This window comes from Pleurodeles waltl, chromosome 2_1, assembly GCF_031143425.1.
Source record: "Pleurodeles waltl isolate 20211129_DDA chromosome 2_1, aPleWal1.hap1.20221129, whole genome shotgun sequence".
In the NCBI taxonomy this organism is placed as follows: Eukaryota; Metazoa; Chordata; class Amphibia; order Caudata; family Salamandridae; genus Pleurodeles; species Pleurodeles waltl.
The window spans coordinates 15,085,227-15,373,584 of NC_090438.1; the positions used below are offsets into that span (position 1 = coordinate 15,085,227).

Here is a 288,358-nt window from a genome sequence, read left to right on the forward strand (position 1 = left end):
ATAGGGTCAGGGGGCCTACTTTGCTATTGGCCCTGGGGTCTGCCTCCCAGGCCAAGTACAGTGCTGCCAGGAAGGCTAGTACCCAGCAGAGGCTACTGACAGCTGTCAGTACCCAGAACCACACCCTAATCTCTCCACTGACAGGTGGCTGAGCTGCTTTAGGGGCAATTGTGAGGTCCTGGCACCCCTCTTGCTGTCTAGAGTGGGGGGCTACCACTTCCTGTGGCAGACACCCTCCTTCCACTCTCCCTTCTGTCAGTGCAGGGGCAACACCCTGCATCTGGACAGCTGCCTGACTACTCAGGACTTCCTTGGGGTCAGGGGAGGCCTCACCAGTGCCAACTCTGGGCTCCCCCCCTACTGGGGCAGAAGGCCTTTGGCTCCCTGGAACTCTCTTTAAGAGTGGCCTACCCTTCCTTTTCTTCTTTCCTTTTCTTGGGGACCCCTGTCTCCTAACTGTAGGGACTGACTCCCCAGGACTTTGGGTTGGGGGGGCGCCCTGGGCGACCACCCCATCTGTGACCAGACTCACCTCTGGGAGCTCATTGCCCAGGATACAATCTAGGGGAAGGTCAGCACTGACTACCACCCTAATCCAGTCAAGGATACCCTCCCTCTCTAGGGGCACTATGGCTACAGGTTTGGAGGTGACCTCCCCTGTGGCTATCCTGACTTTCTTTGTCTTTCCTGGGACATACATGTCTGGGGTCACTAACCGGTCACTCACTATAGTGTGACTGGCACAGGTGTCTCTCAGGCCAGTGGTAGGGATCCCATTCATTTGAATGTGGTGGAAGTGCCTACTCCCACCCTCAGGGATCACCAGCTTACCATCTGGTCCTGTCTCCCAGCAAAATGCTAGGAGGACTTCATCATCTGAGGAATCCTCCTCTATGGCTACACTGGACAGCCCAGTGCTAACCACCTTCCTTGGACAGGCTGCATCTCCTCTGAAGTGACCTGTCTGCTGACAGTCAAAGCAAGCCCTACTGTCCAAGAGTTTTTTTAACCCTGGGTCTCCCTGTCTCTGCTTGTCAGAGTGGGAGTGGGATTTACTCTCCTCCTTCTTAGGGTTCTGGGGTACAGAGGGAGTCTCTGTGGTGGGCTTACCACCTCCCTCCTTAGGTTTTTGGGGACCTGTCCCCCCCTTCTTGGAGTCTCCCCCCTGGGACTTGACAACCACCCTGGTTCTCAACCACTCATCAGCTGCCTCCCCTAGCTCTCTAGGGTTGGTCTGCTTAGAGTCCACTAGATGCTGGCGTAACCTTTCTTGGATACAATTGGTCAAGATGTGCTCTCTCATGATCAGATTGCATAACCCCTCATAAGTATCTACTTTGTTACCAATAATCCAGCCCTCTAGTGCCTTTAGTGAAATGTCCACAAAGTCAACCCAAGACTGGGTACTGACCTTCTGGGTGTCCCTGAACTTCATTCTATATTGCTCTGGGGTCAGACCAAACTTCTTGGCTAAGCACCTCTTCATACTAGGGTATGAATCTGCCTCCTCCCCCCTTAAGGTCAGAAGCCTATCCCTCCCTGAGTTGGGGACCAACTCCCACAAAAGGGAACCCCAGTATTGAGGCCTAACCCTTCTCATTTGGAGTGCCCTCTCAAAGGCCCCTAGCCACTTATCTATGTCATCCCCCTCTACATAAGCAGGAACTACCCCCTTGGGTAATCTGGGGCATACTCCCCCACCCATGGACACCTCAGCTTCTTTATCGCTGCTTCCATCTCTTTTATCTTTGTATGCCCACTTTTTCTTTTCTAGGGCCAGCTTCTCTGCTTCCAAAGCTATGTATGCTAGCTGGGCCTCCTGCTCTCTTTCTCTGATGGATGGTTTCTCTCCTCCTGAAAGGACCCCCTTCCCACCACTAGCTTTGGGCCTGCCCCTAGTGACTGTATCTACTGAGGACCGTTCTTCCTCATCCTCACTTAGGCTCAGATGCCTTCCCTCCCCTGAGTGGTTAGAGCTTGCATCCTCCCTACTTTCTCCCTCCTCTGGAGCTTCTTCTGACTCTACCTCTTGGGCCTCAGCCCATGCTGTCAGGGATGTGATCAGGATTTGCTTCCTGAGATCAGTGGTTGCAGGCAACCCTCTTTCAATACACAACCCCCTAAGCTGGACTACTGTCAGTGTGGGTAGGCTAGCCAGATCAAGCTCCATGGTTCCCTAGTTTTGTGTCAACAAAAACTTTTTGCAAAAATTGGAAACAAGAATTTAGAAAAATTACAAAAATTCAATAATTGAAATTAATCCAAATTAAAAATTAAAAACAATTTTTGCACTAGGACAATTTAAAGGATTTTTAATTTGTTTTACCTAAAACTGTAACGTGATATTGAACACAAGTACAAGATCCCGTCGCTGCTTCCAATTATGTTGGAAAATGGGTTATTGGTAGGGCAGGTAGGTACCTACACCTAGCAACAAGCCACCAACCTCCACATAGGTACAGTTAGGTCTCAGTAAATTAATCCCAGCTCTACCCTTGGTAGCTTGGCATCGAGCGTCAAGGCTTAACTTAGGAGACAAAGTGTAAAGCATTCAAATATCACAAAACAGTAATTAAATAAAACACAGGAAACAGTTTAAAAATCCAAAACCAATTTATAAAAATAGCTTATATTTTTTTCTTTAAAATGACACAAAAACGAATAAAATCGGTTCAGGGGAACCGGAGATATGAATTTTTAAAGTATTATTATTTTCTAGCGCTTAGAAACAAAAAGCGCCAATCGGGTCATCTGGTTGCACCAGGACCGGGGCAAAGTCAAAGTTTCAGGCCGACCGCGATGGAGCCCTGCTCGGCTACAAGTCGCGGGAGGCCTCGGTCAAAAAGTTACCTTCTGACTTAGTCTCATTTTTTGAAGTTTTTCTTCACCGGGACGAACCTGCCAGTTGAATCCGACCTCCTGGAGCCCTTGTCCGGATACGCGAAGTCGGTTTCCTCGGTGGTGATTTTTACCTTCGGACTTAGTCGTTTTTTCGAGATGAAAATCCTTCGACCGGGGTAAACCTGGATCTTGATCCGACGTCCATGGAGCCCTTCTCGGATACGATGGCTGGGAGGTCCCGGTCAACTTTTTACGTTCGGACTTAGTCTCTTTTTTTGATGTTTTTCTTTACCGGGACGAACCACGAAGTCAGGCCGGGTCGCGGTTGAGGCAAGCCGGCTAGAATTTCCGCGTCGGGTCGGTCACTTTATGGAGCTTTTTTTCAAAAATTCTCCAATCTTTTCCAAACTTCTGGGGCTTCACCCAGATGTTCTTTTAAGGTTCTTTTGGGGTCCACAGCTCACCCCAAGGGTCCAGAAGTTCTGTGATGGTCCTTGGGAAGTGCGGACTTCCACTCCCAGAATGCACCTGGCGCAAACTCCTTTTTGGCCACTGGACAGTGGTCAGCTGGTCGCTTTCTTCAGGAGTTTGTGCAGGGGACTCTGGTTTAGCAATTTTTCACCTGTAGCAAACAGGGAGTCCCTCCTTGAACCAGTTGAAGCCAGGCAAAGTCCTTCTTGTGGTGAAGCCCAAGTGTGCAGCTGGTGCAGTCCTTCTGAGTGCAGGGTCCAGGTGCAGGCCAGGGGTCCAGCAGGGCAGTCCTTCTTCTTCTTTAGTTCCTTTCTTGTTGAATTCTGGAGGGGATCTGAGGCGTGGGTGCAGGTCTGCCAGTTTTATCCTTGCTCCTGGGTGAAAAGCAGGGGGGTCCTGGTCCTCCAATCAGGTACAGGGTCGTCCCCCTGTGATGACCACTTCCTGGGAAGTGTGGCAAAAATCCATCCCAAAAGGCAACAGTCTCCAAAAATCCAACATGGCTGAATCTGATTTTTGGAGGTTACATCTGGCTGAGCCCACCCACTGGTGTGGCTAAAAATCATAAACACACCCCTCTCCTGCCCTCTCCTAATCTAATCAAGGGGGCACCTAGTTGTCTGGGGTTGCAGGATGTGGGGGTGTTGCTGGGTGCTGCAAATGTCCTTCTCTGCCTTTGAAGACCAGTTTGGCAGCCCTCCCCCTTCCTGCCTCACCATCTGCTGAGGGGAGATTCTCTCCCCCAAGCACATTCCTTTGTGTGAAGTCAGGCCACTTCACACCTCATCAAGGTAGCCTGGCAGAAGCTGCTGCAGGCTGGCCAATCAGAGCACAGCAGCAAAAACAATGCAGAGCTGAAATTGGCAACTTTTTAGGTAAAGTCTAAACTTTTTACCTGGACAAGTTATATTAAATCCCACAACTGGAAGTTGTGGGATTTATTACAACAATCAATTTGATACCAAATTCTTGGTATGTAACATTTAAGGAGACTTTAAAATTTAAAATAAAGTCTGCCCATTCTAGCCTTTGAAGGCCATTTACTTCAATGAGGGAAAAACGAATTTGGCTGTTTTTACCTCACCAGGGCTTATAAATCTATTTTTATAAAGTCCCTGCTTATAGTTACATGGCACCCAGCCCTAGGGGCACATAGGGCACACCTTAGGGGTGACTTATATGTAAAAATAAGGTAGTTTAAGACTTTGGAAGTACCTTTAATTCCAAAGTCGAATTTGCATATAACTTTAATTTAAAAGCAGCCAGCAAGGCAGGCTTGCTTTTAAAATGACACTGGGCACCTCAGCAATGCACCTAGGTGTGCACCACCTATGCTGTGGTCCCTAAACCTACATGCCCTACCATATACTAGGGACTTATAGGTAGGTTAACTTGGCCAATTATAATTAGCCTAATTTGCATATCCATTTTACACAGAGCACAGGCCCTGGGACTGGTTAGCAGTACCCAGGGCACCATCAGAGTCAGGAAAACACCAGCATAAAGTGGAAAATGGGGGCAAAAAGTTATGGGGCCTCTGCAATCAGCCCTGTTTTCTCACACAACCCCCCCCCCCCCAGCCCACACGCCCAGAAGACTCAGCCCAACCCTGGGAGAGTCTTCCTGGCTTGTTAGGCGAGGAAGACAGTGAAGAAAACTGGCTGTCCCTTTGCAGGGCCTACTCTGCCTTATATCCTCCTGTCAGGGTCACTCCCTCTGGGTAGTGGAGCCATCCCAACAGTAAAAGGACCCAACTCAAACTGAAACTTCCCTCTAGGGGGGTCTTCCTCCTCTCTCTCTGCCAACTTGGGTAGTGAGGTGCCCACCTCCCCTACTCCTAACTTTGCTAGGGCAACACCTAGCTTACCCAAAGAGGTCACCCAACACTTGAGCAACCTCACCATGACCAATAGGGTCAGGGGGCCTACTTTGCTATTGGCCCTGGGGTCTGCCTCCCAGGCCAAGTACAGTGCTGCCAGGAAGGCTAGCACCCAGCAGAGGCTACTGACAGCTGTCAGTACCCAGAACCACACCCTAATCTCTCCACTGACAGGTGGCTGAGCTGCTTTAGGGGCAATTGTGAGGTCCTGGCACCCCTCTTGCTGTCTAGAGTGGGGGCTACCACTTCCTGTAGCAGACACCCTCCTTCCACTCTCCCTTCTGTCAGTGCAGGGGCAACACCCTGCATCTGGACAGCTGCCTGACTACTCAGGACTTCCTTGGGGTCAGGGGAGGCCTCACCAGTGCCAACTCTGGGCTCCCCCCCTACTGGGGCAGAAGGCCTTTGGCTCCCTGGAACTCTCTTTAAGAGTGGACTACCCTTCCTTTTCTTCTTTCCTTTTCTTGGGGACCCCTGTCTCCTAACTGTAGGGACTGACTCCCCAGGACTTTGGGTTGGGGGGGCGCCCTGGGCGACCACCCCATCTGTGACCAGACTCACCTCTGGGAGCTCATTGCCCAGGATACAATCTAGGGGAAGGTCAGCACTGACTACCACCCTAATCCAGTCAAGGATACCCTCCCTCTCTAGGGGCACTATGGCTACAGGTTTGGAGGTGACCTCCCCTGTGGCTATCCTGACTTTCTTTGTCTTTCCTGGGACATACATGTCTGGGGTCACTAACCGGTCACTCACTATAGTGTGACTGGCACAGGTGTCTCTCAGGCCAGTGGTAGGGATCCCATTCACTTGAATGTGGTGGAAGTGCCTACTCCCACCCTCAGGGATCACCAGCTTACCATCTGGTCCTGTCTCCCAGCACAATGCTAGGAGGACTTCATCATCTGAGGAATCCTCCTCTATGGCTACACTGGACAGCCCAGTGCTAACCACCTTCCTTGGACAGGCTGCATCTCCTCTGAAGTGACCTGTCTGCTGACAGTCAAAGCAAGCCCTACTGTCCAAGAGTTTTTTTAACCCTGGGTCTCCCTGTCTCTGCTTGTCAGAGTGGGAGTGGGATTTACTCTCCTCCTTCTTAGGGTTCTGGGGTACAGAGGGAGTCTCTGTGGTGGGCTTACCACCTCCCTCCTTAGGTTTTTGGGGACCTGTCCCCCCCTTCTTGGAGTCTCCCCCCTGGGACTTGACAACCACCCTGGTTCTCAACCACTCATCAGCTGCCTCCCCTAGCTCTCTAGGGTTGGTCTGCTTAGAGTCCACTAGATGCTGGCGTAACCTTTCTTGGATACAATTGGTCAAGATGTGCTCTCTCATGATCAGATTGCATAACCCCTCATAAGTATCTACTTTGTTACCAATAATCCAGCCCTCTAGTGCCTTTAATGAAATGTCCACAAAGTCAACCCAAGACTGGGTACTGACCTTCTGGGTGTCCCTGAACTTCATTCTATATTGCTCTGGGGTCAGACCAAACTTCTTGGCTAAGCACCTCTTCATACTAGGGTATGAATCTGCCTCCTCCCCCCTTAAGGTCAGAAGCCTATCCCTCCCTGAGTTGGGGACCAACTCCCACAAAAGGGAACCCCAGTATTGAGGCCTAACCCTTCTCATTTGGAGTGCCCTCTCAAAGGCCCCTAGCCACTTATCTATGTCATCCCCCTCTACATAAGCAGGAACTACCCCCTTGGGTAATCTGGGGCAAACTCCCCCACCCATGGACACCTCAGCTTCTTTATCGCTGCTTCCATCTCTTTTATCTTTGTATGCCCACTTTTTCTTTTCTAGGGCCAGCTTCTCTGCTTCCAAAGCTATGTATGCTAGCTGGGCCTCCTGCTCTCTTTCTCTGATGGATGGGTTCTCTCCTCCTGAAAGGACCCCCTTCCCACCACTAGCTTTGGGCCTGCCCCTAGTGACTGTATCTACTGAGGACCGTTCTTCCTCATCCTCACTTAGGCTCAGATGCCTTCCCTCCCCTGAGTGGTTAGAGCTTGCATCCTCCCTACTTTCTCCCTCCTCTGGAGCTTCTTCTGACTCTACCTCTTGGGCCTCAGCCCATGCTGTCAGGGATGTGATCAGGATTTGCTTCCTGAGATCAGTGGTTGCAGGCAACCCTCTTTCAATACACAACCCCCTAAGCTGGACTACTGTCAGTGTGGGTAGGCTAGCCAGATCAAGCTCCATGGTTCCCTAGTTTTGTGTCAACAAAAACTTTTTGCAAAAATTGGAAACAAGAATTTAGAAAAATTACAAAAATTCAATAATTGAAATTAATCCAAATTAAAAATTAAAAACAATTTTTGCACTAGGACAATTTAAAGGATTTTTAATTTGTTTTACCTAAAACTGTAACGTGATATTGAACACAAGTACAAGATCCCGTCGCTGCTTCCAATTATGTTGGAAAATGGGTTATTGGTAGGGCAGGTAGGTACCTACACCTAGCAACAAGCCACCAACCTCCACATAGGTACAGTTAGGTCTCAGTAAATTAATCCCAGCTCTACCCTTGGTAGCTTGGCATCGAGCGTCAAGGCTTAACTTAGGAGACAAAGTGTAAAGCATTCAAATATCACAAAACAGTAATTAAATAAAACACAGGAAACAGTTTAAAAATCCAAAACCAATTTATAAAAATAGCTTATATTTTTTTCTTTAAAATGACACAAAAACGAATAAAATCGGTTCAGGGGAACCGGAGATATGAATTTTTAAAGTATTATTATTTTCTAGCGCTTAGAAACAAAAAGCGCCAATCGGGTCATCTGGTTGCACCAGGACCGGGGCAAAGTCAAAGTTTCAGGCCGACCGCGATGGAGCCCTGCTCGGCTACAAGTCGCGGGAGGCCTCGGTTAAAAAGTTACCTTCTGACTTAGTCTCATTTTTTGAAGTTTTTCTTCACCGGGACGAACCTGCCAGTTGAATCCGACCTCCTGGAGCCCTTGTCCGGATACGCGAAGTCGGTTTCCTCGGTGGTGATTTTTACCTTCGGACTTAGTCGTTTTTTCGAGATGAAAATCCTTCGACCGGGGTAAACCTGGATCTTGATCCGACGTCCATGGAGCCCTTCTCGGATACGATGGCTGGGAGGTCCCGGTCAACTTTTTACGTTCGGACTTAGTCTCTTTTTTGGATGTTTTTCTTTACCGGGACGAACCACGAAGTCAGGCCGGGTCGCGGTTGAGGCAAGCCGGCTAGAATTTCCGCGTCGGGTCGGTCACTTTATGGAGCTTTTTTTCAAAAATTCTCCAATCTTTTCCAAACTTCTGGGGCTTCACCCAGATGTTCTTTTAAGGTTCTTTTGGGGTCCACAGCTCACCCCAAGGGTCCAGAAGTTCTGTGATGGTCCTTGGGAAGTGCGGACTTCAACTCCCAGAATGCACCTGGCGCAAACTCCTTTTTGGCCACTGGACAGTGGTCAGCTGGTCGCTTTCTTCAGGAGTTGGTGCAGGGGACTCTGGTTTAGCAATTTTTCACCTGTAGCAAACAGGGAGTCCCTCCTTGAATCAGTTGAAGCCAGGCAAAGTCCTTCTTGTGGTGAAGCCCAAGTGTGCAGCTGGTGCAGTCCTTCTGAGTGCAGGGTCCAGGTGCAGGCCAGGGGTCCAGCAGGGCAGTCCTTCTTCTTCTTTAGTTCCTTTCTTGTTGAATTCTGGAGTGGATCTGAGGCGTGGGTGCAGGTCTGCCAGTTTTATCCTTGCTCCTGGGTGAAAAGCAGGGGGGTCCTGGTCCTCCAATCAGGTACAGGGTCGTCCCCCTGTGATGACCACTTCCTGGGAAGTGTGGCAAAAATCCATCCCAAAAGGCAACAGTCTCCAAAAATCCAACATGGCTGAATCTGATTTTTGGAGGTTACATCTGGCTGAGCCCACCCACTGGTGTGGCTAAAAATCATAAACACACCCCTCTCCTGCCCTCTCCTAATCTAATCAAGGGGGCACCTAGTTGTCTGGGGTTGCAGGATGTGGGGGTGTTGCTGGGTGCTGCAAATGTCCTTCTCTGCCTTTGAAGACCAGTTTGGCAGCCCTCCCCCTTCCTGCCTCACCATCTGCTGAGGGGAGATTCTCTCCCCCAAGCACATTCCTTTGTGTGAAGTCAGGCCACTTCACACCTCATCAAGGTAGCCTGGCAGAAGCTGCTGCAGGCTGGCCAATCAGAGCACAGCAGCAAAAACAATGCAGAGCTGAAATTGGCAACTTTTTAGGTAAAGTCTAAACTTTTTACCTGGACAAGTTATATTAAATCCCACAACTGGAAGTTGTGGGATTTATTACAACAATCAATTTGATACCAAATTCTTGGTATGTAACATTTAAGGAGACTTTAAAATTTAAAATAAAGTCTGCCCATTCTAGCCTTTGAAGGCCATTTACTTCAATGAGGGAAAAACGAATTTGGCTGTTTTTACCTCACCAGGGCTTATAAATCTATTTTTATAAAGTCCCTGCTTATAGGTACATGGCACCCAGCCCTAGGGGCACATAGGGCACACCTTAGGGGTGACTTATATGTAAAAATAAGGTAGTTTAAGACTTTGGAAGTACCTTTAATTCCAAAGTCGAATTTGCATATAACTTTAATTTAAAAGCAGCCAGCAAGGCAGGCTTGCTTTTAAAATGACACTGGGCACCTCAGCAATGCACCTAGGTGTGCACCACCTATGCTGTGGTCCCTAAACCTACATGCCCTACCATATACTAGGGACTTATAGGTAGGTTAACTTGGCCAATTATAATTAGCCTAATTTGCATATCCATTTTACACAGAGCACAGGCCCTGGGACTGGTTAGCAGTACCCATGGCACCATCAGAGTCAGGAAAACACCAGCATAAAGTGGAAAATGGGGGCAAAAAGTTATGGGGCCTCTGCAATCAGCCCTGTTTTCTCACACAACCCCCCCCCCAGCCCACACGCCCAGGAGACTCAGCCCAACCCTGGGAGAGTCTTCCTGGCTTGTTAGGCGAGGAAGACAGTGAAGAAAACTGGCTGTCCCTTTGCAGGGCCTACTCTGCCTTATATGCTCCTGTCAGGGTCACTCCCTCTGGGTAGTGAAGCCATCCCAACAGTAAAAGGACCCAACTCAAACTGAAACTTCCCTCTAGGGGCGTCTTCCTCCTCTCTCTCTGCCAACTTGGGTAGTGAGGTGCCCACCTCCCCTACTCCTAACTTTGCTAGGGCAACACCTAGCTTACCCAAAGAGGTCACCCAACACTTGAGCAACCTCACCATGACCAATAGGGTCAGGGGGCCTACTTTGCATTGGCCCTGGGGTCTGCCTCCCAGGCCAAGTACAGTGCTGCCAGGAAGGCTAGCACCCAGCAGAGGCTACTGACAGCTGTCAGTACCCAGAACCACACCCTAATCTCTCCACTGACAGGTGGCTGAGCTGCTTTAGGGGCAATTGTGAGGTCCTGGCACCCCTCTTGCTGTCTAGAGTGGGGGGCTACCACTTCCTGTGGCAGACACCCTCCTTCCACTCTCCCTTCTGTCAGTGCAGGGGCAACACCCTACATCTGGACAGCTGCCTGACTACTCAGGACTTCCTTGGGGTCAGGGGAGGCCTCACCAGTGCCAACTCTGGGCTCCCCCCCTACTGGGGCAGAAGGCCTTTGGCTCCCTGGAACTCTCTTAAAGAGTGGCCTACCCTTCCTTTTCTTCTTTCCTTTTCTTGGGGACCCCTGTCTCCTAACTGTAGGGACTGACTCCCCAGGACTTTGGGTTGGGGGGGCGCCCTGGGCGACCACCCCATCTGTGACCAGACTCACCTCTGGGAGGTCATTGCCCAGGATACAATCTAGGGGAAGGTCAGCACTGACTACCACCCTAATCCAGTCAAGGATACCCTCCCTCTCTAGGGGCACTATGGCTACAGGTTTGGAGGTGACCTCCCCTGTGGCTATCCTGACTTTCTTTGTCTTTCCTGGGACATACATGTCTGGGGTCACTAACCGGTCACTCACTATAGTGTGACTGGCACAGGTGTCTCTCAGGCCAGTGGTAGGGATCCCATTCACTTGAATGTGGTGGAAGTGCCTACTCCCACCCTCAGGGATCACCAGCTTACCATCTGGTCCTGTCTCCCAGCACAATGCTAGGAGGACTTCATCATCTGAGGAATCCTCCTCTATGGCTACACTGGACAGCCCAGTGCTAACCACCTTCCTTGGACAGGCTGCATCTCCTCTGAAGTGACCTGTCTGCTGACAGTCAAAGCAAGCCCTACTGTCCAAGAGTTTTTTTAACCCTGGGTCTCCCTGTCTCTGCTTGTCAGAGTGGGAGTGGGATTTACTCTCCTCCTTCTTAGGGTTCTGGGGTACAGAGGGAGTCTCTGTGGTGGGCTTACCACCTCCCTCCTTAGGTTTTTGGGGACCTGTCCCCCCCTTCTTGGAGTCTCCCCCCTGGGACTTGACAACCACCCTGGTTCTCAACCACTCATCAGCTGCCTCCCCTAGCTCTCTAGGGTTGGTCTGCTTAGAGTCCACTAGATGCTGGCGTAACCTTTCTTGGATACAATTGGTCAAGATGTGCTCTCTCATGATCAGATTGCATAACCCCTCATAAGTATCTACTTTGTTACCAATAATCCAGCCCTCTAGTGCCTTTAGTGAAATGTCCACAAAGTCAACCCAAGACTGGGTACTGACCTTCTGGGTGTCCCTGAACTTCATTCTATATTGCTCTGGGGTCAGACCAAACTTCTTGGCTAAGCACCTCTTCATACTAGGGTATGAATCTGCCTCCTCCCCCCTTAAGGTCAGAAGCCTATCCCTCCCTGAGTTGGGGACCAACTCCCACAAAAGGGAACCCCAGTATTGAGGCCTAACCCTTCTCATTTGGAGTGCCCTCTCAAAGGCCCCTAGCCACTTATCTATGTCATCCCCCTCTACATAAGCAGGAACTACCCCCTTGGGTAATCTGGGGCAAACTCCCCCACCCATGGACACCTCAGCTTCTTTATCGCTGCTTCCATCTCTTTTATCTTTGTATGCCCACTTTTTCTTTTCTAGGGCCAGCTTCTCTGCTTCCAAAGCTATGTATGCTAGCTGGGCCTCCTGCTCTCTTTCTCTGATGGATGGGTTCTCTCATCCTGAAAGGACCCCCTTCCCACCACTAGCTTTGGGCCTGCCCCTAGTGACTGTATCTACTGAGGACCGTTCTTCCTCATCCTCACTTAGGCTCAGATGCCTTCCCTCCCCTGAGTGGTTAGAGCTTGCATCCTCCCTACTTTCTCCCTCCTCTGGAGCTTCTTCTGACTCTACCTCTTGGGCCTCAGCCCATGCTGTCAGGGATGTGATCAGGATTTGCTTCCTGAGATCAGTGGTTGCAGGCAACCCTCTTTCAATACACAACCCCCTAAGCTGGACTACTGTCAGTGTGGGTAGGCTAGCCAGATCAAGCTCCATGGTTCCCTAGTTTTGTGTCAACAAAAACTTTTTGCAAAAATTGGAAACAAGAATTTAGAAAAATTACAAAAATTCAATAATTGAAATTAATCCAAATTAAAAATTAAAAACAATTTTTGCACTAGGACAATTTAAAGGATTTTTAATTTGTTTTACCTAAAACTGTAACGTGATATTGAACACAAGTACAAGATCCCGTCGCTGCTTCCAATTATGTTGGAAAATGGGTTATTGGTAGGGCAGGTAGGTACCTACACCTAGCAACAAGCCACCAACCTCCACATAGGTACAGTTAGGTCTCAGTAAATTAATCCCAGCTCTACCCTTGGTAGCTTGGCATCGAGCGTCAAGGCTTAACTTAGGAGACAAAGTGTAAAGCATTCAAATATCAAAAAACAGTAATTAAATAAAACACAGGAAACAGTTTAAAAATCCAAAACCAATTTATAAAAATAGCTTATATTTTTATCTTTAAAATGACACAAAAACGAATAAAATCGGTTCAGGGGAACCGGAGATATGAATTTTTAAAGTATTATTATTTTCTAGCGCTTAGAAACAAAAAGCGCCAATCGGGTCATCTGGTTGCACCAGGACCGGGGCAAAGTCAAAGTTTCAGGCCGACCGCGATGGAGCCCTGCTCGGCTACAAGTCGCGGGAGGCCTCGGTTAAAAAGTTACCTTCTGACTTAGTCTCATTTTTTGAAGTTTTTCTTCACCGGGACGAACCTGCCAGTTGAATCCGACCTCCTGGAGCCCTTGTCCGGATACGCGAAGTCGGTTTCCTCGGTGGTGATTTTTACCTTCGGACTTAGTCGTTTTTTCGAGATGAAAATCCTTCGACCGGGGTAAACCTGGATCTTGATCCGACGTCCATGGAGCCCTTCTCGGATACGATGGCTGGGAGGTCCCGGTCAACTTTTTACGTTCGGACTTAGTCTCTTTTTTGGATGTTTTTCTTTACCGGGACGAACCACGAAGTCAGGCCGGGTCGCGGTTGAGGCAAGCCGGCTAGAATTTCTGCCTCGGGTCGGTCACTTTATGGAGCTTTTTTTCAAAAGTTCTCCAATCTTTTCCAAACTTCTGGGGCTTCACCCAGATGTTCTTTTAAGGTTCTTTTGGGGTCCACAGCTCACCCCAAGGGTCCAGAAGTTCTGTGATGGTCCTTGGGAAGTGCGGACTTCAACTCCCAGAATGCACCTGGCGTAAACTCCTTTTTGGCCACTGGACAGTGGTCAGCTGGTCGCTTTCTTCAGGAGTTGGTGCAGGGGACTCTGGTTTAGCAATTTTTCACCTGTAGCAAACAGGGAGTCCCTCCTTGAACCAGTTGAAGCCAGGCAAAGTCCTTCTTGTGGTGAAGCCCAAGTGTGCAGCTGGTGCAGTCCTTCTGAGTGCAGGGTCCAGGTGCAGGCCAGGGGTCCAGCAGGGCAGTCCTTCTTCTTCTTTAGTTCCTTTCTTGTTGAATTCTGGAGGGGATCTGAGGCGTGGGTGCAGGTCTGCCAGTTTTATCCTTGCTCCTGGGTGAAAAGCAGGGGGGTCCTGGTCCTCCAATCAGGTACAGGGTCGTCCCCCTGTGATGACCACTTCCTGGGAAGTGTGGCAAAAATCCATCCCAAAAGGCAACAGTCTCCAAAAATCCAACATGGCTGAATCTGATTTTTGGAGGTTACATCTGGCTGAGCCCACCCACTGGTGTGGCTAAAAATCATAAACACACCCCTCTCCTGCCCTCTCCTAATCTAATCAAGGGGGCACCTAGTTGTCTGGGGTTGCAGGATGTGGGGGTGTTGCTGGGTGCTGCAAATGTCCTTCTCTGCCTTTGAAGACCAGTTTGGCAGCCCTCCCCCTTCCTGCCTCACCATCTGCTGAGGGGAGATTCTCTCCCCCAAGCACATTCCTTTGTGTGAAGTCAGGCCACTTCACACCTCATCAAGGTAGCCTGGCAGAAGCTGCTGCAGGCTGGCCAATCAGAGCACAGCAGCAAAAACAATGCAGAGCTGAAATTGGCAACTTTTTAGGTAAAGTCTAAACTTTTTACCTGGACAAGTTATATTAAATCCCACAACTGGAAGTTGTGGGATTTATTACAACAATCAATTTGATACCAAATTCTTGGTATGTAACATTTAAGGAGACTTTAAAATTTAAAATAAAGTCTGCCCATTCTAGCCTTTGAAGGCCATTTACTTCAATGAGGGAAAAACGAATTTGGCTGTTTTTACCTCACCAGGGCTTATAAATCTATTTTTATAAAGTCCCTGCTTATAGTTACATGGCACCCAGCCCTAGGGGCACATAGGGCACACCTTAGGGGTGACTTATATGTAAAAATAAGGTAGTTTAAGACTTTGGAAGTACCTTTAATTCCAAAGTCGAATTTGCATATAACTTTAATTTAAAAGCAGCCAGCAAGGCAGGTTTGCTTTTAAAATGACACTGGGCACCTCAGCAATGCACCTAGGTGTGCACCACCTATGCTGTGGTCCCTAAACCTACATGCCCTACCATATACTAGGGACTTATAGGTAGGTTAACTTGGCCAATTATAATTAGCCTAATTTGCATATCCATTTTACACAGAGCACAGGCCCTGGGACTGGTTAGCAGTACCCAGGGCACCATCAGAGTCAGGAAAACACCAGCATAAAGTGGAAAATGGGGGCAAAAAGTTATGGGGCCTCTGCAATCAGCCCTGTTTTCTCACACAACCCCCCCCCCCCAGCCCACACGCCCAGGAGACTCAGCCCAACCCTGGGAGAGTCTTCCTGGCTTGTTAGGCGAGGAAGACAGTGAAGAAAACTGGCTGTCCCTTTGCAGGGCCTACTCTGCCTTATATCCTCCTGTCAGGGTCACTCCCTCTGGGTAGTGAAGCCATCCCAACAGTAAAAGGACCCAACTCAAACTGAAACTTCCCTCTAGGGGGGTCTTCCCCCTCTCTCTCTGCCAACTTGGGTAGTGAGGTGCCCACCTCCCCTACTCCTAACTTTGCTAGGGCAACACCTAGCTTACCCAAAGAGGTCACCCAACACTTGAGCAACCTCACCATGACCAATAGGGTCAGGGGGCCTACTTTGCTATTGGCCCTGGGGTCTGCCTCCCAGGCCAAGTACAGTGCTGCCAGGAAGGCTAGCACCCAGCAGAGGCTACTGACAGCTGTCAGTACCCAGAACCACACCCTAATCTCTCCACTGACAGGTGGCTGAGCTGCTTTAGGGGCAATTGTGAGGTCCTGGCACCCCTCTTGCTGTCTAGAGTGGGGGGCTACCACTTCCTGTAGCAGACACCCTCCTTCCACTCTCCCTTCTGTCAGTGCAGGGGCAACACCCTGCATCTGGACAGCTGCCTGACTACTCAGGACTTCCTTGGGGTCAGGGGAGGCCTCACCAGTGTCAACTCTGGGCTCCCCCCCTACTGGGGCAGAAGGCCTTTGGCTCCCTGGAACTCTCTTTAAGAGTGGCCTACCCTTCCTTTTCTTCTTTCCTTTTCTTGGGGACCCCTGTCTCCTAACTGTAGGGACTGACTCCCCAGGACTTTGGGTTGGGGGGGCGCCCTGGGCGACCACCCCATCTGTGACCAGACTCACCTCTGGGAGGTCATTGCCCAGGATACAATCTAGGGGAAGGTCAGCACTGACTACCACCCTAATCCAGTCAAGGATACCCTCCCTCTCTAGGGGCACTATGGCTACAGGTTTGGAGGTGACCTCCCCTGTGGCTATCCTGACTTTCTTTGTCTTTCCTGGGACATACATGTCTGGGGTCACTAACCGGTCACTCACTATAGTGTGACTGGCACAGGTGTCTCTCAGGCCAGTGGTAGGGATCCCATTCACTTGAATGTGGTGGAAGTGCCTACTCCCACCCTCAGGGATCACCAGCTTACCATCTGGTCCTGTCTCCCAGCACAATGCTAGGAGGACTTCATCATCTGAGGAATCCTCCTCTATGGCTACACTGGACAGCCCAGTGCTAACCACCTTCCTTGGACAGGCTGCATCTCCTCTGAAGTGACCTGTCTGCTGACAGTCAAAGCAAGCCCTACTGTCCAAGAGTTTTTTTAACCCTGGGTCTCCCTGTCTCTGCTTGTCAGAGTGGGAGTGGGATTTACTCTCCTCCTTCTTAGGGTTCTGGGGTACAGAGGGAGTCTCTGTGGTGGGCTTACCACCTCCCTCCTTAGGTTTTTGGGGACCTGTCCCCCCCTTCTTGGAGTCTCCCCCCTGGGACTTGACAACCACCCTGGTTCTCAACCACTCATCAGCTGCCTCCCCTAGCTCTCTAGGGTTGGTCTGCTTAGAGTCCACTAGATGCTGGCGTAACCTTTCTTGGATACAATTGGTCAAGATGTGCTCTCTCATGATCAGATTGCATAACCCCTCATAAGTATCTACTTTGTTACCAATAATCCAGCCCTCTAGTGCCTTTAGTGAAATGTCCACAAAGTCAACCCAAGACTGGGTACTGACCTTCTGGGTGTCCCTGAACTTCATTCTATATTGCTCTGGGGTCAGACCAAACTTCTTGGCTAAGCACCTCTTCATACTAGGGTATGAATCTGCCTCCTCCCCCCTTAAGGTCAGAAGCCTATCCCTCCCTGAGTTGGGGACCAACTCCCACAAAAGGGAACCCCAGTATTGAGGCCTAACCCTTCTCATTTGGAGTGCCCTCTCAAAGGCCCCTAGCCACTTATCTATGTCATCCCCCTCTACATAAGCAGGAACTACCCCCTTGGGTAATCTGGGGCAAACTCCCCCACCCATGGACACCTCAGCTTCTTTATCGCTGCTTCCATCTCTTTTATCTTTGTATGCCCACTTTTTCTTTTCTAGGGCCAGCTTCTCTGCTTCCAAAGCTATGTATGCTAGCTGGGCCTCCTGCTCTCTTTCTCTGATGGATGGGTTCTCTCCTCCTGAAAGGACCCCCTTCCCACCACTAGCTTTGGGCCTGCCCCTAGTGACTGTATCTACTGAGGACCGTTCTTCCTCATCCTCACTTAGGCTCAGATGCCTTCCCTCCCCTGAGTGGTTAGAGCTTGCATCCTCCCTACTTTCTCCCTCCTCTGGAGCTTCTTCTGACTCTACCTCTTGGGCCTCAGCCCATGCTGTCAGGGATGTGATCAGGATTTGCTTCCTGAGATCAGTGGTTGCAGGCAACCCTCTTTCAATACACAACCCCCTAAGCTGGACTACTGTCAGTGTGGGTAGGCTAGCCAGATCAAGCTCCATGGTTCCCTAGTTTTGTGTCAACAAAAACTTTTTGCAAAAATTGGAAACAAGAATTTAGAAAAATTACAAAAATTCAATAATTGAAATTAATCCAAATTAAAAATTAAAAACAATTTTTGCACTAGGACAATTTAAAGGATTTTTAATTTGTTTTACCTAAAACTGTAACGTGATATTGAACACAAGTACAAGATCCCGTCGCTGCTTCCAATTATGTTGGAAAATGGGTTATTGGTAGGGCAGGTAGGTACCTACACCTAGCAACAAGCCACCAACCTCCACATAGGTACAGTTAGGTCTCAGTAAATTAATCCCAGCTCTACCCTTGGTAGCTTGGCATCGAGCGTCAAGGCTTAACTTAGGAGACAAAGTGTAAAGCATTCAAATATCACAAAACAGTAATTAAATAAAACACAGGAAACAGTTTAAAAATCCAAAACCAATTTATAAAAATAGCTTATATTTTTTTCTTTAAAATGACACAAAAACGAATAAAATCGGTTCAGGGGAACCGGAGATATGAATTTTTAAAGTATTATTATTTTCTAGCGCTTAGAAACAAAAAGCGCCAATCGGGTCATCTGGTTGCACCAGGACCGGGGCAAAGTCAAAGTTTCAGGCCGACCGCGATGGAGCCCTGCTCGGCTACAAGTCGCGGGAGGCCTCGGTTAAAAAGTTACCTTCTGACTTAGTCTCATTTTTTGAAGTTTTTCTTCACCGGGACGAACCTGCCAGTTGAATCCGACCTCCTGGAGCCCTTGTCCGGATACGCGAAGTCGGTTTCCTCGGTGGTGATTTTTACCTTCGGACTTAGTCGTTTTTTCGAGATGAAAATCCTTCGACCGGGGTAAACCTGGATCTTGATCCGACGTCCATGGAGCCCTTCTCGGATACGATGGCTGGGAGGTCCCGGTCAACTTTTTACGTTCGGACTTAGTCTCTTTTTTGGATGTTTTTCTTTACCGGGACGAACCACGAAGTCAGGCCGGGTCGCGGTTGAGGCAAGCCGGCTAGAATTTCTGCCTCGGGTCGGTCACTTTATGGAGCTTTTTTTCAAAAGTTCTCCAATCTTTTCCAAACTTCTGGGGCTTCACCCAGATGTTCTTTTAAGGTTCTTTTGGGGTCCACAGCTCACCCCAAGGGTCCAGAAGTTCTGTGATGGTCCTTGGGAAGTGCGGACTTCAACTCCCAGAATGCACCTGGCGCAAACTCCTTTTTGGCCACTGGACAGTGGTCAGCTGGTCGCTTTCTTCAGGAGTTGGTGCAGGGGACTCTGGTTTAGCAATTTTTCACCTGTAGCAAACAGGGAGTCCCTCCTTGAACCAGTTGAAGCCAGGCAAAGTCCTTCTTGTGGTGAAGCCCAAGTGTGCAGCTGGTGCAGTCCTTCTGAGTGCAGGGTCCAGGTGCAGGCCAGGGGTCCAGCAGGGCAGTCCTTCTTCTTCTTTAGTTCCTTTCTTGTTGAATTCTGGAGGGGATCTGAGGCGTGGGTGCAGGTCTGCCAGTTTTATCCTTGCTCCTGGGTGAAAAGCAGGGGGGTCCTGGTCCTCCAATCAGGTACAGGGTCGTCCCCCTGTGATGACCACTTCCTGGGAAGTGTGGCAAAAATCCATCCCAAAAGGCAACAGTCTCCAAAAATCCAACATGGCTGAATCTGATTTTTGGAGGTTACATCTGGCTGAGCCCACCCACTGGTGTGGCTAAAAATCATAAACACACCCCTCTCCTGCCCTCTCCTAATCTAATCAAGGGGGCACCTAGTTGTCTGGGGTTGCAGGATGTGGGGGTGTTGCTGGGTGCTGCAAATGTCCTTCTCTGCCTTTGAAGACCAGTTTGGCAGCCCTCCCCCTTCCTGCCTCACCATCTGCTGAGGGGAGATTCTCTCCCCCAAGCACATTCCTTTGTGTGAAGTCAGGCCACTTCACACCTCATCAAGGTAGCCTGGCAGAAGCTGCTGCAGGCTGGCCAATCAGAGCACAGCAGCAAAAACAATGCAGAGCTGAAATTGGCAACTTTTTAGGTAAAGTCTAAACTTTTTACCTGGACAAGTTATATTAAATCCCACAACTGGAAGTTGTGGGATTTATTACAACAATCAATTTGATACCAAATTCTTGGTATGTAACATTTAAGGAGACTTTAAAATTTAAAATAAAGTCTGCCCATTCTAGCCTTTGAAGGCCATTTACTTCAATGAGGGAAAAACGAATTTGGCTGTTTTTACCTCACCAGGGCTTATAAATCTATTTTTATAAAGTCCCTGCTTATAGTTACATGGCACCCAGCCCTAGGGGCACATAGGGCACACCTTAGGGGTGACTTATATGTAAAAATAAGGTAGTTTAAGACTTTGGAAGTACCTTTAATTCCAAAGTCGAATTTGCATATAACTTTAATTTAAAAGCAGCCAGCAAGGTAGGCTTGCTTTTAAAATGACACTGGGCACCTCAGCAATGCACCTAGGTGTGCACCACCTATGCTGTGGTCCCTAAACCTACATGCCCTACCATATACTAGGGACTTATAGGTAGGTTAACTTGGCCAATTATAATTAGCCTAATTTGCATATCCATTTTACACAGAGCACAGGCCCTGGGACTGGTTAGCAGTACCCAGGGCACCATCAGAGTCAGGAAAACACCAGCATAAAGTGGAAAATGGGGGCAAAAAGTTATGGGGCCTCTGCAATCAGCCCTGTTTTCTCACACAACCCCCCCCCCCCAGCCCACACGCCCAGGAGACTCAGCCCAACCCTGGGAGAGTCTTCCTGGCTTGTTAGGCGAGGAAGACAGTGAAGAAAACTGGCTGTCCCTTTGCAGGGCCTACTCTGCCTTATATCCTCCTGTCAGGGTCACTCCCTCTGGGTAGTGAAGCCATCCCAACAGTAAAAGGACCCAACTCAAACTGAAACTTCCCTCTAGGGGGGTCTTCCCCCTCTCTCTCTGCCAACTTGGGTAGTGAGGTGCCCACCTCCCCTACTCCTAACTTTGCTAGGGCAACACCTAGCTTACCCAAAGAGGTCACCCAACACTTGAGCAACCTCACCATGACCAATAGGGTCAGGGGGCCTACTTTGCTATTGGCCCTGGGGTCTGCCTCCCAGGCCAAGTACAGTGCTGCCAGGAAGGCTAGCACCCAGCAGAGGCTACTGACAGCTGTCAGTACCCAGAACCACACCCTAATCTCTCCACTGACAGGTGGCTGAGCTGCTTTAGGGGCAATTGTGAGGTCCTGGCACCCCTCTTGCTGTCTAGAGTGGGGGGCTACCACTTCCTGTAGCAGACACCCTCCTTCCACTCTCCCTTCTGTCAGTGCAGGGGCAACACCCTGCATCTGGACAGCTGCCTGACTACTCAGGACTTCCTTGGGGTCAGGGGAGGCCTCACCAGTGCCAACTCTGGGCTCCCCCCCTACTGGGGCAGAAGGCCTTTGGCTCCCTGGAACTCTCTTTAAGAGTGGCCTACCCTTCCTTTTCTTCTTTCCTTTTCTTGGGGACCCCTGTCTCCTAACTGTAGGGACTGACTCCCCAGGACTTTGGGTTGGGGGGGCGCCCTGGGCGACCACCCCATCTGTGACCAGACTCACCTCTGGGAGGTCATTGCCCAGGATACAATCTAGGGGAAGGTCAGCACTGACTACCACCCTAATCCAGTCAAGGATACCCTCCCTCTCTAGGGGCACTATGGCTACAGGTTTGGAGGTGACCTCCCCTGTGGCTATCCTGACTTTCTTTGTCTTTCCTGGGACATACATGTCTGGGGTCACTAACCGGTCACTCACTATAGTGTGACTGGCACAGGTGTCTCTCAGGCCAGTGGTAGGGATCCCATTCACTTGAATGTGGTGGAAGTGCCTACTCCCACCCTCAGGGATCACCAGCTTACCATCTGGTCCTGTCTCCCAGCACAATGCTAGGAGGACTTCATCATCTGAGGAATCCTCCTCTATGGCTACACTGGACAGCCCAGTGCTAACCACCTTCCTTGGACAGGCTGCATCTCCTCTGAAGTGACCTGTCTGCTGACAGTCAAAGCAAGCCCTACTGTCCAAGAGTTTTTTTAACCCTGGGTCTCCCTGTCTCTGCTTGTCAGAGTGGGAGTGGGATTTACTCTCCTCCTTCTTAGGGTTCTGGGGTACAGAGGGAGTCTCTGTGGTGGGCTTACCACCTCCCTCCTTAGGTTTTTGGGGACCTGTCCCCCCCTTCTTGGAGTCTCCCCCCTGGGACTTGACAACCACCCTGGTTCTCAACCACTCATCAGCTGCCTCCCCTAGCTCTCTAGGGTTGGTCTGCTTAGAGTCCACTAGATGCTGGCGTAACCTTTCTTGGATACAATTGGTCAAGATGTGCTCTCTCATGATCAGATTGCATAACCCCTCATAAGTATCTACTTTGTTACCAATAATCCAGCCCTCTAGTGCCTTTAGTGAAATGTCCACAAAGTCAACCCAAGACTGGGTACTGACCTTCTGGGTGTCCCTGAACTTCATTCTATATTGCTCTGGGGTCAGACCAAACTTCTTGGCTAAGCACCTCTTCATACTAGGGTATGAATCTGCCTCCTCCCCCCTTAAGGTCAGAAGCCTATCCCTCCCTGAGTTGGGGACCAACTCCCACAAAAGGGAACCCCAGTATTGAGGCCTAACCCTTCTCATTTGGAGTGCCCTCTCAAAGGCCCCTAGCCACTTATCTATGTCATCCCCCTCTACATAAGCAGGAACTACCCCCTTGGGTAATCTGGGGCAAACTCCCCCACCCATGGACACCTCAGCTTCTTTATCGCTGCTTCCATCTCTTTTATCTTTGTATGCCCACTTTTTCTTTTCTAGGGCCAGCTTCTCTGCTTCCAAAGCTATGTATGCTAGCTGGGCCTCCTGCTCTCTTTCTCTGATGGATGGGTTCTCTCCTCCTGAAAGGACCCCCTTCCCACCACTAGCTTTGGGCCTGCCCCTAGTGACTGTATCTACTGAGGACCGTTCTTCCTCATCCTCACTTAGGCTCAGATGCCTTCCCTCCCCTGAGTGGTTAGAGCTTGCATCCTCCCTACTTTCTCCCTCCTCTGGAGCTTCTTCTGACTCTACCTCTTGGGCCTCAGCCCATGCTGTCAGGGATGTGATCAGGATTTGCTTCCTGAGATCAGTGGTTGCAGGCAACCCTCTTTCAATACACAACCCCCTAAGCTGGACTACTGTCAGTGTGGGTAGGCTAGCCAGATCAAGCTCCATGGTTCCCTAGTTTTGTGTCAACAAAAACTTTTTGCAAAAATTGGAAACAAGAATTTAGAAAAATTACAAAAATTCAATAATTGAAATTAATCCAAATTAAAAATTAAAAACAATTTTTGCACTAGGACAATTTAAAGGATTTTTAATTTGTTTTACCTAAAACTGTAACGTGATATTGAACACAAGTACAAGATCCCGTCGCTGCTTCCAATTATGTTGGAAAATGGGTTATTGGTAGGGCAGGTAGGTACCTACACCTAGCAACAAGCCACCAACCTCCACATAGGTACAGTTAGGTCTCAGTAAATTAATCCCAGCTCTACCCTTGGTAGCTTGGCATCGAGCGTCAAGGCTTAACTTAGGAGACAAAGTGTAAAGCATTCAAATATCACAAAACAGTAATTAAATAAAACACAGGAAACAGTTTAAAAATCCAAAACCAATTTATAAAAATAGCTTATATTTTTTTCTTTAAAATGACACAAAAACGAATAAAATCGGTTCAGGGGAACCGGAGATATGAATTTTTAAAGTATTATTATTTTCTAGCGCTTAGAAACAAAAAGCGCCAATCGGGTCATCTGGTTGCACCAGGACCGGGGCAAAGTCAAAGTTTCAGGCCGACCGCGATGGAGCCCTGCTCGGCTACAAGTCGCGGGAGGCCTCGGTTAAAAAGTTACCTTCTGACTTAGTCTCATTTTTTGAAGTTTTTCTTCACCGGGACGAACCTGCCAGTTGAATCCGACCTCCTGGAGCCCTTGTCCGGATACGCGAAGTCGGTTTCCTCGGTGGTGATTTTTACCTTCGGACTTAGTCGTTTTTTCGAGATGAAAATCCTTCGACCGGGGTAAACCTGGATCTTGATCCGACGTCCATGGAGCCCTTCTCGGATACGATGGCTGGGAGGTCCCGGTCAACTTTTTACGTTCGGACTTAGTCTCTTTTTTGGATGTTTTTCTTTACCGGGACGAACCACGAAGTCAGGCCGGGTCGCGGTTGAGGCAAGCCGGCTAGAATTTCCGCGTCGGGTCGGTCACTTTATGGAGCTTTTTTTCAAAAATTCTCCAATCTTTTCCAAACTTCTGGGGCTTCACCCAGATGTTCTTTTAAGGTTCTTTTGGGGTCCACAGCTCACCCCAAGGGTCCAGAAGTTCTGTGATGGTCCTTGGGAAGTGCGGACTTCAACTCCCAGAATGCACCTGGCGCAAACTCCTTTTTGGCCACTGGACAGTGGTCAGCTGGTCGCTTTCTTCAGGAGTTGGTGCAGGGGACTCTGGTTTAGCAATTTTTCACCTGTAGCAAACAGGGAGTCCCTCCTTGAACCAGTTGAAGCCAGGCAAAGTCCTTCTTGTGGTGAAGCCCAAGTGTGCAGCTGGTGCAGTCCTTCTGAGTGCAGGGTCCAGGTGCAGGCCAGGGGTCCAGCAGGGCAGTCCTTCTTCTTCTTTAGTTCCTTTCTTGTTGAATTCTGGAGTGGATCTGAGGCGTGGGTGCAGGTCTGCCAGTTTTATCCTTGCTCCTGGGTGAAAAGCAGGGGGGTCCTGGTCCTCCAATCAGGTACAGGGTCGTCCCCCTGTGATGACCACTTCCTGGGAAGTGTGGCAAAAATCCATCCCAAAAGGCAACAGTCTCCAAAAATCCAACATGGCTGAATCTGATTTTTGGAGGTTACATCTGGCTGAGCCCACCCACTGGTGTGGCTAAAAATCATAAACACACCCCTCTCCTGCCCTCTCCTAATCTAATCAAGGGGGCACCTAGTTGTCTGGGGTTGCAGGATGTGGGGGTGTTGCTGGGTGCTGCAAATGTCCTTCTCTGCCTTTGAAGACCAGTTTGGCAGCCCTCCCCCTTCCTGCCTCACCATCTGCTGAGGGGAGATTCTCTCCCCCAAGCACATTCCTTTGTGTGAAGTCAGGCCACTTCACACCTCATCAAGGTAGCCTGGCAGAAGCTGCTGCAGGCTGGCCAATCAGAGCACAGCAGCAAAAACAATGCAGAGCTGAAATTGGCAACTTTTTAGGTAAAGTCTAAACTTTTTACCTGGACAAGTTATATTAAATCCCACAACTGGAAGTTGTGGGATTTATTACAACAATCAATTTGATACCAAATTCTTGGTATGTAACATTTAAGGAGACTTTAAAATGTAAAATAAAGTCTGCCCATTCTAGCCTTTGAAGGCCATTTACTTCAATGAGGGAAAAACGAATTTGGCTGTTTTTACCTCACCAGGGCTTATAAATCTATTTTTATAAAGTCCCTGCTTATAGTTACATGGCACCCAGCCCTAGGGGCACATAGGGCACACCTTAGGGGTGACTTATATGTAAAAATAAGGTAGTTTAAGACTTTGGAAGTACCTTTAATTCCAAAGTCGAATTTGCATATAACTTTAATTTAAAAGCAGCCAGCAAGGCAGGCTTGCTTTTAAAATGACACTGGGCACCTCAGCAATGCACCTAGGTGTGCACCACCTATGCTGTGGTCCCTAAACCTACATGCCCTACCATATACTAGGGACTTATAGGTAGGTTAACTTGGCCAATTATAATTAGCCTAATTTGCATATCCATTTTACACAGAGCACAGGCCCTGGGACTGGTTAGCAGTACCCAGGGCACCATCAGAGTCAGGAAAACACCAGCATAAAGTGGAAAATGGGGGCAAAAAGTTATGGGGCCTCTGCAATCAGCCCTGTTTTCTCACACAACCCCCCCCCCAGCCCACACGCCCAGGAGACTCAGCCCAACCCTGGGAGAGTCTTCCTGGCTTGTTAGGCGAGGAAGACAGTGAAGAAAACTGGCTGTCCCTTTGCAGGGCCTACTCTGCCTTATATGCTCCTGTCAGGGTCACTCCCTCTGGGTAGTGAAGCCATCCCAACAGTAAAAGGACCCAACTCAAACTGAAACTTCCCTCTAGGGGCGTCTTCCCCCTCTCTCTCTGCCAACTTGGGTAGTGAGGTGCCCACCTCCCCTACTCCTAACTTTGCTAGGGCAACACCTAGCTTACCCAAAGAGGTCACCCAACACTTGAGCAACCTCACCATGACCAATAGGGTCAGGGGGCCTACTTTGCTATTGGCCCTCGGGTCTGCCTCCCAGGCCAAGTACAGTGCTGCCAGGAAGGCTAGCACCCAGCAGAGGCTACTGACAGCTGTCAGTACCCAGAACCACACCCTAATCTCTCCACTGACAGGTGGCTGAGCTGCTTTAGGGGCAATTGTGAGGTCCTGGCACCCCTCTTGCTGTCTAGAGTGGGGGGCTACCACTTCCTGTGGCAGACACCCTCCTTCCACTCTCCCTTCTGTCAGTGCAGGGGCAACACCCTGCATCTGGACAGCTGCCTGACTACTCAGGACTTCCTTGGGGTCAGGGGAGGCCTCACCAGTGCCAACTCTGGGCTCCCCCCCTACTGGGGCAGAAGGCCTTTGGCTCCCTGGAACTCTCTTAAAGAGTGGCCTACCCTTCCTTTTAGTCTTTCCTTTTCTTGGGGACCCCTGTCTCCTAACTGTAGGGACTGACTCCCCAGGACTTTGGGTTGGGGGGGCGCCCTGGGCGACCACCCCATCTGTGACCAGACTCACCTCTGGGAGGTCATTGCCCAGGATACAATCTAGGGGAAGGTCAGCACTGACTACCACCCTAATCCAGTCAAGGATACCCTCCCTCTCTAGGGGCACTATGGCTACAGGTTTGGAGGTGACCTCCCCTGTGGCTATCCTGACTTTCTTTGTCTTTCCTGGGACATACATGTCTGGGGTCACTAACCGGTCACTCACTATAGTGTGACTGGCACAGGTGTCTCTCAGGCCAGTGGTAGGGATCCCATTCACTTGAATGTGGTGGAAGTGCCTACTCCCACCCTCAGGGATCACCAGCTTACCATCTGGTCCTGTCTCCCAGCACAATGATAGGAGGACTTCATCATCTGAGGAATCCTCCTCTATGGCTACACTGGACAGCCCAGTGCTAACCACCTTCCTTGGACAGGCTGCATCTCCTCTGAAGTGACCTGTCTGCTGACAGTCAAAGCAAGCCCTACTGTCCAAGAGTTTTTTTAACCCTGGGTCTCCCTGTCTCTGCTTGTCAGAGTGGGAGTGGGATTTACTCTCCTCCTTCTTAGGGTTCTGGGGTACAGAGGGAGTCTCTGTGGTGGGCTTACCACCTCCCTACTTAGGTTTTTGGGGACCTGTCCCCCCCTTCTTGGAGTCTCCCCCCTGGGACTTGACAACCACCCTGGTTCTCAACCACTCATCAGCTGCCTCCCCTAGTTCTCTAGGGTTGGTCTGCTTAGAGTCCACTAGATGCTGGCGTAACCTTTCTTGGATACAATTGGTCAAGATGTGCTCTCTCATGATCAGATTGCATAACCCCTCATAAGTATCTACTTTGTTACCAATAATCCAGCCCTCTAGTGCCTTTAGTGAAATGTCCACAAAGTCAACCCAAGACTGGGTACTGACCTTCTGGGTGTCCCTGAACTTCATTCTATATTGCTCTGGGGTCAGACCAAACTTCTTGGCTAAGCACCTCTTCATACTAGGGTATGAATCTGCCTCCTCCCCCCTTAAGGTCAGAAGCCTATCCCTCCCTGAGTTGGGGACCAACTCCCACAAAAGGGAACCCCAGTATTGAGGCCTAACCCTTCTCATTTGGAGTGCCCTCTCAAAGGCCCCTAGCCACTTATCTATGTCATCCCCCTCTACATAAGCAGGAACTACCCCCTTGGGTAATCTGGGGCAAACTCCCCCACCCATGGACACCTCAGCTTCTTTATCGCTGCTTCCATCTCTTTTATCTTTGTATGCCCACTTTTTCTTTTCTAGGGCCAGCTTCTCTGCTTCCAAAGCTATGTATGCTAGCTGGGCCTCCTGCTCTCTTTCTCTGATGGATGGGTTCTCTCCTCCTGAAAGGACCCCCTTCCCACCACTAGCTTTGGGCCTGCCCCTAGTGACTGTATCTACTGAGGACCGTTCTTCCTCATCCTCACTTAGGCTCAGATGCCTTCCCTCCCCTGAGTGGTTAGAGCTTGCATCCTCCCTACTTTCTCCCTCCTCTGGAGCTTCTTCTGACTCTACCTCTTGGGCCTCAGCCCATGCTGTCAGGGATGTGATCAGGATTTGCTTCCTGAGATCAGTGGTTGCAGGCAACCCTCTTTCAATACACAACCCCCTAAGCTGGACTACTGTCAGTGTGGGTAGGCTAGCCAGATCAAGCTCCATGGTTCCCTAGTTTTGTGTCAACAAAAACTTTTTGCAAAAATTGGAAACAAGAATTTAGAAAAATTACAAAAATTCAATAATTGAAATTAATCCAAATTAAAAATTAAAAACAATTTTTGCACTAGGACAATTTAAAGGATTTTTAATTTGTTTTACCTAAAACTGTAACGTGATATTGAACACAAGTACAAGATCCCGTCGCTGCTTCCAATTATGTTGGAAAATGGGTTATTGGTAGGGCAGGTAGGTACCTACACCTAGCAACAAGCCACCAACCTCCACATAGGTACAGTTAGGTCTCAGTAAATTAATCCCAGCTCTACCCTTGGTAGCTTGGCATCGAGCGTCAAGGCTTAACTTAGGAGACAAAGTGTAAAGCATTCAAATATCACAAAACAGTAATTAAATAAAACACAGGAAACAGTTTAAAAATCCAAAACCAATTTATAAAAATAGCTTATATTTTTATCTTTAAAATGACACAAAAACGAATAAAATCGGTTCAGGGGAACCGGAGATATGAATTTTTAAAGTATTATTATTTTCTAGAGCTTAGGAACAAAAAGCGCCAATCGGGTCATCTGGTTGCACCAGGACCGGGGCAAAGTCAAAGTTTCAGGCCGACCGCGATGGAGCCCTGCTCGGCTACAAGTCGCGGGAGGCCTCGGTTAAAAAGTTACCTTCTGACTTAGTCTCATTTTTTGAAGTTTTTCTTCACCGGGACGAACCTGCCAGTTGAATCCGACCTCCTGGAGCCCTTGTCCGGATACGCGAAGTCGGTTTCCTCGGTGGTGATTTTTACCTTCGGACTTAGTCGTTTTTTCGAGATGAAAATCCTTCGACCGGGGTAAACCTGGATCTTGATCCGACGTCCATGGAGCCCTTCTCGGATACGATGGCTGGGAGGTCCCGGTCAACTTTTTACGTTCGGACTTAGTCTCTTTTTTGGATGTTTTTCTTTACCGGGACGAACCACGAAGTCAGGCCGGGTCGCGGTTGAGGCAAGCCGGCTAGAATTTCTGCCTCGGGTCGGTCACTTTATGGAGCTTTTTTTCAAAAGTTCTCCAATCTTTTCCAAACTTCTGGGGCTTCACCCAGATGTTCTTTTAAGGTTCTTTTGGGGTCCACAGCTCACCCCAAGGGTCCAGAAGTTCTGTGATGGTCCTTGGGAAGTGCGGACTTCAACTCCCAGAATGCACCTGGCGCAAACTCCTTTTTGGCCACTGGACAGTGGTCAGCTGGTCGCTTTCTTCAGGAGTTGGTGCAGGGGACTCTGGTTTAGCAATTTTTCACCTGTAGCAAACAGGGAGTCCCTCCTTGAACCAGTTGAAGCCAGGCAAAGTCCTTCTTGTGGTGAAGCCCAAGTGTGCAGCTGGTGCAGTCCTTCTGAGTGCAGGGTCCAGGTGCAGGCCAGGGGTCCAGCAGGGCAGTCCTTCTTCTTCTTTAGTTCCTTTCTTGTTGAATTCTGGAGGGGATCTGAGGCGTGGGTGCAGGTCTGCCAGTTTTATCCTTGCTCCTGGGTGAAAAGCAGGGGGGTCCTGGTCCTCCAATCAGGTACAGGGTCGTCCCCCTGTGATGACCACTTCCTGGGAAGTGTGGCAAAAATCCATCCCAAAAGGCAACAGTCTCCAAAAATCCAACATGGCTGAATCTGATTTTTGGAGGTTACATCTGGCTGAGCCCACCCACTGGTGTGGCTAAAAATCATAAACACACCCCTCTCCTGCCCTCTCCTAATCTAATCAAGGGGGCACCTAGTTGTCTGGGGTTGCAGGATGTGGGGGTGTTGCTGGGTGCTGCAAATGTCCTTCTCTGCCTTTGAAGACCAGTTTGGCAGCCCTCCCCCTTCCTGCCTCCCCATCTGCTGAGGGGAGATTCTCTCCCCCAAGCACATTCCTTTGTGTGAAGTCAGGCCACTTCACACCTCATCAAGGTAGCCTGGCAGAAGCTGCTGCAGGCTGGCCAATCAGAGCACAGCAGCAAAAACAATGCAGAGCTGAAATTGGCAACTTTTTAGGTAAAGTCTAAACTTTTTACCTGGACAAGTTATATTAAATCCCACAACTGGAAGTTGTGGGATTTATTACAACAATCAATTTGATACCAAATTCTTGGTATGTAACATTTAAGGAGACTTTAAAATTTAAAATAAAGTCTGCCCATTCTAGCCTTTGAAGGCCATTTACTTCAATGAGGGAAAAACGAATTTGGCTGTTTTTACCTCACCAGGGCTTATAAATCTATTTTTATAAAGTCCCTGCTTATAGTTACATGGCACCCAGCCCTAGGGGCACATAGGGCACACCTTAGGGGTGACTTATATGTAAAAATAAGGTAGTTTAAGACTTTGGAAGTACCTTTAATTCCAAAGTCGAATTTGCATATAACTTTAATTTAAAAGCAGCCAGCAAGGCAGGCTTGCTTTTAAAATGACACTGGGCACCTCAGCAATGCACCTAGGTGTGCACCACCTATGCTGTGGTCCCTAAACCTACATGCCCTACCATATACTAGGGACTTATAGGTAGGTTAACTTGGCCAATTATAATTAGCCTAATTTGCATATCCATTTTACACAGAGCACAGGCCCTGGGACTGGTTAGCAGTACCCAGGGCACCATCAGAGTCAGGAAAACACCAGCATAAAGTGGAAAATGGGGGCAAAAAGTTATGGGGCCTCTGCAATCAGCCCTGTTTTCTCACACAACCCCCCCCCCCCAGCCCACACGCCCAGGAGACTCAGCCCAACCCTGGGAGAGTCTTCCTGGCTTGTTAGGCGAGGAAGACAGTGAAGAAAACTGGCTGTCCCTTTGCAGGGCCTACTCTGCCTTATATCCTCCTGTCAGGGTCACTCCCTCTGGGTAGTGAAGCCATCCCAACAGTAAAAGGACCCAACTCAAACTGAAACTTCCCTCTAGGGGGGTCTTCCCCCTCTCTCTCTGCCAACTTGGGTAGTGAGGTGCCCACCTCCCCTACTCCTAACTTTGCTAGGGCAACACCTAGCTTACCCAAAGAGGTCACCCAACACTTGAGCAACCTCACCATGACCAATAGGGTCAGGGGGCCTACTTTGCTATTGGCCCTGGGGTCTGCCTCCCAGGCCAAGTACAGTGCTGCCAGGAAGGCTAGCACCCAGCAGAGGCTACTGACAGCTGTCAGTACCCAGAACCACACCCTAATCTCTCCACTGACAGGTGGCTGAGCTGCTTTAGGGGCAATTGTGAGGTCCTGGCACCCCTCTTGCTGTCTAGAGTGGGGGGCTACCACTTCCTGTAGCAGACACCCTCCTTCCACTCTCCCTTCTGTCAGTGCAGGGGCAACACCCTGCATCTGGACAGCTGCCTGACTACTCAGGACTTCCTTGGGGTCAGGGGAGGCCTCACCAGTGCCAACTCTGGGCTCCCCCCCTACTGGGGCAGAAGGCCTTTGGCTCCCTGGAACTCTCTTTAAGAGTGGCCTACCCTTCCTTTTCTTCTTTCCTTTTCTTGGGGACCCCTGTCTCCTAACTGTAGGGACTGACTCCCCAGGACTTTGGGTTGGGGGGGCGCCCTGGGCGACCACCCCATCTGTGACCAGACTCACCTCTGGGAGGTCATTGCCCAGGATACAATCTAGGGGAAGGTCAGCACTGACTACCACCCTAATCCAGTCAAGGATACCCTCCCTCTCTAGGGGCACTATGGCTACAGGTTTGGAGGTGACCTCCCCTGTGGCTATCCTGACTTTCTTTGTCTTTCCTGGGACATACATGTCTGGGGTCACTAACCGGTCACTCACTATAGTGTGACTGGCACAGGTGTCTCTCAGGCCAGTGGTAGGGATCCCATTCACTTGAATGTGGTGGAAGTGCCTACTCCCACCCTCAGGGATCACCAGCTTACCATCTGGTCCTGTCTCCCAGCACAATGCTAGGAGGACTTCATCATCTGAGGAATCCTCCTCTATGGCTACACTGGACAGCCCAGTGCTAACCACCTTCCTTGGACAGGCTGCATCTCCTCTGAAGTGACCTGTCTGCTGACAGTCAAAGCAAGCCCTACTGTCCAAGAGTTTTTTTAACCCTGGGTCTCCCTGTCTCTGCTTGTCAGAGTGGGAGTGGGATTTACTCTCCTCCTTCTTAGGGTTCTGGGGTACAGAGGGAGTCTCTGTGGTGGGCTTACCACCTCCCTCCTTAGGTTTTTGGGGACCTGTCCCCCCCTTCTTGGAGTCTCCCCCCTGGGACTTGACAACCACCCTGGTTCTCAACCACTCATCAGCTGCCTCCCCTAGCTCTCTAGGGTTGGTCTGCTTAGAGTCCACTAGATGCTGGCGTAACCTTTCTTGGATACAATTGGTCAAGATGTGCTCTCTCATGATCAGATTGCATAACCCCTCATAAGTATCTACTTTGTTACCAATAATCCAGCCCTCTAGTGCCTTTAGTGAAATGTCCACAAAGTCAACCCAAGACTGGGTACTGACCTTCTGGGTGTCCCTGAACTTCATTCTATATTGCTCTGGGGTCAGACCAAACTTCTTGGCTAAGCACCTCTTCATACTAGGGTATGAATCTGCCTCCTCCCCCCTTAAGGTCAGAAGCCTATCCCTCCCTGAGTTGGGGACCAACTCCCACAAAAGGGAACCCCAGTATTGAGGCCTAACCCTTCTCATTTGGAGTGCCCTCTCAAAGGCCCCTAGCCACTTATCTATGTCATCCCCCTCTACATAAGCAGGAACTACCCCCTTGGGTAATCTGGGGCAAACTCCCCCACCCATGGACACCTCAGCTTCTTTATCGCTGCTTCCATCTCTTTTATCTTTGTATGCCCACTTTTTCTTTTCTAGGGCCAGCTTCTCTGCTTCCAAAGCTATGTATGCTAGCTGGGCCTCCTGCTCTCTTTCTCTGATGGATGGGTTCTCTCCTCCTGAAAGGACCCCCTTCCCACCACTAGCTTTGGGCCTGCCCCTAGTGACTGTATCTACTGAGGACCGTTCTTCCTCATCCTCACTTAGGCTCAGATGCCTTCCCTCCCCTGAGTGGTTAGAGCTTGCATCCTCCCTACTTTCTCCCTCCTCTGGAGCTTCTTCTGACTCTACCTCTTGGGCCTCAGCCCATGCTGTCAGGGATGTGATCAGGATTTGCTTCCTGAGATCAGTGGTTGCAGGCAACCCTCTTTCAATACACAACCCCCTAAGCTGGACTACTGTCAGTGTGGGTAGGCTAGCCAGATCAAGCTCCATGGTTCTCTAGTTTTGTGTCAACAAAAACTTTTTGCAAAAATTGGAAACAAGAATTTAGAAAAATTACACAAATTCAATAATTGAAATTAATCCAAATTAAAAATTAAAAACAATTTTTGCACTAGGACAATTTAAAGGATTTTTAATTTGTTTTACCTAAAACTGTAACGTGATATTGAACACAAGTACAAGATCCCGTCGCTGCTTCCAATTATGTTGGAAAATGGGTTATTGGTAGGGCAGGTAGGTACCTACACCTAGCAACAAGCCACCAACCTCCACATAGGTACAGTTAGGTCTCAGTAAATTAATCCCAGCTCTACCCTTGGTAGCTTGGCATCGAGCGTCAAGGCTTAACTTAGGAGACAAAGTGTAAAGCATTCAAATATCACAAAACAGTAATTAAATAAAACACAGGAAACAGTTTAAAAATCCAAAACCAATTTATAAAAATAGCTTATATTTTTTTCTTTAAAATGACACAAAAACGAATAAAATCGGTTCAGGGGAACCAGAGATATGAATTTTTAAAGTATTATTATTTTCTAGCGCTTAGAAACAAAAAGCGCCAATCGGGTCATCTGGTTGCACCAGGACCGGGGCAAAGTCAAAGTTTCAGGCCGACCGCGATGGAGCCCTGCTCGGCTACAAGTCGCGGGAGGCCTCGGTTAAAAAGTTACCTTCTGACTTAGTCTCATTTTTTGAAGTTTTTCTTCACCGGGACGAACCTGCCAGTTGAATCCGACCTCCTGGAGCCCTTGTCCTGATACGCGAAGTCGGTTTCCTCGGTGGTGATTTTTACCTTCGGACTTAGTCGTTTTTTCGAGATGAAAATCCTTCGACCGGGGTAAACCTGGATCTTGATCCGACGTCCATGGAGCCCTTCTCGGATACGATGGCTGGGAGGTCCCGGTCAACTTTTTACGTTCGGACTTAGTCTCTTTTTTGGATGTTTTTCTTTACCGGGACGAACCACGAAGTCAGGCCGGGTCGCGGTTGAGGCAAGCCGGCTAGAATTTCCGCGTCGGGTCGGTCACTTTATGGAGCTTTTTTTCAAAAATTCTCCAATCTTTTCCTAACTTCTGGGGCTTCACCCAGATGTTCTTTTAAGGTTCTTTTGGGGTCCACAGCTCACCCCAAGGGTCCAGAAGTTCTGTGATGGTCCTTGGGAAGTGCGGACTTCAACTCCCAGAATGCACCTGGCACAAACTCCTTTTTGGCCACTGGACAGTGGTCAGCTGGTCGCTTTCTTCAGGAGTTGGTGCAGGGGACTCTGGTTTAGCAATTTTTCACCTGTCCCTCCTTGAACCAGTTGAAGCCAGGCAAAGTCCTTCTTGTGGTGAAGCCCAAGTGTGCAGCTGGTGCAGTCCTTCTGAGTGCAGGGTCCAGGTGCAGGCCAGGGGTCCAGCAGGGCAGTCCTTCTTCTTCTTTAGTTCCTTTCTTGTTGAATTCTGGAGGGGATCTGAGGCGTGGGTGCAGGTCTGCCAGTTTTATCCTTGCTCCTGGGTGAAAAGCAGGGGGGTCCTGGTCCTCCAATCAGGTACAGGGTCGTCCCCCTGTGATGACCACTTCCTGGGAAGTGTGGCAAAAATCCATCCCAAAAGGCAACAGTCTCCAAAAATCCAACATGGCTGAATCTGATTTTTGGAGGTTACATCTGGCTGAGCCCACCCACTGGTGTGGCTAAAAATCATAAACACACCCCTCTCCTGCCCTCTCCTAATCTAATCAAGGGGGCACCTAGTTGTCTGGGGTTGCAGGATGTGGGGGTGTTGCTGGGTGCTGCAAATGTCCTTCTCTGCCTTTGAAGACCAGTTTGGCAGCCCTCCCCCTTCCTGCCTCACCATCTGCTGAGGGGAGATTCTCTCCCCCAAGCAAATTCCTTTGTGTGAAGTCAGGCCACTTCACACCTCATCAAGGTAGCCTGGCAGAAGCTGCTGCAGGCTGGCCAATAAGAGCACAGCAGCAAAAACAATGCAGAGCTGAAATTGGCAACTTTTTAGGTAAAGTCTAAACTTTTTACCTGGACAAGTTATATTAAATCCAACAACTGGAAGTTGTGGGATTTATTACAACAATCAATTTGATACCAAATTCTTGGTATGTAACATTTAAGGAGACTTTAAAATTTAAAATAAAGTCTGCCCATTCTAGCCTATGAAGGCCATTTACATCAATGAGGGAAAAACGAATTTGGCTGTTTTTACCTCACCAGGGCTTATAAATCTATTTTTATAAAGTCCCTGCTTATAGTTACATGGCACCCAGCCCTAGGGGCACATAGGGCACACCTTAGGGGTGACTTATATGTAAAAATAAGGTAGTTTAAGACTTTGGAAGTACCTTTAATTCCAAAGTCGAATTTGCATATAACTTTAATTTAAAAGCAGCCAGCAAGGCAGGCTTGCTTTTAAAATGACACTGGGCACCTCAGCAATGCACCTAGGTGTGCATCACCTATGCTGTGGTCCCTAAACCTACATGCCCTACCATATACTAGGGACTTATAGGTAGGTTAACTTGGCCAATTATAATTAGCCTAATTTGCATATCCATTTTACACAGAGCACAGGCCCTGGGACTGGTTAGCAGTACCCAGGGCACCATCAGAGTCAGGAAAACACCAGCATAAAGTGGAAAATGGGGGCAAAAAGTTATGGGGCCTCTCCAATCAGCCCTGTTTTCTAACACAAAGTCATTGGTCAAACATTATCAATAGCATCACAAGGGGGCAGGGGGTGGTGGTGGTGGATATTTTGAAGGGGGTGGGGGCTATTTGGCTCGGTTGGAGCTGAATTGCCTAGGCTCAGACCGGGCCTTCTTCTTCTCTGGGGAATGGGCACAGGAATGTGAAGGGTGGAGGAAAGGGCAAGGAGGAAGGCACGTTTGGGGACAAGACAGGATGGGCCAGTGGGTTGGAAGAGGTCAGCATGGGAGAGGAAAAGTTTCTTGCGAGCAATTGGGGTGGGCGTGGATGAGGGCGTGGGAGTGGAGGCAGAGGGAGTGGATGTATGGGGTGTAGGGGTGCGTGTAGTAGGTGCAGGTGACTGTTCAGTATGCTGTCGTTTGGTGGATGTCTGATGGGTGGGTGTCTTGGTGCGTTTGTGTGTCTTGGGAGGTGGGGGGTGGACACAGTGGGAGAAGACAGACAGCTAGTGTGGATGCATGTTGTGTGGGTGTCTCCAAGTTTGGTGAGTGTGCTGCATGTGTCAACTACAGTAGAGGTGGTGAGTGCAGGTGTGGTGTATGGGGTGCATGTATGGCTGTAGAGGAGGTTGGAGGGGGGACGGAACGGCCAAGGAAACTGTCTGCCGTCCGAGAGGAGGCCAGAGCCTGAAAAGATCTCTGTAGGGCAGACACGGCACCGTGAATGCCATCCAGATAAGCATTGGTCTTCTGCACCACTGATGCTTGGATGGCATTGACGATGGTTGTCAGTCCTACAGAGATGGTTCTCATGAGGTCAATAGCCTCCTCTGTGAGGGCAGCAGGGCTGACTGGGGCAGGGGAGGAGGTGCCTGTGGCGAAGGAGTCGCCCACCTTTCTGGGTGGGTGGGCACAGACAACTCGGTGGGGAGCAGAAGGGAGGGCGGTGATGGTATGGGGGTGGCGGAAGATCTCACGGTAGTGGTGTGTGCACTAGGGTCCACAACTGCCGGGGGACCCCCATCGGATGAGGTCTCAGAGTCACTACCTCCTGTGGTGGTAGCCTCAACCGTGGAAGTACCCTCGCCCTCCCACCCACTGGTCCCCTGGGCATCTGTTGTCTCTGCCTCAGAGGATCCGTGGGCTGCTGCCTCCCCACTTGCCGGTGCCTCTGCTCCCTTGCCTGATGTTGATGCTGTACCAAACCTACACAAGAGAACAGGGATGGGGAGACAAAGCAGGAGAGACACTTGTAAATAGCTGAATGCAGATACAGAATGGCCAGACATACACCCACCCAGCAAACACACCCAACGGGCAGCACCGTACACTATGCCCATGGCCATGCCCCTGACTACTGACCAGAATACTGCTATACACCCATCCCCTGAATTACTTTTGGAGCTGAGGTAGGTGAAACCTGAAAAGGACACCTCTACACCCTTTGTGGAACATATAGTAGATGGACACCAGTCAAATTCCCTGCTCTGGGCAGCATGTGCCCTATTGCACACCCAGACATCCTTCCAGACTGAAGTATGATCAATGAGTACTCACCCCCTTGTGACTGCTGTGCAGCCTTCAAGCACCCATCCAGATCTGGGTACGCCACAGCCAGGATCCTTTGCATGAGGGGGGTCAGTGCCCGACGGGCACCCCTTCCACGTTGGGAGGACTTCCCCAGCTGGGCCTCACTGATCTTTCACGCCCAGCATCGCAGGTCCTCCCACCTCTTTTGACAGTGGGTGCTACGCCGGTTGTAGACCCCTAGGGTCCACACCTCCTTGGCGATGGCATGCCAATGTGCCCTCTTCTGGTGGGCGCTGACCTAGAAGGGCGACACAGAAATGGAAAACGGACGTCTGGCACATGCACTATAGGAACAGCTGGCAAATTGTCCAACATGTGACGGACAGTACTCTCATAAACACAGGACAGTCGCTCACAGCATTCCATGCCTTATGGCCCATGCAGGCTCAGAGGAGCACACATATGTCCAATCCACACCATCCATTACACACACAGTGCCCTCCAGACTCACCTGTATCTCTGGCTGTCCGTAGAGTTTGCCGTACAGGGGCAGTACCCCGTCCACTAGCTTCTCCAGTTCTTCCTGGGTGAAGGCCGGGGCCCTTTCACCTGCACCACGTGGCACATCCATAGCCAGAGGCAGGCCACAGCAGTACACAGAGTAGAGTACCTCTCCGCACAAGATCAGGGAGTCAAGTGATCAAACGATGACGAATGAGCGTACGTTCAGCGTCGGTATGCACTGTCACCGCCGGCGGCGATCATGATATGCCAGGGTTCCCCCTTGGCATCCATGTTAGCCAACGAGGGTGCAAACAGCGGTCAACACCGCCTTATGCTGTGAAGTCGACCCCTAGCGGTATGAGGTCACTTCCACAACGAAGGGGCAGATCTACAGTGGGTAGACATTTTGCCATCACCTACGCATCTTGAATTTCCTGCTACTCACAATGAAGGGCCTACTAGCCACATAAAGCACCTAGGCCTCTATCCATTCCGTATAGTAGCACACATAAATTATTCTGTTTCCTCCCAGGGATGTACATATATATCTGTCATTTAGCAGTTATTGTAGAGACACTGCAATGAACAATGCAGTGCAGAAATGTTGAGAAGTGTGCCTATGTATATGTGTACATCACTCCTTTTTGTAACCCCTCGTAGGTACCGACCCTTGTGGCGAGGAAGGGCACCATCGGTGTACAGACCACTTGTAGATCTGGGGACCATGGTGGAGCGTCAGATCATAATCACTTACAGACTCACACATGCAACTATTCAGGACCTTTGTGCATTACTGGATCCTGCACTAACTCTGGGAAATCGTAATCAGCATGCCATTCCAACTGAGGTGCAGGTGCTCTCCGCACTCCATTTCCTGGCCACAGGCTCATTTCAAGTGATAGTGGGCATGGGTGCTGGTTTCTCACAGCCAATGTTCAGCCAGGTACTGACAAGATTTCTGAATGCATTTGTACAACATCTGCAATCTTATGTGCAGTTTCCCCAAAGTACTGACCTCCCTGCCATCAAGTCTGACTTCCTATGCCTTTACAAACATTCCCCATGTCATAGGTGCCATTGATGGCACCCACATACCCATCATCCCCCCAAGAGTGAGTGAACAGGTGTACAGAAACAGGAAGAACTTTCACTCCATGAACATCTAATTGGTGTGTACTGCAGACCAGTACATTTCCCATGTGAATGCCATGTTTCCAGGTTCAGACCATGATTCATTTGTGTTGAGGAACAGTAGTGTGCCACAGAAGATGGAACATGTACAAGAGGACAGAGGGTGGATCATAGGTATGTTTGCCTGTCAATAGCTGACACATTGCTGAAAACCAGCCTGTCTGACTAAGGGACATAACAATGACGAGTCTGTATTGAACCATTTTGTAGGTGATTCTGGCTATCCAAACTTGCGTTGGCTCCTGACACCAGTGAGGAATCCCAGGACAGATGCAGAGAGGAAATAGAATTAGGCCCTTGGACGTACTAGGAGGGTAATAGAGCGTAATACAGGCCTCCTAAAGGCTAGATCCCAGTGTCTACATATATCTGGGGTTCCCTAGCCTATGGCTCTGATAAGATGTGTAGAATAGTGGTGGCAAGCTGCATGCTGCACAACGTGGCAGTGAGACATGCAATCCCCCTCTTGGAGGTGGAGGATGCTATAGGTCCTGATCAGCTACCTCAGAGAGGTGAGGAGAGTGATGGTGAGGATGAGGAAGGGGAAGATGTCCAGTCCAGGAACCAACTGATACAACTCTACTTCCAATAACTGTGTGGGACTTAAGCCTGTCATTGGGGTTGGTCACTAATACTGTCAGTGTGCTCTGTCATATAGGGGGGATTGGTCATGATAGGCATTACATGGACCACTTCTGCATAGTACTGACAGAAAATATATGTATTCCCTCCTGGCCACCATTTGGGCACACAGTACCACCATCAAGCAAAAATTGACAATAAAGTTTTTCTCTGCTAGTTACATCCATACTCCACTTTGTTCACAATTTAAGACAGGGGACAGTGTTACAGGTGTGAAATGTGTTTTAGTGGTAGAATTGAGTGAATTGTGCTATATACAGTGATGGGAGTCGTGAGGGATGGGTGTCCTCAAAACCAACTTGGTGGCAGCCCTGCTGGATGTTTTAGATGGGTCCATTTTGTCGAATAGTACTTCAAATTGCCCTCAGCTAAGTGTTGTTGGTGAATGTGTGTGATGGTTCCTTTGCATTAGTAGCAGAGTCAATTGTTGGAGGGGGCCTTGTTCTTAGCTGGGTTTCCAGTGCCATATCTTGGGCGTTGGGGCGCCTGCTGTGGAGCTTCTTGGGGTGGCATGGTTGGCCCTTGTGTTTCCTGGGAGGGTATTTCATGTGATGTTTCTGCTGCTTGGGTCATCAGATGCTGGTTGTCCAGGGCTGTTGTGGGGGCCTCTTGTCCGGGGTGGGTGTCAGACTGTTTTTTTACCAACTGCAGCAGTGCTCCTGCAATGGTGGCCATTGTGGCATTGTGCTCTTTCCACTGCTCCATGGCCTGTTGGTGTTGTTGCTGCTGCATCCTCTGACTTTGCTCCAGGGTGGACACAATCTGTGCTAACCTGTCTTGGGCATCTTGGCAGGCCCCCAATACCTGTGCGATAACGTCCTGGGCTGCTGCATCCATCCTGTGTCCTCTCCCCTGGCCCACTGGGACACTTGAACTTGCCCTAGCCCCCTGTGCCTGTATCCCATGAGCAGGTCTTGATGTGCCACTTATACTGGGGCCCGCCTTCCTGCATGTTGGGAGTGGGAGTCTGTGGCCTCTGTAGCTGTGTTACACCAGTCTGTGCCCTGGGTACACTGGTGTGGGTACGCCTCCCCTGACCTGCTGGTCTTGACTGGGTGTTAGGGGTGACAGTGGTTTCCTGGGTGGGGCTGCTGCATGGTGAGAATACAGGACTGTGTGAGGGGCCTGCCTGCTCATCAGTGTCCAAGGATCCTTCGCCAAGGTCTTGTGAGGTGGCTCTGTCTCCCTGGAGGGCTGTGGCACTCCTTGTCCCGTCCGTTAGGGTTGCATGGGTGGTGGTGCGTTGGGGGACATACACATGTCTGTTACATATGCATGTAGGTTTGAGGTGTATAGGACTGTGCTATTTTGTGCTGGTGTTAATTTCAATGGCCTTCCAGGGTGCCTTTGTGAGGTTGACAAAGCATTTAGCGCCAGTGGTGGGGTTGCATTGTGGTGGGGGGTATTGTTCTATTGTGGGCGGGGGCAGGAGTGGGTGGCTGTGCACAGCGGGAGTGATGTGGGCCGGTTAGTGGGTTGTGGGTAATGCAGGGTGGTGGATGTGGTGGGTAATGGCTGGGTGGGGTGGAGGTCCAGGTGGGTGTGGGTGGGGTGGGGTGGTGCATGCATTGCAGTTGTGGTGTATATGGGGTAATTGTAGATGACTTACCGGAGGCCATTCCTCCAGTGAGTCCAGTGAGTCCCTCTGGGTGCAGGATGGCGAGGACTTTCTCCTCCCAGTCGGTGTAGTCCGGTTGTGTTGGTGGCGGCCCTCCCCCAGTCTTCTGCACTGCAATGTGGTGCCTAGATGTCATGGCCCTGACCTCCCCCCGCAGGTCGTTCCATCTCTTCCGGATGTCGTCCCTGGTGCGTGGATGGTGTCCCACTGTATTCGCCCTGTTGACAATGGTGTGCCACAGCTCCAATTTCCGGATGATGGGTGTGTGCTACACCTCGCCCCAAATATTTGTGGTTCCACCTTCAGGATCTTGTCCACCATGGTCCTCAGCTCCCTTTCGGTGAAGCGTGGATTTTTTGGGGGGGACATGGTGAGTGTGGTGGATGGCATCTGGACTGGGGACGGGGTAAGGGTGCTCCTCTGTGGGTCGATGTGCGTCTCCTGTATGCTGCAGTTTGCTGTCTCTGGTGCTCTCCTTCTTCTTGTCCTAGTTTCGTTGCAAGGGATTGTGGGGTGTGTCTGGGGGTGTTTTATGGGGTTCTGGATGTATGTCAGGTGTGTGGGTGATACGCCTATCCAATGTGTGCACTTGTTGCTGTTGAGTCACTTGCCACCTGTGGCGGTCGCAGCTGCCAATGGTCGTCCAGCCTCCACTGTCCGCTGAGGTGATTTCTGCATCATTATTTGGAGGGTGGGATGTGGGTGTGCTTGGCAGTGGCGGGGTGGGGTGGGCCGGGATTCCCGCCGACAGTGTCCTGGCGGGAAGGGGTGGTGTGGGACTTTTTGGCAGTGTTGGGATTTTTGATCATTATATGGCGGGTTTCCATTCACCGCCAACGACGGGATTCTGTTCACCGCTGACATGGCGGTCTTGTTCATAATGACTGCCTATGACATTATAATACCCAGCTCTTCCTTTTGTACAGCCATGCACACAGACAGCATTCACCCAGGCTGGGTCACAGAAGGAGGGCGGCAGCAGATGAGCCCCAACCTCACACAGCATCTGGCAATTTTTTTATTTTTTTGGTTATTTATTTATTTACACTGGGCCCAGTGTATGAGAGACCGAGTTACATAATGGCAAGTTTCCAATTACATGAAGCAAGGGAATGGTCATTTTATAATATAAAAACATTAATAGAAAAACAGGAGGGTCGCTGTCTATAATCTACACGTTAGTGTCACATATGAAAGGCGTCATGTGATATCAATATATAAAAACCATGTAAAGTAATGAACAGGGTTGTAGACCATAAATAAAAGTGAACACTAATGTCTTATTTACAAATTATAGGGGGGTGATGTTGAGGCAAATGTTTTATTTTATGTTCTTTAAATGCATCATAAAAGTATAATGATTGAAGGCTAATGAGAATGGATTCTAAAGCCTACAGCAGTTCCAGAGACGTATTGGTTTATCATCTTTTGGCCTAATCATATCGCTTTGGTTCTCCTCCATATTCTGAGTTTCCTCCACAAATTAGAGGATGTTCAATTTCCATGAAACTCAAAATCAGTTCCTTAAACTTCCTAAGGCTGTTGCTGCTCCCACAGATGGCTAGAATATGAGCTATAAATGACGTCACTTCTGGCTAACACAGACTACGTATCATGGGGCATATATATAACTAAATCACACAGCGCAGCACAACAAGTCACCTTGCTATACTGCGCGATTGGGAAAGAGTTGGAATGAACATATTTAACATAAAACAGCACCTTCCTGTCTTTTCCCTGTGCTGGCACATAGGCGGTCATTCTGACCGCGGCGGGCGGCGGGCGGCGGTCGCCGCCCGCCATGCGGTCACCGCCAGAAAACCGCGGCGGTCATTCTGACTTTCCCGCTGGGCTGGCGGGCGACCGCCAAAAGGCCCCCCGGCCGCCCTCCCGCCCAGCGGGAAAGCACCAGCAACGATGAAGCCGGCTCCGAATGGAGCCGGCGGAGTTGCTGGTGTGCGACGGGTGCAGTTGCACCCGTCGCGATTTTCAGTGTCTGCCAAGCAGACACTGAAAATCTTAATGGGGCCCTGTTAGGCCCCTGCAGTGCCCATGCCAGTGGCATGGGCACTGCAGGGGCCCCCAGGGGCCCCACGACACCCGTTCCCACCATCCTGTTTCTGGCGGTGAAAACCGCCAGAAACAGGGTGGCGGGAAGGGGGTCGGAATCCCCATGGCGGCGCTGCTTGCAGCACCGCCGTGGAGAATTCCCTGGGCCAGCGGGAAACCGGCGGGAAACCACCGGTTTCCTTTTTCTGACCGCGGCTTTACCGCCGCGGTCAGAATGGCCCCAGAAGCACCGCCAGCCTGTTGGCGGTGCTTCCGCGGTCGTTGGCCCTGGCGGTCCATGACCGCCAGGGTCAGAATGACCCCCATAATGTGCTGCCTACCACCAATGCAGGAACCCTTGAACCATGTTTTAGGGGTGTCTGCATTGTATGCAGGATTCAAGAATGGACCCTTCCTGCACACAGACAATCATCTGACAACTTTCCTCTTTCTATGTGTGCTGCAGAATGTAGTTCACAGAGAAGGAGGAAGTAAAGAGGAGAAATAAGGGTATTTCTCAGTGATATGACTTACCTGGAGAGGAGTAGCATCCCAGGTCCGCCAGTAATGGTAAATAAGGAAATGAGCCAAATTCCATTTGTGGATGCATGGGAACAACCATGTTCCCCCCATGAAACACCTTCTCAGAATAGAGTAACACAACGCAATGATTTGCAATGCTTTATGTTACTCTAGATTTATCAAGCCAAAGTGGCCTTGCATGGCTTGGTAAATCTAACTTAAGAGTTGTGTCGCTATTGCTCCCCATTGCATGGTGCAAGAACAAAATAACTCATTAATACATATTTCTCTACATACTTCTTGCCTCATTTAGGGCCTGATTTAAGAGGCCCTAGCGCCACCTTAGAGCCGCCATAGCCTCATTTTTTTACGCTAAGGTGGCGCTAAACTGGCTTTTTACAAGTGTCATATTTACAAAGTGGCACAATGCATGCTTTGTGCCACTTTGTAAACCCTTGCGCCACATTATTCCTGCGCTAGCCATAATGGGGGTCATTCTGACCCCCGCCGGCGGCGGAAGCCGCCGGCCTGCCGGGAACCGCCAGAAGACCGTACCGCAGTCAAAAGACCGTGGCGGTCATTCTGAATTTCCCGCTGGGCTGGCCGGCGACCGCCAAAAGGCCGCCCGCCCGCCCAGCGGGAAAGCACCAGCAATGAGGAAGCCGGCTCCGAATGGAGCCAGTGGAGTTGCTGGTGTGCGACGGGTCCAGTTGCACCCATCGCGATTTTCAGTGTCTGCAAAGCAGACACTGAAAATCTCAATGGGGCCCTGTTAGGGGGCCCCTGCAGTGCCCATGCCAGTGGTATGGGCACTGCAGGGGCCCCCAGGGGCCCCACAACACCCGTTCCCGCCATCCTGTTTCTGGCGGTGAAAACCGCCAGAAACAGGATGGCGGGAAGGGGGTCGGAATCCCCATGGCGGCGCTGCTTGCAGCACCGCCGTGGAGGATTCCCTGGGGCAGCGGGAAACCGGCGGGAAACCAGTCGCGGTCAGAATTGCCCCAGAAGCACCGCCAGCCTGTTGGCGGTGCTTCCTCCGTCCCCTACCCTGGCGGTCTCGGACCGCCAGGGTAGGAATGACCCCCAATGTGTGCACGGAGAGCGTTCCCCCATTGGGGGGGGGGGGCGGAGGGGAACAATGACTCACAGAAATCTATGAGATTTCTTTGCACCATTTTTTTCTGCACCTTTAACTCCTGCTCAGAGCAGGCCTTAAAAGGGGGCATGTCATTGAATACAATGGGCCTCTATGTACTCTGCAGGAGTAGAGCCAACATGTTGGCACTACTCCTGCAGAGTACATCAATACTGTCAGTAATTCTGACGCTATTGCCCCCTACCCTTCGCCATGGTGCGTTGTATTTTAAATATGTACACATGATGGTGGTGGGGGGTGCTAGGGTGGGCATGGAAGGTGGTACTGCACTTTTCCTAATTCAGCCCCTTAGACTCTAAGTCAGACCTTAATACCCCTAAGAGACTACTTTGAAGACACTTGGGTTGGTTGATTGCACTGCTCTGGACACAGATGTCAAACCAAATTCCAAATACCATGGGGAATGTCTATAACAGCACCAAGTCTCAAGAAGCCAAAACCAACAATGCTGTAGAAGGATGGTCAATGCCTTCCAAACTAGGGAGAATCCAACCTACACTCTATAAGTTCATAGAATCCTTACAAAAAGAACAAAGCTACCAACAACTAAGAGTAATCAGTAACCCATTTAAAACCTACAATTAAAAAACTTAACAATGAAATTTACATCATGCTACAAAAGTAAAACTCTTTATTAACAATAAAGGAGTACACTACTTAGAATCAATAGCAAAAACCCCTATCATAGAAACACAGTCTAGCTACACAATAACCAATGAACCTTAACTAAAATGCAAACCTGCATAACTAAACTATTTAATATTAATAATATTGAATACATTATTCTCAGTCTTACAGTGGTCTTCTTTCAAACCTTTTGCCTTTGCCTCCCCCCAACTATTTTGCTGGAATTCATTTTCCTTGGCCTTAGGACTCTATAAACTTTACCGCTAACCAGTGCTAAATGGCTTGTGCTCTCTCCACTAAACAGGATACAATTGGCCTATACCTGGTTGGCATATTTCATTTACTTATAAGTCCCTATTAAAGTGTTACTTCATGTGCCCAGTGAGGGTATCTTAAATGCTATCAGTCAACATGCAGTACTTATTGTGCTAACCACTTAGGTAACCCCATACAATATGTCCTAGGCCTGCCATTGTGGCTTGAATGCAGTTGTAGGCTCTAGGTTGACTATTGGGCAGGGTGTATTGTAACTAAAATGGTGGGTATGAACTTTTAACTTGTACCAGCCGAGGTGGTGAAATACTCTTACAATCATTTCTTACTACTGTGAGGCCCATCTCTCCCACAAGATAATATTGGGATTAAATGTATTAAGTGTAGGAAAGTTCCCTCTTTTTGGCATGTTACCCCCAATTTCTGCCTGATATCAGTGTGTTTGTGTCACTGAAGTCCTGCTAACCAGGACCCCAGTGCTTATGCTCTCTCACCTCTCAAATTTGTCACTACATACTGGTAACCCAGTATTTCACCCCAAATTGGCATACTAGTGCCTCCTTATAAGTCCCTAGTATATGGTACTTAGGTACCCTGGGCATTGGGTTTCCACAATATCCCTATGGGCTGCAGCATTACTTTTGACACCCATAGGGAGCCCATTCAAAGGCTTCTACAGGAATGCCATTGAAGCCTGCATGAAATGGTGCATGCACCATTTCACAACCATTTACACTGCACCAGGTCACTTATAAGTCACCAATATGCCAGGCCTTCCAACCCTGAAGGCTGGGTGCAAAGTAACTGTGTGTGAGGGCACTCCTGCAGTAGCAGAGGTCCTCCCACATCATCCAGGACCAATTTCCCAGACTTCGTGATTGCGGGGACACCATTTAATGCGAGCACTGGACATAGATCAATACCTATGTCCAGCTTCACAATGATAACTTTGAATATGGCCATGTAAGGTGTCTAACATCTGAGAATTGTACCCCAATATGGATTCTAGCATTGGTTTAACAATTCCATGCACTCTGGGGCCTCCACAGTGGACCCCCAGTACTGCCATACCAGACTTATCAGGTTTTCCAGGCAGCCCCAGCTGCTGCCACCTCACAGACAGGTTTCTGCCCTCCTGTTGCTTGAGCAGCTCAAGCCCAGGAAGGCAGAACATAGGATTCCCTTTGGGAGAGGGGTGTTACACCCTCTCCCTTTGGAAATAGGTCATACAGGCATGGGAGGGGTAGCCTCCCAGAGCCTCTGGAAATGCTTTGAAAGGCACAGATGGTGCCTTCTTTCCATAATCGAGTCTACACCAGTTCAGGGACCCCCAGTCCCTGCTCCAGCATGCAACTGGACAAAGGAAAGGGGAGTGTCCACTCCCCTGTCCATCACCACCCCAGGGGTGGTACCCAGAGCTCCTCCTGAGTGTCCCTGGGTTTTGCCATCTTGGATTCCATGGTGGTGGGGCACTCTGGGAACATCTGAGTGGCCAGTGCCAGCAGGTGATGTCAGAGCATCCCTTTGCAGCGACGACCGGTGGTCGTGGGTCTTCTCTCCAGATGACGAGCGTGGATCCGGCAACATGGATGGTAGACTAAGGTGACCCCGACAGTCCCAAGGTCCAGCTGTCCTACTTTGGTGGAGGTAAGAGCTTGTCTCCCCATGCAAGACAGTACCTCCATGCACAGTGTGACTTGCAGTTGCCAAGGCTTGTGTGCAACCTTCCAAGAGGTTCTCTGTGCACAGCACAGCTTAGGCCCCGAGCACTCCGTCCTGCAATGCATAGCTTCCTGAGTGGTGTTCCAGCAGCGTGGGTTCCCTTTGTGTCATGCTGCATGGGCCTCCATTTGCACCTTATTTGTCCCCGTGCTCTGGGACTTCTGTGTGTGCTGCCTGGTTTTCTGAGGGCTCTCTGAGTTGCTGAGAGCCCCTTCTGTCTCTCTTTCCTGGGTAGAGGACACCAGGTCCCTCCTGGTCCCGGGCAGCACCATGTTCTGCTAACCAAGAGCTTTGCTTGTTCCAAGGCTTGTTGGTGGAATCCAGAGATGCAAACCAGACTGCAATCATCCATCTGGTGTAGGCCATCTTCTGCATTACCCAGGAACCTGCATCTGTCTTCTTGGATGCATAACCGACTTTAGCCCTCATTACAAGATTGGCAGTAATGACCGCCTACCGCGACGGCCGCCAACATACCGCCGCTGTGGCTACCAGTCGGCAACGCGTATTATGACCACCGGCAGTATACCGCCAGAAATCTGACGGAACATTGCCTACCGCCATGGGGGCGGTCGGCGGTAAGACCGCGCTGCTGACAGCAGCACCGCCAGGCCAGGTCGTAATCCCGAGGGTGGGATTGTGACAGCCGCCAGGCTGGAGACTGAAGTCTCCTGCCCAGCGGCTGTTACCACCCTGGCGGTCGGTGTGTTAAAGCGGCGGTTTTGGATGGCGGTAACCCCCATGGTCCAAATCCCAATTTGTTTTACCGCCGGCCTGTTGGCGGTATTACTGCCGCTTTAACACCGACCGCCAGGGTTGTAATGAGGGCCTTTGTCTTCTCATTGGTTTTTCTTCTTTTTCACCTTCATCTGTGTTAGCAGGGGCTCCTGTTCTCCCTGGACTCTTCAGTGCTTCTTGGACTTGGTCTCCTTCTTCCACAGGTCTTCAGGTCCAGGAATCCATCATTGGTGTCTTGCAGTCTCTTCTTGTTCTTGCATAATCTTCTATCACAACTTCTTGTATGTTTCAGGAAACTTACTGTGATTCACTCCTGTTTTCCTGGGCTCTGGGGTACCTTTGGTGTTTTCTTACACCCCAGGCGCACATCTACACACTACAGTTGCCCAGGTGGGAAACCGACTTTCACATTCCACTATTTTAGTATATGGTTTGTGTTACCCCTAGGTCCATTGCAACCTATTGTGATTGTCACTATTTGCGTTGTTTTCAAACTGTTTTTACAGCTATTTCTGCATTCTAGTGTATATACTGTATATATTACTTACCTCCTAAGGGAGTATAGTCTCTAAGGTATTTTTGGTATAGTGTCACAAAAAATAAAGTACCTTTATTTTTGTAACACTGAGTGTTTTATTTAATGTGTGTGAGTACTGTGTGACCTCAGTGGTATTGCATGGGCTTTGCATGTCTCCTAGATAAGCCTTGGCTGCTCAGCTACAGCTTCCTCTAGACAGCCTGGCATCTAGACACTGACTACATTTCACTAGTAAGGGATAACTGGACCTGGTATAAGGTGTAAGTACCTTTGGTACTCACTACAAACCATGCCAGCCTCCTACAATTAGTGCTGATCAGTTCATGTTTTGTTTTTTGGAATTGACATGAGAATTCTTTATTAATGGTAAAGTTGGGTTTTTGATAACAATTTGAAAATGGCACTTTTATAAAGCTGACCTTTTTATGCCTTAGTCATTTAGTGCCTGCAACCTGTCCTAGGTCACATGAGTGGGTGGAGTTGGCAGCTTGTCTTTGCGGATTCCTATCTGACAGACACACACAATTGGGCACTAAGATGTGCCTGGATGGGCCAATAATGGGCAGGATAAGGGGAAAGAGCTGGGCTCTGCTCCACTTGTAACTGAATAGGCTGTGTCCTGCCTTTATAGAAAGGGCTACATGTGACCTGTAGTCGGCTGGAGCAAGGTCAGGGGAGCACTTTAAGAGGAATTCTCTAGAAGCATCTCCCACTTCAAAGGCAGAACCAGGTATAATTATTGGGCCTCAAACACAAACTCTACCTTTGGGCCTGTGAAGACTGCTGTGCTGGATTGCTGCCCTGCTCCCCTCCTGTCGGAGCCAGAGGGGTGGACCTGCAACTGAACCCAGGAGTACCAGAATGACTACAAGGGCTAGTCTGCTGGCCCCTGTTCAAACACTTTAAACCAAAAACTAGATCTTGAGGCAGTAAACTCCTCACTCCCCAGTGGTGTCCCTCAGATCCTGAAAACATGGTGTGACCTCAGTGAAGCACTCTTTAATAATGTGTATGTGCTAGTTCTTGCTGTTTGCACTGCCTGCCAACGTGCAGTTCCGGTGAATCAACTCTTCCCTCTACAGCATCAACTGCGTCTGTGGACCACCAATGCAAAGCTTTGGCCACAACAATCCATGATGCTGATAGGATCTTTGCACTACACCAAAGTCTGTTTGTGACATTTTCCCTGCTCCTTGCCGCTCCCTGCACTGCAAACAAAACTCTTTGCAATGGACTAAGAAGGTAGGTATTTCACCAGGACTAACCTAATATCTCTATTTGTCCATCACTTCATTACAGCCAGCCTAAAATTACTTTCACTCAGTCTTGGATGACCAGATAATTCAGAGTGGTGCTTTGTGCTTTTTGGTGCAGTTTTTACTTGAATCTTTAAAAATTCATTATTCTGGTTGTACTGATTGGATTTTTGTTGATTCAGTGTCAAATAATTCAATACCATTTTCCCTATTTTTCTAAATTGTTTGGGATTTTTCTTGTTGTACGTTTTTACTTTATTTCTGTTATTCTACTGCATAGATATGGAACCCCTTTGCGGCTAGACCTTCCTACCTCAGTGCTGGTCCATTTCATTGCAGTATGGGATAGTTTGTGCTTAGGGCTCCATAACTTATTTTCTCCATAAGGTAACCATGCCAAATTTGCATCCTTTTTTCTAACATCCTGGGGAATCTTAAAATACCCAGTGTTTCTGTTTTCCTCTAGGGGGGCCTGAGAAAGTAAGGCAAAACATTGAGTTTTTCTGAAAACAAAAAGGGGAAAAGTGTTCCAGATACAAGTTTGCCTTCTATTTCCTAAAAATGGCATCCATGAGTGGTTTACTGCACTGAAGTCACCATCTTACCAGCTTTCAGGAACATGCAAAGCTGATTCAAAAAACATAATTTTGTACCACAGTGTTGTCATTTGTCTAAGAGATACCCTATTTTCCCTATTTTTTGTGCTTTCAACCTACTTTGAGTTTGTGGTGGAAAAAACACATGGGTTATTCAGAAAAGCTATACATTTCCAAAGAGTAGGCAACATTCCAAATTCAGCAAGGGGTCATATATGGAAATCAAGAAAACGTATGCATGTCTGAAATGGGCACAAGACATAAAGTTTAGTGTATGATTTGGAGTGTATTTTTCAAAATGTCATCTTTCTTATACACTAGTTTATATTTGATAACTGGGAATAGCAAATGTTCTACTATGCTATGCTCCCTTAAGTCTCCCAATAAAAATGGTACCTTACTAGTGTGGGTACACCTAGTGCCCGCAACAGGAAATGGCCTAAAACGCAACATGGATGCTGTGCATTTTTCCACCCCAAACTGACCCTCTTTTCCCAATATGGGTAGCTCTAGATTTTGGACCCTAGGAAAACCTAGCCAACCTATGCATTTTTTAAAACTAGACCCCTAAGAGTATCCACGGTTGGCTGACTTGCGTGGCTCACACCATGTTTTGTTACCCAGAATTGCTTAAAAACCTGAAACATTGACTAAAAATATGTTTTCCTCACATTTCTGTGATTAAAAGTTCTAGTCTCCATGGTGAGGCGCAAACTTCCTTCCATCTGGCATTCTCCAAGTCTCCCAATAGAAATGGTACCTCATTTGTGTGGATAAACATAGTGTCCTCGACAGGAAACAGCCCAGTATGCCACATGGACGCTGCACATTTATCTACCCAAAGCTGACCCCCTTTTCTCAGTATGGGTAACTCTGGATTTTGGACCCTAGCTCAGCTACCACCTAGGGAAAGCTAGCCAACCTGCATATTTTTCAAAACTAGACATCCAGAGGTATCCAGGGTGGGCTGACTTGCGTGGCTCTTTCCATCACATTTCTGTGATGGAAAGTTCTATAATCCGTAGGGAGCCTCAAACCTGCTTCCACCCAGCATTCCTCCAAGTCTCCTGATAAAAATGGTATCTCACTTGTAAAGCTGGAACTAGTGCTCACTAGTGCTCACACCAGAACAAAGCAAATCAAGGAGTGTTCCCTTGTAAAGCCTTCCTGTCACGGGCACTAAACCAGCCACACATGTGGGGCACATTTTTGTTCGGACAAATGGGGAAACGCTGGTTGGAAGGACTTTTGTGGTTTCCTTCTGATTCTGCAAGAATATGGCACCAAAATGCAAGGAAAATGTGTAACTTTAGGCACATTTTGAGGTTTGCAGGGCATTGCGGGTAAGAAAACATGTTGGGAAGAATGAGAGGCACACCACACTGTACTCCCTTAGGTGTTTAGTTAACACAAAAATCTAGACTTGGTAGAATTTCACTTGAGACAATGTACACCGAGCAGATAAAAAAAAAAGAAATAATACTTCACAGCCATCTATTTCTACAGTACACATACATGATGACTGGATTTGACATGAGGGTTATTAATGGCTCAAAATATAAAATTTTATTAGATTTCACAAAAATGAAATGCACTGTTAATAATTTAAAGGTTAAAAAAGCTGTGTGAAACACACAAGCCCATTCTGACCACCCTCCACAGGCTCACCACATTACCACACTCACATCAATAGACAATGTAGAGACAAGGTACACCCTTGCAGAGAATGACAGAAAAGACAAATATTACTGCACAACCATCTTTTCATCAAGCACACACACATAGTGGTTGGATTAGGCATGAGGGTGAGCAATGGTTCAATTTATAAAATGTTACTACGGAGAGATTTCACAAAAATGAAATACACTGTTAATAATTGAAAGGTTAAAAAAATTAACCAATGACACAGATCGTGAGCTGTAAAGCCGTGTCTGGGCACCAACCAGTTTACAGTCCATTCGCACACCTTTCATATATGACACACACAAGAGCATTCACACCACCAGCTACGGGCCCAGCACATTACAATAGACAGCGCCATTCAAGTGCCCATCACTTTCATAGGCCCACATGACTGACACAGCAATCACACCCACTGGTGGCTGAAAGAATGTGTAGACTGGTGCTTGGCACCAGCAAGTCACTAACCACACACCACTAGCCAAATACCAGCTCACACACACCGCCAGGTAGGAGCTAGCTCACATAAACACCACCAACCAAGAGCCAGTCCACGCACACCACCATTGCATGTTCTTTAACAAAAAGAAAAAAACCAACCAATTGGTAGTAAATACAAAACTACAAACACAAAATCTTTAACTAAATACATCACTAATGTGAAACTTAACAAAAGATATAAAACAATACAGACAAGTCAGTTCACTTTTACTCTCATGGTTGCTCCCAAAAGCTTTCTAGCATGTGATTTGAAATGTGCAGGCACACACGGCCCAGGTTTAGAAGGACACTTGAGGCAGTGCATATGACTCTCATTCTGCACATCTCTTTGCATACAGACTCTACATCTCTTACAGGGATTTTTTGGGGGGCATGGGAGAAATGTAATCAGGAATGTGGTGATCTTCCAATCTAACTACCAGGCTGTCTATCACAGACTGCTGAAACTGAACAAATGTCATGTTTGACTCTGGAGATTATTCTTGAATACAACAGAGGCCCTGAATGTTGCAAGATTAAACAAATGGATAGCCAACTTCTTATACCAAATGTAAGCCATACAAACAGAAGTGTTAGGTTCCAACCTCTGATCTACTCTAAGTATACCACCCATGTGCTTATCGTGGTCTAAAATGCACATAGGTTTGCACACTTCAGCAACCAGACCCCAAACAGTCACAGGTGAAGTACTTTCATCATGAATGGTAGTCAGCATGTAGACAAATTTCACACCTAGCAGTTCCTCACTACGCAAGGCATTGCGCTGACCCCTCTCAAGTTTTTTGCAACCAAGTTATTTCGGATAACCTTTAATGTTATAGCGGGCTGTCCCACAAGCAACAGTGTCCTCCTTGAGCAATTTCCTGAACATTTGCAACCCAGTGTAAAAGTTATCTATGTATAATGATGACCTCTACCAAGTTCACACCCAATTTTCTCACTAACTGAAAAAGTGTACGGACAATCGGTGGAGGTCAATAGTGTAATCCCTAACTGTACACACTGAAATTATAGACATATCCGGTATTACTTTCAGAAGGTATGTACATGTTAATTCCATAAGGTGCCCTCTTGCTTGGAATGTATTGCCTAAAAACCAAACAACAGGGCCGAAGACTCATCCACAGCTATTTCTTTCCCTGGAACATAGATATCAGAAAACCAATCTATAAAGTGATCAAGGACAGGCCAAATCTTAAAGAGATGGTCACAATCAGCGTGATCTTATGGCAACACTGAAGTATTATGAAAAAAATGCAGCATCCTAAGCTGAAACAAATACTAATCACGCTTCATGACTGCAGTAAATATGCATGTTGCCATCAAGGGACTCGTAGACCAATATGAAAACATGACAGCCTCTTTATCAAGCCCCTCACAAATGTTAAATCCAAGAACTCCTTCAACTCATCCAGATTTATGGGAGTCTACCGGGTAGCTCTGGAGCGGGACTTAAGTCTGACAATGTTGTCCCTCAAATACTGTTTTGCATACAAATTAGTATTTTCATCAATCTCATACATAAATACATTGTCTATATACAACTGAAAGAAATGTATATCATCATTATAAGTAGTGTAAAGAGGATGAAAAACCCCATCATATTGTACGGATCTAGAAAGTCTAGTGATTCCTGCCTAATACGTGTCTTTGTCTGAGAGCATAATGGTAATAAGCCATCCACCTGTCTGGATCAAAGGGAGTAAACCCAATCCCATACTTGAATAGGATGGGAAGGGTTTGCCTGTTGTCAAAATGACAATCCTCTTGGGAAGCTGAGGAGTCAGTCCATGCCAGGATCAGCAAAGCTGTCAATGGAATTATGTGCATCCCAGGACAGCAATAACTCATACGCAGCTCGTGGAAGTAGGCCTCATGTCATGATGCATCTGGAGGAAAGGAACCGGCTCCTGGGCCAGCAATCCAAGCCAGTATATCATGTACAGAACGTAACAGCCTTCAAAAAGTCACAGAGTGCATGTTGAGCAAAAGGCTGATCAAATGTGCAGTACGAGCTCCATCTTCCTAGAAGGAGGCAGCTGATTAAAAATTTCAAACAATGAACTTAAACAGGCTCAATAAGTGAAAATGAATAAAAGTATATGCATATGTTAATGGTGTAGGCCATGAAACTAACTAAATCCATGATTTCCAACCCAACACAGTACTTAAGGGCCATTTTAACACAGACCCTGGCTGTCTAGAAGTCTGCTTGAAGAAATGGGCATGAGTGATTTTATGAATATGAGAATAGAAGACTCCATTTGTAAGAAAGTGGTAAAGAGCATTAGAGGGATGAGTTACACTTCTACATTTTTTGTAACAAGTCACAGAAATGAAAAGAATAGAATAGAACGGGAGAGAATATATGAGGCAAAAAAGTTTGACAGGTAATTGAGAGCTCAGACATGGATAATTTTGCGGGTGAGGCAAATGGTTTGGAAAATTATCTGCTTGATTTACAAGGAGGCTGTCAAGTATATCACTTGCACACTGTGGTATGGTAATCTTGTTTCAGGCTGAATGGGACTGAACCAGAACTAGTTTTACTGTCTTGTTATTTAATAATTGTATAATAATTAGTACTTATTTGTATATATTTTGTGAAGTCATTGTAAGCTCAACTTACTGCCCTTGCTTATTTCTATGTAAATCTGGCCAAGAGATTTTGAGAAATCATTAGTAAAAACATTGCTGGGTGGTATTGCAATGGTTCCACTGAATATATGTTGGTGTCCATCAGGCTTTTCTGTCCCTATGATGGGCAGACAGGGATTAAACCTCTGGTCTGTCAGGATATGGTGTATAGAGTTTGGTTGAAGTTCAACGATGAGACACGCTGTGCAGAGAGCTCAGGATTGTGAAAACAAATGACTTACTAGGCAGAGGAGTGAGTGGAATTTCATCCCTTTCCATATTAGGAGAATATCAGGGTAACACATCTTGTGCATGGACCAAATGTTTCCCCAGCACCACATGCATGAACTAGTGTTCACCATTTTTCTGGATTTCATTGGCTATTGTATCATTTTCACAACCTTTATCTAACAAGTGTGCTATAAATAAGGATGTTCTTGATAGCGAAGATGAAATAAATGACTGTGTTTAATAAATTCACAAAATTCCTGCTGTTTCTAATTTCAGATGCTGCACTATGTGAGGAGTGTTCACTTTAACACCAACTGCGGAGAAGAAGTCTTCTTTGATGAACATGGTGATGTGCCAGCAGTGTTTGATTTTGTAAGCATCCAGATCTCCTCTGAAGGCACCATGGAACTGGTGAAAGTGGCAACCTATGACTTCAACTCCCCTGAATGGAAGCAAATCACAATACAGGATGATACCTTGATGTGGAACACAGAAGACAACCAGGTGAGAATCCTTGTTGATTCCTTCATGAAAAGGGGCAGGTACTATGGCCTGACATTAGTATGAGATCAATGCAAATTATAATTGTGAAAAACCAGGTCATTTTTCAGTGTTCCCCATCTTTTTACCCACATTTTTGACTACAAGGTGCTGGTTTTCTGACTCCTTTAGTGCCCTGGGCTCAGCTAATGAGATCCAGGGCCTGTGCTCTGATTAATAGTATATGTCAATTAGGTGTAATTGCAATTGATACTGATACCCTACCTGTAAGTCCCTAGCACATGATAGGGCATGTAGGTTTATTGCACTTGCATATGCACTGCTGTGATGCCTGCTGTCAATTTAAAAGCCAGCCCTGCCTTGCAGACTACTTTTAAATTACATTTATATGCAAATTCGACTTTGGAATTGAAGGTACTTTCAAGGTCTTAAACTAACTTATTTTTACATGTAAGTCACCCTGAAGACCCCCCTAGGTGCCCCATGGGTAGGGCAACTTGTAACTACAATAAGGGACACTAATAAAGATGTTTTATATTCCCTGGTGAGGGAAAGTCTGGTGATTTTGTTTTTCCCCATTGTATTGCGTTAGCTAACATGGGAATACTTTATTAAAGTATAACTATTGCTATGACAAAGGACATTCCGGGACTTAAAACAATAGTTAGAATAAATCCAACAACTTGCCACTGTTAGATGTATTATAGCTATCATAGAAAACAAATTATAGAATTGGATTTTCTGATGAGCCAAGAACCAGCCTTCCAGCAGCTCGTCTATGATTGGCCAGCCTCTACCAGGCTGACCAAAGCTGTATAATGAGGTGTGGAGTGGCCGGCATTGAGACAACGGGACATCTGGTGCAGAGTGATAGACAGGCTGGGTAGCCAAACTGGCCTTCAAAGGGGGAATGATAGGACAGGACACAGGCTCACCCCCCGTTCATGCCACCCCAGCTAGAAGGGAGCCCCGGTAATTAGATTAATGGATGGGGCTGGAGGGTGGGTTTTAAGGAAACCAAGCTACATCAGTGGGAAGGCTTAGCCAGATCATGAACTCCAGGAGAACTTTGGAGGAAGTTGTTACACTTCTGGGTGTCACCCTCACTTGGACAAATGTGCCCCCTGCTTGTCGCCCAGAAACACTGGATAAATATGCCTGAAACTACAAGGAGAAGATGGGCTGGTGTGCTGGAACACTGGTCTGCAGCCCTACATAATGCACTTATGATGACTGCACCTGCTGCGCACTTAGAAGCTACAGCTCTAATGAAGAAGTGGACTCCCTAGAAGCAACAGATTAAAAGAGTTTCACCTGTGTCATCCTCACCAAGAAGAACACAGCTGACCATCTTCAACTGGACTTTTAAGGATTTTGCATTCTGGGAAATATAGTCCCAACAGGTGAAGTACCATATCACCTTTGGATTGGTGTTGTGGCGCACTGGAGACCCAAAGAAAGACTTCTGGAAGAAGATCTAGACGTTTGGAGAAGTTTGCATCGACTTCGGAAAAAAGCCCTATAAGATGACTAACATGTCGACGAGAGAGAAGCTGCTAACATTGAACCGTGACCCGGTCTGAATTCCAGGTTCATCCCACTGAAGCTCTGGAGCTTTTCTTCATCGATGAGACCTCCAGGAGTTGACCAGGAGCTTGCGCTGAGCCAAGCTGCTGCCGTCACATTGTACTCCGGCCTGATGGAACGCCTCACCCGACAATGAGAGAAATAGCTCCAGAAAAAAGAGTAAGTCAGAAGGTAAAAACTTGACAGGGACCTACCGCTAAATATATCCGATCCATGCTCTATCTCTGTCAGCCTGAAGCTTTGACTTTGTCCTGGTCAAAAGCGACCAGATATCCCAAGTGGCGCTTTTGACTTTTGAGTGGCGCTTTCGGCTTTTAGGCACTAGAGGAGTTTTGTTATTTTGGTGTCATTTTATTCTGAGAACTATCTCCTATGATTATAAATTGGTGATGTATTTTTATTGTGCGGTGTGTCTTACTTATTTAATGTGTTGGTGTTTTTAAATGCTTTGCACACCTGTCTCCTAAGTTAAGCCTGCATGCTCATTGCCAGCTGCCGGGGGTTGAGCAAAGGATTAATTTACTGAGACTCTGACTTACCCTTATCTTGTGGCCTTAGTACTAGTGGTGGGTACCCACCAACCCCTATTATTAAACCACCTTCCAACATTATGATATTAAATCCAAGGGGAGAAATAGGGTGCATTTATTGGTTTAATTCATCAAATACATTTCTCAATGAAATGTTCCTTAAAGTTTTAAAACGTCTTAAGCTGTGAAATTAGCCGGAGGCAATATAGGTGTCACTGCTGTGAACAAGAACATAGAAGATAAAGTGAACAACATGACCCAAAAAGAGGTAACAATGTGCTTAGGAGGGCTTTCAATGTGTTTTTTGATCCTTAATCTTCTTTCTCCTTCACCTTTACATTGCCAGTTTGAGGCCTGACCTCCATATTGCCCTGCTGATTGTATCAACACTGAGCAGCTCCACCTTCATGAAGAAAGAAAGGAGGAAGGTAACTTAAATTCAGAAAAAGGAAAAGTAGCCAACTAGAAACCAGGGAGAATTGAAAAAGGCTTGAATTGGTCTCACACTGCTTATCTGAGTTCTTCCTGTACAATGCGAATCACTGCCTGACACTGCGCAAACGCAGTCCAAATTCTCAGAGTTGAGCACAAATGTAAGACATTGAGTTACTTGGTGGGGGGGTAAAACTCCACTCAAGCTAAAAATCCCTGTCAGAGAGCAGTCAGGCTTAACTTAGAAGCAATGTGTAAAGTATTTATTTAGTACTTCGAACACTAATAAAGTTAGGTATAATACAAGAAAAATCCCACACCATTTTTGAAAATAAGTAAAATGTAATAAATGACTTAAGAGCAGAATACCAAATATCCAATCAGTAAAGCCAGAGATGTGTAATTTTAAAGAGGTGAAAATAGCACCAAATGAGCCCAAACACTGTGGTTGTCTGGTTGGGCCAGACTGAGATAAAGTCTGACTACAATGGAGTGTGGTCTGGATACAGCGACCAACTTATCATACAAAGTGTCATGAATCCTGGTTGCCGAGAAATGCAAAGGCTTGTGTCAAGGATGGGTTGCGCAGTAGAGGTGATGTAAGGCATTGCACCGGAGATGCATCATGCAGTGGCCATTCTGATGGGCTGTGGAAGGCAATGTGAAGTCCTGATACATGATGCATCAGTCAACAGCAAGTCTGAGGGGCTGCAGCAGTGATGTGAGTTCCTGCATCCAGATGTGCCATGCAGTGGAGGTTCAGAGGATCTAGAGGCTGCAAAGTGAGGTCCTGGGTCAGAGATCCACTTCAGAGCCGTGGGTTCGATGAGTTGCTGGGCTGCTATGCAAAGTCCTGCCTTGGGGATTCTTCACACAGTGGTTCTGATGTAGAACTTGCAAAGTGATGCATCATGCTGCATTGTGCTGCTGGCATTACCATTGGGCTGGCAGAGCACCTTCAGGCCGACTTCCAAAGATCCATGACTGCGCTGGCACCATTTGGGGGGGGGCAAGACTCACAGCTGACAGAGTATTAAATTAGTAATATCATCCTATCCTTTACTAGCATTCACATCATTGAAACCAACAGTGCTCCCATGTATTCCGCCGTTCGCAGCACGCCTCATTCTGCAGCAGTACAGGAGGAAACCCAATGATGAAGCATGCCACCAAACATGGCATGAAACATCCATGCACCACCCAAGGAACTCATTTCCAATAATGCAAGGTCATGCAAGGCAGCAATTTGCTCTGTCTAGTATTTGTCTGGGTTTACTAAGCCACCCAGGACCACACAAGGTATTTTTCATTGCTCAGTAAATCCCACTAAAAGGCTTGGGCTGCCTTGCATCACCTTGCAAGATGCAAGGGCAACATTAACCCTTTCTAAATCTGGCATAAGCTTCACATTGTGTTGGATGCCATTACATCAAAGGATGGGGGGGGGGGTGAACCTGCTGAGCCTCTAACTCTTGCTGGTGCAGCTGTGCCGTTTCCTTTGACATGGTTTGTTTTGAAACTACGGTATGGCTCACACTTCTTATGTTGTACAGAACCATCCCAATAACATATCTTAATGAACATTAACCACAATGTTTTGTGCTTTTTGCAGTGAAATACCAGAAAGTGACTTCACAGTTATATCATTATGATGCTTTTACAATCCTCGATGGATATAACAATATATTTAAGTTTGTGCTAGATTGCTGTGTTGTGAGTTTGCAAGCAAATGAAATAAAAAGTGAATGAGAATAGCATTAAAACATGTTCAGGAAAAGGAAGGCAGACATAGAAAAGTACACCCTGTGCATGCTTCATGCTGTGTTTTAAATGTCCACACATAATAGGGATACTGGGGACAAGAATGCAGATTGTCTTCTAGAAATAAGCTTAAACATGTCTACAGCAGGTAAGGTGTTGGGTCACTACATCCCAAAGGCACACAATCACTGTGTTATCTCTACCACTGACTCCTTTCATTAAAGGAGTGCCTGGGGGCAACAACGACCCTGAAAGGAAAAGTGTGCCCTGGAACATGGAATATGTTTATGTCCATCCTGGTTTATGGATGAGGAAGCATTATACTAATCAAGATTGTGAGGGTCTATAAGAAGAAGGATTAATTCATCTTTGTGTGGTCTCTTTCATCGGCTCATGTTAACTCTGAATGTAAGACCCCTTGCCAAACTTTTGGTTATATTTCTGGTAGAATTGATACAGTGTTTTTTATCACATGAGTTATGGTTTTAGTTCTGCATATTGTATCTGTTTGTTTCCCCAGACACCTACTTCCTTCTGCAGTGAGAGTTGCCTCCCTGGCTTTAGACAGTCTGTGAGGAAAGGATGGCCTGTGTGCTGCTTTGACTGTGTACCCTGCTCTGCTGGTGAGATTTCAAATGAGACAAGTGAGTATCCTTTGAGGGTGAAGGGAATGCGTCCCTGGTGCTCCAAGGAAAGGGACAAAGTCCTGTTTGAAATAGCACAAAATTAAGGACTGAACATCTATTGCTGTCACCCAAGCAGGTCCATGGAGGGACCGCTATGATCTGTCAGACTGTCAAATTAACCAAATTCCATCAAGATTATTTTAGGAAAATGTCCTGATGTCATGGGGCTTTTATCACTTGCTCCAAGAGATGCAGTATCCCACTGTAGCCTCTTCAAAGTAAGTACACTACAACGAGTAGCTAAACATTTCGAGCCATATTTATAGCCAAGTGCTGCAACGCAGCAACTTACCTTGCTGCGCTGCATAACAGTGAAAGGCAGGAATGCACTGAGGGCCGCATTTGAAATATGGTGCACCATGGCGCAGGGTAGGGGGGAATAGTGTAATCTTTTATGATGCTATTGATGTACTCTGCAGGAGTAATGCCCAAATTTTGGTGCTACTCCTGCAGAGTACATAGGGGCCCATTGTAAACAATGGTGTGTCCCCTTTAAAAGCTACTCTGTAAATATGGCAAGGGATTTTGGCCTTGGTGGGCCACATTAGGATAAAAAATTATGCTGCTAATGTGGAGCAAAGTGGCACTAGTGGCTCATAAATATGCCCCTAATTGTATCTCAATACAGTGCAACTCTGTCCTTTACCCAGCATTGGTGCTCAATGGGCTGCCTAGCACCAATACGGGCCCCCTTGCACCATGGTGCCAGGGTGCCTCAGTTGTATGTAGTATTGTTTTTTTGGAGGAAGGGGCACCTTCCTGCACAAAGCACACATCTAGGGTCTTTTTCCTCTTTCTATTTGTTCCACAAAATGCATAATAAGAGGAGAAAAAGGAGAAATACATATAAATCTCCTTGTTACACCTCATCTAGGCAGGCGTAGGTTCTTGGCCCACTTCAATTAAATTCTATTAAATCTGGAAATGCATACAAAGCCATGGAACCCATGCAACAGCCACGTAACATCTCCCATTTCAGAGCAACTTAATGCAGCAATACAAGCTCCATTGCTTTAGTCAAGATTCAAGATTCATGAAGCCACTCAGCACCATGCAATCCCCAAAAAACTTTATGTTAATAGTTAAAGTGTGCCAGAGCTGACCACAAAAATAAAGTGGGATACAAAAATCCTGTAAAGCATCCAGGAGTTTCACATAATTTTTGAAAGACTTAATAAAGAGGTTTGTGCATGATGCAGGGAGAATCTGGTTCCAGCTTTGGGAGGATGAACCAAAAATGATTGAGAGTTGTTTCTTTTACTTTTGTACCATAGTGGCCACAAGAGTGTTTCACGCCTGGAATAGGTCTTGCTGTAACTTTTGAATGCCCGTGGATAGAGCATTTCTGGAGTCGAATCTTGACATGAGCACCTCATCTATATTATTCTTTATGGTTTCATCATAGTTGTCTGCAATGTGTGTCTCATATAAATCCTCATTTGGGAGTTGAAATTTAGATGATATGTTCACTGCTAACGCATTAAAATTATAATAAATTGGGTTGCTGGTTGCCTGGGGTTGAGCCCTCGTGAAGCATCAGCCACAAAGGCACTGTGAAAAGTACTTAGGCAGTACAAAAACAGTAATAAAGTGGAAAAACAAAAACAAGAAGAATCTCAAACCACATAAGAACAATATAGAAAATTCAAACAGATTTTTTTACACCAAAATTACAACTATCCAATCAGTACCATCGGAGTTATGAATTTTTGACCTTTTGAGTGAACTTTAGTCTCTGAAAGATAAAATGATCATAGCTCCATCTGTGGACAGGCATTGAATATTCTACAGACTAGCTCTCCAAAGCATATCTGACGTCGATGGCACTTGTTTTTGAAACAATGGCGCTTTTAGTCTGCTCAGCTTGTCAAAATGTACATTAGCAGTAGAAATGTAAGGCTACATGTCTGCTACCCTTATCTCTTGTGTGGGGGAAATAAAACATGCGGGCAACAAGTTAACATTTTAGAAACTGAAATCACATCCAGGCTTCATGCCGCATCAGCTTTGATCGCTCAGAACCACATAAGTTTAATTTGAAAGTATATGAAGTGCTGAACAAATCAAATGGATGGGAGCACCCTTAAGAAAGCATGCCACGTTCGCAACCTGCTGATTGCCGTGAAGGGACACCTGCTTGCAAATCATTGAATGACTAACAGTAGTCCCACATTCGCTTCCACTCAGAAAGACCTCCACTCTTTTTTAATATAACGATCTCCTAGCCAATCACATCTGCCACAGCACATTGTTTTAAAACATTTGTAAAGTGAAATATGGAAATTGGCAGATGTACCGCCATGTACTAACGATACTGTTGATGGAGTCTGCTACAGTGAAAGGTAGCTTTTCTAACTTTTCAGTGTTAATCATAGTGTAACTTGCTTCCTTTTTAGCCATTATCTGTTTCTCCCTGGACAAATTAAATGCAGCAAACAAGTCATTACTGTTATTATGTTTTCATGGAATGCAACCATTCTTCAGAATCTGCAATGTCCAATCCAACTGCACATGTTGCAAAAGGTACATGTCATTCTGAATTATGTCAATTTCAGATAGCATGATAATATTAAGCGTATGTGTGTATATATATATATATATATATGTATATATATATATATGTGTGTGTGTGTGTGTATATATTCTGTTGAACAGAGTGTTCCTGCCATTATTTACAACAGCTAAAGCCTTTTTCAATATTTTCTTTATCTATCTGCCTTAAAATTTCAGCTCCTTCCATTTAAGAAGGATTCCAGATCTCATTGTATATGGCATGCAGGAAATGTTTGGAACTGGGTTTTTTTGGACCTAGAAATAAATCTTGCAACTCTACTTCCTCAGATAGGAGTTCTTTAACTACTGCTAAGATGTCAATGTTGTCACAGTTTTACTATTCTGTATGTCATAACTATACCAGAGTCTTGACCTGCGACATAGCGAGCGTCTGGCCGGCTAATCTTGAAACCCCTTTAGGAGTTAGGCGAACATGCTGATACCCACTCGTGTCTATTGGCCACAATAACCACAGACCAGGACTTGAAAGTGTAGAATTAATGGTATTGTTCTGAACCCAAGCATTTAGTTCTTCTTAGGAGACATTTAGGTATTTTTGCAATGAGGGAATTTAGCTGGTTTTGGGAAGTTGGTCTCGTTCATGTCTTTTATTTTTGCTAACCCTATACAGGATGTCTGTTGAATTATTTAATTTAAAAAGATCATTTGTACAGGAATAAGGCATGCTCTAATCAAAGCTTCCCTACCCTGAATTTGCTAATCTTGTTTTCCCCATACACTTTTCACACCAATAGTGCTCTTGCAGTATTTAAAACCTTCAACAGCAAGCCAAGAAACAAAGGAATTTGTATAGATTAATTTGGTGTTGGTTAGCAAAAGTTTCCTCATTTTGGAAGGTGGAAATTTAAAATAATATGACCCTGCATTTGTAGTGTCATGCCTAGAGAAATGTGTAAATGTATCTATATATGTTTTGGAACTTCCACAGGTTGAGTTGAACAATGTTCCCATTATGTGTAATTCAATACTGATCTAGGTCTATTAGCTCAGTGCAGAAAGGAATGATGAAAACAGAACATTCCCCCCATAATTCGCTGTGTTCATGGACACATCTTCACTTCCAAATTTAGTATAATCCTGAAGCTCAGACAGCATAGAATCAACATCCCAGTCTTCAGAAACAATACACGGTGTAAATATATCGGTCATAGAAATCTTAAATGCATATGGAATTTAGATAACCTCAGTAGGCCTGTAAATATCAAAAGGAACTTTGGGCCAGATGTATGAAAGGCATTCGCAGACCAAAAATAAGAAATCACAAAAATTGCGACTTTTTGCATTGCGACCGGGTTTTGCAAGTCGCATTTTGCGATTCAGTATTTCCAGTAGGAAATTACGAGGCACAAAATGTGATTCGCAAATTCCAAGTCGCAAATCGATGCATCAAAAAATCGCAATTTGCGAATTTTCGCAGAATGGCATTTTGCACATGCAAAATACCACTAAGTGAAAGCAGGTGGTAACCAGGTGCAACCTATATAAAGAGGCCCAGAATGCCTCAGACTCTTTTCCACAATGGCTGCACTCTACGTCATGGCGAGTAGGATGAGGATCTTGGCAAGTTTGAGGAGCGGGAGGAGGAGACAGGAGCGCATTTTCAGAGTGCGCATTGCACTATTTGACCTGACAGAGGAGGAAATATTTGAGAGGTGTAGGTTGAACTCAGCCATGATACTTGATCTGATAGCTGAGCTACAACTCATACTGCAGCGCAGAACACTAAGGACTCACAGCATACCCACCCATGTGCAGGTATTATGCTCCCTACACCTACTTGCGTCAGTGAGCTATCAAGGGGTCATAGCAGCGGCTGGGGGGGTTTCACAGAGTACCCTCTCCAGATTTTTCAATGCATTTATCAACGCCATGCTAAGCAAACTCCAACAGTACATCAGATTCCCCCACACCCCACAGGAAATTCAGCAGACAAAAATAGAGTTTTACCAGATAGCACAGTTCCCCCACGTCCTAGGTGCCATAGATGGCACACATGTGGCAATCTGTCCACCATCGGCCACAGAGTATGTGTACCAAAACCGAAAACACCAACATTCCATGAATATCCAGGTGATATGCAATGCCTCCTATATCATAACTGATCTCGTGGCCAGGTACCCAGGGAGCACACATGATTCATACATCTTTCGCCACAGCGGCACTCACACAAGACTGCTAGCTGGGGAGTTTGGTGAAGGATATCTACTAGGTAATGTCACGCTGTACACAGGTGCATAGATGGCGAACCCATGTCAGATGGCTCAGTTACTCATCACACCTTCTGTCCCTTCCAGGAGACAGTGCCTACGCAGTGTGCACCTACATGATGACGCCCAACCTCAATCCCACAACACCAGCAGAACGGAGATACAATGCAGCACACAGGGCAACCCGCAACGTGGTTGAGCGCACATTTGGACTGCTGAAGAATCGGTTCCGTTGCCTCCACAAAAGTGAAGGGGCACTACTGTACAGCCCAGAAACCACATGTAGAATAGTGGCTACTTGTGCAATCTTGCACAATCTAGCTACAACCAGGGGCATACCTAAAGAAATCAGTGACACTGAATTAGATGAGGATGACGATCCCATACCACCTCTACAGCCAGCAGACAGGACCAGTGCAGCAGAGGGAAGGCAAAGGCGTGCCGACATCACACACAACCATTTCAGACGTGAGTATAAATGACAAAAATCCACTGACAACTGTACCTGTAGTGATATAAATTTATTACCATACGTCAGGTAATGAATGAGTGATAAATAAAGTAAACAGGTGATGTTAGAAACGCAAATGAACAAATGAATTGAGTCTCGCACTATTCCGTCATTGTGGCATCAGCAGTGTAATGGCGGCAAGAGTCACTTTCTCCTCCCACGCACACCACTCGAGTGCCCAGTTAAGTCACTGGCACCTTGATTGTCACCTTCAGTGGCAGTGCTGCGCCTGGCACTGCGCCGTCTGGTGTCTGCTGCTGGTACGGCAACACTACTGAGGCTTGAACTGTCCTCAGTGTCCCCCAAGGCTGCCTCACTGGGAGTGGCAGATCTCTGTCCCATTACCTGTTCAATCACATATGTGATGTGCACAAGTCCCTGGACAACGTCCCTGCTGGTATGTGCAGCCTCCACTTGTGCCGCCACTGCGCGATGGGCGATTAGTGCTGTTGAGTTCCCCATCCTGTTGGAGGACCTGCAGTAGCTGCCAAACATTGTCCGGAATCTGTGTTCCTGTCTGCGCCGGCTAACCCTTTCATGGCTGTAGGAAAGTACCATTTTGCCTGGCATGTTACCCCCATATTTCACTGTATATATGTTGTTTTAGTTGTATGTGTCATTGGGACCCTGCCAGCCAGGCCCCCAGTGCTCATAAGTGTGCCCTGTATGTGTTACCTGTGTTATGACTAACTGTCTCACTGAGGCTCTGCTAATCAGAACCTCAGTGGTTATGCTCTCTCATTTCTTTCCAAATTGTCACTAACAGGCTAGTGACCAATTTCACCAATTTACATTGGCATACTGGAACACCCTTATAATTCCCTAGTATATGGTACTGAGGTACCCAGGGTATTGGGGTTCCAGGAGATCCCTATGGGCTGCAGCATTTCTTTTGCCACCCATAGGGAGCTCTGACAATTCTTACACAGGCCTGCCACTGCAGCCTGAGTGAAATAACGTCCACGTTATTTCACAGCCATTTACCACTGCACTTAAGTAACTTATAAGTCACCTATATGTCTAACCTTTACCTGGTAAAGGTTAGGTGCAAAGTTACTTAGTGTGTGGGCACCCTGGCACTAGCCAAGGTGCCCCCACATTGTTCAGGGCAAATTCCCCAGACTTTGTGAGTGCGGGGACACCATTACACGCGTGCACAACACATAGGTCACTACCTATGTGTAGCTTCACAATGGTAACTCCGAATATGGCCATGTAACATGTCTATGATCATGGAATTGCCCCCTCTATGCCATCCTGGCATTGGTGGCACAATCCCATGATCCCAGTGGTCTGTAGCAGTTCCTATGTGTCTCCATTGCATCCTATTGTAACTATACATTGTTTGCACTGTTTTCTAAGACTATACTGCATATTTTTGGTATTGTGTATATATATCTTGTGTATATTTTCTATCCTCTCACTGAGGGTACACTCTGAGATACTTTGGCATATTGTCATAAAAATAAAGTACCTTTATTTTTAGTATATCTGTGTATTGTGTTTTCTTATGATATTGTGCATATGACACTAGTGGTACTGTAGGAGCTTCACTCGTCTCCTAGTTCAGCCTAAGCTGCTCTGCTAAGCTACCATTATCTATCAGCCTAAGCTGCTAGACACCCTATACACTAATAAGGGATACCTGGGCCTGGTGCAAGGTGTAAGTACCCCTTGGTACTCACTACAAGCCAGTCCAGCCTCCTACAATGGCGCAGCTCCTGGCAGAGGTCACGGACTGCACTAGTTAGGTCCCTAGTGTCCTCAGAAGCCTGCACCTGTCCCTCACGCAGCTGTGAAATGTTGTTATTTAGTGCGTCAAGTTGCCGATGCAGGCCCGTCATGTGTCGGTTGTGCAGTCGCTGGTTCCGGTCCAAACTAAGTATGCGCTTGTTTTGCAGGCGCTGCTGCTGCAACATAGCAGCCTCAAGGCTCCCAAACAAGGACAGACCCTCACCTGCCTCATGAGGTTGCTGCTGGGACTCTGTTGCACTCCTGCGTGGTGCTGGCTGACCCCTGCCCTCCAGAATCTGGCTGCTCCTGTCTGGTGCAGACGGTGTGCTTGGCCCTTCCTGCTGCATATCCGAGTCGCCGCTTAACTCTGGCAGTGGTAGTGCCCTGGGCCTGCGGCGGACAGTGGAGATGTGGAGGGACCCACTGGTGTTGGTGTCCGAGGGCTGATGGGTGTCCGTCTCCCCTACACATGGACTGTGTGTGGCTGCTGGGCCTGGCCCACCTGCAACAACAATATGCAACATGTCAGTTCTGTATGTTACATTATCTGTCTGAAAATGGCAATAAAGGTACAGGTACTGCTCTACACGGTGTTGTATGTGTTGTGTTACTTTGGGTGTCACTATACTTAATTACATTGTTATTCTACTGTCTGTACTAGTTTGTGGACCGCAACTCCCATAATGCATTGTTGTGCTGCTTCTAATATGTGGACTTAACACACTGCTTCACATTACATGCTAATTCCTAAGGGCCTTTTGTGCATACACATATCGGGTTCACAAACAACATTGCACTTACCTTGGCTGGTACTCGGTGTACCGGAGGTGTCGATGTCTGTGACCCCTGTCACAGCTTCAGGGAGGAGTGTGGATTCCACCAGGTCCTCCAATGGTGTAGATGGTGCTTCGGTTGGTGGTCCGCCACCTGTACCCCTGGCCTCCGCAAGTCTCCTTGCCACCCTCTCCTTTGCACGGGACCGCAGGTTTTACCACCTTTTTTTTATCTCCTCTTTGGTGCGCTGTGCCACTCCAATGGCGCAGATTTTTGCTTGAATGTCCAGCCACAATCTTCTTTTTTCGCTCTCAGGAACCTGGAGTGAAGATTTCCTGAACAGGCGGTCATGTCTCCTCACCACCTCTTCAGTCAGGACCTCAAGCTCCTGTTCACTAAATTTAAGCTTGCGCTTTCTTTCTGCCTTCTCCTGTGATGGTCCTGGGGTCTCCATCCTGGCTCAGGTGTTTCTGCTCCTGCTGAGTGCTGCTCTGTGTGCTGGGCTGCTCTCTCTCAGGATGCTGGTTTGGGTGTGGCACCTGAAACTGCCTGGGATGACTCATTTCCTGCTGGTGATGTCATCAGGCTCCTCCAGGTGTGCATTCTCGAACTTTCTCGCAATTTGCGATTTTTTACCAAATCGCAAAAAAATCGCAAATTGAGAGAATGCAAATTGCGATTCGGTAAATGGGCCTCACAAACCACAAATAGCAATTTTTAAGAAATCGCTAATTCCGAATCGCAATTTTATTGCATGGCCAATTGCGACTCAGAAATAGCGATTTCTTAAAAATCGCTATTTGCGATTCGCAAGCTCATGTTTTCATACATATGGCCCTTTATCCCAAACAATCCCATCTGGAATTGGTACTGCTGAAATGTTCACAAGGGACAAGTCTCTTCGGACCTTATGCAAGGAGGGATGTTGTCTTAAAACTGCATTCACTGGCTCAACAGAAGAGCATTCAGGAAGATGATGACCATGTATCAGGAGAAAGAAAACAGTCACAAAACCAATCCATAACAGAAAAGCAAGCAAGGTCAGTAAAATACACAGATAATACCATGGATACACCAGATAGTTATGTGTTAGCCATGTGTACCGCGTACGTGTCTTGGGAACAGGGTCAGTTGAAGATGTAGATGAGGATGAAGCAAAGTCATCTAGGTCGATGAAGTAACCAGAAGCAGTCTGCGCAAACACTGGAGCTTGTGCAGCACTGGTGGATGGATCCATTTCTTGTGGAGATTCATACTAGATGGTGTCATCAGTTTATGTTGCATTGGATTAATAAACAGCCACATCTTGGACAGTTCTTGTCAGTGAGATGGTGACCGAAATCATCAGAAGCTTATTCTCATGTAGCGCAGTGGTCAAAGTGACCGGAGCTGGAGATCCGGGTTCAACTCTCGGCATGGGTGCAATGTCCTGTGATTCTGGACCAATCCAGTAATCTCCCCGTGCCTATAGACCTGGGTGATAAGCTGCGCTATATAAATGCACATTTAATTTTATTTCATTACCCTCCCAATGCTCGAGTGGGCAGTTGTAGCATTGTTGCGCATGCCTTTATATTCAGACGCATTTTTCCATCTTTGAAGAGATATATGCTGTTGGGTAGTGATAGGGGAGCGGGAACAACCCTGTGCAGGATAAGCCACATGGTGCAAGTTGATGTTGTCAATGGAGACAAATCTGATTCCTTTGGAGCCTGGCAGCTCTGTAGGTTGGACTGAATTCATTTTCACAGCAATCTTCTCACGAACCAGAACACATACTTTAGGAATCCAGCCAGTGGATGTTGTTGATAAGTACCTTATTCCCAAGGTGGCGGCGCTGGCAGATGAATTGTAATCACAAAATTGTTGAAGCTCCTGTAATACAGTGGAACGTTCTTTTATGTCAAATGGTGTGTCTGCTGTCACCATACCAGGGCCATTTAGATCTGGGACATTCATAGATATTCCAAAGAGTATCTCATAAGGAGTGCATCCTCCCAAGGATAGGCAGAATAGTCAGTGCTCTCTAGACCCCATAAACGTGATGAAGCCAACTGCAGCCTGGACATAATACTCGAGCTTTTCAGGACTGTTATAGATCTTGATTCCTCCTCTCCACAGCAGAATTACCCTCGGGATGGGATGTAAGCAACTGTGAAGTGCTAAAAGTAATAATGAAATAAATGGGATAAAACAGAGCATGCTAAGTAGGTAAAAGGTTAGTAGCTAAAAAGGGCAACAGGCCTTCAAGACAATGACTAAATTGACTCCTGAGCCCAGGGGGGAACTAAAATGATTCACCACACTGCATACTAGTCAGTCTGCCCGCTGTATTTAGATGGTGGGTCAGATTTTTCCATCTGTTTTGAAGGAGTCATAGGCAAAAACAGCTTTTGGAGAGAGTACACCCAGTTTGTCCGCTGGGCTAATCACAATGTGTCTTACAGCTAACATACTCCACACCTGATTCAAAGGGATATAAGGTCAAAACCTACCTTTTTTCCATTCTGCACTTTGGTTTTCATTATTAACCCGGTCGTCCAAACCCTTCCTATGCAGCTATTATTTGACCAGGAAGCAAAGCAACCCCGTTGTCACCGGAATCGAAGGTGAATTTTTCTTTTTTCTTGTTTACTGTTGAATTGCCTCTTTAAATTTCCTCTGGACCCATTCATTTCCAAAAATGTCCTACATGCAAATTATTATTACTTGTGAAATGCATATATGTATAATATTGTTGTTTAAGAATGTAAATGAAACACACCGGTTTTAACAACTAAACATTAACATATCAATTGTATTTTTTTATGTAAGTGTACATTATCATGATGAATGCTTGCACCAAAATTCCAATGTGCATTATAAGTCCAAGTTTATTTAATTACCATAATTTCTAAACACCATTGCAAAATTCAAACAGTCAGTAAAACAATATGCATGTGCTCCTTCCGCTGGGGCAAATCTACAAAGCATGTTTTGTCTCTGAGCCAAGTGCGAAGTTATACACTTGAGAGCATCATTAGGCACTGTGAGCCGAGAAGCAAAAGCCCCTGCCTAACAGCCCATTTCTAAGTGCTGAAAGTGACATGCGCAAAAACATAAAGTTCGCACTTGTATAGCGCACTACCCACTCGTAAGGGTCTCAAGGCGCTGAACGCATACTGCTGTGGAACCCCTCCTGGCTTTTCCCTGTGAGGCGCCCACTCCTGGGCAACCCACAGGGTGAAGCCAGGCATCTAAGCGCTGTTAGGGCCATTGTGGAGATTAAGCAAGCTATTGCCCAGAGTTACAGAGTGGGACCCATCAATTAGATTAGGCACTGAGGCGAATATCTAGCCCAAGGGAATTGAGCCCAAGACCCGCCTCAGCGGGAATTGAACCCTGGTTCCGGACCAGATCTCTGCATCAGGTCTGCCGCTCTAACCATTGTGCCACAAAAGGTTCCCAAAAAACAAAAAAGTGCCAAGAGCATAGCTTGGAGCTGCCTTTCATAGGCTGAAAGCCAGAAGCCTCCACCTCAAAACCAGACTCAAAGTTCGAGCACAGAATATGCCAGTTGCAAGATTAAAGAGAGTAGAAAATGCCAAAAGTAGACCAACTACTTATACCTCTCCCTTTTGCACTTTCTTGTGCAACAATGCTAAGAGTTTTACAAATCTGCAGCTCAGCTGTGTATCTTCAGGGATGAAGCAGGCCAACACTGTCTGTCTCCTCAAATAGATCACACTTTGGTTAAAGAGAAGCTGTAACGGTTGTCTCCTTTCTTCCGACGGCTTTGTGCAGGTACATCGCAAGTGCAGCAGATCATCCATATCTTTACCACACAGGTGGCAGGCCTTCATTGTGACTTCTCTCAACCATTGGGAAAGGTGCAGAGTGCAAGGTGGCAGCCCCAAATGATATTTTAGAAATTGCTCCTTGATGTAGCTGGAGAGGTCTAGAATAAAGTATTTTTGTGGCGTAGGTGCAATATAGATGCATGGTGACATCCAGACATGAGCTCTTTACAAATAGTACTTTTCAAAAATAGTTTATATTCACTGTAGTGATTGTAAGTGAGAATCTGACTCTCACATTTATATTAATAACATTCTATTAACACAATGAATTGTACCCAAAGAACTGTCTCCCACCATTGCCCTTGGAACCCAAGGAGATCATCTGTCGTATCCCACAAGGATTGTACCTCAGCCCTACCTTTGTTAACATGTACATGACCCCACCCGCCAACACCGTCAGATCTCATGGACCCAACGTAATTTCATATGCCAAAGACACGCCGGTCCATCCTCTTGCTTTCAAAAGACCCCTCCACTAGAATCAACTTCCATAGATGGCATCACTCTGGACAGCAAGTTATCTATGTAGAAACAGGGAAACACAGTCTTCTCGTCTCCTCTGCCTTCTTCCACACCCTACACATGCTCCATAAAATTTCAGATGGCTCCAAATTGACACCAGAAGGACCGACATTCAAGCCCTCATCACCAACATGTTGGACTATGGTAATTCTCTTTTAGTAGGAATTGCTGAATCGTTGCATGCCTCCTGAAGAAATTCCAGAGAATACAAAACTCAATGGCAAGACTCATCCTTGACCACTATACGGGCTTCCAATCCAGAAGAGGAGCCAGTTCAAGATGCTGACCCACGCATACAAAGGCATACATAAAACGGTATACTCAGAATACAGTATGAAACTGGAAGTGTGCCATTTCTGCTCTGATTGTAGCAGCTTATTAGAATCTGTCATTAATGTGGCAAGCTCTTTTATTGGAGAGAAAAATTCGTTTTCCATCTTCTGCTTAAAGTTCTGTCTTTTCTTTTCAAGAAAAAAGGTTCTTTGGAGAACCATTTATTGAGTTTGACTTTGATGAGTTCAGCTTCTTATTGGTGAGCTGAGCGATCTTATCCAAGTTAGTTGCAGTGTTTAGAAGACTGACTAAAATATTTTCAGAAGGTGAACATTTCTTAACAGTGGCCGGATGCAACATGCATTACATTTTCCTTGAACACTGGAGGAAAAGGGCTGTTGAGGCTACAGTCTTCCATTTCAAGATTTAAAGTGAGATAGGTGGAGAGCTAGGCAGAGTAGTAAGCTTTCAAGTTTGTTGACTGTGCAGTTAAGGCTGTAAAATGGGGATGTTCTGTAACAGATTTCAGACAGGTAGATGTGGAGGTGAGATGTGTTTGTTTGTGGGGTGGTCTGATGGTATTGAAAGTAATGATTGTACCAGAAACAATGTTTTCCAGCTTGGATTTTTGTGGTCGGGCTCTAAGCCCTTATAGTAGCACCGGAGCTCAACCTATCCTTCAAGACTGCAACATTCTCCTCAGACTGGAAACATGCCAAAATCAGCATGTTATTCTAGAAACCCACCACCAATCCTAGGGAGCTGAATAACTACAGACCCATCTGTCTGCTTCCTTTCCCAGCCAAGGTAACAGAGAAGGCCATCAACCAGCATCTAACTGAGTTCCTCAAAACACACCACATCCCTGACCCTTCCCAGTCCGGTTTCAGAAGCAACCACAGCATCAAAACTGCACTCTTAGCAGGCACTGATGACATACGCATCATACTGGACCTCGGAGGCATTGCTGTACTCATCCTTGTTGACCTCTCTGCTGCATTGGACACCATCTCCCACTCCACCCTCTACAACTGACTGAAGGATGCTGGCATCTGAGACAAAGCCCTGATCTGGATCAGGTCCTTCCTCACCGGAACAACACAGGGGGTCAAACTATCACAGTTCACATCAGAACCTAAAGACACTTGCTGGGGAGTGCCCCAAGGGTCCTCACTCAGCCCAACACTTTTCAACGTCTACATGGCCCGCTCGCTAAGATCACCAGACAACACAAGCTAAACATAGTCTCCTACGCTGACAACAGCCAACTGATCCTTTCCCTGTCTGAGGACTCTGGGCAAGCCAAGAGGAATTTCCACAACGTGATGAGAGCAGTTGCCACCTGAATGGAGGCCAGCTGCCTCAAGCTCAAATCGGATAAGACAGAGATCCTAATGATTGGCTCCGCCCCTTCTGCCTGAAGCGACTCCTGGTGGCCCACCGATCTGGGTAACGCCCCTTCCCCCACAGTTCATGCATGCAATCTGGGCATTATCCTGGACTCCACTCTATCGATCACCTGCCAAGTTAAAGCCATCTCCTCATCAAGCTTTCACACCCTCCATCTCCTGCGGAAGATTTTCAAATAGATCCCCCCACACACTCATCAGCAGCAAACTGGACTATGGCAATGCACTATATGCCGGCATTACCAAGAACTCTAATCAAGACAATAATGAGTCCAGAAAGCAGCAGCCAGCATCCTGGACAGCCCCTAACACAGCCAAATCTTCTCCCACCTTAGAGACCTACACTGGCTCCCAGTCAACAAGTGCATCACATAAAAACTCCTGATCCACACCTTCCAGGCTCTGCACAACATAGGACCAGCATACCTCAACCACTGCATCACCTTCTACGTACCCAACAAATGTCTCCGTACCTCCCAGCTCAACCCTTGCAGCCATCCCCAAGAGCCAGAAAAGTACAGCAAGAGGAAGAAACTTCTCCTACCTAGTGGCCCGGACATGGAACACACTTCCCCTCAAGCTCATGCAGACCGCATCACTGAAGCAGATCAGGAAGGACCTCAAGACCTGTCTCTTTGATTGAGCAGCACGCCTATATTCAGTGCCTTGAGACCCTATGGGTGATTAGCCACACTTTACAAATCCTTGATTGATTGTTTGCAACATTTGCAAAGGTTTTGTGTCTGGCTTGAGTCACTTTTATGTCTTAACCCAGATGCAAAATCCTTTCCATGGGTGGAAAATGGGTGTTCCCATACATTCTCCCATAGGTTTTAGTGTATTCCCAGATTTACAGAGACTTCTAAACCTGAGAATGTGCCAAAAAGCGGAACCTCCCTGAAGTAGACATGACAAGCACAAATATGTTTATTTCTCCTCTTTGCAGACAGCATATAAAGACAAAAATGTCTTTAGGATTGTTTTTCTACAAGAAGGTGTTCCTGCCTGCATAAAACAATTCCTATCACTAGGGGATGCCAAATCTATCTCCAGCTCGCCAGCTGACATTTCTGGACCCTTTTGGGGTCTAGTTCTCTGCCCCACTTGCACCTGGACCTGTAGGGCAAGCAGAGAAGTGGTTGAAACAGATCAAAACACATTGTGGCAGCCCCATGACTTGCAAATAAGCACATGTCCCTCCACGTTCTGGCGCTAAATAAGGATAAGAAGAGAGCTTACCTCAGTGCACATTGTAATATCAGGTTTTATATCACACTGTATGCCATGGCGTAATTTGAATGCTAGTGACTTGTTCTTGCTTTTAAATTTAACACGCAAAAAGCAACTAATGGCAAAGGAGGGTGCTATGTTTACAATGGTAAACACCCAGAAATTAGAAAATGTGCCTTTCACTGTATCTGATATACCTTCAGCAGTATGGTTTCTATCCGGGGTGATTTCATTACCAATTTTTATGTTTAATTTCACATCTTGTTTGAAACATTTATTTTTCTTGTCCTCATTTACCTCAGACTCCAAGCCAACTCCATACCTTGACCTTTCGTGCCCTCTGCAAGCGGAGATGACCTATGCCCCTTACTTAGCCTTCTGTAGGAAGACCAATGTGGCTGTAGAGTGGGAAAGGTGTATAATCATGCGACTTCGTCTTTCACCCAAATCTGGTCCCTACTGACACCCTTGATTTCCTCACCACTTCACCAGAGGTGCCCACAGTTTCTCCTTTTTCTTTTTTGACCCTCCCACATCTATTTTCATTTTTGACATGTGGAAAATCAATCAATCAATCAATTAATGCATTTGTAGAGCGCACTACTCACCCGTGAGGGTCTCAAGGTGCTTGAGGGGGGGAAACGGGAGCTGCTACTGCTCGAACAGCTCGGTCTTGAGGTGTCTCCTGAAGGTCAGCAGGTCCTTGGTCTGCCGTAAGTGGATGGGGATGGTGTTCCAGGTCTTGGCGGCGAGGTAGGAGAATGATCTGCCGCCTGCTGTTGTCTTGTGGATGCGTGGAATGGTGGCGAGGGCGAGGTTGGTGGAACGGAGCTGTTGGTTCGGGTGTAGAAGGTAAGTCATTCATTGAGGTATGCTGGTCCGGTGTTGTGGAGTGCTTTGCGGGCATGGGTGAGGAGCTTGAAGGTGATCCTCTTGTTGACGGGGAGCCAGTGTAGGTCTCTCAGGTGGGATGTGATGTGGCTGTGGCGGGGGATGTCGCGGATGAGGCGTGCAGAGGCATTCTGTATGCGTTGCAGTCTTTTCTGGAGGTTGGCAGGGTTTCCGCATAGAGAGCGTTGCCCTAGTCCAGACTGCTGCTGACGAGGGTCTGGGTGACCGTCCTTCTTGTTTCCCTGGGGATCCACCTGTAGATCTTGTGGAGGGTATTGAAGCAGGAGGATGAGATGGCGTTGACTTGTTGGGTCATGGAGAGCGATGTGTCTAGGATGAAACCCAGATTGTGTGCGTGGTTGGTGGGCGTTGGTATGGCTCCCAGTGTGGTCGGCCACCAGGAGTCATCCCAGGCGGAGGGGTGGGACCAAGGATGAGGACCTCTGTCTTGTTCGAGTTCAGTTTAAGGTGACTGTTCTCCATCCAGTTGGCGACGGCCTTCATTCCTTCATAGAGGTTGGTTTTGGCGGTGGCAGGGTCCTTGGTGAGGGAGAGGATCAGCTGGGTGTCATCGGCGTAAGAGACGATGTTGAGGTTGTGAGATCGGACGATTTTGGCAAGCGGAGCCATGTAGATGTTGAAGAGGGTCGGGCTGAGGGAGGATCCTTGGGGTACACCGCAGATGGTCTTGGTGGCTTCAGATCGGAAGGGTGGGAGGTGGACTCTCTGGGTTCTGCCGGTGAGGAAAGTGGTGATCCAGTCCAAGGCTTTGTTGCAAATCCATGCATCATGGAGGCATGTGCGTAGGGTATGGTGGCAGACTGTATCAAAAGCAGCCAAGAGGTCCAGGAGGAAAAGAGCATTACACCACTCCGTGTGCAAGCGAGGGGACACTGCTACCCATTTTCAACAGATTTCTCTTTTAGCCAGAAGAATAGAGTAAAAAAGCAGGTTCCTCCTTTCTCTACTCCTCACTTCGGATTCCTGTAATTGTCCAAAGATGATCAAGGAGAGACTTACCATGATTTCTCGCCTCAATATATTAGCTCTGAATTCTACCACTCCTCCTTTCTTCATTCTGGAAAGCTTGTCCAAAGACAAATAAGCTCTATGTATAGAAAATAGATGGTTTTTCCTTAATGGAGCGACGGAGCGCGCTTTACTACGTCAACAAGAGTGCACATTGCTGCTTGCCACTACTCTTGTACCCGCTCCTGAGGCATATTGTCTCCCCAAAGGCCTTCTGCAAACTTAAAATCACTGTCTAATACTGATAAGATTTCCCAGTACCAAACCAATACTATCTTTGGACTGGAGGATTCTCTGAGTAATTTATCTTCCATATGATTTGCTGAGCCCCAATTCACTTGAGTGTTCAGCCTGGATAGCACCCCCCCCCCTGTTTTGTCCTTTAGCTCTTCCCAGGAGAGCAGGGATCCTTCCCTGAAAAGGTACCCCCAGTATTCTATGCCAGCATTCCTGATTGGCACAGCTAATACATCATTTAAACACTCTGGAGTGCCCGGCCATTCCAGATGGGGGCATTTTGACTGTAGTACATACCCTTCGCTGCTGATCTTAACTGATACCAACTCTTAGCGAGATCTTCAGTTTTACCTTTTTAAAGAATTTTGGATCTCAAAATTTGTATAGAACGTGCTTTGCTGCCCCTTTCACAGTGCCTACCATAGCCTTAAACATACCACCAACTGCTTTAGAGTCCGGGGAGGAGAAGAGCATCTTGAAGTTTTTAAGTCGAAATGCCCATGCATAGTATTGCAAATCCAGTAGCGCCAAGCCTCCCTTCTTTCTGCTCCCAAGCAGCTTTTTCCAGGAAATCCTGGGGCCCTTATATGCCCGCGCGAATTAATGTATAGCTTGTTGTAATTTATTTAAGCACCCTTTGCTCATTTGGAGTGGGATGGAGTTGTGTAAGAAATTCAACTTAGGCCATCTTGAACAGGCTGAGAGTTGTTCAATATCCTGTGTAAGGGTTGTGTAAGGGTCATAGTTAGGTATCTCATTTCACCTTTTCCTTGCCTTTGTTCATTCTTCTGATTCGCGGACATTATCTCTGTCTTCCCACCATTCACTTAATATCCAGACACTCTGCCGAAGTTCTCTGCTATTCCCAATGATATGGGAAGAGCTGTTGATAGATCAGCAGAATAAACCAAAAGGTCATCCACATGCAGGGCTACCTTTTTCTCCTATCCGTTGCACCTAAAACGGGATATTGTGGGATCCTGCCTTATTTTCCTAGCAAAAGGTTCTATATACAAATTAAACAGTAGAGGAGATAGGAAACAGCCTTCTCTAGTACCTCTGGTTATCCTAAAGGGCTTTGTAAAGTTCCCATTCACCAATACCAAGGGAGCATGATAAATCTAACAATAGCCCTACAGAATTTTTCACCTAAATTGCAGAATCGGAGAATCGTATTTAAATACTGCCATTTGACTCTATCAAAGGCCTTTATTGTGTCCAAAGTTATAATAGCTAGAAGGTCTTCATGAGTTGTGGCCAAATCTATTGCGCCAACCAAGTTGAAGGTCAATTCATGTAAGAATCTGCCTCTAATTAAACCTTTCTGGTCTGGATGTATCAAACCGTTCACCACTCCATTTAATCTATCCACCATATTTTAGGAAATAACTTAGAATCACTGTTTAACAATGATATAGGCCTATATGATTCGCACTTAACCGGAAGTTTGCTTGGCTTCAAAATCAATGAGATGATTGTCTCATTCCAAGAGGTCGGTAGAGGGGCCAAGTTCCCAAGGATCCCTACAAACAATTCTGACATGGCTGGTACTATCGCCACCCAGGACCTTATGAAGCTCCACTAGGATGCCATCTGGACCTGCTGCTTTTCCTCCCGTACTTCCTTTCAAAGGTGCTCTTATTTCCCCTGGAGAAATTGGTTTATTAAAAAAGATCTGCTCCTCTTGTGTAAGACTTGGCAGTGTGTCCTTCCCTAACCAAGCTCCTACATCTTCCTCCCCCCCTTCTGACCCTTCTGTATAGAGTTGTGTAAAGAACTTTTGAAAAGCATTCTCTATTCCCTTGCTGCTTGTAGTCCTTTTCCCCGACTAGTCAAGCTCAATTTTTTTTGTATAATTCTGCACTTGGTCCCTCTTGCTCTTACAAGTGAACAATTTCCCTGCGCCAGTTTACTCGCCTTCCATCTTTGTGTGATTCTAGCTTGTAATACATCTTCAAGCTGCTGCCTTAAATGACTCAATCTATTGGTCAAATTGTTATTTTTCTCCCCATCTGTACTCATCGTTAGTTGATTCTTGCATCTTAACAGCAACCAGATCACCATCTAGACCATCTCCACCCCAGACTGGACCGACCACTGATGCATACATTTTACCCAGCAGCTGCACCCAGCAGCTGCACCCGCGCCATCAGACCCTCACACGGGAAATGGAACAAAATCACCAATGAGCAACTCACCTCATCTCTCGCTAAATTCCTCCCTCCAAAGACGCCAACACAGCAGCGCACAATCTCAATGCATGGATCCCCAAATGCGCCGACACTCTATCCTCCCTCCGGTTGACATTAGCCAAATGCGTACCTAAGAAAGCCAGCTTGTTCACCACCAAACTCCAGGACTCATAATTCACCAACAGACACTTGGAGAAAAAATGGAAGAATAGCCAAACCAACGAAAACCTCGCCTCCTTTAGAGCTGCAACCGCCACCCACTGCTGAAACATCAAGAACGTAAGGAAGGACGCATTCCGGGATCTCATCAACTCCTCCACACACAACTCAAAGGAACTCTTTCAGACATCAACGAGTTCAAAAATCCCCCCTCCGAAGCCACCAGCATTGAGATTATAGGACCTCTGTGACAAACTCGCCACCTTTTTCCACCATAAGGTCTAGGACATCTACAACAGTTTCCTCTCAGAAAAACCTGGCTTCGGAACCTGCAACCAACCCACCCCGCAGAACCCACCCAGACCATCCTCAGCTCATCCACGCTCACTACGGTGGAACAGTCAGCATCATGAACAGCACCCACTCTGGAGCCCACATAGACCCTGCCCGCACCACATATACATCAGAGCCAGCACATCCACCACCCCGAGCTCCAAAACACGATGAACTGCTCCATCAACACTGGAACCTTTTTGCAAGGATGGGAAACATGCTGAAATACGCCCTCTCCTGAAGAAACCCTTGGCTGACCCTTCAGAACTACAGAATTTCCAGCCCATCTCACTGCTACTCTTCCCCGCCAAAGTACTGGGGAAAGCAATCAACGCACAACTACAGAATTTCATCGAGGCCAACAACTCCCTGGCCAGCTCCCAGTCTGGTTTCCACAACAACCACAGCATGGAGACAGACCTCCTGGCAGCCACCAATGACATCCAATCACTCCTAAACTGCAGCCACACTGCAGCACTCATACTCCTCGACCTCTCAGCAGCCTTTGACATGGTCTCCCACAGCACTCTACGCACCAGACTCCATGACATAGGAATGAGCGGAAGAGCCATGGAATGGATCCACTCCTTCCTCTCTGGGAGGACTCAGAGGGTCAGACTCCGCCCTACACATTCAGACCCACAGGACTCAACTGTGGAGTCCCCCAAGGATCCTCCCTGAGTCTAACGCTGTTCAACTTCACTGACTGATCATGCCCGCAACCTAGGCATCATCCTTGACTCCTCCCTATCCATGACCCGCCAGGTAAACTCAGTTGCCTCCTCCTGCTGGCACACACTCTGCAAACTTCAGAAAATCTTTAGATGGTTCGAAGCAGACTGCCGCAGGACAATCACCCATAGTCACAGGCAAGCTGCACTACGGCAACACCCTCTAAGTTTCGACTAGAAACATTAAAAAACTACAACTGATCCAGAATGCCACACCAGACTAATCCTGGACCTCCCATGCCGAGAACATATCTCCCAACACCTGAGGACCCTCCACTGGCTCCTGGTCGAGAAACGAATCACCTTCAAGCTACTCACCCACATGTACAAGGCCATACACAACGCAGGACCAGCCTACCTGACCCAATAACATCTCCTTCTACACCCGCCAGATCCCTCTGGTTCACCCATCTGGCCCTGGCCACCATTCCTCGCATTCGTATAACCACCTTCGGAGGATGATCCTTCACCTACATCGCAGCAAAGAGCTGGAGCAACCTCCCCATGCACCTCAGACAAAGCCCATCGCTCACCATCTTCAGGAAGAACCTCAAGATGTGGCTCTTTGGATGACGCACTCTGCCCCCCAGCGCCTTGAGACCCTCATGGGTGAGTAGCCACGCTTTACAAAAACTGATTGATTGATTGATTGAACATATCTTGTTCTAAGTGGCTTATTTCATTTCTATATTGTTTATTTCTATAGCTGTCAAGGCTCATGATGTTTCATTGTCTGACCGCTTTGAATGTGTCCCATACCACATAGGGGCAGAGCCCAGATTGATCTGAAAAAACTCCTCTGCCTCCACATGTAGACCTCATTAGCTAACAATAGCATGATGTCTAATGTCCATCTCCTGATTCCTGTATCCTGAGAGAGACATATTCTTAGTACTACAGCCAAGTGGTCCGATAAATGAGCTGCGAAGTAGGCTATATCCTCCACTGAGTCACACAATACCCGATCTACTAGGAAATAGTCAATCCAAGATGCATGACCATACTTTTTAATGCTATAGGAGAAACTCTGTTTCACACCGGCTCTCTGTCTCCACAGATCACACAGCCTGAATTCCCTCATCACGCCCCTCAGATATCGCTGAGATTTTGGCGTATTTATGGATCTACATTTCATTGATCTGTCTAATTTATTATCTAAAACCATGTTAAAGTCTCTCGCCTGAGAGAACATCCTTCTGAGTGGCTCTATATCATCAGAGTTTGAGCCATAAAACCCTACCATGTAGTCCTCCTACCACTTATCTGTAACTTAACTATAATCCATCTTCCTGCTGTATCTGTCTTTACCTCCAATACCACTTCATTGACCTGTTGTTTGATCAGGATTACCACTCCCTTAGTAATAAAGTTATGCTCAGTGCAAACACAAAATTGAACCCACTTTTGTGTCTTAAACAACTCCATACATTCAGCTCTAGTTAGGTGATTTTCTTGCAGGATTAATAGTTGCGATGGAGAGTCCCTCAAGTATTGTAGGATCTTATCACTTATCCCTTTTCTCAGACCATTAACATTCCATAACATAATTTGGATTGCTCTACTCCTAGCCCCCGGCACCCACTGATATTATGCATCCGTTATGAATAATAAGAAACTAGCTGAGGTGTATGAGTTTTTTTTTTCTTTTCCCCCACATGCTCTCCTCCCAGTGACCCCCCTTCCTCCAGCATCGTGAGCCCCCGTTCCCTTCCCTTGGAGAACACCCCTTGCATAGTGGACTGGCGTTAGTTCAATTTTAGAGCACCTATGAGTTTTCCGGGTGTATCCATCCTTACACAGTCTAACCGTTTAGTTTTTCTCAACATCCCCACTCTTGATACCCTCCAGCAGCTCATCTGCTGCTTTAATGTCTCTTATACTGTACATCCTATTAATGTATATTATTTGTAGGGCGGCCGGAAATGTAAGTTACGCTGAAACGCCTAGCTTTTTTAATTCTTCCAGATGTCTTCCTAACTCCCATTGTTTATTTATGGTTACCATGGACAAATCCGACCTGATCTCGAAAGAGAAATCTTCACCTCTGATAGTTTTCAATTTTAACACCTTTGTCAATATTTTTTTCACAAATGTTTGAAAATGTAACACGATTTTTCTGCTGACTTAATGAGAGAGACCACATATGATTTGATATGATTTACGCTCCTTAAGGTACATTTAAAATTCTCAAATTCTCCTCGAGCTATTCTCTAGCTGTTCCAGTTTATTTTGTAGGTCCTGCTTGTTCCCTTTCAATAGTTGGATTTCTTCTTTATGTAACCTTAGTTCCTCCTTCAATGCTCCTACAGACTCTTCAAGGTCCTGGGTTCTAACTGTTAAGAGGTCGAACTTCTTTAACAGTACCTCACAAGCTTCTCATATCTCCCCTTTATTTGTTTCAGAGGTTTCAAAGCGCCTTTTAATGTTGTTGGAAAGAGCAAGGATCATCATCTCCATCAAGACATTTAAGGCAGAACTAGAGTCAGTTCTGTGGCCTGGTCGGGGGCTGATGACTCTGGTACCCTGAGAAGGTTCCTATAGAAGGAGCGTACACTAATCAGCTGTTTGGGAGTGGTGCCCTCACTGCCCCCACTCTGTTCCATGGAACCACCTGATTTTACCTAGAGTGTTTGCAGACTTCCCCCTACTTCACTCTCCCCTATCTCCTTCTTGCCCTCCATGCCTTGTTAGATAAGGACCCTTGCTACTTGCTCTTTCGCCATTAACCTGGGGGACGTATCCATTACTAATGGTCTTACCTTGTAATAAGACCTCAACAACAGATTAATTTTAGGTTTAGTGAAAGGGCTTCTTCTCTGTTTTTTGTTTACTTTACAGGATTTACTCTTGTTATCCCCTTCACCTCTAGCTGGCAATTGCCTTATTTGCCCCTTATTGCTTCTTGGCAAATATTCCTTTGTTAACTCAGTTCTTTCCTCTAACCTCCATTTAAGATGGCTTCCTACCTTTCCATATCCACCTCCTTCCTCTGTTCTGGGGGCTGAGCCATGACCCCCACTTCTCAATGCTTTACCGTCCCCATGGCCACCTCTGCTACATTCGTCGCTGTGGGAAAGTACCATCTTGCCTGGCATGTTACCCCCATATTTCACTGTATATATATTGCTTTAGTCTATGTGTCACTGGGACCCTGCCAGGCAGGGCCCCAGAGCTAATAAGTATGTGCCCTGTATGTGTTCCCTGTGTGATGTCTAACTGTCTCACTGAGGTTCTGCTAACCAGAACCTCAGTGGTTATGCTCTCTCTGCTTTCCAAATTTGTCACTAACAGGCTAGTGACTAAATTTACCAATTCACATTGGCATACTGGTACACCCATATAATTCCCTAGTATATGGTACTGAGGTACCCAGGGTATTGGGGTTCCAGGAGATCCCTATGGGCTGCAGCATTTCTTTTGCAACCCATAGGGAGCTCTGACAATTCTTACACAGGCCTGCCAGTGCAGCCTGAGTGAAATAACGTCCACGTTATTTCACAGCCATTTACCACTGCACTTAAGTAACTTATAAGTCACCTATATGTCTAACCTTTACCTGGTAAAGGTTAGGTGCAAAGTTACTTAGTGTGTGGGCACCCTGGCACTAGCCAAGGCGACCCCACATCGTTCAGGGCAAATTCCCCGGACTTTGTGAGTGCGGGGACACCATTACACGCGTGCACTGTACATACCACTAGGTCACTACCTATGTACAGCGTCACAATGGTAACGCCAAACATGGCCATGTAACATGTCTAAGATCATGGAATTGTCCCCCCAATGCCATTCTGGCATTGGGGGGACAATTCCATGATCCCCAGGGTCTCTAGCACAGAACCCGGGTACTGCCAAACTGCCTTTCCGTGGTCTCCACTGCAGCTGGTGCTGCTGCCAACCCCTCAGACAGGTTTCTGCCCTCCTGGGGTCCAGACAGCCCTGGCCCAGGAAGGCAGAAAAAAGGATTTCCTCTGAGAGAGGGTGTAACACCCTCTCCCTTTGGAAATAGGTGTGAGGGCTGGGGAGGAGTAGCCACCCCTAGCCTCTGGAAATTCTTTGATGGGCACAGAAAATAGAGGTGTTTGTGGCACACTGGACTGCTCTGAGTGGGCAGTGCCAGCAGGTGACGTCAGAGGCTCCTTCTGATAGGCTCTTACCTCTATTGGTAGCCAATCCTCCTTCCTAGGTAGCCAAACCTCATTTTCTGGCTATTTAGGGTCTCTGCTTTGGGGATCTCACCAGAAAACAAATGCAAGAGCTCATCAGAGTTCCTATGCATCTCCCTCTTCACCTTCTGCCAAAGGATCGACCGTTGACTGCTCAGGACGCCTGCAAAACCGCAACAAAGTAGCAAGACGACTGCTAGCAACCTTGTATCGCTTCATCCTGCTGGCTTTCTCAACTTTTTCCAGGTGGTGCATGCTCTGGGGGTAGCCTGCCTCCTCTCTGCACCAGGCGCTCTGAAGAAATCTCCCGTGGGTCGACGGAATCTTCCCCCTGCAACCGCAGGCAACAAAAGACTGCATCACTGGTCCTCTGGGTCCCCTCTAAGCATGATGAGCGTGGTCCCTGGAACTCAGCAACTCTGTCCAAGTGACTTCCACAGTCCAGTGACTCTTCAGTCCAAGTTTGGTGGAGGTAAGTCCTTGCCTCCACACGCTAGACTGCATTGCTGGGTACCACGTGATTTGCAGCTGCTCCGGCTCCTGTGCACTCTTCCAGGATTTCCTTCATGCACAGCCAAGCCTGGGTCCCCGACACTCTACCCTGAAGTGCACAACCTTCTGAGTTGTCCTCCAGCGTTGTGGGACTCCCTTTTGTGACTTTGCATGGACTCCGGTGTACTCTTCTTGCAAGTGCCTGTTGAGGTACTTCTGCAGGTGCTGCCTGCTTGTGTGAGGGCTCCCTGACTTGCTGGGTACCCCCACTGTCTCCTCATCCAAGTGGCAACATCCTGGTCCCTCCTGGGCCACAGCAGCGTCCAAAAACCCTAACCGCGACCCTTGCAGCTAGCAAGGCTTGCTTGTGGTCTTTCTGCGTGGGAACACCTCTGCATGCTTCTTCACGACGTCGGACATCCATCCTCCAAAGAGAAAGTTCCTAGTCCTCTTCGTTCTTGCAGAACTCCAAGCTTCTTCTAACAGGTGGCAGCTTCCTTTCACCCTCACCTGGCATTTCCTGGGCTCCTGCCCACTCTCGACACTGTCGCGACTCTTGGACTTGGTCCCCTTCTCTTACAGGTACGTAGGTCCGGAAATCCACTGTTGTTGCATTGCTGGTGTTTGTTCCTCTTGCAGAAACCCCCTATCACGACTTCTGTGCTCTCTGGGGGTAGTAGGTGCAATTTACACCTACCTTTCAGGGTCTTGGGGTGGGCTATTTTTCTAACCCTCACTGCTTCCTTACAGTCCCAGCGACCCTCTACAAGCTCACATAGGTTTGGGGTCCATTCGTGGTTTGCATTCCACTTTTGGAGTATATGGTTTGTGTTGCCCCTATACCTATGTGCTCCTATTGCAATCTATTGTAACTTTACATTGCTTGCATTACTTCCTTTTGCTATTACCTGCCTAATTTTGGTTTGTGTACATATATCTTGTGTCTATAACTTATCCTCATACTGAGGGTACTCACTGAGATACTTTTGGCATATTGTCATAAAAATAAAGTACCTTTATTTTTAGTACTTCTGTGAATTGTGCTATCTTATGATATTGTGCATATGACACCAGTGGTATAGTAGGAGCTTTACATGTCTCCTAGTTCAGCCTAAGCTGCTTTGCCATAGCTACCTTCTATCAGCCTAAGCTGCTAGAAACACCTCTTCTACACTTATAAGGGATAACTGGACCTGGCACAAGGTGTAAGTACCTCTGGTACCCACTACAAGCCAGGCCAGCCTCCTTCAGTCGCCTTCTCCTCTTCTCCTACCGTCTTCCAGGATACACTCGCACTTGCGCTTGTGCTGACTCTGCCACTGTTCCCTCGGTGTTCCCTGCAAGTCCGACGCAGCTCCAGGATGGCTCGACACCAGTGTGTGGCTGTATGAAAGTACCCTATTTTTGCCATTGTTCCCCCATTTTCTGCCTGATGTTAGTATGCTTGACTGTGTTCACTGGGATCCTTCTAACCAGGACCCCAGTGATTATGCACCCTCCTCTAAATGTTGTCACTGCATACTGGTAACCCAGTATTTCACCCAAAATTGGCAATCTGGTGCCTGCTTAGAAGTCCCTACTATATGGTACCTAGGTACTCAGGGCATTGTGGTTCCAGGGGATCCCTGTGGGCTGCAGCATTTCTTTTGTCACCCATAGGGAGCCCATGCAAAGGCTTCTACAGGACTGCCATTGCAGACTGCATGAAAGGGTACATGCGCCCTTTCACTGCAACTTACATTGCACCTGGTCACTTAGAAGTTGCCCCTATAGGGGCATGGTGCAGAGTACCTGTGTGTGAGGGCACCACTGCACTAGAAGAGGTGCCCCCACGACCTCCAGGACCATTTTCCCAGACTTCGTGAGTGCGGGGATGCCATTTTACACGTGTACTGGACATATGTCACTATTGATGTCCAGCTACATAATGATAACTCCAAACATAGGGATGTCTGGTGTCAAATATGTTGGTATCATACCCCAATGCTTTTGTAAGCATTGGTTGTATAATTTCAAGCACTCTGGGGGCTCCTTAGAGGACCCCTGGTATTGCCATTCCATCCTTCTGAGGTTTTCCAGGCATATCCATCTGCTGCCACCTCTCAGACAGGTTTCTGCCCTCCTGTCACTTGAGCAGCTCAAGCCCAGGAAGGCAGAACAAAGGATTTCCTCTGAGAGAGGTTGTTGCACCCTCTCCCTTTGGAAATTGGTGTTAAGGGCTGGGGAGGAGTAGCCTCCCCAAGCCTCTGGAAATGCTTTGAAGGGCACAGATGGTGACCTCCTTGCATAACCCAGTCTACACCGGTTAGCACAAGTACAGCAACAGATCTAATATTCACCTATGGATGTCTGTTGCAGTGCCGTGGGCCAAGCAGAGAGCCACTTAACACAAAGGATAACCAGAGGACCAAGAAAATCCATTCCTCCTTGGGCAGAAACGGTCCCATAGGCTTTTCTACCAGCAGCATATTCAAGCCAAAAGGAGAGGACCTCAATAAAACATGCAGCCAGCAATAGCTACCACAGCACCCTTAAGAGGGCCCCAGAGCAGATCGCCTAGGTTACTCAGAATTCAATCCGAAAGTACTGCTAGTAAGGCAAACAGGCAATCTGACACTGATGTCAGATTGATTGACTTGAGCAGATCACGGTAACTGAACACACAAACAAAATGAGTAACAGTCAAACTAACGGCTAGGCAGTAACCGATTTCACTGGAATAAAACACGTTTCTTTTATCAGAGTCTCTGGAAGAAAGGAAACTCAAAAACACATCAAAGGTAACAAACATCAATAGAGGTTTTTTTAAAGAAAAAAAAAACACTGACTGAAAGCCCAGATCGAGCTCGAGACCATGTGGATCTTATGGACATCTCAAACATACCATCACTCTCAAAGCCTCTCACAACACCTTTTTCAAGGCAAAAATTGTAGACCTAATTTATCCTTCCGCCAGCTCTCTGATAGTGTGCTAATGGAGCTAAATTTCACAGCAAAAGTGGAGGGTTGGCTACCTCTAACTGCGCAAGAAAAGGGTGAGAGAGTCATCTGCACCTCCTGCACCCACAGCTCCTGAGTCTCCTAATGAAGTATCCCTGCACCAAGGGTCTCCTGTTGCCCTGGCAACATGAATCAGAACTATAACACAGATGCACAACACCAGAGTGTATGCGGGCAGCACCTGATTTTAGCAAAGCCTTGCATAGTACCACACAGTGAAGAGTAGGCCACAACTGTGAACGAAGTGATGAAGCTACCCGAAGCCAAATGTGCAATCAATAAAGCCACAAGACTACAGTTAACAGGTAGCTCTAGTAAATACAAAAGGACAGCCCAGCCCATCTCTCATATCTACAGCGAGCAGAGCAACTTACTGGACTCAATTAATGCGACCCTGGTTGCAATGATAAATGCCTTGATCTGGCAGACAGGCAAGATATATCTGCAAATTGATTTGGTCCACACCTTAGCAATGTCAGTCGCCAAGATGAGGCAAAACTCAAAAACCCTGGAGCAAATAGTGGACAGCATATGTTCTTCAGCAATAGAAAACACAGCATGTGCTTTTCATCCAATAGCAGAAAACCTGTGCACTCTCTTGGAGGTCTTAAACCCAATGATCTTGGATTGGAAGCTTGCCTTCAACTGCCAAATTAAATGTTATTTAAAACTGCATTTTTGCCATCAGACACCACACTCAATCCGTTAAAAGCACAAGAAGACCTGGCAAGCATAGAGATAATCACCCAGCCATTCCTGGAAGTGTCAACAGAGGATCCACCAGCAAGCGCTCCCATAACCTCCAGAGAGGATGCCCACAAGGCAGTCTCCAAAATTCTCATAGTGCCAAGACCAGCAATAATGAAAAAAAACTACACCATGTTGCACCAAAGGTTTTACAAATCAAGTAGGTAACCCGTGTTCAAGGGTTCTCTCTAAAAGATACAAAGAAAAGAATAAAAAAGGCTAAAAACAAAGCTAAAAAAACAGCCACTGCAAACTTTGCGGAAAGGGTGGCAGACAAGAAGGTGAAGGAACCATCAAAAACAACTCATCTCCCTGCACCTCGATTCTCAGATCAACCTGCATCAGAGCACAGAACAAGCTCCTCCATACTTCAAGATACTTCAGAGTTATTCAACATACACTGTTTCCATTCAGCGGCTACAAAACCAGCAAACCTCTGCCCTAGTGAACGCCTGGAAACTCTGTTGAATACCATAATAGCGTTGTAAAAGCAGAAGAACTAATAAACACAGCAATGGCTTATGCAGAAATGGGCACCAAAAGTGCCCATGAAAGCATTTCCAGAGGCTGGGGGAGGCTACTCCTCCCCTGCCTTCACACCATTTTCCAAAGGGAGAGGGTGTAACACCCTCTCTCAGAGGAAGTCCTTTGTTCTGCCATCCTGGGACAAGCCCGGCTTGACCCCAGGAGGGCAGAAACCTGTCTGAGGGGTTGGCAGCAGCAGTAGCTGCAGTGAAACCCCAGGAAAGGCAGTTTGGCAGAACCAGGGTCTGTGCTACAGACCACTGGGATCATGGGATTGTGCCAACTATGCCAGGATGGCATAGAGGGGGCAATTCCATGATCATAGACATGTTACATGGCCATATTCGGAGTTACCATTGTGAAGCTACATATAGGTAGTGACCTATATGTAGTGCACGCGTGTAATGGTGTCCCCGCACTCACAAAGTCCGGGGAATTGGCCCTGAACAATGTGGGGGCACCTTGGCTAGTGCCAGGGTGCCCTCACACTAAGTAACTTTGTACCTAACCTTTACCAGGTAAAGGTTAGACATATAGGTGACTTATAAGTTACTTAAGTGCAATGTAAAATGGCTGTGAAATAACGTGTGCGTTATTTCACTCAGGCTGCAGTGGCAGGCCTGTGTAAGAATTGTCAGAGCTCCCTATGGGTGGCAAAAGAAATGCTGCAGCCCATAGGGATCTCCTGGAACCCCAATACCCTGGGTACCTCAGTACCATATACTAGGAAATTATAAGGGTGTTCCAGTAAGCCAATGTAAATTGGTAAAATTGGTCACTAGCCTGTTAGTAACAATTTGGAAAGAAATGAGAGAGCATAACCACTGAGGTTCTGGTTAGCAGAGCCTCAGTGAGACAGTTAGTCATAACACAGGTAACACATTCAGGGCACACTTATGAGCACTGGGGCCCTGGCTGGCAGGGTCCCAGTGACACATACAACTAAAACAACATATATACAGTGAAAAATGGGGGTAACATGCCAGGCAAGATGGTACTTTCCTGCACTCCTGGGCTGTGACTCCGGCGGTGGTCTCCTGACCAGTGACGAAGGTGCTGGCGGTTGTGTCTGGACCGGCGGACATGATGGCGCACTTCTCTGCCGTGACACTCACAACAGGCTGGGCAGACTTCCTCTGGACCTTCCCCACCTTTGTTGGAGTTACAGATGACTCACCAATCCCCTTCGATCCCATGTCACTTGTTGTCCCACCAGGGGTCTTAAGACGGTCCCGTCGTCCACTCTCCATTTTAAGAGCCTTCACAGGGGGTGGGCTGCCAGTGCCTTGGCTCCGGGTCCTACTGCCTGCCCTGGTGGACGGTGCACTCCAAAAACCTGGAACACGCACCACTGGTACTGGAGGCTTTTTGGCTGAGGCGCTACGACGGGACTGATGAATTGGAGGGAGGGGTGGGGGCAAAAAGGTCAATTTGACAGAGGGACAGTTTCTGACGAACACTGGGATGGGTAGCTGGAGGGGGTCTGGGAGTGGAGGTAGAGGAGGTGGTTGTAGGAGGTGTCACTTTAGGTGTTTTGGGTGCAAGTGCAGGTACTGGAGGCTGTCGTGAGGTGGATGGATGTTGGGTGAGTGATTGCCGGCGTTTGGGTACTTTGGGAGGGGGCGTCACAGACACACTGGGAGAGGACACAGGGGATGTGTAAATTGCAGTGGAGGTGGTGAGTGCAGGTGAGCGGCTTGTGGTGCTGGGTGTCCTGGTGCGAGTCCTAGTACCTGTAGATGTGGTGCATGCAGGTGTGTGTGTAGACGAGACTGGGAGGGAGGAGGGAGAAGAGGAGGAGGGGGACACAGTGGAGACAGTGGATGTTGCTGTGTCTGTATGGGTGTGATGCTTATGTGAGTGCCTGTGGTGTGTGTGGTGCCTATGTTTGTTTGAGCTACTTTTGGGTGTTGACTTGTGTGCAGGCTGGTCTGTAGGTGTGCTTGGGATGGGCTGGGGTACAGGGGATTGGGTCTGGGTGGAGGAAGTTGGAGGGGGGAGGCTGGACACAGGGACAATGGCTGCCATCAGTGCTGAGGCCAGAGATTGCAGGGTTCGCGGAAGGACACCCTGACCAGAATGAATGCCTTCCAGGAATGCATTACCGTGTTTCAACTCTCGTTCTACACCCTGGATGGCATTCACAATGGTAGACTGCCCAACAGTGAGTGACCTGAGGAGGTCAATGGCCTCCTCACTGAGGGCAGCAGGGGTGACTGGGGCAGGGCCTGAGGTGCCTGGGGCGAAGGTGATGCCCACCCTCCTGGGTCGAGTCCGTGTCGCTGGTTGGTGATCCTGTGGCCGACGTGTAGCTCCCCTCGCCCTCCGTCCCACTGGTGCATTCAGAGTCTGTGGTGTGGCCCTCCATGGCCATGAGGGAGGCAGCTCCCTCGTGCTCCGGTGCCACTGTACCTCTGCCTGATGATGCTGATGCACAAAAGCACAGGGAGAGCAGGAAAAGGGGGGGAGACAGAAGAAAGAGAGTTTTAGTGCATGGCATACCGCTACTGTTGGCGGACAAGACAGACGCAGCAGCCCCATGCATTACGCCGTGCTCCTGCCCTCTGCACATGCAATTTCTGGGATATGGCCTACATGGCAATGGTCGAAATCTGCGCACATGGATGGCAAAGGGGCAACTATACATCAACTTGCCTCTTTTCTGAGCTGGGGTAGAGTCCCACATGGCCTACATTACGGAGGGGCCTTGCCTACCTAACTCGCCGTGGCCTAGGGACACCCACAGCCCACCTCCCCCAACCAGACACCTCCACTGCACGCAAAGTCCACAGAATGAGGTTGTATTCACCCCCTTGTGTCTGCTGTGATGTCCTTAAGCGCCCATCCAACTCCGGATAGGCCACCGCCAGGATCTGGAACATCAGGGGCGTTATGGTGCGACGGGCACCCCTCCCACGTTGGGAGGGCATCCCCAGCTGAGCCTCTGCCATCTTCTTGCTGCAGCGGTGAATGTCCTCCCATCTCTTACGGCAGTGGGTGCCCCATCTCTGGTGGCCCCCAGGGTCCGGAATTCCTTGGCGATGGCAAGCCAAATGTCCCTCTTCTGGTGGGTGCTGACCTACATGACATGCACAAGGAAAGAGGAACAGTCATTACCTACTGCATCGTCAGTGTGAGTGGCCCCCTCCCAACTCTGTCTATGTGGCCCATTCATCCCCATGCATTTCTGTTGTAATAACTCTGCCCCCTTTCCTCTCCCACCCAGCCCTGTCCACTCAGGCCTAGCCCATCCAATGTGCTCCCTGTGTACTAACCTGTTGGTCTGGAGGACCATAGAGTAGCTTGTACTGGGGGAGGACCCCATCCACAAGTTTCTCCAACTCCTGTGCAGTGAAGGCAGGGGCCCTTTCCCCAGACGCAGCAGCCATCGTCGCTTCCAGACCGAGGTCACAGCAGCACTAGCAGTGTAGGTCCTCTCCTGTCGAAGGTCAGGTATCTAGTGATTGAAGAGATAGAAAATGGTGGTGACGTCCGCGGCGGTGACGTCTGCGGCGGGGCGCTTCATCACCGCCAGCGCACCTGTTCATTGGCTCCTGGGACCCATAGGGTTCAATGTTAACCAATGCAGCATTACGCCGCGCTCTACGACCGCCTACCGCGACGGTGTCCAACGCCAGCGCAGTTACCCCACAATTCCATTGTCCCAGTTTAGAGGTCAGGCAGCCACCATTTCAGGGGCCCACATGGCTTCATTTACTACTGCGTCACACATACCGAGGCCTACACTCAAAACATTTCCCGGATGGGTTAATTGTCTGTTGTAGTCTTGTGTGTGACTATGGGTACATACCTGGAGGAATGGTGACAGTTTCTTCACCGTTGTCCTTCTTAGGCACCGTCAGTTGGAAGAGAGACATTTGATCGTGACCTACTGGTTCGACCGTGCTACAATCCAGGAACTATGTACACAGTTGGAGCCAGACCTGATGTCACCAATCCGCCATCCGACTGGAATCCCCCCTGACGTTCAGGTGCTGTCAGTGCTCCATTTCCTTGCAAGTGGGTCATTTCAGACTACTGTGGCCATGGCATCAGGGATGTCCCAGCCTATGTTTTCCAACGTGTTGTCCAGAGTGTTGTCTGCCCTGCTGAAACACGTAAGGAGATACATCATTTTCCCTGAGGTGGAGGATTTCCCTACAGTGAAAGGTGACTTCTATGCCCTTGGACATATCCCGAACGACATAGGTGCCATTGATGGGACCCATGTAGCTCTGGTCCCCCCCACAGGAGTGAACAGGTGTACAGGAACAGGAAGAGTTATCATTCGATGAATGTCCAGATGGTCTGTTTGGCAGACCAGTACATCTCGAAGTAAATGCTATGCTCCCTGGCTCAGTGCATGACGTCTACATCCTGCGGAATAGCAGCATCCCTGATATGATGGGTCAACTCCAGAGGCACCGTGTATGGCTATTGGGGGATTCTGGTTACCCCAACCTGTCCTGGCTATTGACCCCAGTGAGGAATCCCAGGACCAGGGCAGAGGAACGGTACAATGAGGCCCATGGGCGGACTAGGAGGGTGATCGAACGCACCTTCGGCCTCCTGAAGGCCAGGTTCAGGTGCCTACATATGACAGGTGGGTCCCTATTCTACTCACCGAAGAAGGTGTGCGACATCATCATCGCCTGCTCCATGCTCCATAATTTGGCATTGCAACGCCAGGTGCCTTTTCTGCAGGAGGATGATCCAGATGATGGTGTTCTAGCAGCAGTGGAGCCTATGGACAGTGATGAGGATGAAGCTGATGAAGAAGAAAACGACAACAGGGAGTCAGTCATACAGCAATATTTCCAGTGAGATACAGGTGAGTACATTTTCATTTTTAACATAACATTAACTTTCACACGTCTACCTCTATCCTGTACCTACATTTCATTCACTATTTGTTAACTGAGTTGTCCCCTTCCATTTCAGTTTCACAAATGTGGTAACCTACGTGTCAACAGCTTGCACCCTTGAAAGGCCCTTGAAAGGCTTGTGATGTGTGACATTGGTATGTTGGCCTTCCAATGGGTAACCATTTTTGACACTGTAATTGACAATACAAAGTTCAAAATCATTGACTGACTCCAGTTTTATTTGTGTTTCAAGGGTGTTTATTTAAGTGCATAACAATGAAGGGGGGTTGTGAAATGGGGATGGGTTATGGTGGAAGAATGTCCATGGCAGAGTCCAGTCTATTAGTCTCACAGGTACATTGCACATCTGGCCATTGGAAGTGGAGCTGGGGCAGTTCCGATTTGGACAGGGTAACAAAGTGGTACAGTAGGGGGACAATCAGGGTGGTCTTATTTCCTGGCGGGGGTCTTGCCATCTTGCTCTGTCCTGTTCCTGGATCTCAGGGACCGCTTTCGTGGTGGTTGTCCGTCTGCAGGGGGTGGGGTGCTGGTGTGTTGGTCCTGTGGCGGGTGTCCTGTCCACTAGCGCCGGCGGAGGTGGTGGGCATTTCATCATCCTGGCTAGTGTCAGGGGCCCCTTGGAGTGCCACTGGGCCCCTTGGAGTGAAACGGTGTCCCTCAAGGTCTTTTGAATGTCCGTCAGCACCCCTACAATGGTGCCCAGGGCGGAGCCAATGGTCCTGAGCTCCTCCTGCAGACGCAGGGTCTCCTGCAACTTGTTGTGTGGGTGATGGTGTAGTGTGCCCCTGTGTGATGGGGTTCTCTATTCTGTGCTGTATCTCTCTGGCCTTCTCTCTAATTTTGGGTCGTAGGGGTTTGTGGGTGATGTGGGTGTGTGTTTTATATTGAGTTGGGTGTGTGGGAGTGTTGTTTGTATGTGTATCAGGTGTGTGTATTTGGAATTGTCCAATGTGGCGGTGTTTTGGAGCTGTGTGTGTATTTTGAGAGCGGTGGTGTGTACCGCCAATGGAATACCGTGGTTGAAAGACCGCTGCGTGGATTCGTGGGTCGTAATAGCATGGGCGTGTTTCTGTTGGCGTGGAGGTGGAGGATTTGTTTCCGCATGTTTATCGCTGACCTTTGGTGTGGCGGTATTGTGTGGGTGTCTGAATTTCGGCGGATTCAACTATGTGTGTCATAATAGCTGTGGCGGGCTCCCGCCGCCGCCGACGCAGTGTGTTGGCGGACTTCTGCATGGCGGTAAGCGCCTTATACCGCCAATGTTGTAATGACCCCCACAGTCTGTTCCCTTTTTCCTTTTTGTAGACTAATTAAAAGAAACAGAATCTTCAGGGTCTCAAAAGTGCCAGAAAAATGAACACACACAGAGCAACAAGAACATATAAGAAGTACATTTGCAAAATTGGAAATGTAGGAAATATTACTCTAATGCTTATTATGGAAGGGCAACTACTAAAGGAAATGTGTCAGCAAGGACACCATCAGCCACGTCCTGGGGGTCTATCAGGAGTCCCAATGCGTGATGGGCCAGGTGTTGATCGAACTTCAGGAGATCAAGCAGCTACGGAAGGACGTGCACAGAAACATGCAGGAACATATGGAGGCCCACAATCACAACATGGACTCCCTAGGGGGTTGCTGAGGGACAGTCACTCACCCTGAGCAGGGCTTTTCAGCAACCAGTCCCAGACACCCCTGCCTTTGTAGCAGCAAATCCCCCCCCCCATACCAGAGGGGAAATCCAGAAAAGAATCCAGGAGGTAGGGATGGCAAGACACCCACCACTGCCAGCAAGTAACCTCGTCCTAAAGGTCCTCCTTTGTGTGCAAAACAGTCACCCAGTTGACTGATCCTCAACCACCTAGCAGTTCCAATGGGAGAAGTACTCTGGACTTCATACTTCTAGTGGTGTAGCATATACTCCAATGATGTCATTCACCATGATTGACCCCTTCACTTTACATTTTTGTTTCTTTCTGTCTAAAATGTATTTCCTGTATTAGTCTTGTATAAATTCACCCATCACAAACTCATTGTCTGCTCGCTAACTTTTCACATTTAACTATGTAGAGATGTAAGACCACGTGAGCCATATGATGAAGATACAAGCTACTTGTGCAAGTAGGGATATATTATAGGTACACAGTGCCCAGCTCAAGATTACAACCATTACACACCAACACATTAGTACAAGTGTCTTGTCAAACCAAACATTTTATGTTCCTCACATAGGGGCCCGTATTTATACTTTTTGACGCTAAACTGCGCTAACACAGTTTAGCATCAAAAAGTTTTGCGCCGGCTAACGCCATTCTGAAGCGCCATGCGGGCGCCGTATTTATTGAATGCCGTTAGCCGGCGCTAGCAGACCGGCGCTGCCTGGTGTGCGTGGAAAAAAACCACGTACACCAGGCAGCGCCGGCGTAGGGAAAAATGGCGTTAGGGCGTCTTAAAAATGGGGCAAGTCAGGTTGAGGCAAAAAAATCGCCTCCACCCGATTTGCGCCATTTTTAACGATGCCCAGACGCCATTTACATGACTCCTGTCTTAGTAAAGACAGGAGTCATGCCCCCTTGCCCAATGGCCATGCCCAGGGGACTTCTGTCCCCTGGGCATCGTCATTGGGCATTGTGGCATGTAGGGGGGCACAAATCAGGCCCCCCTATGCCAAAAAAAAATTAAAAAAAAAAAAATTATACTTACCTGAACTTACCTGAATGTCCCTGGGATGGGTCCCTCCATCCTTGGGTGTCCTCCTGGGGTGGGCAAGGGTGGCAGGGGGGGTCCCTAGGGGCATGGGAGGGCAGCTGTGGGCTCATTTTGAGCCCTCAGGTCCCTTAACGCCTGCCCTGACCCAGGCGTTAAAAAGAGGCGCAAATGCAGGTTTTTTTGCCCCGCCCACTCCCGGGCGTGATTTTTGCCCGGGAGTATAAATACGACGCATTTGCGTCGCAGTCATTTTTTTGGACGGGAACGCCTACCTTGCATCTCATTAACGCAAGGAAGGCGTTCACGCAGAAAAATTACGCTCTTTACTCATACTTTGGCGCTAGACGCGTCTAACGCCAAAGTATAAATATGGCGTTAGTTTTGCGCCAAATTTGCGTCGAAAAAAACGACGCAAATTTGGCGCAAACGGAGTATAAATATGCCCCAGGATGTCAATTTGTCTGGACTTTTGGAAACAAGAATGAGTGACTCATAGTGAGAAAAGTAACGTATTCCAAGGTACAGACCCACAGACCATAGAAGGAAGGGATTTGTCAGACATTGTCCTGTAGAATAGGCAAGCATTAAAGTGGTTGATGTCAGCAGCTTGAGCCTTATCACATACAACACCAGAGTAATCCAGCATCACATAATCCATAATACAGACAGATGGCAGTACAACAGTCCCTGATCACAGGGACATCATAATCCAATTCCAAGACATCTGGTCGTATGACACAAACATATGACAGTATTGTGGCACAGGCAATGTGGCCTGCATTGATGAAACACATTTACAGCTAGTTACAGGTCATTCTAAATGAGTGTTTAACCTAAGTAAAAGAGAAATGACTTGGTCAAAAGTTAAGACTATGGGGGTCATTACAACCCTGGCGGTCGGTGTTAAAGCGGCGGCTAAACCGCCAACAAAGACCGCCACATCAACACACCGCCCGCCACGGCGGGACAAACAAACAGCGCGGCGGTCACCGCCAACAGACAGGCGGGAGTCAATGTACCGCCCACCCTATCACAACCTACCAATCCGCCACCTTTTCCGGGGCAGTAGCCCCGCCGATAAAAACACGGCGGAAACAGCCATTTCGAATGGAAAACGCTCACCTCTATACACCCCACGAGGAATCAGGACAGCATGGAACCCGAACTCCACATCCTCCCAGCGATAGTCTTCCTGCTCCTCTACCAGGAGCACGAACGCCGGCGCAGAAGACAACGGTGAGTACTGCACCTACGACACAGGGGAGGGGAGAGAGAAAGAAAATACGGGGACACACATACGCCACACACCCACCCCCACCCTCAGCCACTACAACACACACATCAATGCACAGTAATACATCACAGTTACCCCCCCCAAACCCCCTGGAAGAATGCAAAGACAAAAGGAAATGATTCTAAACATTTGAAAATATTGTATTACTGGCTTAAAAATATATAACACATCAAAAACTTTTATATATATAAATGTACAAGTCCGATCATTGCAGCAGGCATTGTCCGTGGACCACTGGGCCCAAATCACATGGGCAAAGCCCACACAGGATACCTGACTCCAACGGAGAGAACACTGCAGGGGCATCAGATAGCAAAACTACAGGCACCTCAGGGGGAAGGGAAGGGGGGGCACCTCAGCCAGATGAGTCCACGACGCCAGATCCACGAGGGGCCTCCATGGCCACTGTTCCATCCTGGGGAGTGCAAAGCCACAGTCTCACAAGTCTCTACAGTGGGTGGGTTGCCCACTGTTACATCCTGGGGAGTGCAAAGCCACAGTCTCTCAAGTCTCTACAGTGGGTGGGTTGCCCACTGTACCATCCTGGGGAGTGCAAAGCCACAGTCTCACAAGCCTCTACAGTGGGTGGCTTGCCCACTGTACCATCCTGGGGAGTGCAAAGCCACAGTCTCTCAAGTCTCTACAGTGGGTGGGTTGCCCACTGTACCATCCTGGGGAGTGCAAAGTCACAGTCTCTCAAGTCTCTACAGTGGGTGGGTTGCCCACTGTACCATCCTGGGGAGTGCAAAGCCACAGTCTCTCAAGTCTCTACAGTGGGTGGCTTGCCCACTGTTCAATCCTGGGGAGTGCAAAGCCACAGTCTCTCAAGTGGATAACAGTCTCCACTGGTTCTGGAGGGGGACTGGTGCCCAGAGTGCTTCATCCTGTTAAGGACAGACGGAGTGGATGCTGTTCTCCACTGGTTCTGGAGGGGGACTGGTGCCCAGAGTGCTTCGTGCAGCCCTGCCCGACACAGATGCGGGCCTGCCCCTGCCGCTAATGGGCCAGCGGTACTTGAGACGGCGGTGCCCAGTTCAGCGGTGCTTGAGATGAAGGGCCCAGTTCAGCGGTGCTTGAGACGGCGGTGCCCAGTTCAGCGGTGCTTGAGATGAAGGGCCCAGTTCAGCGGTGCTTGAGACGCCGGTGGCCAGTTCAGCGGTGCTTGAGATGAAGGGCCCAGTTCAGCGGTGCTTGAGATGAAGGGCCCAGTTCAGCGGTACTTGAGACGGCGGTGCCCAGTGCAGCGATACTTGAGACGGCGGTGCCCAGTTCAGCGGTGCTTGAGATGAAGGGCCCAGTTCAGCAGTGCTTGAGATGAAGAGCCCATTCAGCGGTGCTTGAGATGAAGGGCCCAGTTCAGCGGTGCTTGAGACGGCGGTGCCCAGTTCAGCGGTGATTGAGATGAAGGGCCCAGTTCAGCTGTGCTTGAGACGGCGGTGCCCAGTTCAGCGGTGCTTGAGATGAAGGGCCCAGTTCAGCGGTGCTTGAGATGAAGGGCCCAGTTCAGCGGTGCTTGAGATGAAGGGCCCAGTTCAGCGGTGCTTGAGATGAAGGGCCCAGTTCAGCGGCTCCGGCCATGGCGTGGAGGTCATTTGTCACCTGAGCTGTGTCTGGCGGGGCTTTCCTGCCCATCTGTCGTGTGGCTGGCGGGGCCCTCCTGGGCTGCAGTACCGGGCCAGTTGGTGTCCTGCCCACCTGGGATGGGGCTGGCGGGGCCCTCCTGGGCTGCAGTACCGGGCCTGTTGGTGTCCTCCTGCCCACCTGGGATGGGGCTGGTGGGGCCCTCCTGGCCAGCTGGGCTGATGGCGGTCTTGTCGGGCGTGCTGCCCTTCCCAGCCTTCCCTGATCGCCTGTGGCCCTTCACCACTTTGGGCGGTGTGCCAGCTGGCTCAACACTTCCTGCCGGAGCCATGGTAGGGGTTTTAGTCCCTGGTGTTTTCACCCTCTCGCGCCGGCCACTGCCTATCTTCGGATGTTTCTCCGGGGGTGGGCTGGCCGTGCTTTGGCTCCATACTGAACTGGCTGCCCTTGAGGGTGGGGGACTCCACAGTCCATGGCAGACTGTCATGACAGGTCCCGGTTTTGTGGTGGCTGAGGTGCTGACTGGAGTCCTATGACATGGACGGGGTGGGGGAGTTGTTGGAAATAGGTTAAGTTTGGACAGGAAAAGCATTTTAGGAACAGTGGGATGGGTAGGTGTAGTGGGTATGGGAGTGGAGGAAGAGGTTGTGGTTGTAGGAGTTTTAAGTCTGGTGTCTTTGGGTGCAGGTGCTTGGGCTGGAAGCTGTCATGAGGTGGATGGCTGTTGGGTGGGTGGCTGCCTGCGTTTGTGTATCTTGGAAGAGGGGGTGACAGACACACTGGGAGAGGACACAGGGGATGTGTAAATGGTAGTGGGGGTGGTGACTGCACATGTGCGGGGGGTTCTGGTGTGTGTGCTGGTGATGGAGGTAGTGGCTGAAGATGTTGTGCATGCAGGTGTGAGTGGAGACGTGACAGGGAGGGAGGAGAGAGACGAGGAGGAGGGGGACACAGTGGAGGCAGTGGGTGTTGGTATGTCTGTATGTGGATGTTGCTTGTGTGAATGCCTGTGTGATGTGTGGTGCTTATGTCTGGCTGAGCTTCCCTTGGGTGTTGAGGTGTGTGCAGGCTGGTCTGATGGTGTGTCTGGGATAGGCAGAGGTACAGGTGATAGGGTATGGGTGGAGGAAGTTGGAGGGGGGAGGCTAGAGACAATGGCTGCCATCAGTGCTGAGGCCAGAGTGTTGAACGATCGCTGAAGGGCAGCCTGACCAGAATGAATGCCCTCCAGGTACGCATTACTCTGGTGCACCTCTCTTTCAACACCCTGGATGGCATTCAAAATGGTAGACTGCCCAACAGTGAGCATCCTCAGGAGGTCAATGACCTCCTCACTGAGGGCAGCAGGGGTGACTGGGGCAGGGCCTGAGGTGCCTGGGGCGAAGGAGATGCCCACCTTCCTGGGTGAGCGGGCATGGGGCAAACGCTGAGGGGCTGCTGGGAGGGTGGTGCTGGTGCGCTGGGTGGCGCTGTACCTGTTGCTGCGGGGGGCACAGATGTTGCCGCCACCACAAGGGAGCTCTCTTCAGAGGACGAGTCGCTGTCACTGATATCTGCACGAGTCCCCGCTGTGGAACTCCCCTCGCCCTCCGTCCCACTGGTGAATTCCGAGTCCGTTGCATGGCCCTCCATGGCCATGTGGGATGCAGCTCCCTCGTGCTCCGATGCCACTCCTCCTCCGCCTGATGATGCTAATGCACACATGAACAGGAAGACCACAAAAAAAGGGGGGGGGAAATAAAGACATGTTGAGTGCATGCATTGGCAACACCGTTGGTGGACAGGACAGACACAGAAGCCCCCTGCACTAAGCCGTGCACTTGGGGTCGACTACTCAATCCGTGGGACATGGCCTACAAGCATATGGGCGACATCTGCACACATTGATGACACAGGGCCATGAATAGCTGTACTTGGCACCCTACAGAGGTGGGGGGCGGGGGCACAGGGCCATGCCTTACGGAGGGGCCTAGCCTACAGAAATCGCCCTGGCCTAGGGATACCCACAGCCCTCCTCCCCCACCAAGACACCTCCACTGCGCGCAAAGTCACCAGGATTAGAGTGTACTCACCCCCTTGTGTCTGCTGTGATGTCCTCACGCGCCCATCCAAATCGGGGTAGGCCACCGCCAGGATCCGGGACATCAGGGGGGTCAAAGTCCGACCAGCACCCCTCCCACGTTGGGAGGCCATCCCCAGCTGAGCCTCCGCCGTCTTCCTGCTCCAGCGGCGGAAGTCCTCCCATCTCTTCCGGCAGTGGGTGCCCCGTCTGTGGTGGACCCCCAGCGTCCGGACGTCCTTGGTGATGGCACGCCAAATATCGATCTTCTGGTGGGCGCTGACCTATGTGACATGTACAGGGGGAGAAAAATATTCATCACCTTCTGCATGCTCGATGTGGGTGGCCCACCATCCCCACCCTTGCCATGTGGCACATGCTCTCATCCGTCGTTTGATGCATGCCTCAATCGCTCCCCTCCCCATCATCTTTCATCCACCCCACTCAACACAGGCATTGCCCACAAAGCATGGTCCCAGTGTACTTACCTGTTGGTCTGGAGGAACGTAGAGTAGCGCATACTGGGGGAGGACCCCATCCACAAGTTTCTCCAATTTCTGAGCAGTGAAGGCAGGGGCCCTTTCCCCAGTCGCATGAGCCATTGTCTCTTCCAGACCGAGGTCACAGCAGCACTTGCAGTGTAGGTCCTCTCCTGTCGAAGATCAGGTATCGAGTGATTAAGCAGATAGAAAATGGCGGTCACGCCCGTGGTGGTGCATACCGCGGCGGTGCGTACCGCGACCACCGGCGCACATCGTCATTGGCTCCTGAGACCCATAGGGTTCAATGTTAACCAATGCTGCTTTGCGCAGCGGTCTTCGACCGCCTACCGCCACGGTGTGCCACACCAGCGCATTTACCTCACATCCCATTGTCGCACTTCACAGGTCAGGCAGCCGCCATTTCAAGGGCCCACATGGCTTACTTTCTACTGCGTCACACATACCTAGGCCTTGCATCAACACTCATACAAGCCATTGTGAATCGTGTTCTGTGCAAGCTGTGGTTACATACCTGTGTGTTGATTGACTCTGTGCTCGCTGTTGTCCTTCATAGGCACCGTCCGCTGGGACATGCGAGGAGATGGAGGAATCCTCCGGTGTACAGACCATTGGTGGACCTGTCGACAATGGAGGAAAGACATGTCATACTGACATACAGGCTTGACCGAGCCACTATTCAGGAACTGTGTGCCCAGCTGGAGGCAGACCTGATGTCACCAATTCGCCAACCCACAGGGATCCCCCCTCTAGTGCAGGTTCTGGCAGTACTCCATTTCTTGGCAAGTGGGTAATTTCAAACAACTGTGGCCATAGCATCAGGGATGTCCCAGCCTATGTTTTCCAACGTGTTGTCCAGAGTGTTGTCTGCCCTGCTGAAACACATGTGGAGCTACATCGTTTTCCCTGAGGTGGGGGATTTGCCTACAGTGAAGGGTGATTTCTATGCCCTTGGACATATCCCCAACATCATAGGTTCCATTGATGGGACACATGTTGCTTTGGTCCCCCCCAGCAGGAGTGAACAGGTGTACAGGAACAGGAAGAGTTATCATTCGATGAATGTACAGATGGTGTGTTTGGCGGACCAGTACATCTCCCATGTTAATGCCAAGTTCCCTGGGTCAGAGCATGACGCGTACATCATGCGGAATAGCAGCATCCCTTACATGATGGGTCAACTCCAGAGGCACCATGTGTGGCTAATTGGTGACTCTGGTTACCCCAACCTGTCATGGCTACTGACCCCAGTGAGGAATCCCAGGACAAGGGCAGAGGAACGGTACAATGAGGCACATGGGCGGACTAGGAGGGTGATCGAGCGAACCTTTGGCCTCCTGAAGGCCAGGTTCAGGTGCCTCCATATGACAGGTGGATCCCTATTCTACTCACCAAAGAAGGTGTGCCAGATCATGGTGGCCTGCTGTATGCTTCACAACCTGGCTTTGCGACGCCAGGTGCCTTTTCTGCAGGAGGATGGTCCAGATGGTGGTGTTGTGGCAGCTGTGGAGCCTGTGGAGAGTGAAGACGAGGAAGCCGAAGAGGACGACATAGAGAACAGGAACACAGTGATACAGCAGTATTTTCAATGACACACAGGTAAGAATCCACACCGGCATATTACATTTACTTAAAGACTACTACCTCTCTACTGTCTGACCTTTTCCCCCAGTGTATGGTAACTGAGTTGTGACTTTCCCTTCCGATTTCAGAGCTGTGGGCCCCACTGCGTGACATCTGCTTTGTTTCCCCATGGACTACAGCTGTGTGGTATTTTGTCATCACAATGTAAATGAGCATTTTGGCACGATCATGTCTAATACATTTGTTCAAAATCACAGCCAGACTGAGGGGTGATGGTGGAGGAATGTCCATGGCAGAGTCCAGACTACTTATATCACAGGTGCATTGTCCAGATGCCTGTGGAAAGTGGAGCAGGGGCAGTTTTAGGGATGGACAGGATGACAATGTGGGACAGTGGGATGACAATCAGGGAGGTATCCTTTCCTTGCGGGGGTCTTGGCATCTTACTCTGTCTTCTTCCTGGATCTCAGGGACCGCTTGCGGGGTGGTTCTCCTTCTGCAGGGGGTGGGGTGCTGGTGGCCTGTTGGTCCTGTGGCGGGGCCTCCTGTCCACTAGCGTCGGCAGAGGTGGTAGGCAGTTCTTGGTCCATGCTAGTGTGAGGGGCCCTTTGTGGTGCCACAGTGTCCCGCAATGTGGTGACTACCTGATTCAGAGCCCCCAGGGCGGAACTGATGGTTCGTAGTTCCTCCCTGAACCCCAAAAACTGTTCCTCCTGCAGGAGCTGGATCTCCTGAAACCTGGCCAGTACCGTCGCCATCGTCTCCTGGGAATGATGGTAGGCTCCCATGATGGAGGAGAGGGCCTCGTGGAGAGTGGGTTCCCTGGGCCTGTCCCCCCCCTGTCGCACAGCAGCCCTCCCAGTTACCCTGTTTCCCTGGGCCTCTGTCCCCTGGACCGTGTGCCCACTACCACTGCCCCCAGGTCCCTGTTGTTGTTGGGGTGGTTGGTTAGCCGGGGTGCCCTGTAGTGGTGGACACACCGCTGATTGACGTGTCTTGGGGACAGAGGTATGGGCCCGCTGGGTGGGTGCTGTGCTGGTGTTTCCAGAGGGTGGAATGTCTGTGGAGGCCTGTGACTGTGTGAGGGGAACCGACTGTCCCGAGGTCCCCGATGGGCCCGGCTGGTCATCTAGATCCAGGTCGACAGAGGTGTTATCATCACTGTGGGCCTCTTCTGGGGGTGGAGTGGACATTTATGGACCCTCCTGTGCGGCGACGTGGCGTTCGGGTCCTGCAGGGGTATAAAAGTATGGTTATTGCATTTGTGTGTGCCATAGCGTGCAATGGGTGGGTGCCTGTGTACCCCAGTGCTGGCATGCCCGTGTGGGGGCTTCAGTGACGGTGGTTTTGGGGGGGGGATGGGTATGTGCAGTGGGCATGCTTTGGTGATGGGTGTCCATGCTTTGTGGTCGCATGCTGGGTTTGGGGTTGGGATGGGTGGGTTGTGATGGTGAGACATTTGCAAGGAGTAGGTGTGATGGGGGTGAGGGTGAGGGTGGGGGTATGAGTTGGCATGCTGGTGGGGTGGGGGGATGAAGTAGTGAAGATTTGACTTACCAGAGTCCATTCCTCCAGATACTCCTGCGAGGCCCTCAGGATGCAGGATCGCCAAGACCTGCTCCTCCCATGTTGTAAATTCTGGGGGAGGAGGTGGGGGTCCGCCGCCAGTCCGATGCACCGCGATGTTGTGCCTGGATACCATTGAACGCACCTTCCCCCGTAGGTCGTTCCACCTCTTCCTGATGTCGTCCCTATTTCTTGGGTGCTGTCCCACAGCATTGACCCTATCGACTATTCTGCTCCATAGCTCCATCTTCCTGGCAATGGTGGTGTGCTGCACCTGTGGCTGCACCTGTGTCCCGAAGAGCTGTGGCTCTACCCGTACAATTTCCTCCACCATGACCCTGAGTTCATCCTCAGAAAACCTGGTGTGTCTTTGCGGTGCCATGGGGTGGTGTGGGTGATGTGTGGGGTGGATTGTGTGGTGATGTGTATTGTTGTGTTGTGTGCAGTGCGTGGTAATATTGCTGGGTGACAGTAAAATGGGCGTCTGGGTGCTCGGATCTCTTTTCTCTGTGCGTGTTCATGATTCTGTTGGAGTTGAGGTTTGTGGGTGATGTGGGTGTGTGTTTTATATTATAATGGGTGTGTGGGAGTGGTGTGTGTATGTGTATCAGGTGTGTGTATTTGTAATTGTCCAATGTGGCGGTGTTTTGTAGAAGTGTGTGTATTTTGAGCGCGGCGGTGTGTACCGCCAATAGAATACCGCGGTTGAAAGACCGCCGCGTGGATTTGTGGGTCGTGATGGCATGGGCGTATTTCTGTTGGCGTGACGGTGGAGATTTGGTCATCGCCAGTTTCTCGCTGCCCTTTGGTGTGGCGGACTTTTGTGGATGTCTGTATTTTGGCGGTTTGCCTGTTGTGGGTCAGAATGATCGTGACGGTTTACCGCGGCCACAGCGGTGTTCTCGCGGTCTTCTGCACGGCGGTAAGCGCCTTTTACCGCCAAGGTTGGAATGACCCCCTATATATTTTCAGACCACATGATGACACACATGAAGAATCAGGCACACCACAAGACAGGAAACAAGTGCAATGGGCACTTCTGTACCTCTACTCAAACAATGTGCAAACTGCCTTGGTGCAGGTCTTATGCATCCAAACTCTGCAACCTGCATTACCTGTATGTCAGAAAGGAACCCGATGCCAGCCAATGTCACAACTCTGAAATACCCACATGAAGATGCCATGGTGAAGGAACCTGGACAAAGAACAAAACTAGGAATATAGGCTTGAAACCATACCTATGACACAAGTCACAAAGCAAGCAACTGGAAAAAAGTACATTGCAAGGAAACTGACACCACAAAGCAACATCATCAAGGTGGGACTTTGTAAAAAGTTCTCTTATCAATCAGCCTTTGGCTGAATATTGCAGAGGATCAGCCCCCTTGCTGTTTCTAAAACACTCAATTCCACACATTCTCACAACTACAGTTCAATGTATAGGCATACTCATTACATCACATGACATTCTTGCACTCATGAGAAGTAGCTGTTGATGAGATCTTCTCACAAGTCTGCTCTTTCCATTTCATCGGTGTTATCCTTAATTGGAATTTCAGGAGTCTCACCCAGTAGCACTGCGGGGTCCCCTCCTCTGGGATGTACAGGGAATTCCTTCACATGGCGATGTTGTGGAGCATGCAGCATGCCACAGCACTCTGATACACTTTCCCAGGTGAGTAGAAGATTGTTTCACCTATCCTGTTCAGACACCTAAATCTGGCCTTCAGGAGCCCAAATGCATGCTCCACTGGCCACCATGTTCTTCCATCGGCCTCACTGAAGGGAATTCCCCTGGCATACTTAAATTCCTCAGCAGCGTCAACGACCAAGGATGTTTTGGATAGGCAGAGTCTCCTGTTAAGGAATGGGACATAAGTGTAACAATGAGTTTCTAACTTCATGTTTGTAGCACCTGACATTGCACACACACAAACGGGACAGACACGACTTACGAATCAGTCAGGCCCTCTCTGCGTGCAGTTGTGATATCAGTTGGGGTATGCTGCTGTTCCACATTATGAAGGAATCATGGGCTAATCCTGGACAACGGGCAAATACGTTTGAGATGTAATGATCCGCCAAACAGATAACTTGCATGTTGATGGAATGGAAGTTCTTTCTGTTGTAATGGACTTGTTCATAGTCCTAGATTGCCACCAAGCCAACATGTGTGCCATCAATGGTCAACTCCACACTTGGAAGTCGGGGATAACCGTAAAAGTCAGCCTTCACATTGTCTAAATCCACACTTCGGGGAAATCAGATATAGCTGTCAATGTGTTTCAATATTGCTGAGAGGAAATCGTCCAACACCAGACTTAACATAGGTTGAGACATACCAGCAGATAGGGCCACTGTATTCTGGAATTACCCTGTGGCTAGGAAGTGTAATACTGACATGACTTGTACAATGGTGGTATGCAGGTTTGGATAACTAAAAGCTGGCATGCGATCTGGCTTCAACTTATGGAATAAGGCCACTATTGTTTGACTATTCAGGAGGCATAGCATAATTATATGCCACTGCTCAATGGTCTAAATGTCTGGCAGTAGATGTAGATAGGAGGTTGTTGCATCCTCCCTCTCACAGGGTAATTATGCGTGACAAGACATGATTTGGAACATTAGTCAGTGTGTCCACAGCAACTTACATGGTGCATGCCAAAATATCATGACAAAGCATTTGTGACTGGATAGATATAGGAGGCTGGCCTGGCTTATAGTGGGTACCTTGTGGTACTTACACCTTGTGCCAGGTCCAGTTATCCCTTATTATTAGTAGATTAGAGGTGGTATATCAGCTTAGGCTGATAGAGGTAGCTATAGCAGAGTAGCTTGGGCTGAACTAGGAGACAAGCAAAGCTCCTACTATACCACTTATATCATATAGCACTATATCACAAGAAAACACAATACTCAGAGTTACTTTATTTTATGACAATATGCCAAAAGTATCTCAGAGGATATACTCCCTTAGGAGGTAAGTAATATACACAAAATATACCCACACAAACCAAAATCAGGTAAGTAAACAAACAAGTAGTGCAAACACTGTAGAACACAATAGAATTAAATAGGGAAAAATAGACCTAGGGGCAACACAAACCATATACTCCAAAAGTGGAACGCGAACCACAAATGACCCCAGGCCTAGTGTAGTGTGTAGAGGGTCGCTTGGAGTGTAAGAAAACACTAAGGGTGTCCAAGATACCCCACCCCAAGACCCTGAAAAGTAGGAGTAAAGTTACCCTACTACCCCAGAAAGATTAATTGGCTACAGAGAAAGGTAAGCACCTATCAGGAGGGGTCTCTGACGTCACCTGCTGGCACTGGCCACTCAGAGCTGTCCATTGTGCCCTCACACCTCGGCATCCAAGATGGCAGAGGTCTGGGACACACTGGAGGAGCTCTGGGCACCTCCCCGGGAGGTGCTGGTCAGGGGAGTGGTCACTCCCCTTTCCTTTGTCCAGTTTCATGCCAGAGCAGGGCTGAGGGGATCCTTGAACCGGTGTAGACTGGCTTATGCAAGAAGGGCACCATCTGTGCCCTTCAAAGCATTTCCAGAGGGTGGGGGAGGCTACTCCTCCCCAGTCCTTCACACCTATTTCCAAAGGGAGAGGGTGTAACACCCTCTCTCAGAGGAAATTCTTTGTTCTGTCTTCCTGGGACTGGGCTGCCTAGGCCTCAGGGGGGCAGAAACCTATCTGAGGGTTGGCAGCAGCGGTAGCTGCAGAGAAAAACCCCGGAGAGTTAGTTTGGCAGTTCCCGGGCTCTATGCTGGAGCCCGGGGGATGCATGGAATTGTCCCTCAATACCAGACATGTTACATGGCCATGTTTGGAGTTACCATTGTGACACTACATATAGGTAGTGACCTATATGTAGTGCACGCATGTAATGGTGTCCCATTCACAAAGTCCGGGGAATTTGCCCTGAACAATGTGGGGGGGACCTTGGCTAGTGCCAGGGTGCCCACACTCTAAGTAACTTGGCAACTAACCTTCACCAAGTGAGGGTTAGACATATAGGTGACTTATAACTTACTTATGTGCAGTGAAAATGACAGTGGCAGTCCTGTGCAAGAATTGTCTGAGCTCCCTATGGGTGGCAAAAGAAATGCTGCAGCCCATAGGGATCTCCTGGAACCCCAATACCCTGGGTACCTAGGTACCATATACTAGGGAATTATAAGGGTGTTCCATTGTGCCAATCAGAATTGGTAAAATTAGTCACTAGCCTGCAGTGACAATTTTAAAAGCAGAGAGAGCATAAACACTGAGGTTCTGGTTAGCAGAGCCTCATTGATACAGTTAGGCACCACACAGGGAACACATATAGGTCACTTATGAGCACTGGGGTCCTGGCTAGCAGGGTCCCAGTGACACATATCAAACATACTGACAATATAGGGTTTTCACTATGAGCACTGGGCCCTGGCTAGCAGGATCACAGTGAGACAGTAAAAACACTCTGACATATACTCACAAACAGGCCAAAAGTGGGGGTAGCAAGGCTAGAAAGAGGCTACCTTTCTACATTATGCGTCTTGGATCTGGTGACAGTCCATGGCATTGGTACAATGTGAGGGTGTCAGTTGTATTAGTAGATACGATGTTGCTGTGTTGTTGGTGTTGTGTGACACAATGTTGTGTACACTTCACTGTCCCTGTGCCTAAAATGAACAGATGTGTCTTTTTGTGCAATGTTGTAGTGCAGTGTGCGTGACCAGCACAAAATACATTTAAATGGCTGTGAATGTGTCCTTCTTTGTGAATAACTCAAATTATGTACACAATGACACAATGACAAGTGGTCCCTTATCATGTGGATGACGGCACAACGATCTGTTGTTCAACTTAATGATACAGGTAGGTGTGTGTACTTATGGCGGTTGTGTCTACTGTGCCGTGGATTGTGTGCACTTTTAATGAGCAACAACAGCACTCTGGACGTGTGTGTTGGGCTCCATGGTAGCACAGGACATGTAACTGTGCCTGCAGATGAGCGTCTCCCTTTACACATTTCTGCCTGTTGTTACATGGTGGTTTGACTGCCATAGTCACATTGGCGGTGTGCAATCTCACAATGTGTCCGGAGGAAACACTGCCTCTGCCAACTTGTTTGTGCTGTCTCGTAACTGCAGCGGTCTGTGCTGCCTGGTGGTGACTGCGAGACAGCGTCAGTCTTTGATCCATAGGCCCTCATGACTCATAGTACTGTGTTCGGACCACCAAGATGATGGTGGTTGGGCTTCTACCGCTGTCATGGCAGTACAAGGACTGCCAAACTCATAATGAGACCCTAAGTCCCCTAATGGACTATGCTGATGACACATGGTTTGGTAGACTACATTTGTTAGGAAACTTATGCAATGCTGAATTCTAAATACTATGGTGGAATGTCTATGAGAACACCCTGGCACAGGATCCAAAACAGACAACGCAGTGGAAAGATTACATAATGCCTTCCAATCCACACTAAACAGAATGCAACCTACTCTATACAAATGTATTGAAACTATACAAAAGGTGCAACTAGGAACTAAGAACAGAACAATCTGTTACTCAAATTGGTCCTAAACTTAACAAAAAGACTAAAATAATGTATAAAATGCTACAATGCAAAGTCCGAACATTTGTAAACAACAAAGGACCAGTAGTTGACAAATCTATCCTTTAAAGCACATATAAACCTACACATAAACTCTAATATAATGTAAAAAAAGCACATTTTTTTCAAATAAAAATTGCTTGGACATCAGTGAAATCAGTATATACATTAAAAAAATGAAACACTGATATAATACAAAATAGACATACTATTAACTATTTAACCAACTGAAACACAAAATCAATCAATCACATTAAATACACTATATAATCCAATTAACTCTATGTAATAATAAATTTAACACAACATAAACAAAATATAATAAATCCCACCCACAAAAAAATATAAATATAAAACTTACCATTTAGTAGCTGTAACTGTTATTCCACATACACAGAAGAAATAACCATAATCCGATCAAAAACAGTTGATAATGGCTCCAAAACTCCCACCGAAAAAAATTGAAAAATAGAAGCAATACATTTGAAGTCCTTCGGTTTAATCCAAAGTGTATAGGTTAAAAAAAAACAAAAAAAAACTATTTTAAAAAAAGAACCTCTCCAGGAAACCCAAAAGAGGAAATTTATGTAAAAATAATTTGTTTTCAATAAACCAAAATAGATTCCCCTAAAAAAAAAAATAGTGAACTCCAACTTCACAACAAAATTGTTGAAAGGTTAAAACCTCTAAACAAACATTAACAATGAACCCTTACAATACATTACACTACCAAATGCACACATACATAACACTTAGGGCCAGATGTAGTAAACTTTTGCGAGTCGCAAATGGCCCGAATCGCTATTTGCGACTCCCCAAAATCGGAAATGGGATGCAAAAATCCCATTTCCGACTAGCAAAAAGCTATGCAAGCCGTTACCGACTCGCAAAATGTGCGACCCCATTTTGCGACCCGCAAATAGGAAGTCGCAATTTGCGAGTCGCAAACCATATGCAATAGCAACTCGCAAATTGCGACTAGTAGCAAAAAGCCCAGTTTGCATGTCCCATTTACCACTAACTCAGAGCAGGTGGTAATCATTACCAAAGTATAAAAGGAGACCCAGAAGGCATCTGGGTTACTCAAGATGGCAGAGATACACCTGATAGCAGTGAGGAGGAGAGCCCAAGCAGAGCAGCAGAGGAGGAGGAGGAGCCAGAGACAGGAGAAGATTTACAGAACAAGGCAGACTCTTTTCCAGGAAGAAATCTACGATAAATACAGACTTAGCAGCGAAAGCTATACTAGATTTAATTGAATTACTCAAACCACAGCTAGAACGCCAGACGCTGCGCGGCTGTGCCATCCCTACGCATGTGCAAGTGCTATGCTCACTGCACCTCTTGGCCTCGGGGAGCTATCAGGGGATCATTGCTGTGGCTGGTGGGGTATCCCAAAGTGCACTATCAAGGTTCCTCAGGGCATTCCTAGATGCCATACTCACACACATGTCCCAATACATATACCTACCCAGGAATGAGGCAGAAATTAACAGCACCAAGCTGGACTTTTACCGGATTGCCAACTTTCCCCATGTCATAGGGTGTGCATGTATATTAAAATATGCACTCCTGCAAACCTGAAATATCTGTTCCGCAATAGAAAGTGTACCCACTCACTCCATATTCAGGTGGTATGTGACGCCCATTATGTCATCACTGACATTGTAGCGAAATTTCCAGGCAGTACTCATGACTCCTACATTTTTAGGCACAGTGGGATACACCAACGCCTGGAACGTGGGGAGTTTGGAGACGGATACCCCCTAGGTAGAGCTGCATACACCATGTACACATACACACAGATCAATGTGCACACCAACCAGGACTTTCTAACAGTGTACTTTTTTGTGCCCAACAGGTGACAGTGCATATGCACGACGGACATGGATAATGACTCCGTACTTAACACCCAGCAATGAATGTGAGAGGCGATACAACAGTGCACATAAGAGGACCAGGAACCTGATTGAACGCACCTTTGGATTGCTGAAATTACGGTTCAGATGCCACCACCGAAGTGGAGGTGCCCTCCAGTATACCCCCATAACGGCATTCAAAATAGTTGTCGCAAGTGCTATCCTGCACAACATTGCCAACCGACGTGGGCTACCTCTCACCCCTGCAGACCTGGATTCTGAAGATGAAGAGCAAGAGCAACCACATCGCCATCATGGGGATCGGAGGATTGTACATCAAGGCAGACTGAGACGGGAACACATCGCAAAACAATACTTTGGAAGGTGCGTGCCAACGTCTACCATACTCACCTATTGACCAAACACTCCATTTGTTAAGTGGAACAAAAAAATTATTCAATATGTGCAGAAATCGAACTATTTACAATGAAAAACTGTTCAGGGACTTCAGAAAGCCAACCTGGCATGGGGCACATTGCCATCATGTGCCCCAACATCAGGGACAGTGTTTAGTTTATTGCCTACGGCGGCCTCTGCCAGCCTGGCTGGTCCCAGGTTGGTCTGCAGTGCTCTGCCTCGTACTCCCACTCCGGAGCACCCTGGTGTCACCAGCAGAGACACTGCTCACAGTGGAGCCCTCTTCGGTATCTTGTGGGGTGTCCCCTGTACCCCTGGACACCTGCCATGCCTCCATGAGGTCGATCACATGGGTGATCCGGCCCAGGCCACTTGCCACATCACCTGCAAAGTGGCCCATTTCCACCTGGAGGCTGACTGTTCTTCTTGACAGCCCAGTAGTGTTCACTGCCAGTATGCAAATTGAAGAGGCCATCCTGTCCAGCATTTGGAGCAGCTGGCGGTCCCTGCGCCTCGCACCCTCGCTCTGTGTTAGGAGTCCAGCCACCAGTTCACGCATGGACAGGGCTAGGTCACCAGTGTTGTTGCCTATTATGTCCAGTTGTGCATGGAGCTGCTGCATGCTGTTTTCATTGCTCCTTGCGAAGCGGTGCAGAACCCCACTAATCCGCCCTAACATTTGATTCTGCAGGCGCTGACCACGTAGCAGTTGTGCCTCTGTCAGCGTGGTGGACGGACGCCCTGACTCTGCCTGCAGCCCTGCTCTCCTCATCCTGCGTCGCCTGCGCAGCGGTGGATGCCCTGTGAGATGTGCTGTGGCACTCCTGCCTGTTGCTGGTGCTGCCTCCGAAACCACTGTTGCAGCGGGTGTTGTCATTGAGGGGATGGTGTTGGTGATGAAGGTGGGAGTGGTGGCTGCTCCTGTAGTTTCCTCATGGGGATGGCTGACTGTTGGCACCTGGCTGCTGTGGCTGGTGGTGGGGTCTTGTGGAGACCTGTGGGACATGGGGAAAACAATGTCAGTGTCTACTATCTGTTGGACACTTCCTAATAAACATTTGCCTATTAACTGCCTACTTGACTACATTGCCCATAAAGCATCATGCTGGTATCTGCAACTCTGAAATGGAGCTATCTTGGTTGTGCATGCCCCTGTGTACATGGTGGGTGGGGGTATGGCATTGATGGGGGTACAGGCATATCACATGGTACTCACTGGTTGATGTTCCGGGCTCAGAGGTGTCCAGATCACTGAATCCTGTTACAGCCTCCTACTCCAGGGTCTCCTCCACCCTTTCCTCCAGGGGTGTGGGTGGTGGTATGGATGATGGTCCCCCTCCTGTGCCTCTCATCTCCCGGAGCCTTTCTGCCACCCTCTCCTTGGTCCGGGAGCGGAGGTCATACCACCTCTTCTTTATGTCCTCAACACTCCTGTGGCTGACCCCCAGGGAGTTCACCTTTTCCTGAATTTCCTGCCAAATTCTTTTTTTTGTAGAGTCTGGCACATTGAGGGCTGCCTTCCCAAATAGCTCATCATGGTGCTGACAGCATTCCTCTGTGAACACCTCCAGCTCCTTCTCAGCAAATTTCAATTTCCTCTTTCTGGGAGTGTCAGCCATGGTTGCTGTTGCTCTGTTAGCTGTGCAGCAGTTAAGAAGGGTTTGGTCCTCCCTCCTCCCAGGTGTATTTGTAAACTTCCTGGCTGTGATGTCATCATCATGTGCCAGGAAGTGTTTCCAGAGTGTTCTGGAGTGGTTTCTGGAGTGTTCCCCAGCACCTGCAACCAATTTTCATGAAAATCGCAATTTGCGACATAAACCCACCCACCCAGTCCGTTTTTGGACTATTTGCGGTGCGACTACGGGTGCGAGTCGCAATTTGTCCCCGCAAATTGTACCTGCATTCCTGTTAGCGACACGCAAATTGCGAGTCGCACATGCTCGCAAATTGTGAGTCGCTAATTTTTTTGTACCTACATCTGGCCCTTAATAAACAAAACATGTCACACTTTAACATAATCATCCAATAGTAATACATTGTAAAAAAATTAATTGAACAGAATAGTACAATACATTAAAAAAACACTTGTATCTACAACATTAAACTACCCTCAACTTTTAAGTACCAATACTATAATCCCTCTATCCTCAACACACTGAAAAAAATCTTTATAAAAGGAGCTAACTGGTCAGATGATCAGCAGCACCTAGCCACAACTCTGTTCCTGGATAAAAGACCCAAAACAACATCAGTAGACTTCAAAATACAAGGTAGCATGAAAAAATGGCTGTCAAATTAAACTAAAAAAAGACTCTCACTCCATAGAAAGCAATGGAACATATACGGAAAATGTTTAACAAATGTAAAAAAAAAAGATACAAATTATTAAAAACACGAAGGCCCATATTTATACTTTTTGACGCAAAACTGCGCTAACGCAGTTTAGCGCCAAAAAAATTAGCGCCGGCTAACGCCATTCTGAAGCGCCATGCGGGCGCCGTATTTATTGAATGGCGTTAGCCGGCGTTAGCCGACCGGCGCTGCCTGGTGTGCGTGAAAAAAAAACACGTACACCAGGCAGCGCCGGCGTAGGGAAAAATGGCGTTTGGGCGTCCAAAAATGGGGCAAGTCAGGCTGAGGCAAAAAAAACGTCTTAACCCGATTTGCGCCATTTTTTTTTGGCGCCCAGACGCCATTAACATGACTCCTTTAGCAAAGACAGGAGTCATGCCCCCTTGCCCGATGGCCATGCCCAGGGGACTTGTCAGGCCCCCCTATGCCCAAAAAAATAAATAAAAAAATACTTACCACAACTTACCTTCTCTCCCCTGGGGTGGGTCCCTCCATCCTTGGGTGTCCTCCTGGGGTGGGCAAGGGTGGCAGGGGGTGTCCCTGGGGGCTTAGGAGGGCACCTCTGGGCTCATTCTGAGCCCACAGGTCCCTTAACGCCTGCCCTGACCCAGGCGCAAAAATCCGGCGCAAATGCGGGTTTTTTAGTCCCGCCCACTCCCGGGCGTCATTTTTGCCCGGGAGTATAAATCCGACGCAATAGCATCGCAGTCATTTTTTTAGACGGGAACGCCTCCCTTGCATCTCATTAACGCAAGGAAGGTGTTCACGCAAAACAATGACGCTAACTCCATGAACTTTGGTGCTAGACGCGTCTAACGCCAAAGTATAAATATGGAGTTAGTTTAGCGTCGAATTTGCGTAAAAAAAAACGACGCAAATTCGGCGCAAACTGAGTATAAATATGCCCCTGAACATATAGAAAAACATTTTTAACAAATGTATCAATGTTTGTAAAGGATACGTTAAATATTTGTATAAAACAGATACACATATTTAATATTTACTAATTAAAAATGTTAAATAATATTTTAACAATGTATTAAAATATTCTGCAAAGTGTAAACTTTCTAAAAAATGTAAATGCCCATGTGAAAATATGCATTATACAAATATGTATAAAATATTATGTTTTTGTTATTAAAACACGTTTGTTATTTACTAGACTTCATGTTTACATTTTGTATTATAAAAATATATTAAACTAAATGTTAGCGCCCACCACCTTCCTCGAGTTTGTTTAGTTTATCCGAGGAATAGTGAAAGACAATGGTTTAGTGTTTAAAATTATCACAATGTTTAATATAGTAATAAAGTGTCATACACATTTTTTACTTTACTGCATAGTTTAACATTTAGTTTAATATAATTTAAAATAACAAAAATGTAAACATGAAGTGTTTACACATCTACTATTCCGACTCCAATGTAAACAAACTTAGGGAGAGTGTTTGACAATAAAGGAGTCAGATTTACTATAACTACTCCAATCTAACAAATCTGTAGGATAGTGTTGGACTCTAAAGGAAGGGCCTTTACTCTTCCCACTCAAACCTAACATAATTTTGAAAAAAATTGTTGGATTCTAGAGAGGGTTTTTTAGCAACATAAAAGTATGATGATGGACGGAGTGTAGAAACTTTTCAAACACTCACTCCCAATCAAAGATCTGGGTTTAATCCATCATTCTTTTGCTCACCATATCACCCCAGTTTGGACCCTGCCCTATGCAAGTCATTCTTGACCCTGTTCCCCATGGGAACAGTTGACCCCGAACTACTAGGCCAGGTCCTCCCTGGACCAGAATCAAGCATTCTGGACCGGTTGTGGGATATCACCTCTCATCAGTCAGACTAGCTTGAATCCAGTGGCACAGTGAGCACAAGACCCACAGCTGGGCATACGCTTCTCAATTAGTGTGACTTTAGCAACACAAAAGGATGATGGATGGAGTGTTGACACATTTCAAACACTCACCCCTAGTCAAAGATCTTGGTTTAATCCATCATTCCTTTGCTCACCATTGGACCCTGCCCTATGTAAATCAGTCTTGACCCTGTTTCCCATGGCGGTCCGACTGACTCATACCAGGTTACTCTATCACAATGGTGACAGATTTCATATCTGCCAACATCTAAATCCCACTAGACATAACGAGATTTAGTTTTCAGTGGATGGGATATCTATTACCCTTGTGACGGTGTAACCCGTTGTTCGATTAGGGCCCTAGTTGGTCAAGGTGTTGGACACTAACGGTTTGACATTCACTATTCTCACTCCAATCTGTTGGAAAGTGCTCAGCAATGAAGGGGTGACATTTAGTATTCCTGTTGCAATGCAAACCAATTAGGGAAAGTGTTTTCCACTAAGGGGGTGACATTTACTATTGCCACTCCAATGACATCAAACTTGTTGTAAGTGTTGTACACTAAAGGGTGGCATTTACTATTCTCACTCCAATCTATGCTAACTTGGGGAAGGCCTTGGACATTCAAGGGGTGAGATTTACTAATCCCACTTCAATCAAAACTAAGGGGGTCATTCTTACTTTGGCGGGCGGCGGAGGCCGCCCGCCAAAGTAACCCCGTCAGAACACCGCACCGCGGTCGAAAGACCGCTGCGGTGATTCTGAGATTTGCCCTGGGCTGGCGGGCGGCCGCCAAAAGGCCGCCCGCCAGCCCAGGGCAAATCAACCTTCCCACGAGGACGCCGGCTCAGAATTGAGCCGGCGTAGTGGGAAGGTGCGACGGGTGCAGTGGCACCCGTCGCGTATTTCAGTGTCTGCATAGCAGACACTGAAATACTTTGTGGGGCCCTCTTACGGGGGCCCCTGCAGTGCCCATGCCATTGGCATGGGCACTGCAGGGGCCCCCAGGGGCCCCGCGGCACCCCCTACCGCCATCCTGTTCATGGCGGGTTTCCCGCCATGAACAGGATGGCGGTAGGGGGTGTCTGAATCCCCATGGCGGCGGAGCGCGCTCCGCCGCCATGGAGGATTCAGAAGGGCAGCGGTAAACCGGCGGGTGACCGCCGGTTTACCCTTTCTGACCGCGGCTGAACCGCCGCGGTCAGAATGCCCTTCGGAGCACCGCAAGCCTGTCGGCGGTGCTCCCGTGGCAGGTGACCCTGGCGGTCACCGGCCGCCAGGGTCAGAATCAGGCCCTAAGTGCTTGAATTAGAGTCCTGATATGAGTTTGGTGGTCCACAGACTCCCAAACTTCTGGTGGCAGACAAACCACCACACTCCTAGCAGTCCAATGGCCAAATTATGATCCTGGCAGTCTGACTGCCAGGAGAACCCTGAAACTGCCAGGATTAGGGATCCCGATGGGTTGACGGCAGTTGAAGTTGTGGTCAGCCATGACAGAACCGAGTTCAGCATCACTGTGCTGATCACAATGTCACTTTCTGCTAGTCTTTTATGGCTGGGTCCCACCATGAAAAGGCTGGTGGAAAGCGAGTGTTGAGGGTCCAGAGGGGTACCCCTGCACTGCTATTGCAAACAGTGCGCACCCAGAGGGTGCTTGTGTGCGACAGCATTGAGCCGAGGCCAATGACCTTGCACTGTTTCCACCATGCTGATGGGTATAAACATAGTAATACATGATTTCCACCTGTCAGCCTGATGGAAACATCGTAATACGATGGGGGTGAGGACACCGGCTTGAGGGCAGCCTCATCTCTTCCATATTGACTGTCTTAGCGGATCAGGCCCTTAGATTTTGGCAGATGAGTTACTTTGTCACATCAGTGACAGATATCCCATCTGCTGAAATTTAAGGCCCTCATTACAACCATGGCGGTCGGTGTTAAAGCGGCGGTAATACCGCAAACAGGCTGGCGGTAAAAAAATGGGATCACGACCACGGTGGACACCGCCAAAACATACAGCCACTTTAACACTTTGACCGCCACGGCGGTAGCAACAAACACCATGGCGGTAACCGCCAACAGACAGGCGGAAGTCAATGTACCGCCCACCCCATCACAACCCACCCATCTGCCAAGCATTTCCGGGGCAGTACCAATGCCATCAAAACCACGGCGGAATCAGTAATTGGAAGGGAAACCACTCACCTCTCAACACTCAAAGAAAAACCAGGATGCCATGGAGCCTGAGGTGAAGGTCCTCCCCATGCTGGTCTACCTCCTCATCTACCAGTAGTACCAATGGCTACGACCACGGTGAGTACTGCAACTTGTACACAGGGGAGGGGGGAGGAAAAAGAGAGTGACACACACACGCAACATGCCACCCCCCACCCTCACCCACAACACCATACACACAAACACATGCATCAACATTACATTTACACCCCGTAACCCCCTGGAAGAATGCAAGGACAAAAGGAACAGAGTCAAATCAGTGCTATTTCAGAAATAGTCAGATATACGTAAGAATTTTAAAAACAGTATTTACAAAAATGTACATAAGGCGGTACAAAGTCCACTCAAAATGTCCGTGGGCCACTGGGACAAAACTCATAGGCCAAGCCCACACTTGACTGCTGCCTCAATATGGAGAGAACACTGTAGGGGGCATCAGGTCGAAAACACACAGGCACCTCAGGGGGAGGGTGAAGGAGGGTGCACCTCAGCCGGAAGAAGGTAAAACGCCACTGCTCCTGGAGGGGGCTCCATGCCCACAGCGATGTCCTGGGGAGTGCAAGGCCACAGTCTTTCAAGTTGGTGGTTTGCCCACTGCTTGGTCCATGGGAGTGGAAGGCCACAGTCTCTCTAGGGAGTGGTTTCCCACTGCTTGGTCCTGGGGAGTGGAAAGCCACAGTCTCTCAAGTGGATGGTTTGCCCACTGCTTGGTCCTGGGGAGTGCAACGCCACAGTCTCTCAAGTGGATGGTTTGCCCACTGGTTGGTCCTGGGGAGCACAAGGCCACAGTCTCTCAAGTGGGTGGTTTGCCCACTGCGTGGTCCTGGGGACTGCACAGTCTCTCAAGTGGGTGGTTTGCCCAGTGCTTGGTCCTGGGGAGTGCAAGGCCACAGTCTCTCAAGTGGGTGGTTTGGCCAATGATTGGTCCTGGGGAGTGCAAGGCCACAGTCTCTCTAGTGGATGGTGGTTTTCCACTGGTTCTGGAGGGAGCTTTGTGCCCAGTGTGCTTCATCCTACCAAGGATAGGGTGAGTGGATGTATATCTCCACTGGTTCTGGAGGGGGCTTTGTGCCCAGTGTGCTTCATCCTGCCAAGGAGTGGGTGAGTGGATGCCTTCTTCCACTGTTTCTTGAGAGTGCTTTGTGCCCAGTGTACTTCAGCCTGCCAAGGATGGGGTGAGTGGATGCCTTCTTCCACTGGTTCTGGATGGTGCTTTGTTCACAGTGTGCTTTATCCTGCCAAGGATTGGGTGAGTGGATGCATTCTTCCACTGGTCCTGGAGGGGGCTTTGTGCCCAGTGATGGGTGATTGGATGTCTTCTTCCACTGGTTCTGGAGGGGTCTTTGTGCCCAGTGTGCTTCATTCTGCCAAATGCCCCCTAACTTTTGCCCCCATTTTCCACTTTTTGCTGGTGTTCTCCTGACTCCTGGTTACTGCTAACCAGTCCCAGTGCCTGTGCTCTGTGTAAAGTAGTATGCAAATTAGGCTCATTATAATTGGCTAAGTTAACCTACCTATAAGTCCCTAGTATATGGTAGGGCATGGAGGTTTAGGGACCCCGGCATAGGTAGTGCCCCCATAGGTGCACTGCTGAGGTGCCCAGTGTCATTTTAAAGGCAGGCCTGCCTTGCTGGCTGCTTTTAAATTAAAGTTACATGCTAATTCGACTTTTGAAAAGTAGTTCCAAAGTCTTAAACAACCTTACTTTTACATATAAATCACCCCAAAGGTGTGCCCTATGTGCCCCTAGGGCTGGGTGCCATGTAACCATAAGAAGGGACCTTATAAAAATAGTTTTATAAGCCCTGGTGAGGTAAAACAGCCAAATTTGTTTTTCCCTCATTGTAGTGAATGGCCTCCATAGGCTAGAATTGGGAGACTTTATTTTAATTTTAAAAGTCCCCTTAAGTAACAGCAGTTTGGTATCAAATTAATTGTTATTATAAATCCCACAGCTTCCAGTTGTTGGATTTAATATAACTTGTTAAGGTAAAGAGTTTTAAACTTTACCAGAAAAGTTGCCAACTCAGCCCTGCAGTGCTTTTGCTGCTGTGCTCTGATTGGCCAGCTTCTGGCAGCCTGGCCAGGCTGCCTTCATGAGGTGTGAAGTGGCCTGGCTACACACAAAGAGATGTGCCTGGGGGAGGAGATCTCCCCTCAGCAGATGGTGAAGCAGGGAGGGGGAGTGCTGCCAAACTGGTCTTCGAAGGCAGAGAAGGACATTTGGAGCAACCCAGCAACACCCTCACATCCTGCAAACCCAGACAATTAGGTGCCCCCTTGATTAGATTAGGAGAGGGCAGGAGAGGGGTGTGTTTAGGATTTTTAGCCACACCAGTGGGTGGGCTCAGCCAGATGTAACCTCCAAAAATCACTTTCAGCCATGATGGATTTTTGAGGAATGTTGCTCCCTGGGATTGATTATTGCAACACTTCCCAGTAAGTGGTCATCACAGGGGGAAGGACCCTGCCCCTGATTGGAGAACCAGAACCCCCTTGTTTTTCATCCAGGAGCAGGGATAAAACTGGCAGACCTGCACCCACACCTCAGATCCCTATCAGATTCCAACAAGGAAAAACTACAGGAGAAGAAGGACTGCCCTGCTGGAACCCTGACCTACACCTGGACACTGCACTCAGGAGGACTGCACCTGTTGTACACTTGAGCTTCACCACTAAAAGGACTTTGCCTGTCTTCTACTGTTTCAAGAAGGGACTCCCTGCTTGCTACAGGTACAAAGGAGCTGCCCAGAGTCCCCTGCATCAAGTCCTGCAAACACAGCACAGCTTATCAACGTCCAGTGGCCATTTGAGGATTCTGACCAGGTGCATTCTGGGAATTGTAGTCCCAACTCCCAAAGAGCAACTCAGAGATTCTGGAACCTTGGATCAAGTTGTGGACACTTCAAGGACACAAAAAGGACCTCTGGAAGAAGATCCAGAAGTTTGGAGATGTTTGGAGCAACTTCATAAATTGAAGAGGTGCATTGTGGAAGTTGTAGTCCCAGACCCCAAGAGGCACACCAGAGCCTCTGAACCCTTGCCAGGTGCTGTGGACCACTTTCCTGGATCAAACGCTTCTGAAAGCAAGTGTGACAGTGTTACCTCGTGGGTGGCCTGAACTCTGGACTTTGTTCCTTTCCAGTGTGACCTTTTTTTTTTAACCCTTTGAGCACTAGTTACTTTTATGTGCTAGAAAGCATTGATTCTTTAAAAATTCATATCTCCAGGTTCCCTTATCCGATTTTATTCGTTTTGGTGTCAATTTAAAGATAAAAATATAATCTATTTTTATGAATTGTTTTGGATTTTTAAACTGTTTTCTGTGTTTTATTTAATTACAGTTCTGTGATATTTGAATGCTTTACTCTTTGTCTCCTAAGTTAAGCCTTGTCGCTCGTTGCAAAGCTACCAAGGTTTAATTTACTGAGACCTAACTGGACCTAAGTGAAGGTTAGTGACCTATTGCTAAGTGTAGGTACTTACCTGCCCTTACTAATAACCCATTTTCCAACAGATAGGGTGTGTGGATGCCTTCTTCCACTGGTTCTGGAGGGGGTTTTGTGCCTAGTGTGCTTCATCCTGCCAAGGATAGGCTGAGTGGATGCCTTGTTCCACTGGTTCTGGAGGGGGCTTTGTGCCCAGTGATGCAACACTTGAGGTGTGTCAGTTCACAGTCCCTCCCCTGGGTGCCTGAGGCACGAGATTTGCAGGGATCAGGTTGCATGATAGTCCATGGAGGCAGGGCTAGACTCCATCTGGCGATGGTTACAGCTGAAAACTGGTGGTAGTGCCGGGGCTGGTGGGGGTGCTGCCAGTGGTTGAGGGAGGCTCCAGCCCTTCTCCTGCAGCCTTGGACGACTGCCCACTGAGGCTGCTGCTGACAGTAGTGGTGCTTGCGGTGGTGCAGGTGGCGGGGCTTGAGACGGTGCTTGCAGCAGTGCTAGTGGTGGGGCTGCTGGCGGTGCTGGCCGTGGTGCAGGTGGCGGTGTTGGCAGTTGTGCTCATAGCCACCAGGCCTTCACCTGCAGCCTCAGACAGCTGAAGTGCCTTGGCTGGTGTTTTTCTGCACCTTCCTCACCTTGGCAGATGGTGGTGTGACCTTGGGTCTGGCAGCTGGAGTCTTTGAGGTTGCCTTGCTGGGTGGTTGAGGCTCCTTCTCCTTGCTGGATTCTGTCCCTGTCTTCACCTTGCCAGGTGGCGGAATGGTTTTGGCCTTGGCAGGGGTTGGTGGCACATTGGCTGGGCTGACGGGTGTCCCCTTTGAGCCTTTGATAGCTGCAGGGACCACAACAGATGACGATTTGGTGGCTGAGGTGCTGGGCTGGGTTCTGGCCACCCTGGCCCGAGGGGAAGGATGGGGGGGAGGGGTAGGGAAGAGGTCAAAGTTGGCCAGGAAAAGCTTCTTAGAGGCACTGGGGCTGGAAGAGGGAGAGGGCTTGGGAGTGGAGGAAGAGGGAGTGGTTGTAGGAGGTATCTGTCTGCTGAGTTTGGATGCCGGTGCATAGGCTGGATGCTGTAGTGAGGTGGATGGCTGTTGGGTGGGTGGGTGCTTGCGTTTGTGTACTTTGGGAGGAGGGGTCACAGACACACTGGGAGAGGACACAGGGGACGTGTGCATGGATGTAGGGGTGGAGACTGCCAGTGAGTGGTGTGTTGTGATGGGCGTGCTGGTGATGGAGGTAGTGGATGAGTATGTGATGCATGCAGGTGGGAGCGGAGACACTACTGGGAGGGAGGTTGGAGGACGATGAGGAGGCGGACACAGTGGAGGCAGTGGATGTTGGTGTGTCTGCATGGGGATGGTGCTTGCGTGAGTGCCTGTGAGATGAAATGTGGTGCTTGTGTTTGCCTGAGTCACTTTTGTGTGTTGATTTGGTTTATGCTGGTCTGAAGCTTGGGACAGATTGAGGTTGAGGAGATTGGAACTGGATAGAGGAAGTTGGAGGAGGGAGGCTAGAGACAGGGCCAACGGCTGCCATCAGTGCGGAGGCCAGAGCCTGAAATGCTCTCTGTTTGGCCGCCACGCCAGAGTGAATGCCCTCCAGGTATGCATTTGTTTGGTGCAAATGCCTCTTGACACCCTGGATGGCATTCAGTATGGTTGACTGCCCAACAGTGAGGGATCTCAGGAGGTCAATAGACTCCTCACTGAGGGCAGCAGGGCTGACTGGGGCAGGGCCTGAGGTGCCTGAGGTGCCTGGGGCGAAGGAGATGCCCACCCTCCTGAGTGAGCGGGCACGGGAAACACGCTGCTGGGCTGCTTGGAGGGCGGTGCTGGTAGGGGTGGTGGTGGCTGTACCTGCTGTTGGGGTGGGCGCAGAGGTGTCCGCCACCACCAGGGAGCTCCCATCTGAGGACGAGTCACTGTCTGTGGTGTCCCCTCCTGTCCCCATTGTGGTGCACCACTCGCCCTCCATCCCACTGGTGCCCTCGCCATTGGTGGATTTGGCCTCCAGGCCCATGTGGGATGCAGCTCCCTCCATCACCGGTGCCTCTGCTCCTCCGCCAGATGATGCTAATGCACACAAGGATAGGGTGACAAAACGTAAAGGGGAGGAGAGACAGAGGATACACTTGGTCAATGCCAGCAACAACACTACCGTTAGCGTCTACAACTCACAGGGAGCAGCCCTATGCACTAGGCCATGCTCTACAGTTACTAAGATAGTCACCAGCCCATGGGGTACAATGCCTAATGCCATTAGCTGCACATCTGAAACCCACAGGACCCTGCCCAGTAGTAGATGCCCACCAACACTATTGGGGGTGGAGTGCTTCAGAGCCTGCCCAACAAGGGACCTATCCTGTCATGTTCGCTCTGGCCTAGGGGCCTTCAATCGCCCATCCAACTCCGGATAGGCCACCGCCAGGATGAGGAACATCAGGGGGGTCAGCGTCCGACGGGCACCCCTTCCTCATTGGGAGACCAGCCCCAGATGGGCCTCCGCCGTCTTCCTTGTCTAGCGACGCAGGTCCTCCCACTGTTTGTAGCAGTGGGTGCTCCGCCTGTCAAAGACCCCCAGGTTCCGCACTTACTTGGAGATGGCACGCCAAATACCCTTTTTCTGATGGGCGCTGACCTGAATGGAAAAGGCAGCAGAAAAGGGAATTAGTTAACTGTCCAGCCCGTCACACTCATGGCCCACCAGATCCCTCCCATCCCCTGACGTACATACATTGACCATCATACATGCAGCCCCCTGGCCAGGACGCCTCAGCCCCCCCCTACATGTGGCTTACACACACAGCAATCCATACATTTATGGCCCACTCATCATGCTCACAATGTACTCACCTGTTTGTCTGGATGACCGTAGTGTAACGTATAATGGGGTAGGACACCTTTCCCCAGTTTCTCAAACTCCTCCGCACTGAAGGCAGGGGCCCCTTCCCCAGACACATGAGCCATTGTCGCTTCCAGACACAGGTCACAGCAGCACTTGCAGTGTAGGTCCTCTCCTGTTGAAGGCCAGGTAGCAAGTGCGTGCACAGATAGAAAATGGCAGTCACGTCCACGGTAGTGTGTACTGTCACTGCCGGAGTACATAGCCGTTGGCTCCTGGGACCTATAGATAACCAATGCGAAGTTGTGAAGCGGTCGTCGAGCAGAATTACCAGATTTCCACTTGTCCCTCCTCACAGGTCAGACAGCCGCCACTTCAGGGTGGCACAGGCCATGGCACCCAACTGCGTCACAGCAGACATTGGCACAGCAACTGACTATCAGATTCACATACAGGTTCTTTAAAGGAAAAGATGCGTCATTATTTCAATTGATGTGTGAATATGACTGCTCACCATTTTCCTCCATAGGCTTCAACCGCTGAGGATGAATATGAGATGGCAACATCCTCTGGGTTATAGACCCCTGGTGGACCTTGCGACTATGGAGTACAGACACATTACTCTAACCTACAGACTTGATTGGGCCACAATCCAAAAACTGTGTGCCCAATTGGAGCCAGACCTGATGTCAGCTATCCGCCAGCCCACAGGTATCCCCCCTTTAGTGCAGGTCCTATCAGTGCTCCATTTCTTGGCAAGTGGTTCCTTCCAAACAACAGTGGCCATGGCATCAGGGATGTCTCAGCCAATGTTCTCCAACGTGTTGACCAGAGTGTTTTCAGCCCTGCTGAAACACATGCACAGCTACATCGTATTCCCCCAGGTGGAGGATTTGGCTACAGTGAAAGCTGACTTTTATGCCCTGGGACATTGCTGCCATCGATGGTACACATGTAGCATTTGTCCCCCCCCCGGAGATATGAACAAGTGTTCAGGAATAGAAAAAGCTATCACTCTATGAATGTGCAGATGGTGTGTTTGGTGGACCAGTACATCTCCCATATGAATGCCAAGTTTCCTGGCTCTGTGCATGACGCCTTTATCTTGAGGAATAGCAGCATCCCATATGTGATGGGCCAACTCCAGAGGCACCGGGTATGGCTAATAGGTGAGCCAAGGTCCCCACCCAGTATAAGTTTGTGTCTGGGTATAGGGTTGTCCCTAATGGTTAGTGTGTGTCTAACAGGTATCCCTCGATATTTGCAGGTGACTCTGGTTACCCCAACCTCTCATGGCTACTGACCCCAGTGAGGAATCCCAGGACAAAGGCAGAGGAATGTTACAATGAGGCACATGGGTGAACAAGGAGGATAATTGAAAGAACATTGAAAGAACCTTTGGCCTCTTGAAGGCCAGGTTCCGGTGCCTCCATCTGACAGGTGGATCCCTGTACTACTCACCCAAGAAGGTGTGCCAGATCATCGTTGCATGTTGCATGTTGCATGTTGCACAGCCTGGCCTTGAGACGCTAGGTGCCTTTTCTGCAGGAGGATGAGCCTGGAGATGGTCTTGTGGCAGCAGTGGAGCCTGTGGACAGAGAGGAAGAGGAGGCAGAGGAAGAAGATGTGGACAACAGAAGCAATATAATATAGCAGTACTTCCAGTGACACACAAGTAAGACACTGTAACTTCTCTTTACATTTCAGTTTTCTGTTGGACATTGTGCATGACAGCCTGATTTCCCTATGTCTATGCCCACTTTCTTTACCCTTTGGCATCTCTATTTTCAGATCTCTCTGGCCCACTCTGGCTCCTGGTATGTTTACTGCTGCCCACTAAAGGTCATACCAATGTATAACTGACTGTACATATGACTTGCAATGTTTTCCGAATGTTGTACTAATACATAATTCAGTCATTTGACAGACTCAAGATTTGTATTTGTTCCAAGTGTGTTCATTTAAGTGCTCATACATAGAGGGGGGTGTGCAATGGGCTGGGGTTATGGTGAAGGAATGTCCAGTTAGAGTCCAGTCTCTTGGTATCACAGGAAGGGGAGTAATGGCAGTTCAAGGTGGACAGGGTGACAGAGTGGGACAGAAGGGTGACAATGAGGAGAGTCCTATTTCGTGGCGGGGGACTTGCCAATGTTTTCTGGCTTCTGCCTGGATCGGAGGGACCGTTTGCGGGGTGGTTCTCGTTCTGCAGGGGGTGGGGTGCTGGTGGCCTGTTGGTCCTGTGGTGGGGCGTTCTGTCCACTAGTGCCGGCGGAGGTGGAGTTATGCTCTTCGGTGTGGCTAGTGTCAAGGGCCCGTTGTTGTGCCACTGCCTCCCTCATGGTCTTGCCCATGTCTGCCAACATCCCTGCAATGGTGACCAGGATGGTGTAGATGTTTTTGAGGTCCTCCCTGATCCCCAGGTACTGTCCCTCCTGCAGCCTCTGGGTCTCCTGCAACTTGTACAGTATCTGGCCCATGGTCTCCTGGGAATGGTGGTATGCTCGCAGGATGTTGGAGAGTGCCTCCTTAAGAGTCGGTTCCCTGGGCCTGTCGTTCCCCTGTCACACAGCATTCCTCCCAGTTTCCCCATTGTCCTGTGCCTCTGTCCCCTGAACTGTGTGCCCACTGCCACTGATCCCAGGGCCCCGATCGTCCTGTGTTTGTGGGGTTGCCTGGGGTCCCTGTAATGGTGGACATACTGCTGATTGACGTGTCCTGGGGACATTGGCATGGGACCACTGGGTGGGTGCTGTGCTGGTGTTTCCTGAGGGGGAGGCTCTGTGGTGGGTTGGGACTGTGGGGGGTAACCAACTGTCCAGAGGTCCCTGATGGGCCAGGTTGGTCATTGTGATCCAGGCATGCAGAGCTGCTGTCATCACTGTGGGCCTCCTCTGGGGGGGACTGGATGTAGCTGGAAACTCTTCTCCGGTGACGTTGAGTAGGGAGCTCAGACAATTCTTACACAGGACTGCCACTGCAGCCTGAGTGAAATAACATCCACATTATTTCACAGCCATTTTACACTACACTTAAGTAACTTATAAGTCACCTATATGTCTAACCCTCACTTAGTGAAGGTTAGGTGCAAAGTAACTAAGTGTGAGGGCACCGTGGCACTAGTCAAAGTGCTCCCACATTGTTCAGGGCAATTTCCCTGGACTTTGTGAGTGCGGGGACACCATTACATGCGCAAACTACATATAGGTCAATACCTATATGTAGCGTCACAATGGCAACTCCGAACATGGCCATGTAACATGTCTAGGATCGTGGATTTGTAAGCCCAATACTATTCTGGTATTGGGGGGACAATTCCATGCACCCCCGGGGATCCAGCATACAGCCGTGGTACTGCCAAACTAACTCTCTGGGGTTTCCTCTGCAGCTACTGCTGCTGCCAACCCTCAGACAGGTTTCTGCCCCCCTGGGGCCTGGGCAGCCCAGTCCCAGGAAGGCAGAACAAAGGGTTTCCTCTGAGAGAAATAGGAAATAGGAAATAGGTGTTAAGGGCCTGAGAGGAGTAGCCTCTCAAAATGCTTGCATAAGCCAGTCTACACCAGTTCAGGGATCCCCCAGCCCTGCTCTAGCGCAAAATTGGACAAAGGAAAGGGGAGTGTCCACTCCCCTGACCAGCACCTCCCCAGGGAGGTGCCCAGAGCTCCTCCAGTGTGTCCCAGACCCCTGCCATCTTGAATGCAAAGTTGTGAGGGCAAAATGGAGACCTCTGATTGGCCAGTGCCAGCAGGTGATGTCAGAGACCCCTCCTGATAGGTGCTTACCTCTCTCTGTAGCCAATCCTCCTCTGAAGGCTATTTAGGGTCTCTCCTGTGGATTTCTCTTCAGATAACGAATGCAAGAGCTCACCAGAGTTCCTCTGCACTTCTCTTTTCGACTTCTGCCAAGGATCGACCGCTGACTGCTCCAGGACCCCTGCAAAACTACAACACTCTGTGTTGCTGAGCGCTCCCTCTGTCTCCTCCTCCAAGGGGTGACCTTCTGGTCCTTCCTGGGCCGTGGCTGCACCCAAAACCTACAACCACGACTCTTGCAGCTAGCAAGGCTTGTTTGCGGTCTTTCTGCGTGGAAACAACTCTGCATAATCCAGCACGCCGTGGGACATCTTGTGACCAAAAGAGAAGTTCCTGGCACCTTCCGTTGTTGCAGAATCTTCAGCTTCTTCCACCCGGAGGCAGCCCTTTTGCACCTTCATCCGGGGTTTAGTGGGCTCCTGCCCCCCCCGGACACTTGCGTGACTCTTGGACTTGGTCCCCTTCCTTTACAGGTCCTCAGGTCCAGGAATCCATCTTCAGTGCTTTGCAGTCAGTTGTTGTCTTTGCAGAATCCCCTATCTCGACTTTTTTGTCTTTCTAGGGTAGTAGTTTAAATTTACTCCTACTTTTCAGGGTCTTGGGGTGGGGTATCTTGGACACCCCTAGTGTTTTCTTACACTCTCAGTGACCCCCTACACACTACACTAGGCCTGGGGTCCATTTGTGGTTCCCATTCCACTTTTGGAGTATATGGTTTGTGTTGCCCCTAGGCCTATTGTCTCCTATTGCATTCTATTGTGTTGTACAGTGTTTGAACTACTTTTCTTACTGTTTACTTACCTGATTTTGGTTTGTGTGTATATTTTGTGTACATTACTTACCTCCTAAGGGAGTATATCCTCTGAGATACTTTTGGCATATTGTCACTAAAATAAAGTACCTTGATTTTTAGTAACTCTGAGTATTGTGTTTCTTATGATATAGTGCTATATGATATAAGTTGTATAGTAGGAGCTTTGCATGTCTCCTAGTTCAGCCTAAGCTGCTCTGCTATAGCTACATCTATCAGCCTAAGCTGCTAGAACACTACTAATCTACTAATAAGGGATAACTGGACCTGGCACAAGGTGTAAGTACCACAAGGTACCCACTATAAGCCAGGCCAGGCTCCTACACCTGGTGTCTTGCAACCACGGAACGCACCTTCCCCTGTAGGTCATTCCACCTCTTCTTGATGTCATTCCTTGTTCTTGGATGCTGTCCCATGGCGTTAACCCTGTCCACGATCCTCCTCCATAGCTCCATCTTCCTTGCAATGGACGTCTGCTGAACATGTGTTCCGAATAGCTGGGTCTCTACCTGGAGGATTTCCTCCACCATGACCCTTAGTTCACCCTCTGAAAACCTGGGGTGTCCTTGGGGTGCCATGGATGTGGTGTGAGTGATATGTGTGAGGATGTGTGGCGTGATGTGTTGGGTGATGTGTTGTGGTGTGTGCTGTGAGGTGCATAGATGGTGTATGGGTTATGGTGTTCTGTAGCTCAGATTGATTGCCCCTGGCTTGTGTCTCTCTCTTTTGTCAATATTTTTTTCGTTGAAATGATTGTGGGTAATGTGGCTGTGTGTTTTATAGTGGTGTGAGTGTGGTGTGTGTATGTGTGTCAGGTGTGTGCAGTTTGAATTGTCCAATGTGGTATAGTTTTGTAAGTGTGTGTGTATTTTGAGTGCAGTGGTGTGTACCGCCAATGGTTTACTGTGGTTGAAAGACCGCTGCAGTGATTTGTGGGTCCTGATACTGTGGGCATATTCCTGTTGGCGTAACGGTGTGGGTTTTAGTACTGCCAATTTATCACTGACCTTTGGTCTTGCGGACTTGTGTTGGTATCTGTATTGTGGGAGATTTCTCAGTGTGGGTCATAATACCCATAGCGGAAAACCGCAGCGGTCACAGTATGTTGGCGGCCATCAGCACAGCGGTATGCGGCATTTACCCCCAGGGTTGTAATGAGGGCCTAAATGCCATAGGACATAGTGGTATTTAAATTGCGGTGGACGGGATATCTGTCACTGTTGCGATGGAGTAACCCGTCTGCCAAGTTTTAAATAAGGTCCTTACTTGGGGAAGGTGTGGGACAGTTAAGGGGTGGCATTTGCTATTCCCACTGTTCGAAATGGGGTTTATGGTTAACAGTCAGTTTGCACTCTTTACAAGCAGGGACCCTCACTCTAGTCAGGGTAAGGGCACTACACTCCTAAGCTAACGCCTGCTCGCCCCCTTGGTAGCTTGGAATAAGCAGTCAGACTCATCTCAAAGGCAATGTGTAAAGTATTTGTACCAATACACACAGTAATACAGTGAAAGCACTAAACAATGGACCCAACACCAGTTCAGACATATAGCCAATATTTATCTAAATCAAATAAGACCAAAACAACAAAAATCTAACATACACAAGCAAAGTTATGAATGTTTAAATTAAAGAGTCCCAATCCATAAAAATCAAGGGATGTGTTGGTTTTACTGAAAGTGTGAGAAATGGGTTCTTTTTGTCATGGTTAGCCCACACTTTTTGCCTAAAGTATGATGTAGCCTAGCAATCGCAGTGCCCAGGGCCCCTGATAACCAGGTTCCCTGGGCCAGAGCTCTTACCTTAAAACTGTTGTGATGTATTGGCGCAACTGAATACACCCTTAGCTACCACTTTAAGTCTCTAGTTAGAGAGAACGTAAGTACACAGGGCATCTGGTACTGTGGGAAGGACACTGTAGGCATCAGCAGTGGCTGTGCCACCCTCTAGAGCCATGCATCCAGATGCACCCAGCACTGCCATTGCAGGCTAAGGGCCAGATGTAGGTAAGTATAATTTTGTGATTTGCAATTAGCGAGTCATAGCGACTCGCAAATTGCAACTCGCAAAACCAAATGCAGAAAGGTGTCTCAGACACCTTCTGCGACTCGCTATGGGGTCGCAAAGACCCACCTCATGAATATTAATGAGGTGGGTCGCAGTTGGCGACCCCATAGCGAGTCCATGCACTCACAGGGATGGTGGCCTGCTGGAGACAGCAGACCTCCATGTCTGTGACTGCTTTTTTAATAAAGCAGTTTTTTTCTTCTTTTTGCAGCCCGTTTAACGAGCTGCAAAAAGAAAAACTTCCGAAACCATTTGGTTTCGGTTTTTTCAGAGTAGGCAGTGGTCCATAGGACCACTACCTGCTCTGAAAAACATTTTTGTCTACATTCACAAAGGGGAAGGGGTCCCATGGGGACCCATTCCCTCTTGCGAATGCGTTACCACCCACATCAAGTGGATGGTAACTGCGAGTTGGTTTGTGACCGCATTCGCGGTCACAAAGCAACTCAGCATGGCGATGCGGTCGCAAATAGGAAGGGAACACCCCTTCCTATTTGCGAGTCGCAGCCTTAAATTGTGAGTCGGTACCGACTCGCAATTTGAGGTTGTGCATCGTGTTAGGCCTTTTGCACGCCGCAAACTGCGATATTCGCAGTTTGCGACGTGCAAAAGGCTACCTACATCTGGCCCTCAGTGTCCTGATGCAAACCTAAAACACAAACTAGACATGGCACACTGCCTGTGTGCCCTATCCACCATACACTGCATTTACTATGGGTAAGACACCCCTCTGGCAGGCCTTACAGCCCTAAGGCGGGGTGCACCATATAGGTGAGGGCATATCTGTATGAGCAATATGCCCCCACTGTTTCCTTGCCAAACCTGGGACATAGTGAGTGAACAGAGCAGCCATTTTAATACATGTACTCATTCTGACTTTGACGGGCGGGGGAGGCCACCTGCCAAAGTCCCGCCGGCAGAATACCGCTGCGCGGTCAAAAGACCGCCGCGGTAATTCTGAGTTTCCCGCTGGGCTGGCGGGCGACCGCCAGAAGGCCGCCCGCCAGCCCAGCGGGAAACCCCCTTCCATGAGGATGCCGGCTCCGAATGGAGCCGGCGGAGTGGAAGGGGTGCGACGGGTGCAGTTGCACCCGTCGCGATTTTCAGTGTCTGCTTGGCAGACACTGAAAATCTTGGTGGGGCCCTGTTAGGGGGTCCCTGCACTGCCCATGCCAGTGGCATGGGCACTGCAGGGGCCCCCAGGGGCCCCGCGACACCCGTTACCGCCAGTCAGGTTCTGGCGGTCAAAACCGCCAGAGCCAGGCTGGCGGTAAGGGGGTCGGAATCCCCATGGCGGTGCTGCCTGCAGCGCCGCCATGGAGGATTCCCCAGGGCAGCGGGAAACCGGAGGGACACCGCCGGTTTTCCGTTTCTGACCGCGGCTATACCGCTGCGGTCAGAATGCCCATGGGAGCACCGCCAGCCTGTTGGCGGTGCTCCCGCGGTCGTTGGCCCTGGCGGTCCATGACCGCCAGGGTCAGAATGACCCCCTTTGTCTTTTCTCAGGTAGAAGCATCAAATGCAGGCCAACCCAGCATAGCACACTCACAGGCAAATGGGCAGTACTTCTCTCCAGCTCTTCAGCTCTTCTACTTGGCAGAGGTTCCTCTTGATCTAGCAGTAATCTAAAAATCTAGTGTTTTGGGTCCACTACTTATACCCATTTCTTCGTTTAAAGTAGACAAACTTCAAAGGAAAGTCTTTGTTGTTCACAAGATCCTGACTTGCCCAGGTTTGGCCCCAGACACATACTTGGAGACTGCATTGTATGAGGACAGGCAAAGCCCTTTCAGGTATAAGTGTCAGCTCCTCCCTCCCCACCCTAGCCCAGGAGACCATCAGGATTTGCAGGCTACACCCCGTCTCCCTTTGTGTACAATCTGGAGGGAATTCACAAACATCCCAACTGTCAGTCTGACCCAGACGTGGATTCAGCAGCCAAGCAGAGGCACAGAATTTTCTAAAAGTGGCATTTTCAAACTGACATTCTAAAGTCCAACTTTTCCCAAAGATATATTGTGAGTGCAGAGACCCCAAATGTCATATCTCTGTCCGCTCCCAATGGGAAACTGCACATAAAAGATATTTAAAGGCAGTCCCCACGTTAACCTATGAGAGAGATAGGCCTTGAAACTGTGAAAACCGAAGTTGGTAGTATTTCACTGTCAGGCCATGTAAAAAACATCAGTACATGTCCTACCTTTAACATACCCTGCACCCTGTCCAAAGGTAATGTTTGGGCCTGGCAAGTAGGTACACTTGGCAGGTTGAATTGGTAGTTTAAAACTGCACACACAGACACTGCAGTGACAGGTCTGAGCCATGTTTGCAGGGCTATTCAAGAGGGTGGCACAGTCAGTGCTGCAGGCCCACTAGTAGCATTTGATTTACCCTGGGCACCTCTAGTGCACTTTACTACGGACTTACTAGTAAATCAAATATGCCAATCATGGACAAATACACATACACTTTACCCAGAGAGCACTTGCACGTTAACACTGTCAGCAGTGGTAAAGTGCCCAGATAACCAAAACCATCAAAAAACAGATTCCAGCACATAGTCAAAAACAAAGGAAGCAGAGCCAAAAGGGAGGGGAAACCTCACCAAGAATGCCAGGTGTAACAGCCACTCTGATCTAACAATTCTTTTGGAAAGTGTGGACACTAAAGGGGTGACAGTTACTATTCCAATTCAATCTAAACAAACTTGGGGAAGGTGTTTGATAACTATAACTTTTAGTTAAATGTTATATTTCGGAAAACAACAAAATACTATTCATAGTACAATGCTTGAAACTATGCTAAATGTATGATTTGTAAAAAATATTTAAATAATCAACCACTCATTTTAACTCCTAATAGTTATATAACAATTTCACTTAAAATATTTAAATGTGTAATTTATTAAATTATAAATGATAGAATCATAAATATCAATATTTTACATCCAAAAAGCTTTTTAATAAATTATAATTACATTTGCAATATTTTACCAAATGTAATAATTACACTGGGGCATATTTATGGAAGAGTGGCGCATCATGCATGATGTGCCCCTTTTCTTGAACCCCCTATCAGCACCTAACAACACCATTGTTGCGCCATGTTTAGGATACGGGGCACCGCGGCGGTTGTTAGCATAATACCATCATAATTTTTTACTCTGTTGTGGCGATTTGCTACACCTGCGCCTCAAATGTTGACACTAGTGCAGCAAAGTGCAGGGAGGCCCATAGGTTATTATGGTGTGTCATTTTAATGCCTGCTCTGAGCAGGCATTAAACATGACGCTAATAACGGTGCATTGAAATCTTTTAATTTTCACTGTAAAAATGTTTTGGGCCTTCAAGGGCCGGAACACTCCCTTGCATACACTTCAATGGTTTACAAAGTGGAACAATGTTTACATTGCGCCACTTTGTAAATATAAACATAGCCCGTGGGAAATGCCACCTTAGCGCCACATTTGCGTAAAAAGAAAGTGACACAAATGTGGTGAAAGGTGGCATTGGGGGCATCATAAAAATACCCCATTGTGTCTAAAAAAAAAATCATCAATACATTAATAATCCATAGAATTTTTTTAAGTATTTATAAAAAAATGTTACATTGCATTTTAAATGCTGAATTATTTCACTAATACAGTAACATAATTTAACTGAACTATCTTTAAAATTAATAATATAATAATTTTCATTCATTTCTTTTTTAATTTTTAGTATTTTTATTTAAAAAAATCTTTTATTCTGAAAAATGTACAGTTACATAAAACATGTTTCAAATTATGTTTTTTTAACTGCATATCAAATATGAGCTCCACCCTTATCCCCTATTAACCAAACATTCCACTACTAAAAACTTTTCTGTAATTAATTAAAATATACTAAAACAATCAAATATTATCATTAATATTTAAAACATACCAAACAATTAAAGTTGCAAAACTTTAACTAAAAGTAAATGCATTGTGGTTTAATTTAAACAAAAAAAAGATATATACAAAAAGATTTCTTACATCAATATTTTTGATATTGATATTTTATACTAGTAAAAACAATATTTTTTGAACTCCAATATTACTTGCCTGCATATATATATGTAGTCCCCTTATTTTTGACATGATATTTAAGTATCACAATATTTTTTATCCGATAATTTGTCAAAACCATAGGCTGATGGGCTGTAATCAAAGAACTAAACCCCAAATGGTTTTCTGCTAAGATTATCAACTGTAGTCTTTGCTATTATAAATTTCAGTCTTTTAACCATTTGTTATCCTGCCCAGTGCTGCCCGGTGATGTTGCATGGCTGGCATAACTTGTTAAAACTGTTCTTCTTTTTTTTCCCAACAAATTTTATTGGATTTTACAAAAAATCATGCAAACTTACAACAAAGTGCCCCTATCCACGATACAAGAATTGAGTATCCGCATTCAGCTAGCGTAGGTCAGGCTAGCAACAGTGAAGCCACAGTTTAGCATCTATGATGTCAGTGTGCAATGCTAGAACCTTACAAACAGAATTAATCACTGCTGGGGGCGGAACACCTAGCGCTTTTTCCATCCCCCGCCCCTGCTAGTGTGGCGTATTAATAGAATCAGCATGTCCTTTAAACCCATGTGGCCGAGCAGTGCTGCTGACTTGTGTCTGTTGTGTTTTCCCTTGTGGACTTTAAGTCAGGTAGCATAGGTCTTTCAACTCAATCTAAATCCTCTGGGGGAGGGTTTCAGTGCCAGGACTAGTGATCCCCAAGCCAGAGCGCCATCAAGTGTGCCTATTCAATTATGTGCCTCTCTTCGCAGAAGGGTCCCTTCACATTCTGCCCACTTCCCCAGCGCCTTTATCCAGCATGGAAAGGAGGGGCCTGCAGGGTATTTCCATTTTCTGGTGATTTCCCTCTTAGCTAATAATAAGCCCAGGTCTTGAAAATTACTGGTGATTTTGTTCTTGGCAGTATGTGGATACCAGTGCAGCAAGCAGTGAGCGGGTTCGAGTGAAATAGGTTTTTCAATAATGTCGGCAAGGCGCTGTATGACTTTTGTCCAATATTGATTAAGAGTAGGACATGACCGCATCATGTGCATGAAGGACGCCCCCACCTCTCCACAGCGGTAGCAAGATGCTCCTTGTAGGTGGAAGTATCTATTAAGCCTTTCTGGGTGCAAATATGCTCTGTGAAGGATATCAAAATTAATGAGCTGACACTTAGCATTTCTGGAGGTTCTGGGCATCCTGTCCAATATTCCCTCCCATGCTGCTTCCGATATGGTGGTCCCCAAATCTGCCTCCCATTTGTTGCGTGGTGTTTCATTGGGCTTGAGAGTCTCAGCTTGTAGGTGTCAGTATAGACAGGTAACTTCCTTCACTATCCCAGCTGCATGCAGGATGTAAGAACAGCACACATGAGTTTGTGGTTCATCATCTCGCATTCCCCAATGCCTGCGTATGATTGTCGGTGCTGCCCGTGGTTCAGGAATTGCGCACCCGGAAGATTAAATTCTGCACTGAACATCTCGAAGGGAGTTAGGGGGTCATTCTGACCTCGGCGGTAAAAGCCGCCTACCGCCGGTCAGAAGGCCGCCACAATACCGCTGCGGCCGCGGTCAGCCGCCACGGACATTCTGACCCACAACTGCAAAACCTCCGAAAATCCGCCCTCCACTGCAGTCCGCCACATCAGCGGCCAGCGGTAAACTGGAGAAGACCAAACCTCCACCGCCACGCCAACAGAAATACGCCCATCCCATTATGACCCGCAAATCCACGCGGCGGTCATTCAACCACGGTATTCCATTGGCGGTAGACCCCGCCGCGGTCAAAATACACACACCTTTACAAACCCCTACCACGTTGGACAATTTGAAAGGCACACACCTGAAACCCATACACACACCACTCCCACACATCCAATACCATATAAAACACACACCCACATCACCCACAAACACCTACCAACAAAAACCAGAGACGAAGGAGAGAGAGACACACATCAGAGAATAGATAGCCAGACACACAGAGGCACACCGCAACATCACACACACCACATAGAAGCACAAAGCACCACACACCAACACACACATCATCACATACACCACCCCACACCTCATACACCCCACCCCATGGCACCACAAAGGCACCCACGCTTTTCGGACCAAGAACTCTGGGTCATGGTGGAGGAGATCATAAGAGTGGAACCCCAGCTCTTCGGCTCACAGGTCCAGCACACCACCATAGCGAGGAAGGCGGAGCTCTGGCAGCGGATCGTGGACAGGGTCAACGCGGTGGGACAGCATCCCAGAAATAGAGAGGACATCCGCAAACGATGGAACGACCTACGGGGGAAGGTGTGCTCGATGGTCTCGCGACACAACATCGCAGTGCAGAAGACTGGCGGGGGACCCCCACCCACTCCACCCGAATTTACAACCTGGGAGCAGGAGGTACTCAACATCCTGCATCCTGATGGCCTCGCTGGAGTACACGGAGGAATGGACTCTGGTAAGTACAAGGCCAACCACTTCACCCCACCCCCAGCATGCTAACCCCCACCCTCACCCCCAACCCCCCAGCACACATCCTCCCTGAGAATGTCTCCCCAGCACAACCCACCCAACACCAACCCCTGCATGCCACCCCCAAACTATGGACACCCATCACCTAAGCATGACCACTGCACATACCCATCACCCCCCCCCACAAAACACCCTCACAACACCTCCCCCAAGGGAATGCCAGCACTGGGGGACAAGGGCACCTATAAAACGCAAGCTAATGCACACACAGAAACAATAACCATACCCTCTTACCCCATGCAGGACCCGAACGACAACACACCGGTCAGGAGGGACCAGAAATGTCCATCCCACCCCCGGAACAGGCCACTAGTGATGACAGCAGCTCTGTCGACCTGGAACCTGATGACCAGCCCGGACCATCGGGGACCTCTGGGCAGTCGGTTCCCCTCACCCAGACACAGGCCACTGCAGACCCAACCCCCTCTGGGAACAACCGCACAGCTCCCACCCAGCTGGCCCATGCCTCTGTCTCTAGGACAGGTCAAGCAGCGGTGTGTCTACCACTACAGGGCCCCCAGGGTAACCCACCAACCCAACAACAACAGGGACCTGGGGGCAGTGGGAGTGGGCACACCGTCCAGGGGACAGAGGCCCAGGGAAACAGGGCAACTCGGAGGGCTGCTGTGCGACAGGGGGGGGAGGAGAGGCCCAGGGAACCCACTCTCCAAGAGGCCCTCACCACCATCATGGCTGCCTACCACCACTCACAAGAGACGATGGCGACGGTACTGGCCAGGTTCCAGGAGATCCAGGCACAGCAGGAGCAACGCTACATGGGGTTCAGCGACCAACTAACCAACATCTCAACCGCTATGGGGAGCATAGTCCAGGCCCTGAACCGCATAGAGGACACGTTTCGGGACCATGTGGCATCACACAGGGCCCCTGTCACTAGCCAGGAACAGGAACAGCCTACCACCTCCGCCGGCGCTAGTGGACAGGAGGCCCCACCACAACGACAGCCCCCCAGAACCCCACCTCCTGCTGAACAACAACCGCCCCGCAAAAGGAGCCTGAGATAAAAAAAAACGACAGAGTAGGATGTCAAGTCCCCCGCCAGCATCACATACCCCCTGAAGTCCTCCCACTGTCCCACATGGCCACCCTTTCAAACCTTGAACTGCCCCTGACCATCCTGCCACAGGCGTATGGACAATGCACCTGTGAGACTGAGAACTGGACTCCGCCATGGACATTAATCCACCCCCACCCATCACTGTTTCACCATCATGTACCAATATCTATGCACTAATAATAAATCACACATTGCACTGAAATCAATCAGGACTCAGGCTGTCTTATTTACAAATGTATGACACATTACATATCAATTACGTATTGTGAACATTGTGAATTACACATACCGAGGTAACTTAGCATTAGTCTATGGGCCAACCAAGCCGAGGTCACGCAGTGGCTCATACAGCACAGAAAAGGGAAGGGAAATTCAAACATCATGTCCATAGGTCTGGGGGGAAACCGACAAAGTTGAGATGCAGGAGGCTTTCAGGAAATGTAAAATGGCATGGGTGATCATTACCTGTGTGCTACTGGAAATACTGTGCTATTACTCTGTCCCTGTTGTCTGTGTCGTCCTCTGAGTCTTCCTCCTCTTCACTCTCCGCAGGCTCCACAGCTACTTCAACACCACCATCTGCACCATCCTCCTGCAGGAAAGGGACCTGATGTCGCAATGCCAGATTGTGAAGCATACAGCAGGCCACGATGATGTGGCACACCTTCTTTGGTGAGTACATGAGGGATCCCCCAGTCATATGCAGGCACCTAAACCTGGCCTTCAGGAGGCCAAAGGTCCTTTCGATGATCCTTCTAGTTCGCCCATGGGCCTCATTGTACCGTTCCTCTGCCCTGGTCCGGGGATTCCTCACTGGGGTCAGTAGCCAAGGCAGGTTGGGGTAACCAGAGTCACCTATTAGCCACACACGTTGTCTCTGTAGCTGCTCCATCACATAGGGGATGCTGCTATTTCGCATCACATACGCGTCATGCACTGACCCTGGGAACTTGGCATTTACATGGGAGATGTACTGGTCAGCCAAACAGACCACCTGGACATTCATCGAATGATAACTTTTTCTGTTTCGGTACACCTGCTCATCGTCTTTTGGGGGTACCAAATCCACATGGGTCCCATCAATGGCACCAATGATGTTGGGGATATGTCCAAGGGCATAGAAATCACCCTTCACTGTAGGCAAGTCACCCTCCTCTGGGAAAATGATGTAGCTCCGCATGAGTTTCATCAGGGCAGACAACACTCTACTCAAAATCTTTGAAAACATAGGCTGAGACATTCCAGATGACCACTGTGGTCTGGAATGACCCACTTGCCAAAAAATGGAGGACTGACAAAACCTGCACCAGAGGGGGAATCCCTGTGGGTTGGTGGATGGGGGACATCAGGGCTGGCTCCAGCTGGGCACATAGTTCATGGATAGTGGCTCGGTCAAGTCGGTATCGTAGTATGATGTGGCGTTCTTCCATTGTCGACAGGTCCACCAGCGGTCGGTACACGCGAGGATTCCTCCTTCTCATCGCAAGTCCCAGCGGACGGTGCCTAGGAAGGACAACATGGAGCACAGAGTCAGCCAAACCACAGGTACGTACAGACAGCTTGCACAGTTAAAGAATGGCAATGGGTTGAAAGGCGTGTATGTGTGGCAATGCAAGGCCTAGGCCTGTGTGTCGCATTCAAAATTAAGCCATGTAGGCCCTTGAAATGGCGGCTGCCTGACCTGTGAAGTGGGACAATGGGATGTGAGGTCAATGCGCTGGCGGGGCACACCGTGGCGGTAGGCGGTCGAAGACCGCGGCGCAAAGCAGCATTGGTTTACATTGAAGCCTATGGGTTTCAGGAGCCAATGACGAAGTGCGCCGGCGGTCGCGGTACGCATGGAACCCGAATTGAACATCATAACTGCTCTTGTCTACCTGCTCATCTACCACGAGTACGAACTCCGGCGCAGACGTCAACGGTGAGTACTGCACCTACGACACACGACACACGGGAGGGGGGAGGAAGAAAGGTTATGGGCATACACATATGCGACCCCCCCACCCCCCCAATATGTACACACCAATGCAGAGCAGGAAGTCACAGTGACACCACACAAACACCCTTTAAAAATACAATGACACAACCAAATTTGGAATAAATTTTCCTGTACAAAAAAAGCACCTGGAAATAATTGAGCAACCGTGAAAAATATTTACAAAAACCAAAAAGATATACACATCAGTGTATCACTGAAGTAACAAGTCCTGCACATCCTACGAATCTAACATGTCCGTGGGCCAAGGTTCTGCGAAACAAGGGCAAAGCCCACACACGAGACCTGAGTCCTTTGGAGAGAACACTGCAGGGGCATCTGATGTCAAAACTACAGGCACCTCAGGGGGAAGGGAAGGGGGGGCCACCACAGCCACATGAGTCCACGACGCCAGATCCACGAGGAGCCACCATGCCCACTGTACCATCCTGGGGAGTGCAAAGCCACAGTCTCTTAAGTCTCTGCAGTGGGTGGGTTGGCCACTGGACCTTCCTGGGGAGTGCAAAGCCACAGTCTCTCAATGTCTCTACAGTGGGTGGGTTGCCCACTGTACCATCCTGGGGAGTGCAAAGCCACAGTCTCTCAATGTCTCTACAGTGGGTGGGTTGCCCACTGTACCATCCTGGGGAGTGCAAAGCCACAGTCTCTCAAGTCTCTGCAGTGGGTGGGTTGCCCACTGGACCATCCTGGGGAGTGCAAAGCCACAGTCTCTCAAGTCTCTACAGTGGGTGGATTGCCCACTGTGCCATCCTGGGGAGTGCAAAGCCACAGTCTCTCAGGTGGATTACAGAGTCCACTGGTCAAGGAGGAGGCATGGTGGGCACAGTGAACCATAAACAGTGCCTGAGACGGCGGGACCAAGCGCAGAGGTGCATGACATGGCGATGTCCAGCGGAGCGGTGCTTGACAGGAAGGGTCCAGCGGAGCGGTGCTTGACAGGAAGGGCCCAGCGGAGCGGTGCTTGACAGGAAGGGTCCAGCGGAGCGGTGCTTGAGATGAAGGGCCCAGCGGAGCGGTGCTTGACAGGAAGGGCCCAGCGGAGCGGTGCTTGACAGGAAGGGCCCAGCGGAGCGGTGCTTGACAGGAAGGGCCCAGCGGAGCGGTGCTTGACAGGAAGGGCCCAGCGGAGCGGTGCTTGACAGGAAGGGCCCAGCGGAGCGGTGCTTGACAGGAAGGGTCCAGCGGAGCGGTGCTTGACAGGAAGGGCCCAGAGGAGCGGTGCTTGACAGGAAGGGCCCAGCGGAGCGGTGCTTGAGACGGCGGGGCCCTGTTCAGCGGTACCTGTCTTCACGGCGGGGCCCTGTTCAGCGGTGCTCTTCTGCATGGCGGGGCCCTGTTCAGCGGTACCTGTCTTCATGGCGGGGCCCTGTTCAGCGGTGCTTTTCTGCACGGCGGGGCCCTGTTCAGCGGTGCTCTTCTGCACGGCGGGGCCCTGTTCAGCGGTACCTGTCTTCACGGCGGGGCCCTGTTCAGCGGTACCTGTCTTCACGGCGGGGCCCTGTTCAGCGGTACCTGTCTTCACGGCGGGGCCCTGTTCAGCGGTACCTGTCTTCACGGCGGGGCCCTGTTCAGCAGTACCTGTCTTCACGGCGGGGCCCTGTTCAGCGGTACCTGTCTTCACGGCGGGGCCCTGTTCAGCGGTGCTCTTGCAGTATGTCAAGGGAGTCATACCTGGCCTGGACACCCTGCTCACTCGCCCTCCGACCGTGCTGTGTCAGGCCCCTTCGGGGAGTGAGTCCTGGGCCCTTTGGTGTCGTCCCTTGCAGCCGGGATGGGGCTTGTGGGGCCCTCCTGCTCCGCGCTCCTGGTGGTAGTCCTCTCCGCCCTGCTGTCCTTCCGCTCCTTAGATGGGGCTCTCGGGCCCTTGCCTCCCCTGGCTGCTGTGGCCGGTGAAGTGGCCGGAGTCACCTCCTTGGGGGCAGCCGTCTCTGTCCGCTCACGGCGGCCCTTCAATTTCCGGGTCCTCTTGCCTGGGGGGGGGGGCTGTCCCCTTGCTTGCTGCTCACCAAAGTGTTACTGCCGCCAAAGGGTGGACTCCACATGCCATGCACCACTTGCACTGTAGAAGTTGGGCTGGTGGTGGCTGAGGTGCCCTTGGGACTTTTCCCAGTTGGAGGGGGGGTTCGGGGGAGGGAAAGAGGTCAAAACTGGAGAGGTAATTTTTCTTGGGACCAAGGTAAGGGGTAGGAGTAGTGGTGAGAGAAGTGGAGGAAGAGGATGTGGTTGTATGAGAGCCAGGTGTGCTGTCCTTGGGTGCAGGTGACTGGGACGTAGGCTGTGGTGAGGTGGTTGGCTGTTGTTTGGGTGTCTGCCTGCGTTTATGTGTCTTGGAAGAGGGGGTGACAGACACAGTGGGAGAGGACACAGGGGACGTGTAAATGCCAGTGGGGGTGGTGACTGCAGGTGTGCGGACTGTAGTGGAGGGTTTGCTGGTGGTGGAAGAACTGGCCGATGTTGGGGTGCATGCAGGTGTGAGTGTAGACGACACAGGGAGGGAGGAGGGAGACGAGGAGGACGGGGACACAGAGGTGGTAGTGACTGTTGATATGTCTGCCTCTGTGTGTTGCTTGGGTGAATGCTTGTGTTTTCTGTGGTGCTTATGTTTGGATGAGCTGGCCTTGGGTGTTGAGGTGTGTGCAGGCTGGTCTGATGGTGTGGATGGGATAGGTTGAGGTACAGGAGACAGAGAAAGGGTGGAGGCAGATAGAAGAGGGAGACTGGAGACAGGGACAATGGCTGCCGTCAGTGCTGAGGCCAGAGCAGTGAACGCTCGTTGATGGGCAGCCTGACCCGAATGAATGCCCTCCAGGTAGGCATTGCTCCGATGCACCTCCCTTTCCACCCCCTGGATGGCATTCAGAAGGGTAGTCTGCCCAACAATGACCGTCCTCACCAGGTCAATGAGCTCCGCACTGAGGGCAGCAGGGGTAACAGAGGCAGGGGCTGAGGTGCCTGGGGCGAAGGAGACGCGCGCCTTCCTGGCCGAGCGGCCACGGAGCGAAGACTGAGGGGCTGCTGGGAGGGCGGTGCTGGTGCGCTGGGTGGCGGCTGTACCTGTTGTTGCGGGGGGCACAGATGGTGCCGCCCCCGCTAGGGAGCTCCCAAACGAGGACGTGTCCGTGTCGCTGGTGTCTCCACCGGCCCCCGTTGTGTTGCTCCCCTCGCCCTCCGGATCACTGGTGCCCTCGGTGTCTGTGTCAGTGCCCACCGGGGCCTGGTGACCTGCAGCTCCCTCCTGCTCCGACGCCAAATCTCCTCCGCCGGACGATGATGCTAAAACACAAGAAGACAAAGATTTAGGGTGGGGGGAGAAATGAAACAAAGTTGAGTGCATGCCTTAGCAATACCCTTTGCGGAGAGGACAGACACAGGTGCCTTGTGCACTAAGTCGCGAACTTGGGGTACACTACTCAGTACTTCTGACTAGGCAAACAGGTCTAGGGACAACACACGCGCACATGTGTAATGCTGGAGCATGGGTAGCTGCACTTGGCACCCTACAGAGGTGGGGGGCAGGGGCACAGGGCCATGCCTAAGGGAGCGGACTACACTACAGAGAGCGCCCTGGCCTAATGTCACCCACAGCCCTCCTCCCCCACCCAGACGCCTCCAATGCGCATACAGATAGGAGAATGTGCGGATACTCACCCCCTTGTGTCTGCTGTGCTGTCCTCAAGTGCCCATCCAAATTAGGGTAGGCCACCGCCAGGATCCGGGACATCAGGGGGGTCATGGTGCGACTGGCACCCCTCCTAGGTCGGGAGGCCATCCCCAGCAGTGTTTCTGCGGTCTTCCTCGTTCCGCGGTGGATGTCCTCCCACCTCTTGCGGCAGTGGGTGCCCCGTCTGTTGTGGACCCCCAAGTTCCGGACTTCATTGGCGATGGCACGCCAAATATCGATTTTCTGGTGAGCGCTCACCTGTTTGACATGTACAGGGTGGGAAAGAGAAACCGTCACATATCTGCACGTTTGGAGTACATGCCCCCCCCTCCCCAACCTTGTCATGGTTCCCATTCTCTCATCTGTCGTGCGTTGCACTCCTCATTCCCTCCACACCCCACCAACTTACATCCCCCCCTCCACACAGGCATAACCCATTCAATGTGCACTGAGTGTACTCACCTGTTGGTCTGGAGGACCGTAGAGTAGCGCATACTGGGGGAGGACCCCGTCCACGAGCTTCTCCAACTCTTCTGAACTGAAGGCGGAGGCCCTTTCACCAGAAGCAGCAGCCATTGTCACTTCCAGACCGAGGTCACAGCAGCACTTGCAGTATAGGTCCTCTCCTGTGGATGATCAGGTCTCGAATGATTGAGCAGATAGAAAATGGCGATCACGCAGTTCTGCATGTATATACATGATTGCTGCTGCAATGTTAGGTCCTTTTCTATGCACATAATACTTGTTTTACCATAGTTTTAATAATCTGATCACTTTCATTTAATGCACTTGTGTAGGAGGCTAAAGTGAGCCCAGCTACTCCCTTGGATTGGCTATTAGTAGGTTTGCTCCCACCACCACTGCTATTAGTAGGGACACTAGGTGTAGCAGTAGGGGTTGTAGTGGTAGGAGGCTTGGTGCTTTTCTTTGGACAACTGGGATCTGTTGTCCAATGGCCTTTTATCTTACATAAATAGCACCATGGTTTCTTTTCCTTGTTCTGATTTGAAGAGGATTTGGGCCCACCGCCCCCACCAGAGTGTTTTTGTGGGCCTGATGAAGACTGATTTTTAGATTTGTCCCCACCCTTGTCAGAAGACTTACCATCCTTCTTCTTGCCATCCTTGTCACCCCCTGTATGAACTTTTCTGTTCATCCTTGTTCTGACCCATTTGTCTGCCTTCTTTCCCAATTCTTGGGGAGAGGTCAGGTCAGAGTCTACCAGGTACTGGTGTAACAAATCAGACACACAATTATTAAGAATATGCTCTCTCAGGATTAAGTTATACAGGCTTTCATAGTCAGAAACTTTACTGCCATGTAACCACCCCTCCAAGGCCTTCACTGAATGGTCAACAAAGTCTACCCAGTCTTGTGAAGACTCCTTTTTGGTTTCTTTGAACTTCATCCTGTACTGTTCAGTGGTTAGGCCATAACCATCAAGGAGTGCATTCTTAAGAACTGTAAAATTATTGGCATCACTTTCCTTAACAGTAAGGAGCCTATCGCTACCCTTTCCACTGAAAGATAGCCATAGGATATCAGCCCACTGCCTTTGAGGGACCTCCTGTACAACACAGGCCCTCTCAAGTGCAGCAAACCACTTGTTAATGTCATCCCCCTCCTTGTAAGGGGGAACTATCTTGTGCAGATTCCTAGAATCATGCTCTTTTGCAGGATGACTATTTGGAATACCGCTGCTGCCACCATGGGGTCCAAACCCCAACCTCTGCCTTTCTTTTTCTAAGTCAAATGCTTCCCTGTCTAGATCCAGCTGTTGCTTTTTAAGCTTCAGCCTGGACTCTTCCACTCTCAATCTATTGAGTTCCCTTTCTAACATTCTGTCTTCAGGGAGGGTGGGTTGGGCATGCCTTGACACAGAAGAATGGTGTGAATGAACAGAGGGAGACCTGTCCCTAACAGATGGCACTCTAACATTCTGCGCTACAGAAGTCACACTCCTACTGTGATGAGAGGTAACACTCTTACTGTGATGAGAAGTCACATTAGTACCAGCTATGCTAGGTGGCCTGCTAAGGGGCAGGTTGGAAAGGTTCCCTTCTAAATCCTTTACTAGGGGTGCCCCAGGGTCAGATTGGGAACCATCAGCTAATCTCTCAACAGAAGTGCCAACTAAGGTCTTATCTTGTTCAACAAGCATGTTAACTAATAGTTCTCTAGAGGGATTCTTCCCTACCCCTAAACCTCTTTCCACACAGAGACTCCTTGCTGCCTTCCAGCTAAGGTGGTCATATGCAGTCTTGGGCAGATCCAGATTTTGACCTGTACCAGACATAATAGAAAAGGTTTAAGGGACAGAAAAAGAAAGAAAAAGTTTTCAGAACTTTTTAAAGGACAGAAAAATACTTTTAAAGCTTTTTAAGAACTTTTTGAAAGTTTTTAGAGGTACTTTTCAGCACTTAGCAAAGAAGTGAGAGAAGAAAAGCAAAACCTTTTGGTTAGGTGTACATACACTGAACTTGTTTTGTATATTTTTCTCTTATGAAAAGTACAATATGACAAAGTGGTAAGTAGTTGCAAGTACTTATCCCACCGCTGCACAACCAATGTAGGAGGCTGGACTGGCTTGTAGTGGGTACCAAGGGGTACTTACACTTTGCACCAGGCCCAGGTATCCCTTATTAGTGTAGAGGGGTGTCTAGCAGCTTAGGCTGAACTAGGAGACGAGTGAAGCTCCTACAGTACCACTAGTGTCATATGCACAATATCATAAGAAAACACAATACACAGATATACTAAAAATAAGGGTACTTTATTTTTATGACAATATGCCAAAGTATCTCAGTGAGTACCCTCAGTATGAGGATAGCAAATATACACAAGATATATGTACACAATACCAAAATATGCAGTAATAGCAATAGAAAACAGTGCAAACAATGTATAGTCACAATAGAATGCAATGGGGGCACATAGGGATAGGGGCAACACAAACCATATACTCTAGAAGTGGAATGCGAACCACGAATGGACCCCGAACCTATGTGACCTCGTAGAGGGTCGCTGGGACAGTAAGAAAACAGTGAGGGTTAGAAAAATAGCCCACCCCAAGACCCTGAAAAGTAGGTGTAAAGTGCACCTATATTCCCCAGAGAGCCCAGAAGTTGTGATAGGGGAATTCTGCAGGAAAGACCAACACCAGCAATGCAACAACAATGGATTTCCAGACGAGAGTACCTGTGGAACAAGGGGACCAAGTCCAAAAGTCACGATCAAGTCGGGAGTGGGCAGATGCCCAGGAAATGCCAGCTGTGGGTGCAAAGAAGCTGCCACCGGATGGTAGAAGCTGTGGATTCTGCAAGAACGACAAGGGCTAGAAACTTCCCCTTTGGAGGATGGATGTCCCACATCGTGAAGAGTCGTGCAGAGGAGTTTTCGTGCAGAAAGACCGCAAACAAGCCTTGCTAGCTGCAATGGTTGCGGTTAGGGTTTTTTGGATGCTGCTGTGGCCCAGGAGGGACCAGGATGTCGCCAATTGTGTGAGGAGACAGGGGGGGGCGTCCAGCAAGACAAAGAGCTCACTCAGAAGCAAGCAGCAGCCGCAGAAGTCCCCGAACAGGCAGTACGATGTGGAGTGAACCAGAGCTCACCCGAAGTCACAAATGAGAGTGCCACGACGCCGGAGGACAACTCAGGAGGTTGTGCACTGCAGGTTAGAGTGCTGGGGACCCAGGCTTGGCTGTCCACAAAGGAAATCCTGGAAGAGTGCACAGGAGCCGGAGTAGCTGCAAAACACGTGGTTCCCAGCAATGCAGTCTAGCGTGGGGAGGCAAGGACTTACCTCCACCAAACTTGGACTGAAGAGTCACTGGACTGTGGGAGTCACTTGGACAGAGTTGCTGAGTTCAAGGGACCTCGCTCGTCGTGCTGAGAGGAGACCCAAGGGACCAGTAATGCAGCTTTTTGGTGCCTGCGGTTGCAGGGGGAAGATTCCGTCGACCCACGGGAGATTTCTTCGGAGCTTCTAGTGCAGAGAGGAGGCAGACTACCCCCACAGCATGCACCACCAGGAAAACAGTTGAGAAGGCGTCAGGATCAGCGTTACAAGGTCACAGTAGTCGTCTTTGCTACTTTGTTGCAGTTTTGCAGGCTTCCAGTGCGGTCAGCAGTCGATTCCTTGGCAGAAGGTGAAGAGAGAGATGCAGAGGAACTCTGATGAGCTCTTGCATTTGTTATCTAAGGAATTCCCCAAAGCAGAGACCCGAAATAACCAGAAAAGGAGGTTTGGCTACTTAGGAGAGAGGATAGGTTAGCAACACCTGAAGGAGCCTATCAGAAGGAGTCTCTGATGTCACCTGCTGGCCCTGGCCACTCAGAGCAGTCCAGTGTGCCAGCAGCACCTCTGTTTCCAATATGGCAGAGGTCTGGAGCACACTGGAGGAGCTCTGGGCACCTCCCAGGGGAGGTGCAGGTCTGAGGAGTGGTCACTCCCCTTTCTTTTGTCCAGTTTCACGCCAGAGCAGGGCTGAGGGATCCCTGAACCGGTACAGACTGGCTTATGCATCAAAGCATTTCCAGAGGCTGGGGGAGGCTACTCCTCCCAAGCCCTAACACCTTTTTCCAAAGGGAGAGGGTGTAACACCCTCTCTCTGAGGAAGTCCTTTGTTCTGCCTTCCTGGGTCAAGCCCGGCTGGACCCCAGGAGGGCAGAAACCTGTCTGAGGGGTTGGCAGCAGCAGCAGCTGCAGTGAAACCCCGGGAAAGGCAGTTTGGCAGTACCCGGGTCTGAGCTAGAGACTCGGGGGATCATGGAATTGTCTACCCAATGCCAGAATGGCATTGGGGTGACAATTCCATGATCTTAGACATGTTACATGGCCATGTTCGGAGTTACCATTGTGACGCTATACATATGTCGTGACATATGTATAGTGCACGCGTGTAATGGTGTCCCCGCACTCACAAAGTCCGGGGAATTTGCCCTGAACAATGTGGGAGCACCTTGGATAGTGCCAGGGTGCCCACACACTAAGTAACTTAGCACCCAACCTTTACCAGGTAAAGGTTAGACATATAGGTGACTTATAAGTTACTTAAGTGCAGTGGTAAATGGCTGTGAAATAACGTGTACCTTATTTCACTCAGGCTGCACTGGCAGGCCTGTGTAAGAATTGTCAGATCTCCCTATGGGTGGCACAAGAAATGCTGCAGCCCATAAGGATCTCCTGGAACCCCAATACCCTGGGTACCTCAGTACCATATACTAGGGAATTATAAGGGCGTTCCAGTATGCCAATGTAAATTGGTGAAATTGGTCACTAGCCTGTTAGTGACAATTTGGAAAGAAAATGAGAGAGCATAACCACTGAGGTTCTGGATAGCAGAGCCTCAGTGAGACAGTTAGTCATAACACAGGTAACACATACAGGGCACACTTATGAGCACTGGGTCCCTGGCTGGCAGGGTCCCAGTGACACATACAACTAAAACAACATATATACAGTGAAATATGGGGGTAACATGCCAGGCAAGATGGTACTTTCTTACAACTTGTTTTTATATGTTTTATCCACAGTAAAGATTTTATTTAATCCCACAATAATATTCAGAAGCCCATTGCCTTGCCCTGATTAATGTTCTTTGTACAAGACTGTCCAGACATGCACGATATAGTCACTTAAAGTGGTATTCTTTCATTACTTGCTTCCTGGTTTTGACCTAGCCCTAAAGTGTGAAAACATGCCAGCACAAGTATGCGCAACTATGTGTTTGTGAATGCCTGTGTTTGCCTGTGTTAGCAAGTTAAAGCACAACCTATTGTGGCAATACTAGTTATTTATTACAGATGACTGTTGTGTTGTATGATGTTTAAACCAGTAAACTGTCTGGAGCAACTTTGGGCCTCGTTACGAGTTTGGTGGTCTAACGGTAAGACCAATGCAGTGGCTGCTTCCATCAGACCGCCATGTTGTCAGTCACACAGACTGCCATATTACAAGTTACAGAGGCAGGACCACCTAAACCCAGCCAAAATTCCAACACCGTCAAGACGCTAGAGGGCAGGAAAGAGGGGGTTTCACCACCAGCCCCGCCAGCCCGTCAAAAATCCTCCAAACCAATTACGACCCACAAATCATGATAGGGGTTCTCCAATGGCATAAAACCACTGGGGTTGCAAACCGCGGCGGTTGCCGGCCTACACAGTGATGAACTACACCACATTGGATAGTTTGAATTCCACACACCTGACCGACATCCGCACACCCGCCACACTTACAAACAGCACTATGTAACACACCCCTTCACACCCCACAATCCTTTGCATCAATAATGCCATACACAGTAAGATAGAGGCTGCACACAGAAATTAGGAACCATAGATTAGGCACCCATCACCACTCCAAATACCAGTCATCCCACACCTGCACATCATACTTATCACACAATTTTTTCACCGACACATCAGACAAAACCCGTCACCCTCTCACAACTCAGCACCCTTACCTAATCATCCATTTTTTTAACCTTTTTGTGTCATCCACCACTACCATGTCAATAAAGACATTAATACCACCCTGAGTAGGTTAACAGCAGACTCCTTCCATTGGCCATGTAACATCAGCCCCTTCCACATCTGTGGAAGCCAGAGGAATGGGGGCTTCGTAAGGAGAAGGACATGCCCCAGACACCCCAGCCTATGTAGTTGAAGAAACTCCTCACAAACGTGGACGTACATCAAAACATCCAGGAGGAGAAGATGCCAAGACTTCAACCAGGAAGTGATCCTCTACTCACTGGTTCCCCTTGTGTGTCACAGATACACCCTGTTGACTGTTTTACAACCACCATGCTCACTGCGCCACTGGATTCAAGGTAGCCTAGCTGATGAAGGGTGATACTCTGAAATCCGTCCTAGGATGCTTGTTTCCGGTCCAGGGAGAACTTCGCTTGGCAGTTCGGGCTGGACTGTTCCCGTAATGAACAGGGTCAAGACTGATTTGTATATCGCTGGGTCCAAACTGGGGTGGTGTGGTGAGCAAAATAAAATGATGGATTAAACACAGATCTTTGTGACTGGGGGTGAATGTTTACCTTGTTCAGCCTTCCGTCCATCATCTGTTCTTTTTGCATTTGTCACCCCAAGTGGGAAGAGTATGCCCAGACGTGGGTCCCGTGCTCACTGCGCCACTGGATAAAAGCTAGCCTAGCTGACGAAGCGAGATACGCTGAAACCAGTCCTAAGGTGTTTGGTTCCAGTCCAAGGAGTGTTTGGAAAGTTTCAGCATTCCGTCCATCATCTGTTCTGTTTGCATTTGTTGCCCTAAGTGGGAAGGGTATGCCCAGACGTGGGACCCTTGATCCCCATGCCACTGGAGTCAAGCTAGCCTGGATGATGAAGGGTGATACCCTGAAACCGGTCCTAGGATGCTTATTTCTAGTCCGGGGAGGACCTGGCTTGGCAGATTGGGCTTGACTGTTCCCATGAGGAACAGGGTGAAGACTGGTTTGCATATGGCTGGGTCTAGACTGGGTGGTGTGGTGAACAAAAAAACAATGGATTAAACACAGATCTTTGTGACTGGGGGTGAATGTTTACATAGTTCATCATTCCATCCATCATCTTTTCCTTTTGCAGCCCTGGAGTTAGGGCCAAGGTATTTTGAAAGGAGCCTTTAGCCAGGAAATGCAGCACTGAAATTACTTGTACGATGGGTGGAATGATATTGGGATGACGAATGGCAGGCATCAGATCTGGCTCTAACTGATGACAGAGATCCATAAATGTCTGCCTGTCCAGGCGGTAGATCTGGATGACATGTCGATCCTCCACCGTCTGCAGCTCTGCAGTGGACGGTACACTGGAGGTTGTCTGACCCTTCTCATTCCAGGGTAACTAGATACAGGAATATAAGAATGTATGTCTTTGTGTCCGTTGTAAGTGTGCAAGTGCATATGTCACACATGATGCTTGGTCATGCCATATGAAATAGTGAAAACATGGTATACTGGAAATACCTAGGGAAATAATTACTTATTGCTGCATTGTCATCCCCTTACCTCAATTATGACTTGGAAATGGATATGCATGTCACTGAAAGTCTCAGTGATATTAACATTCTTACCATATTTCACATATAAGAGACACACATACCATTTATCCAATAACCATGACACTGCAGATTATGCCATTAATGATACATTACCAACATATCATGAACCTTACAACATGTCTATTAATTCATATTTTAAAGACATGGTTGCCCAAAGCCAGCACTGCGGAGAAGATATGTTTCTGACCTTGTGATGCATCTTTAATTTAACTTTTTTGACCATCAAAGGACTTTAAAATGGCAGCTGCCTGACCAACTGTACTGGATATTAGAAAATGACTTACGTCCACTGGTGGAATTCATCATGGCGGTAGGTGGATTCTACTGCAATTGATATTTCCATTAGAACACATTGCTACCTTTGGCAGTCTTGGGCCAATGGGGATGTACGCCTGCGGTGACGGTGTCTTACATGACAACCATTTCATACTCCATCTCTCACTTGACTTCTGATTCTCCCCATACTGCTGCCAGCAAGACTTTGACGACTTGAGCTGCTGTGTACTGCCTCTGAGAGAAATCATTCCCCATCCTACGGGTGATAGGGCCCCTGCCGTCTCACCCGAGAAGCTGGAAAGACTGGTGGAGGAGGTCCTACCCCTGTACAGATAGCTCTATGGTAGCTCTATGGTGTACCAGAGTCACAGGTAAGTGCACCATCTGCACAAATATTTCATTGGTTCAACTATACCTTGTTAAACTAAGCAAAGGCTAATGAGCAATGTTGCTGATTGTGTCCTTAAAAATTGTGGGTCGCCATAGTTGTGATATAATGGGAAGAGTTCATGGTCATGTACTTATGTTTGGTGACAGATTTTGAGCCCTGATACGTTGTGAAGAGTGTTTGATGTATGTTCCCTGACCCACCTGGTGACAGTCGCACAAGGTTAGTGGAGTTGTTATACCCGATTCCTCCTGAAATAACATATTGCAAATGCGTTTTCTGTCTGGTCATATGAGATAACATGACAGCTGGTGCTCGAGATGCATGTTGTCTGCCTGTTTCCACCTCATATCTGGCCTGACTGTTTATGCTCATTGTTAGACCTGGCATCCTTGGCATGGTCTCCCCTAATGTTTTTCCTCTGCTTCCTAGGTTGTTGCTATTTGCTGTGGGCTGTTGCTGTTTTTGTTGCCCTGGGCACTTTACCCCTGCTGACCAGTGCTAAAGTGCAAGTGCTACCTATGTGAAATTGTGTGTGTAATTGGCTTTTCCATAATTAGAATATTTAATTTGCCAATAAATCCCAAGTAAAGTGCACTAGAGGTGACTGGGGCCTGTAAATCAAATGGTACTAGTGGGCCTGCATCACTGATTGTGCCACCCACATGATTAGCCCTGTAAACATGGCTCAGATCTGCCACTGCAATGTCTGTATATGCAGTTTTAAACTACCTACTTCCCAGGCCTAAACCTCCCATTTTTATACATGCAAGGCACACCTCAAAGTAGGCCTAGGTAGCCCCAGGAGCAGGTGCAGTGTATTTTAAAGGTGGGACATGTGCTGATGTCATTTACATGTCCTAACAGTGAAATACTGCCCAAATATGGTTTTCACTGTTGCAAGGCCTATCTCTCTCAAAGGTTAACATGGGGGCTGCCTTTAAATATCCTTAAAGTGCTGTTTCTCTTTGAGAGCAGATAGAGATGTGGAGGTTGGGGTCTCTGAACTCACTATTTAAAACTACATCTGTTGGTAAAGGTGGTTTTTAAATTGTCTGTTCGAAAATGCCACTTTGAGAGAGTGGGCATTTTCTTGCTTAAACCATTCTGTGACTCTGCCTGCTTTTGTATTCCCTGTCTGGGTCAGACTGACAGTTGGGCTGTTTGTGAATCCCCTCTAGACAGTGATACAAAGAGAGCTGGGGTGTAGCCTGCATATCCTGATGACCCATCTGGGCTAGAGTGGAGGGAGGGGTGGCCACTTATACCTGAATGGGCTGTGCCTGCCCTCACACAATGCAATTTCCAACCCCCTGGTGAGTCTGGAACCAGGCCTTGGCAGAGCAGGATCTTATGAAACACAGAGAGTTTCCTTTGAAGTTTGCCTACTTCAAGGTCAGAAAGGGGTATATTTAGTGGACCCAAAACCCCAGATTATTAGATTACTTCTGGATTTAAGAGGTACCTCTGCCAAGGAGAGGAGCTGGAGGAGGAGTTCTGCCCCTTTGCCTGTGACTGTGCTTTGCTGGGTTGGCCTGCAGTTGCTGCTTCTGCCTGAAAGAGGACAAAGATTGGACTTCGTGGTATATTCCTGCTTGTGAAGAATAACCAAGGGCTTGGATTAAGCTTGCTTCCTGTTTTGAAGTCTCAGTGCTATTAATGACTTCCTCTGCCAGCACATGGACTCTCTACTGAGACTCCTGCTTTGCCAAGTGGTAACCTATCCAGTCCCTTGGCCCTTCAGTGGTGAAGTTGGCAGAACAAAGACTGAAATCCACACAGATCACTCTGCGGGGAACATTTCTACACAACACCTACAACGCGGCTGAAAAATGGTGCACCACACGCTTCGTGGCTAAAATTGATGCTCCACCTGCATTGCGGCTGGGAGATCGATGCATCCCGGCTGAAGAAACAACACAACACCAGCCTGCGGCAGCTGATAAAAATGCCAAACCCCACGCACTGTGGATTTCTCACACATCATCACTGGGCATCAAAAATCAACGCAGGCCTGCGTGGATCCGAGGTGCCCGTCTGGAAATTGACGCACCACTCTCTTGGCTGCAGTGTGCGTACTGTGTATGTGTGGGTGTATTTGTTGCTGTATATGTCACTGTGCTGTTACGTCTGAGTATAGCCCTCACACCCCCTTTCTATGTTATGTTATGTAACAGTTGAAATGTATACATTTTACTACTGTAACAGGGTAATGTGTGTACTTACGGTTGTTGTCTTCCTCGTTGGCAATGATTCCATTGTCTTTGAGCGAGCAGGAGCAGCTGGATGACATCTAGTAGTGGTTCTATGGCAGCATCAGACATGCATGGCTTTCTGGAGGTATATCTCCTTTTATTCTCTTAGTTTCCATCTGGTGTTCCGTGGTGGTCCAACTGTGGCCGAAATCTTGGTGAATGCAACCTCGTAATGAGTCCAGTGAAACATTGTCTCTCCTGGACTGGAGGTGGCTCCAATGAACCGTGGTGGTCTGACTCCACTAGCGATGCTCGTGGTGCTTTGGCAGGATTCTGTATGCATCACCGGCAATGTCATGATATGGCCTTCTTCTCCACCAACCTGTTGGAGGTCAGACTGCCAACATGACAGTCCGATGTCAAACTCATAATGAGGCCCTTAGTTATTAGAGATATACAAAGAGCTGTTCTAATCTGTGCTTTCTTAGGTATTGTCTAGGTAGCCCTTGCACTGCCTTTTACTCAACCTTTTTTTACTTTACGGAGGCATAGAGGCAACCCTTTGACTACCGTTGGTTTGTTTAATTGTTACTGACATTTGCTTGCTTCTTATTGGTTAGCCTTTTGTAGGCTTCCTTCCTCTTCATGTATTTTCCCTTCCCTGGAACATGGATGCATTACTTCTGTCCTTCCACTGATAAATTTTAGGCGCTGCGTTTATCTTTTGTTTATGTGCCATACAAGAGTTCATATGTTTTTTCAGCTGTCTCCCAATGGACTTTGCCTCATCTGTGTTCTTTCTCCCTAACTCTTATGACCGCCATCCCTCCTTTGTGTTTTCCCCAATCCCCATTCCCCCTAAACCTCCATTGTTTGTGTACTTTCCCCAGCACTACCCACCCTCTGTTGTCTGTGTGCTTGCCCCTAGCCCCTCTAGCTCACTCTCTGTTGTAAGTGAGCTTGGGTCAGCTCCTCCTGTCCATCTTCCAGTGTATGTGTGCCTAAATGCAGCCCCACCCAACCCTGTCTCAGTCTTTTTGCTCCCTCCCCTTCTATCCATTCCCTGACTTTGCTATGCTGTTAGAGATAACCTTAGTCTGGAGTTGCTGTTAGAAGCAACAGGCCCTACCTCTACTTGCAGACGAATATCAAGTTTTCTCCTAGAAGTCCTGTCCTTCATAATTCAAGCACTGGAAGCTTTGCCTCACCACATGTTCAGTAAGACACGGGTCATACCACATGCTTTACTTTTTCACTCCTAGCCACTAACGCCCAGGCAAAGTCACCATGTGCCAAAAAGAACATGCATTGCCAAAGCCAGTAGGTGTCACATAGTAGCTCTATTGATTGTGCCAATCCCTTTTGGCCATGCTGTGTGGTATCACTGCTGCTTTGCATTATGACTGTTAAGAAAAAGTGTGATTACGGGCCAGAAACGTCATTTTTTAGTGCAAGCTTGTGTGCAACAGACATGTGTTATGCAGTACCTACTTTGATGATAGGACTGTATTTGTAGTGTGACAGTACTGCAGAGAGTGGGATATTGGTTACACCCCACACCGTTAGTAGCTGTAGATCTAATTCCTGGCTAGCTCACAGTGCCTCACACAAACCTCACAATCTGTTGGGGTAAAAGTTAATAGTGGCAACCTGACTTCTGACTACCCTGGGAAAATGTGGAAAAAGATCATACCCCTTTTGTTCAGTTACTCATGCATGCCAATGTAAGACACAAAAATGTGAGATAAGTTTACAATAGATTTATTGAAGCAATCACAATCTGGTATAAAAAGCATGTGATGTGATAATTAGGCAGATTAAACAAAGTAAGGTAACATGCATTAGGATCAGGGTGAAGTAGATAAATAACCCTATCATAGTGTGTGTGGTTGTAGATGTTCCAGAGATTCCTACCTGAACCTAGGAATACGTCTAAAAGCATAGTGGTTCTAACCCTCTGCCTGGTGGATCTATGGATCAAACCCAGCCCCATAACTGTATAGACTATTAGGAATCAGCCTGTCATATAGATGGCAATCCTCTTGAGATAATAGAAGTTTAACACAAGAAAAAGTGCCTGTCGTGCAGCATGACTCCCAGGAAGGTCATGACCAGAATGCCCTCTATCCTTCTTGGGTCAGTGTGTAGTTTATATAATAACCCATGCCACAATTCTGATGCAATGCTGTGCCTCAGAGATAGAAGCTGGCTCATGACTAGCAACACATTTTAGCATATTGTGTATTGTGTGTAACAGCCTTGAACAAATAATATAGAATATATGTTATTACAAAAGCTGATTAAATGAGAACCCTGGTGGTAAATGCTGCCTACCTCCATGCTGATGGCCGCCAACAAACCGTGATCGCGGCGGTGTTCCGCTACAGGTATTATGACCCACACTGAGAAATCCTCCACAATACAGACACCCACACAAGTCCGCCACACCAAAGGTCAGTGATGAACTGGGGATAGCAAAACCCACACCGTTACGCCAAAAGGAATACACCCACAGTATCACATCCCAGGAATCACCGCAGTGGTCTTTTAAACACGGTATATCATTGGCGGTACACACCGGCGCGCTCAAAATAAACACACATTTACAAAACACCACCACATTGGACAATTCAAACTGCACACACCTGACACATATACACACGCCATACCCACACACTCACACCACTGTAAAACACACACCCACATTACCCACAACCCTTTACAGTGAAAAAAACATTAGCACAGAGAGAGAGACAAGGCAGGAGCACCCACTCAATCAGAGGCACAGAACACCATCACCCATACACCATCCACGCACATCACAGAATACACCACAACACATCACCCCACACATCACCCAACACATCCTCACACATTTGACACACACCACATCCATGGCACACCAAAGACACCCCAGGTTCTCAGAGGAGGAGCTAAGGGTCATGGTGGAGGATATCATCCTGGTAGAGGCACTGCATTTCGGATCACAGGTGCAACAGACGTCCATAGCTAGGAAGATGGAGCTGTGGTGGAGAAAAGTGGACAGAGTCAACGCCGTGGGACAGCACCCCAGAACAAGGGATGTCATCAGGAAGAGGTAGAACAACCTATGGGGGAAGGTGCGTTCCGCTGTTGCAAGACACCAGGTAGCCGAACAGAGGACTGGCGTTGGACCCCCACCTCCTCCCCCACAACTAACAACATGGGAGGAGTAAGTCTTGGCAATAATGCATCCTGAGGGCCTCCCAGGAGTAGCAGGAGGACTGGACTCTGGTCATATCTTTACTATTATATCCCCCACCCTACCTGCATGCCATCAAATACCCCCACCCTTACCCTCACCCCCATCACTCTATCACCTCACATATACTCCACCATCACAACCCACCCATCCCAATACCAAGCCCTGCATGCAACACCAATGCATGGACCAACATCACAGACCTGCATGGACACCCATCACCACAGCATGCCCAGTAAATCACCACTCACATAAGGCCAAACTGACAGGGAAAACACAATCATATAGGGAAACACACCCATGCACAATATGGCCCATGCAGATACAATAACACTGCATTTGCATCCCCACAGGACCCATAGTCAACGTCACTGGAGAGGAGGTGCCAGCTACATCCAGTCCCCCCACAGAAGAGGCCCACAGTGACGACAACAGCTCTGTACGCCTGGATCTCAATGACCAACGTGGCCCATCCGGGACCTCTGGACAGTTGGGTACCCAGGCACAGTCCCAACCCACCACAAAGCCTCCCCCCTCAGGAAACACAATGATGCAGAGATCCGGGACAAGGGTTAAATTCCTGCCTCGGCGGGCTTTGGGCTCAATTCCCTTCGACCAGATAATTCTTGCCTCTGTGCCTAATCTAATTAATGGGTCCCACTCTGTAACTCTGGGCAATAGCTTGCTTAATCTCCACAATGGCCCTGACAGCACTTGGATACCTGGCTTCACCCTGGGGGTTGCCCAGGAGTGGGCGCCTCACAAGGAAAAGCCAGGAGGGGTTTCACAGTGGTATGTGTACAGAGCCTTGAGGCCCAAACAGGTGAGTGGTGTGCTATACAAGTGTGACGTTTTTACATTTTTTTCACCACAGCACCCACCCAGCGGGCCCATGCCACTGTCCCCAGGACATGTCAATCAGCAGTGTGTCCACCACTATAGGGACCAGAGGACACCCCACAAACCCAGGACGACCAGGGACCTGGGGTCAGTGGCAGTGGGCACACGGTTCAGGTGACAGAGGCACAGGACAACAGGGGAGCTGGGAGGACTGCTGTGCGACAGGGGGAGGGCAGGCCTAGGGAACACACTCTCCACAAGGCATACTCCAACATCCTGGGATCATACCACCATTCCCAGGAGACGATGGGCCAGATACTGGCCAAGCTGCAGGAGACCCAGCAGTTGCAGGAGGCACAGTACCTGGGGATCAGGGAGGACCTAACAAAAATATACACCATCCTGGTCACCATTGCAGGGGAACTGGCAGACATGGGCAAGACCATGAGGGAGGCAGTGGTACAACAATGGGTGCTTGACACTAGCCAAACTGAGGAACAGCCTTCCACCTCTGCCGGCACTAGTGGACAGGAGGCCCTGCCACAGGACCAACAGGCCACCAGCACTCCATCCCCTGCAGAAGGAGAACCACCCCGCAAATGGTCCCTGCCATCCAGGCAAAAGACAGAGAACACTGCCAAGACCCCCGCCAAACAAATAAGGCTCTACTGATTGTCACCCTTGAGTCCCACACTGTCACCCTGTCCACCTTGAACTGCCATTACTCCCCTTCCTCTGCCCCAGTGGACAATGCACCTGTGATACCAAGAGACAGGACTCTACCCTGAACTTCCTTCCACTATCAGCCCAGCCTCTTGCACTACCCCTTCTACTTAGGAGCACCTAAATAAACATCCTTGGAACAAATACCAATCTGGAGTCTGTCAAATGATTCAAATATGTATTAGTACAACATCAACAAAGCATTGCAAATCAAAAGTACAGTGAAATATACTTTAGGATGACCTCTGGTGGGCAGCAGTACACATAGCAGGAGCCAGAGTGGGGCACAGATATCTGAAAATGGAGATAATAAAGGGTACAGTCAGTGGCCATAGACATAGGGAAACAGGCTGCCTTGTACAATGTCCAACAGATAACCGAAATGTTAAGTGAAGGTACAGTGTCTTACCTGTGTGTCACTGGATGTACTGCTGATTAATATTGGTCTGTTGTCAACATCTTCTTCCTCTGCCACCTCTTCCTCACTGTCCACAGGATCCACCGCTGCCACAAGACCATCTCCAGGCTCATCCTCCTGCAGAAAGGGCACCTGGCGTCTCAAGGCCAGGTTGTGCAACATGCAGCATGCAACGATGATCTGGCACACCTTGGGTGAGTATTACAGGGATCCACCTGTCAGATGGAGGCACCAGAACCTGGCCTTCAGGAGGCCAAAGGTTCTTTCTATAATCCTCCTTGTACGCCCATGTCCCTCATTGTAACGTTCCTCTGCCCTTGTCCTGGCATTCCTCACTGGGGTTAGTAGACATGAGAGGTTGGGGTAACCAGAGTCACCTCAAATATTGAGGGACAACTGTTAGACACACACTAACCCTTAGGGACAACCCTATACCCAGACACCTATTCATAATGTGTGGGGACCTTTGGCTCACCTATTAGCCACATCCGGTGCCTCTGAAGTTGGCCCATCACACATGGTATGCTGCTATTCCTCAAGATATATGTGTCATGCACAAAGCCAGGAAATTTGGCAAACACATGGTAGATGTACTGGTCCGCCAAACACACCATCTGCACATTCAATGAGTGATAGCTTTTTCTATTCCTGTAAACTTGTTAATTTCTCCGGGGGGGGGGGCAAATGCCACATGTGTACTATCAATGGCACCAATGATGTTGGGGATATGTCCCAGGGCATACAACTCAGCTTTCACTGTGGCCAATTCCTCCACCTGGCGGAACACGATGTAGCTGTGCATGTGTTTGAGCAGGGCATACAACACTCTGGTCAACACGTTAGAGAACATTGGCTGAGACATCCCTGATGCCATGGCCACTGTTGTTTGGAAGAAACCACTTGCCAGGAAATGGAGCACTGACAGGACCTGCACTAGAGGGGGGATATCTGTGGGTTGGCGGATAGCAGACATCAGGTCTTACTCCCATTGGTCACACAGTTCTTGGATTGTGGCACGATCAAGTCTGTAAGTAATAATAATGTGCCTGTCCTCCATTGTCGCTAGGTCCACCAGGGGTCTGTACACCGGAGGATGCCACCATCTCATAATCTGCCTCAGTGGTTGAAGCCTATGAAAGAGAACGGTGAGCAGAGGGTCATATTCACACTTATATTGCACTAATGATGAATTGTTGACTTTACAGAAACAGTATGTGAACTTGAGAATCCGTTGATGTGCCAATGTCTGCTGTGATGCAGTTGGGTGCCATGCCCTGTGCCCCCCTGTAATGAAGGCTGCCTGACCTGTGAGGAGGGACAAGTGGAAATGAGTTATTTGCGCCGGCTTTGTGTGCCATCGCAGTAGGCGGACGATGACCGCTGAGCAAATTCACATTGGTTATCATTGGGCCCTATGGGTTCCAGGAGCCAATGGCGATGTACGCCGGCGGTGACTGTATGCACCGCCACAGACGTCACCGCCATTTTTTATCTAATCACTCACTTGTTACCTGGCCTTCAACGGGAGAGGACCTACACTACAAGTGCTGCTGTGTCTGGAAGCGACAATGGCTCATGTGTCTGAGGAAAGGGCCCCTGCCTTCACTGCGGAGGAGTTGGAGAAACTGGTGGATGGGGTTTTACCCCAGTACACGTTACTCTACGGTCCTCCAGACAAACAGGTGAGTAAACTGTGAGCATGATGGGTGGGCCATGAATGTATAGACTGCTGTGTGTGTGTGTGTAAGCCATATGTAGGGGGGGCAGAGGGGTCCTGGCCAGAGTACAGCATGTAAGGTGATCAATGTATGTGCATCAGGGGATGTGTGGGATCTGGTGGAAAATGAGTATGATGGTCCAAACGGGTGAATAATTCCCTTTTCTGCTGTATTTTCCCTGCAGGTCAGCGCCCACTAGAAAAAGGGTATTTGGCGTGCCATCCCCAAGGAGGTGTGGACCCTGGGTGTCTTTGACAGGCGGAGCACCCAGTGCCGCAAGAGGTGGGAGGAACTGCACAGCTGGGCAAAGAAGACGGCAGAGGCCCAGCTGGGACTGGCCTCCCAACGAGGAAGGGGTGTCTATCGCACCATGAACCCTCTGATGTTCTGCATCCTGGTGGTGGCCTATCCTGAGTTGGATGGGCACTTGAAGGCATCACAGCAGCCACGAGGGGGTGAGTACATATTCTGAAACATGACTTTGCGTGCATTAGGAGTTACCTTGGTGGGGGATATGGGCTGTGGGTGCCCCCAGGCCAGGGCGAAAATGACAGGGTAGGTCCCTTGTTGGGCAGGCTCAGTATCGCTCCTATCCCAATGGTGTTGGCGGCCATCTACTCCTGGGCAGGGTCCTGTGGGTTTCAAGTGTGCAGCTAATGGTGTTAGGCATTGAACCCCATGGGCTGGTGACTGTCTTAGTAAATGGTTGGTCATGGCCTAGGGCATAGGGCTGCTCGCTGTGTGTTGTGTACGCCAATGGTAGAGGTGTTTCTGGCATTGACCAAGTGTATCCTCTGTCTCACCCACCTTTATGTTTTGTCACCCTGTCCTTGTGTGCATTAGCATCATCTGGCAGAGGAGAAGAGGCACTGGCGACGGAGGGAGCTGCAACCCACATGGCCCATGAGGCCGAATAAACCAAGGGTGAGGGCACCAGGGGAACAGAGGGCGAGGGGAGCACTGCGACGGGGACAGGAGGGGAGACCAGAGACATCGACTCCTCCTCCAATGGAAGATCCCTGGTGGTGGCGGACACCTCTGTGCCCACCCCAACGACAGGTACAGGTGCCACCCCCGTACCAGCACCGCCCTCCCAGCAGCCCCTCAGCATGTTTTCCGTGCCCGCTCACCCAGGAGGGTGGGTATCTCCTTCGCCCCAGGCACCTCAGGCCCTGCCCCAGTCAGCCCTGCTGCCCTCATTGACGAGGCTATTGACCTCCTAAGATCCCTCTCTGTTGGGCAGTCAACCATACTAAATGCCATCCAGGGTGCAGCAGGGCATTTGCAACAAACAAATGCATACCTGGAGGGCATTCACTCTGGCGTGGTGGCCCAACAGAGATTATTTCAGGCTCTGGCCTCAGCACTGGTGGCAGCCCTTGTCCCTGTGTCCCTGTGAGGCCTCCCCCCGCCAACTTCTTCTACCCAGACCCTATCTCCTCAACCCTAGCCTATCCCAGGCACACCTTCAGCACAGCATTCGTTCAACTCAACACACAAAGGTGGCTCAGGCAAACATAAGAACCACACTTCATCTCACAGGCACTCACACAAGCACCATACCCATGCAGACACACCAACTGCCTCCACTGTGTCCCCCTCCTCCTCTTCGTCCACCTCCCTCCCTGTATCGTCTCCACTCACACCTGTATGCACTACATCCTCATCCACTACCTCCATCACCAGCAAGCCCATCACAACACACCCCTCGCTGGCAGACACCACCCCCACAACCATGCACACGTCCCCTGTGCTCTCTCACAGTGTGTCTGTGACCCCTCCTCTCAAAGTACACAAACGCCCACCCAACAGCCATCCACCTCACAACAACATCCAGCCCATGCACCTGCACCCAAACTCAGCAGAAAAACACCTCCTACAACCACTTCCTCCACTCCCAAACCCTCTCCATCTTCCCACCCCAGTGTGTCTAAAAAACCTTTCCTTGCAAAAATTGACCTGTTCCCTACCCCTCCCACCCATCCTTCCCCTCGGGCAAGGGTGTTCAGAACCCAGGCCAGCACCTCAGCCACCAAGTCGGCATTCGCTGCGGCACCTGAAACTCCAAGGGGATTCAAGGGGGCACCCGTCAGGCCAGCCAGTGTGCCACGACCCCTGCAAAGGACCACACCATTCCACCACCTGCCAAGGTGAAGAAGGGGACAGCATGCACCAAGGGCAAGGAGCACGATCCACCCAGCAAGGCTTCCTCCAAAACTGCAGCTTGCAGAGCCAAGGTCCCAACAGCAGTTGCCAACGTGAAGAAGGGGCAGAAAAGCCAAGGCAAGGCACCTCAGATATCGGAGAATGCAGGTGGGGGCCTGGTGGCCACCATCAGAACCGACAGCCCCACCACCTGCACCACGGGCAGCACCGCCAGAATCCCCACCACAAGCACTGCCACCTGCACTGCCGCTGCCATCACTACTGTCAGCAGCAGCATCCCCTGTAGCAACTGTCTGAGGCTAAAAGTGAAGGGCTGGTGCCTCCCTCTACCACTGGCACCAGCGGAACCTGCACCACGGCCAGCACCACCAGCATCCCCGTTGCAAGCACCGCCATAAGCACTGCCATCTGCACCGCTGACAGTAGAACCACTAACAGCAGCAGCAGCAGCCCCAGTGTGCATCCGTCTGGGGCTGCAAGAGACAGGCTGGAGCCTCCCACCACCACTGGCATCACCCCACCGGCACCGCAACAACCACCAGTTTGCAGCCTTAGTCACCGCAGGATGGAATATGGCCCTGCCTCCATGGACTTTCCTGCTACCTGTCCCCTGCAAATCTCGTGCCTCAGACACACAGGTGAGGGAATGTGAACAGCCACATTCCATGTGCTGCATCACTGGGCACCAAGCCCCCTCCAGAACCAGTGGAGAAAGACATCCACTCACTCAATCCTTGGCAGGACGAAGCAGACTGGGCACAATGCCCCATCCAGAACCAGTGGAGAAAGGCATCCAATCACCCAATCCTTGGCAGGATGAAGCAGACTGGGCACAATGCCCCCATCAGAACCAGTGTAGAAAGGCATCCCTCACCCAATCCTTGGCAGGATGAAGCCGACTGGGCACAATGCCCCTCCAGAGCCAGTGGAGAAAGGCATCCACTCACCCAATCCTTGGCAGGATGAAGCACACTGGGCACCAAGCCCCCTCCAGAACCAGTGGAGAAAGGCATCCACTTTAGAGACTGTGGCCTCGTACTCCCCAGGACCAAGCAGTGGGCAAACCACCCACTTGAGAGACTGTGGCTTTACACTCCCCAGAACCAAGCAGTAGGCAAACCACCCACTTGAGAAACTGTTGCTTTACACTCCCCAGGACCAAGTAGTTGGCAAACCACCCACTTGAGAGACTGTGGCTTTACACTCCCGTGGACCACGCAGTGGGCATGGAGCCCCCTTGTGGAACAGTGGCATTATTCCATCTTCCAGCTGAGGTGCCCCCTCTTCCCCATCCCCCTGAGGTGCCTGTGTGTTTACGACCTGATGCCCCTGCAGTGTTCTCTCTGTATTGAGGCAGGAGTCAAGTGTGGGCTTGGCCAATGATTTTTGGCCCAGTGGCCCACGGACATTTGCAATGGGCAATGTATGACCTTATGTACATATTGTATATTTTTGTAAATACTGTTTTTTGAATTGTTACGTATGTTTGACTACTTCTAAAATATCACTGTCTGTGGGCTGGCAGCAGCAGTAGCTGCAGTGAAAACCCCAGAGAGCTGGTTTGGCAGTACCCGGGGTCCATGCTGGAGCCCCGGGGGTTCATGGTATTGGCACCCCAATACCAGATTTGGCATGGGGGGCAATTCATGATCTTAGACATGTTACATGGCCATATTCGGAGTTACCTTTGTGAAGCTACATATCGGTATTGACCTATATGTAGTGCACACTTGTAATGGTGTCCCCGCACTCACAAAGTCTGGGGAAATTGCCTGAACTATGTGGGGACACCATGGCTAGTGCCAGGGTGCCCCCACACTTAGGGCCAGATGTAGCAATTTCTGAATTTGCGATTCGGAAATTGCGAGTCGGTGCGACTCGCAATTTCTGAATCTCAAATTCGGATGCAAAACGGTGTCTCAGACACCGTCTGCGAATCGCTATGGGGTCGCAAAGACCCACCTCATTAATATTAATGAGGTGGGTCACATTTTGCGACCCCATAGCGATTCCCTCCACTCACAGGGATGGTGGCCTGCTGGAGACAGCAGACCTCCATGTATGTGACTGCTTTTTAAATAAAGCTGTTTTTTTTTTGTATTGCAGCCCGTTTTCCTTAAAGGAAAACGACTTGTACTGCAAAAAAAATAACAAAACCATTTGGTTTCATTTTTTCAGAGTAGGCAGTGGTCCATTGGACCACTACCTGCTCTGAAAAAACATTTTTGGCAACACTCACAAAGGGGAAGACTTCCCATGGGGACCCCTTCCCTTTTGCAAATGGGTTACCACCAGTGTGACACTGGTGGTAACTGCGAATTGCTTTGCGACTGCGTTCGCGGTCACAAAGCAATTTAGCATTGCGGTGCGAGTCGCAAATAGGAAGGGGACACCCCTTCCTTTTTGCGAGTCGCATTCACATTTTGCGAGTCGGTACCTACTCGCAAAATGTGAATGAGCATCGCGATGCGCATTTTGCATGGCGCAAACTGCGATTTTTGCAGTTTGCACCATGCAAAATGCTAGGTACATCTGGCCCTTAGTAACTTTGCACCTAACCTTCACTAAGTGAGGGTTAGACATACAGCTGAGGTGCCCCCTCTTCCCCATCCCCCTGAGATGCCTGTGTGTTTACGACCTGATGCCCCTGCAGTGTTCTCTTCATATTGAGGCAGGAGTCAAGTGTGGGCTTGGCCCATCATTTTTGGCCCAGTGGCCCATGGGCATTTGCAAAGGACAATGCACGACCTTATGTGCATATTGTATATTTTTGTAAATACAGTTTTTTTTAATTGTTACGTGTATTTGACTATTTCTAAAATGTCACTGTTTAACTCAATTCCTTTTGTCCTTGCGTTCTTCCAGGGGGTTACGGGGTGTATATGTAATGTTGCTGCATGTGTTTGTGTGTATGGTGTTGTGGGTGAGGGTGGGTGTGGGGGTGTTGCGTGTTGTGTGTGTGTGTCACTCTCTTGTTCATCCCCCCTCCCCTGTGTGCTAGGTGCAGTACTCAGCGTGGTCATCGCCGCCACCTTTGATATTCCTGGTGTATGAGGAGGTGCACCAGCAGAGGGAGGACCTGTAACTCGGGCTCCATGGAGTCCTGGTTCTTCGTTGAGTGTCGAGAGGAGAATGGTTTCCTTTCCAAACACTGTTTCTACCGTGCTTTTGATGGCATTGGTACTGCCCCAGAAAGGCTGGCGGATTGGCGGGTTGTAATGGGGTGGGTGGTACATCATATCCGCCTGTCTGTTGGCAGTGACCACTGCGGTGTTGGTTGCTACCGCCGTGGAGGTCGGAGTGTTAAAGTGGCTGTCTATGATGGCGGTTTCTGCCGTGTCGTGATCCCATTTTTTTTTACTGCCGGCCTGTTGACGGTATTACCTCCGCTTTAACACCGACTGCCAGGGTTGCAATGAGGGCCTAAGTGTGTAAACCATCGCTAAAAATAAGTCATGCTAACAAAGAGTAAAAATGTGTATAAATGTGAATGAGACACAAACTGTAAAATGAAGCTAAGGGCCTCATTTTGAGTTTTGCAGTCGGCTTGTAGGGAGGACGCCACCATCATACCGGTGGCGTTCTCACATGGGTATTACAGTGTTCCTGCCCGAATGACCAGAGGGAACATTTTATTACGCATTCCCACCGGGCTGACGGCAGTGCAGGGGATCCCCTGTGGCCTCTGGCACTGGTTTTCCACCATCTTTTTTATTGGAAGGGTCCCCGCCATAGAAATGCTGGCAGAAACTGAGTTGTAATCAGCCACAGTGGTGCTGAGTTCAGCACCACCTTGGCTGAGTATAACTAAAACCGCCATCAGCCCGTCTGTAACCATGTTCTTGATCGGGAGGCTGGGCCCCTGATGGGTCAGACCACCATGGTTGTAATGTGGTGGTCTGACTGTCTGGAGTGTGGTGGGCTAACCATCAGCATGAGTGTGGCGGTCCTCTGACTCCCACACTCGTAAAGAGGCCCTAAATCAGGGGTATACAACCCTGATCCTCACGACACATGCACTTATCTAAAATTGGTCTGGGCGTCTTTTTATGTTTTTGTTTACCTAGCCAAGATGGATCATTACATGAAAAAGCACAGTTTTATTACACAGAACAAAGCTCTTAAAAAATGAAAAATGATGACGACATTGTGGGAGTGGGTTGGGAATGTAGTTGGGAGAGGTGGTGGGAGATATATAACAGGGTGGGCGTGAAGATAAGGAACACAAAAGAAAGAGAGCCACATGGACCATAGAGGGCAGCACACACTGTCATGACAGCATAACAAGTGTGCTTGTGGGGGTGAGAAACCCATTAACGAGGGAGAATAACATTGAGTGGGGAGAAAAGCACACAGGGGAGATGGTTGGAAAACACATGCACACTCAAGTCGTCCTAAAGCAGAAAGTAAACAAGAAGGAAGTCTCCTAAAAGCAAGCAGTTAAAGTGAGCCAATCAAAAAAAAGATTGTAAAGAGGCTATTCTCAATGGTCGGAGCAAATACAAGATCTACAAGCAAGACCACAAATAACATGAAGGCAAAAGAGAGTGAAGTAAAGCTAATTTGTGGTATGCAATTGGACAGCTGTAAACCCCAGTTTGTTCTTGGAAAACTCAAAATATATACTTCAAAATCAGATAGCTTGCACTGTCTGATAGACTCAACTTAAAAGTAAGAAAAGGCATCTTGATAGCTAACTGAAGGTGTGAGTTGCTATGTCAGGGAGCATTCCGAAGGATAAACAAGTGATATCCAGAGACTTGGACGTCTTCAACCTAATAGGCATTGTTTATCCTAGATAAGGTATACAGGGAAATATATGAGGGGAACATGGATTCAACTCTTTATCACAGCAGAATATCCTGAGAGAATTTAGTTATGTTTGATACACTTTTAAGTATTAGATGTTAGGAATTTGTCTCACATTCATCATTCTAATTAATGTCTATACGTATACTTTAATTATTATTATTATTGCTAATTACTTTTTGATTTTGGTACAGCCTGAGATAACATAGAATGTTGATCTGTGGAGATATCTTTAGTCAATGGCTCTTACTACTGGCCGAGAGCTGCTTCACATAAAATCACACTAATAGCATCTCTTCTAGGCTCTGTACCTCCTCCATGAAGGAGCTTGCAATGGGTGGGGGTGTTTAATAAGACCCCTCTCTTTCCCCACCAAGGGGCCACAGAAAGGACTACCAAGGGGTATTTCTTTGGCCAACAAGAGCTGCACTTTCTCCCTAAGATTACTTTGAAACTTCTGAAGTATAGATATTGTAATCCATAACCAATTCTCTTCTTTACCTCAGATTCCCCTGACTGCTGGCCTTGTCCTGAAGACCACTGGCCCAATGAGGAACGAACCCATTGTGAATTAATAACTTTCCAGTTCCTTTCCCATAAGGAGCCTTCGGGAATCACACTCTCATGCCTCACCAGCCTCCTCTTCCTGATCACTCTGCTTGTTCTCTGCATCTTCAAGAAGTACCAGGACACGCCAATTGTCAAAGCAAACAATCGAGAACTCAGCTATGTGCTTCTCATCGCCCTCATGCTCTGCTTCCTCTCTCCCTTCACCTTCATTGGACATCCCATGATGGCAACCTGCATGATCCGACAAAACTCATTTGGAATAATCTTTTCCATCAGCATTTCCACTATTCTGGCCAAGACCATCACTGTGATTGTAGCGTTCAATGCTCGAGATCCCAGTAGACGTTCCTCAAGGTGGTTGGGGACAAGAATGCCCAGTGGCGTGGTCCTTCTGTGTTCATGTGTTCCTATCCTGATATGCACAGTCTGGCTGCTCCTTGATCCTCCGTTCCCAGTGAAGATACCGATGGGGGACACCACCATCATCCAGTGTAATAAGGGCTCTGTTTTCTTCTTCTACCTGATGTTGGGTTATCTAAGCGTGTTGGCCACTGTCAGCTTTGTGGTTGCATTTTATGCCCATAATTTGCCCCAGAGTTTTAACGAGGCCAAGTTCCTTACCTTCAGTATGATTGTGTTCCTGGCCGTCTGGGTCTCTTTCATACCAGCGTATCTCAGCACAAATGGAAAGTATTTGGTGGCTGTGGAGATCTTTGCCATCTTGTCATCTAGTACAGGACTACTGGGTTGTATCTTCATTCCTAAATGTTACATCATCGTTTGGAGGCCAGATATGAACACGAAACAGTACTTATTGCAAAAACCTATTTCCAAAGGAAAAGATGAAATGTCTTCAATTGATGTATAAAAATAAGTTATTAGTACAATCTCACCTCTTGACATGTCTGCAGCAGAAAGAATCAACATTCCAACTAGGTCTGATGTCTCAGTAGACTAATGCAACCTCTCTATGAAATAGTGTTCCCTTCATGCTTACAGGTTCCAATGTTGGCTTTAGTCAGGACTTTCTTAATTGTAAGGTTATTAAAATGAGTTGTTTAACAATAATTATCTTATATTCTGTGCCAAGATGCACCTATGGGTTCTGTGAAATTTACAAATTCACATGCTATGTTACGTTTTGTGGAAATACTAGTTTAATTCAGAGCTATGTGAAAAAGTATGAGGTCATTTTTAACAGAAAAAGGATTTTTTTTACATGAAATAGAAAATTTTAATGGCCAAGAGTTTCTTATTTGTTGTCCTTTCAAAAGAGCACTGTCTATTTGAATAAACATAGTTGAACAGGTATTTAACTATTCTCTGTTGATTGTTTATTCTGAAAGTTTTTAACAAAGATCCTGAATCATCTTGTAGAAGCTTTTCAGAGAGAGATAAGGATTAGAGTGGACTTTCACACCCGGGAGTGAGAGACAGACACAGTCACAGCATCCCTTCTAACTGAAGGATGCTGGGAGACAAACTGCCTTTGCTGACTGACTGACTGGCTAGTTAAAGTGATTCTAAAGTACACATAGCAGCTTTTCTGGGCCTAAAAAACAGAATTTCAATACACTGAACAATAATCATTATCATTCTGGATCAGGTTATTAAAGTCTGAACCACCTTTGAAACTCAGATTGGGATTTTTATTGGCTAATGTGCCTAAATGCAGAACATTACTGTGTTCGTGCTATGAAATACAGAGCACAATTTTAAAATACTAGTTCATTTTTACATGTAAGTTTGCTTTCTTGTTCTTTGAGAAATTTTAATTGACACACTTCTCTTGTAATTTGGTTACGTGCTTCAACCTGGATTTGTGTTTCTCATTTGACTTAAAGAAAGGTATTCCCATTTTTTAAATTTCTGGATTTTGAATCCCATATTTGATGCATCTATTTGTTATATATGGCACAAGGTCCTGCTAAAATAGGGTAAATGACAGGGCTCCACTCACACACCATCTCCTTGTTAGGGGTGTACCTATCGTGGAGAGGGGTAGCATCTGTTGTAAATGCACACACTGCATATCCCTTCAAAATATTTCACTCATGGGTGGAGTTTGATTCTGAAGATCCAAAAAGGGAATTTTCATTAATGCAGACCTGCACAGCTACCAGATAATTATGTACCATGCAGCGTTCTTGAAGTCACGTTAGGATAGCAATAACGTTGGCCATGGTTTGTTGGTCAGCTACCCCATGAAGAATGTCAGAATGGGCCCTGCAGTAGTCATTGGATTGACACTTGCAGAAGTAATATGGGGCCAGATGTACCAAATGATTTTACCCATTCTGTGTCTATGAGAGAATACTTTAGTACATATGGCCCATGGTTACTAAACTGTGGAGAGACATCAACCTAGCCACCAAAGAGTGAGCCTATCGCTGTTCATAAACTGCTCTTTTATAGTTACTACAGCAATAAAAGGGACTAAAAGTGTAATGAATCGGCCCAGCTCACAGCTAGAGTAAGTCTGGCACCATGCATGGTCAACCACTGGTATTGAAACCCCCTTCCATTGAAAATAACTGAGTTGTGGATTAGACTAAAACCATGGGGATTATTATTGTTATAGCCTCCATTTAAGGCTGTGGAGGATTCAACCACTATAGCCTCAATGTCACTAGTTAATTTATGTGCTCTGTCTTTATGGTAAAGTGGGAGTGCTACGTGTAACAATAATTCCCCCTTCAAAAATCAACAGCTTTATGAACATCTGTCTGAGTGCTAATGCGCCAGGCCCCGGTTATTTCAACTCCCCCCTTCACAAATGTGGCAATCAAATTCAGTGGTAGCACTTTTAAATATTCAATATTCAATCAGTTAAGTCACTATTTTAAAATCATTCTGAGTGGCAATTGACTTTTCCCTCGCAGTGCAACACCTGGCTCATGGCGGCTGGGGCATCACTGGTCTAGCGCTAGGAAGCCTCCAGGTAGTCATGTGCTTTAGAAATCAATATAGAAGAGAGAACATTATATTTTTTAAATAGTTAAAAAAGCATAAATAAATAAAACTTAATGTAGAAATAATTTCACTAAATTATACAGGTTTTCATTTAACTATTGTCATAATGTTTCTTTTGAAAATAATGTAAGAATAGTTTTGATTACAAATATTGATTACAATTTGACCACAATATTCATTTTAGTAAAGACTTTTCCTACACACTCACTGTTCTAGACACCAAAGAGACTAAAGTTGAGGCTAATGTGCACCATTTTACAGACCTTTTAGTCAATGACTGTATATTGCCACACCATAGCTCCCTCCCACTCAAAATAGGCTGGGGAAGTCTGTGACCAGGCCGGCCACTTGTTAAGAAGCCACTAAACCATCAGTTTTGATGCATGTACACCATCACAGAATGATGAATTTCCACATCTTATTTGCATCAACAAAAGGGGTAGTGTAATGATGTACTACACATTGTGAAATGTCAGGAAACTGATACAGCAGTGCGGATTCCACTAGAAGTGTAGGGACAGCTCTTAAAAACGAAATAATTATTTTCCTTTAACAATTTTGCTCTACTTGGCTCAATCATAGCTGCGTGAAGAGATAGTTTGAGCTTGTATTCAGCGTTCAGTTTATTAAAAAAAAGAGTAATGCCGTTTGATGCTTTTCTCAGGGGCCTAAGTTAAGCTCCCTTTGCCTCATTAATGTCCTTGTTAAGATAAATCCTCGCGTGTTGGTGGACTCCACTCAGAAATGATATTGCTAGGCTTTGAATTTGTCTCCTAATAGTAACAGTGAGTCTTTTGATTCCCTTGACTGACTGCGCCTTAGTCATTTGAGCCAGTCATGGTGAGTGTGGGTAATCTATGCTCTGGATTAGATAAGCAGTGCTGATGTCAGAATGTGACCACACTGGGACATGACCTCAGCTAGGGTCAAAGAGGCACCTATGACTCTGCTATGGTTACCGCAAATGGTGGTGGAAAGTCTGGCCGAGAGGTGTCAGAAGATTACCAATTGAATCAAACTTCCACAGGAGCAGATGCCTTTTATCCAACTTCCTCCGACAGATGCTCAGAACTTAACTGATTATCTGAACCCTGCATCCACTGGGGGGAAATGGGAATTGGAATAGAAAAAGAGAGACCGCCTTCAAATCCAGTTCCTGCCTGTGTTTCCCACTTGAAGATAGGATATTCTGCGTGTGCTTCTGTAAACTAGCACCTTTCTTCTTTTGGGTATTTTGTTAAGGGAAATGAGTACATTCCTATTGTACATTCAACTGTTCAGTCATTCTCATTCACCCAATGCAATCGCTGTCCTACCCTGAATCTATTGAGAGACTAGCCTCTCAGAATCTTCTCTAGGCATTTAGTGGCATATTTACAAGGAATGATTATTTGTTATGTTGCAGCAACGAAGCACCAAAAACATGTGCTACATCAAAACAGCTTAAAATGCCATGGATGTGTTGTATTTACAATACGATGCACCATGGGTTAGGGTTCCAAGGATGATTGAGAAATACTGAGGGAAGGATGTCACAAGGCACCCTCCCAAAAAGTCACACATTACAATGCGTCAAAAGCACATAGTCAACACAAGTCACCTAATGTGTGGGTTCCAATGTAATAGAGCTTGAAATGGTGGAAAATTTATATTTTATTCTATTACATTGGTCCTGGATATAATACAGACAAGGATGGAGTATGGCTAGGTGTCACATTACAATGGGCATAGCGAGTGACAGTGCAATGTGAGTGACTACAAGAATAAATTGTAATGTAAAGTGGGAAATAATGTGCTACCTAACTTATGTGTGTACTTACCAGTTGTGCGCTGGAGTACGCTTGGCTGGACTTGGGACCCATTCCTATATGGAGATGTGGCAATCCTGGCCTGTCCCTTCAATGGTGTACAGAACGTCACATTTCATTGCTGCAGTTGATGTTGATATCTCAGATGCCATGCTCCCACGTTGGTCAAGGGGTCCTATAAGATGATTGTTACATGTGTATGCCTACTACTGTTTTAAGGGAAGTGATACAATAACTCATTCATGTGTGTAAAGTGATTTCAGCTGATCAGACTCCTATATAAAAACACTGGTGGTCATTACGACCCTGGCGGTCAGAGACCGCCAGGGGTAATGTGGCGTCCATACCGCCAACAGGCTGGCGGTACGGAGGCCCTTATTACGACCGCGGCGGTAGCGCCCCGGTCGCACCGCCGGGGCCGGCGGTTTCCCGCCGTTTTAGCCCCGCCGGTGATAATCTGCCAGGGCTGCGCTGCAAGCAGCGCTGCCCTAGGGATTATGACACCCCTACCGCCAGCCTGTTTCTGGCGGTTTGCACCGCCAGGAAGAGGCTAGCGGTAAAGGGTGTCCTGGGGCCCCCTAAGAGGGCCCCGGCCAGCTTTTCACTGTCTGCATAGCAGACAGTGAAAAGCGCGACGGGTGCAACTGCACCCGTCGCACGGCTGCAACACCGCCGGCTCCTTTAGGAGCCGGCTCCTATGTTGCGGCCTCATCCCCGCTGGGCCCAGCGGGAATGTCATAATGGGGGCCGCGTGAGTGCGGCTGCAAGGTCGTAATGACCCCCACTGTGTTTTGTACTACGCCTGGTTAAAATAGGTATAGGAAGGTTGACACCATCCAGTGCAGCTCAAAGATGCATCACACATTGGAAAACTTGTAAATATCACTGCTTCAGTCCTACATGAGTTTTTCCAAAGGAACACATACCTGCATTCATTTTTAAACTGTATTGAGCAGCCGGTTCCAGCACTGGTGTTTAATAAAAAATGATGAATTGGTCATAATGTGTTGTGTAGATATGGAGCAAAGAAGGCACCACCACAGCATTAACAAAATGATGCAACGGGGGAGTAACCTCCTTGCACATATGCCCCGTAATGCTCAGAATGAGGTTAACTTTGTAGAAGATGGTACTGGAGTCCTCCATAAATGGGGGATGGGGGAGGAGTGGGGCAGTGATAGGATTATAGGGGAGACATTAACTAATACATGGGGTTGCCTGGCCCTTAGAGAAGGTTTTTCCCTGACTAAGGGGGTATTTCCTTTGTCTCAATGGAATATATGGAGAGAGAATTGATATCCATGGTGATCAATTTATGTGAGCATTGTAGGTGCTACACAAACAGTAAACAACTGAATATCAGAGGGTATGTAACTGATGTATACTGATCTGACAATTTTAACCATCACCAAAACATTGTATGCCACTTTTTTCCTCTGACAATGAAGGGTTCTAAAAGTGATCTAGATTTGTTTCTATGAGTAAGTTCTTACATTGTTTAAATGGTATTCTCACTTTGCATCTTTTTCCTGAAGATTCATTCTTGTGTCCTGCCAGGGCAATCAGAGTGCTCCCGATTGTTTTGAGAGGATCTATTTTCCTTTGCTAATGACATTGTAATGTTCATAGGCTGATGATCAAGGCTGTGTAAGATTTGTCAGAAAAATCCTTGCTTGAGACTTTATAGTCTCTGGATTTTCCATCCTCCGTCAACCACTTAATTGACGGCTCCAATAGGACAGGAAGCCCTTCCTTGGTTAGTATACAAAAATCTGTAGTAATATGAAACTTTTGTTCTTCTAAGAGGTGTTGGTTACACTTTTGAGTTGTTGTTAGGACATTTTGGGGCTGTTCATTCCTGAGGTAGAAAGTTGGGATTGGTCTGGGTTTTTCTGCATTTTCAGATGGTGGAGTTCAGGTTGGGATCTTGTGAGCTGCTTTAATTCTTGCAGGGATATGAAGGTCATTTTCAGAAGCAAGCAAGTAATTGTATGAGGAAGCTTTTTAAGCCACTATTTTCTTTGGGATTTAGATTACTGACAATGGGATATCCATCAACGTTGAGACAGAGTAACCCGTCCAGTGAAATCTAAATCAGAATGAGGTTAATCATGTAAAATGTGATATGGGAGGCCTTCCTAAATAGATATTCACTAAAAAACAAATGTTACAGGGATGGTATAGTTAGAAAATAGGATGAAAAAAGCTTTAGAAATTAACTTCCAAAATCCTGAGGTTACTCAGAAGTTATACTTAGTAAATAGAATTTAAAAAAAAACTTTGAAATTCACTGAAAAACACAAACGTTACAGGGATGTTATAGTTAGGTGCTGAACTTACTCGCACAACACTATAGAAAATCAGAAGTTATAGCTACCATCCATAACTATAATGTATGTCCCCACATAACCTATACCCCCACAATGCACTGATTATGACCTCACATATTACATCACTCATGACATGGTCATTGGCATCACTGATGACATCTCAAATAGCATCCCTGATGACATCATCCAATCTGTGTAAGTGTGTAAAAGATGTTTATGTGAGTTAAAAAACATACTAAACTATTGCATAAGTTCTAGGACTACTGATCAGTAATTGTATTTGTAATGTATGTCATCTGAGTGGATTTGTGTGTCTGCATTTGTATCTGAGTGGTTATGTGAGTGGCTGTAGAGTTGGGTGACTGGCTTGCCAGTAGCTGTTTTACTGAGTGTGTAGATTTCTGTGTAGCTGCATGGATGTGGATGTGTGAGTAGTTCTATGTGTGAGTCAGTGGTGTTCTCAATAGTTGTAGTGGTAAATGAGTGACTGAGTGCTTCTATGGCTGAGTGAGTGGATGTGTGAGTCGCTCTTTCAGTGAGTTAGAGCCTGTGTCAATATCTGTATAGATGATTTAGTGAGTGTGTCACTGAATGTATGTGTGAGTGTGTGTCAGTGGGTGTATGGGTGAGTGTATACTAGTATCAGTGACTGAGTAGGAGATTGAGTATATGTGTTAGTATCTACATGGCTGAGTGGGTGTGTGAAAAACCGTGTGGGTGAGTGACTGGTTGTGATATGTCTTATACAGATGAGTAAGTGGGTGTACAAGTAGTTGTATGGGAGAGTGACTCATTGTCTGGGTGGCTGTTTGTCTATATGACTGGGTGTCTGTGTGGCTATATTTTACAGTAAATGGGTGTGTGAGAGGGTGTATGGGTGTGTGTGTAGCTCAGTCGGTGTCTGTATAGAGGAATAGGTGAAGATTGTATTAGCTGTGTAAATGGCTCTGTAGCTGTCTGAATGGCTTTGCAAGTCTTTAAGTGGATGTGTGAGTAATTGTATGGCAAAGTGAGTGGCTGTGTAACTGGCTATATGAGCAATCGAATGGGTGTGTGAGTACATTTACAAAGAATGTGTGTTTTTGTGTGTAGTTTTATGGGTGTGTAAAAAAGTATGTGAGTAGCTGTGTGAGGATGTGAGTGGGTGTATGAGTGGTTTATAAGGGTGTGAGTGGAGTGTGAGAGTCTTTAGATGGATGATATCATAAGAGATTAAATTTGAGATGTCACCAGTGATGTCATCAATGATGTTACTGACCATGTCATCAGCAGTGCACAGTGGGGATGTGGTTTATAGTTAGGGCTGGTAACCATAAATGCTACATTTCTATGGTTATGTGTGTGTAAACACAGTACATATCTGCAACGTCCCTTTTTCAGATAATTTTTCATTTTTTATAAAAGGTCACAGAAACCTTTGTTTTTTCAGTGAATTTCTAAAATGTAAAGTATGTATAATTACTTTACGTTAATCTGGATAACTCTCTATAGCCACCCATCCTAAGCTACGCATGGTCTTTGGCCATGGTCATTGGAGGTTGACCTCAGGGCCTGGCTACCAGCCAGGTCCTGCAACTAGCACCCTATAATCACCCAACCCTTTGCTAGGCCTGACTTGGTCAGTGAGAGGGTTCATGAGTGTCTTAGTGGGTCTGTGAGAGCCTGGGTGGGTCTGTGAGTGGATGCATGAGTGTCTAAGTGGGTCTGTGAGTAGTTTGATGACTGCCTGAGTGGGCCTGTGAGCGGTTGGATGTCTGATTAGGTCTGTGATTGGGTGCATTAGTGCCTGAGTTGGTCTGTTCGTGGGTCCACGAGTGTCTGAGTGGGTCTGTGAGTGGGTGCATGAGTATCTGAGTAGGTCTGTGAGTGGGTGCACAAGTGTCTAAGTGGGTCTGTGAGTGGGTACATGAGTATCTGCGAGGGCCTGTGAGTGACTGTATGAGTGTCTGTCAGGGTCTGTGAGTGGGTGCCTGAGTGTCTGAGTGGGTCTGTGAGTGGGTGCATAAGTGTCTGAGGGGGTCTGTGAGTGGGTGCTTAAGTGCCTCAGTGGTTCTGTGAGTGAATGCATGATTGTCTGTGAGTGAGTGGATGTTTTTTTCTTTTCATTTCACGATATTCACAAATGCATCACAACTTTACATGGGAGGCACACTGAGTATTGCAATGTATTGGTGAATATTACATGTAGTGCAAAAAATTAATTTAACTTTTTTTCAAACTGATAATATGATCCTCAAACACCCCTATATCTCACCTCTTGTACAACATTTCTTATTTTTATTCAGCCCCAGGGAGCATTTCCGATTATATAAAATGGTGGACACAACATTATGCTCAGGTTGAGGACAGCCAATCACGCCATTCCTGTTGGCACACGCAATGGCTATTGATCACGGATTTCTAACAATCCTGGCAAGACAAAAAAACTACTGAATGGATTTACACCAACTTAAAATAACATGCTTTCTGGAACAAAAGCTCACTTTCTACCAAATGTGGTATATTTCACCCTAGCAGTTCCGGCTGCAGTCATGCCTAAAATCTATAAGGGAATTAACATGGGAAATACACTTTTTTCGGACCACCCTCGTTTTCTAAGCTCCCGCTAGATGAATCAACCAGAAAATTTACATGTACGACAAGACACTAGATGGTACTTTTTCTGGAAAATTCCATAAAGATTCATCAATCAAATGGTGTCGATGGTGTAGGCAAGTCAAAAAAGCTTTTTCTATGGAAAATAGGGTATAATTATAACTAGCTACTGGTGATACGTGTATATATGTATAAATATGTATTCACTGAAAAAAACAAAGGTTACAGGGATGTTCTAGTTAGGCTCACATTTTAAACATCCAAAACCTTAGAAATTCACCAGTTATAGTGAGAGTTATCTCAAGTAATTATAACTCATGCCCTAAGGTAACTGTAATTACACCCTCTCAATGCACAGGTTTTTTTGTCAAAAATGTTACTTCAAATATTACACTGATATCATAAAGGATGTTATCAAAGATGTCATGATTGTCTTAATTTTGGGGTAATTAGCAGTGCATGGAGAGGGCACAAGTTATAGTCATCTGGGTCCCCACATATTTTATTTCTTATACATATTTTTAATTGTTTTTGTTCTAATGTATAACAAGTCCTCACTGTCGTTCTGGCATTGCAGGGGAAGCCTCAGGCATCCTCCATGGTGCAATTGCTTCAGTAAGCACGGAGCTGCTTTAACAGCTGTATGGCCCCCTTGCTCACATTACTTCAATCAACCCAGGGTGGTGGTAGTCCCCGGGGATTATTAAAGTGTTAGGAGGGGGGCCCCGTGTGCCCTCCTTCTATATTAAGCCCAAAATGCCCCGGTAACTGGCCTACCTGGGACAAAAAATATAGAAAGTGCAGGAGACCGTGTTTTGTTTTAAGTGTTGGTAAAATCAACATCTCCACAGACCCCAGCACCATGTCTAAGGGTTCAGGGTGACTATACCCTGGTCCCTTTGCCTTTTGTTAACATTTTTTGCTAGGACTCGGTTGAAGCTGAGTCCCAAGATGGCAACCAACACTTCCTTGTTAAAGAATTGACAGCCAATCAGATATCAACACTGGGACAGTTTGATCCAAGGAGAATCTACAGTGCTAGATATTTATATTTTTGTCCTTAAATTACTCCAAAACTACTAAATGGAATTACACCACACCACAAAAAGTGTGATCTGTGGAACAGAATCTAGCTTTGTGCCAAATTTGCAGTTGGGCCGTAGATATATCTAAAGAATTGAAAATCACCATTGACACAGAATAGAGAAAAAGTGTTTTGTGTTTTGGGACTTCCCCTTTTTTTGGCCCCCGCTTCACAGCTCACCTCGAGACTTTCAAGACAGCAACTGAACTGACCAATTATAACTACCTAGTGATGACTTCCATAAATACATGTCTATACATACATTCTTGGAATATAGTTAAGTACAATTACTCACTTGCGAGTGACACTGAGAGCATCGTGGCTGAGAATATTTAATTTCTTAGTGCATTCACAAAGCAAGGTCCTGTGGCCAACCACTGTGGCGTGGTTGGATTAACGTATTGTAATGAAAATTACCATACGTTAAAAAAAACAAAAGAAATTCACTGAAAAAAAACAAGATTACAGGGACGTTATAGTTCTGAAATAGAATTAAAAACAACATATAAATTCACTTAAAAAACATTTTAAATGTATAAAACCATAGAAATTCACCAGTTATAGTTAGAGTTACCTCAAGTAACAATAACTTGTGCCGTAAAGTTACAATAACATGCGCCCTTAGTTTGCACTGCTAATTACCCCACAAATCATGGTACTCATGACATCTTTGATAACATCATTAATACTATCAATGTAATAATTGCAGTAAAATGTATGATGAAAAAACTGTGCATGGCTGAAGCCAAGTGCCAACATGGCAGACAACACTTCAACGGCTTCCTTGTTGGAGTGTTGTCAGCTAATCAGATCTCAGCAGGAGGTCAAGAGGGGTTGCAAATCCCTTTATATAAAAAATAATTTCCCCTCTCAATAACTGCTAAACAAAGTTACACCTGCTAGAAATGGGGTCTTTTTATGGCAGTCAGGTTACTCCATGTCCAAGGAAGGATCCTAACTCTAGTCAGGGTAAAAGAGAATCACCATCAGCTAACCCCCGTTCACCCCCTTGGAGGCTTGGCACAAGCAGGCAGTCTGAACTTCAAAGTGCTAAGTGTAAAGTATTTGTACCAACACAAACAGTAACTTAAGGAAAACACTACAAAATGACACAACACAGAGAGTATTTATCTAAACAAAACAAGACCAAAGCAACAAAAATCCACATATCAAGTAAAGTTATCAATTAAAAACCAAAAAGAGTCTTCATGTGATTTTAAACACAACAGTAACGCTGTTAGCGTGGATATGTACCTGGGTGCGTCAAGAATAACCCAGCACGGGCGAGTGTGTGTCAAAAGGGACTTGTGATGTATCAATATCACTCACGAGTGAGACTGTGCGTCGTTTCTCTTTCCGTCGGGTCGACGTACGTTGTTTCTTCTCTCCACAGGAGAGCGATGTGTTGATCCCAACAGCACTCTCAGTTCGGGCAGGCCTTGCGTCCTTTTTAAATGCCCAGCGATGTTTGCGTCAGAAATCCTGCCTCACGATGATTTGAAAACCACGCCACATGGGTTGGGATCTCACCAGCCTCTCTCAGCGATGCTGCGCGTCATTTCTCCAGTTGCGTGGGTCGATTTTCCAGCCGTGCTGCAGACAAGGATTGATTTCAACAGCAAAGCTGGCAGTGCATTGCTTTTACAGCCGGGTCTCGGGGTTGCATCAGTCTTTTTCCCACACGGCAGCCTGTGCTGGATTTCTTACTCTTGTTCTACCAGCTTTTCCTTTCAGTGTCCCAGGAACTGGATGGGAACCACTTGGCAGGTAGGAGTCTCAGCAGAGGCTCCTGGTGCTGGCAGAGAGAAGTCTTTGCTGTCCCTGAGACTTCAAACAACAGGAGGCAAGTTCAGTTTTAAGCCCTTGGAGAGTTCTTCACAAGAAGGAAGGCACACAAAGTCCAGTCTTTGTCCTCTTGCACAGGCAGAAGCAGCAACTGTAGGATAGCTCCACAAAGCACAGTCACAGGCAGGACAGCTCTTGTTCCTCAGCTCTTTGGCTCTTCTCCAGGCAGAGGTTCCTCTTGGTTTCCAGAAGTGTTTCAAAGGCTGTGGTTTTGGGTGGCCTTCTTATACCCATTTTCCCTTTTGAAGTGACTGGCAATTTTTTTGGGAAGGTTTCATGAAGATTTATCAAGTGGCGGCAAAGATATAGGCAAATAAAAAAATGTTTTTTATATAGAAACTAGGTCCTAACTTTAACAAACTACTATATATACATATATATAGATGCCAACTTTTATTTTTTAGGGATCTCACTACTTCGCCCACTGGCACAGACCATTTATCCCACTGGCACTGCCTGAATGGACAATCCCTAGAGCTCGATTTCAGCAAACAAAACCAGTGAGCCTGCCTTCCTTCACAAAGTTTAGCCCCAAGACAATTTTGAAAATATAGGGGCATAATAATGAGCCCTATGTGCTGCTGTTGCATCACTTTTTGTGATGCAGCAGTTGCACAAATCTCCAAATCATATCTATGAGGCCATTCAAAACCATATCTCCTATATATGAGGCAATTCAAACCTGTGTACAGTGGCTTTGCATGGCCTTGAAGTGCCTCATAGACATGGAGCATTGCAGTGTTTATCACACAACATCCATGGATTTTGACACATCCCCAGATTTAGAAGTACATGTAAACCTGGGGATGCACTAAAACTTTACACCTCCCCAAGGGAGGCACAATGAGGAGAAATATCTTTATTTCTCCTTGCTTTTTCCAAATTTCCATGGATGCTGCATTCTGCAGAAAAAAGCCTCTCAGGATTGTGTATGTGCAGGAAGGTGACTCTTACTGCACAAAAACAACCCTGCATGCAACACAGACACATTTGCTCCATGGAGCAAGGATGCCTTCATTGGCCCATTTCGCACCAGCGCAGAGCTATGGCTCATTCCTGCCCGTTCACTTTGACGTGGGGCAGTGCAGCAAGGTGACTTGTTGCACTACCCTATGCCAAATCCCTATAAAAAAATAGGACACCAGTGCACTATGGCTCTGATCTTCTTTCTCAGCAGAATGCATATATGCGTTTAGACCCAGTGCAGACTGGTGGGCAGCTCTCAGAATTTTGGTTCTCAGCCAAACTAGCAAAATATTATTAACATTTACTAATCTGGACTACTAGCAGCAGGACACCAACTGGTAATCGGGACCTAAGCCTTGTGTGATTTGCAATGTAGAAGGTACCTTCAGTCTCAAGATATCTGTGAGAAAGTAGCCTCTTTCTAGCCTTGTTACCCCCACTTTTGGCCTGTGTGTGAGTATATGTCAGGGTGTTTTCACTGTCTCACTGGGATCCTGCTAGCCAGGGCCCAGTCCTCATAGTGAAAACCCTATTTTTTCAGTATGTTTGTTATGTGTCACTGGGACCCTGCTAGCCAGGACCCCAGTGCTCATAAGTTTGTGGCCTATAAGTATGTGTTCCCTGTGTGATGACTAACTGTCTCATTGAGGCTCTGCTAATCAGAACCTCAGTGGTTATGCTCTCTCTGCTTTCTAAATTGTCACTAACAGGCTAGTGACCAATTTAACCAATTCACATTGGCATACTGGAACACCCTTAAAATTCCCTAGTATATTGTACTGAGGTACCAGGGTATAGGGGTTTCAGGAGATCCCTATGGGCTGCAGCATTTCTTTTGCCACACATGGGAAGCTCTGACAATTCTTACACAGGTCTGCCAATGCAGCCTGAGTGAAATAACGTCCACGTTATTTCACAGCCATTTACCACTGCACTTAAGTAACTTATAAGTCACCTATATGTCTAACCTTCACCTGGTGAAGTTTGGGTGCAAAGTTACTTAGTGTGTGGGCACCCTGGCACTAGCCAAGGTGCCCCCACATCGTTCAGGGCAAATTGGCCGGACTTTGTGAGTGCGGGGACACCATTTCATGCGTGCATTATACATAGGTCACTACCTATGTATAGCTTCACAATGGTAACTCCGAACATGGCCATGTAACATGTCTAAGATCATGCAATTGTCACCCCAATGCCATTCTGGCATTGGGGAGACAATTCCATGATCCCCCGAGTTTCTAGTACTGCCAAACTGCCTTTCCCGGGGTTTCACTGCAGCTGCTGCTGCTGCCAACCCCTCAGACAGGTTTCTGCCCTCCTAGGGTACAGCCAGGCTTGGCCCAGAAATGCAGAACAAAGGACTTCCTCAGAGAGAGGGTGTTACATCCTCTCCCTTTCGGAAAAGGTGTCAGGGCTGGGGAGGAGTAGACTCCCCCAGCCTCTGGAAATGCCCATCTCTGCATAAGCCAGTCTACACCGGTTCAGGAATCTCCCAGCCCTGCTCTGGCGCGAAACTGGACAAAGGAAAGGGGAGTGACCACTCCCCTGACCTGCACCTCCCAGGGGACGTGCCCAGAGCTCCTCCAGTGTGCTCCAGACCTCTGCCATCTTGGAAACAGAGGTGTTGCTGGCACACTGGACTGCTCTGAGTGGCCAGTGCCAGCAGGTGACATCAGAGTCTCCTTCTGATAGGCTCTTACCTGTGTTGCTAGCCTATCCTCCTTCCTAGGTAGCCAAACCTCCTTTTCTGGCTATTTAGGGTCTCTGCTTTGGGGAATTCTTTAGATAACGAATGCAAGAGCTCATCAGAGTTCCTCTGCATCTCTCTCTTCACCTTCTGCCAAAGGATCGACCGCTGACTGCTCAGGACGCCTGCAAAACTGCAACAAAGTAGCAAAGACGACTACTGCAACCTTGTATCGCTGATCCTGCCGCTTTCTCGCCTGTTTCCTGGTAGTGCATGCTCTGGGGGTAGCCTGCCTCCTTCTTGCACCAGAAGCTCTGAAGAAATCTCCCGTGGGTCAACGGAATCTTCCCCGTGCAACCGCAGGCAACAAAAGACTGCACCACCGGTCCTCTGGGTCCCCCCTCAGCATGACGAGCGTGGTCCCTGGAACTCAGAAACTCTGTCCAAGTGACTCCCACAGTCCAGTGATTCTTCAGTCCAAGTTTGGTGGAGGTAAGTCCATGCCTCCCCAAGCTAGACTGCATTGCTGGGTACCGCGTGATTTGCAGCTGCTCCAGCTCCTGTGCAGTCTTCCAGGATTTCCTTCGTGCACAGCAAAGCCTGGGTCCCCGACACTCTAACCTGCAGTGCACAACCTCCTGAGTTGTCCTCCGGCGTTGTGGAACTCCCTTTTGTGTCTTCGTTGAGCTCCGGTTCACTCCTCTTCCAAGTGCCTGTTCCGGTACTTCTGCGGGTGCTGCCTGCTTCTGTGAGGGCTCCCTGACTTGCTGGGCGCCCCTCTGTCTCCTCATCCAAGTGGCGACATCCTGGTCCCTCCTGGGCCACAGCAAGGCGTGTTTGCGGTCTTTCTGCGTGGGAACACCTCTGCAAGCTTCTTCATGACGTGGGACATCCATCCTCCAAAGGGGAAGTTCCTAGTCCTCTTCGTTCTTGCAGAATCCACAGCTTCTACCATCCGGTGGCAGCTTCTTTGCACCCTCAGCTGGCATTTCCTGGGCATCTGCCCAATCTCGACTTTGTCGCAACTCTTGGACTTGGTCCCCTTGTTCTACAGGTACTCTCGTCTGGAAATCCACTTTGGTTGCATTGCTGGTGTTGGTCTTCCTTGCAGAATTCCCCTATCACAACTTCTGTGCTCTCTGGGGAATACAGGTGCACTTTACACCTACTTTTCAGGGTCTTGGGGTGGGCTATTTTTCTAACCCTCACTGTTTTCTTACAGTCCCAGCGACCCTCTACAACCTCACATAGGTTTGGGGTCCATTCGTGGTTCGCATTCTACTTTTGGAGTATATGGTTTGTGTTGCCCCCTATACCTATGTGCTCCTATTGCAATCTACTGTAACTTTACATTGGTTGCATTACTTCCTTTTGCTATTACTGCATATTTTTGGTATTGTGTACATATATTTTGTGTATATTTGGCATCCTCATACTGAGGGTACTCACTGAGATACTTTTGGCATATTGTCATAAAAATAAAGTACCTTTATTTTTAGTATATCTGTGTATTGTGTTTTCTTATGATATTGTGCATATGACACCAGTGGTATAGTAGGAGCTTTGCATGTCTCCTAGTTCAGCCTAATCTGCTCTGCTATAGCTACCTTCTATCAGCCTAAGCTGCTAGAAACACCTCTTCTACACTAATAAGGGATAACTGGACCTGGTACAGAGTGTAAGTACCCCTTGGTACCCACTACAAGCCAGGCCAGCCTCCTACAGTTACCTGTTTAATTTGGAAGTTACATCTTATTATTAAATACTTTATTTCGGCATCCAGTTCCATAAAAGTCTTCCAGCCAACAATAAATAAGATACTGCCTAAAAGAATATTACAGTAAAAGCTTAAAAAGATAAAATCTCATCTTCAAAGCTAGCAGAATTTTGGAGAAGGAAAAAAAAGACAAAAAGTGTGACGGTATGCCTCAAATATAAAATTCATAGACATCAATCCAAAATAAGTACACAAAAGAGCTTGTGCAGAAACTAAGAAGAATTTGATGTCTAAAGAGCCTTTGCTAACTTCCTTCTAAAATGCCAAATGCCAGGATCCGATTTTAAAATCCTCAATGCAATAGCATAATCCTGAGTCCCCAATCACTTACAAGTTGGGGCTACCCATTTCATGTAAAACAAAGCATAAATTGGACAAGCAAAGAGAACATGAGAAATTGACTCTGAAGCTGCTTTGCAACTGGGACATTGTGAGTTAGAAGAAGCACTATTCTGCGAACTGGAATTTATTGCCATACATAGAAAGGGGAAGGCACAGTCTGTAACACCCTCTCCCACTGGCACAACTTCACCTTTTCTTTGGAGGGTAAAGGCCTTGAAGGAGAACAATTCCACGCCGCCTGCCCAGCCCTATAAAGGAGAGAGCAGGCGCTATTGGTCTACTTGTGGATAAATGGTACTCCCTCAATAAAATACCAACCAGTTGTCTAAACTTCAAAGACATGGAATTCACATGTTTTTTCCAAAACATTCTATCCAACAGCTTGATACCAAAGTATTCAAAAGTATTAACTTGTTCAAGTTTTGTTCCACCCAGGGAAGGGCTCCCCCTAATGAGCTATGTGGGTTAATCAGCATGAATTTAGGTTTTGCTGTATTGATCTCTAGCCCTCTTAATAAACAAAATTCTTCAAAGCGATTCAGTAACAACTGAGTCCCCTTGGGGTTTAAGATACTAAGACCTGAGCATCCGAGGGCTTGGAGGAAAGGAACTGGACAGCATAGTTTAGAAACAAGGAGAAAAGGGATGGGCCCAATACACACCTTTCCATACACCTATAGTAACTTTAATGGGATCAGTAACCTGACCTTTGATAACGCGTCCCAGCTTTGATAATTTACTTACAATGGGACTCGTTTTAGGCCAATGAATCTTTTGACCCTGATTGGAGACTCCTCAGGACAAGATATCTACTTAACATCCCAACTGATAGATCAATAATCAAATCAATATTCACAATAACTAATCAATAAAACTAATCATTGTTATTTAATAAGAATGAAACATACCATAACCACACAAATCTAGTAGTTACAACCTACTAGCATATTCATTAGTCTCAATACCAATAAGCACATCAATAAAACTAGAACATGGCAAATGGAATAAGATTTTATCAATGCAAAGATTATGAACATTAGCACGAAACACAAAGTCAACATGAATTATACTTTAGCAAAGTGTTATTTGTACATTATTCAACAAAGCATAGATTCAGTCATTTGTCTCCAATTTTGGTGAACTCCTTAACTAACCTCTAATTAGCATCAGCATGTTGAGCTTCATGCAAAACAATTTAGTAACATGAATTTAGAAAACATCTAACTATGGCCTCTGTAAAAAGAGCAGTTGGTACCTAGAAAGGAAAGGCAAACAGACAATTACAATTCATCATCAGATAGTTACCCATCCAAATGGGGCGGCATACAGTGACAGTCTTCGTCCTCGGGACAGCAGTCGATTCGCCATCAGCCAGGATAAGCAGGTAAGGCTCAACAAGGTATAGCATAGGGCTCTTCCCTCATAAGGAGGAGAAGTGCATCTCAAGAAAAGGGCAAGTTGAGGATGGTTAAGAGTATCAAACAGCTAAAGACAAAGTCTCTTCAGGAGTAGGACAAGTAACAGCATCAAAGTGGCGGGAAGGGCGGCTAAGAATGACTGAGAACAGCAAGGTAATGGTTAGGAAGAATGACTTCAAGAGTGGCAGGGTAAAGGCGAGTAATGGCTGATTTCTTCTTGTGTCATGTCGTTACATTAAAGTTGCCGGACAAGTCTCTAATTTCCAATTGGGCAATATTTGGTGCATCGTTATCTTTGTCCAATAATCCGTTGCTCACCTTACTAGAATTTTCACCTAAGACAGTTCTCATGCAGTTTATTGGCTCTTGTGATTGACGTCTTCAACGGGTAGAATGTCAGGTAGGAAAAGTTACACTAGTCACTCCAGTCAGTAGTTCCATTGTCTTCCCTTGGTTTAGGCAACCTTGTACCTGTTGCAAATGACACTGTTGCATTCGGCAAGAATGTCTCCTTGAGCAAGTCGGGTCTCACGAGAAAGAATTTAGTACTGTTACACACACATCTCTAGCTTCTGGAAAAGTACAGCATCGTGTCCTTCTGTAAAACAGCACATTGCATGTTAGAAAACACAGTTAATATGAGGCCAGTCAGTTAGGCCCAGACCTTTGCTAACTAAGGCCTAGTGATTATTTTAGCAAAACCCTAATACATAACTTGTAACGCTAATACAAAATCATACATTAGTACAATATTTAATTCATCATTTGCCTCATTAATCATCGTATACAGTGATGGCCACTCCTCGTGGGCACATTTCAAACGCGTATATTAGTACTGTATTAACACATTTTCTATGCAGCTTTATTATACATTATTTTGCAAGCTTTTCATGTTAATATTGATTATAAAAGTCACACTCCAACACCTTGCTCCGGCCAATGTTCTCTAGCAAGATAAGCTTTGCGAAGATGCACAACTAAAACTAAAATCTCTGAAGGAATAAACACTTGCCTTCCCAATTACAACTATTTTCCAATACAGGGGTAAGAAACGATATACCTGGTCCATTGCACTCGTTTTTTCCCCTAAAATCAGCCTGGTACATAGACAAAATATTGTTTTCACTAATCCAACCTTGGATATTTGATAGAAGAGCACTGCAAAACACCTTCTAGATTGAATCAATAAGGCTTAAGGTGAGGACCTATCACCTTTCTTATATAGGAGTATCACCTCTGCTCCCTTCCAGGACTTAGAGATCATTGCTCACCCAGCATTTGCATTGGATAAGAATGAAATATACTGAGCCCATTTTTCTTTCTCATGGAGAAAAAGATCACCCTACATGCCATCAGGGCAAACGGCTTCAGAGCATACTATAGAATCAATGGAATTTCAAATATCACCCAGATCGAACAAGCCACCACAAATACTACTGCACAACTGGGTAAGGGGAAAGTGGCTGGAACTATTAGTTAGTGAGCTAGCCTCACTGTATAGGGAATTAAAGTGATGAAACCATTCATATGGCTGTATATTGTTACAAGAGGAGATGGTCTCCCTATGGTTACCATTGCTAACAAGAGACCAAAAAAGTTTAGAATCTTTGCACTTGCAAGCTTCCCTAATTAACCACCATCTTTCCTCTTCCCAATCCCTCTTAACCTTAGTCTAAACCTGCTTATACCTTCTCTGTAGAATCCTAATATGGGGACCATATTTCAACTTAATTGCCCTAACTAATCATGATCCAATCTGCTGACATTCACGATTGAACCACTTTGCTTCCCCATGGCTGGTTGATTTAGGGAAAAATTGAGATATTGGCACAGTAAAGAACAATTCCAGCCTATTAAAGAACCCAGTGTGAATGACCGAGTACTTAAAAAAAAAAAAAATTCAACCTCCTTATCCAACTTGCCCATTAGTGAGACATATGACAACAAGCCTTGGCTAATACGGCAAAGGGCGTCATCTTGTAGAACACCATTACTCCCCTGATAGTGAACCGAACCTCCCTGGTAAATTGGCTACGGCTAAACACATCTTGCATCCAGTCCTAGGGGGACACTAGGCTAAGAGAAAGGGGGTTAAGGTCGCTAACAGGTGTATTCCTGACCACCATATCATCCACTAAGGACTAATGTTTCAGGTCAATCAAAATGTAGTTAATAAGGCTCCTCCCTTGTGGGCCAATAAAAGTACAAGTGACCTCCTTATCTGACTTTGTACTTCCATTAACTACCCTTAATCCTCGATTACGTGACGTGGCCTTCAGCTGGAGAGCAGCCTGTGACCACTTCTTCACTGGGGAGAGCTCGAGCCTGGGTATATACAAGAAATCATCTTCTTCCAAACAATCGGCAAGTCACTCATACCAAAGGGTTGAAACATAATGTTGAAGTACCCTGCTGCGATAAGGACATAGTTGCTATGTCCCTCACCCAGCAAGTTCTCAAGTAGTTGCAAGGTAGTGGAATATTTTGCCTCCTTTGTACCCAAAGCATAGATATTGAAAATATCAATAGTAGTTTTATCTGGCCACTAATGACTAATGCCTAAGATAACAGGGATATCCATATGTATCCAGTTCACGGTGCACTGAAGGGTAATCTTCACCCAAATTAGAATTCCCCCAGATGGATGGCCAGCTTTATTAGAAATGGCTGGAAAATGATACGTAGCATAACCAAATTTATAGGCTGGTTCGATGAGCCAGGTTTCGTGCATAATACACTTATCATAAAAGTCCATAAAGGCATTGCAATGGGGCAGCGAGAATTTGGACACTAAACCTGCCACATTCCATGACACAATATTTACTTTTGAAAAGGGCACACTTAGGGGCATATTTATACTTTTTGATGCAAAACTGCACTAACGCAGTTTTGCATCAAAACGTTTAGCACCGGCTTGCACCATTCTTGAGTGCCAACCGGCCGCCATATTTATGTAATGGTGCAAGCTGGCGCAAAGGTGGCCTAGGGTAAAAACAAATGATGTTAGTTGGGTGGGGGTGGTGGTATAGGAGAATGGGGTTTTGCACCACAAAACAACACTAGGCTGGTTAGAAGCAAAAAGAAATGCCCCTAACCAGCAAAAAAGACAGGAGTCATGCCCACCACCCCAATGGCCAGCACAGAGGACTAGTGTCCCCTGGGCATGGCCATTGCACCCTGTGCCATGCAGGGGGCCCCAAGTTGGGCCCCTGATGGCACTTTAATAAAAAAAAGTACTTGTCTATACTTACCCTACTTACCTGGGATGGGGTCCCCCATCCTCTGGTGTCCCTCTGGTGTGGGTGGGAATGTTCCTGGGGCTTGAGGAGAGCACCTGTGGACCCATTTCATGATGTTTAACTATGGAAATGGGTCCACAGGTCTCCTAATGCCTGGTCTGACCCATGCATTAAATACTGGTGCAAAGCAAGCTTTGCACTATTATTTATCCACTCCCTCCACCTGTGCATCGATTTAGCAAAGTGGGATAAATATGGGGCTATGAGGTTAGCGCCATGGTTTAGATGGGAACTCCTACCTTGCATCTCATTGACGCAAGGTACGTTCATGCATTAAAAAAATTGTGCAAACTCCAATATTTTGACGTTAGACAGGTCTAACGTCAAAATATAAATACGGAGTTAGTTTTGTGCTGAATTTGCGTAAGAAAAATGATGCAAATTTGGAACAAATGGGGTATAAATATGCTCCTTAGAATTTAAAGGGAAGGAAAAATTGGCTGGATAGTAGGGCTGTACAACCGGGGATCCACAAACAGCATTAGCAGCAGATGTGACTTCCTAAGGCAAAATAATAGAGGGCTCCATTCTACATACAAAACAGTTGCCATCTGATGGAGAACATCCCTTATCATAGCAGCTGCTGGAAGATCTCACAAGACCACTAAAACTACCCTTATCTGAGGGATCTTGCACTTCTGAAGCTAGTCTATCTTCTTTAGAACAGAACCATCATCTTGAGAACAAGGAATGGGAGTAACTCGTAAGGCATGTGTCAAATTATACTTACATTGGATGGAGGACCCTTCAGGCAGATTGGTTCTTAGGTCCCAAGCCACTAGGCCTTCAACTAACTGCCCATAAGCTAAAAGGAGTTCAATACAATCTAAGGGCGAACTCAGGGAACTATGTTGCCTGGCCCTCAGGATTTCACTTCTAATTACTGAAGGCACCCTCTATTGTGGCGAATCCAGTGAATTGCCTTATTTATCAATGAGGCCTTCCCTTCTAACCCCACTTGTGAATTGAGCTTTGGTACGTCGATCATAAAAATTTTGCAGGCAGGAGTGGTGTTCCTGTCATCATATGGTTGGCGAGAATGCCAACCATCCCTAGATTCAGGAAACGAGATACAAGGACCTCCACCAAGTGAATAACAGGGGCAGTTTCAACTGGAGCACCCACAGATCTAATGTGCCCCCCAGAGATAATATTGTCTGCAGCCCTTAAGGTTGAATCTTCAAAAGTAGAACCTGCATGTGAAGCAAGATGTCTTGTGGAGAAGGGAGGGAGAAGGTAGGAGTGGTAGCTTGGACCTTAACCACAGAGGATTTAGAAGTACCCTCCCAGCACTTCTTTGCCCTTTCTTCAAAGGGAGACCCCACAATGCCCACAAAGTCTCCAATAAAGGACTTAAGAGCAGCTATTTCAGACCTTAGTGCATGGATAAAGCCAAGCAAATCAACAGTTGAAGATAAAGGATTGGCCATATGGGTAGGTGAATGTCCCACCCCTTTTGCGCATGACTATTTGAGGAACACTGTAATGTAGAATTATCTTGTAGGCTTTGAAGCAGTAAAAAGTGAATATTAGAGGGGATAAAATGACCAGTTGTCGAATCATGGCTGGAAGATGGGTTACAGCTTAATAAATGTAATAAGGCAACTCCAGTTTTATCCTATGGGAGAGGTGGGCTTTGCAGTATTGAAACACAATGTAAGAGTTTTCACCAACAGGGCATGCAAAATTTAGCCCAAGGACTCATCATCTTTTGTTGTAGGGGGATATTTCAGCTTTTCTCAATCCGGTCACTCTTGATTGGGACAATATAGTGGTCTCCCCATGGGATGGGATAGGTGATAAATTTTTATTATGTACTTACTTTCTGAACAATTGTCCTTTTTAGGGCTCTGACTTAAAATAGAGGGGAGACATATTTTCACTCTCTATATTTTGTAGTTGCTGGTAATTTACTCGGGGATATGTTCCTTATGCATGATTTATTAAGATACTTATTTAAATATGTTTTTCTTCTGCTGTATACACAAAGCTGAGTGTTTCTTCAGACAGCATTTCTGACCTCTGACCCATGACAGATGCGGATGGGTGCAGATGGGCTTGCTGGACACATCCACTGCACATCAGCTCTGTGGGATGAGTCAAATATCTGGGCGGAACTCCTCCTTCCTTCCAAACACTATACCACCTCCCACAATGGCAACAGGGGTAGACTTGGAACAGGGCACCACCCCTTTGCCTTCTCTATTGCTCGAAGTTAAATCACCCACCCACAATGCCAATAAAAGCTTTGAAAAAAAGATTTCCAGATACTTGGCTGATTGATGCATAGGAGTTCACCCCACACCTTTCTTTCTCAGGAGCTGACTTAAGCACTGTTACTTGATAGAGAAAAAATCCTCAGAGGATTGTTTTTGTGCAGGAAGGTATTCCTTCCTGCAGAAAAGCAACACTGCCACAATGCATGCACATTAGCACCATCGTGCGAGGGTGCCTGCGTTGGCGCTAAGCAGCAGTTTATGCACCAGCAGGCCGAGGGCAGAATGTGCCACATAAAGTAACTTGCTATATTGCATTGAATGAATATTTGATAAATATGCTCCATAGTATTTGAATGTTGTTCCAACAGGCTAAAGTATGCATTCTTTCTAAAATCATCTATGTAATTATCTCTATGCTTCACTTTGATATTTATTTCATTTTGTCCATAGATTAAGATCTGGGTAATTCTGTTTTGAGGTGGGGCACTGGAGTACTAAATCCCTCTAAAAAGCCAAATATGACTATGAATCTCATAGCCAATAAAATAATTTGTTAAGTATTGATGCAATTTATCTTGAAATTTGCCATGTTTCTTCCACAAATAAATAATTAAAAAAAATATAACCGCTAAGTTTCCAATAATGCCAATAGCACAGCACACTTCCGACCATATTGAATAAGTGTGGTAAATCTAGAAATGCATCAAAAACCATGGGAGTTGCAATGGAACACTCACGTAACACCCATGGAAGGACTCTCTGGCCCCATGAAATCCAATGCAGCATTCTGCACTACATTGCATTACTCTAGATTGTTGAAGCCACTCAAAACCACACAAAGAGGCTTTGTGTGGCTTCATAATTCTGACAAAGTTTGCTTTGCTCTTGCATCCTGTTGCGTGGTGTAAGAGTAATGGAAACCCAGTCATGAATCTGGCCCTTAGTCCATGTGTTAAATGTCTTACGAACTGAAGCCAAGCATCTTCGACTAGATAATTATGGTGCAAAATAAAACACGTTCTGGAAAATTGCACAAAGTTACAAAATTCCCATCCATGTTTATGGCCAACTCATGCACTGCAGCACAGCAATTCTCCTTGCAGTGCTGCACTGCAGGACATGGATTGGGCAAGAATGCACCATATTTATCAAATAAGGCACATTCCTGTCTTTCGCCCTTGCAGTTGCACCATTTTGGCAGGGAGTTGCATGAGAACAGCCACGTAATTCCCATGAAAGTTTCCATGGCACAGAGTAATGCAGCTCAGCGATTTGTGCTGCTTTGCATTACTCCATATTTTTGAAGCCATTTAACCGCTTAGGTGCGGGCGTCGGCCACTGGCCGACGCCCATACACCCTCCCTGGTGCGCGTCACGACCAGTGGCCGACACCAGGAAGGGTATCAATAAATCCTCGGGTGCGTCGCACCCGAGGATTTTTTATTTTTTTTAAACCCCCCCCCGGGAGACACGGAAGCTTCCGTGTCTCCCCCCGCCCCCCCACCCGCCCCTTTGTGACGTCAGCGCGCCCCCTGTGCGCGATCTCGCCCCCCCCCCCAGGGGATTGTTTTAAAAAAAAAAAAATAATAATTTAAAAAAAAAAAATTGACAGGGGGTCGCCCGTGGGCAGGGTGACCCCCTGTGGGGGCATTTTTTTTTTTAGATGTTGTAGGGTTTCCCTGGGGGCCATTTTGGCCCCCAAGGAAACCATACAACAACTAAAAAAAATAGATCTATATATAGATCTATATTTATATATCTACGTAGATAGATATATCTATGTACATGGATATATCTATAGATATATCTATGTACATAGATATATATATATATAGAGGTAGATCTATATATACCAAAGAGATTTATAAAGTGTGCTACTCACCTGTGAGGGTCTCAAGCTGCTTGGGAAAGGGCGGGGGGAGGGAAAGGGGCTGGGAGGTTCACTGTTCGAAAAGCCAGGTTTTGAGGCCCTTCCTGAAAAGAAGTAGGTTTTGGGTCTTGCGAAGGTGGGTTGTGAGGGCGTTCCAGGTTTTGGGTGCAAGGTAGGAGAAGGATCTGCCCCCGGTGGTGGTGTGTTTGATGCGGGGGACAGAGGCGAGAGAGAGGTCAGCTGAGCGGACGTTTCGTGTGGGGGTGTGGAAGGTGACTCTCGTTGAGGTAGGCAGGGCCTGTGTTGTGGAGTGATTTGTGTGCGAGGATGAGGATCTTGAAGGTGATCCTTTTGTCAATGGGGAGCCAGTGGAGGGATTTGAGGTGTGGAGAGATGTGTTCGTGTCGGCGGAGGTCGAGGATGAGTCGTGCTGCTGAGTTCTAGATGCGTGTAGTTTGCGCTTGAGTTTTAGAGTGGTGCCGGCGTAGAGGGCGTTTCCGTAATCAAGCCTGCTGCTGATGTGTGCGTGAGTGACAGTTTTTCTGGTCTCTGTGGGGATCCATTTGAATGTTTTTCAGTATACGGAGTGTGTTGAAGCATGAGGAGGTGAGAGCGTTGATTTGTTGTGTCATCGAGAGGGAGGAGTCTAGGATGATGCTGAGGTTGCGTGCGTGGTTGGCGGGGGTGGGTGCAGGGCCTAGCGTGGTGGGCCACCATGAGGGGTCCCAGGTGTTTTTGTGTGGGCCAAAGAGGATTATTTTGGTTTTGCTTGAGTTGAGTTTCAGGTGATTGGCTGTCATATATATATCACTTTTGTCAATATGTGTGTGGTTTCCCTGGGGGGAAAAGGGTCCGACTTGTCTAGTGGCAGTTTTAGTGCCATAAAGAAGCGCAGAAGGTTTATATGCCTACTGCAAAGAGCAAATCTGTATTTTATATAAATAGCTGAGTACATTAGCAAAGTCTATGGAGAGATGAAGGGCACTTTTGCTGGGTGGTAATGAGGGAATCCGAGGAGGAGGGAGTGGGAGCACCAATAATGATTGTTGGACTGGGCGCAGGAGGTGCTAAAGACTGTGACGAATGGTATGTGACAAGGTGTTTTTTGAGTGTCTTGAAAATACGTGCTGATTGAGGGAAGAAGCCTCTACTGTTGCACGTATCTCACACACCATCGATTTTGTGACTGTCTACGTAGGCTAGTGTTTTAGAGCAACAGTTTAGCCAATAGCAGAGATGGCATCTTGATGGATGACTGCTGCCTACACTCGGGTTATAGAGGACCGCTCTGACATAGGATCAGAGACTGAGACATCAGATACTGAGACAGCATCTGAGGGATAGGACAATGGCGCAGACTCTGGGAGTGATTTTTCAGTCAGAGGAGTCCCATTCGATAACTCCTCTTCCAGTACATTATGAGGGAGGTGATGAGGACAGTCCTGCTGTCCCTTCGCAAGCTGTTTGTGCAACTGGGTAATAGTGGGTTAGGCCAACCCAGAGAGCAGGTGAATGCGGCGGCAAGCAGAGAGAGAGTGCTCTCTTGGGAGCTCCCCAATTTAGTTCAGCCCCAAATTCCACCACCCAAATCATATTATGGAGACATCAAAATTATCCATGGCAAAACAAACTGGTTTTGTAAGGCAGGCACCTGTGTTTTTGGTCCTGGATTCGGCGGCCATATAGAGAAACACACTAAACCCAAACATTTCTGGAAACTAGACATTCGGGGGAGTCCACAGAGGTGTGACTTGTGTGGCTTCCCCAAAGTTTTCTTACCCAGAATACCCTGCAAAGCTGAAATGTTGAAAAAAAACTCAATTTTTCTCGCATTTCTGTCACACAAACCACAGGAATATGCTGGGATCCACAATATTCCTACCACCCAGTGACTCCTCACCTGTCCTGATAAAAACACTACCCCTCTTGAGTGCCTACACCTAGTGTCTGTGTCAGGAATGGATCACCCCAGGGTCAACAGCTGCCTCACGTAAGGACCAACATTGACCGTTGTGTGATCTATTCCTGTCGCAGGCACCAGGCCTAACCACACAAGTGAGGTATCATTTTTATCGGGAGGCTTGGGGAAACGCTGGGTGGAAGGAAATTTGTGGCTCCTCTCAGATTCCAGACCTTTCTGTCACCGAAATGTGAGGAAAACTTGTTTTTTTAGCCACTTTTTGAGGTTTGCAAAGGATTCTGGGTAACAGAACCTGGTCAGAGCCCCACGAGTCACCCCATCTTGGATTCCCCTAGGTCTCTAGTTTTCAAAAATGTACAGGTTTGGTAGGTTTCCCTAGGTGCCGGCTGAGCTAGAGGCCAAAATCTACAGGTAGGCACTTTGCAAAAAACAGCTCTGTTTTCTGTAATGTGTCCACGTTGTGTTTTGGGGCATTTCCTGTCGCGGGCGCTAGGCCTACCCACACAAGTGAGGTATCATTTTTATCGGGAGACTTGGGGGAACGCTGGGTGGAAGGAAATTTGAGGCTCCTCTCAGATTCCAGAACTTTCTGTCACCGAAATGTGAGGAAAACTTGTTTTTTTAGCCACTTTTTGAGGTTTGCAAAGGATTCTGGGTAACAGAACCTGGTCAGAGCCCCGCGAGTCACCCCATCTTGGATTCCCCTAGGTCTCTAGTTTTTAAAAATGTACAGGTTTGGTAGGTTTCCCTAGGTGCCGGCTGAGCTAGAGGCCAAAATCTACAGGTAGGCACTTTGCAAAAAACAGCTCTGTTTTCTGTGATGTGTCCACGTTGTGTTTTGGGGCATTTCCTGTTGCGGGCGCTAGGCCTACCCACACAAGTGAGGTATCATTTTTATCGAGAGACTTGGGGGGACGCTGGGTGAAAGGAAATTTGAGGCTCCTCTCAGATTCCAGAACTTTCTGTCACCGAAATGTGAGGAAAACTTGTTTTTTTAGCCACTTTTTGAGGTTTGCAAAGGATTCTGGGTAACAGAACCTGGTCAGAGCCCCGCGAGTCACCCCATCTTGGATTCCCCTAGGTCTCTAGTTTTCAAAAATGTACAGGTTTGGTAGGTTTCCCTAGGTGCCGGCTGAGCTAGAAGCCAAAATCTACAGGTAGGCACTTTGCAAAAAACAGCTCTGTTTTCTGTGATGTGTCCACGTTGTGTTTTGGGGCATTTCCTGTCGCGGGCGCTAGGCCTACCCACACAAGTGAGGTATCATTTTTATCGTGAGACTTGGGGGGACGCTGGGTGGAAGGAAATTTGAGGCTCCTCTCCGATTCCAGAACTTTCTGTCACCGAAATGTGAGGAAAACTTGTTTTTTTAGCCACTTTTTGAGGTTTGCAAAGGATTCTGGGTAACAGAACCTGGTCAGAGCCCCGCGAGTCACCCCATCTTGGATTCCCCTAGGTCTCTAGTTTTCAAAAATGTACAGGTTTGGTAGGTTTCCCTAGGTGCCGGCTGAGCTAGAGGCCAAAATCTACAGGTAGGCACTTTGCAAAAAACAGCTCTGTTTTCTGTGATGTGTCCACGTTGTGTTTTGGGGCATTTCCTGTCGCGGGCGCTAGGCCTACCCACACAAGTGAGGTATCATTTTTATCGGGAGACTTGGGGGGACGCTGGGTGGAAGGAAATTTGAGTCTCCTCTCAGATTCCAGAACGTTCTGTCACCGAAATGTGAGGAAAACTTGTTTTTTTAGCCACTTTTTGAGGTTTGCAAAGGATTCTGGGTAACAGAACCTGGTCAGAGCCCCGCGAGTCACCCCATCTTGGATTCCCCTAGGTCTCTAGTTTTCAAAAATGTACAGGTTTGGTAGGTTTCCCTAGGTGCCGGCTGAGCTAGAGGCCAAAATCTACAGGTAGGCACTTTGCAAAAAACAGCTCTGTTTTCTGTGATGTGTCCACGTTGTGTTTTGGGGCATTTCCTGTCGCAGGCGCTAGGCCTACCCACACAAGTGAGGTATAATTTTTATCGGGAGACTTGGGGGGACGCTGGGTGGAAGGAAATTTGAGGCTCCTCTCAGATTCCAGAACTTTCTGTCACCGAAATGTGAGGAAAACTTGTTTTTTTAGCCACTTTTTGAGGTTTGCAAAGGATTCTGGGTAACAGAACCTGGTCTGAGCCCCGCGAGTCACCCCATCTTGGATTCCCCTAGGTCTCTAGTTTTTAAAAATGTACAGGTTTGGTAGGTTTCCCTAGGTGCCGGCTGAGCTAGAGGCCAAAATCTACAGGTAGGCACTTTGCAAAAAACAGCTCTGTTTTCTGTGATGTGTCCACGTTGTGTTTTGGGGCATTTCCTGTCGCGGGCGCTAGGCCTACCCACACAAGTGAGGTATCATTTTTATCGAGAGACTTGGGGGGACGCTGGGTGAAAGGAAATTTGAGGCTCCTCTCAGATTCCAGAACTTTCTGTCACCGAAATGTGAGGAAAACTTGTTTTTTTAGCCACTTTTTGAGGTTTGCAAAGGATTCTGGGTAACAGAACCTGGTCAGAGCCCCGCGAGTCACCCCATCTTGGATTCCCCTAGGTCTCTAGTTTTCAAAAATGTACAGGTTTGGTAGGTTTCCCTAGGTGCCGGCTGAGCTAGAGGCCAAAATCTACAGGTAGGCACTTTGCAAAAAACAGCTCTGTTTTCTGTGATGTGTCCACGTTGTGTTTTGGGGCATTTCCTGTCGCGGGCGCTAGGCCTACCCACACAAGTGAGGTATCATTTTTATCGGGAGACTTGGGGGGACGCTGGGTGGAAGGAAATTTGAGGCTCCTCTCCGATTCCAGAACTTTCTGTCACCGAAATGTGAGGAAAACTTGTTTTTTTAGCCACTTTTTGAGGTTTGCAAAGGATTCTGGGTAACAGAACCTGGTCAGAGCCCCGCGAGTCACCCCATCTTGGATTCCCCTAGGTCTCTAGTTTTCAAAAATGTACAGGTTTGGTAGGTTTCCCTAGGTGCCGGCTGAGCTAGAGGCCAAAATCTATAGGTAGGCACTTTGCAAAAAACAGCTCTGTTTTCTGTGATGTGTCCACGTTGTGTTTTGGGGCATTTCATGTCGCGGGCGCTAGGCCTACCCACACAAGTGAGGTATCATTTTTATCGGGAGACTTGGGGGGACGCTGGGTGGAAGGAAATTTGAGGCTCCCTCAGATTCCAGAACTTTCTGTCACCGAAATGTGAGGAAAACTTGTTTTTTTTGCCACTTTTTGAGGTTTGCAAAGGATTCTGGGTAACAGAACCTGGTCAGAGCCCCGCGAGTCACCCCATCTTGGATTCCCTTAGGTCTCTAGTTTTCAAAAATGTACAGGTTTGGTAGGTTTCCCTAGGTGCCGGCTGAGCTAGAGGCCAAAATCTACAGGTAGGCACTTTGCAAAAAACAGCTCTGTTTTCTGTGATGTGTCCACGTTGTGTTTTGGGGCATTTCCTGTCGCGGGCGCTAGGCCTACCCACACAAGTGAGGTATAATTTTTATCGGGAGACTTGGGGGGACGCTGGGTGGAAGGAAATTTGAGGCTCCTCTCAGATTCCAGAACTTTCTGTCACCGAAATGTGAGGAAAACTTGTTTTTTTAGCCACTTTTTGAGGTTTGCAAAGGATTCTGGGTAACAGAACCTGGTCAGAGCCCCGCGAGTCACCCTATCATGGATTCCCCTAGGTCTCTAGTTTTAAAAAATGTACAGGTTTGGTAGGTTTCCCTATGTGCCGGCTGAGCTAGAGGCCATAATCTACAGGTAGGCACTTTGCAAAAAAACAGCTCTGTATTTTGTGAAAAAATGGGATGTGTCCATGTTGTGTTTTGGGGCATTTCCTGTCGCGGGCGCTAGGCCTACCCACACAAGTGAGGTATCATTTTTATCGGGAGACTTGGGGGAACATAGAATAGCAAAACAAGTGTTATTGCCCCTTATCTTTCTCTACATTTTTTCCTTCCAAATATAAGAGAGTGTGTAAAAAAGACGTCTATTTGAGAAATGCCCTGCAATTCACATGCTAGTATGGGCACCTCGGAATTCAAAGATGTGCAAATAACCACTGCTCCTCAAAACCTTATCTTGATCCCATTTTGGAAATGCAAAGGTTTTCTTGATACCTCTTTTTCACTCCTCATATTTCAGCAAATGAATTGCTGTATACCCAGTATAGAATGAAAACCAACTGCAGGGTGCACCTCATTTATTGGCTCTGGGTAACTAGGGTTCTTGATGAACCTATAAGCCCTTTATATCCCTGCAACCAGAAGAGTCCAGCAGACAAAACGGTATATTGCTTTCAGAAATCTGACATCGCAGGAAAAAGTTACAGAGTAAAACATAAAGAAAAATGGCTGTTGTTTTCAGCTCAATTTCAATATTTTTTTATTTCAGCTGTTATTTTCTGTAGGAAAACCTTGTAGGATCTACACAAATGACCCCTTGCTGAATTCAGAATTTTGTCTAGTTTTCAGAAACGTTTAGCTTTCCGGGATCCAGCATTGGTTTCACACCCATTCCTGTCACTAACTGGAAGGAGGTTGAAAGCACCAAAAATAGTAAAAATGGGGTATGTCCCAGTAAAATGCCAAATTTGTGTTGGAAAATGTGGTTTTCTGATTCAAGTCTGCCCGTTCCTGAAAGGTGGGAAGATAGTGATTTCAGCACCAGAAACCCTTTGTTGATGGCATTTTCAGGGAAAAAACCACAAGCCTTCTTCGGCGGCCCTTTTTTCCAATTTTTTGGGAAAAAACTTAATTTTCACTGTATTTTGGCTATTTTCTTGGTCTCCTCCAGGGTAAACCACAAACTCTGGGTACCATTAGAATCCCTAGGATGTTGGAAAAAAAGGACGCAAATTTGGCGTGGTTAGCTTATGTGGACAAAAAGTTATGAAGCCCTAAGCGCGAACTACCCCAAATAGCCAAAAAGGGGCTCAGCACTGGGGGGGAAAAGGCCCAGCAGCTAAGGGGTTAAAGCCATGCAAAGTGGCTTTATTTAGCTTCATTTGGCTTCAAAAATCTGACTCAAGGTTTGCGTCGCTCTGGCAATAAGTTTCGTGGTGCAAAAGCAGCACAAACTTGGTCATAAGTATGGCCTTCAGTTCAAATCTCAATTAATTATCTCATCAGGAAATTATTCAAGAATGATTGTTTCAGCTTTCAATCAGTTCATGCGAATGGAGGCTGTTAAAAAATAACTGGTTAATTCGTCAAATCAATGACTTCTTCACTTGACTGTATGGACTGTTTGACATGAGGTAGCTATGCCCATTCAGGAGCAGCATACTCTCTGTTAGGCACTCTTACGGTCTCATTTACAAGACTGCTGTGCCACCTGGAAAGGCCAGAAATGATACAACGCATGTCTATCCTCTCGCCCTGCGCTGGTACACAAATTGCTGCCATGCACCAATGCAGGCAACCTTGCACCATTCCTGGACAAAAACAATCACAACAGGGCTTTTCCTCTTTCTATAAAGATATTTCTTCATGTTGTGTCACTCTAATGCCACTCCTGAGATCATGTAGAAATCTGACACATTCCCAGACTTGTAAATCTGGGAATGCATCAGATTCCTTGAGTGTTGCCTGGGATTACCCATTAAACCCGCCTTTCACGCACTGTTATGCTTGTAATGGACCGTTATTTAGGAGGCCATGAAAAGCAACGCAAGTGTTTCTCTTTTCCCACACCTTTTGATCACTCTTCCTCACAATACTGTTGAAGTTCTTTTGACTGCCTCTGGTTCACAGTGCTGATTTTCATCTTCAGATGACAGCTGGGCTCCCTGAGGCCCTGTGTTCTGATCCGAAGCGGCTCCAGCCCACATCCCGGACTATGACCTACCACTCGCTGGTTCTCCTGAAAAGAAGACGGCAGAACTTAACAAGAACCCTGTGCACTTCAAGAAGATTCACACAACCACTAGGATGTGTCACAACCTGGTACAAATGGGCATTTCAAAAGAATCCAATTGAATGCAATTGAAGAGGCCATAAAATTTGGTTTCAGTGAATTGCTGGAAGGTAATCAATCATTGGCACACATTTTCAGCCATGGACCTAAAACTTGGTTTTAACCAGTACCTTTAATATGGGTGGATCCTTCCTTCCCTCAAACATGACTAGAGGCAGGTAAGTGGTGGGTTATTACAACCAACATGGTGTTTACTAAAATGGGCCTATCTTCATTTGAAATCTAGGTATAACGTGCAACTTTGATATATCTTGCTTTTGCTAATTTCTCTTTCTCATTTTCGAATATTTCATGCCGCCACCTTCTGAGTTCATTAATTATCTTAACTATTGTCAACAACATGTTGGTTATTGGGTCAAGAGCACTGTATGCTCCCACTTTATTGGCGTATGTGTTACACAATGTAACCATGTCATCACAACTCGTGTGAGTAGCTTATTTCAAAACAGAGATCTCTTCCGCAAATGGCAGTGCTTCAAGAGTATCTAGAATGTACATTCTGTTCCGAAGGAGGGAACCAGAGGATGCCATAACACCCTTTGAGACCAAAACTGCCTAAAGTCAAAGACCACACCATAACTGTGCTAGCTCTCATTGTAGATTTATCACTCAAATAAGCGGCATGGTACTTGCTGTCGTTGGAGCAGGCAATGCTGCTGCTTGGTCTCAGGTTACATTGCTCCAAGAAGATGATGCCACAGTGTCAGGAGTATTGCAAACTGAGTATTGTGCTTCAGAATTCTGTGGAGGTCTCTCAGACATAAACCATCTACAAATAATATCAAATTATCCATTTCGAGTGCTACAGCCAACATGTCTGGTCTTGGCTTAGTATATTCATCTACGACAAACAGACAGTTGTGGTCAACATTTTCTTCCTCATCATCATGGTCTGAAATTTCCAAAGTCTTCCAGGATTCAGGGCATTGCATCATCTGATGGAAATGTTTTCTGCCACCAAGATTAAGTGTTCATATTTTGCCAAGCCACTGTTTGTCATATGGTGAATGTGAGCATAGGTTAGCAAAATATCAACTGAGCCCATCACAATTACTTCACACTGTTGGATTCTGACACAGACCGCTGCAGATGATTTCAGGCAATTGGGAAATGCCACAGCCACTAGATCTACTGTGGTTGCAAAGTAGGCCACTAGCTGTTTCAATTCTTCATGCGTCTGTACTAACATGATTGATGTGCACCCTGCATGTTCATGACAGAACAGAAAAGGGACCTTTTCATAGTCTGGCTCTTCGAAGAGCTGGTGCTACAGAGTTTCTCTAAGCTCATAAAGACACTCATGTAGAAATCCACTGTTGAAATCTTCACTTCTCTTTGTTATGTGGGAGACTTCATTCACAGAACTGTAAATATACTTTCTTTAGATCCTTTCCATTGTGGTGTCTAAATAGATGACCTCTCTCTGGACAGGATTTCAATTTGTTAGAAGACCTCTTGTGCTCATTTTCTGTGAGGTGATTCAGCAAAGCATTTTTTTCTAATCTGCAACCCTCCTTTGTATTGGATGCAACCAAAAGATTTTTTTTTTTTTAAATATTTGCCTTTTGAAGTCTCGTAATGGGGTAATGGTAGGGCCTGCCCAATCACTGGCATCATTTATGACACTGCCTCTAAAGTCAGATGACATTAGGCATATGGAATAAACTGCATCTAGTTTCACTTTTTAATTTCACAGGCTCTGCACAATTTATCAATCCAGTGTCTTCACCTATAAGATCCAAACCATCGCCTCTTCCTGTACAGTTTTAACTGGGAGATTTTTAAAACAGCGCAGAATCCCACATCTAAGTCTAGTGATTTTATTTTGCAGTCAGAGTCTTCTTCTTGAGTTTTAATTGCCACTACACCTGGTGCACAGAAAAACTGTACAATTTAGCTTGCAAAAGAGGTTAATTCCTAAAAAATTAACAGGATCTGTGTCATGTATTAGGAATTCATGATTATTGTCAATTGGGCTAATTCCTACAAGGACATTTTCTGAAACTTATTCAGTTAAGTGCTTATTGGAAAAGTCCACAACTTGGATGTCTTTCCCTAAGTGGTGTCATCTGGAACTTCTATTAGACAATTCATGGAGCAGGTAACACCTGTAGTAACGGAGGCCTGTATTAAACATACACCCCACTCACCGAAATTGGGATTATTTTTGTCCAAGTTGAATAGGGCCCTCAGACGTTCCTATAAACCTGAGAAAGTCTTCATTAATTTTAAAACGGCTCTTCTGAAATCTAGAATTTTGTTCAAAGTTGTATCTTTCACTTGAAATATGTTGCTACTACATTGGGATGTGTGGCATTTTTGCAATATAAAGGTCTCTGATTATGCATATTTTGCTCAGGGGCCAGTTGAGCCGAGGATGCTGCCTGCATCGTCATATTCTTAAGCATCGCATTCATGTTTTGAAATTGAGAATTTATCTGAGCATCATTGTGAAATCTATGAGGATTCAGTCTATACTCTTGTTTTCAATGTCCTATTTTGTTACACTATTTGCATTCATATTAGAATTGGCAACAAAATCTGCCCCCTAACATGAGGAACTACATTCCATGTTTGTGCATGCTGAATACCACCTTGAACATCAAATCTTGTGTCCATGTTCATACTTAAGTTATATTCTGACATGGAAGAACTTCTCTATCTACTCTTTGAGCTAGCTTTGTTTGCGCCAACATGTTCCTTCCCTTGAATTTCCTTTGTTTTGCATAATATGAGTCACTACAATTGTTCTTGTATGTCAATATTTCATCCAAAGATTTTGTCTTTCACCACAAAATATTGTGTTGTGTCTTTTGGCACTTGCATTGCTTACATATGTTTAGACTTATTTACCTTTCTTTGCGGAACCTTCAATTATCAATGCTCATGTACTACTCAGTATTTATTCATCACTTCCAGAAGCAGACTATTCTTTTGAGCAAATCTCAGCTCTTCTTCTCTTGGCTAATTCATAATCCCTTTAAATTCCATTGATAGCTGTTTGGAAACCAAAGTCTCACACAATGTACTCAAATCTTCCTAAAGTAACTTTGAAACAGGGAAACAAGATATGATTGTTTTCACTTCTATGGATCACTTAGCAAGCTTTTCTTTTAAGGCTTAGAATGTTTTTGTAAATGAAAGACTATCAGGTGGACTTGAAGATGCACATAGATTCCTCCATGCACTTCTCTCACATAAAATTCAGCAATTACTCTAGTCTCAGACTCACTCAAGCTTGTGTCCTTTCCAACCTCATTTACTATCTTCTTTTTTACCTTGACCTTTCTTTTTTACCCATCAGTCCTTAAATTTCCTAAATTTTTCAAATTATCTGGGGCGACGCACTATGGGCTTCATTTCCTGATCTCCACAGGATATAATAGGATCGTAGTACCCCAAATGTGATATCCGCCATGTTTGTGATGGAATAGTTCCCTCCACCAGATCTAAATCAAGCCCTCATTTTTTAATATGCATTCTCAAATTTGGCAATCCAAAGTCTTTTATCTCTTTGCCCCTCATAACAATGTTAACATTTGTCTACAGAGTTTTCTTCCTATTCAAGACAATCTCATACTATTCAGGCAACCTTTTTCTGTTGGGGGGCACAATGGCACTCTCTCTCTCTCTCCGGTCCTTGGTGGGGCCCCAGGATGAACTCCTAGGTCCTCCTTTGCATAAACCACTAAGGTGGATGGAGCCTCACCCATGCCCCCTCTCAGCCCACATAAAAATAAATGATCCTTGCAACAACCCCTGGCCACTGACCCGCTCAGGGGGTATCTTGGAGACCTTGCAGCAGAGTCTCACACACTCCATTGCTTGAGCTGGAGATCAGTGGTTAATTCAATTCACTTGTGATATTTCAGACCATGTTATGCTGATTTGTGAAATATTGGCCAATTTTAAATCCCCAATACAAGCCTTTCAGGTAGAATGCTTTTTGTCCCTCTTCTAGGGAACAGTGTAATTAACTTGGACCATCAGGGCACCAAAAGGCCTGGACTCTGATTCTCAGCTGAGAAAGAGAAATATAAAAAAAACTGTATGACCTATGAAGTATACAATTATCTGCTTTGAACTTGCATAATCAAACTTGAAAAACATGTTTTACTCCACTTAGATATTTTGCTGGACTTTGTAGGCCAAAGGAATGCACAACTGCACCCTTTGTGTACAACACAGTAACACTGCAGATAATACATTCAAACTTACTGACTTTAATAATCCATGCCCACTAATATTATAAGGCCTACCCCCATGTCAACATGTAACCTTTCTGAGTCCCTCTGCACCTGGCTACCTGTGTTCACTTACTGTCAATAGTCTCACAACTGCAACCCTTAAACAGACACACATGCATGTGCACATGTTTATGTGTAACCAGTCAAGTTCCCCTTACCCCTTCTGCTTTGCAGGGGTCTTATCAAAAAAGGAGAACAACGGAGGTGAGTATGCACAGTCAATTTACCATTTGATTATAGTGGTTGTGACAACACAGTAAAAAGTCCAAAACGTGAAAATTGCAAGCGGATTAAAAGGGCAGAACCCATTTGGCTACCATGTACTTTCAATAGCAGCAGCAGCCTGACAGGTGCTTCCCTGGCGTTCCAACTAACATGGTGCATTTATAATAAAAGAGTGCTATACTTGAAGCCACCTTGATGGAATCATGTGCATGGGTGTGTTGCCCTCATTCATAGGCTTGCCCCTCTGGTGAAGCTCAATCCCAGAGTGGAGCAGACCCCTTCCTCTCCCTGGTACTCAGAGGAACTTAAGAATCTACAGAGACTCTATCGGCGGCAGGAACGCACATGGAAGGCCCATAAAATGGTAGAGGAGAGAGTTAAGCTCAGGGCCTCTCTTGAGAACTATAAATGTGCCATTAAAAAGGCTAAAACTGGGTATTTCTCCAGTAGAATTAAGGAAGCATAGAATGGAGATTTTCAAAGTGGTTCATACTTTGACCCACCCGCCGGTCTCCTCCGGGCTTGAGAACTCTCCCACTTTTTGCCAAAGTGTTGCTAATATTTTTTAGAACAAAATTCTTCAGCTGCACTTGTATTTCGTCTGTCTTTCATCAGAAGGCGATGGAGGTGATGCGGAGGGCACTTTACCCTCTGATTCCAGTGCAACATTGTCTGATTTCTCCCCCTTATCAGCCAACAGAATCTCTGAGTTATTGGAAGGGGTTAAGTCAGGCTCACTGAAGGATCCTTGTCCTCCTAGGATATTAAAATTAGCGTCTAACTTGGTTTCTGCTGCCCTGGAACCGGTCTATTTAGACATTTTAAAGGAAGGGTGTTTTCCTCCCGCTTGGAAGGATTCCATTGTGATTCCTCTTATTAAGAAACCCAGTGGTGAACCCAATGACCGACCTGACAAATTTACGCCCTATCTCCATGTTACCAACCACGGCCAAGATATTAGAAAAACATCTTGATACCGAACTGGACGCTTTTCTCCAAGCAAGTGAGGCACTTGAGCCATCACAACCTGGGTTTCACCAAGCTCACAGCACAGAATCTGCCCTGATATCTTCTGTTGACATTATTCGGAGAAGAGTGGATTTGGGAGAAGAAGCCATCCTTGTTCTATTGGATCTCTCCACGGCGTTTGACACTATATCCCCCAATTCCTGTTCCAGCGGCTTTATCAAGCTGGAGTAAGAGGCTAGGCGCTTGACATTCTGAAATCTTTCCTGGCGGATAGATCTATTACGGTGAGCTGTGGCGACATTAATGCTACATCAACCAACTGCCTTGTGGTGTTCCACAAGGGTCGTCGCTCAGCCCTACTTTGTTCAATCTTTATGTCACTCCATTGGCTAAACTGGTTCACTCTTTTGTTTTCCAAGTGGTATCCTACACAGATGATACTCAGTCAAGCATTCCAGAGAACCAGAAATGGGAGGAGGTGGCAGATAGATTCCATGATTGCATGTGTAGGATCAATAGCTGGATGAGCCATAATTGGCTCAAAACGAATGGAGACAAGACCAAAATAATTTTTTTGGGGCATGGACACTAGTCCATGGAGCTCACGCTTGTGGCCTACATCTTGCAACGATTGCCCAGCCCCGAGTTCGTCGGTCAGGAATCTGGGTATTACATTCGACAGAACGTTATCGTTCAAGCAACAAGTTAACCAGTCATGTTATTGATCTATGAAAATGCTAAAGAAAATATTCCCTTTTCTTCAGGAGGAAATTAAATCGACTATGGTAATTTCTAAACTGGATTATTGCAACGCTCTCATGCTGAACATCAGCAAGGCTGCCTTACATAGACTACAGCACATTTAGAATGGGGCGGCGCGCCTGGTTTTAGACCTACCTCGTGCTGTTTCTGCCAGTGGGAGCCTTAGACGGCTCCACTGGCTACCTGTTGAAAAACGGATCAAGTTTAAAAAAACACAGTGCCTTACATATAAATTCTATCACCGGGAGGGCTGCTCTTACTTGAGCTCTGTTCTACAGCCCTATTTGCCGTGCCGTCAGCTTAGATCGGCTAATCTGCAGCTGATCTCAATACCCGACTGCCACCGGGCTCGCTGGGGGGACAAAGCCTTTTCCATAGTGGCTGCAAGACTTTGGAACACTCTCCCACCCTCTATTAGGCTGGAGGAGACATACCTCCAATTTAGGAAACAACGTAAAACCTAGTTGTGTTCGCGTTAGGCAGTTGGTCTCCCCATATGCTCTCTGTGATTTTCTGCATTGATCTGGTCCCCCTTGATTTACTGTTTTTTTCTCCATAGCGCTTCGATGCTACGGCCTGAATGCACTCTATAAATACTACAATACAATACAATACTGACGAATGAGTGCACTTCTGTTGTCCTCATCATCATCCTCTGCCTCCTCATCTTCACTGTCCACAGGTTCCACTGCTGCCACACAGCCATCTCCAGCCTCCTCCTCCTGCAGAAAAGGCACCTGGCAGTGCAAGGCAAGGTTGTGCAACATAAAGCATGTCACGATGATCTGGTAGTCCTTCTTCGGGGAGTAGCACAGGGATCCTCATGCTAGATGGAGGCACCAAAACCTGGCCTTCAGGAGGCCGAAGGTACATTCTATAATCCGTCTTGTTCGCCCATGTGCCTCATTGTAACGTTCTTCTGCCCTTGTTCTGGGATTCCTCACAGGGGTCGGTAGCCATGAGAAGTTGGGGTAACCAGAGTCACTTGCAAATATGGAGGGACAGCTGTTAGCCACACACTCAACCTTGGGCCCATACCATACCCATACACCAACATGCACTAGGTAGGAACCAGGGCTCACATTTTAGCCACACCCTGTGCCTCTCGAGTTGAGCCATCATATCTGGGATGCTGCTATTCCGTAGGATAAAGGCATCATGTACAGATCCAGGATATTTAGCATTGACATGGGATATGTACTGGTCTGCCAGACACACCATCTGGACATTCATAGAGTGAAAACTCTTTCGATTTCTGAACACTTGTTCATTTTGCCAGATGGGGGGGGGGTCAAATGCTCTATGTGTCCCATCTATTGCCCCAATGATGTTGGGGATATGTCCCATTGCATAGAAGTCAGCTTTCACTGTGGCCAAATCCTCCACCCGGGGGAAAACAATGTAGCTGCACATGTGTTTGATCAGGGCGGACAACACTCTGGTCAGCACTATTGAGAACATCAGCTGTGACATTCCTGCTGCCAAACCCAATGTCACTTGGAAAGAACCAGTTGCCAGGAAATGGAGCACAGATAGCATTTGCACAAGAGGGGGGATCCCAGTGGGGTGATGGATAGCAGACATCAGGTCAGGCTCCAGTTGGGCACACATCTCCGTGATAGTAGCCCTGTCAAGTCTATAGGTGAGGATAATGTGCCTGTTCTCCATTGTTGCCATGTCCACCAGGGGTCTCCTATTCAGCCGCAGTAGTTGCAGTCTATGGGGCAAAGGAGTGAGTAGTTGGTCATTATCTGTACATTCTAACCACTACAGAGCAATGCATTTTGTGATTGTTACAATCCATGGCTCGTGTCACTGGGGAAAGGTCCCCTGCCTTCACCTCGGTGGAATTGGAGAGACTAGTGGATGGGGTCCTACCCCAGTACCGACTGCTCTATGAGCCTCCAGACCAACAGGTGAGTACACCGTGAGTACAATGCATGGGGCGTGAATGCATGGAGTGTTGTGTGTGCAGGCCTCATGTAGGAGGGTGGGTGGTTGGACCCTGGACAGCGTGCTGCAGGTATGCTGGGCCATGTGTGTGATAACGGGGATGGGATGGGGAATGGTGGGCCATGAGTAAAACAGGCAGGACGGTTGGACTAATACCTTTCCCTCTGAATATTTCCTCTGCAGGTCAGCACCCATCAAAAGAAGGGTATATAGCGTGCCATCGCCAAGGATGTGCGGACCCTGGGAGACTACGGCACGCGGAGCACCCACTGTCAGAAACGGTGGGAGGACCTGAGACGCCGGGCACGGAAGACAGCGGAGGTCCAGCTGAGGATGGCCTCACAATGAGGAAGGGGTCCCGTCAAACCCTGCCCCCTTGATGGCCTGCATACTAGTGGTGGCCCATCTGGAGCTGGATGGGCACTTGAGAGCATCACAGCACTAACCAGGGAGTAAGTACAGTGCCCTCAATTACTACTTATGCCTGGTGGGGTGGTACCCAGGTAGGGGATGTGGGCCTGTGGGTGCCCCTAGGCCAGGTCTAACATTGCAGAGTAGGTCCCATGTTGTGCAGGGTTCCTATGTGAAAGGCCTCCAACCAAGCTAGTAGGCATCCACTACTAGGCACGGCTCTGTGGGTCTCAGATATGCTGCAATTGGTATTAGGTGTCCCTGGGCTGATGACTAGCATTGTGAATGGTAGTGCATTGCCTAATGCGTAGGGCTGTTCCCTGTGTGTGAGTGTGTTGTGTACGCCAATGGTGATGTGCACACCAACATTGGGGCTAGTCACAGGAGAGGTCTTGCGATAGACAATGATACAGAATTGAAGTGACCACTTCAGCTTGTGATGATGTGCTTGGATATGCAAATGACCTTAGAAGGGGTCCACATCAACTGCACTGCTTCCCTTTTGGCCTGGAACTAATCTGGGTTCAAAAGACTGAACTCATCCACACCCACATGATTACTTAAGCAATGCACTGAAGGCTCAAGTTACAGTTAGCTCAGGTTTTTCTTACACACATACATGCTGCATGGTTTGGTGATTGCTGGCACCATTGGTGGCTTCTGGCTTTGGGCTGTGCTGGCCTTTGTGGATCTTTGTCTGGGTCCAAATTCCTCTTGGAGTATGGGCAGGCCAGTTGTGGTCTCGTTTTGGATTGTGGTCTATGAGAGCCAGCGAGCTATGGGCTATGAGAGCCTGTTCATCATTGGGGCCAATGATTAGAGCCTGCTGAATGCAGAAGTAGGCTGCAGAAGTGCATATTTTTCATGCCTGTATGTTTCTTCGACCTTCATGCCTGCACAGCCAGGTCCTCTGACACCTGGCAAGATAATCCCGCAACTTCATCCCTCACTTTACATCAGGAGGAAGTTTGGACTGGGCTGTCATAAAGACACCCAAAAGCCACCAGCAAAAGCTGCCCTGAAGTCTTTAATGGCTGGGGGATGCTGTCCTGCTGACCCCCAGGTGAAAGGCTCATCTGATTGTTTTACTTTGGTGCCCTTTAACAAACAGCCTCCCCAGTGGGATTTAAAGGGCCCCTTGCAAGGATTTTAGTGCAAATTGCAAACATAGCATGCATTTACTAAACTCATAAGCATTAAAAGAGGATTTGATGAGAGCAGAAGCAGACTAATGGGACGGGGTTTTGAGAACCACATAGTGAAGGAATGCTAAGTAGCTTGGTGCCTAAGATACTCGCTTTGAAAGTTTTGCTTTTAAGGCTCAGAAATTAGATTTCCAGGCACTGTAGTGAATTGCCAGACTAGGGACAGGGGTTGGCCCATGACTGTTTTCTGGAGGAGCACTGGTACTAAGTGGGGAAAACATCCTTATGATGACATCTTTGAGCCCAGGAGTTGCGGAGACAGCTGAGTGAGGTCTGCTTCCCTGGTGTGCTACCCCGCATCCCAACATCACCTATTTGGACAAACAGTCACAAACAGTGATAAATTGCAGCAAAAATTTAAAAGCAAGTAAATTAACCATATAATAAATCTCGATCAACCACTTGTTAACATTTGCAGGAAGAACAATGCGAAAACACAGCTCTCTCCTTTTTCAGGCTTCATTAAGAAAAAATAAAACTAAAAACTTAAAAAGAATACAAAGAAAGTAAACACCAGCAGCGTTAGCAATGTAGCATGTGCGTAAATCAGGGATCTATCAATCCTGAAAGGTTATAGGATCAGTGATGCTTTCAATGTCTTTCAATGTGCCACAATTTACCAATATTCAAAAAAAACAAAAGCAACTAAGGGGCTCATTTACAAGTCCCTAGCACCACTGGAGCATCACTTTTAGCAACTGTCCCATGGCGCTGTGCCCTTTTCCATATTTACAAGGCGGTGCTAAATCACTTTGCATGGCTTAACACCGCCTTGTAAATATTGGTCCTCTGAGGAAGTTTTCTGTGGTAGAGGAGCGTGCAAGGGGTGTTGCTGTGGGTGTTTCCACTCAACACGCATTGCTTTTGACACTGCCCCAGATTCATGGGAAATTGCAAACCTGAGTCAGCACCCAGGGGTGATGTTAGAGTGGAACTACAAAGAGAAATACTTTTATTTCTCATTGTTTTTGCTTTTTCTAGTTGTGTTGCATTTTGCACATAAACAATCATTCCCTGCAATACAGGAATTCCTCTCAGGCCTGATCCTGTATCCACTACCTCTGCCACAGATGCATGGGACTCGGTTCTTCCAGGTCTTTTCCTCTGTTTACCTGATTGAATACTATTGAGGCTGCATCCAGTAAGGTAGTTGAAGGTGGCTTAATTTGAGCACTGCCTGCGGCAGGGCCGATTTGGACTTCCCCCAGGATTTCTTACATAATCACGAGGAGTGGTAGCATTCTGTCGATCACCTATTTACATGACCTTATAGTGAAGTCATTAGAATGATTTGTTTAAATCCTTGTGATCAGGGAGTTTAATTTTTCAAGTTTATCATCAATTACAGAGATAAAGGCTACCATGGTTTTGAGAAGATCCATCTGAATGTCCATTTTGTTTGCACCTAAAGGTGAAGCTAGTCTTTTGGAGGAGTACACCTCCTGAATAACAAATTTCCCCACCTGTCAGTCTGGACAGAGAGGAAGAGCTTTGTCCTCAAGTGGGGGACAAGAGATTACATATCAAGGGCTTTGAAAGCCTTTGAGGCTCACCACCTTGATCACTGTAAACACTAGTCACCCTCGAAGAGCAGAGTTGTGACCTTTCCCCTGCCCAGGTCTTTTGTCTGCACCCTGGGGGAAGTGTTAGCATGACGAACAGGAGGGCAGACTCTTGTCTTGGTGGAAAATGGCTTAGGAGAGCCCAAGCCAAGAGGAAGCTGGCATCTTGGTAGGCATCATCTAATGATGCCCCCAGGGTACATGCTAGCTATTCCTGGGCATGAGAATTATGCTCAGGGTTAAAAAGCACTGTGTTTGACACTAAACATGTGTAGGAGGCTGGACTGGCTTGTAGTGAGTACCAAGGGGTACTTGCACCTTGCACCAGGCCCAGTTATCCCTTATTAGTGTATAGGGTGTCTAGCAGCTTAGGCTGATAGATAATGGTAGCTTAGCAGAGCAGCTTAGGCTGAACTAGGAGACGTGTGAAGCTACTACAGTACCACTCAGTGTCATATGCACAATATCATAAGAAAACACAATACACAGTTATACTAAAAATAAAGGTACTTTATTTTTATGACAATATGCCAAAGTATCTTAGAGTGTACCCTCAGTGAGAGTATAGGAAATATACACAAGATATATATACACAATAGCAAAAATATGCAGTATAGTCTTAGAAAACAGTGCAAACAATGTATAGTTACAATAGGATGCAATGGGGAAACATAGGGATAGGGGCAACACAAACCATATACTCCAAAAGTGGAATGCGAACCACGAATGGACCCCAAACCTATGTGACCTTGTAGAGGGTCGCTGGGACTATTAGAAAATAGTGAGAGTTAGAAAAATAACCCTCCCCAAGACCCTGAAAAGTGAGTGCAAAGTGCACTAAAGTTCCCCTAAGGACAAAGAAGTCGTGATAGAGGAATAATGCAGGAAAGACACAAACCAACAATGCAACAACTGTGGATTTCCAATCTAGGGTACCTGTGGAACAAGGGGACCAAGTCCAAAAGTCACAAGCAAGTCGGAGATAGGCAGATGCCCAGGAAATGCCAGCTGCGGGTGCAAAGAAGCTTCGACTGGACAGAAGAAGCTGCGGTTTCTGCATGAACAAAAAGGGCTAGAGACTTCCCCTTTCGTGGACGGATCCCTCTTGCCTTGGAGAGTCTTGCAAAAGTGTTTTTCCGCCGAAAGAACGCCAACAAGCCTTGCTAGCTGCAAATCGTGCAGTTAGCGTTTTTGGACGCTGCTGAGGCCCAGGAGGGACCAGGAGGTAGCAAATTGGACCAGCAGAGAGAGGGGACGTCGAGCAAGACAAGGAGCCCTCTCTGAAGTGGGTAGCACCCGGAGAAGTGCAAGAAACAGGCACTACGAGGATGCATGAAACGGTGCTCGCCAAAGTTGCACAAAGGAGTCCCACGTCGCCGGAGACCAACTTAGAAAGTCGTGCAATGCAGGTTAGAGTGCCGTGGACCCAGGCTTGTCTGTGCACAAAGGATTTCCGCCGGAAGTGCACAGGGGCCGGAGTAGCTGCAAAAGTCGCGGTTCCCAGCAATGCAGCCCAGCGAGGTGAGGCAAGGACTTACCTCCACCAAACTTGGACTGAAGAGTCACTGGACTGTGGGGGTCACTTGGACAGAGTCGCTGGATTCGAGGGACCTCGCTCATCGTGCTGAGAGGAGACCCAAGGGACCGGTAATGCAGCTTTTTGGTGCCTGCGGTTGCAGGGGGAAGATTCCGTCGACCCATGGGAGATTTCTTCGGAGCTTCTGGTGCAGAGAGGGGGCAGACTACCCCCACAGCATGCACAAGCAGGAAAACAGTCGAGAAGGCGGCAGGATCAGCGTTACAGAGTTGCAGTATTCGTCTTTGCTACTATGTTGCAGGTTTGCAGGCTTCCAGCGCGGTCAGCAGTCGATTCCTTGGCAGAAGGTGAAGAGAGAGATGCAGAGGAACTCGGATGAGCTCTTGCATTCGTTATCTAAAGTTTCCCCAGAGACAGAGACCCTAAATAGCCAGAAAAGAGGGTTTGGCTACTTAGGAGAGAGGATAGGCTACTAACACCTGAAGGAGCCTATCAGAAGGAGTCTCTGACGTCACCTGGTGGCACTGGCCACTCAGAGCAGTCCAGTGTGCCAGCAGCACCTCTGTTTCCAAGATGGCAGAGGTCTGGAGCACACTGGAGGAGCTCTGGGCACCTCCCAGGGGAGGTGCAGGTCAGGGGAGTGGTCACTCCCCTTTCCTTTGTCCAGTTTCGCGCCAGAGCAGGGCTAAGGGGTCCCCTGAACCGGTGTAGACTGGCTTATGCAGAATTGGGCACATCTGTGCCCAACAAAGCATTTCCAGAGGCTGGGGGAGGCTACTCCTCCCCTGCCTTCACACCATTTTCCAAAGGGAGAGGGTGTAACACCCTCTCTCAGAGGAAGTTCTTTGTTCTGCCATCCTGGGCCAGGCCTGGCTGGACCCCAGGAGGGCAGATGCCTGTCTGAGGGGTTGGCAGCAGCAGCAGCTGCAGTGAAACCCCAGGAAGGGCAATTTGGCAGTACCAGGGTCTGTGCTACAGACCACTGGGATCATGGGGTTGTGCCAACTATGCCAGGATGGCATAGAGGGGGAAATTCCATGATCATAGACATGTTACATGGCCATATTCGGAGTTACCATTGTGAAGCTACATATAGGTAGTGACCTATATGTAGTGCACGCGTGTAATGGTGTCCCCGCACTCACAAAGTTCAGGGAATTGGCTCTGAACAATGTGGGGGCACCTTGGCTAGTGCCAGGGTGCCCTCACACTAAGTAACTTTGCACCTAACCTTTACCAGGTAAAGGTTAGACATAAAGGTGACTTATAAGTTACTTAAGTGCAGTGTAAAATGGCTGTGAAATAACGTGGACGTTATTTCACTCAGGCTGCAGTGGCAGGCCTGTGTAAGAATTGTCAGAGCTCCCTATTGGTGGCAAAAGAAATGCTGCAGCCCATAGGGATCTCCTGGAACCCCAATACCCTGGGTACCTCAGTACCATATACTAGGGAATTATAAGGGTGTTCCAGTAAGCCAATGTAAATTGGTAAAAATGGTCACTAGCCTGTTAGTGACAATTTGGAAAGAAATGAGAGAGCATAACCACTGAGGTTCTGATTAGCAGAGCCTCAGTGAGACAGTTAGTCACTGCACAGGTAACACATTCAGGCACACTTATGAGCACTGGGGCCCTGGGTTACTAGGGTCCCAGTGACACATACAACTAAAACAACATATATACAGTGAAAAATGGGGGTAACATGCCAGGCAAGATGGTACTTTCCTACAACATGGGAAAAATCGACTGAGCCATCATGGAACTACAGCAACAAGATAAAGGGAGTCCGGAGGATTACTGGTCCAGTGTATACCCTCCGATGAAAGTTATTTTATAATACAATACACTGTTCCAAGGTTAGAAAGACAAGACAGGGTGAACACTAGGAAGTCCTAATTGTTAGGAGCAAGAGTCCTCACACACCTTAATGGGTGTCATGCTTCATCATTGGACAGGCTCCTCGTCAGACTGGCGCTGCAATGTTTGACGGGCACCCCCCGTAGGGGGGCTCTCTGCCGGAGATCTTTTATCGATGATGCCGCTAGTGCCCCACAAGTGAGTGAGGAAAAAATAGGGGAGAAGAGAACAAGCACTAACATTGGCTCAGGGCCCCTACTAAATATTCTTTTTATTTATTTGTGTGGGGTGGTGGCCAAGATTAAAAAATATATCCAAAGAGTGGGGTAGAGATAATGCTCAACCACTCTTTAATACCCAATGTGGAAAAAGAAAGGAAGGAAGTCAGGGACTACCCGACCCACCTTCAGTCAGGGTCGACATGTTTCGCGTCTCTATGGTCCACCAGGATCCAATGACGCTTCTTCAGGACCTAATGTTTTTTCTAAGCTTCTCCAACTTTAGATTAAAGTGGACTCTTACAAACTCTAACTGACAGTCAAAAAAGTTATCATCAGTCACTTACGAAAGTCAAAACCTGATCCGAACATTCTGTTCTTAACGGTCACCCCTCCGGAATCGGGACAGGGCTTCATGGGATCACGCAGACCAATAGCCGGGCTTATGACACACTTTGTCAAATGCTGACATCGGATGGCTGCACCTACCCCTGGTCGCGCTCCCGGAGATTCATCATGGAACTAGACATCTGGGGTCTGCCCATGACCGCTGATCACTTGCGGTAGCACTGAGTTTTGAATGCTGCCACTGGGCCATATATGCTTGTGCATGGATGGCCACACTCATAACACAGTCCCCCTGCCTCCTAAGCTATAAGAGGCCTGCCTTAGTGGTAACTGACCAGTGCTGTGGCATTGAATGGACTCTACCTGCAATTTGTGTGGGCAGAGTCGAACTCGAGCAGACAGGCTGCTTGTGCAGGATTGCATGGCAGCCCTGCTGATTTACTTTCACTCGGGTCAAGCAGGGAGGCACAATCCATGCTGCATCCCTGGTGACCCCTTTACTATCCCTGCCCTGGGAGCCACTACTACCATTTACTAGGCCCTTACAGGGGTTGTAAAGTCCTTGTCAATTGGGTTTGCAAAATCTCAATGCAATTTAAGGGAAAGAGCAGTAGTACTGATGTCTGATTAGCAGGCCTCAGTACACTACCAGGTCAAAAGCACCAGCTTCAAACAGCAAATCGTGGGGGAGATAATCCAAAAAGGGGACTTTACAATACTGTGGTTAAAATAAAACGAAATACTCTTGGAAACAGTGATCCACACCTGCTGCAGTAGAGTTGGAGATTAATGTCTAGTTTATAGTATGTGCTGTGAACTTCTGACCTACTGAATTTATTGGACTGCTATGGAAACACTGCTAAGGGAGTGTTGGGGGAAGGGTATTAAACAGAGTGTACCCTATGTTTCTAGGTGTGTGAGTGATTATGAGAGTGTGTCTCTGTGGTTCCTGAGGGTGAGAGTAGTTGTCTGAAAAGTTACTGAAATATATGTTGCCCTGAAATTGTGTAGACATGTTCATTAACTCTATGGCGTACTTGGAATATTAATTCTTGCCACGCTTTAAACTACTATATAAGTATGGACTAGCAGCCCTGCAAAGTGTCACAGGTCCATACATTATGTGCTGCTCCAGACTAATATTTCTCTTTAAATTCCTGGAGTAGTAGTCTAGTTTTTTCATTGTTAAAGAATAGTACAAGCCCCAGAATTCAAAGGAAAAATACTGGAGTGGAGCAGTGCATCGCTTATAAAGGTGTGAAACTTCCAGCTATGTACTAGATAGCCTTTAGTTAAACTTTGGCGCACGTTGGCACTAAGAACTGGTTAAAGTAATTTTTTTACGCTAACCATTGCACCGCGTCATTAAGCAAAATGACTTAACGCAGGAAAAATTACTCTAATCCGGCGCAAAGGGAGTATAAATATGGGCCTTACTGTGAGCTGAAGTTGGCATTAGAAAATCACTTTGCCATACCTTAAACTCTTGTTGTACTACAAATAACTCACCCCTCAGGTAGGATAAAGGTAGGGCATAGAGCAGGGTACGTTGTGCGTAAAATAAAAGACATGTCCTTTTCAGTTTCAATCATTACAAGTCCACTTGCAGATCCCTGTACCCAGTAATACATCCAGTCTCCCACCTATATTGAAACTCAAACACACAGTCAGACAGTGACAGAGGCAATCATACATTCGCTCACACACCCACATAGCAATTTCGTATGCAGATGTTTCAGAGCAAATTGCACCTACAGTTAATTAACACTGTACTCAACAACACATCTAGTGAGCCATTCATACAGCCACTTACATATACATTTAGATAGCCGTAGAGTTGCAAAAAAATAACAGTCATATACCAGCATACTTACTTCAATATCTGGTGGCATAGAAGGTCAGTCACTCAGATATCTAGTAAAATAGTGAAACAGCCTAATTGCGCATTCAGGCAAGTAGTACTTTAGACATGACTCCAGCCTACAACTGCACACTCTCTGTATAGCGTTCTTCTGCTCGTTTGGTTTCACATTCAAAAGCCCTTTGCCAAGCCTTAAAGTGTCCCTTTACTGAATATTAATCACCCCTCAGCTAGGCTATAGTTAGCCCATAGAGCAGGGTCCAATAGGGCAGATTTAAGAAAAGCGGCGCTGCACCACTGCAGTGCTACTTTCCGTGCACCCCTTAGAGTCCCTTTACTGCCACCATGTGTGTACCGTATTTAAAATATGGTGCACTATGGTGCAAGGTAGGGGGCAATAGTGTCAGAATTTTTCACTATTTTTGACGCTATTGATGTTGTCATAGTTAGACTCTTGCAGTAGGCAAGACTGCTGGTTTAGCGATAACAGCACTTTTGTTTGTAGGCGACTAGGCCAATTCTACCACAAGTTGCAACTGTTGGCCCAACCCTACCGGCTCACAAGCAGTACCTGACCAAAAACCCAAACAGTAAAAGGTGATTTGTGCAGCCTTTAGGCATGGACTCAAGAGTGCGACATCTTATGAGGTCGTCGTCAAAACGAGATGACCCTTTTCTCACATGAGCAACATGTCTCAGTCACACAAAGGCAATGAAGGAGATGCAGTGAAGTTTTCATCAACTTTTATTAACAATCTACTGTAAATTGCATGGGCTGCAATGATTAGGATAATGAACAATGGAAGAAACAGAATGATAAAAACGAGAGTCATGAATACATAGATCCCCACACCATCTTGCAATAACATGTAATATGAAATAGATGTGAAATAGGCCCTAATATCCTAGCATGATGAACCTTATCTCTAACCTAAAGAGAGCTAAGTGTGTTAAACCTAATCTGCCAGTACCATACCCATCAGAAGAGCCCCCAACCCTCATTACCTTGGAAAAAGGTCTCTAGTTCAGACTCCGTAGTGACACGAAGGCTGGATCTGCATCAAGGCGACGTGTAGCATAGATAGCATTGATAACATCTCTTAAGAGTTCCTCTGATAATCTTGTCTGTGTGAGATGTATTTATACAGATCTTGTAGGATACCTGGCGCAGGTATGTTCCCAAACAATAGATAAGAAGGCATGCTCGGGGCAGCAATTATATAAACAATTCCCTGAAAAGCTACATTATGTTACTTTCACATGAACGTGGGAAAGTGCATGATGTGAATACCTACACATATCATTTATCTTTGACGCTGATAGGGATGCCTTTCCAGAATGACACTTATGACATCTACCTAACTATAAACATAGCAGCCATTATAAATGTGCTAAAACAGAGCAAGCTAAGTAGGTTTAAAGTCACGGGGGACGCAGGCCTGCAAGCCAGAAGGCTAACCGAGACTCCTGATTCTCATTAAAACTAAATAAGATCCACTATAATGTACTGTTCAGAGTTAGCACCAACATTTTGGTATTAACCCTGAAGAGTACATAGGGGCCCATTGTAACCCTTAGAGAATGTGACAAATGCAATTTGAAAGTTCAGTGAGTGGCATGCACTCTTTCAGACCATAATGAGCTGTTAAAAATGTATTGTGACACCCATACTATAATGCATATACATATTTAGGAAAGCATAGAGGTACTCACCCACCAACTCAGTCAGAGCACATTCAGTTACATCTCGAAGCAATACTTATATATATAGCAGTAACAGAACACTTAAAGACAGAGTTAAATTCCTGATTTCCAGTATACAATGACACCCAGTCACACATTTGCTCATACACTTAGGCACACAGACACATATTGCTCCATACATTGATACCCAGGATGCCTGTGTACATTCTGATGAATAAAGTTTCACATCCATTACTTCCTGAAATATTTCATGATAGATATATGGCTAAGTGGTGTACATCAGGTATTACCAGGCTAGGAAACTTTTTCGACAACTCGGGGGTCAAGACGTTTCGAGATCTACAGGAGCAATATGGTCTACAGAAAAGGGACTTCTTCAAATATCTACAGATAAGGAACTTTTTAGCGAAAAAAACAGGGGGGGTCCAGGGATTTAAAAGTAATCAACTGTTGAACGATATTCTGGCTAAGCCCAGCATAACTATTAGGTCAATTTACCCTATTTTAATGGTAGAAGAAGCAGATGATTTAGAAAAGAACAAGGAGAGGTGGAGTAAGAAGCTGGCGGATGGTAGTAATAATTTTTTGAGATCACTGGAATTGGGATATACTATTCTATTATCATCTTCCCTACAAGCACAGCATTACAAGACTTTGTTTGATCTGTATCATACACCAGCCCATCTTGCCAAATGGGGATGTGTGTCAGGAACAAACTGTCCAAGATGTGGGATGCATGGTGCAGATATTATACATATGATGGCCACATGTGGGGAGTTAAAAGCCTCAAGGGAAGGTATTCAATCTGTGTTGAAGGAGGTAGTGGGCTATGATCTTGTCCTCACGCCTGAGATAATGGTCTTTGGGACTGATGGCGAAATCGCTGGACCTCACAGAGCGTTTATCTTTGTAGCTATGGCGGTGTTTCGAATCTGTTTATCAACAGCATGGCTGGATCTACGACCCCCGTCCTGGCAACAATGGCTGGCTAGGCTGCTGTCTGTATATCACTTGGAGATGTCACTGTATGAACGGAAGGGGAGACAAGCCAGTATGAAAGGGAAGATAATATGGGGTCTGTTTCAGGCTTGGATACAGGCCCACAATGATCGGGCCACTCCCTTTTGAATAAATCAATGGGTACCACTTCTAGATAGAGCTTGAGGGGTGGCTAGGTTTTGTGTTTTGTAGTACGTATGATATAACTTGGTAATATTTTTTTTTTCCTTTTTTTTTTCTTTTTTTAAGCCTTCAGTGTATAATGACATAAGAATATATGTGTTATGTGTTTCCTTCCAATAAAAAAAAAAAAAAAAAAAAAAAAAAAAAAGAATCGTAGCCCTGGGGACAGCCTTCAAGAAACAAAAATCTTGATTGGAACCTACTGCTAAGCCACAAACAAAGTGCCAAGGGCTAGATGGCAAACCAGAGATGAATCAAAATGAACATGAAACAGATAATGACCACTGCTATTGACTGGGTGAAGTGCAGCCAGATCACACCACGAATAACAAGGGCTGTTAATGTTCTTAGATATAAGACAGAGATTTACTGGAGCAGAGATACAAAAAAACAGACAGCAAATAGCTGTTGAATAGCTGTGTCACACCCACAAATCCTGGGGACGTCAATGGAGGCTTGAGACATGGCACAGCATCTAACAAGAATACTCATGTGGTCGGTGACAACAGGCGCTAGCAGGGGCCAGTTGATTAGCCGAATGGCAAAGTCTTAAGGTACTTTCGGAACTCTGGAAGAGATGGGTCTGAACGTGATTGAACAAAACACCACACCAGATAACCACAGCATTTCCTCCAAAAAAATGAAGTTCAAACCACAAGGGACCTTCAGGCATTCAGGGCAAGTAAGCAGTGGTCAGGCCAAACCAAGAAGGAGCTTCCTGACATACTGTGATTTTGGTTGCACAGAAATCCTGTCTCCTAAGAGAGTTGGTGTATACTGCTGAAACATGCAACCACAGTGTCCTGGTATAAACAGCCACTATTGCAGCCTGAGTGGGTTAGACTTCTTTCCTGGAACCACCACAGAACAGGAGCTATGAAAGTGATGAACCTGGCTCCTCTGCCAATTACAGGAGAATGACGCTTAGGGATCGGAAACAAACAGCAGGTGAACTAGGAGAAGAATCCCAGTCACAGCACACCCATCTTCCTAGGAAAAACTCAGAGGAGGCAGGAGAGCAAAGAACAGGTGGGAGTGCATAGCAACAAAAAAAGCTTACCTTTCTCTCATTTGGTCAGCAGCAGCAGTCAGACAGGAACCACAGCAACTGAAGAGATAAACTGAAAAGCTACTTCAGGTTTTGAGGGTTTTAGAAATGTCATCAGCATATGTTTCCATGGCATGTGTTCTTAAAATTAAGGACCAACCTCACCTAAATATAAGCTAAATCAGATTTACAGCCTGATGCAGAATTTGGTGAAGGGGGTTACTCTGTCACAAATGTGACGAATATCCCATCCACCGTATTACAATCCTGTTGTAGCCTATGGAAATCTTAACAAGGCGTTCGGGATATCTGTCACGGCTGTGACGGGGTAACACCTGCGCCAAATTCTAAATCAGGCCCTTAGTCATCATGCATGGTATTACAATACCCGTAAATCCATGCCCTGTGTGCGGCACTAGGTCTGGAGAAAGAGAAAGTAATAAATGTGGGCCCCCTTGAGGTGGGAGGGAGTCAGTCGATGGACAGGCACAATAACAGGAGTTTTGACTGGATGGCCTCTTAACAGAGGGTGCGTGGAGTGGGGTAAACCTCCCACAGTGAGGGCCGCAGCCAGATAATTTTCTTTTGGGTGGCCAGCGGCATGCCTGTCTGTCTGGGAGGTGCACACACCTCACCTTAGAAGGAACTTCTTTGTGGAAGTGGATGAGAAGGTGGTATAGTTTAGTTCCTTTGTTAAGCAGGTAACCTTCACTTAACCTCAACGTGTTTTACGGAAAAAATGTACACGTGTGGATACAGCGTAAGCCTTAAGAATCAATCAAAGTTTTAAGGGGAAGTTTGCTGTTGCATTAAATGGGCACACTGTACGATCAAGTCCAAACAAGAATCACTTATATAGCTTGCCATTTTTAATCTTGATAAAAAAAATGCAGGAGTCAGTTATGTGCAAAGTTCTCTTCTGTACTTGTGTTACCTGCTTTTATTTCCTGATGCTCTGCTGAACGTTATTAACCGTGTTTTTCTTAGGCATATTAATTTTTGTTAAAACCCATCCCCACCCCGCCCCCGAACTATTCTCCTGAGGATACAAAAAATATCATGGTTGTGAATGACTTGTTGAACGCTTGTTCATGGCAGGGATTAAAGCAAACAGCGTGGAATAAATGCTTGTTAACTGGTGAAAAAAAAAAAAAAAGAATAAAGTTTCACACCCATGCACACACTGAAGCAGCCACTGAAGAAGAGACTTTGTCATGCATGCACTAACATAGCAAAAGAAACACTTATGTATAGACTGGCAGATTCAGTCACACACTTTACCATTAAGTATGACAGGCAGACACTTATTTTTGCATACCGTGAGACACCCTAAAACACATTAACACATATGCTCAGACACTCAGCAACACATTGGTGCTTACAGCAATATAACTAGGCACACACTGATGGATACAGTGGCACGGGCATATACCCAAAGATACAAACTTGATAAATAATACAGTTAGAGTGTTTATACCATAGTAAAAAAGTGAAAGTATATCAAGGAAAACTAAATGTACTCATTTCTTTTCTCTTTGTAGACATGTGCTAACACTTAAAAAAAGAGAATTACAATGCCAACAAAAACAAGCAAAAATAAAAAAGCAATGCAGGAAAGGTTAGTATCTCCTCACAACTCGGAAGCAAATGGGGCAAAATGCAGAGAATGCCATGAAATAGAAAAGAACTGCTGGTAAGAAAACAAAAAAGTTTCTTAAAATAGTATGTGGAAAACTGCAAAGTGAGTAAATAGAAAGCAAAGAAATTAGCTAAGAAAGGAGAAAAGGTGCATCACATTAAGAGTAAACAATCAAACAATAAAGCAGATACTTTGACCAGAAGACATAAGCAGCCTATGGAGTTAGGATGTTTCACAGTAAGGTATTTCAGAATCTTGCAAGAACTATCAAGAAGTATAAAAGTAGAAAAGAATAAATCAAACAAAATGAGCATGTTGAGGCTGTAATTCACAAGGCCTTTGTCCTGGAGGGGAAGCTATTTATTTTGATTCTCAGCAGAATGAGAACACTGGATACAATAGTGCCCTCTATGAAGAAAAAAGTCAAAGGAAAAGACGTGCGAATAGAAATAACTTCTGTACATTTTTCAATTGCGAACAGAAGCATACTTTGAGTACTGAACCTTTCTTCAATGAAGAAAGCTACTTCAAAGAGAACACATTAGTGCAAGATGACGGATGGTAGTCCCATTCTAAAAGAGGACTTGGTAACTTGACATGATGACGAAGTGATAGCTGAAGTGGTACAGGGAAGGATGAGACAGAAAACTGTGTACAAATGGATCTGTAGCAGTATTTGCGTTGTTCACCAGGAATCAATTGGTATAGTGAGAACTTTCCTATGTATATTTCAATGCAAAAGTCTGAAAAAGAAAATAGGTACATTACAAGGAATAAATCCATGCAAAATAAGGAAGAATACAAACTTACAAGGATATTCACTAGCTTGTTTATCAAAGAAAGTATCCCAAAGCACCTTTCATCACTTCAGTATGTTAGGTGTAAACCACTCTGAAATGGGAAATTTAATTAGGAGGCTTCACTATGTCAAAACGCCTGCCCTAAGTTTAGGAGCAATAGAGAGCACTTTTTTGCATGGTACAGGAGCAGAGGTAGAAAAATTTTGTGATGATGTTCAGTTTTGTTTCTTTGGTCCCGAACAGGAGTGAAGGGAAAATAAGGAATTGGTATTGCAGACATAGAGGAACAGGACACAGGTATTAGTGTTGATAACTTTACAGAAGAGATTAGGAAGTTTAACGGTTTCTTCAGAGAAACCAAACTGTGTTTGTACATGTTGTTGATACACTCACTGCAAAAGTAAAACTCATAATGTTGTTCTGTACTCAAAAACTGAAGGAGAGAACAGTGATAAGTAACAAGATCTTGGTTTACATTTATTTGTAGAAGAACGGTTTGATTTGTCCTCACAACAAAGTATATGTAAATTTTGCTATGGTAAGTTAAAGGATAATACAACGCCAGCTAGAGCAGAGCATAACAAGTTAGAATTAGTTTCAATACCACAAGAACTTCAAGATTTAAATGTTTACAAACCAATTCTCGTACAATGCATAAATCCTTTTTCAAGTTATAGTTCTCATGGAACCAAAGGCAGGAAAATTACCTCCAACAGAACTACTGAAAACGTCTTAAAAGAAGAGCTGGACACTTGCCATTCAATTTAAAAAAAGAATATTGAAACTTTAAGAGTACAGAAATATTTTGAAGATCCTTTTATTATTTTAGGAAACAATGTCCTTACAAACAACACAAAAAATGGCAAGACTTAGTGGATGTTAATAAAGTAAAAACCTGGTGCAAAATAACATTTATTACAAAAATGCTAATACGGTTCAAGATATAAGACATATGGAGAAGTAAACATGACCATCAAGTGGTCAGTTTGAAAAGGTGGATCGATTGAGAAAGAAATGTATGCACACTATAGCATCCATCCCCTACATTCTAAACAGGTTATTGATGATGCTATTGATCTTTTTCAAATGAAACAAGCAAGTGTGTGGGAGAAATGATGGGAGGCTCTCTGTTTTCCACAACTGTTTCCCACTGGAAAAGATGGGCACTATGGTGACCGCCCTGTACAGATACCAAGAGCAGAACACAGGTCTACCAGATTATATTCAGAGGATCCTAGATTTTGCCAGTGTATTTCATATATATATTCCATCTTCTGTTTGAGAGTGACTTGTCTGAACTTTCATACGCTGTAAACAACATACTGAAGACAACAGTACATTTTCAAAACCTTTCTGCAAAGGAGTTTATAGAAAAAGTTAATTGAAAGGGTGCTATGTTAGAATACAGATTGATTAAATTGATGGTGTGCCAAGATGGCACCAATGAGAATTGGTATTGTTGTCATAGTCAGCTGAAATGTATGTTGATAAACCTAAGTGCACCTACTTGGTTCCTGATACATAGTTCTGCTGAGCATGTGTGGGATGATGTTCTTGAACTTTTTAGAGTAGTAATATTAAGATTATTAAAGTAGAGACACCAGGAGAACTGTTTTTATTGATCCTGCTAATGTTTGAAAATGATTTAACACCCAGTTTCAAGCTATGATGTTTTTCATCTGTAATAAAACAAATCCTTCTCTTTACAAAGTAACTGAGTTCTTTTGGCGTAAAGAGTACCAAGCAAACACTGCACCTCATATTCACATGATATTATGGATAAAAGAAGCACCAAAATTTCAAACTGTCAATGATGAGTCTGTCCTGTCTTTCATAGAAAAGTATGTGACATGTGCCATTCCAAAAGACAGTGATGAAAAAGGTTTGAGACAAGTTCTGTGCTTTGAAAATCATAGATGTGCAATGTACTGTTGTTGAAAATAATGATGCAAAGATACATTATATACAAGATGTTGTTTTGGATTCTCTCAACCCGTCATTACACAAGAAAGAGTGAAAAGCTTTCTATCGGCAGTCAGACATACACTGTCATGAAAAATGCTTACAACTTTAGAAGAACAAAGGGGTCAAAGTACAATAATTACTTTAATCCTGTCATTTTGAACATGTGAAATGCGAACATGGATATACAGTTTGTTGCTGTTGCACTTTATGTCACTTCATATATCATAAAACCCGAGAATACAGAGATGAAAGAGATGTGGGAGGAGATCTCTGCAGAAAAGAGTCTTACCATGAAATTATACAGTTTCAGTATGAAAATGCTTTCCCACAGAGAAAAAGGTTTCTATGAGTGCTTGGGCCGCTTGAGCTCGGCTAGTTCTCAAAGACATGGGGAATTGTTTGGATATATTTAGGGCTCGTAACCACACAAAATAGAGTGCTAAATCATTTTCTGTAAATAAAGTTTCTAGCAGAGTTTGATCCGCCAAGAAGAGACATTGAAAAATCTAATATGTTGGGCTCACTCTATCCACATATGACCCAGGGCACTTGGTCTCGTTGGGCCACATTAGCGTGATAAAAAATAACACCAATGTGGCGCAAGGATGCTCTTGGCTGTCTCAAAACTGGGCCTATGTGTTCTGTCTCCCAAGAGCTGAGGCTCTCACCCCAGGAGTCCAGACTTCTGTCTGGTGGTGGCAGGCTTGCCCGGGTGGTTAGGGTTTGCAGGGGTCACCTCTAAGGTGCCCTCTGGGTACATTTTATAATAAATTGAACACTGGCATCAGCGTGGGTTTATTCTTCCGAGTTGCTTGATACCAAACAACCCAGCATTCAGAGAGGCCGTAATGTAGCAGGGACTCATAATGACCAGTATCAAGCACATGTATTTGCTATGGCTTTCCTGGAAACCTACTATGGCCCTCAATACAACCCTGGCAGTTGGTGATAAAGCTGTGGTAATACCGCCGGCAGGCCGGCAGTAACAAAAGTGGAATTATGACCACGGCGAAAACCGCTCAGATAGACAACCACTTTAACACATTGACCGCCACTGCGGTATCAACAAGCACCATGGCGTTAACCGCCAACAGCCAGGCGAAAGATAATGTACTGCCCACACTATTATGACAGACCTATCCGCCACCTTTTCCGGTGCGGTACCAACAACATCAAAAGCATGGCGGAAACACTGCACAGAATTCAAAGGACTCACCTCTGGAGGCTCAGGGAACAACCACAACACCATGGAGCCCGAGTTGCACATATTTCCAATGCTCATCTACCTTCTCCTGCATTATGAACACCCGCAAAGATGACCACGGTGAGCACTGCCGCCTAGGGCACAAAGGAGGGGGGAGGAAAAAGAGAGTGATGCACACACACGCAATGAGGCGTGCTGGTGATGGAGGTAGTGGATGAGGATGTAGTGCATGCAGGTGCGAGTGTATACATAACTGGAAGGGAGGTGAAAGAGGAGAAGGAGGGGGACACAGTGGCGGCAGTGGATGTTGATATGTCTGCATCTGGATGGTGTTTGTGTGAGTGCCTGTGGGATGATGTGTGGTGCTTGTGTTTGCCTGAGCCACTCCTGTGTGTTGTCCTGGGTGCCTGCTGGTCTGCCTGTGTGCTTGGGATAAGTTTGGGTTGAGGAGAATGAGACTGGGCAGAAGAAGTTGGAGGGGGTAGGTTAGAAACAGGGACAATGGCTGCCATCAGAGAGGAGGCCAGAGCCTGGATTGATCTCTGTTGGGTCGCCATGCCAGAGTGAATGCCCTCCAGGAATGCATTTGTTTGTTGCAAATGGGCTGCCAGCCCCTGGATGGCATTCACAATGGTTGACTGTCCAACAGAGATGGATCACAGGAGGTCAATAGCCTCCTCACTCAGGACAGGCGGGCTAACTGGGGCAGGGCCTGAGGTGCCTGGGGCGAAAGAGATGTCCACCCTCCTGGGTGAGCGGTGACAGGAAACACGCTGAGGGGCTTCTGAGAGGGCGGTGCTGGTAAGGGGGTGGCGGCTGTACCTGTAGTTGGGGTGGGCACAGAGGTGTCCACCACCACCAGGGAGCTTCCATCGGAGGAGGTATCACTGTCCAAACTGTCTCCTTCTGTCTGTGCTGTGGTGCCCTCACCGTTGGTGGATTCTGCCTCCTGGGCCATGTGGGATGCAGCTCCCTCCGTCGCTGGTGCCTCTGCTCCTCCGCCAGATGATGCTAATGCACAGAAGGACAGGTGACAAAATAAAAAGGGGGGGCGAGACAGAGGATACACTTGGTCAATGTTGGTAACAACACCACCGTTTTCATACAAGACACACACACACATGGAACAGCCATATGCATTAGGCAATGCACTACCAGTCACAATGCTAGTCACCAGGCCATGGACAGGAATACCTAACACCAACAGCAGGATACCTAAGACCCTCTGACCTCTGTCCAGTAGTGGTTGCCTACTAGCTTGGTTGGAGGTGGTTCACATCATACCCTGCCCAACATGGGACCGACTCTGCAATGTTCGGCCTGGCCTAGGGGCACCAAGATGCCCACATCTCCCACCCAGAGATCACCCCACCATGCGCAAGTAGTATATTGGGGAACTGTACTCACCCCCTTGTGGCCCTGTGATGCCCTCAAGCGCCCATCCAGCTCCGGACAGGCTACCACAAGTATGCTGGCCATCAGAGGGTCAGGGTTTGACAGACACCCCTTCCTTGTTGGGAGGCCATCCCCAGCTGGGCCTCTGCCATCTTCCGTGCCTAGCGTCTCAGGTCCTCCCATCGTTCCAGGGTCCGCACGTCCCTGCCAATGGCACGCCATATACCCATTTTCTGATGGGCGCTGACCTGCAGAGAAATACATATAGAAAAAGGTATTAGTCAGACCGTCCGGCCTGTTACACTCATGTCCCACCATAACCCTCACATCCCCTGATGCACAGACATTGCTCCCCATACATGCGGCACGCTGCCCAGCACCCTTCCACAAACACCCCCTACACGAGGCCCTCACACACAGCACTCCATGCATTCATGCCCCATGCATTGTCCTCACAGTGTACTCACCTGTTGGTCTGGAGGCCCATACAGCATTCGGTACTGGGGTAGTACCCCCCACCAGTCTCTCCAACTCTGCAGCAGTGAAGGCAGGGGCCCTTTCCCCAGTGACATGAGCCATGGTCGGTTCCAGACACAGGTTACAGCAGAGCTTGCAGTGTAGGTCCTCTCCTGCTGAAGGTCAGGTAGCAAGTGAGTGAACAGACAGAAAATGGCGGTCACGTCCATGGCGGTGCGTACCGTCACCGCCGGCGTAGATCACCATTGGCCACTGTAACCCATAGGGCCCAATGTTAACCAATGAGGAGTTGAACGGCGGTACTCGACTGCCTCCTGCAACGGTGGAAAACGTCAGCAGAATTACCTCATTTCCACATGTCCCTCCATACCGGACAGATGGACGTCATTTCATAGGGGGGCAGGCCATGGCACCTAACTGTGTCACAGTACACATATGCACCATTTGGGCCTACACAACAACATACTGTTACAGGCACAGCATGCAATTCAGTGTAGTGTTTGGAAATATGGCATACTGACCATCTGCTCACCGTTTTGCCCCTGCTGCGGATGCATAGGAGATGGAGACATCACCCTGTGTACAGATCCCTGGTGGACTTGGCAGCTATGGAGGACAGGCACATCAACCTCACCTATAGACTTGACAGGGCCACAGTCACAGATCTGTGTGCCCAATTGGAGCCTGACCTGATATCTGCTATCCGTCAGCCCACTGGGATCCCACCTCTTGTGCAAGTCCTGTCTGTACTCCATTTCTTGGCAACTGGCTCCTTGCAAGTGACAGTAAGCTTGGCAGAAGGAATGTCACAGCCAATGTTCTCAATAATGCTGACCAGAGTGTTGTCTGCCCTGATAAAACACATGCACAGCTACATTGTATTACCCCAGGTGGAGGATTTGCACACACAGCATAAATCCGGTGAATTCTGAGCTTCAATGCTCTGTGTGTCAGTGGTCCCCGCAACCTGCTTGGGACAACCAGGAGTTAAAAGTCCAGGAAGACATCAAAAACCTGATTATTTTAGTTAACTGTAGATCCTTAGTAGCACATAAATTGGACATATATCTACTAATAGAACAGACAAAACCTTTGATGCTCTGTTTAACCAAGACCTGGCTACATGAGGGCTCAGGTCCAGATGTCGCCCTATTCCTGATGGATATCGAATAAATAGGCTCTATAGAACCTCTGCTAGAGGAGGAGGCATTGCATTAATTTATAGGAATAACCTTATGGTTAATTCACACCCCCTACAGATTATAGGATGCAAAAGTATACTTTTTTCCATCAGGATGAATCCCCAATTTACTTTGACAGCTGCCTTGGTCTACAGCCCTCCAGGTCCCTCTGGAATTTTTCTGCAGTCATTAATAGAGAATATTGCCAAGCTAGTTTGCTCTAAACCTAATTTCACCTTATTAGGTGATTTTAATATTCATGCAGAGGAGGTGGACAATGCAGCTACTAAATGTCTGCTCTCGGACATGGAGGCCCTTAACCTTGCACAGCTGATCAAGGGTCTGACGAATAACAGGGGTCATACAATTGATCTAGTTTTCTCAAATGTTGCAGAACTAAAACCTTTGCTAACACACCAATTAGCATTGTCACATCACTTTCTGATAACACTTAAATTAGACATATTTAGGCAGAGGAAACTGATCCACAACACCATCCCACCCGCAAGACGTTGGCATAATTTAAAAGCTGATGACTGGATCTACACTTTAAAAACGTCTAGACCACCAAGCCAGAACAATGTTACAGACCTATCAGAGTCCTTTAACAAATGGATTACCGGTAGTCTAGATGTTCTCTTATTGTTCTCTTCTAAAGGGAAGGGACGATATAAGCAGACCTCCCCCTGGTATACTGCCATCTTTTACATTTCAAACGAGAATGTAGAAAGTGGAAAAGCAAATGGTGAAAGTCATATGATATGGCAATAAAACGAGATTATAGGAAAGCGATTGGATCATATCATACTGAGATAAAAATAGCCCAAACAAGAAATTATTCCTCAAGAATTGAGCGGGTGGCAAACTCTCCTAAAGAGATTTTTCGGGTTCTTAACAAGATTACTCAGTCTCAAGAGGAATCTAGATCATTGGAATCATCGCAAGAACATGTTCATAACCTCGCTTCCTATTCCCAACAAAAAGTATTGGATATCTACTCGACCTTCCCTCCTGTTATTGACTATACTCAGGAGACAGTAGAACAGGATTATATAACCCCTGTAATTTTATCAGATTTCTCTGTGATATTGGAAAAAGATGTCAGGAGATATCTTTTGATCAATAAATCAGGATCTCATTTAGATCCAGCACTGTCACTGGGTGCACCAATGACAGTTCCTATCATCACTGATCTTATTAATCTTTCACTGTCCTCTGGAGTAGTGCCAGACCAGTGGAAACATGCAATTGTTAAACCACTCCTGAAGAAAGCTAATCTTGATCCTGTACTGCTTAGCAATTATAGGCCTATCTCTCTATTACCTGTTATGTCCAAAGTTGTAGAAAAACATGTCAATACCCAATTGTCCAGTTTCACGGAAGATAATAACATTCTACACTCCACTCAAATGGGTTTTAGACCATTACATGGTACTGAGACCGCACTAATTGTGGTCACAGAAGAGGCTAGAAGGTGCCTAGGCCAGGGTTTGGAAGCAGCTATTATCCTCCTAGACCTGAGTGCCGACTTTGATACAGTTGATCTTGATATTTTAATTGACAGGCTACATAAAATTGGAATCTCTGGGCTGTCTCTAGACTGGATCACTTCTTTTTTTCAGAATGCGCTAATAATAGCTACGGAGTCCCACAGGGTTCCTCCCTTAGCCCCATTTTGTTTAACATTTATATGCGACCCCTGGCAGAAATAGTTAAACCTGTTGGACTAACTTTAGTGTCATATGCAGATGACACACAGCAAGTAATTTCTCTATCTAATGACTCCTGTATTTCAAGTACATCAATTGTCCCCTGTCTCCAAGCTGCGGAAGCATGGATGGCCAGAAGTAAGTTGAAACTTAACGATGAAAAAAACAGAGGTGATGATACTCAGACAACACACAAAGCCATTCCTAATCCATTAATTAGGGAAGCCTTGGGATCCTTACCTGCCCCCAAAGGATTGATTAAAAGTCTGGGTGTATGGCTTGATCCCCAATTATCAATGGCTCATCAAGCCAACAAAATAGCTGCAACTTCCTTTGGTATCCTTAAGCTTTTAAGGAGGGTCTTCACAGTTCTTCCTTTTATAGCAAAAATAATTATTATACAGGAACTGATTCGTTCACGATTGGACTATGGAAATGCACTGTTTCTTGGTGCACCAGGATTTGTAATAAAAAAAATACAGACAATTCAGAATGCCTCTGCACGTTTGCTGCTGAAAATCCCCAAACACCAATCTATAAGAGTAGGAATTGCCTCACTTCATTGGCTTCCCGTGGAGAAGAGGATACAATTTAAGACATTGTGCCATATTCATTGAGCACTACAAAATAAAGGCCCAGTAATGCTGAGGACTCTAGCCTCCTTCTATGTTCCTAATAGACCTCTTAGTTCTTTATCTGCCTACCTGGCACTGATTCCAAAAGTAAGGAAAGCTAGATGGGGAGGAAGATCTTTGGCATATCAGTAGGTAAAGCTGTGGAGCTCCTAACCCCATGAACTACAAGAAGTCAGCCATGAACTGAATTTTCGCAAGGCACTGAAGACTTGGCTATTTAAGTTGTAACCCCCTGGGAGGCCTACGGATAGCCATGCACTATACAAGTCAATATAACATAACATAACATAACATTTGGCCACAGTGAATGCTGACTTCTATGCAATGGGACATATCCCCAACATTATTGGGGCTATTGATGGTACATATTGCATTTGTCCCACCCTGGAGAAATGAACAGGTGTTCAGGAATCAAAAGAGCTTTCACTCAATGAATGTGCAGATAGTGTGCCTGGCGGACCAGTACGTCTCCCATGTCCCAATGTTACCCCCATTTTTACTGTATGTATGTTTGTTTTTGCCTGTGTCACTGGTGCTCATAAAGTATGCCCTTTATGTGTTCCCTGTGTGGTGCCTAACTGTATCACTGAGGCTCTGCTAACCAGAACCTCAGTGGTTATGCTCTCCCAGCTTTGCAAATTTGTCATTAACAGGCTAGTGACTAAATTTACCAAGTCACATTGGCATACTGGAATACATATATAATTCCATAGTATATGGTACTGAGGAATCCAGGGAATTGGGGTTCAAGGGGATCCCTATGGGCTGCAGCATTTCTTTTGCCGCCCATAGGGAGCTCAGACAATTCTTAAACAGGACTGCCACTGCAGCCTGAGTGAAATAATATTCATGTTATTTCACAGCCATTTTACACTGCACTTAAGTAACTTATAAGTCACCTATATGTCTAACCCTCACTTGGTGAAGGTTATGTGCAAAATTACTTAGTGTGTGGGCACCCTGGCACTAGCCAAGGTGCCACCACATTGTTCAGGGAAACTTCCCCGGACTTTGTGAGTACGGGGACACCATTACACGCGTAAGCTACATATAGTTCAATACCTAGATGTAGCGTCACCATGGTAACTCCAAACATGGCCATGTAACATGTCTAGGATCATGGAATTGTCACCCCAATACCATTCTGGCTCCAGCATAGAGCCCAGGTACTGCCAAACTAGCTTTCCAGGGTCTCCACTGCATCTACTGCTGCTGCCAACCCCTCAGACAGGTTTCTGCCCCCCTGGGGGCTGGGCAGCCTGGTACCAGGAAGGGAGAACAAAGGATTTCCTCTGAGAGAGGGTGTTACACCCTCTCCCTTTGGAAATAAGTGTGAAGGGCCTGGGGGGGTTGCATCTCCTGCCCTCTGGAAATGCCTTGAAGAGTACAGATGGTGCCCTCCTTGCATAAGCCAGTCTACATCGGTTCAGGGATCTCCCCAGCCCTGCTCTGGCGAGAAACTGGACAAAGGAAAGGGGGGTGATCACTCCCCTGACCAGCACCTCCCAGGGGAGGTGCCCAGAGCTCCTCCAGTGTGTCCCAGACCTCTGCCATCTTGGATGCAGAGGTGTGAGGGCACAATGGACAGTTCTGAATGGCCAGTGCTAGCAGGTGACGTCAGAGACCCCTCCTGATAGGTGCTTACCTTTCTCAGTAGCCAATCCTCCTCTGTGGGATATTTAGGGTCTCTCCAGTGGGTATATCACCAGATAACAAATGCAAGAGCTCACGAGAGTTCCTCTGCACTTCCCTCTTTGACTTCTGACAAGGATCAACCGCTGACTGCTCCAGGACGCCTGCATAACCGCAACAAATTAGCAAGAAGACTACCAGAAACATTGTAACGCCTCATCCTGCCAGCTTTCTCGACTGTTTCCTGGTGGTGTATGCTCTGAGGGCTGTCTGCATTCACCCTGCACTGGAAGCGAAGAAGAAATCTCCTCTGGGTCGACGGAATCTTCCCCCTGCCAATGCTGGCACCAAACTTCTGCATCACCGGTCCTCGGGGTCCCCTCTCATCCTGACGAGCGAGGTCCCTGGAACACAGGAGCTGGGTCCAAGTATCTTCGACTGTCCAGTGGCCCTTCTGTCCGAATTTGGTGGAGGTAAGTCCTTGCCTCCCCACGCTAGACAGTAATCCTGTGTCCTGTGTGAACTGCAGTTGCCCAGGCTTCTGTGCATTTTGGCAAGACTTCCTTTGTGCACAGCCGAGCCCATGTCCCCAGCACTCTGTCCTGCATTGCCCAACTCGCTTAGTTGGACTCTGCCATCGCGGGACCCTCCTTTGTGACTCTGATTCGACCGTTGTCCTCAGATCTTCTAAGTGCCTGTTCAGGTGCTTCTGTGGGTGCTGCCTGCTTCTGCTTGGGTCTCCGTGTTGCTGAGTGCCCCCTCTGTCTCCTCCTCCAAGGAGCGACCTCCTGGTCCTTCCTGGGCCCTAGCAGCACCCAAAATCCTCAACCGCAACTCTTATAGCTAGCAAGGCTTGTTTGCGGTCTTTCTGCATCCTCCAGAACACCATGGGACATCTTCTGACTAAAGGAGAAGTTCCTGGCACCTTCCGTTGTTGCAGAATCTTCGGCTTCTTCCACTCGGAGGCAGCCCTTTTGCACCTTTATCCGGAGTTTAGTGGGCTCCTGCCCCCACTGGACACTTGTGTGACTCTTGGACTTGGTGTGTATGGTGTTTATTTAAGTGCAAATAAGTAAAGGGGAACGTGCAATGGGCTGGGGTGATGGTGGAGGAAAGTCCAGGATAGAGTCCAGTCTATTTGTATCACAGGTGCATTGTCCAAGGGGGCACAGGAAGTGGAGGAATGGCAGTTCAAGATGGACAGCGTGATAGAGTGGGACACAATGGTGCTAATCAGTAGAGTCTTATTTCCTGGCAGGGATCTTGGCATTAGTCTCTGGCTTCTGCCTGGAACGCAGGGACCGTTTGTGGGGTGGTTCTCCTTCTGCAGGGGGAGGGGTGCTGGTGACCTGTTGGTCCTGTGGTTGGGCCTCCTGTCCACTAGCGGCAGCGGAGGTGGAGGGCTGTTCATCGGTGTGGCCAGTGGTAGGGGCCCGGTGGTATGCCACTGCCTCCTTCATGGTGTTGCCCGTGTCTGCCAGCACCTCTGCAATGGTGGCCAGGGTGGTGTTGATGTCCTTCAAGTTCTCCCTGATCCCCAGGTACTGTCCCTCCTGCAGCCGCAGGGTCTACTGCAACTTGTCCAGTATCTGGCCCATCGTCTCCTGGGAATGGTGGTATGCTCCCAGGATCCCTGCAAGTGCCTCCAAGAGACTTGGTTCCCAGGGCCTGTCCTCCCCCTGTCGCACAGCAGTCCTCCCAGCTTCCCTGTTGTCCTTTGCCTCTGTCCCCTGAACCGTGTGCCCACTGCCACTGACCCTAGGTCCCTGATTGTCCTGGGTTTGTGGGGTTTCCTGGGGTCCCTGTAGTGGTGCACACACTGATAATTGACGTGTCCTGGGAACAAAGGTACGGACCTGCTGGGTGGGTACTGTGGAGATGTTTCCTGAGGGGGGAGGCTCTGGGTGGCAATGGACTGTGCCTGGGTAACCAACTGTCCGGATGTCCCTGATGGGCCAGGTTGGTCATCCAAATCCAGGCATCTAGAGCTGCTGTCATCATTGTGGGCCTCTTCTGGGGGGGGACTGGATGTTGCTGGCACCTCCTTTCCAGTGACGTTGGCTGGGGGATCTGTGGAAATGTAAATGCAGTGTTATTGTTTCTGTGTGTGACATCCTATGCATGGCTTTGTTGCCCTCTATGGATGTTATTTCCCTGGCATCTTAGCCTTGTGTGAGTAGTAATTTGGTGGGCTAAATCAAATCAAATCAAATCAAATCATTAACATTTATAAAGCGCGCTACTCACCCGTGCGGGTCTCAAGGCGCTAGGGGGGAAAGGGGGGGTTATCGCTGCTCGAACAGCCAAGTCTTTAGGAGTCTCCGGAAAGCGGAGTGGTCCTGGGTGGTCCTGAGGCTGGTGGGGAGGGAGTTCCAGGTCTTGGCCGCCAGGAAGGAGAAAGATCTCCCACCCGCCGTGGAGCGGCGGGTGCGAGGGACGGCAGCAAGTGCGAGGCCAGCGGAGCGGAGGGGGCGGGTGGGGACGTAGAAGCTGAGGCGTCTGTTGAGGTATTCCGGTCCCTTGTTGTGGAGGGCTTTGTGTGCGTGGGTGAGAAGACGGAAGGTGATCCTTTTGCTGACTGGGAGCCAATGCAGGTGTCTCAGGTGTGCGGAGATGTGGCTGTTGCGGGGTACGTCGAGGATGAGGCGGGCCGAGGCGTTTTGGATGCGTTGCAGGCGGTTTTGGAGTTTGGCTGTGGTCCCGGCGTAGAGGGTGTTGCCGTAGTCCAGGCGGCTCGTGACGAGGGCGTGGGTCACGGTTTTTCTGGTGTCGGCGGGGATCCAGCGGAAGATCTTACGGAGCATGCGGAGAGTGAGGAAGCAGGCAGAGGACACGGCGTTGACTTGCTTGGTCATGGTGAGAAGAGGGTCCAAGATGAAGCCGAGGTTGCGGGCGTGGTCTGCGGGGTTCGGTGCGGTGCCGAGGGCCGTGGGCCACCAGGAGTCGTCCCAGGCGGACGGGGTGTTGCCGAGGATGAGGACTTCCGTTTTTTCAGAGTTCAGCTTTAGGCGGCTGAGCCTCATCCAATCTGCGACGTCCTTCATACCCTCTTGTAGGTTGGTCTTGGCGCTGGCGGGGTCCTTGGTGAGGGAGAGTACAAGTTGGGTGTCGTCGGCGTAGGAGGTGATGATGATGTCGTGCTTGCGTACGATGTCGGCGAGGGGGCTCATGTAGAGGCTAGGTGGTTGTCTCTAGTGTGCTTTAGTGATGAGTGCCCATAAAGGTCTGTGATGGGGGTCTGTGCATTGGTGTTACATGCAGGGCTTGGTATTGGGATGAGTGGGTTGTGATGGTGGGGTCTGTTTGAGGTGGTTGAGTGATGGGAGTTAGGGTACGGGTGGGGGTTTGTGATGGCATGGATGTGGGGAGGTGTTAGTAATAGAGATTTGACTTACCAGAGTCCAATCCTCCTGCTACTCCTGCCAGGCCCTCAGGATGCATAATTGCCAAGACTTGCTCCTACCATGTTGTTAGTTGTGGGGGAGGCAGTGGGGGTCCACAGCCAATCCTCTGTACAGCTGTTTGGTGTCTTGCTACCACGGAACACACCTTCCCCCATATGTCATTCCACCTCTTCCTGATGATATCCCTTGTTCTGGGGTGCTGTCCCACGATGTTGACCCTGTCCATGATTCTCTGGCATAGCTCCATCTTCCTGGCAATGGATGTCTGCTGCACCTGTGATCTGAATAGCTGTGGCTCTACTTGGATGATTTCCTCCACCACGACCCTTAGCTCCTTCTCTGAGAACCTGGGGTGTCATTGTGGTGTCATTGTGGTTCCATGGGTGTAGAGTGACTGGTGTGTGTGAGGGTGTGTGGGGTGATGTGTTGGGGTGTGTGCAGTAAGGTGCGTGGATGGTGTATAGGTGATGGTGTTATGTGGCTTTTGTTATGTGGGTGCTCTTGGTCTATCTCTCTCAGTTTGCAATTATTTGTAATGGTAAAGGGTTGTGGGTAGTGTGGGTGTGTGTTTTAGAGTTGTGTGGGTGTGTGAGTGTGGTGTGTGTATGTGTGTCAGGTGTGTGTAGTTTGAATTGTCCAATGTAGTGTTGTTTTATATGTGTGTGTGTATTTTGAGCGCTGCGGTATGTACAGCCAATGGTTTAGCACCATTGAATGTCCACTGGGGTGATTCGTCCATCATAATGCTGTGGGTGTAGTTCTGTCGGCGTAACGGTGTGGGTTTTGCTACCGCCAGTTTATCACTGATCTTTGGGCTGGCGGACATGTGTGTGTGGCTGTATAGTGACGGATTGCTACAGTGTGTCATAATATGGGTGGCGGAATTCTGCTGCGGAGGCGGTATGTTGGCGGCAGTCAGCATGGCGGTAAGCGGAACCTACTACCAATATCATAATGAGGGCCTATGTCTTAAGGCTTTGCAAAGACACAGTAGGGGAATATTTGCTCATGCACACATATGCCCTCACATGCATTATAGTGTAACCTTCCTTAGGGTTGTAAGGCCTGTCAGAGAAGTGACTTACTTATAGTACACATAGTGTTAGTGGACCTGGCCCTCTTGGTTAGTGCCATGTCAAGTTTGCAACTTTTAAATGCACCTTGTCATGCATTTACTATGGCAGTGTACATGAGTCTGATACAGGGCCTCTCAGAGTCGCACAATTGGAGCTGCACCTCTAGGTGGCCCTCTTCAGTAGCCATGCCCTAGGTCCCAGGAGTACCAATTACTAAGGACTTCTAAGGGTGGCTAAAGTGCCAAACATAGTACAGTTTTGGGCCAATAGATCTGGCCCTGTGAACCTATTTAGCAGGGACCCAGGACAATTATAGTATGAAACAACATAATTTTCCTGGCAAACATTGGGGGGGCTACCATGTCAAAAGGGGCCCTTTCTCACACTAAACCCTGGCATATGAAATGGGATGAAACTACACTTCCCCTGGGGAGTAATCATTCTTTAAGTGTAAGAACCTGGAAAGGCCATCTACATTGGCATGGGCAGTCCCAGGTCTGCGTTCCACTATAAAGTCCATTCCTGTAGAGAAGTGGACCACCTAAGCAGTATGGGGTTTTCACTTTTTGTCTGTTGAATCAACCTGATAGGCCTGTGGTCTGTATGAAATATGAAGTGAGAGCCAAACAAGTATGATATCAGTTTCTTCTAGGCCCAAACCACAGCAACGGCTTCCCTCTCTATGGCACTCCATTTTTGTTCCCTCTGGAGTAGTCTTCCTCTTTTAAAAGCATGTCCCTCACCATTGATCTGGGCTAGGACTGCTCCTATCTCAGGTTCTGAGGCTGTTTGGACAGTAAACTGCCTTGAGTAATCTGGAGATTTCAGAACTGGGGCAGAGCACATTGCATCCTTCAGAGTGTCAAAATCAATTTGAAAAGTCACTGTTCAGTTGATTTTTTTGAGCATTTTCTTAGAGGTAAGTTCTGTGAGGGGAGCTACTATGGTGGCATAATCCTTCACAATCCTCCTATAGTATCCAGTCAAGCTAAGAAATGCCCCGAATTGGAGCTTCCCAGGCCACAATTGTCTGGACCTTGGTCTCTAGGAGGTGAACGTGGCTTCCAGCTCCCCGGTGGACCAAGTACACAACATTTCTCTGCCATATCTGGCACCTACTGGCCTTGATAGTGATACCTGACTTTTGCAGGGTCTCAAGGACCTTTCCAAGGTGGATCAGGTGATCTTGCCAGGTGGTGCTGTAGACAGCAGTATCATCTAGATATGCTGCACTAAAGGATTCCAGCCCAGCCAGGCCTTGGGTCACCAACCTTTGGAAGGTGGCAGGGGCATTTTGTAATCCAAAGGGCATGAAAGTAAACTGATAGTGCCCACATGAGGTGAAAAATGCTGATCTCTCTTTTCCTCTGAGGTAAGTCCATTCTGCCAGCACCTAAGTGTAAGATCAAATGTGCTCAGGTATTTGGCTGCCCCTATTCTGTAAATGAGCTCATCAGCTCTTGGAGCTGGGTGTGTATCTGTTTTTCTGACTGAGTTGAGGCCCCTAAAGTCCACACAAAACCTAATTTTATTTGTCTTTCCCTTAGAGTAAGGTGTGTAGACTAAAGCTACAAGGCTAGCCCAGAAACTCTCACAGGGTTTAATGACACCCACATCCAGCGTCTTTTTTGACTTCCACTTGGATGGTCTCTCTGACATGGTCTGACTGCCTATAGATTTTGCTTTTTACAGGCAAGCTTTCACCAGTGTCCACATCATGGGTACACCAGTTAGTCCTACCAGGAGTCAGAGAGAATACGTCAGCACTCTGGTTGAGAACTTGCCTGTAATCAGCCTGCTGTTGTCCTGTGAGGGTGTCTGACAATATCAATTCATCCACAGAGCAATCTTGTGTGTTGCCCGAGAGGTGATGATGGAGAGGTTCACTTTCTTCTTCATGTCCCTCATCTGTAACCATTAGCATGGTCACATCATCTCTGTCAAAGTAAGGCTTCAAGTGGTTGACATGAATAATCCTTTTGGGGTTCTTGCAACTGCCAAGTTTAACCAGGAAGGTGACTTCCCTTTTCTTTCAAGTATGGGGTAGGCCCAAGACCACTTGTATTTGAGAGCCCTAGGAGCCACAAGCTCCAATACCCAAACTTTCTGCCAGGGTTGGAACTCCACCACTGCAGCGTTTTGGCCATACCAATGCTTCTGGAGCTCCATGTACTAAGCCATCCTGGAATGAAGGCCACGGACATAGTCTACAATTTTGTGCTTAGGCTCTTTGTGAGACCTCTCCCAGCCTTCCCTCACCAGATTTAATGGACCCCTAAAGGGATGCCCAAACAAAAGTTCAAAGGTGAAAATCCTATTCCCTTCCCTGTAGGCAAAAAGTAGACATGGAAGTAAAACATTCCATCTCCTTCTGTGTTTTTCAGGGAAGCCTCCAATCAAGCCTTTCAATGTCTGAATAAATCTTTCGACCAGTCCATTGGTATTTGGATGGCATGTGGTAGTGAACTTATACATCACTCCACACAGCTGCATGTGTGTTTTAAGCATGCAGACATGAGGTTTGAACAACTGTCTGATACTACCTCCTTAGGAAAGACAACCCTGGTAAAAATACCCAGGAGGTCCTTTGCCACTGCAGGGCAGTGATAGTCCTAACTGAAATGGCTTCAGGGTGCCAAGTGGCATGATCACATACCACTAAAATGTACCTGTTTCCTGAAGCTGAGGGTCAAGGGGGCCAACAATGACAACCCTTCACTTTCAAAGGGTACCCCAACCACGGGTAGTGGGGTTAGGGGGGATTTTAGGCGGTCCCCTGCCTTGTCACTGGCTTGGCAGGAGTGACAGGACTGACAAAAGACCTTCACCTTCTGGGACATTCCAGGGCAGTAAAAGTGATTAACTAGCCTGCTGTAGTTCTTGTGTTGGCCAAAGTGCCCAGCTACGGGAATGTCATGGGCTAGCTAGAGAAGAAACTATCTGTATTGCTGGGGTACTAACACCCTCCTTGTAGCACCAGGCTTGAGGTCTCTGGCCTCAGTAAACTGGAGTCCATCCTCCCAATAAACCCTATGGGTACCGCTGACACTACCCTTTTCTTCCTGTGCAGCTTGCTGTCTTAGGCCTTTAAGAGAGGGACAGGTTTTTTTGTCCCTGGCACAGATCCTCCTTAGAGGAGCCCTTTGGTCCTAAAAGTTCTGGGTGATAAGGCCAAAGATCTGCAGGCTCGGTTCCCTCCGAGGATAACAAGTCCTCTTCCTGGGTAGAGGGGTTCTGACTTGTGGTCTATTTAAAAGCTGGCCCCGCAGTCTTCCTGCCTTTTGTTCCGGAATGTTAGTCTACTCTTTCTGGATCCACCACACCTCTTTTTCACTCTGGAGTTTGCTTTGTGCCCTTGTTTTGATACAACCCCATTCTGGGAGCCAAACATTGCTGCATGGGTCCTCAGTTCTACTTCAGTCCTTGAGATTGCTCCAAATCATTTCCAAGCAGGCAGTCTACAGGGATCGATGAGGAGACAGCCACTTCCTTCTACCCCTCAGTCAAAAGATACCATTGCCATGGAAAGGATCATTAAGACATTGTTAGCACTGGTGACAGGATATGATTTCCCTAGCTGGTACTGATCTGAGTGGGCCAGCTGCTGGGTCACCATGGTGAAACTAGCCCCTGTGTACCTTAAGGCTTCTTCTTTAGTCCAATTAATCAAAGGTGTTGCCTGTATGTATGCATATTAGTGGTCCAGGCAGCACAGGATAGATCTACCCATCCCTCAGTGACTAATGTTGCCTCTGTGGGTTCACTGCCATGGTCAGGGAACAACTGTGATACCATCTCAAGTCTCCAGTTTGGTGTCCTCTGTTTTTGCAATCATGACACAAAACCGTGTTGGGATCCTACCTTTGTACCCACACTCAGATTGCGAGGAGTCTTGGGCCTACCCTAATGGACAGGTTTTTGGGGGGTTTGGTGAAGACTCTTTGTTTTTATTTTGGTTCCCATCTTTTCCGGGTGGGGGGCTTGGCCTCTTTCTTTTGGTCTCCCACTCCAGCGGTTGTTTTGGTCACCCTTGTCTTGATCCAGTGGTCTGCCTTCTCCCAAAATCGAAAGGAGAAAGTGAACCTAGGTCTACCAGGAACTGATGTAGTTTCTCATTGTAACAATTACTCAAAAAATGCTCTTTTATAATTAAATTATAAAGCCCATCAGAATCATGCACCTTTTTACCTTCTAACCAACCATCCAGCATTTTACTGAATAGCACACAAATTCTACCCAGGACTGACTCTTGGTTTTTCAAGTATCCCTCAATTTAATTCTGTATTCTTTATCTGTGTGCTCAAAGTCCTCAATCAGGGTAGCCTTCAGGAGGTCATAGGACTTGCCATCTGCCTCATTCAAAGACAGGAGTTTATACCTGCACTTTGCCTGAGAACAGTTCCCACAACAGAGAGCCCCAATGTTTCCTATCTACTTCCCTGGCTTCACATGCTCTCTCATAGGCAGAAACCCACTTGCTGATATCATCACCCTCTGTATAAGGTGGGACAACTCTTTTTGGGAGTGTTAGGTTGAACAATTTATCTTTCTCCCTAGTTACTTGAATGCTGCCACAAGAGATGGGTCCTAGGTCCAACTCTCTTCTTTGTATCTCCATTTCCAAAAGTTGAGCTTCTAAAGCCAGCCTTTTGGTCAACCTAGCCAGAGCCACATCCTCTTCTGAGGCGGTTCCTATTTCTGAGACAGAGGACCCTACATCCTCTTCCTCAGCTTCTTCTGAGTTGTCTTGATTCTCTGCTGTTGAGGGTTCCCCTTCTTCCACCTGCTTAGCAGTCTCATATTTTGCCACAAGATGCCTATGCTTTTCTGTGGTAGCATGAAAACCATTGTGAATTTTGTAACCTTTGCAGAGAACCCTTATTTGTGGCATCTCATTCCCATCCGAGGGGCCAAGTCGAGCTACTGAGCCTGGTTCTCTGCATCAGACATATTGCTTACTAAAGTTGGGATCTTTTTAAATTTTGGGAAATGTTCGCAACCTTTCAAAAAGTTTTGCAAACCTTTGGAAGCCTTTTCTAATGCTCGATAATAGTAACGACTTTTAGTTTCTAATCATTTGTTTTGGGGACCTAACCAAAGCCCTAGCAATGAATTTAAACATTTTGAAAAATAGCCTGATTGTAAAAAATACAACTACAGAAAATGTTTAGAGTTACTTGTGTGCTCTCTTAGTGACAAAGTGGTATCATCAAATTCAAAGTCTTGTGTCCCAGTGGTTCCACCATATTTAGGAGGTTTGCTCTCTATATAGTGTATGAAAAATATGTGCTAAGTGCAGAGAGTCCAAGCAACCCCACTTTGGTATCGAGAGGTAAGAAGCAGACCACATAATGCTCTGTTTTTGTGGTAGTGTGGGTGAGCAATCAGACTTATGTTGTAGATGTGTTAAACATTTGTTGCACTCATAGTATCAATACAGTAAATGTGGACACACACTGAAAAGAATAACTCGAGACCAATTTAAAAAACAAATTCAGATTTTATGAAATTTTTAAGACCAATATAATTAAAATCGGGCAAGTACTTTTTAAGTTATGATTTTTCAAAATGTAGCACAATTGGGGGTCCGCCAGAAGACCGTACCGCGGTCAAATGACCGCGGCGGTCATTTTGACTTTCCCGCTGGGCGGGTGGGCGACCGCCAAAAGGCCGCCCGCCCGCCCAGCGGGAAAGCCCCAGCAACGATGAAGCCGGCTCCGAATGGTGTGCGATGGGTGCAGTGGCACCCTTCGCGATTTTCAGTGTCTGCTAGGCAGACACTGAAAATCATTATGGGGCCCTGTTAGGGGGCCTCTGCACTGCCCATGCCTGTGGCATGGGCAGTGCAGGGGCCCCCAGAGGCCCCACGACACCCGTTCCCGCCATCCTGTTCCTGGCGTTTTTTACCGCCAGGACCAGGATGGCGGGAAGGGGGTCGGAATCCCCATGGCGGTGCTGCGAGCAGCGCCGCCATGTAGGATTCTTTGGGGCAGGGGTAAACCGGCTGAAAACCGTCGGTTGCCCTTTTCTGACAGCGGCTTTACCGCCGCGGTCAGAATTGCCCCTAAAGCACCGCCAGCCTGTTGGCGGTGCTTCCTCCGTCCCCGGCCCTGGCTGTCCATGACCGCCAGGGTCGGAATGACCCCCTTGGTCTTTTTGTGCGTAGTTACGCACCATAGCAATCAATGGGAGAAATCTTTAAAATGCATATAAAATCAGACAATGCTCTCACAAGTGTCACCTTCTGTTTTTAGGTCAAGGCTGTTGAGATGTCATTTGGGCCAGCTGGAAAACTTTGGGTGGTTCCCAGTTCAAGCGGGAGCAGCAGCTGAAAGTCTTGGAGCTGGTGCAAAACAGAGAAGGGCACCACTTCAAAACACACTGCACAGGTGGACTTAAAGGTTAGTCTGGTGGGTCGCCTTGGAGTGTAGGGCTTGCAAGAGGTTAGGGATCCCTTCAGCAGAGTGCAGTGCAGGTAGGTCAGCCAAGGGTTTTGTATCAATGAGTCTTTGGAGCCAGGTGCAGGTCGTTTGAGGGTGGATTGCAGGTCAGCAGGGCCACTCTGGGGGATGTTTCTTGGGTTTCCTGAAATCCCTCAACTGGTGCTTGCTTCTGGTCCTTGGAGAGTCCAGAGTAGACTTTTCTTTTGGGCTTCTCAGCCACTGGATGTTGCAGTGCCACCAAACTTGCAACAATGACAGGGTTTGTCAGGGGGAATTCGATCTGGCTACTTGTCCAGTTTGATGCTCAGCAGCCGGTTAGAGAACTTGGCTTCACTGGTTTCTTCCCTGTAGGGTGTAGGGAGTGTTGCCTTCATTCTGGAGGGAGGTTCTTGGCAATTTTCATAAATCTGGAGGTCCTCTGGGGGTTCCTTAGAGTCTATCCGATGTCCAGTAGACCCTCAGCGGCAATTGTCGAGTCCTGGGTGCAGCAGGCAGTGTTTGGTACATTTTTCTTGTTGTAGCAGGGCTTCTGTTCTCGAGTCTTGGTTCTTTTTTGTCAGTGGTCTTCTGGTGTCCATCAAATCCTATCTGCAGGTCTAGGGATGCCATCAAAATACTGCATATATTGGGCATTAAGAGTGCACATTTTATAATATATCCACCAATGGCATCAATGTGGGTTTACTATTCTGAGTTTGATACCAAACAACCCAGAGAAGCCATAATGTAGCTGCGGAACTTGTAATGACCAGTGTCCAGCACATGCATTTTCCATAGCTTCCCTGTATACTTACTATGTCTTAAGGTTTTGTAAAGACACAGTAGGGGCATATTTGCTCATGCAAACATCTGCTCTCACATGCACTATAGTGCACTCTGCCTTGGGGCTGTAAGTCCTGCCAGAGGGGTGACTTACCTATAGTGGATGCAGTGTTAGTAGATAGGACACTCTCGGTGAGTGTCATGTCCAGTTTGTCACTTTTAAATACACCTTGTCATGCACTTGCAATTGCATTCTCCATGAGGCAGGTGTGGGGCCTCTCAGAGTGGTACAATTGGTGCTGCAACTCTGGGAGGCCTTCTTCAGTACCCATGCCCTAGGTACCAGGAGTACCATTTACCATGGACTTACAAGGGTGGCTGAAGTGCCAATACATAGTAAAGTTTTGTGTAATCATATCTGGCCCTGTTTAACCTGGGCCCAGAGCACTTAAAGTTTGACACCACTTCATTTTCAAGACAAAGAGTGGGGCTACAATGTCAAAAGTGGTCCTTTCTCACAATACCCACTTGCACTCACTCAGCCATACACACACTGATGCACCCAGTAACACACACATACAGCCACTCATACTCTCACTCTCAGTTGCTTACTCATAGTGCCATGTACATCCCTCGTCATTGATTCATACACTCATATAGGCACTTATACAAACAGTTACTCACTCGCAAAGCTTTTCACAGCCCCAATTAGTCACTCATACAGAAACTCACAGACCCAGTCACTCACCCACACAGCCATTCACACTTCAAATCACTCACTCATGCAATAACTCACATTGACAGTCACTCTCTCATATAGTCACTAACACAGCCATTCATTCATCCATATAGCTACTCTCACACCAACTCATTCATTCATACAGCTTCTCACAATGCAGTCACTCACTGATAAGACCACTCTCCCAGTCACTCCCCCATGCATCTACTTATACAGCCAGATGCTCATCCATACAGCCACAAAAACGTTCAGTCACTCAGCCATTCTGCCACTCACATCCACAATTGGCCATTCTTGCGGCCACTTAAACACATTTATTAACTCATACTGCTTCTCACACCCCTAGTCACTCACTCATACAACTAATTTACAAAGTAACTCAGCCATACAGCCACTCACTCACCTATGCAGTTACTCAGCCACTCTTATTCAGACAGCCACTAACATAGCCACTTGCACACCAAAATCTCACCTATACCACTATACACCCCCATGCCATTCACTCATACACCTACTCACACAGCCACTCACTCAATCATGCAGAAAATCAAACAGACACTCATTCACTGATACAGCTGCTTACATACCCAGTGACTCAACCATACAGGCACCCACACTCCCAGTCACTCATCCATACAGGCTGTCACACAATCCAGTCACTCACTGATACAGCCACACACATACCCAGTCACTCACATATACAGGAATTCACATACCCAATCATTCACCCATACAGCCACTTTCAGTTACAGTAACTCACTCATGCAGACATTCATCCACCCACTCACTCACACATTCACTAACATAGCATCTCACTCATGCAGCTGCATACACCTCCAGTCACTCACTAATGCACCCACTCACACAGCCATGTATTCACTCATACAGCAACTCACACAGCCAATCAATCACTTATACAGCCACTCATACACCTAGTCATTAACCCATACAGCCACTTACACTCTCAGTCACTCACATATACAGTCCCTCTTTCTTTTACATACAGCACATACACTTGATCTTTTTTAACCATTTAAAGTGGTTGTTCTTTTTTCGAAACTTTTTTTAGTTTTTTAAAGATTTTGTATTTTTTGTTTTGTTTTCTATAAATAATATAGCAAGTAGAAAACATGTTATGTGGAGAAACTCAAAACAAGTAAGAAGTGGCATGAATAAAAAAAAACACAGTAATGGACTATTTGTCTACTGTAAGCACCTTGTCACAATTTTTCTATTCTTCTCAGTTCTGGGGACTTTTCTGCTAAAAGTTGTTCCACTGCACTCAGAATTCACTCTCATGTAGTAGCTCGTGTAGCACCTGAAGTAATTGGTTCTCCAGCACTTCTCTCCCTCTCTGCTCTTGACAAGTGCCTAGTATAACATGCCAGTAGTCCCACATGAATATTCTTTCGAAGTCAGCTTGAAAGAGTTTTGTCACATAATGACCACTTTAGCACTTTACATGTTTGAAAAAATCCCACACAATGGATTGGCACTTTGGTGGTGGTTCTATATCTAATGAGTTTTCATCTTGAGGGAGTGGTTGTTACTCATCATTTTCATCAGATGCTATTTTATTTACAATTTTAAGCAAAACAAACTCAAAATTGAGTACTAGCAGTGCAAAATGCAGAACACTTCTAAATAAGCTTCCAATATCTGCACTGGAAGTATAAAAAAGAGCAAACAGGGTGGGGACTTCCTTTAAAGATGACTGAAAAGTATCTTGTCCATTCAAACCACATAGGCCCTCATTATGATCCTGGCGGTTTGGCCTGCCATGCCGGCAGTGGCGGCTGAAGCCTCCAGCCGGCATGGCAGGCCAAACCGCCATATAATGTACATGGTGACGGCCGCCAGTGGCAGCCGTCACCCACTGCCAGGCTCCCGTTGTCAGGCAGCCTGGCGGCGGGTTGAAACACCATCTGTCAGGGTAGCTGTGTTTCATTTCACGCCAACATTTCCTGGCGGGATATCCCGGGTGCTGCATATACTTGTTAATATTGGTAAAGTCAATGTCAATATGCGCCATGACACAATCACATCCACCAATGAAATCACATCACTATAAGCTAATCAGGCAGACATGAACTCTCCTTCACCCTGACTCTAATATACATGGTCAGGTAGGCTCTATGAACTAGGCCTGAGATTACTGACTGACAGGTCACAGGTGGGACAGCACATAGCCAGCTGTCAAACATGCAAACAGGAAACTTAGATCACAGATAGGTGCATTGACACAGCAAAGGTCGCAGGAGATTGGCCTCCCCAAAACACACATGGCTCGAGGGGTGAGTGCATCATAAAGTCAGATGCCACATGAAGTTAGGAACACACAGCCAATCAGATCACAGCACGCACAGTGACACACAGTGATCATATGCCCCTCAGCCCGACATCTGGACACGTTACTGGCGGGCCCACATTGTGTCCACACAAGGTCAAGGCACACCTGCATATGATATCAGGAACTTATTTATGACTCCAAGACAGCTGTTCACATTCTTCTCTCCAAAAGGAATGCTTTTCTTGTGTCATTGTACCCAAAGAAATGTATAAAACACTGAGCACAAGACATGTATTTTGAGACAGTCCTCAAGCCCCTGGTTCTGGAATTGTTCTCCCAGCTGTAATGTTTAATTAAACTAACCGTTCAGGTTCTGCTTCCAGGTGAGCGGACTTCTGGATCGGAGTGGCTGGCATGAACGACGCGGTGAGGAGCAGGAGCAGAAGATGGGAGCAGACGGGAACAGTGCTGGTGCATCTCGAATGGTGCCTGACAGCGGCACCGACATCTGACAGAGTCCAACGTCGGCCAGAGGTAATCGGTTGTTGCCATGCTTGACCCCGCCCTGATTATTGCAACTGCCCCGCGCCCTGTATCTACCTCTCCCCCTGCTCCATCCCAGCCACCGCCAACGCTGCTCAATGCAGGTAAGGGCCAATGCCCTAGGGCCCTCAGGGGCCAGAACCCAGGCCCCTGACTCAGGGAGCCAGAGGCGCAAGGAGTGTAAGGAGGGAGCCAGCAAGTAGTCATGCAGCTGCTCGGGGGTAATTGGGGACAATCTCCATCACCACACACAACCACAAGCTGCTTTAAAGTCACCCTGCACCTCACTTCCCTCCAACTTAAGGCCTGCATGAAAAGGGAGAAAAGACGGATAAGGAAAGGCGAGACATCAACACCTCACCAGCAGTAAACCCGGCAGCCCTCATAGAGGCATATACTTTCACAGCCAGCCAGCCATAGCAGGTCTCCTGGTTTTCCACGATCTTGGCCAGGAAGTACCTCCGTGGGGTGGTTGAGTGCAGCGCTTGTAGTCAGCCGTCGCTGAGTGCAAGCCCAGGGGGTTCACAGAAGTGGCCCAGCCAGGCCTGGCTGTGGCTTGTGTCCCTCAAGAGAGACCCGCTCATCCCCCCTTCCACCTGAACACCGATCTAGCACCAGTGTTGCCTCTCCAAGCGAAGAACCTGAGAATCTTTTTTTAATCGCCAAGCAGCTGGCCCTTCAAATCCAGCACCCCCAGCAGGTCAGCGCAAATGCGATCCAGCAGACCTCGGGGGCACCAACGGAGGGATGAAACGGCCACAAAAAAGGACCAGACAGAGATCTCCAGCAAACTCCTCACCAACCTCATAGTCTCCTCACCGAACGAAGGAGCTCAGCTTGTGAACAGACGGCGAACTCTTGCAGATCCACCCCAGCTCTGTCAATAAAAAAAGTGGGTTACAAAATTACAGACTTTTTATACATCCTGCCCTCAATCTCTCAGGACTCAACTGACTCTTCAGAATCAACAATCACAGGGAAGACCCTGATAAAGAATTTAAAAGGGTCCACTTATCCACATGTCCAATTCCAACTCGCAAAAGTCAAAATGGCCGGTCCTAACAACAACAACATCAATTAACTCCCCCTCCTCACGGAAGGGAGTTTGAAGGCTGCATCCACCAGAGTACCCTCCCTAGAGCTGGTTTCAGTCTTGGATTTCAGCATTTGGGAGGACCGATCTTCACGCTTGAGCATAAGAGAGGACTCAACCCACCTGGTCTCTGTTAGACCCCATGCTCCACCTCCAACTGAACCTTCTTATACGGATTTACTCGGAGTTACTTTTGGGGAGGCGCTCAGTGTCATGCAGGATACAACCACCAATACCCCATAACCCCCATAAAACAAGAGCTGGGGCCTATAAATAGCATAGTCCTGGACAGTGCACAAAATCCTCAGCAACAATCAGAGGTCCCCGCCAACAATTGGGACTCCCTCTTGTCAATACTTGATGTCATGGCAGTAGCAATAAATCACCAGGCAGACAAAGAAGACATCCAAGTTGACCTGCTCAACATCATGGCCAAATACATTGTGGGTATTGACCCTAAGCTGCAAGCACTCAATGATCTGATACTTCGAGCCCAAAAGCACAACTATGTCCAACAAGCAAGATGCAATTGCACTCACTCTGGGAACAAGCCCCAGGTCATCCTTAATGAAATCCTAATGGAATTCAGGGCCCAGGCCTTCAACACAAGGGCACGACTTTGAGTAATAGAAGCACTGGCACAAGAAGCCAAGACGTCACTCATGGAACAGTTTTCAAGAGTGACTGCAATGCCAAAAGCTCTACAAACCACAGGGCGCACAGCCTCTGGTAGTCCACAGCCCAGGCCTCAGTCCTGCTCACAGGAAGAAGATTATCCCTCTGAGAACAACAGCGCCTCCTGCATCCTCTCCCAGTGAGAAACACCACCAAAAACAAAAAAGAAAAGAAAAAGCAAAGGAAGGCACGGAAAAAGAAAGATTGGACAAGCAGAAAAGCATTTGGCAACTCTTCAAGCAGCAGAAGCAGCCCAATGCCCTCAACATTTGTGCAGAATCACCTACTCCACCTGACCATGATCAGTCTAGTATCATAAAGGATTATTCTGGATCCAAGCTCCCAAAAATCACCCATATCCACCGATCAGGGGGGGTCAGAGTAGTGAAATCCAAAGCGCCTCCTCCAGTCACCCATCACAGAGGTCAATCAACAAAGTCAAAGAGGGCAATAGAATCAGTAAGCCAGGCGAGACAAAGCCAGTCAATACCAATACTTCAGCATGCCTTCCCATGAGCACCTAATTCAGCGATGCAATAGCCTGGCAGCCTGTAACAACAGACTATCCAACACAGAAGCTGCAGGACCAAAGCGGGGAAGAGAGAAGCCCACCTGGCCTGAGTCGGCAGTTGCATCAATTGCCCCTGCGCCGCTTAACAGCATGCTCCAATGATTTTACACTACCTAACAGCAGTGAGTTCCAACCAGCGGCCCCAACTCCTGCCACTACTTCAGAAGAGTTCAAACTGCTTCTCATTCCATATTTTGAGTCAGAGGGAAACTTTGATGCCCTCAATTGGGGGAACATCTTAAAATTGCTAAGGGAAATAAGTGATCTATCTCAAAGAACCTCAGCAGATCTTCTCTCCGTCAAATTTAAACCGCATCCACAAAGGACCGATCAAGAGGCCACACTTACCTCTTGGTCTTCGGCAGCCCTAGTAGATCAATTAGTCACTTTTTCTGACATTTTTTATTCGTGGGGCATTGAACTACGACAAGTGGACCACCCTCGTTATCCGGGACTGCTGCGGGCTTCAATGCCCGCAACAATTCAATATTCAGAAGGGCAATGGGAGCCGGCACACTTGCAAAGACCATGGTCAATCTAATGGTAGTGAAGCACGTGGGAGATCCAGGTTTAGGCCACATTCTCTGGGCCTCAAAAGAGCTCCCCACCCCCAGCTCACAAAAATATCCCTGACCATGACCAACAGCGAGGAGATCGGGGCTCTTGAAGCTCACACATTAACATCTGCTCATGGAATGTACACAGCATTGAGTCAATATACCAAGATCCAGAGGCCTAGGCCTTTCTCCGGGAGTATAATATTATCCTACTCCTGGAAACCTGGTGTTTAGATCCGATCGTGGTATCTGGGTATACTGCCTTTTACATCCCATCCAAGAGTTCAAGCAAATATGGTCACGCAAAAGGAGGCATGATAACCATGATCTCCTCGGCCATCGAAGGCCACAAAGTCACAATCGACATAGAGTCACATTGGGTACAGGCAACTAAAGTCACACTCAGCAGTCAGAAAAATAGTCAATTAGATTTAATTCTTATAAACGTGTACATTCACCCTATAAAGGCTTAAAGGGGGGAAAAAGTGGGAAAATTGGTTGAACTAATCAAGCACTTACGAAGGCAACACATCAAGTCCACGTTTATTATCAGAAGTGAATTCAATATTAACTTGCTCTCTTCAAAAGGAGCAACTGCGGAGCCCAATTGGCAAGTATCCCTAGGAAATACCTAGATCTTTTAGGTCTAACACTATTAAATAGTAACAGCGAAAAGGACTCTCCAGCAGCAGTAACCTTTGCAGGCGAAAAAATAGGTTAAACCATCGACTTCACCCTAATAAACAACTGCAATACCCCTGTGCACTCCTTCCAAATAAAATACAGAGCTGAGAGTGATCTTTTTCCACAATCACTGGAGCTGGCTTATAAACCTGAGAAATTACAGATCTCGAATGACCTACTCTCAGCCCCAGCAATATTCAAACTTAAGAGACTGAAACAGTGCCAAACAGGGATCGCGGCTGTGATGGATGAGGTGTATCAAAAGGCCGTGTCATTAGAGGAGAGAACAAACATAGCAGACAAGCATCAAAAGTACCCCACCTTCAAAGTAAACTGGACTGATGCCTGGGCCGAGCTCAGCAGCAGGCTTCTCTCAAAGCCGTCCATAAAGCTCCTTATCAGTACCTGGCCCTTGATTCTAAAAAGGCCAGAGACAGTCAATTCTGGTTTAATAAAGCTCTGCGCCTACAGAAAACACACATTGCGCAGCAGGCCAGGAAAATGATAAATGCCATCAGGCGGGATGAGCAAGATGACATAGCCTCCCTGAGATCCATGAAAAAAAACTACCACGCAGACTTCTGGGCTGCAAAGAAAAACTTTTTAGAAGATCATTGGTTCAAGCTAGACTGGGCGAGCAAAACAAAAAACAGCAAAGCCTTCTGGAGTATGGTGAATGAACTGGCCCTGGGAAAAATTGTCTTCTCAGTTGCGGTATCAACCCGGCCATGTGGGAGAGTCATATCTGTAGCCTGAATAGTACGGCAAATAGGAAAGGAATCATCCCATTCGGAAAGGGGAGCAACCGCCATAAAGTCATAACAACATAGTAGGCCAACAAGCAGTGACCATCGCCAAGAAGGATCCCAGGGATGCAGTATGTAAATCAGACCAAATAGCCGGCCTGATTAGGAAGATGAAATCTGAGGGGGCAGCCGGTCCAAATGGGCTCCCAAACGCAATCTTTAAAATCCATTCAAAGTATTGGGCACAGTACTTTCTGCCCCTCTTCACCACTATCGCCCTAGCCATCCGCATTTCAGATTCATGGAGAGGTAGTATTGTACATACCATCTTTAAAAGCAGACACCCGGCCCTACCCACGAAGTACAGGCTTATAGCACTCATGGACGTGTAAGCCAAAGTGTACGGCTCCTTCTTGTTTTAGCATCTGCAAGCCTAGGCCTATGAGAATATGCTCCTCCCAAGATTTCAGACAGGCTTTAGGGCTGGCCTGGGAGCATCAACAAACTTAACCTCCCTTACCCTCACTATGGAAAGGGCCAGTCACAAGAAAATGAGCGTTCATACATGCTTCATTGATCTTAAATCAGCCTTTGACCTGGTTCCAGGGAAAGACTCTGGTACAAGTTGGCTCAATTGGGCATTCCTTCCAACCTGCTAAGGGCCATCATAGACATATACACTGACACCTGGGTTCAGGTTAAAATTGTTGACAGTACAAGACTCACAAAAAAAAATCCCACAAAGTCTGGACTAAAGCAAGGTTGGGCCCTGGCCCCACTTCTCTTTAATTTATATGTGGTCGACTTCGCCAGTGTAATGGCAAAAGTAAACAGTCATCCCCAAGCCTTTGGCCTAGAGAAAATCAGATGCCTACAATATGCGGATGACATCTTGCTTTTAAGTCACACGCCACGAGGCCTCAATAGAGCATACAGGCACTCAAAACCTTTATGGACCAGCAAAGTCTAGAAATCAACCTGGCCAAAACAAAACTGATGAGGCTCCTCGGGACAAACTATAAATCCTTTAACTGGTTCATACGAGAAAAAAAGGTGGAGGTGGTGTAATCTTTTAAATATATGGGAGTCCATCTCGAACCACGTCTGAAATGGAAACGTCATCTGTATTCAATTCAGGCAAAGACCAACTCATTAACCTATAGTTTCAAGCTACTCAAGAAAAAGCTTACCTGCCCAAATTGATTGTACCTGTTAAAAATTATGTCCGGCCAGCTCCTCCCAGCCATCTCTTATGGGACCAAATTATTACAGGGTCGGGAGATGTCATCACTGAACAGTTGCCAAGTCAGAACCTACAAGGTTGTTTTCAACCTACCAAAAATGTCTCTCCAGCCCAGGTAAAGTTGGAGATGGGCCTAACAAACCAGATCTTTCAGAGTCAGGGAACATTCCTCAAAGCATCATGGAGGTTATGGCTGGCAGAGAACACTTACTTCATTCCTGCTGGCAAGAAGTCCAGGTTCAACAAAACTGTAATAGAACAGGCTCTTGGGGGGAAGCTACTTAAACCAAGTAATCAACAGCCTGGGCATGGAAGATGTTTGGAAAAGCGGCGTAGGAAAATCTTAATTCAATGGATTAGTCAACCTCTCAGTTCGCTCATTTTCTCTTTTCACCGACAAAGCTTTCCTAGTCAAAAGATGGCATGCCTGGGCAGTCCTAGGGTCCTATCTACTCCCATCCCCTCAACGCTATCTAACCAAACACTTTTCAACTTGAATAAAACAAACATTCTTGCTGTTTCAAATTCTTTGGCACCAAAGACGTTCGCCCATCATGGAAAGAGCAGTACCTTGTCCAGAATTGTCACCTTTGTGGTTACCACCACGAGTCACTGTTGCACGCCTTCTGCACCTGCCCAACTCTAGGCCCTGAAAAAAGGAAGCTGTTAAAGCCTGCCTTTCTGACAAACCACATTCACTCCTGCAGACTAGCGGTCATCACCTGGCTCAAGAGCGACTCGATCCCATTTTGTTGCAAGGGGATTTAAGTTTTTAAAACTAGTTCAAAAGAAACTGACCAAGGGCGACTGGGGTCAGCAGTTTCGATATCACAACGGTTCCATGGTTTTATCTTATTTATTGCAAATTAATGTTCTGATTTTGTACAACATCGCAATGGTTTTTATTAATCGAGCAATAAAGATGATCTTATCTTACCCTAACTGTTCCTGTTTTGCCAAACGCCTCTTGTCTTTTGTTCTTTCAAAGTAAATTTACATGTCTTCCAGATAGTTGGTGATCTGTTGATTGATGGCCTTCTCCAGTATTTTGGCAAGGTAGGGGAGGAGAGGTAATTTATGTATATATATATATATATAATCTAGTGCCCATCACCACTAGGTAGTTATAGTTAGGACGATGTTTCCATAGAAAAAGTGTTTTTTGACTTGCCTATATCTTTGGCACTGTTTGACGAATCTTCACAAAATGTCCCTAAAAAACGTGGCCCAGTTATTCTTGCGCATGGAAAGCTTCATGGTGATCCAGCAAGCAGGGACTGAGAAAAATGGGGCTAAAAAAAGTTGCATTTCCCATGTAAATTCCAATAGCTCATTTAGACACGACTACAGCCCAAACCACTGTACAGAATCACACTAAATTTGGCAGAACGATAGCTGTCGGGACACAGGTTACACGTTTGCTTAATTGGTATAAATCTGTTAAGTAGTTTTAGAGATCTTAAAGGGAACATAAATGTGTATATGTCACGACTCACGTGCTGCTTGCGCCTGGAGTTTGCAGATCTTGAGGCGTGGATCTTGAGGGTTCGGCTTTGGCCCAAAAAGGGGCGACTCTTTCTGGTAGCCACGGTGCTGTAGGCAATGGAACGCCAAGAACAGACCGTGACCTAAAGAAAGTAGCGCCAGAGGGAAAAAACCCCTTCAGAAGAAGGGGAAAAAACCTCCAAGAGAAGATTCACAGAGGATTCCTGAAAACAAGAACAGAGGAACAGGAATCAAAAAGAACTGACGTAAATAACACAGAAATGGCGAATTCCAGAACCAAAGGCTAGGAAATCAGGAGCGAGGACACCATCTGAACAGAGAGTGTTGCAGCGCAATGAAGAGAAGAAAAAACCACCCTTAAATACCACAAAACAGGAAGTGACCCACAGGAAGAAAAAGGACACCATCTTGGATAGGGAAAAGTAGATAGAATAGAATAGAATAGAAACCATAGAGAATAGGGAAGGAGGAATGCTGGGAAGACAAGGGTAACCTGGGAAGGGGAAAAGACATAAAGGAAAGTGCAAAAAACAGACCCAAAAAGAAAGAAGACAGAAGAAAGAAGAAAGAAGCCACAACAGGTAAGAGGGATCAGGAGACACTAACAGAAACGGAGGGAGAGAACAGAGCGAGGCCCCAAGTAAGCTCTGGGGCCTCGTAGGGTGCAGGAAAGGCTCGGGGCGCGCCGCGTCTTAAGGACGCGAAGCGCGGCCCGAGCTGAACGCGCGGCTTGTGCCGAACGCTCGGCTCGCGCCGCGCGGTGCGGCGCAACAGTATATCTAGGGACATGGATCCTTTGCGATCACCAAAAAAGAAGAGCTTGTGCAGGGAAATGTACGGCTCTGATTGGGTGCCAGCACTTCAAACCAGGAAATGTTGGCAGCCATCTTGGGACATATATATATTACCTACGCAGGTAGTTATTGTTAGAAGCATGTTTCCATAGAAGAAGCATTTTTTTATTTTGCCAATAAATTTGGTGCTGCTTAACAAATCTTCACAGGATTTTTCAAACTTATACTTTGGACAGTTCAACTGATGTCTGCAAAGTTTTGGGGGGAATCCGTTAAGTGGGTGCCAAGAATCATAGGGGGTCCCAAAACGTGTTTTTCCCTTTCATTGCTCATAGGACATTTAGACATGCCTACAGCCCGAACCACTGATCAGAATTACACCCAAATTTGCACGAGGCTAGATTCTGTTCCACAGATTATACTTTTGGAGATTTGGTGGGAAATCTTTAAGTAGTTTTGTAGTAATTTTAAGAGAAAAGACCATAGATATTTAGGGACGTGGATCCTCCGTGATCCAACTGTCCCTGAGCTGATATCTGATTAGCTGCCAACACTTCAATAATGTTTGTAGCCATCTTGGGACTTAGCTCCAGCCAAGTGTCAAAAAGAAAGGGTGCCAGGGTAGAATCACCCTGACCCCTTAGCCCTGGTGCTGGGGTCCCTGAGAGAACCTGCCAGGGCTACAAATCATAATTTTAATAAAAAAGAAAACATCAGAAATATCTGCAGATAGATCAGCAGATTTTTCCAAGATTAAAAAAAATACAACCCAATACTCTGCGCTTTCTATTGTTTTTGGCTCGGGTGGGCAATGTCCTGGGGGCATTTGGGGGCTTAGTAGAGGAGGGAGGCTTTAATGAGCCTAGGGGACCACCACTTCCGCGGGGCAGTTTTGTAAAATGGGCAAGGGGGTATGCGGCCCCCCATTCACTGGGTACCACCACCTCTCCAGGGCAAAATGTTTTGCCCGACAGTCTCCCCCACAGCCCCGGAGACCACCACCTCCCTGGGACTTAAAGTAATTAATATACGGGAGCATCATGGCCCCCTGGCGTACCCGAGGCCCACCACTTACTCGGGCATTTTTAATATTGAATGTTGGGGGGTGAGTGGCCCTCCAGCTACCCCAGGTAACACCACCTCCCCAGGGCAAAAAATAAAAATAAGTGAAGAGGGTCTGTTTCAGTTCCCCTTCACCCCCAGGGACCAACAGTTATAGTTATAGTTATAGTTAGCTCAAGTAACTATAATCCGTGCCCTAAAGTAACTATAACTTGTGCCTATAACTTGCACCCTCTCCATGCACTGCTAATAACCCCACAAACTATGGCACTCATGATGTCTTTGATAACATCATTGATAATATCAATGTAATACTTGCAGGAAAATGTTTGATGAAAAAACTGTGCATGCTGGGAGTGCAAGTTATAGTTATCTTAGCGCTCGAGTTATAGTTACTTGAGCTAACTCTAACTATAGCAGACTTTGTACGTTTAAAATGTAGTTAGGTTCTGAATATACTCATGCAAAATCAAACAGCTCCTTCTTACTGGGAGCGGAGGTTTCCTCTGTGCTTGCCATGGCGGTCTTTGCCCTGTTCAGCTGTGCTTGCCCTGTTCAGCGGTGCTTGACTTTGTCCCCTGTCTCTGGCTTGTGCAGTGGTGCTTGCCATAGTGGTCTTTGCCCTGTTCAGTGGTGCTTGACTTTGCAGTTCCTGACCTGTTCAGCGGTGCTTGCCATGGGGGTCTTTGCCCTGTTCAGCGGTGCTTGCCCTGTTCAGCGGTGCTTGACTTTGTCCCCTGTCTCTGACCTGTGCAGCGGTGTGTGCCATGGCGGTCATTGCCCAGCGGGGCTGTGGCTGCTGGGGCCCTCCTGGGCACTGACTCCGGTGGTGGTCTCCTGACCAGTGACAATTGTGCTGCCCTCCTGGGCACTGAGTCTGGCGGTGGTCTCCTGACCAGTGACGATTGTGCTGCCCTACTGGGCACTGACTTTGGCGGTGGTCTCCTGACCAGTGACGATTGTGCTGCCCTCCTGGGCACTGACCCCGGCGGTGGTCTCCTGACCAGTGAAGTTTGTGCTGCCCTCCGGGGCACTGACTCCGGCGGTGGTCTCCTGACCAGTGAAGATTGTGCTGCCCTCGTGGGCACTGACTCTGGCGGTGGTCTCCTGACCAGTGACGATGGGGCTGGCGGTGGCATTCTGGGCAACGGGGATGATGGCAGCCTTCTCCGTGGTGCTGCTCTTCCCAGACTTTGGCGCTTTCCTCTGCCCCTTCCCCACCTTGGGAGGAGTCACAGCTGACTCGACACTCCCCCCGAGACCCTTGTGAGCGGCTTTTCCGGCAGGAGTCTTCACCCTCTCCTGTCGAGCACTGTCCAACTTCTGGTGCTTCACGGGGGGGACTGGCTGTGCTTTGGCTCCGTGTCACACTGGCTGCCCTGGTGCCCGGTGCACTCCACATACCTCTAACAGGCACCACTGGTACCGGACATTTTTTGTCTGAGGTGCTACTACAGGACCTATGAATTGGAGGGGGGTGGTGGGAAAGAGGTCAACGTTGCTCATGAAAAGTTTCTGACGAACACTGGGACGGGTAGCGGGAGGGGGTCTGGGAGTGGAGGAAGAGGAGGTGGTTGTAGGTGCAGGTGCATGCTCTGGAGGCTGTCGTGAGGTGGATGGAAGTTGGGTGTGTGTGTGTCCGCGTTTCTGTACTTTGGGAGGGGGCGTCACAGACACACTGGGAGAGGACACAGGGGACGTGTAAATAGTAGTGGGGGTGGTGAGTGCAGGTGAGCGGGTGTGGTGGTGGGTGTTCTGGTGCAAGTCCTAGTGGCTGTAGTGGTAGTGCATGCAGGTGAGAGTGTAGATGACACTGGGAGGGAGGAGGGAGACTACGAGGAGGGGGACACAGTGGAGGCAGTGGATGTTGGTGTGTGTGTAGGTGTGTGATGCTTGTGTGAGTGCCTGTGGGATGTGTGGTGCCTATATTTGCCTGAATTGCCCTTGTGTGTTGAGGTGTGTGCAGGCTGGTCTGATGGTGTGCATGGGATAGGCTGAGGTACAGGGGATTGGGTGGAGGAAGTTGGAGGGGGGAGGCTAGACACTGGGACAATGGCTGCCATCAGTGCTGAGGCAAGGGATTGCAGGGTTCGATGATGGGCAGCCTGACCAGAATGACTGCCCTCCAGGAATGCATTAGTGTGTTGCAACTCCCTTTCTACACCCTGGATGGCATTCACAATGGTAGACTGCCCAACAGTGAGTGACCTGAGGAGGTCAATGGCCTCCTCACTGAGGGCAGCAGGGGTGACAGGGGCAGGGGCAGGGGCCGAGGTGCCTGGGGCGAAGGTGATGCCCACCCTCCTGGGTAAGCGGGCACGGGGCGAAGGCTGAGGGAGGTGCTGGTAGGGGGGGTGGTGGCTGTACCTGTAGAAGTGGTGATCACAGATGGTGCCGCCACCACAAGGGAGCTCTCATCGGAGGACGAGTCCGTGTCGCTGGTTGGTGATCCGGTGACCGCCGTGAAGTTCCCCTTGAAGAACCAGAACCTTATGGGCCTGGCGGCGCAGGGTACGCCTGAAATCTCCTTGGATTCACCTGCCTCAACTAACAGAGACACGGGACACTCTGTCAGGCGTAAAAGATCTGATTTTATTAATTGCAGCTAGTACATTTGTCCAAGAAGTACACAAGGTATGTTCTCAGGAGACTGCCACTTTACTTTGTGGCGCACAATCTTATATACCGTATAAAAACCATTTATTAACTACATACACTCCCAGAACACATAGAAAGGAGCCAGTAAGAATAATGTAAAGATAGAACAGAGCCAATAGAAATGTCGGAAAACAAGACAGCACCAATAGAAGGAATTGGAAAACAAAGTATCAAGTGACTTAAGGTTGCCTCCCCTCCAGCTGTGTTTGTCACCCCTCCCTTGAACTAATTCATTAACCGATCCACAACGAAGTTGCATGTGGTGCGATAAGTTTGTGTGCGTTTGGAGGACAGTTGTGAAATGAGAGAATACTAGCAAAGGACAGCGAAGGCCAGACGATAAGATAAGATCGGCGGAGAATAGTGTGAGCCTACAGATAGTTGAAACAAGGATTAGAAAACCAGACAGGGATTAGTGTACTCGGTCAGACCTTAATACCAGCCTTGTAAAGATAGAGGCAGAAGGCTGTTTTGAACACCATGTTGCAGAATAAGCAGAAAAGGCAGAATGGACTTCGTTCGCTGTGCTGCCTGAGTGAAGGCAACATAAAATGGCGGCGGGCCACAAAATGGCGGGTCGATACGATCGTATTAAAAATCGAATTTCCTCAGACCCTCCTTTTGCCAGAACTCAGGCAAGATACACAAACTCATGTTAATCTGAGTCGATGTCTATGGCCATGAGGTCATCAAGCTGTTGCTGTACCATCATTTTGATATTCTCTGCTCTTTGTGACTTGGGTTTGGGAATACATGCAGTAGCACATAGGTTGCAGATGGCAGGACCGCAGTGCATACAAAGACAACAAGAGAATATAAAAGCTAAAATTACTCCAAAGAATGTCAATACCTTCCAACCCCATTTGGACAGTAATTCCCAAAACCACTCTGAAAAGGACCAATCTCCTTCGTCCTGATGAATCGACTCGGAGATTATGTGTAACTTAGAGATAGCTTGGTATACTGTCGGAGCGTCATTAGGTATGAAAATACAGCAACTTGATCCGATCAATTTGCATACTCCACCACGGTCCGCAAGAACAAAGTCTAAGGCAACACGGTTCTGCAAGGTCATAAGACGATCAGCCTGTAGTTCAGCTGTAATGTTACTTAAAGCTCCTACAGTGATGTCTATGGTGGTTTCTACGACACGAACCAATTGCCTTATATTTCTGCTGTTGGCCATTGGACCCCAGAAGGGAAGAAATCCTTTGAGGAAATCTCCTCCCTCTTGTCCTGCTGTGTCTTTCGAATCCACAATCCCTCTGCCATATCTATTTTTATGATGGTTCGCAGGAGCGGTGTATGTAGGGGGAAGAAGAAAGGCTATATAACAAGTACCAGAGAAATCAGCTGGCAACCATGTATAAGCCCTATCGTGGCAAACGAAGTATGTACCTTGAGATGGTACTAACGGCGGTGAATTCAGGGCTGAATAAACATATGTATGGGAACATAAACTTTCTCTTTGTCCGGTGTTTGGAGTTCTACCATTTATTTGCAGACAGAAATTTCCTTGTTGGGGTATGACCCGTATCGGAGGAGATTTTCCTTGCTCAACCTTATCATTGAGGCTGGAAATGTAATTAGTTATGTTCCAATTGGTATATGCTTTTCTTTCATCTATGGAAGCTTCACTTTTTTCCATGATTTTAGCCATAGCTACCATTCCCTTTATCAATAAACTATGACTGAAATCTGAACCAACACTATGTGAACTGACAGGTTGTTTAATTTTACTTTGATATGCATTATTGAAAATGACAAAATAAGCCCAAGCGGAACCTTCATAGGAGAATGGAAGAACTAAATATGGCATTCCTTTTTCTACCGTATGTGGTATGAGTCCACACACCCAACAGTCAGTTGTATTGATCACTAACTGATGTTGATGTAACAACTGGACGAAGGAATTGTTAAAGTATTCAGTTCTTCTGATGAGTTCATGCTGGGGAAGAGTGTGAAATAGGTGCGGAGAGATAGTAGAAGAAGATGTAGAGGTAGGAGAAGAGACAACTTTTTGCTGCAGAGTAATAATGATCCAGTTTACAGATGCCAAAAGAATACACGACAATATAATGACGCATAGAGCAATACTACAACGACTATATATTTCTTTACAATTATTCTTTACATTTTTACTTTCTCTTTTATCTAATGTAGCCTCCATCTTTCTAAGTGGATGCTCACGGCAATCTTCCTCAATCACTGTAGTCACGATTATCTACCGTCCTATGACACTGTGAGGTCCTGCAGGCCTATTGCCACTTACTCAGGTCGTAACTAAGACTCCTACCGTGACCCTGCAACCGGGATAGAGTACTACATAGGAGAGAAATTTACAAGTTCTTTGGTCTTGGTCTCAAATTATAGCGTTCCTGTCCAGAGGCAGTCTGGTTTTGAAACAATGTTCCTGGATTTGTCGTGTTCAAGCGACGATGCGATGGTATTGCTTCTTGAAGGATGTCGTCGTCCTCTTTCTCAGAAAGTGTTCCAATTAGACGCGCATCACTGAATGGTACAAATTGCGGAACTTTCTCACTTTCAGAGTCACTGATGCCTCTACGGACCCACTGATCGAAAGGCAAGGGCAAAGGCACTTTCTTGCAGTGCACGGCATGCACCCAGTTTTTCTTTCCTTCGACTTTAACTGCTGTTCTTGTGGTCAAAAGAACCAGGCGTGGCTCTCTCCATCTGGGCTCCAAATTTCTCTGTCGTTGGAAATTTTTCGTGCAGACCCAGTCACCTGGTCGGATGGAATGACCTGGGTCTGTGGAAGCCTCTGGTAGAGCACTCTGAACCTGTTGATGAAGAACACGCAATTTAGTTGTAAGGTCATGCAAGTAGTCAATCAACATCGGGTATGGCAAGTCTGAGTATTTCTTAGGGCGAGGAACTCCCCATACATTAGCTGGGCGACCAAATATCACTTCGTAAGGGCTAAGCCCCAAACGAGAGTGTACTGCTGTTCTGGTGGACAGAAGAGCCAATGGTAAAGCATCAGGCCAATTAAGTCCTGTGCTAGCTTGCACCTTAGCAATTTTAAGCTTCAAGGTTCCATTGTAGCATTCTACTAAACCAGCCGACTGTGGGTGATTCGCCGCGTGGAACTTCTGTTTTATGCCAAGACCTGCACAAACTTTTTGCATGACTTGACCCACAAATTCGCTCCCATTGTCACTCCAGACAATGCGCGGCAAACCAAACCTAGGGAAGAATTCTTTCAAAAGTATTTTGGCAGTTGATAAAGCAGTATTGTCCTTCAGAGGGTAGGCTTCTACCCATCTAGAAAAAGCACATACTACCACCAGAACATATTTGAGGTTGTTGCATCGTTCCATGTGAATATAATCGATCTGCAACACCTCAAATGGATATGTTGGAGGAGCAAAATGACCTGCTGGAGTTGGGGTTCCCTTTCCCGGATTGTACATCAAGCAAACAATACAATGTTTTACTACATTATTTGCACACTTTGGGATCCCCTCATTTTGCCACACTGGAGCCAGAAGTTTACATATTCCTTTTGCACTTAGGTGAGCTGGACCATGTGCCATACTAACTACAGGTAGTACATAAGCATCTGGTAACAGCCAACGTTGATGTTCTGATAATTCAACCCAACATCCCATCTCATCTAACATTCCTGTACTTTCCTTCCACTTTCTCAACTCATTCTCCGTAGCCTCTCCTTGAATTGATTTCACACTCTCTACTGTATCTTCACACATTCCCTTTTCTCTTACGCAGTTTGCGGGACCTGCAACATACATTCGACTTGTGTTGTCTCTGGCTGTCTTTTTCGCTACCTCATCTGCAAATGCATTTCCTCGACCAACATCGTCCACAATCTTTTTGTGTGCACTACACTTCACGATCGCTATCTGAGTAGGCATTGTAAGTGACTCAAGAAGTTCAGTCACTAATTGACCATGTTGTATCTTACTACCATGGGAAGTAAAGAATCCTCTTTCCTTCCATAAACGCCCAAAGTTAAACGCTACACCAAAAGCGTATTGGCTATCAGTGTACACGTTTACTCTTTTTCCTTTGGATAACACACACGCTCTAGTTAAGGCTATCAATTCAGCTGCCTGAGCTGAATTATGTCTAATGCGTGCTGTCTCCACAATCGTATGCAAAGTGGTAATAGCGTAGGCTGAAACTGTATCTCCATTCGGGAGCTTGAAACAAGAACCATCTACCCATAGTGTTCCATCTGGATTCACTAATGGCGTGTCTTTTAGGTCAATTCTACCCTTAGTCTCTTCTTCAGTACGGAGAAAACAATCATGCTGTTCAGAGACATCTCTCTCTTCTGGAAGAGGCAACAAAGTAGCTGGATTCAGGGTATTACATCGTTTGATGTGTATGTGACTAGCCAAAAGCGTCAGCTCATATCCGGACAACCGAGCACTCGTAAGATGCTGCGTTTTTGTCCTATTTAGTAAAATATCCACTGCATGTGGCACCATAACAATGAGAGTATTATCTAGTACTACTCCAGCAGACTGTCGAATAGAAATTGCTGCTGCCGCTGTCGCCTTAAGACAACTAGGCAATGCTTTAGCTACTGGATCTAACGTAGCTGAGAAATATGCGCATGGTCGCTGTTGATCTCCAAAACGCTGCGTTAAGACTGACAATGCACAACCCTCTCTTTCGTGGACATAGAGCGTAAAGGGCTTACTGTAATCAGGAGTACCCAATACAGGAGCAGAACACAAAGCAATACGCAAATCAGTAAAACTCTTCTGACACTCGTCAGTCCACGGAAGAGGCTGAGGCGTATCTTTTAAAGTTAGCGCCAACAGCGGTTTAGCCAATAAAGAGAAACTCGGAATCCACTGTCTACAATAAGAAGTAATGCCCAAAAAGGCACGTACCTCTCTTTGTGTGGATGGCACTGACATTTGTGCAATTGCCTGAATTCGTTCGGGGGTCAATCGTCGTCCCTCCTTTGACAAGAGATGACCCAAATAAGTCACCTCGCGACAGACATATTGTAATTTAGAAGGAGAAACCTTGTGATTCAGATCAAACAAATGACGCAACAGTGCAACGGTCACGTTTTTGCAAATCTCCTCTGAATCAGCGGCAACTAATAAGTCATCCATGTACTGAATGAGAGCGGCACCGGACGGTAAGGAAAAGGCATCAAGATGACATTTTAGAGCTTGACTGTAAACAGAGGGACTTTCACAATAACCTTGAGGTGCGCGTTTAAACCGGAAGCTTCGGCCTCCGAGGGAAAAACCAAAAATATCTCTACTCTCTTCGGCGATGGGAATACTAAAGAAAGCATTCTTTAAATCAATAACTGAAAACCAAGTCGCTGTAGAAGGTATCATCGTCAACAGAGCAGTGATATCTGGGACTACAGGAAACTGCGGTACGACAATCTTGTTTACCTCCCGAAGATCAATTACAAAACGATAAACAGGAGGCTGAGAAGGATCAGTGCGTTTAAGAACCGGAAGAACAGGACTGTTACATGTATTTCCTCTCGTTTCCTCAACCACACCCTTCTGAATCAAATCATGGACAATTTCCAGAAGTGCTTTCTCACCTTCAGTAGAGATTCTGTATTGCGGAATACGTGGCATTTCAGCATTGGGCTTAAGAGTAACAACATAAGGTGGGATCTCAAGACAACCAACGTCATTCGGACCCGTAGCCCAAAGCGTTTCGGGAAGAGAAAGCAATTCAGGTGGGAATTGATCTTTTGATAAGTACATTGGACTAGTCATTTTCTGTCCTAGAGTGAGGTATACACCAGAAGGTGAACAATATATCGTAGCATGCATTCTTTTTAATAGATCTAAACCCAACAGATTTTCACCACAACCATTCGTCAGAAGAAGCGGAGCTTCTAAATCATAAGGGCCTATTGAAACAGGCAAAGGGCAAGAAACTGGATTGCGAACAGGGGCGCCAGAAAATCCTACAGATACATTCGTTAAGCCAGACAAAGGTGCGCCAGGGAGTTTAGAATGAATGATAGAGCTTCTCATGGCACCAGTATCTAAAAGAAATGGCTCTGAAACACCCATTGTAGTGACATTAACATAAGGTCCATTCTGATCCACTGGAATTGACGTAACCCCCTTACTTTGTCCATGGCTGTCCTATTCAAAATGAAGACTTTCATTCCCTCCTTCAATATACTGATCCTCACTGTAATACTGTGTAGACCTAACATTTTGCTGGTCAAAGTAATTTCCGGAATTTGGAGGAACAAAAGAACGCTGCTCTTGGGTTAACACACCTCGACCTCTACCTCTATTTGCTGACTGAAGACCACCACGACCTCGTGAAGCAGATGTTGCTCCACTACGCTGCAACAATGCCGGACAACTGTTCTTAAAATGACCTTCCTCCCTACAATAAGCACATTGATTGGGACCTAGCAAAGGTCTTGGAATGAATGGTTCAGGCTTTTGATACAACCTCTGAAACTGCGGAGGCTGTTGAAACTGAGGCTGAACATAACGAGGAGGATAAGCCTGTTGCAAGAGAACTTTAGTTTTTAATTCTTTCGTCTTTTTCTCTTGTTTTTCCCTTTCTTCTTTGTCTCTATTTTCATAATATTGTGCAGTAGCCAATATCTGGGCGGAAGAAGAAACTGCCCATGAACTCTCGGAGTCTTTTAGCTTGTGTGATAGTTCAGGAAGCAAGTTATATACGAACTTATCCACAAATAATCGCTGTCCCCCTTCTGTAGCCATATCTTGACCACTGTGATCAATGAATGTCTCCTCGAATCGGGTAAAGAAATCGGAAACACTTTCATCTTTCTTTTGTTTACATGCTGCTAGCTTATCCCAATTAACTCTCAAAGCAGGCATCATTGTTTTCATTAATGTAATAATCCTACCAGGGAGTTCTGAGATCAAAGCGTCGGGCTTTGCACCACCTACTTGACCTCTATCTGCGGCAATAATAGCGTTCCAATCGCCGCCTAATTCTTGAGCGTGATCCTCTCTACGAATTTTAGCCCATATTGTCTGTGGAACTACATTTCCCATCAACATGTCAATATCTGCTAGATTCATAGTACATGCATCAACTGTTTGCGACAACTCTTTATAGTAACCAGCAGGATTTTTGCGTGAATCTGGTAGTGACTGTTTAAGTGCTAAAACTTCAGACCTTTTCCAGGGGACATGTATCCATATGCGCTGAAAATGCGCAGGAATAGCTGGATTAGCACCTGCTGCTGCAACTTCTTCCTTCCATATTGGAGAAACCTCTCTCATGGGATAGTTTTTCAGTGCTGTCCTAACTGAAGGATCAGAATCAGGAAAAGTCTGTGAGAACAATAGGGATCTGAAAGAAATAAGTGTTCTGACAGCGTTTTCAACCTTAGGACCCACAATAAGTCCTTTGTCAAAGTCAGCCTGAACATCTAACAGATCCTGTGGGACCGAACCCAAATTCATATCCTCCCATTCTTTAGCGAGAGTATCGCACATAACTTTAAAAACATATCTCTGCGTAGGTGCATTCCATTGCAGAAAGGTGGACATAATATCAGACGTACTATATTGGGGACCCTTCTTGATCCATCTACAAGCAAGTGAGTCCAATTTTTCTCGCTCTTCGGAGTCTGGGAATTGACTACGAGACTGTCTTCGAGAAAAAGCTGGAGACACATTTAAAGCTTCAAAGAAAGGTGATAAGAGACCAGAGACAGTATCTGCAAATCGCTTACGCATAGATGGAGAATTTGACATAAGGATAGGGGACAAGGTATTAGGTGAATTAACTAAAGGAGCATTAGGAATTGCCAAAGGAGCAGAAGGCAAAGGAGTTAAAGGCAAAGCTGGCATAGACAATACTTGAGGAGGCAAATGTGGAAAAGCTGGAGCAGGCGGAAGCACAACTGGCGGCTGAACAGGCTGTAACATCGGGGGTGCATTAGCACCTTGTACATAGGGCGGAGGCAATTTCAATAAGTGGGACATTAAGGAATCTTCCTCAAAATCTTTTCTTTTATCAAGGGAAGAGATAGGCAACGTCGGATAGCATTTATCTATTGCCATTCGATGCTGTCTGTCTGAAATTTCCATTGCATTATCTATTTCATCATCTTTGAATTGCTGAGCAGCCTGTATAATCGTCATTCCCTGTGTTTTCCTATCTCGTTTCGCTTGTTTAATTTCTCTCTGTTTGGCTTCCTTACGCCAAAGGCAAAAAGAGTCAAACATTGCCGGCCGGGCTTTTCTTTTAAATAACGTTGCTTCTAAATTATCTAGCACATCAGTTTCGAAACTACCATTTTCTGGCCATTTTAAAACACCATCTTTCTTTGTATATCGGGTCCATGTCTTATTAAAGGCAATAGGACCAACACCATGTTTAGAATAGAGCTCATATGTGGGAGTTCCAACCGAAGGAATCGGACAGGAGTCCTCAAGCTGGGAGTCCCTATTACAACCAAAGCAACAAAGTTTTCCAAACTTAGTCAGACCAGACATCTCACGATTTTTACTGGCTGTTCACAAGCATCAAGGGGGTAAAACTTTCAGTTTACACAGCACAAATGCACTTACCCCTCGGCTTTGGCCACTGCAATGGCCAAATCTAAGGACCTAAGGACAAAACAAAGACCAAAATTTGTGGGCGCGACCCACCAAATACTTAACTAAGGATGTCTTCTTACACCAACAGAGGCCCGTCTATCGTCTCGCTTTACCATACATCATCAAAGAAAGGGCCAAGGCAGGGCGGCAGTCAGGGCAGCAGTCGTCAGTAGCCGTCAGGAAGGAGTAACCGCGCTGAAAAAGACCTTCGGACCACTTCGACATACAGGGGTCGCTTGACGTGGCTCGCGATTCCTCCAGAAATTTCTTGCGGGGTTCCTCACGACCTTCAGGCAGAACCGGTACCGCTGAAGCCGCCCCACGTTGGGCGCCAGTTGAAGAACCAGAACCTTATGGGCCTGGCGGCGCAGGGTACGCCTGAAATCTCCTTGGATTCACCTGCCTCAACTAACAGAGACACGGGACACTCTGTCAGGCGTAAAAGATCAGATTTTATTAGCTGCAGCTAGTACAGTTGTCCAAGAAGTACACAAGGTATGTTCTCAGGAGACTGCCACTTTACTTTGTGGCGCACAATCTTATATACCGTATAAAAACCATTTATTAACTACATACACTCCCAGAACACATAGAAAGGAGCCAGTAAGAATAATGTAAAGATAGAACAGAGCCAATAGAAATGTCGGAAAACAAGACAGCACCAATAGAAGGAATTGGAAAACAAAGTATCAAGTGACTTAAGGTTGCCTCCCCTCCAGCTGTGTTTGTCACCCCTCCCTTGAACTAATTCATTAACCGATCCACAACGAAGTTGCATGTGGTGCGATAAGTTTGTGTGCGTTTGGAGGACAGTTGTGAAATGAGAGAATACTAGCAAAGGACAGCGAAGGCCAGACGATAAGATAAGATCGGCGGAGAATAGTGTGAGCCTACAGATAGTTGAAACAAGGATTAGAAAACCAGACAGGGATTAGTGTACTCGGTCAGACCTTAATACCAGCCTTGTAAAGATAGAGGCAGAAGGCTGTTTTGAACACCATGTTGCAGAATAAGCAGAAAAGGCAGAATGGACTTCGTTCGCTGTGCTGCCTGAGTGAAGGCAACATAAAATGGCGGCGGGCCACAAAATGGCGGGTCGATACGATCGTATTAAAAATCGAATTTCCTCAGACCCTCCTTTTGCCAGAACTCAGGCAAGATACACAAACTCATGTTAATCTGAGTCGATGTCTATGGCCATGAGGTCATCAAGCTGTTGCTGTACCATCATTTTGATATTCTCTGCTCTTTGTGACTTGGGTTTGGGAATACATGCAGTAGCACATAGGTTGCAGATGGCAGGACCGCAGTGCATACAAAGACAACAAGAGAATATAAAAGCTAAAATTACTCCAAAGAATGTCAATACCTTCCAACCCCATTTGGACAGTAATTCCCAAAACCACTCTGAAAAGGACCAATCTCCTTCGTCCTGATGAATCGACTCGGAGATTATGTGTAACTTAGAGATAGCTTGGTATACTGTCGGAGCGTCATTAGGTATGAAAATACAGCAACTTGATCCGATCAATTTGCATACTCCACCACGGTCCGCAAGAACAAAGTCTAAGGCAACACGGTTCTGCAAGGTCATAAGACGATCAGCCTGTAGTTCAGCTGTAATGTTACTTAAAGCTCCTACAGTGATGTCTATGGTGGTTTCTACGACACGAACCAATTGCCTTATATTTCTGCTGTTGGCCATTGGACCCCAGAAGGGAAGAAATCCTTTGAGGAAATCTCCTCCCTCTTGTCCTGCTGTGTCTTTCGAATCCACAATCCCTCTGCCATATCTATTTTTATGATGGTTCGCAGGAGCGGTGTATGTAGGGGGAAGAAGAAAGGCTATATAACAAGTACCAGAGAAATCAGCTGGCAACCATGTATAAGCCCTATCGTGGCAAACGAAGTATGTACCTTGAGATGGTACTAACGGCGGTGAATTCAGGGCTGAATAAACATATGTATGGGAACATAAACTTTCTCTTTGTCCGGTGTTTGGAGTTCTACCATTTATTTGCAGACAGAAATTTCCTTGTTGGGGTATGACCCGTATCGGAGGAGATTTTCCTTGCTCAACCTTATCATTGAGGCTGGAAATGTAATTAGTTATGTTCCAATTGGTATATGCTTTTCTTTCATCTATGGAAGCTTCACTTTTTTCCATGATTTTAGCCATAGCTACCATTCCCTTTATCAATAAACTATGACTGAAATCTGAACCAACACTATGTGAACTGACAGGTTGTTTAATTTTACTTTGATATGCATTATTGAAAATGACAAAATAAGCCCAAGCGGAACCTTCATAGGAGAATGGAAGAACTAAATATGGCATTCCTTTTTCTACCGTATGTGGTATGAGTCCACACACCCAACAGTCAGTTGTATTGATCACTAACTGATGTTGATGTAACAACTGGACGAAGGAATTGTTAAAGTATTCAGTTCTTCTGATGAGTTCATGCTGGGGAAGAGTGTGAAATAGGTGCGGAGAGATAGTAGAAGAAGATGTAGAGGTAGGAGAAGAGACAACTTTTTGCTGCAGAGTAATAATGATCCAGTTTACAGATGCCAAAAGAATACACAACAATATAATGACGCATAGAGCAATACTACAACGACTATATATTTCTTTACAATTATTCTTTACATTTTTACTTTCTCTTTTATCTAATGTAGCCTCCATCTTTCTAAGTGGATGCTCACGGCAATCTTCCTCAATCACTGTAGTCACGATTATCTACCGTCCTATGACACTGTGAGGTCCTGCAGGCCTATTGCCACTTACTCAGGTCGTAACTAAGACTCCTACCGTGACCCTGCAACCGGGATAGAGTACTACATAGGAGAGAAATTTACAAGTTCTTTGGTCTTGGTCTCAAATTATAGCGTTCCTGTCCAGAGGCAGTCTGGTTTTGAAACAATGTTCCTGGATTTGTCGTGTTCAAGCGACGATGCGATGGTATTGCTTCTTGAAGGATGTCGTCGTCCTCTTTCTCAGAAAGTGTTCCAATTAGACGCGCATCACTGAATGGTACAAATTGCGGAACTTTCTCACTTTCAGAGTCACTGATGCCTCTACGGACCCACTGATCGAAAGGCAAGGGCAAAGGCACTTTCTTGCAGTGCACGGCATGCACCCAGTTTTTCTTTCCTTCGACTTTAACTGCTGTTCTTGTGGTCAAAAGAACCAGGCGTGGCTCTCTCCATCTGGGCTCCAAATTTCTCTGTCGTTGGAAATTTTTCGTGCAGACCCAGTCACCTGGTCGGATGGAATGACCTGGGTCTGTGGAAGCCTCTGGTAGAGCACTCTGAACCTGTTGATGAAGAACACGCAATTTAGTTGTAAGGTCATGCAAGTAGTCAATCAACATCGGGTATGGCAAGTCTGAGTATTTCTTAGGGCGAGGAACTCCCCATACATTAGCTGGGCGACCAAATATCACTTCGTAAGGGCTAAGCCCCAAACGAGAGTGTACTGCTGTTCTGGTGGACAGAAGAGCCAATGGTAAAGCATCAGGCCAATTAAGTCCTGTGCTAGCTTGCACCTTAGCAATTTTAAGCTTCAAGGTTCCATTGTAGCATTCTACTAAACCAGCCGACTGTGGGTGATTCGCCGCGTGGAACTTCTGTTTTATGCCAAGACCTGCACAAACTTTTTGCATGACTTGACCCACAAATTCGCTCCCATTGTCACTCCAGACAATGCGCGGCAAACCAAACCTAGGGAAGAATTCTTTCAAAAGTATTTTGGCAGTTGATAAAGCAGTATTGTCCTTCAGAGGGTAGGCTTCTACCCATCTAGAAAAAGCACATACTACCACCAGAACATATTTGAGGTTGTTGCATCGTTCCATGTGAATATAATCGATCTGCAACACCTCAAATGGATATGTTGGAGGAGCAAAATGACCTGCTGGAGTTGGGGTTCCCTTTCCCGGATTGTACATCAAGCAAACAATACAATGTTTTACTACATTATTTGCACACTTTGGGATCCCCTCATTTTGCCACACTGGAGCCAGAAGTTTACATATTCCTTTTGCACTTAGGTGAGCTGGACCATGTGCCATACTAACTACAGGTAGTACATAAGCATCTGGTAACAGCCAACGTTGATGTTCTGATAATTCAACCCAACATCCCATCTCATCTAACATTCCTGTACTTTCCTTCCACTTTCTCAACTCATTCTCCGTAGCCTCTCCTTGAATTGATTTCACACTCTCTACTGTATCTTCACACATTCCCTTTTCTCTTACGCAGTTTGCGGGACCTGCAACATACATTCGACTTGTGTTGTCTCTGGCTGTCTTTTTCGCTACCTCATCTGCAAATGCATTTCCTCGACCAACATCGTCCACAATCTTTTTGTGTGCACTACACTTCACGATCGCTATCTGAGTAGGCATTGTAAGTGACTCAAGAAGTTCAGTCACTAATTGACCATGTTGTATCTTACTACCATGGGAAGTAAAGAATCCTCTTTCCTTCCATAAACGCCCAAAGTTAAACGCTACACCAAAAGCGTATTGGCTATCAGTGTACACGTTTACTCTTTTTCCTTTGGATAACACACACGCTCTAGTTAAGGCTATCAATTCAGCTGCCTGAGCTGAATTATGTCTAATGCGTGCTGTCTCCACAATCGTATGCAAAGTGGTAATAGCGTAGGCTGAAACTGTATCTCCATTCGGGAGCTTGAAACAAGAACCATCTACCCATAGTGTTCCATCTGGATTCACTAATGGCGTGTCTTTTAGGTCAATTCTACCCTTAGTCTCTTCTTCAGTACGGAGAAAACAATCATGCTGTTCAGAGACATCTCTCTCTTCTGGAAGAGGCAACAAAGTAGCTGGATTCAGGGTATTACATCGTTTGATGTGTATGTGACTAGCCAAAAGCGTCAGCTCATATCCGGACAACCGAGCACTCGTAAGATGCTGCGTTTTTGTCCTATTTAGTAAAATATCCACTGCATGTGGCACCATAACAATGAGAGTATTATCTAGTACTACTCCAGCAGACTGTCGAATAGAAATTGCTGCTGCCGCTGTCGCCTTAAGACAACTAGGCAATGCTTTAGCTACTGGATCTAACGTAGCTGAGAAATATGCGCATGGTCGCTGTTGATCTCCAAAACGCTGCGTTAAGACTGACAATGCACAACCCTCTCTTTCGTGGACATAGAGCGTAAAGGGCTTACTGTAATCAGGAGTACCCAATACAGGAGCAGAACACAAAGCAATACGCAAATCAGTAAAACTCTTCTGACACTCGTCAGTCCACGGAAGAGGCTGAGGCGTATCTTTTAAAGTTAGCGCCAACAGCGGTTTAGCCAATAAAGAGAAACTCGGAATCCACTGTCTACAATAAGAAGTAATGCCCAAAAAGGCACGTACCTCTCTTTGTGTGGATGGCACTGACATTTGTGCAATTGCCTGAATTCGTTCGGGGGTCAATCGTCGTCCCTCCTTTGACAAGAGATGACCCAAATAAGTCACCTCGCGACAGACATATTGTAATTTAGAAGGAGAAACCTTGTGATTCAGATCAAACAAATGACGCAACAGTGCAACGGTCACGTTTTTGCAAATCTCCTCTGAATCAGCGGCAACTAATAAGTCATCCATGTACTGAATGAGAGCGGCACCGGACGGTAAGGAAAAGGCATCAAGATGACATTTTAGAGCTTGACTGTAAACAGAGGGACTTTCACAATAACCTTGAGGTGCGCGTTTAAACCGGAAGCTTCGGCCTCCGAGGGAAAAACCAAAAATATCTCTACTCTCTTCGGCGATGGGAATACTAAAGAAAGCATTCTTTAAATCAATAACTGAAAACCAAGTCGCTGTAGAAGGTATCATCGTCAACAGAGCAGTGATATCTGGGACTACAGGAAACTGCGGTACGACAATCTTGTTTACCTCCCGAAGATCAATTACAAAACGATAAACAGGAGGCTGAGAAGGATCAGTGCGTTTAAGAACCGGAAGAACAGGACTGTTACATGTATTTCCTCTCGTTTCCTCAACCACACCCTTCTGAATCAAATCATGGACAATTTCCAGAAGTGCTTTCTCACCTTCAGTAGAGATTCTGTATTGCGGAATACGTGGCATTTCAGCATTGGGCTTAAGAGTAACAACATAAGGTGGGATCTCAAGACAACCAACGTCATTCGGACCCGTAGCCCAAAGCGTTTCGGGAAGAGAAAGCAATTCAGGTGGGAATTGATCTTTTGATAAGTACATTGGACTAGTCATTTTCTGTCCTAGAGTGAGGTATACACCAGAAGGTGAACAATATATCGTAGCATGCATTCTTTTTAATAGATCTAAACCCAACAGATTTTCACCACAACCATTCGTCAGAAGAAGCGGAGCTTCTAAATCATAAGGGCCTATTGAAACAGGCAAAGGGCAAGAAACTGGATTGCGAACAGGGGCGCCAGAAAATCCTACAGATACATTCGTTAAGCCAGACAAAGGTGCGCCAGGGAGTTTAGAATGAATGATAGAGCTTCTCATGGCACCAGTATCTAAAAGAAATGGCTCTGAAACACCCATTGTAGTGACATTAACATAAGGTCCATTCTGATCCACTGGAATTGACGTAACCCCCTTACTTTGTCCATGGCTGTCCTATTCAAAATGAAGACTTTCATTCCCTCCTTCAATATACTGATCCTCACTGTAATACTGTGTAGACCTAACATTTTGCTGGTCAAAGTAATTTCCGGAATTTGGAGGAACAAAAGAACGCTGCTCTTGGGTTAACACACCTCGACCTCTACCTCTATTTGCTGACTGAAGACCACCACGACCTCGTGAAGCAGATGTTGCTCCACTACGCTGCAACAATGCCGGACAACTGTTCTTAAAATGACCTTCCTCCCTACAATAAGCACATTGATTGGGACCTAGCAAAGGTCTTGGAATGAATGGTTCAGGCTTTTGATACAACCTCTGAAACTGCGGAGGCTGTTGAAACTGAGGCTGAACATAACGAGGAGGATAAGCCTGTTGCAAGAGAACTTTAGTTTTTAATTCTTTCGTCTTTTTCTCTTGTTTTTCCCTTTCTTCTTTGTCTCTATTTTCATAATATTGTGCAGTAGCCAATATCTGGGCGGAAGAAGAAACTGCCCATGAACTCTCGGAGTCTTTTAGCTTGTGTGATAGTTCAGGAAGCAAGTTATATACGAACTTATCCACAAATAATCGCTGTCCCCCTTCTGTAGCCATATCTTGACCACTGTGATCAATGAATGTCTCCTCGAATCGGGTAAAGAAATCGGAAACACTTTCATCTTTCTTTTGTTTACATGCTGCTAGCTTATCCCAATTAACTCTCAAAGCAGGCATCATTGTTTTCATTAATGTAATAATCCTACCAGGGAGTTCTGAGATCAAAGCGTCGGGCTTTGCACCACCTACTTGACCTCTATCTGCGGCAATAATAGCGTTCCAATCGCCGCCTAATTCTTGAGCGTGATCCTCTCTACGAATTTTAGCCCATATTGTCTGTGGAACTACATTTCCCATCAACATGTCAATATCTGCTAGATTCATAGTACATGCATCAACTGTTTGCGACAACTCTTTATAGTAACCAGCAGGATTTTTGCGTGAATCTGGTAGTGACTGTTTAAGTGCTAAAACTTCAGACCTTTTCCAGGGGACATGTATCCATATGCGCTGAAAATGCGCAGGAATAGCTGGATTAGCACCTGCTGCTGCAACTTCTTCCTTCCATATTGGAGAAACCTCTCTCATGGGATAGTTTTTCAGTGCTGTCCTAACTGAAGGATCAGAATCAGGAAAAGTCTGTGAGAACAATAGGGATCTGAAAGAAATAAGTGTTCTGACAGCGTTTTCAACCTTAGGACCCACAATAAGTCCTTTGTCAAAGTCAGCCTGAACATCTAACAGATCCTGTGGGACCGAACCCAAATTCATATCCTCCCATTCTTTAGCGAGAGTATCGCACATAACTTTAAAAACATATCTCTGCGTAGGTGCATTCCATTGCAGAAAGGTGGACATAATATCAGACGTACTATATTGGGGACCCTTCTTGATCCATCTACAAGCAAGTGAGTCCAATTTTTCTCGCTCTTCGGAGTCTGGGAATTGACTACGAGACTGTCTTCGAGAAAAAGCTGGAGACACATTTAAAGCTTCAAAGAAAGGTGATAAGAGACCAGAGACAGTATCTGCAAATCGCTTACGCATAGATGGAGAATTTGACATAAGGATAGGGGACAAGGTATTAGGTGAATTAACTAAAGGAGCATTAGGAATTGCCAAAGGAGCAGAAGGCAAAGGAGTTAAAGGCAAAGCTGGCATAGACAATACTTGAGGAGGCAAATGTGGAAAAGCTGGAGCAGGCGGAAGCACAACTGGCGGCTGAACAGGCTGTAACATCGGGGGTGCATTAGCACCTTGTACATAGGGCGGAGGCAATTTCAATAAGTGGGACATTAAGGAATCTTCCTCAAAATCTTTTCTTTTATCAAGGGAAGAGATAGGCAACGTCGGATAGCATTTATCTATTGCCATTCGATGCTGTCTGTCTGAAATTTCCATTGCATTATCTATTTCATCATCTTTGAATTGCTGAGCAGCCTGTATAATCGTCATTCCCTGTGTTTTCCTATCTCGTTTCGCTTGTTTAATTTCTCTCTGTTTGGCTTCCTTACGCCAAAGGCAAAAAGAGTCAAACATTGCCGGCCGGGCTTTTCTTTTAAATAACGTTGCTTCTAAATTATCTAGCACATCAGTTTCGAAACTACCATTTTCTGGCCATTTTAAAACACCATCTTTCTTTGTATATCGGGTCCATGTCTTATTAAAGGCAATAGGACCAACACCATGTTTAGAATAGAGCTCATATGTGGGAGTTCCAACCGAAGGAATCGGACAGGAGTCCTCAAGCTGGGAGTCCCTATTACAACCAAAGCAACAAAGTTTTCCAAACTTAGTCAGACCAGACATCTCACGATTTTTACTGGCTGTTCACAAGCATCAAGGGGGTAAAACTTTCAGTTTACACAGCACAAATGCACTTACCCCTCGGCTTTGGCCACTGCAATGGCCAAATCTAAGGACCTAAGGACAAAACAAAGACCAAAATTTGTGGGCGCGACCCACCAAATACTTAACTAAGGATGTCTTCTTACACCAACAGAGGCCCGTCTATCGTCTCGCTTTACCATACATCATCAAAGAAAGGGCCAAGGCAGGGCGGCAGTCAGGGCAGCAGTCGTCAGTAGCCGTCAGGAAGGAGTAACCGCGCTGAAAAAGACCTTCGGACCACTTCGACATACAGGGGTCGCTTGACGTGGCTCGCGATTCCTCCAGAAATTTCTTGCGGGGTTCCTCACGACCTTCAGGCAGAACCGGTACCGCTGAAGCCGCCCCACGTTGGGCGCCAGTTGAAGAACCAGAACCTTATGGGCCTGGCGGCGCAGGGTACGCCTGAAATCTCCTTGGATTCACCTGCCTCAACTAACAGAGACACGGGACACTCTGTCAGGCGTAAAAGATCAGATTTTATTAGCTGCAGCTAGTACAGTTGTCCAAGAAGTACACAAGGTATGTTCTCAGGAGACTGCCACTTTACTTTGTGGCGCACAATCTTATATACCGTATAAAAACCATTTATTAACTACATACACTCCCAGAACACATAGAAAGGAGCCAGTAAGAATAATGTAAAGATAGAACAGAGCCAATAGAAATGTCGGAAAACAAGACAGCACCAATAGAAGGAATTGGAAAACAAAGTATCAAGTGACTTAAGGTTGCCTCCCCTCCAGCTGTGTTTGTCACCCCTCCCTTGAACTAATTCATTAACCGATCCACAACGAAGTTGCATGTGGTGCGATAAGTTTGTGTGCGTTTGGAGGACAGTTGTGAAATGAGAGAATACTAGCAAAGGACAGCGAAGGCCAGACGATAAGATAAGATCGGCGGAGAATAGTGTGAGCCTACAGATAGTTGAAACAAGGATTAGAAAACCAGACAGGGATTAGTGTACTCGGTCAGACCTTAATACCAGCCTTGTAAAGATAGAGGCAGAAGGCTGTTTTGAACACCATGTTGCAGAATAAGCAGAAAAGGCAGAATGGACTTCGTTCGCTGTGCTGCCTGAGTGAAGGCAACATAAAATGGCGGCGGGCCACAAAATGGCGGGTCGATACGATCGTATTAAAAATCGAATTTCCTCACCCTCGCCCTCCGTCCCACTGGTGTATTCTGAGTCCGTGGTGTGGCCCTCCATGGCCCTGTGGGATGCAGCCCCCTCGTGCTCCAGTGCCACTGTACCTCCGCCTGATGATGCTGATGCACAAAAGTACAGGGAGAGCACAAAAAGGGGTGGGGAAACAGAAGAAAGACAGGTTGAGTGCATGGCTTACTGCTACAGTTGGCGGACAATACAGACACAGCAGCCCCCTGCACTATGCCGCGCTCTTGGGCTCTACAGATGCAGTACCTGGGATATGGCCTACATGGCTATGGTGGACATCTGCACACATGGATGACACAGGGGCGTGTATACCTGTACTTGGCACTCTACAGAGGTGGGGTGGAGTGGCACATGGCCTGCATTACGGAGGGGCCTAGGCTACGGAACTCGCCCTGGCCTAGGTAAACCCACAGCCCTCCTCCCCCATCCAGACACCTCCACTGCGCGCAGTCAGCAGAATGAGAGTGTACTCACCCCCTTGTGTCTGCTGTGATGCGCTCATGCGCCCATCCAACTCAGGTTAGGCCACCGCCAGGACTAGGAACATCAGGGGGGTCATTGTGCGACGGGCACCCCTCCCACGTTGGGAGGCCATCCCCAGCTGAGCCTCCGCCGTCTTTTTGCTCCAGCAGCGAATGTCCACCCATCTTTTACAGCAGTGGGTGCTCCGTCTCTGGTGGACCCCCAGGGTCCAGACGTCCTTGGTGATGGCACGCCAAATATCCTTCTTCTGGTGGGCGCTGACCTACATGACATGTACAGGGGGAGAAGAGATGTCATTAGCAACTGCACCGTCGAAGTGAGTGGCCCACATCCCTGCCCTTGCCATGTGGCACATGCATTCACAGTCCTTCATGCTCGCAGAACCCTGCCCCCTTCCTTCTTACATCCAGCCCTCTCCACCCAGGCATAGCCCATACAACTTGCACCCTATGTACTCACCTGTTGGTCTGGAGGACCGTAGAGTAGCTTGTACTGGGGGAGGACCCCGTCCACGAGCTTCTCCAACTCCTGTGCAGTGAAGGCAGGGGCCCTTTCCCCAGACGCAGGAGCCATTGTTTCTTACAGACCGAGGTCACAGCTGCACTTGCAGTGTAGGTCCTCTCCTGTCGAAGATCAGGTATCGAGTGATTGAACAGATAGAAAATGGCGGTCACGTCCGCGTCGGTGCGTATCATGACCAGCAGCGCACTTCGTCATTGGCTCCTGGGACCCATAGGGTCCAATGTTAACCAATGCAGCATTGCGCTGCGGTCTACGACTGCCTACTGCGATGGTGTACAACGCCAGCGCAGTTACCTCACATCCCATTGCCCCACTTTAGGGGTCAGACAACTGCAATTTCAGGGGCCCACATGGCTTCATTTTCAACTGTGTTACACATACCTAGGCCTGGACTCA

General features: G+C 47.3%; 1 protein-coding gene across 1 annotated transcript; it reads left to right on the forward strand.

The window, feature by feature from the left end:
- Positions 1-55,157: 55,157 nt before the first annotated feature.
- Positions 55,158-174,297, forward strand: LOC138270181 (vomeronasal type-2 receptor 116-like). Its single transcript, XM_069218848.1, has 5 exons — positions 55,158-55,223; positions 56,419-56,646; positions 61,474-61,601; positions 161,202-161,211; positions 173,377-174,297. The coding sequence occupies exons 1-5, from the start codon at positions 55,158-55,160 to the stop codon at positions 174,295-174,297; spliced, it is 1,353 nt and encodes a 450-aa protein (XP_069074949.1).
- The last annotated feature ends 114,061 nt before the right edge of the window (positions 174,298-288,358 follow it).

What these genes read in the sequence shown, in the direction of transcription:
- LOC138270181 (XM_069218848.1), top strand. Translation starts at nt 55,158, where the DNA reads ATGCATCTGGAGGAAAGGAACCGGCTCCTGGGCCAGCAATCCAAGCCA. An exon ending in CAGTATATCATGTACAGAAC is followed by an intron (nt 55,224 to 56,418) that starts GTAACAGCCTTC and finishes TTCTAATTTCAG; the next exon opens with ATGCTGCACTATGTGAGGAG. An exon ending in GGAACACAGAAGACAACCAG is followed by an intron (nt 56,647 to 61,473) that starts GTGAGAATCCTT and finishes TTGTTTCCCCAG; the next exon opens with ACACCTACTTCCTTCTGCAG.